Source organism: Trichomycterus rosablanca, chromosome 8 (genome assembly GCF_030014385.1).
Source record: "Trichomycterus rosablanca isolate fTriRos1 chromosome 8, fTriRos1.hap1, whole genome shotgun sequence".
NCBI lineage: Eukaryota > Metazoa > Chordata > Actinopteri > Siluriformes > Trichomycteridae > Trichomycterus > Trichomycterus rosablanca.
In genome coordinates this window covers 10814264-11102621 of record NC_085995.1, presented here as the reverse complement: position 1 = coordinate 11102621, position 288358 = coordinate 10814264, and the positions used below count along the sequence as shown (strand labels likewise).

At 39.7% G+C, this 288358-nt stretch overlaps 1 protein-coding gene across 1 annotated transcript; it reads left to right on the top strand.

Annotated features, from left to right (window-relative positions):
- Positions 1–142908: 142908 nt before the first annotated feature.
- On the top strand, positions 142909–269759 carry fgfrl1b (fibroblast growth factor receptor like 1b). Its single transcript, XM_063000969.1, has 11 exons — positions 142909–142996; positions 145070–145189; positions 153411–153599; positions 237019–237291; positions 247496–247535; positions 253383–253394; positions 254644–254658; positions 263627–263637; positions 265961–266239; positions 267363–267716; positions 269374–269759. The coding sequence occupies exons 1-11, from the start codon at positions 142909–142911 to the stop codon at positions 269757–269759; spliced, it is 1767 nt and encodes a 588-aa protein (XP_062857039.1).
- Positions 269760–288358: the final 18599 nt, after the last annotated feature.

Here is a 288358-nt window from a genome sequence, read left to right as displayed (position 1 = left end):
GAGCTGAACTAAGAGCTTTAAGCTGAACTAGCATGCAAGGACAATAAACTCACGATGTCACATTACATTTAGTACCAATCAAGATTGACAGTCTGCTTCGTGCTTGATGCCCCATTGATTCCAATTTCGCTGAATTGTTCCCCATGGCCCACGAGGAGGAACAAATGGAAGTGGGTGGGGCTAAATTCAACATGAATGAGAAACTAAAGCAAAAACTAAAGTGAAGAAGGGTGCAGCATGTAGTTTGGAAAGTCTCATGAGAATGTATTGTGTAGACTGTAAGGGATTTTTGTCACTTTTTGTTGTTACATCATTGATGAGAATAAAATGCTGCTTTTATTACAATTTCTGGTCATTATGAATAACTTGTGTTGACCTAGGGGCTTTTTAGACTTCCTTTTAAAAAATCATTTATAATTGAGGTCATCCAAGACATACTCAACAAATGGGTAACTAATGTGTTTCAAAATTATTTCATAAATAAAGGAATGAAGTATGTAAATTTACAGTTTTTGTTTTCTTCCCACAATTAACAATGGATTTTTTTTTTTTTTAAGCAGATCCACCCAGCCCATATTCTTATTATCTTATGGTATTATATGGTAATCTGTTGCAATACCAGTACCAATGCAATGAATTCTCTGTCGAGCCAGAGTAAATACCAGAGGGATACTTGTAAACCAGTTGTCAAAGAAGAGCTTATGCTTGGGAACACTTCTTAGCCAGACGAAGAACAACATTCCCACATCTGGTCATTCAGGGGGTTGTACAACTCTCACTGTATCGATCTCAAAGTTGTGTGAGATACCATCAGTACTTCGGTCTATTTATTCTATTGAATGGAAGATTGTTGCTGAAGTGCAACCTTTTGTAGGGTAACCTTATGTTACCCTATAATTGTTATCATTACACATCCATTGCTGTGTACTGACTGACTCCCTTCAAACATGATTCTGGGTTCCACTCACCCTTGCTGTAACTTTGGTCAAACTCCTTATCCTCACTGTCTGAGAGAATGACCATAGGCTCCTTTCAATAGTAGAATAAAGCAATAAGCCACGAGAGGCCGTGCAATTTTATCACGGAGAAGGATGTTTTTGGCATGACACGAAGCGGACCGTCCTTTTATAAAACGGCGGTTAACATAAAATATAATAAAATACAACAATGTTCAATTCATAAATGTATTTATTTACAAAAAACACTTACAATAAAGCATTCTTCCACCACACCATGTAGTCCGTTACAAGGGCGAACATAACATTCGCAATAAACCTTCCCCCACAAACACTATTACACTATTTCTTGAACGAAACACCCGCTTAATGATTAGGATTACTGTTATATAATAATATTTATTATAATTATTTATTATAATAAATAATATTATAATAATCTGGACGTTTACATTTATAGTACATGACTTAAAATAGTGTTCATCCAAGTTTGTAATTTTCTTTCAAACTAGGTGCAAACTGACAGAGGCGTATTAATATGGAATGATGTGAGGTGGTCGTAGGTGTGCATTTTACAACGGATTCGAACGCGGCTCAGCCAATCAGATTTTAGGACCGGAACTATCCGTTTTATAATGACCCTGTGTCCATTTTCTGTAAGTAGTAATAGACTATGGTCATAATTTTGCATCCCAGAACATGTCTATACTAGCCCAATTGCACAATGTCGCCTTGAGGCAACAAACAAGAAAACACAGTTTTAGAACATAAATCAAAACAAAATATGTATTTAAACAATTAAATATACTTCTTTACAGATTAATGTATATGTATATATTTTTGTATATGTTACATTTATTTAAGCAGGTTTTAAAAAATGATATTTTTCCTAACCTTTGCTAGCAGTCTAAACTAAAAGGATTTGCTTCCTAAAAGAATTGATCCACCCTAAATAAAAAATGACACCCACTTCAGCCCCTCATTGTATTGGTCCCAAACATGTCTTGCAGCATTGGAATAGAAAAAGAAATATAAAATTAAAAGGGACTTGTGTAAAACACAAAAAATGTGGTTTGTTGCCTGAAGGCCACACTATGCCATAGAGGGTTAAGTAAAATTCATAAAAAATCAAGTATTTTAGTTCCAATCATTTAATCAAGTGGTGTTTTTTTCCTTCTTTTGGCAAGCCCATTACAAATGACTCCCAGAAATCCACTAAACATGTTTTTATGTTAGTGTATGATTAGATATCTAGCATTTTCTCTTAATAAAAGCACATTTAAACACTTAAACCCCTTTAGTTGTGGTGAGACCTCTGCTTGCTCATCTTTTGAAATGCACATACTGCAGATCCTTGAGCGTAACATGGTGAGTGGCCTTTAGAAATTATAATTTCACTTTAATTTGAACCGTTGGGAGGTGATTTAATGAAAGCCTGCAGGCTGCCGTATAGGTTGATAGGTGTAGTCGTGTTATTAATATCCATTGGGCTTCTGGTGTGTGTGCTTCCCATCACATTCAGTTAGAGTTCTGTTTTAAAAGAGGCTCAGGGAAGACGGAGGTGCAAGTAATTGAACCGAGGTGCGAGTAGAAAAAACAGTTGTTGACTTTAGGGGAAAGTACTGGAACTGCTGGGTCGGCCTGATGCATAGACCAATTAATGAGGTAGAGTGTGTGAGGCCATGCTTAATTTAACAGCCTTCTCCCCAATGCATGTCGGCATTAACTAGGAGAACCGGACAAGGAGAGTAGGTGGCTTCACGGCGTATCAGGACAGCATAGGAGCAGATTGATTTAAAGATGCCACGCGTGGGTGTTTAGGAGAGAAACGAGGGTTCTCACCTTACAATACAACATGATTAAGTGGGTTAATTCATCTCACATACACACATATACACAGAAGGTCTGATTTATTGCTGTGTTTTATGCTTACAGCTGATTCAATCAATTCACAGCATGTTCTTCTACTGATGATGCTTATCTCCATGGACTAGCATGTGACAGGGAAAGATAAGATGCAAAAGTGGGAACCCCAACTGAAACGTTATATTACAGTCTCAATCTCACACAGCTTCAAAGGAAAACATGCGGTGGGGATTAAATTCCTTAGATTAATAAGATACATAGCTCACAAACTCATAAACCATACTTGGCTGTGCTATTTAAATATTAAAATACCGTGAATTTAACCTTCCTTTGTTTCCCCCTCATAAAAACAGTAATAAATAATTAGTGAACTAGATGTTCGTTCAGATTGTAAAGATATATTTTCATGTGCATTCTGTTGATTTATTTTTACTTTCACTGAGCACTTCACTCTGATTAGGCACAGTGACACTTCTGGAAACACTGGTAACAAGGATGGAACACACCCTGGACAGGGCACCAATTGTAAAAGACACACTTACAAATTACAACTAGAGGCAATTAAGTCAGCCAGACCAACCAATGATGGGACTGCCAAAAATAAACTCATAAGGACATATGAAACACATGCAAAAAGTAATGCATGCAAAAGAGAATGAACCACAGGTCTACAGGTCCCATGTAATTGTAATTATACACTTCATTTCCAGAAAAGTTGGGACTTTTTTTTCTGTGATTGATTAATTCTATTGAATCTTCATTGTACTGACAAAGGTTAAAAAATAATTTGATACTGGAGAACTAGATTCTGGTTTGATGAAATCATTTAATATAATGTAAAAGCCAAACATCAATTCTATACAGAAACTGCTGCATTTTTTGGATCTGAGCTTGTAAGGGGTCGGTCCATGCCGGCGGTCACCAGCAGGGGGCCTTAGGCGGTGCAGTAATGCCTAGTTCACACTACATGATTTTTGCCCTGATTTTCGTTCGCCGACTGGTCATCGCTAGATGTAGCAGCTCGGCAGCAACTCTGTGTTTGCTTGGCGATCTAAATCTGGCTCTCAATCGCTATGTGTGAACTACTCAACAACTCGATCCGAGTGGCTCGCCGAGCGCTCTGAGGAGAGATATCTAGCATGTTGAATATCTGGATCAGTCAGTTTCGACTGGCAATGAGTGTGATGAGGGGGATAATATAGTTTCTATTAGAATACATCGGCACACACACAAGTCTTACAATATTTGTGAACTTATTGTCCACGCCAAACCATAATACCAACACTGCATTACAGTGTTGCCAAATCCACTCGGATTCATTTATTTTTGATTTTACACTGCACATCAGCGCACAAACAACTTTGATTGCTCGCTACTTGTTGACATGCATTTTTGGATGTGGTATCATTAAACTCCTCTTCACTTCTCACGTTTGTTTTAATGACAGAATGTAGTTTGGGAGACCAGAGAAGCTCGCCTGAGATGGTTGGTGATAGATCGTGTAGTGTGAAAGCCACACCGACTTGAAAGACTACCGATTACAAGAGATCCAGTTGTGTAGTGTGTACTGTACAGCGACCTGACGACTTGGAAAGTCGTGTAGTGTAAACTTGGCATAAGAGAGCAGCTGGGAGCAGCTCTCAGAACTCCATTTCCCAGAAGTCCCAGCACTGATTACTGCTAATCAGGCACACCTGCAGGGCTCTGCATAAAAGCCCACTCAAACCATTGCTCAGTGCTGCACCTTTGTAGAGGGACAGACGGTATGGTATGCAGCAAAGAGACACAAAAGAAAAGAGAGGAAATAACAAAAGCTGAAACAAAGGGAAAAGAAAAGAAAGCAAAGAAAAAATATTTATCAAAGGTTATGAACCCCAGCAGAGAGCCTGACTGAGGTCTAAACTCAGGAAAAGACTCTGGGTGAAAACAGTGAGCTGGACTTAAAGGGTTCAGCTCATTGTCTAAGTTCATTAATTTCTGAGAGCAAACCTTTTTAGTTTAGAGTATTTTCAGCCCCAAGACTGAAGTTTGATTACTATTGTCTCCCTTTGTTTAAGGACGCCTTTTTCAGCGTCTCCTTTGTTTGCCGTTTCCGCCTTTTTTGGAGATTTTTTCCCACCTGTTTGTTCGTCCCCAGTAGAGCAGTGGAAAAGCACTTTGATTCAGTGAGTTGCTGATTCGAATCCAGCCTCAAGCACTCAACAGTAAAATCACACAAACACAGTCTCCATACAACATACCTTGTTTTCTTTATTATATCAGTTAACTTTCACTGTTTACCCTAAAATAAATAAACCAGGAGCTTTGCTCTTGAACCCCATCCTGTAACAGAGCTCATCTCAAATAGTCCAAAAGATAGTGGAAATGTGTGGACAGATGAGTCCATGCTTCAGCTTGTGTTTTTTTTAATGGGCAAAACAGACATGTTCTTTGTACCAACGTAATAAAGGACCATGCAGACTCCTGCCATCAAAATCATGCATCTAATCTATCTATCTATCTATCTATCTATCTATCTATCTATCTATCTATCTATCTATCTATCTATCTATCTATCTATCTATCTATCTATCTATCTATCTATCTATCTATCTATCTATCTATCTATCTATCTATCTATCTAATCTAATCTATCTACTCCAGCACACACTAACACACCACCATGTCAGTGTCACTGCAGTGCTGAGAATGATCCACCACCTAAATAATACCTGCTCTGTGGTGGTCCTGAACATTGAAGAACAGGGTGAAAGCAGGCTAAAAAGGTATGTAGAGAAACGGATGGACTATAGTCAATAATTGTAGAACTACAAAGTGCTTTTATATGGTAAGTGGAGCTAATAAAATGGACAGTGAGTGTAGAAACAAGAAGGTGGTTTTAATGTCATGGCTGATTGGTGTATATTAACAGAATGAGCCGTCATATTATTGACCAGCAGCTCACACACATCCACCAGATTTATAAAAGAGAAGAAATCGACAGACCTGGTTCAAGATAAATTATTCTTAGTTTAAAGCTTTTCTCCATGGAATTCAGTTAAGGGAAATAAATGTAAAAGAAATCACACAGCTCAGAGAGATCTGGTTCACGAAAAGTCATTTCCTACCAAAATAACACAGGATCATGCCACCCTAATGCTCATCTAACCTGCTGGCAACACCATGCTGATTCCACTTTAATTGAAGACTTATTTAACTTTTCCCCTTTATTTGTTTCTCATGGTTAGATATTTTAGCAGAAGCTTACAGCGTTTTTAGTTCCATTTTTTCCGTTCCCTGCAGCGCATCATCCCCTGCAGATTAGGACGTATGTCAGAAATAAATAAGAGCTGGAGGAAAATATGACTGAGATGAGAAGAGAAAATAGGAATTTAAGTATTGTCTAGTGAAATGTCAGATGAAATCAGATACTGATCAGCCCTTAAGGTTTTTTTTTTAGATTCGAAGGTAACATGAGATGTGTTCTGATTCAAAATGATCGCTGTGTATTTATTTTGTGCTAAAATGTTATCAGAGCAGAACTAACATGACATGATCGCTGGTGCTGTGGAGATGTTCAGCAATCAAAATCTTGCCCAGAGCTAAATTTAAACCCCATATGAATGTAGATTTAGTGTGAAAACATAGCATCTCTATCAATAAAGAAACTAGCAGCTTGAAGTTCCACTAAATTATAAATGGTATCTAAATGTTTAACATAATAAATGGCTGATTCTAAATATAGAAATTGGTTATGGGTGAAATTCTGAGAGTTGATACACAATTTACATGAATACTTACCCCAGGTTATTTTCTTTTAAGCCATGCATGTTCATATAGTTATGTTTTATAACATATGACTATAACATGACTGGACTACTGCAACTCCCTCCTATGTCCACTATTAAACCCCTGCAACTAATTCTATATGCAGCTGCTCGCCTGTTTTTTAACCAACCTAAACGCTGCCACATCACCCCACTGCTGCGTGTCTTTACTGGCTTCCTGTAGCTGCCCGCAGTTTAAAACACTGATGCTCGCCTACAAAGCCAAAAATGGACCAGACCCAAGCTACCTTCGAGGTCTACTGAAACCCCGCTCTGTACCACGCAGCCTCCGAGCTACTAGTCTCGCTTGACTTGATCCTCCACCCAGAACTTGAGGAAGACAAGCATCAAGGCTCTTCTCTGTACTTGTACCAAAGTGGTGGAACGAGCGTCACTCGTCTGTCCGAACATATGAGTCTCTCGCTGTCTTCAAGAGACGATTGAAAACATTCATCACCTTTCTACCAAGCACTTACAGTATATATAAATATATGGTTCTAACAGGGTTTCAGAAGATTTGTATTCTTGTACTAGAGTTGGGTAATGTTTACTATGTCACTATGGATAAGAACCGAAATGCCGAAAATGTAAATGTCTTTGTCATTTTGGAGTCATTTAAAACAAAACAAAAATAATGTTAATAATATTAGGGTATTTAAGTGACACATTGGTCTATTACACTAGGATACTGAAATAGACATCTGGGTTGAATCTCAGTGGTGCTATCGGCAGTATACACAGACATGATTGGCTATGTCTGAGTAGTGGGTAGAAGCCCTGAGATGGATTGGTGCCCTGTCGAGGACATTCCTGCCCTGCATGCAGTGTTTCCCAATAGAACCAGACCTGCTGCAACCGAAATAAAGCAGTTGATGCAAATGGACCCCTAATAATAATAATAATAATAATAATAATAAAAAAAAAAAGTCAGAATAATAACCCTAAAGACAACTTTAAAACTGAGGGTTTATACTCTTCAACATTGTGTCCGTGCCTTTGTTCTTACGCCATATGGATGCAGACAAATTCCACATGTAAACAAACAAGTTGCTTCTGCAGTTAAAAGCACCAGGATTTAAGTTTTTTTCTAATTATTTATTATTAATGTTGGGTGGTGGTGGCAGGGTGGGTCCTATTATACACAGTCGAGTCACATTATTAAAGTCATGTTACGTGAGCTGGCTTGGTGGGTATATAAGGTGTGCGATAGGCTGTCTGCAAATGTAACCCTCATTGCTGTCATGGGTAAAAGTATCATGGGTAAAGTTGTCTTTTCATGGCCGGATGGGATCTTCCAGCAAGACAATGCAGCATGTCACACGGCTAGAAATGTCCGACATTGGTTGGAAGAGCATGACCAAGACTTCCAAATACTACCCTGGCCCCCTAATTCTCCAGACTTGAACTCAATTGAGCTTCTGTGGGACCACTTTGATCGTCGGGTTCATTCTATGGATCCTCCCTCATTCACCCTCCAGCAGCTGTGGCATACACTGCAGCATGGCTCCAGATACCTGTGACAACCTACCAGGACCTTGAGTCACTCCCAGCCCGTCTAGCTGCTGTCCATGCTGCAAACAGCGGTCACACTGGATATTAGCTGGTGTTCATAATAATGTGACTCGACTGTCTAATTCCATAAATAAGATGTAGCTATATGGACATGGGTTTGATCCTTATGCGGAGTCACTGTCTGTGTGTCTGTCAGCATATCCTCTACATGTCCATGTCTATATCCTTCAGATGCTCAGGTTTTCTACCCGCAGTCCAAAATATTCAAGCAGTTGTACCAGTTACTGTTAATTGCCCCAGGGTGTGAGTGACTGTGAATAAGTGAGTATAGTACTGACCAGCAGTAAAGCACCTCCAAAGAATAAATACATGGATGCTGGATACCATATTGTATCGAGTATTTCATTTCCATGTATGTGTGTGTGTTCTCAGACTGTGTCTATATGAAAACCACAGGATTTACCATCTTTCATGGCTCATTACACACTTTAACACACTTTGATTTTGGAGCATAACCAATGTAGGTAAGTTGTGTGTTGTCATTTTGTCATTTTTATTTTCCCACACAGATATGCAATTCAGTGCATCACTTACCCACCAATGCCAAACTGAGGAAATAATTTGTGTTTCCATTCCATTTCCCTTTTTGCATGACTGGACTGTGTGAGAGAAAAATAGAGGAAAGTGCAACACCCCCCCCCCCCCATGTTCCACCATGGGATTTTTTTTGGCAATCCCATGGTGGAACAATAGATTGAGCATCACCATGTGCACTCTGCCAACTAACAATTTTTCTGACAGATATTTTATAAAACCATGTGAAACCATGTGATATCTCTTTATTAGCTATTTTGAATGTATTTGTTGGTTACATCAGAATCAGCTTCATTTGCCAAGTATGTTTACACACACACAAGGAATTTGTTTTCGGCTGTTGTTATCTCTCTACAATATACAAACAATACAATATACAGACAAAACTATACAGGTAATGTACAAATTTAACACGCTAGACCGAATTTTACAGAAAAATAGCATAGATAAATAGTAAAACATTAAAATGAAATTACAGCACAGTGTGGCATGTAAACAACAGTTCGGTTCTGGTTATTAATGAGTTTGATGAGTTTGATTTAGGAAAAAAAACTGTTACTGTGTCTGTTTGATTTTGTGTGCAGGGCTCTGTAGCGCCTGCCAGAGGGTAAAAGGTTAAAAGGTTCGTGTCCAGAGTGTGAGAAGTCTGTGATTATTTTTTCTGCTATGTTTGTTATGTACTGGGCAGGGGAGCACCGATGATTTTCTCTGCTCTATCCACCACTCTTTACAATCTGCATCTGTCCTGATTTGTGGCTGAACCAAACCACACTGTGATAGATGTTACATGACTTATTCTTGCAGATGTCATACTAATGAGTCTTCTGCTACTTCTCAGCAGAAAAATTATGAAACAGAATTTATATATATATTGGCAGATCTGAACTAACTGATTATTAAAAATAATAATAATAATGTTCACCTTTAGCAAATTGCTGTTAAAAATGCTTGTAGATATTCTATTGTAATTAGAACACAATCCAATTCTGTAAACCAGTGATATTTTAAATAGCTGTGAAAGTACTGTTGGTACATGGAATAGTCAAATGGTATTTTTTTTTTTAACAAGTATTACTTCAGACTAACTAGCTGTTCTTTGTGAAGGGCCTTTTCATAAAGTGGAATGAGTACTGAGTACATAATATAGAGAGGATTATTAAGAAGTGTATGACGCCACCACCACTTTGCCTAAAAAAAATGACATACTGTATATATACAGTATATATATATATATATATATATTTTTTTTTTTCTCCACATTTTCCTCTTGACTCAATTTTGTCTTCCACTGCTGAGGGATACCCGATTGCATCCGAGGAGAGCACGTCGCTGCCCACGCCTCTTCCAACATGTGCACAGCCCTCCTCTTCTCGCCCCTGCATTCTGCACAGGCATCTATTCCGCCAATCATGGTCCTTACACAGCATATAAAGACCCACCCACCCACACATAGTCCGGCCCCCACCCTGCAGATACGGTGCCCAATTAGTATCTGCTGCAGGCACTGCCAATTATGCCTGCCAGATTTCGCCCAGCTGACCGGTGGCAACGCCAAGTTTCAGAATCTCGGTACTGGTGTGCTAGCGGAATATCCCGCTGCACCACCTGGGTGCCAAAAATGACTATATTTTGAGGGTTCCTTAAAAAGTTTCCACACTTTTTTAAAACCTCTTTATTAAGAATTTAAAAAAACAAATTACATCACTTTTCTGCATAGTCACTTTTGATGCATTTTCCAAGCGACGTACCAACCTTTTAATGCCATCAGCAAAAAATGTTTTGGTTGAGCGTGTAGCCACTGATGCACTGCTGCTTTCACATCATCATCACATGGAAATCTTCTTCCTCTTAAAGCTTCCATGAGCGGTCAAAAAAATCCGGACTATAAGCTCTCTCTCAGTCTCTCAGACACGACCAATTACTACTCCTCCCACCCTCACCGTTTCCAACGAAAATATAAAAGTGCGGAAACTTTTTGAAAAGGAAAGCACCTTTCACTCCACCCATTTAAGTGTTTAGTGCGATGGGATCTGGTTCCTGTGAAATATATATACATGATTATTTTTTACTCCTTTTTAACCATTAAATGACATCTTGGAGTAAACTACTTCTATTAAGATATTAATAATAAATATTATACATTATGAGATCAGTTAGAATGGTGTTGTATTGATTTGCAGGGACCTCCACTAGGAGGACAAGCAGCACCAGCAGATGCGACCTGCAGAGTGTGCATTTGTAATGTTCCTCCACTCATTTATTTCTTCAACAATTTTTCCCCCTTCAGTATGTCATTGTTCTTGCCATTCTGTGCGGAAACACACATCAATTCAAAATCATGACAGTTGCTGATTTATGTTTACCCTTATCAAACAGCAGGGATTTGTGAGTCAGGTCTAAATAGTATATTGTGTTAGGTTTTGCACACACATGCACACACAGACACACACGCGCACACACACAGTGTTATTTAGTTAGTGTCAGCACAGTAAGCCCTTGCAACATTTCAGTAGGGCATTCATTTATCATCTGCGAGCAGAGTCATCCACCCCAGATTTTCTCTTTAAGCCCTATTTCTATCAGCCTTCATATACCCAGCGTTGGAACTCTGAAATCTGCATCTGAGCACTGACATTAATTCATCACTGTCTAACATAAAGTATGGATCTCCTCTACTATTTTACCATGCTAGCATATATCAGCACTGAGACACTTGTCATTGATCTTCAGATTTGCTGCATGCTAACAGATACGGTGTAAGATAGGGATTGGGACAGTGCCATCCGTTGAACATATCACATGTACAAAGTATTTAAAAAGTTGTCATTGCCAACTAGAAATTTAAACTTCATATTCATAAACTTCAAAATGCATACACACCGATTAGGCATAACATTATGACCACCTTCCTAAAATTGTGTTGGTCCCCCTTCTGCTGCCAAAACAGCCCGTTGAGGCACGGACTCCACTAGACCCCTGAAGGTGTGCTGTGGTATCTGGCACCAAGATGTTAGCAGCAGAATCTTTAACTCCTGTAAGTTGCCCTCCCCAAGGTTTCTCAGCAGAACATCGCCCAAAGCATCACACTGCCTCCACCGGCTTGCCTTTTTCCCATAGTGCATCCTGGTGCCATGTGTTCCTCAGGTAAATGACACACAATCACCTGGCCATCCACGTGATGTAAAAGAAAACGTGATTCATCAGACCAGGCCACCTTCTTCTATTGCTCCGTGGTCCAATTCCGATGCGCACGTGCCCATTGTTGGTGCTGCCGGCAGTGGACAGGGGTCAGCATGGGCACCCTGATTGGTCTGCGGCTATGCAGCCCCATACGCAACAAACTGTGATGCACTGTGTATTCTGACACCTTTCTATCAGCAGTTTGAGCTACAGTAGCTTGTCTGTTGGATCAGACCACACGTGCCAGCCTTCGCTCCCCACGTGCGTCAATGAGCCTTGGCCACCCATGACCCTGTCGCCTGTTTGCCACTGTTCCTTCCTTGGACCACTTTTGATAGATACTGACCACTGCAGACCGGAAAACACCCCACAAGAGCTGCAGTTTTGGAGATGCTCTGACCCAGTCGTCTAGCCATCACAATTTGGCCCTTGTCAAACTTGCTCAAATCCTTACGCTCGCCCATTTTTCCCGCTTCTAACATATCAAGTTTGAGATTAAAATGTTCACTTGCTGCCTAATATATCACACCCACTAACAGGTGCTGTGATGAAGAGATAATCAGTTTTATTCACTTCACCTGTCAGTGGTCATAATGTTATACCTGATTGGTGTATGCTACTTGATGCTTCACCACCATATTTTACAGTGATAATGATGTTACCCATGTTTCTTATTAGATTGATGCCACATATCATTTCATTCAAGCTTACTCATTTATTTGATATTTTGCTTAATATCAGCTATTTTATTCATTCCTGTTTCAAATAGGTTTAAAAAGATTAGGGAGATCTTCATTTGGAATTTTTTTATATTTATTTATTTATTAGGATTTTAACGTCATGTTTTACACTTTGGTTACATTCATGACAGAAACGGTAGTTACTCATTACACAAGATTCATCAGTTCAGGTCTTTAATTTTAAACTGTCATGGACAATTTTGTCTCTTCAATTCACCTCACTTGCATGTCTTTGGACTGTGGGAGGAAACCAGAGGTACCGGAGGAAACCCACGCAGACATGGGGAGAACATGCAGACTCCACACAGAAAGGACCCGGACTGCTCCACCTGGGAATCGAACCCAGGACCTTCTTTCAGTGAGGCAACAGTGATACCCACTGCTACCTATCCTTCTTTAGATATATCTCTCTGTATTACAAGATACTAGTCAGGTTGTGAATGTTTCTTTAGATTTGTTGTTGTTGTTGGACAGTCTTTATCAAGCAGTTAGACCACACCGATGGGTTCTTTATTACAGTAGTGTAACTAAAAACAGCTGATGTAAGACTTTGATTCTGAGGTGTTTGCTCATTAATAAGTAAGTCATAATTATTTGTAGTGTACGTTTTTATTATGTTTTGTATTTTTTTTAAGTATTAAAAATCCTTTGAAATGGATTGAAATATCAAGTATTTGAAATATACATTCTGACAGTGTGGCAAAAATAGTTTAGGAGCTGAATACTTTAGCAATGCACAGTATACGTGCTTTCTGAATGTAACGTATACCCTCTGACCTCATTGTTATGCTGCATGAAATTTGCATTATGATATGAGCTCAGTGTGGGGAAAAGCCTCAGGGGATGCAGGTTGCATGGGTGCTTTTATAAGGAAGGGATAAAAATGGTAATAAATATGTATATATTAAAAAAGAAGCTAGCAGAGCTAAACTAATGAGCAGGGTAGGGATTTGTAATTTAAAAAGCACACTAGGATATTGTAATGTTCCGTATTAAGAGATAACTATTGCTTTGTAATGCCATAGAAGTTATGAGTTGCCACACATTGGGGACACCAAACTATCTCTCTCACTTTCTTTCTTACACACACAATACACTCACACACAAACACATTCACACAATTATCTCTGAATGTCATCTGCTAGTGTTTACTTAACTGTTAGTAAAATGGGAATTCAATTTTTTGACTGGATTGTATATTAGTCAGTTGTGGTTCTCAAGGTTAAATGCTTTGATTTAGGCCATTATAAAAATATGAACCCGGCTTTCTCTCTCTGCAGTGATTGCTTTATACATCTTAATGCAATGCTGAAAAAGAATTTCAAGGTTATTAGCAAGGCACACAAGCTCTTAGGGCTTAATAATATTACCAGTCCCTACAGAGACACTGATGATGCCATTAGCAGTTTACTTACTGTTGCAGGTATCATCTACTTTGAAAGGTTAATTTGGATAGAGTCTTCCACTATAAACATTACAAAATGAATCCTTAACGATAACAGTAGCAATTTGCAATAAATGCTCAGATAATGTTTAATGTCTAAACATGGTATGCATGAATTTGTTGACTTTTGTACCAAATTATGATCACCTGTTTGAAATCATATCATTATGTATTTGTGTATTTATTTATTTATTTTTACCCCATTACTAGTCCTACATTGCCCTATCCCAACTTTTCTGGAAGGCACTGCAGGCCTGAAATGCAAGAATGGATGTGTATTAACAAATGAAATGAAGTTAACCAGACAAAACATGACATGTCTGTCATGACTGTGTGTTTTATGTGCACTTTCCATACTGTCCAACTTTTGCAAATAATTATAATAACACATTTGCTCAGGTGATGCAGCGGTAAAACACACTAGCCCACCAGAGCTGACATTTCGAACTCATTGGTTTGAAACTCAGCTCTGCCATCCTGCTGGGCTGAGCGGCTACATGAACAACGAATGGCTTGTTGTTCATACAGGGAGGGAAATGCCGGTTAGGGACCTCATAACTGATGCAATTACGACCTCTGCTGGCTGATTGATGGCATCTGCACAGAGTTGAGGGATAATGCGTTCAGGGTGTGACTCTCCGTACACAAAGCTGATCCGCATATGAACTCACCTCGTGCAGGTGAAAAGATGCAGTCGGCTACTGCACATGTGTCGGAGGGGGCGTGTGCCAGTTCGCTCTCCCTAATCCCTAATCTAATCTATCTAATCTATCTATCTATCTATCTATCTATCTATCTATCTATCTATCTATCTATCTATCTATCTATCTATCTATCTATCTATCTATCTATCTATCTATCTATCTATCTATCTATCTATCTATATCATCTAATAGGGGAAAACACCAGACTGCCTGAGGTCCATGAACCTGGGAAAAAAATGAAAAAATACTTTACAACTGCATTCATGATTTTATCATCTGGGTGTGATGGAGGCACCAAATGGGTTTAGGACTCAGACATCAGGGTAATCATGCATAAGAGAGTAAAGGTGTTGGTGGTAGGGAGGAGGGGGTAAAAGTGAGGGTGTCAGTGGAAGAAAGGAATCAGATTTAAGCACTGATTGCATTCAGACTGATTAGAATGCAGACTGTCAAAAAGACCCATAATTAATGCCACCTGCCCATAGTGGGACTCCGATTTCTGGAGAGTGACAACAGAGCCCTCTAACACACACACACACACACTTTCAATTCCTCTTATGCTTTTTTACCCGTTTCATTTTTGTCAGACAGAAGTAGGGCCATCAGATAACAATGCAAGACAGCAGCATCTCCATGATTGCACGGTTATCGCAGCACTATTTAGTCTGATGGTAAAAAAAAAAGCTAAGAAATGGACTGAGAGCAAGTGGTATAATTACTTTAAAAAGATTCGAAAAGCCTATTCCTGAAGTAATGTTGTGGCGAAACAGCTGGGTAGAGAGAACGAGATCAGGAATGAGATTTATTCGCTCTAGAGATGTGCAGATTTCTAGTTGTTAAAATGGCAGAGCTATCCCGATGATGCACTATGTCGATGCGACAAAATGTCAATTTTAAAACACTAACATTGGGGGATTCATTTTAGCTGTGTGTCTTTCCATCTGCCTGAAAAGCTGCAGGAGGAAAAAGAGAAAAAGCAGGAGAGAACCATCCTGTTAGCGTGAATAAAACATATTACCCAACTCTGGTCATGATCAAATGTCCAGATTCAATCTGCAAAAAGCCCACGTTATTAATTCATCTATTTATTACTTAATTCATGATGTAAAACATTTACTTAATTTCAGAGTATGTGGTTTAAAGCAAGCTTGATCCGTGAAGTGCACTTGTACTTGTAAATTATTTGCAGTGGTCAGCTTAATAATTTAACAACAAGAGCAAGTAATATGAGACAGAAACACCCGTCACTGCATTCAGCATCAATGTGCCATCACAAATACCCCTTTTCCACCGACGCGGAACGGTTCCAGTTCACGAACTTGATTTTGAACCAGCGTGTTTACACCGAAAAAAAGAGGTTCCAGACAGCGAACTAGAGTTCAAATCTGGCACCACAGAATACTCGGTTTTTCAGCATGAACCGTGACGTCATCTGTGAGGAATCAAAGTGAAGAGGTTTGGGTGCTTTCACATGAGAAGCTGCAAAATCACTGTGCTGTTGCCTCGTATGGAGCTTGACGTTGCACTTCCATCTTTTAAACTTCACCTGATTGAAAATATCAGCAGCAAACTGGCTCAAAATTCAAAGTGCCTTAAAAGAGATAAACTGTGTGATATGACGTGGCATGAAGTGACCCGAACAGTACAAAAAATTTGAAAAATAAAGCATAACGTGGCTTGTTGTACTAAAACAAGCGATGAATTTGGGCAGTACAGAGCACTTATAACCAGTAATAACGGGAAGAAGTTTAGTGTTCCTATGTCGTACTTTTAGTACATTCAGCCACATTACGCATTTTTACGTTAAGCTTTTTTTACTCTGATTCTGAGAACCCCGAGCTGCATAATCACTGTATTGTATTTCAGAGTGGGTTTAATAGTTATTTCACACAAATGGATGTTCTTGACGTGGAACACTTTAATGCTGTTTTTCCGCACCGCTCAAGCCGAGCGCTGAGCAAAGCGACTATCTGCACCAAGGGTTGCGGTGAGAGCGAAGCGCAAAACGCTTCACATGTGAATGCACTAAAGAAAGCGACAATGGCGACAGACACATCTACGTCTTCTTATCAGCAATAGTTGAGCGATGCTTGTTGCATAAAAACGAACATCTGTAACAACAGCACAAATGCTTGCAAGTAATCTACACGCTCCACCATCATGTTACTACTCTTTACTTTCGTTGCGCTATGCCCACCATTGATGTTGCCCGCTTAGTTCCCCAAAACAGGTGAAAATGCGAGTCGGTTCTCGAAACAACACTAAGGTTTGAAGAAACCGGAACAATTCTTTTGGTGGAAAAGCCTAAAAGTGGATGAAAGTTGTTAACTTACAATAAGAATTAGGGATTTACAGCAACAGAAAAAAGAATGAAGACAGTGACTTAACAAAGTTAAAAAAACGTGAACTGTATGCAAATGAGCAGCAAAGTAGCAAAATGCCAATTAGTTAGGCACGGACAGAGTGGGAAACAGGCTGCATTCCGTTTTTTTCCCTTTCTTCTTAGTCCTCCTTATCTGATTTCTAACTTTCTGATACCACTGACAAAAGCAAGAAAGGAAACAAAGACCGATGAATCAGTGCTGAACATACAAGTGTTCTTCAAAAAGTTTCCGCACTTTTAAAACTCTATTTATTAAGAATTTCAAAAACATATGACATCACTTTTCTACATAGTCACCATCCGATGCATTTTTGCTAGCATCGTACCAACCTTTGTATGCCATCAGCAAAAAAATGTTTTTGGTTAAGCGTGTAGCCACTGATATACCGCTGCTTTCACATCATCATCACATGAAAATCTTCTTCCCCTTAAAGCTTCTTTGAGAGTTCCAAAAAAGGTGGAAATCAGATGATGCCAAATCCGGACTTTAAGCTCTCTCTCAGTCTTTCAGACACGACTAATTACTACTCCTCCAGCCCTCACCGTTTCCAAGGAAAATGTAAAAGTGCGGAAACTTTTTGAAGATCCCTTATATTTATATAGATTTTACAGCACTTTAAAAGGAATTTCACTTAAATATGATGTGATACCAGTTGCATTAATGACACTAGCACTATTTTACATAAGCTAATTAAATTACATTAAAATGAAATGATGTGTTAAATGAAATAGCCACAGAGCTAATAGCCACAATTGGTCCCATCATCATTTGCAAATCGCTCCAGACACAGTATAAGTAAGAGGGCTGAGATTGTATTTAATCACTCATTTATCACATGTTGGGTTGAAAAAGGCTTTCATTTAGGTAAGTGGTGTACAGCTGTGCTATCAACCGACACTGGCCAAGCATCCATACCAGCATAATTGGCTGTGCCTGATTTAGTATAAAGGTGTAAAGGGTTCATCATAGCTGCTGCAATTATGGACACTATTGCCTGATTCATGGATAGCAGTGTCACTCTGTACGCTATACTGCTCTAAAAAGTGCCCATGTTTGTCAGAGGGGGCACGTGATAGTCTGTGGCTCTCCTCAGTGAGAGTGTTTTGTTTTTTTTTCTTGGAGAACTGGTTTTACAAGTACCATTAGTTACTGCCTATCAGAGGTTTTGCTTGTTTCCTTTATCTCTGTCTGTTTTTTGTACCTCCCCAAAAGGTGAATTGGCTACTTTAAGTAACTCCTAGTTGTGTGTGGGTTATAGGGTGAGTAAACAGGTGTGTGTTCCTCATTAATAGACTGACACTATGTGTCTGATTCTTGCTTTCATTGCCTCTGGAAAATGCCGGAGCCACTGCAACCATGAGTGCAATCAGAACTGTGAACGTGGACGCCTGGAAAAAATACAATATTTTGTGATATGCTGCAAGCACCTAGAAACAACCTCAGAAGGTCTTGTTCACCAATTACTGAGCACTTGACTGCAGGTGTCTTCTCCAGTACCAGCCAAACAGTTTCATTAAAATTTTTTGGCATAAATTACCTACAGAATATCACAATATCTGCATGAAATGACTGAGAAGTGGTTGGAGAGCACAGTTATTAAAGGAAGCTGATTAATGATTATTTCCAGGTGCTGAAAATCCTCTCACTGCTTTGTAGAGGATTACAAGATGACCAGGGGTGTTAGTGAAGGAAAAGAGGAAACGAGTGTAGGACTGAGAGGATTAAAATGAATGAGAGCTTTATGAAGAACAAGGCTTACTGCTGGAGGTCTACCTTAATGTCCCTTGTTTTTACTCAAAGTGTAATCTACACCGACTAGGCATAACATTATGACCACTGACAGGTGAAGTGAATAACACTGATCATCTCTTCATCATGGCACCTGTTAGTGGGTGGGATATATTAGGCAGCAAGTGAACATTTTATCCTTAAAGTTGATGTTTTAGAAGCAGGAAAAATGGGCGAGTGTGAGGATTTGAGCGAGTTTGACAAGGGCCAAATTGTGATGGCTAGACGACTGGGTCAGAGCATCTCCAAAACTGCAGCTCTTGTGGGGTGTTTTCCGGTGTGCAGTGGACAGTATCTATCAAAAGTGACAGACATGGGGTGGATTGGCGTCCTGTCTGAAATGTGTTTCTGGGGAATCCATACCCATTGCAACCCTGACCAAGATAAAGCAGCTATAAAACATAAAAATGAAATTAAATCACTTGTTTGTTTTTGAGCAGATTAATTGCTTAAATGTTCAAAATTATTTGAAAATATTTTGTGCTTTCTTATGTTATATATTTCATAGTGTAAAATGTAACTAGTCTTAATTACTGGTACTCTGTAAACTACTGTATGTGTACTATTCAGTATTTATATTGTCATGTTCATTTGCATAATTTGGAGGCTCATGGCAAATCAGTTTCGCCTTCTGTAATAATAATAATAATAGTAATAATAATAGTAATAATAATAATAACAATAAAAAAATAATAAAAATAGTAATAACAATAATAATAATAGTAATAATAACAACAACAATAATAATAATAATAATAATAAACATATTATTACTATTATTAATAATAATTAGGGCTGTCAAACGATTAAAAATTTTAATCGCGATTAATCTCAGAATTTCATATAGTTAATCGCGATTAATCGCATTAAATAAAATCTGTGTAAATGTTATAGAAAACAAGGTTTTTTAAGTGAAATGTTACCATTAAAATGGTGAACACATTTTATGCTAAATGTACTTATGTTAAAAACTGCTGGGACAAGAGAAAACTGTAAGGGAGTTTTATTTACTCACATACTAGGCAGTAATACTATCCAGCAGAGACCCTTGACTTTGTATAAATGTCAGATTGTAGGTTAGAATTTCTCCATCAGCAAACATTGTAGATCAGCGGTGCTTTAGGTGGGATAAGGCGTAGTTATTGTAACAGACTTTTCTGTGCTTGTATCGTGACAATGGTTTGATGGACGTTTCTACACGAAGTGAGTGTGTTTTGACCCTTTGGGGCTTCCATAGTTCATGGACTAGCGTGCTTGACTCCGGTATTCAGTGCCATAACAGATTAAGTTAATAAAGTGTTTTGCTCCCGACAACTTGTGAATATACTGTGTATTTATTTCTTTATTATGCAAGTGCATCCCTACGACGCTCAGTTATATTATTTTAACAAACCGCAAATGAACAACGGTGGCAAGTCCGACATTAAAACGTTGGTTCTACCAGTCAAGTCTCAACATGAACTAGAATTTGCGTTAACGGCACTATTTTTTTTTAATCGCGTTAAATTGAGATCGCGTTAATGCGTTATTATCGCGTTAACTTCGACAGCCCTAATAATAATATTATTATAATAATAACAATATTAGTAACGATAACAATGATAATTATAATAATAACAATAGTGATAATAATAATAATAACAGACATATTACTATTATTATTATTATTATTACTATTATTATTATTATTATTATTATTAATAGTAATAATTATAATAGTATTCATAATAATAACAATAATAATAATAGTAATAATAATAATAACAACAATAACAACAATAATAATAATAATAACAATAATAGTTATAATAATAATAATAGTAGTAGTAATAATAATAATAATAATAATAATAATAATAATAATGAAAACACTACATAGCAGTAAAACTCGCTTGTTGATCTTTCTGAGATTATTTTGTGCTTGGATATGGTAAAAAGCACCAACATAAAACACACTTTTATGTTTGTTTCCCATCTTTTCCACCTTTTGAAATAAAATGTTCAAAAAACTATTTATAGTCACTGGAATATGTTGTTTAAATCTCAGCCGGTGCACTGTTTGCTTTTTCATAATGTGATGGCAGCGCGATAGGCACTTATCCCATTTCCCTCCCACCCCATGAGGACTGGGGTTTTGGCTTCTGCAAGAATATTGCACGACAGTACTTGGACAGAGTTTTGCATGTTTGGGAGGGGGTACTGTAACGTGTCCACCTGCTGGACCTTTATGGGTTGCCTCTTTATAAACAGTCTTTAAACTCGGCTCAGTGCTGGGTTCTTGTCTTGTTGCCTGCTTGTCTGTTTGTGTGTTATGTTGTGGGTTTGTTAGGCTGCTATGCTGAGCTTTTTCTGTCGGCCCTTTTGATCTGGTTTTCAAAAACATAGTCTGCATCCAAAATAACATACTTCCATACTGAACAGTATGCAAAAGCAGTATGTGAGAGGGGGTAGTGGGTCCGAATATGTAGTATTCATAAAACAGTATGTGACGAGTGGATCAGACACAGCAGCGCTGCTGGAGTTTTTAAATACCGCGTCCACTCATTGTCCACTCTATTAGACACTTCTACCTAGTTGGTTCACCTTGTAGATGTAAAGTCAGAGACGATCGCTCATCTACTGCTGTTGTTTGAGTTGGTCATCTTCTAGAGCTTCATCAGTGGTCAAAGGATGCTGCCTACGGGGTGCTGTTGGCTGGATATTTTAGGTTGGTGAACTATTCTTAGTCAAGCAGTGACCGTGAGGTGTTTAAAAACTCCATCAGCGCTGCTGTGTCTGATCCACTCATACCAGCACAACATACACTAACACACCACCACCATGTCATTGTCACTGTAGTGCTGAGAATGATCCACCACCCAAATAATACCTGCTCTGTAGTGGTCCTGGGAGAGTCCTGACCATTGAAGAACAGCATGAAAGGGGGCTAACACAGCATGCAGAGAAACAGATGGACTACAGTCAGTAATTGCAGAACTACAAAGTGCTTCTATATGGTAAGTGAAGCTGATAAAATGGGCAATGTGTGTAGAAACATGGAGGTGGTTTTAATGTTACGTTCTGAAAAATTAAATTAAATTTTTACACTCTGCTTAAGTAAATTAAGCGGAAAAAGGAAGCTGTAGCCAACGGTTAAGACACAGGGCTAGTCATCTAATGGTCGCTGGTTTAAGCCCCACCACTGTCAGGTTGCCGCTGTTGGGCAATTGAGCAAGGCCCTTAACCCACAATTGATTGCTTAGACAATATATACTGTCACAGTACTGTAAGTCGCTTTGGAGGGTTTTGTGGGTTTCTCCAGGTACCACTCATCAATTGGTTGATTTAAGTGTGATTTGCATGTAGGATGTATAGCAGATTTGCACTGTTTGCAGGTGAAGCACTTAATAAAGAAGAGTAAATGATTTACCACTGAGTATACTTATAGTTGAAGGTAAAGCATCAGTAACGAATAATTAAAGTTGTGTAATATGAGTGATGTGCTGCACAGTGTGGGTGCTGCTTGATTCTTATCTCTGGTTACTCTCTGTAATAAGTTTGGTATGTTTTCCATATGCTTCAAATGTTCTTTGTTTTTACAATCTGAGGTTTCTGTGTATTTCTGTGTCTGCTCAGGCGTATTGATTTCGGCACAGGTTTAATCCGTAATCTACACTTTGTTTTTGACTATTGATGGGTTTGTGTATCCCATCACTACTCTGCAACAGGCTGATGGGAAAGCCTTTTATCTGCCTGTTAAAAATCAATATTTCAGCATTGATTTCGACATTGACAACTATATTTTCATTTGGCATAGAATAAACTAACAAGCTGTTGCAGTAGAATATTTATAAAACACAAACATCTTAGTAAAGTGTGGGTGGCAGCAGGTTAACATCCAAGCTTAGGCGGCATTCACATGATAGATGGCAAAGTCACTACCGCACCGCTGTGCCATTGTTTCTTATGCAGGGAGGCAGTGATGCTTACCTTGCCCCCTGCTCTACTGGTTGACTCTCATTTTTACTGCTTGTCACCATACTCAAAGTTCAATCTGATTGAACTTTGACCCACTTTACCGCAGACCTTTCTAAGGCGCCGCCAATGAGGAAAATTTTTTATATCAAGTCATATAAAAGCGAAGCACAGACATGGCAGAGAGAAACCGATTCCCACAGTTTCACAAAACTGTTCACAGTTTAACTTTAAGTCTAACATGACATTGTGAGGGAAGAATATGGCATGGTGACTAGCAGTGATGGCATAGTTACCTTTAAAAAGTAACTTAGTTACTTTATTGATTACTTGATTTTAAAAGTAACTAAGTTAGATTACAAGTTACTTTATTAGTTACATTCAGCAGCTGCCATAATGCAACTGGAGCTGTGTAGTGGATTGAAGCGGAATAAGAAACAAGAAAGACGCGGAAAACGGAGTCCTCTGTTCACAAGTGTAAGTAAGATAAATAAAATAAAGACAAATAAATAACAAAAAGACAATAAATATCCAAAATTTTGGCGAGTGGGGTTTGTAATGAGTCTGTAACTATGGTGATATTACGTCATCACGTCCCCACTGTACACTTCTGTACTGAAAGTATGTACTTCTTTACCGGCCGAGTAGTGCATACTTCCTCCAATCTAGTGCATACTCTGTAAGTATGCGATTTCGGACGCAGCTCCCCGAGTTGCACAAATAGTAACGCACAGTAACTTGGATAAGTAACTTTAATCTGATTACTGGATTGAAAATAGTAACTCGTTAGATTACTTGTTACTGAAAAATGTGGTCAGATTAGAGTAACGCGTTACTAAGTAACGCATTACTGACATCAGTGGTGACTAGTGAGCTGTGAAATGTGGAGACAGAGTTTGAATTTTAGATAGCAAATCTCCAAATCATGAAATCGCTTGTTGTGGATTCTTAGCTTTTCAGTATGATTTAATTTACCCTTAGATTATTAAAACAGTTTCATAAATGCACTTCATTCTTTTGCAGAGTTGTCTGTTCACCGCTTTAAAAGACTACCATTGTCAAAGCTTTACTTGTGTAAAGTTAGTCATACAAAACTGTTTATCTTTTCAAGCTCAGTGTTTAGTGGCACAGTCAGCAGTTTTGCCATGCATGGTGTAAAAAGCTTAAATGCAAAATGCTTATAATGTGAAAGTAACTGAAAGAATGCATTGTTCGTGCAACACATAAATATAGATACTCAGACACGGGGAGAACTTGCAAACTCCACACAGAAAGGACCCGGGCCGCTCCACCTGGAAATCGAACCCTGGATCGACTTACTGTGAGGCGATAATGCTACCCACCGAGCTGCCATAGATAGATAGATAGACAGACAGATAGATAGATAGATGATAGTTAAATAGAAAATTCGTAATCCTGTATGGAACAATAAGCACTCTGTGACCGAGAATAGCTTTGAGAGGACATTCTGATCCTGAGAATAGCTTTGAGAGGACATTCTGATCCTCAGTAAGAGGGACAAAGACACACAGGGAAGCATAAAATAAACTTTTTAATCTTTAACTGCTTCATCCTGGTCAGGGTCACAGAAACAGGTGACGCACATTCTTTTTCATTGAAGACAGGACGAACTTGAGGTTTTTCATGTTTTGTCTGCTCAACTTTATTTTATTTATTAATAAACATCCATTCCTGCATTTCAGGCCTGCAACACATTCCAAATAAAAGTTAGGACAGTTAAGCATTTACCACTTTGTAATGTTGCCATTCCTTTTTACCACACTTAAAAGACCAGGATACTAAGCGATTTAGTGACAGACCCTGGCTTTTGGACTTGTTGCTGATAACAGTGTGGATGGTCTTTTTTGTCTTTGGTCCAGAGCACACGGTGTCCTTTTTTTTTTTTCCAAAAATACCTGGAATGCTGAATCATCTGACCACAATACATGTTTCCACTGTGTGATGGTCCATCCTAGATGCCTCAGAGCCCAGAGAAGTCGAAGCCGCTTCTGGACATGGTTAACATTAGAGTTCTTTTTTGCACAGTAAAGTTTTAAGTTGCATTTGTGCATGTAACTCTGTATTGTAGTGCTTGACAAAGGTTTGCCAATGTAATCCCTCACATATGTGGTTATATCAGCTATTGTTGAGTGGCGGTTCTTGATGCAGGCGTTCAGCTTAAGCTTGTGTCCCTGGCCTTTATGCACTGAAATTCCTCCCGATTCCTTGAATCGTTTAATGATATTATGCACTGTAGAGAGAGACATATGCAAATCCCTTCCAATCTTTCTTTGAGGTACATTGTTTTTAAACATTTCAATCATTTCCTCACGCATTTGTTGACAAACTGGAGATCCTCTTATCATCTTTGCTCATCAAAGACTTCCCTGGATGCTGCTTTTGTACCAAACCATGATTACAATCACCTGTTGACATCACCTGTTTGGAATCACATCATTATTTAGTTTATTCACCTCATTACTAGCCCTAAATTGCCCCTGTCCCAACTTTTTTGGAATGTGTTGCAGGCCTGAAATGCAGGAATGGAGGTTAAAAAATTCACAGGGGTAACATGCCAGCTCCTTATTGACAGTGACCCAGGGCAAGACACAAACTCATGTACACAAGAACCTGTTTACTATGTGGCTACAAGCTTGTTTCATGTTGGTTTATGACTACAATGTAACTAACTAAGTTTTAATGATCTATCACTTAGTTGGCAGTGCTCTGGTGGCACAGTGCTAAATTATGCTGGCCCATTATTGCTGGGATCAATGGTTCCAATCCCCAATGATACTATTGGCTGGTCAAGCGTCTACAAACAGAAATGACCAGGGAAACTAGACCCTTTGTGACACCTGTGTTTACTCACGTTAACATTTACTGCATTAGGCGAACATTTTTATCCAAAGTTACTTAAAAGCTTTTCCATTTTTCTCCCAATCTAGTCGTATCCAATCGCCCTATTGCATTACGCTTCCTTTCTACTGATGTTGATCTCCACTCTGATTGAGGAGAGCGAGACAAACACACGCCCCCTCTGACACATGCACAGTAGCTGACTGCATTTTTTTACCTGCACGAGGCGAGTTCATATGTGGATAAGCTTTGTGTATGGAGACCCAAATCCTGATCAACACATTATCCCTTCTCTCTGTGCAGGCGCCATCAATCAGCCAGCAGAGGTCGTAATTGCATCAGTTATGAGGTCCCATCCGGCATCCCCCTTGAACAACAGCCAACTGTTGTTTGTGTAGTCGCCCAGCCTGCCAGATGGCAGAGCTAAGTTTCAAACCGACGAGTTGGAAATGTCAGCTCTGGTGTGCTAGCGTGTTTTACCGTGATAAGAATGTAACCAGTGACCTTCCAATTACTAGATTATTACCTTGACTATGTCTGGGGGGAAAGCCAAAGCCATGCAATGGATTGATACCCTCTCCAAGGTTTTTGTGTCTTGAACCCATCGTTTCCGGCTAGAATTGGACCCCAAGCAGAATAAATCAGTTAATTAAGATATTTAAAAAAAAAACTCCAAATTTGTCAGATTTTTAAATACCAGACTGAAGCTATTGTAAACAACTTGTGGCCAATTTTTGCTTTTATGTTTTTCACAGATCTGTGTGTCCATGGTGATCTCTAATCACAGTTAAGCCAGAGATCAGGCACAGTTTGTGCTTCAGCTGATTAAACACCAACTCTAAAAGCTATTTTTTTTTAAAGGATTTTACTCTCTTCATCCTGTGTTTACACTCATATCTGTGTACACACAGTGCCATCAAGAGGATCTTTAAACAAGGCAGGAGCTTCTGTGCTTCTAATCTTCTTCATAATTTCCATTAATATTGTTTATATTGATCTTTATCAGTATAAAGGGAAAACAGACTGGGAATCTAAAAGTAAATGTTACAGTTGTACTGAGATAAAATCTAAACAGATGGCCTGGGTCGTAGGACCAAATGTTTGCTAAGAAGTTAACATTTGAAGTTGAAAGAGCAGCAGAGCAACATATATCTGGCCTGATGCTTCAGCTTTTCAATAAGATGTGACAGAGATTTGACAGATGAGCACTCAACTCGGTGGTCAAGATCTTCACTTTAAGCCTTCTTGTTTCATTTTCCTCTGAGAATTAGATCAGTCCTGCTCTCTTGCTTTCCTTATGCTCTCGCTGTCTCTCGCTCTTGCTCTCTATCCGTTTGATTGACGTCTACTTTTCTGTTTCTGTCACAAGGTTTGCTGATGTCTAATGTATGTCTTCCCCTAGCATAGCTAGAGGGAGAGTAATACAGATTTTAGGCCTCAGGGACAGGTTTTGGCCCTGTCTTTAACCTCACTATCTCTACTGTTTCCTGAGCACCCAAGTGAGGTCTGGATAATAGGCCGATACCTCTGGAGAGAAGACATACACAAGTCTAGGTCATTGCACAGTAAAAAGGGCGGAAAAGTAGTTGATGCTTTTTGCTTCTGTCTCAATAAAAACGGAGTGTCCCAAACGTGTCAGTTGCATGACAGAGGCATGGCCTTTGTGCCTGTCAGTCCTAATGAAGACTTAAAGGTCTGGCACCTGTGCCCAACAGTTTTATCTACAGAGGCCTGGCATCTGTGTCTGCCAGTTCCAGTAAAGAATGAATAGCATTAGCATTTCAGCCACAGCAAAGTATGTGTAGAATTTGAAAGATGTGCCTCTATCATTGTGGTTTGTAGAAGGTCATTGTCGGTTTCAGCATGACTGTGTATGTTCTGTAGTTCCATAAGGTTTGTGAGCTGGTTTGGAGGAATTCCAGTGGTCTGCACAGAGCCCTGACCTCAACCTTATGTGAACACTAGTGGTGTGCGATACTGCAAAATTTGGCATCGATCTGTTTCCAAGTAAATACAGGGCCAGTATCGCCGATACCGATACCAATACTTTTTAATAATTAAGGTAGATGCATCATCAAATTGCTAAATCTGAATGAATTTTCATGACGTTTAAGTGTATTAATGTAATACATACAGTTTAATGTAAGTAGCTGCTCTCAGTAGGGTTGTAAATGAATTCAGTTCTTTAAAGTGGTCCGATTTCTTGTTTCTGGTATCATCATGGCGTATCACCACAAAGCGGCTAACGCATAGTTGTGTTTGCTGGGTTAATAGATTTGTACATTTTTATTAGTGACCGAATACGTGTCCTTGTTAATTTAAAATAAAAAATCGATGCTATTCTGTTTACATTTATAAGCACTAAGTCAAAAGAAAAGAGCTCTCATTCACCAAAACACGGAATAAGAGCCTCACTATGCATGCTCCAATTCATGTGCATAAGGTGCGTCCGTACTTTACGTACGTATAGTTTACACTATTATTTCCATAAAATTGCCCCTATTTCTGTATCTGCAAAGCAAAGTATTCAAAACCTTACAATCTTCCAAGGCTTACCAATGTACTGATGTCTGTTAGGATTTTAACAACATAACAACGTGACGGTACCACATCAAAACACAGCAGAGCCGGAGGGGAGGAGCAAGTTGTGCATGTAAGATGTAAGAGGAGCGGCGTATGTACAGACATGATCTTTACTTTCTGACAAAACAGGAGAAACGTGCTGAATGTAGTATCGATCCGATACCAATACCAACGTTGGAATCGATAATATCGATATTTGGATCGATCCGCCCACCACTAGTGAACACCACCGTGACCATAGTGTAAGACCTCAGAAATGCTCTTTAGACTAAATCACAGGGTCTTGTGGAAAGCCTTCCCTGAAAAATGCAGCTGTAGTACAACTTATAGTGCCCTTGCTTTTGGAATATAATGTCTAGCAAGCTCATGATCAAATGTCCACATACTTTTGGCCAAATAGTGTATCTTCTATACTTTATATTGTGCCCACAGAGTCAAATTCATATTAAATCTTTCAGATTTCAGACCCACAACCTTAAATCAGAGCACTGAGTTCCTCAGATTAGGAAAGTCTGTGAACCCTGTTTGATCTTAATATTGCCTTCTAATGTTAGGTCACAATGTTAGGGACAGTGGTAGCCTAGTGGGTAGAGCTTTGGGCTATTAACTGAAAGGTTTTGCCATGCAGCCTATGTTGGGCCCTTGAGCAAGGTCCTTAACCCTGTCTGCTCCAGGGGCGCCGTACAATGGCTGACCCTTTTGCTCTGACCCCAGCATCCAAAAAAAAAAACAAGCTGATATATGCAAAGAAAGAATTACGTTGTACTGTATGCCTGTATATATACACTGATCAGCCATAACATTAAAACCACCTCCTTGTTTCTACTCTCACTGTCCATTTTATCAGCTCCACCTACCATATAGAAGCACTTTGTAGTTCTGCAATTACTGGCTGTAGTCCATCTGTTTGTCTGCATGCTTTGTTAGCCCCCTTTCATGCTGTTATTGAGTGGTCAGGACTCTCCCAGGACCACTACAGAGCAGGTATTATTTGGGTGTTGGATCATTCTCAGCACTGCAGTGACACTGACATGGTGGTGGTGTGTTAGTGTGTGTTGTGCTTGTATGAGTCCCTGCTGGAGTTTTTAAACAACTCACTGTCACTGCTGGACTGAGAATAGTCTACCAACCAAAAATATCCAGCCAACAGCACCCCGTGGGCAGCGTCCTGTGACCACTGATGAAGGTCTAGAAGATGACCAACTCAAACAGCAGCAATAGATGAGCGATCATCTCTGACTTTACATCTACAAGGTGGACCAACTAAGTAGGAGTGTCTAATAGAGTGGACAGTGAGTGGACACTGTATTTAAAAACTCCAGCAGCGCTGCTGTGTCTGATCCATTCATACCAGCACAACACACACTAACACACCAACACCTCTGCAGTGCTGAGAATGATCCACCACCTAAAGAACAGGGTGAAAGCAGGCTAAAACAGTATGTAGAGAAACAGATGGACTACAGTCAATAATTGTATGGTAAGTGGAGCTGATAAAATGGACAGTGAGTGTAAAACAAAGGAGGTGGTTTTAATGTTATGGCTGATCGGTGTATATATGACAAATAAAGGCATTCTATTATCTATGTTACAAATAATTGCAGAATTACAATAGATCCACTCTACACAGGCTTTGATGTCTAAAGATGCCAACTGGATCGCACACACCGGCAAGATTTAATTAATACATGAGGAGTCCAAAGACACTAATGGTCCCTTCATTAGCTAAGATTTAATCTTTAAATGAGAGGGTGGTTTAGCTCAGTAAATTAGCCAACACTGACAGCCTGGGAATAATAAAACAGCTCCTTCAGCCACACACAAACAGTAAAAAAATCATTCTAACTCTAGATTGTCAGGTTTTGAATCCTCTTTGAATTTTTGAACTCTGTCCTGTTTAAAAACACTAGACAGTTGCCTGGGGCAAAATGGACAGCACAGACCACAAAAGCTAAAATATGAAGCATGTCCTCTACATTCTAACTTCATAATTCAGCTGCTGTTTGGATTAGAATCAGATGGAAAAAGATAGTGTGTGATTTAAACCAGGTTTTTACAAGACATGGAGTGCATGTGTTGCACCTGATGAACATCATATTAACATTTAAACATATATACTAGTACTTCATGAAATATTTAGTGCAATCTTTCTATGCTGTGTGTTCAGAATTATGTGGACACCTGAATAAGAGCCTGTTGGACATCCTTTTCCAAAACCATTGACCATAATATAAAGCCACTCATCTTGCCACTGTAACAGTTCTCACTCCTTTGGAAAGGTTTGAAAGTCTGTAAATATGTGTGCCTCTTTAGTCGAACGACCATTGTAAGGTAATGATGTTGGATGAGAAGTCCTGGCTTGCAATTGTTCTTCGAATTTGTCTTAAAGGTGTTCGGTGGGGTCAGGTCATGGCTCTGCAGGTCCATTGCACACCAAACTCATCATCCCATGTCTTTGTGAACCTCATATTGTGCACAAGGGGACAGACATGCTGGAAGAGAAAAGGACCTTCCCCAAACAATGTTGGAACCTTAGATTTATTTCTATGCTATTGATGTTATATACTTGGTAACCATGGATGTAGCTGAAACACCTGAACTCAATTTAGAGATGCTGTCAACATACTTTTGGCCTTTTAGTGTTAATGTCATGATGGTCTTGGAGGTTTTTGTCTGTGACTAAAACACATACTCACTTGCCCAATGAACTTTCACTAAGAAAAAATATGTGTATATTTGTTTGTTTATTAGGATTTTAACGTCATGTTTTACATTTGGTTACACTTTGGTTACATTCATGACGGAAATGGTAGTTACTGGTTACACAAGATTCATGGACAATTTTTAATCTCCAGTTCACCTCACTTGCATGTCTTTGGACTGTGGGAGGAAACCCAAGCAGTCATGGGGAGAACATGCAAACTCCACACAGAAAGGACCCTGACCGCCACACCTGGGGATCGAACCCAAGACCTTCTTGCTGTGAGGCAACAGTGCTATTCACTGAGCCACAGTGCTATTCACTGAACAGTGCTATTCACTGAGCCACCTCATTGGCTGACAAATAATATAGCTGCAAGCAGTGATTTCCAGGGTTCAAGTACAAATGTGACCTGAATATGGGACCACTAAGCCACATTTCTCGTCACTTTGATAACAATAACAATATTTTGCATGTTATAGCGCTACCTTTCTAAGTTAGAGCAGTATATGTGTGCTTTATGCATGGCTTCCTACACATATGCTTTTGATTGGCATCTGGTGACAGCACTGTATAGAAATTCAAACACTGTTTTGACAATTATTAAAGTTGAAGGTATTAGGGTTTTTTTTATGTTCTATTTGTGTATATGGGGTGAAAATCCAGAGCTTTAGCTTAATTAGCTTAAAATCTATGTAGGCGGAGCTGTGTGTTGTTTAAGCTTTTTAAAAGGGTGTGAGACAATTGTAAGTAATTGGGGAAAAAATAATTTTGTCTCTTCGCTATATGAGGTAAGAGATACGGACTTTAAAGTGTGACACTTTGCAAAATTTTATGTCAGACAGTCTCTGTTAGCATAACATTAACTTGCATGTTGTAGCACCACCTGGCGCTGCAGTTACACCATCTTTATGCCACAGCCGTACGAACCTCGTATGATTTGTGCCTTTACAGTTTGGTGACAATCGGTGCAGTACTTTCAGAGTTAGAGCAGTATATGTGTGCTTTATGCTTGGCTTGCTACACCCATGCTTTTGATTGGCATCTGGCTATGACACTGTATAAAAATTCCAACATTTTGGACCTCAAAGTTATAGCGCCACTATCAAGCCTATCCGGCTGAGCTTGCGTGTCTGAGAAGTTCATTTGACTTTAAATGTCTCCTGTCTGTTTGACTTATTGTCTAGTCTGTGTGTTTCATTTTATTTGTGTAAAAGAATAATAATAATACTATCAATACTACTACTACTACTAATAATAATAATAATAAAAAGAAGAATTGGTGTAGCGAGTTTCTTGTTAGTGGTCATAAACTAACAATATACCAGTATAAACAAATATATAACAATATAATATAAACAATCTAATATAAACAACTGTCTATAAACTGTTAACTAAATTGTCTATAAAAAATAGTGGTAGTTTTTTTTTTTCCAATTCCAATTCTCCTCCTCCTCTAGTTGCAACCAATTACCCGACTGCATTACGCTTCCTCTCTACTGATGTTGATCTCCACCCTATTTGAGGAGAGCCGAGACTAACACACGACCCCTCCGACACATGTGCAGTACCGACTGCATGTTTTCACCTGCACGAGGTGAGTTCACATGCGGATCAGCTTTGTGTACGGAGAGCCACACCCTGATCAATGCATTATCCCTCGTCTTAGTACAGGCACCATCAATCAGCCAGCAGAGGTTGTAATTGCATCAGTTATGAGGTCCCGTCCGGAACCCTGGGTTCGATCCCAAGGTGAGACGGTCCGGGCCCCTTTTGTGTGGAATTTGCATGTTCTCCTCCGGGAGCTCCGGTTTCCTCCAACAGTCCAAAGACATGCAAGTGAGGTGAATTGGAGATACAAAATTGTCCATAACTGTGTTTGACATTAAACTTGTGAAGTGATGAATCTTGTGTAATGAGTGGTTACATTCATGACAGAAACGGTAGTTAAAGTGTAAAACATGACGTTAAAATCCTAATAAATAAATAAATAATTTATTCACAGGAACAGAAAGATGGGAAAAAGCATTGCAGGTGATTGAAATTATACAACTGACTGCAAATTGTGCCTTGCAAGTCAAACACTTCAACCATGTAGCACCAGGGATAAAACAGAAGTTTTGGACACAAACATGTCTTGGCTTTGAGTGGAACAGTGTGTAGTGTTTTCTATTATTTCCGGTTGAACTATTCCTTTAATACTACGCTTTTAAAAGAAACCAGGGATGAGCAACACAAACTCCCTTTCAATAGCTATTGAGTCATATATGATGCATGTCACTGACTGTGATATGTGCTGCTGTATTGACAGGAGGAAGCCATTAGAAGCCAGATCACACACAGGATGCTGAGACAGAATGACAGAGGAGGATGGGGACAGATAGAGACGGGTGTCACTGTCACTGTCAGAAACCTACAGCGAACCCTCTCACACACTTCCAAGTTTCATGTCACCCAGCGCTAGACTTTCGGCTTCAATCGATATCCAACAAAAAACACCCTGCTCTTTTATTCAGGAGTGTTTACTGCATTTTTATTTTTTCTCGGATCTACAGCCCGTCTTGTCAGTTGATGGAGATAGCCGAAAGCATGCTGCTGTGTGTCTCTTCTCACTCTGAGCTTATTTATCTTCTGTGATGGCTTTATAACTGGATATGGAGTCTACACCCCTGCTCACCCATTCTCCATTGCTTTATCCTTTTTTTAACTCGTGCATCAGTCCCTTCATCTGTTCAACATACTGGTGAAGGAAGGGCAGTATGGTTTCTGATACCACAGTGCCACCCAGAGGCTATCACGAGTGAAAAACGAAAATGTGTATGGTTGTAGAAGGAAAATCAGAGGTGGCAAAATAGACTTTATGCTTTGCACCAGAGGCTAGCCTATTGTGGAGTTGTGATAAGTATCATTCCAGAAAAAAGATGCCTTGCACAATCCTATTTACTAACCCTAGACTACTAGCTAAGTAGTCCCTAGAGGGAATGTACAATAATAATAATAATAATAATAATAATAAAGGCAGAGATGTAAAGTAAGATAGGCATAAAATATATAATTTGCTAGTGGGTAAAAAAAAGATAATGAAATATATATATATATATATATATAAAAGTATGTGGACACCTTGCCCACACGGAAACGTACATATATGCCCATATATTGATGATGATTTTTCCATATATGTTACCTATAAGGTGATATATTTTATAACATACATGTATACATGTACACCTCTGGATATATGTAATATAAAAATGTATTGTATAGATATGTTTATTTATGGTATTATATGTAGTATCCATATACTGTATGTTAGCATATATTTAATGTATGTATTATTAATTTAATTAATCTGTATGCCAACATATGATTTTTCTTTTTTTCCAGACATTCATGTATATGATATATATATATATATATATATATATATATATGTGTGTGTGTGTGTGTGTGTGTGTGTGTGTGTGTGTGTGTGTGTGTGAACAGCTTAATTCAGTGGAAACCCTCAGATCTTGCAACAACACTTTTGGTAAAAACTGATTCTGACTCGAAGCAATATATACTTAAAATATGCACCCAATAAAACACATTTTTGCTCCTAAATGTTTTTATTTCACTGAACATATAATTTGTCTTGTAAACTAAACTTAACAAGCTCTTCAAAATCAGGTTGATTTTTCTAGACTTCAGAGCAATATTGATTGAGTTGGCATGACTTATATTTGTTTAGTGTAAATTTGGGCAAAGGCATGCTGCAACACACCAGAACCTTGTTTTGAGTTGAAAAGAAGTTGACTTTATGGTATTAAATCGTAATTTGTTTGCTCAGGTGGCACAGTGGGATAATCCGCTAGCACACCAGCGCTGAGATTCTGACCTCCTAGGTTTGAATCTCGGGTCTACATGTTAGAAATAAGCATTTAAAAATGTAATGCACATACATGAGCATACATATTTCTATGTGCCATGCATATATGTCATTCCTAATATGTTTCATATATAGTTTGCACAAATATAGGCATATACAGTGTATCACAAAAGTGAGTACACCCCTCACATTTCTGCAAATATTTTATTATATCTTTTCATGGGACAACACTATAGACATTAAACTTGGATATAACTAAGAGTAGTCAGTGTACAGCTTGTATAGCAGTGTAGATTTACTGTCTTCTGAAAATAACTCAACACACAGCCATTAATGTCTAAATAGCTGGCAACATAAGTGAGTACACCCCACAGTGAACATGTCCAAATTGTGCCCAAAGTGTCAATATTTTGTGTGACCACCATTATTATCCAGCACTGCCTTAACCCTCCTGGGCATGGAATTCACCAGAGCTGCACAGGTTGCTACTGGAATCCTCTTCCACTCCTCCATGATGACATCACGGAGCTGGTGGATGTTAGACACCTTGAACTCCTCCACCTTCCACTTGAGGATGCGCCACAGGTGCTCAATTGGGTTTAGTCCATCACCTTTACCTTCAGCTTCCTCAGCAAGGCAGTTGTCATCTTGGAGGTTGTGTTTGGGCAGTTTTCGAAGGGAGGGGATCATGCTCTGCTTCAGGATGTCACAGTACATGTTGGAATTCATGTTTCCCTCAATGAACTGCAGCTCCCCAGTGCCAGCAACACTCATGCAGCCCAAGACCATGATGCTACCACCACCATGCTTGACTGTAGGCAAGATACAGTTGTCTTGGTACTTCTCACCAGGTCGCCGCCACACATGCTGGACACCATCTGAGCCAAACAAGTTTATCTTGGTCTCGTCAGACCACAGGGCATTCCAGTAATCCATGTTCTTGGACTGCTTGTCTTCAGCAAACTGTTTGCGGGCTTTCTTGTGCGTCAGCTTCCTTCTGGGATGACGACCATGCAGACCGAGTTGATGCAGTGTGCAGCGTATGGTCTGAGCACTGACAGGCTGACCTCCCACGTCTTTAACCTCTGCAGCAATGCTGGCAGCACTCATGTGTCTATTTTTTAAAGCCAACCTCTGGATATGACGCCGAACACGTGGACTCAACTTCTTTGGTCGACCCTGGCGAAGCCTGTTCCGAGTGGAACCTGTCCTGGAAAACCGCTGTATGACCTTGGCCACCATGCTGTAGCTCAGTTTCAGGGTGTTAGCAATCTTCTTATAGCCCAGGCCATCTTTGTGGAGAGCAACAATTTTATTTCTCACATCCTCAGAGAGTTCTTTGCCATGAGGTGCCATGTTGAATATCCAGTGGCCAGTATGAGAGAATTGTACCCAAAACACCAAATTTAACAGCCCTGCTCCCCATTTACACCTGGGACCTTGACACATGACACCAGGGAGGGACAACGACACATTTGGGCACAATTTGGACATGTTCACTGTGGGGTGTACTCACTTATGTTGCCAGCTATTTAGACATTAATGGCTGTGTGTTGAGTTATTTTCAGAAGACAGTAAATCTACACTGCTATCCAAGTTTCATGTCTATAGTGTTGTCCCATGAAAAGATATAATGAAATATTTGCAGAAATGTGAGGGGTGTACTCACTTTTGTGATACACTGTATGTTGTACATTTGCGTATGGGTACCATGTTATTAAGTTCAAGTGTTTCTCAAAAGGCAACCATCTGATTCAACAGATTTAACAGACATGCTCTAAAATCTGATGGAAAAATTCCCCAAAAAGGGTGTAGCCTGTTATAGGCTTAAAGAAGAATAGGGCTAACAGCAAACGTATGCTTATATTTTTGCAATGGGATGTCCAAACAGCTTATGCTCAAACATATACTTTTGTCTATAACGTGTATAAGATTTTAAGAGATGGGATGGTAAGTGAAATGCTAATAAAATTATAGAGTCGTAATTTGCAAATCCATTTTTGCATTTGTATTTAAACAATAACTGTTCAAAGATACTTAATGACTAACTGATGTGAAACACATCAGAGACCATAAAACACTAATCAAAAAAGCTGGAATAAGGGCAATTTAAACTGTTGTTCTTAAACTGTTGGGTTATGCTGACACATTTATCGTGAGTGTTGAGCCTCCACTCTTCCCTGCTGATAAATGACTAGACCTTTCCTAAATGCTTCTTTTATACTCAAACATAATTGCATCATCTATTAAAGATGTCTTTTAAACATTTTGCAAGCTTTTAGTCTTAAATTGCCCTTATTTCAGCCTTTTTCCAGAAAATAATGCAGGCATCAGATTTACAGTAAACATGTAATCAAAAGATTGAAGAGATTCTGAAAAGGGACACAACTAAAACCACTACTAAGTGCCAGTGATGTTTGATCCTTCAGACAACAATGATTGAAAAAGTTGTGGTTTATTTTGGCTATTTGCAAACATAATGTTTGGCTGGCTAGATGGATGTATTGATGCATGGATAAATGATACTAGAACGTGATACGTGAGCTGGCTGTCTGTCCGGCTGGCTGGCTGTTTGGCTGGATGGTTGAATGGATGAAACAGTTTTTCTGGCTGGGTTTCTGGCTGCTTGTGTGGATACCTGTAATAACAGATTTGTAGCTGGATGGATTGTTGCCTGGACAAATATAAGAAAGGATGAATGGCCACTCACGAATACATCAAATCGAAACGCAGCTGGGCTGGGCGGCCACATGAACAACGATTGGCTGCAATTACAACCTCTGCTGGCTGATTGATGGCGCCTGCGCAGAGTTGGGGAATAATGCTGATCAGGGTGTGGCTCTCCGTGCACAAGGCTGATCCGCATATGGACTCACCTTGTGCAGGTGAAAAGAGGCAGTCGGTACTGAGCATGTGTCGGAGGGGGCGTGTGTCAGTTGCAAAGCTCCTCAGTCATCAGTGGAGGGTTGCATTGGTAGAGGTGAAGTGTAATGCAATCAGGGTGATTGGATACGACTAGATTAGGGGAGAAAATTGGGGGAAAATTTGGAGAAAAAGAGAAAAAATGAAAAGATGCGTGGGTGGCTGAATTATTGGCAAGAATGTGACAGAATTGCTCTATAGATTGTCTGTGGATCATAGATTTAAAAGGAGCAAGAAGAAAAAAGGATGGATAAAAAGATATGATTTGGATGGATGGATGGATGGCTGGATGTACTGATGGATAAATCTGGTGGAAAGAGCAAAGATATGGATGGATGAATAGTAACCATAATAAGTCCATTAAGATTCAGTACAGATGCATCTTTGTTTAGGCAGTTTAAACTTCTACAATTCCATCCACCATTATCTCTATTTCTCCTCCATCTGTCATAGTTAAACGTGGATGACGCTGGGGTGATGGACGAGCCTGTCAGATTCCTTCAAAGCCGCCCTGGCCCGTGGGAGCCCCACTCGTAGATGGTTGGAGCATGAATGGATGAGAGCAGAAAGCAGGATGAGTAAAGGACTTCCCTACTGATTAGATTTTGGAGTAATCTGTAAAGTGAAAATGCAAACAGATGTGATGATGTATGCATGCGTGTTGGTGTGTGTATATGTCTCTGTGTGTGGTGTGCATGCTTTTAGTGACAGAAATTAAGAGCTATAGGAGCCATAGTAAACAACCCTTGTTAAATACATGTGAAGAGCTAATGCGCCCATGTCTTTCATTTCGTCTGATTTTAGCAGTGGATACTTCAAAATGAGCAGCTATTACGCAGCTGAATGGGTACACTTTGTACTACAGGTAGAAAATAACTCTCTCTGAGAGTGCTTCTGATCATGCAAATGTATCTTCCGCTCAGTTAAAAATTATGTTATACCTCAAAAAAATACTCAAAATGTAATAAATTGATACAGAAGAATCAGAATCAGAATCAGAATACTTTATTGATCCCCGAGGGGAAATTTCAGATGTTACAGTTGCTCAGATTGTATATATGTATTAAGAATATTAAAAGGTAAGAATATATTAAAAAGTAAAGTAAAGTAAAAATGCTCTTAAAATAAAGTGGCAAAACGCTCTTAAAATACACTTAAAACGCTCTTAAAATAAAGTGGCAGATGCAGTGGTGACATATATTGCACTATTTATGATACAACTATCATATTGCACGTATTGTAAGGTCTATTACTTAAGTGAGGAGTTATAAAGTTTGATGGCCACAGGTAGGAATGACCTCCTGTGGCGCTCCGTGGTGCTTTTGGGTGGAATGAGTCTTTGACTGAACGTGCTTCTGCGTCTTTCCAGTGTGTTGTACAGCGGGTGAGAGGTATTGTCCATAATGGACTTCAGCTTAGACAGCATCCTCCTCTCTGACACTGTCGTCAGCGAGTCCAGCTCCACACCCACCACATCACTGGCCTTACGGATCAGTTTGTTCAGTCTGTTGGCATCTGCCACCTTCAGCCTGCTGCCCCAGCATGCAACTGCATAAAGGATAGCACTCGCCACCACAGACTCATAAAAGATCTTTAGCATAGTCCTGCAGATGCTGAAAGACCTTAGCCGTCTTAAAAAGTAGAGACGACTTTGGCCCTTCCTGTAGAGGGTTTCCGTGTTTTTACTCCAGTCCAGTTTATTGTCTATGTACACTCCCAGGTATTTGTAGTCCTCAACAGTGTCCACACTGACCCCATTGATGGACACAGGGGTCACCGGTGCCTTTTTTCTTCTCATGTCCACAACCAGCTCTTTTGTCTTTGTCACATTAAGCAGTAGATGGTTCAGCTCGCACCATGTGACAAAGTCCTTCACCGTAGCCCTGTACTCGTCCTCATCACCCTTGCTGATACATCCAACTATCGCTGAGTCATCAGAAAATTTCTGAAGGTGGCAGGTCTCAGTCCGATAGCTGAAGTCCGTGGTGTAGAGGGTGAAGAGGAAGGGAGAGAGAACAGTTCCCTGTGGTGTTCCGGTGTTGCTGATCACTCTGTCCGACACACCGTGCTGCAGGCGCACGTACTGAGGTCTGCCGGTCAGGTAGTCTGTAATCCAGGACACGAGGGGGGTGTCCACCTGCATCGCTGTCAGCTTCTCACCCAGAAGAGCCGGATGAATTGTGTTGAATGCACTGGAGAAGTCAAAAAACATGATCCTCACCGTGCTGGCTGGCTTGTCTAGGTGAGTATAGACTCGGTCAAGCAGGTAGATGATGGCGTCCTCAACTCCCAGACGTGGCAGGTAGGCGAACTGGAGTGGGTCTAGAAGTGGCTGGACTATGGGTCGGAGCTGGTCCAGGACTAGCCTCTCCATGGTCTTCATGATGTGGGACGTCAGTGCTACTGGTCTGTAGTCCTTGACGTCACTAGGGCGCGGCGTCTTCGGAATAGGAACGATGCAGGACGTTTTCCACAACACGGGGACACGCTGGAGACTCAGGCTCATGTTGAAGACATACTGCAGGACTCCACACAGCTGGGTGGCGCAGGCTTTAAGGACCCTGGGGGGGACCCCATCGGGGCCAGCAGCCTTGTTTGTGTGGAGTCTATTAAGCTGTCTCCTCACCTGGTCAGCAGTGATGTACACAGTAGGGGAGATTTGTGATAGGGGGTTGGAGGTGTGAGCTGGGCTATCACAGGAGGGGGGTAGACAATCAAGGATTGGAGGGAGGGTGAGTGGGGTGGGCTGCAGGGGACAGATAGCAGTGGAGTCGGGACGGGGGAGGGCAGGGCCTGCAGTGTCAAACCTGTTAAAGAACAGATTTAGTTCGTTGGCCCTTTCTTCACTGCCCTCTACTTCTCTGCTGTCGTTGGACCTGAAACCAGTGATGGTCCTCATTCCACTCCAAACCTCTCTCATGTTGTTCTGCTGTAGTTTACACTCCAGCTTTCTCTTGTAATTGTCTTTACCCTCTCTGATTGTGGTCTTTAGCTTCCCCTGGATCGTTCTCACCTCCTCTTTGTCTCCAGTTCTAAATGCCCTCTTCTTGTCGTTAAGGAGGGATTTAATGTCCTTCGTTACCCATGGTTTGTTGTTTGGGTAACACTTTACAGTCCTGGTTGGGACAATGGAGTCCACACAGAAATTTATGTAGTCTGTTATGCACTCATTGAGCCCGTCGATGTCCTCTCCGTGCGGCTCACAGAGTGCCTGCCAGTCTGTGGTCTCAAAACAGTCCTGCAGTACCTCATGAGTCCCCTCTGACCATCTCCTCACTGTCCGTGTGGTCACAGGTCGGCTCTTAACAATGGGCACATAACAGGGGCTGAGATGTACCAGGTTGTGGTCAGATCTACCCAGAGGGGGGAGGGGGGAGCAGCTGTATGCATCTTTAACATTGCAGTACAGCAGATCCAGTGTTCGCTCCTCTCTGGTGGAACAGTCCACATACTGAGTAAAGTGTGGTAGTGCCTTCGTCATAGTGACGTGGTTAAAGTCACCTGAAATGGCTATGAAGGCATTCGGGTGTTGGGTTTGGAGACGTGCTATAGATGAATGTATAGCGTCACAGGCTGATGTCGGGTTTGCCGAGGGGGGAATATAAACAGCCACCATTATGACGTGCGAGAACTCCCTCGGTAAATAATATGGTCTGAGTCCTACAGCAAGCAGTTCAAAATCGGGGCAACAGATTTGTTCCTTGATGGTTATATGACCAGGGTGACACCAGCGGTTATTAATAAGGACGGCGAGACCCCCACCTTTTCTTTTCTCGCTCGCCGCGCTGCACCGGTCAGCACGAACAGTCTGAAAACCATCGATGTAAACGATGTTATCCGGAATGTCCTGGTGTAGCCATGTCTCCGTAAAGCACATTAAACTACATTCCCGGTACTCCCGTTGACTCCTGGTTAGTGCTGTAAGTTCATCCATTTTATTCACGAGTGATCTCACGTTGCCCATAACAACGGAGGGGACGCGCGGTTTATATGCTTTTTTCTCCATAATTCGCCGTCGTCTCGCTCTCGCTTTAGCTGTGCGTTGGTTCATTCCTCCTCTGCCTCCCCTGTGTGTTCGTCTCCATAATTCTGCCGGGATGTTTGTTGTAATGTCCGCTATGCCGGCCGGCTTCATCGCGATCAGCTGTTCGCGGCTGTATGCGAAACGGACATGCTTCTGCGCCGCAGTTAGTGAAAAAAGTATTTTCACAACGAAAAAATAAACCAAAACTCTCTCTACTAGCATGATTCGAGAGGGCACAGCTTCACAAAGTTACTAACTAAAAGTATAAAAACTTAAATTAGGTATAAATAGAGATAATAAAGTAATAGCGACTGTAAACAATGAGCAACTGTAACGGGCTGCACGCTGCTCTCGCGCATGCGCCTCAAGGGAACTGTCATGGCCATCTATGCCTTTAGCAAGAGCCTATGATATTCTAAGAATATTATTTTAAAAGTGGGCAGTTTTAATTGTATTTAAAATACTCCTAATTTGACAATTAACATTTAAACAAATATAAATATTAGAAAATAAACCCTACATGCCTGTCAATTCAATTTGTGTTGAAATGTAAGGGGTTAAATAAACAATTATAAATATTAGAAAATAAACCCTCCATACCTGCCAATTAAATTTGTGTTGAAATGTAAGGGGTTAATTTAAGGAAGCCCCTTTTTTTTACCATCACAATTTTGTTGCTTCTGCTGTTGCTGTAAAAATTATGGTGAATGGTTGATTTGTGGTCTAGCTACACATGTAAGCAAAAGTAATCCAATGAGAGACTAATTTCAAATTACAGTAAACCTGAGTCATATTTTCCCTCTAAATGGATGGGCTTCGTTATTGTTAACTTTATGACATGCTTCGCCCACTGTTAGGACACAGGCACAGGGTACTGCACACACAGCCTGTGTGATAAATGGATCATTTGTAAGGAGGATTTACATTTAGCTCATGAAGTAAGTCATGTTTCATGAGCTGGCTTGGTGGGTATATAAGGTGTAAGATAGGCTGTCTGCACATACAGTATATCCCTCGTTGCTGTCATGGGTAAAAGTACCATGGGCAAAATTGTCTTCCCTGTGGCGGATGGGATCTTGTCTAGAAAGACGGCTAGAAATTTCCGACATTGGTTGAAAGAGCATGACCAAGAGTTCCAAGTACTACCCTGCCTCCCTAATTCCCCAGACTTGAACTCAATTGAGCATCTGTGGGACCACCTCGATTGTCATGTTCGCTCTGTGGATCCTCCCCCACGCATCCTCCAGCAGCTGTTGGATGCACTGCAGTCAGCATGGCTCCAGATACCTGTCACAACCTACCATGACCTTATTGAGTAGCTGCTGTACGTGCTGCACATGGTGGTTACTCTGTATATTAGCTGGTGGTCATATTAATGTGACTCAACTGTGTATTATCTAAAGAATGGCACTAAACCAAAGATTGTGGGTTCTTGTCCCATGGCCAAGGTAACTACTTATACTACTCATAACCTGCATTTATGTGAGGGAAAAAAGGAAGGAATGAAAGAATCTTGTGAGGGTTGGGCAGTTGTTCTATTAAGCAAAAGGTCAATAGAGCACCACTACTGCTAAGGTTGCCAGTACTGATCCCCTGAGCAAGTCGCTCAATCTGCACTTGCCTGGTTTGGTTAATGTTATTTTAAAGTGTCTGCCAACTGTTGATCAGCCAAAACTTTTGCCAGAAGTGGATCAGCCAAGACTTCACACACAGCTCAATAATTGTTGGCAATCATGGTAAAGATGAGTAAAAGCAGACATGAGCATCGTTAATTAGCATAATGTCTCACTTTAAATTTGAGAAAAAGCTCATATTTGGCTAAAACCCCAATCCCCAATTATGAGCTTCTTGGACATCATATTCTAACATCCCAGCCTACAATCGACATTCTAATTTATTTCAAAGGTGTTAAGCAGGTTAAGGTCCAGGCTCTATGCAATCCACTGTAGTTCCTTCACAACAAGCTTGTTAAACCATGTCTTGGACTATGGACCCATTTCAAGAGGCTTTTCCAAACTGTAACCACAACACTGTAAGGATACACCGATCACCATACCATTAAAACCACCTCTTTGTTTCTACACTCACTGTCCATTTTATTAGCTTCACTTACCATACAGAAGCACTTTGTAGTTCTACAATTACTGACTGTAGTCCATCTGTTTCTCTGCATGCTTTGTTAGCCCCCTTTCATGCTGTTCTTCAGTGGTCAGGACTCTCCCAGGACCACTACAGAGCAGGTATTATTTAGGTGGTGGATCATTCTCAGCACTGCAGTGACACTGACATGGTGGTGGTGTGTTAGTGTGTGTTGTGCTGGTATGAATGGATCAGACACAGCAGCACTGATGGAGTTTTTAAACACCTCACTGCCACTGCTGGACTGAGAATAGTCCACCAACCAAAGGTTCCAGCCAACAGCGCCCCGTGGGCAGAGTCCTGTGACCACTGATGAAGGTCTAGAAGATGACCAACTCAAACAGCAGCAATAGATGAGCGATCGTCTCTGACTTTACATCTACAAGGTGGACCATCTAGGTAGGAGTGTCTAATAGAGTGGACGGTGAGTGGACACTATATTTAAAAACTCCAGCAGCGCTGCTGTGTCTGATCCACTCATACCAACACAACACACACTAACACACCACCACCATGTCAGTATTACTGCAGTGATGAGAATGATCCACCACCTAAATAATACCTACTCTGTAGTGGTCCTGTGGGGGTCCTGACCATTGAAGAACAGGGTGAAAGCAGGTTAAAAAGGTATGTAGAGAAACAGATGGACTATGTACAGTATATATATAATTAGGGCAATAAATAATAAAACAACTAGACTAACTAGATTCAGATGTCACCTCAATGCAAAAAAATAAAAATTAAATAGTAAAAGGCACACATCAAAGTTTTTTTTTTTTTTGTAGTCTGACCACAAAAAGAAAAAAAAATGTTTAAGGACATTTCAATACGTTCCAAAGGGTAAAGATAAATTACTTTATTGAGTATTCTATTCAATCATTTTTGCAAATCATGTTTTATTATAGAGCAGCACAGTGGCTCTGTGGGTACCACTACTGCCTCACAGCATGGAGGTCCATGGTTCGATTCACAGGTGGAGTGGGAATACATACATAGTCTACAAACACAATGCATTAAAATTAGTAAAATACAGTACATTCTTTATAATAATACAAAACACATTAAAGAGGCAAGAGTGATGTATCCTCACAAACAGCTAGACAGCAGGACCTGAACATCCACACCTCACATCAGAAACCATGCAGTTTCATTAGATGTTTCAACATCCAAATTCCATATTGAGAGCAGACACTGCAGACAATGACAGATTGCTACCAAACAGAACTTACTATCTACTGCCAAACCTGCTGCAACCAAGACAGCACAAAACTCTAGCATATTAAGCTCCAGCATTTTCCCCCACGCCTGCAAACTAGAAACTTCTGCTTCAAACATCCGTGTTTCAGAATCTTCTACAGTCCTATAATACAAGTCTCTTTCTGACCTCCCAACATCTCAGCTCAGACTGCCACAAGCTTCAGAGATCCAAATACCAATGATTTGCCTCGCCCACTCCGGAAACCAGGCCTACCGGAGGAAACCCACACAGACACAGGGAGAACACATCATCCATTCAATAAGCTATTTATGTCCTGCAGAAACACTTCCCGTATGGTCGCCAGGAGCCTGAAACAACTTGGCAGCACTTAATATTAATAATTCCCCCACCATTTCATTCCCCGGTGCCCAATTCAACTTGCCACAACCATTATTCACACCCATATATTTATGTTCTTGCTCTAAATTCCTATCTGCAGGTCCTTTTTCCATCCCATTCTCCAGCACCCACTTCAACCACCTTTTCATCCATGCTCTTCTTTCTTCTCAGACTGATCACATACAGCCAAATATCCAAGCCGCCAAAACGCCAACCTTACTTCAACAATGCCGCCTTCCAACACTCCTTTTTTACCCTGCTTGAGCATCTTCTAATGCATGTCTATATCTCAGAGACTGCAAGAGCTCGACAATTTCCCCTGAACTCTTATAAACCAGGCTGTTTGCTCTAGCAGCACAAAATCTCTCAAATCAAACACCTATCATGCAGTGTCACCCACCTTCAACCCTGAAAGCTAGCCATCTACCATTAGGTAACTACACAGCATACAATATTTTCAATCATGCAAGATGATTTACATCATAAAGCAAACTTATTCACACTGTCTATACTGTGACCATGTCCACACAACTTTACGTCACCCAACACCTTACAAAAACAATATCAAGTCTTAACCACCCCCTTTCTAACTACCTGCCACACTGCCTCACCCTCAGCACTAAATATCTGGAGGTATCCAAAGGCCCACAACCAGCCCTCCCCAGTCATAAATACCCTGGCACCCCGAACCCCTTATTAAGAGCCTAGGACCCAACCTGAAACCCAGCAGTCTGAAACATTGAAACATTGCAATCAACCATGCCATCTTGCCCACTAAACTACCCCACAGCATTTGAGGCCAGCAATGTTAAGTCCATTAAAAACTCCACATACTAGAATGCTCCAGGATTTCAAACAAACAGCTGCATACCACTATTAAAACCCTCCAGCTTCATGCCTCTTATGTACCCTTCAGAGTTTGTCCTTCCCCTTTACTACGATGCTATCGTCTAATTTCCAAAGAGGAATAAAGATGCATTAAAGCTTTTGAGAAAAGGTGCATCAGAAAACTTCATAAATGAAGATGATGACCACTGAGCAGGTTTATAAGATGGCCAGAACAAAAGAAAAGGACCTACTAAACCATAATAAGTATTACTTTGGGGCACCCACATAGCAACAGTGTTATGACAGTACTTATGGAAGGTCTTAGACAACAAGAAAGACCAAGAATAAGACGGATTGACAACATCACAACATGGATTGCATTATCAGGGGCCAATCTGCGACAAGCGACATGAGACAGAGGTCAGTGGAAAAAACTGATCCATCTGTGCAGCCAACCATCACAAAGCAATGCCGGCATAGTGACATGACCTGACAACCGAGCAGAATTTAAATAATCACAGCATTTCATCTGTGCTACTGCATCCCACCGCCAGTGCTTTCAACAGGCTTGTCCGCTTAGTCTTTCAACCCATTACCCACCGGATACTCATCCTCCCTCATAATACTGTATGCATATGCAAACACGCTCCATATTATGTCTTCTAACTACAGTTACAAACCTAAGCTAGTGTGGCGAGACGGTAAGAGGGTAGGTCGACAACGCCACCCCAGGTATTTATACCCAGGGAACAAACACCATTACTTAACCCAAATAGGGCACACAGATTCGTTATACAAGAAAAGAAGGACAGAGACTTGTCTCCAATTAAAACAATGGGTTTTAATTTATTCCATTACTCATTATAAAACAAATTACTACTTAATAAATAAACAACCAATACAAACAAAAAAACGAAAAAGGCAAAGAAATAATTCACACAGAATCACTTAACCAGAATCAAGAATCGGAGAAAAATAAAATAGTAGTAGTACAAAAAATTACATCGGATGTGACACTCAAGGACTTACCAGTCAGGAGGCCGACTCACTCACCTATAAGGAGACGCTAATCAAAAAAAAAGCAAAGCATAGCACAAACCACACATACACGTGCTCCACATACACACACACACACACACACACACACGAGACAACGACACACAAGTAACTAACACACACACCGTGAGAAACCCCACACTACACACCTATGCATCTCCAGCTAGATGGTGGTCTAACCCGCCCCAGTAGGCCCTCTATCTAATTCACAATACCGATTACAAATAATAGAATAATCCAATAATCAATTATTATAGAATAACCAAACCACAAACAATACAATACCAATTATAACTTAAATCTACTACTACTACTAACACTCTCAGCAACGCAGACAAACAATTAAAGCAAAACAAAACAATTACGACAGCGAAGCAAAACGATAAAAACAAAACAATACGAAACAGAGACACAAAACAATAAGAAAAACAAAACAATATCAAACAATAAAGGAAACAAAACAGCAGGAGCCAGTCGATTATTGTTACTCCGTTTATCCAAACGGAAAACAGCAGAAAACACGAAGATAATTCAGCTAACGCTAAAAAAAGAAGAGAAAACCCGAATCACTTAATTTGTTAAAAAAATCACGAACTTTTAATACTATTTAAAAGTCAACCATACCTGACAAACATCCGACCTCGTGTCGTAGCGTGAATAATGGCAAAACCCACCTAAAAGCAGTCAGTCGCAGAAAGTGCAGACGCCAGTCCTAAACCATAATGGTTACAAAAGTTAAATTATCTTAGTCTAGGCTTTCTTTAACAAAGCGATTTATCTATACATGACCAAACAACCCGTAACATACCTGAAGACAGTTTATTAGCTCCCAATCCAGCCACCGGCACAAACAATCAGCCACAACTTCACGACCCGGAAAAACAGGAACCAAACCTCGAATGGAACCCCCTCGGCGGAAGTGATCACCCAGGTAACGGACGCCATAGCGTACTAGATCCCCTCTATTTATAGCCACTAAACATACCAATCAGATTCTGATTGGACGGGTGGCAAAACGGGTGGGAGAAGAAAAGTAATGTAATACCATAATACCACAATCTACCCCCCCATTTGCATCGTCGCCCCGACGATGAACAACCAAGTGTCTACCTCCTAACTCCAAGGCCTAAACATGGCAGATGTTGCATTAGATACAGACCTTACAGGATCCAATGCCTCACTGCCCACTGCCCGTGGGAGACGGTGGATATTAGAATGTTGACCAGCAGTAGTCCTTACAGTCCGTCGTCGGACCACCTCATTGGTACCAAACTGTTCATCCATCATGGGCGTTGATAATCCTAGATTCTCCCTACCGTTCACTACACAGGGCTCCACCAAAGAAGCAGGCACAACTGGAACGGGGAAAATTGGCACAGAGGTGGACTGGGGAGCAGACTGCAAAGGCACCTCCAAATGAGGTTGAAGAGACTCCGAAACCTGAAGGAACAAATCATCGTCCTCCATTTGAGGTTCCTCTGAAACAAGAACCTCCTCCCGCAATGGACCATCTTGAGGGGGGCAAATAGGGGGATCCTTCCCACATCGGCTCTTCAAAAGAGTACGATGTACATACTTAACCCGGCTTCGGTCACTTACTGGTGCAATTGCATACACTGCCCCACCTGCCTTTGGAGGCTTAACAACCTGATACACCACTGAGCTCCACAAGTCCTGAATCTTATGACGGCCTCTCAAGCTAAAATCACGAAGATAAACCAACTGGCCCTCTACCAGCGGTGACTCTTGAACATGTTGGTCATGACGCTCTTTTCGATGTTGTGCCGCTGCCTTCAACCGATCTCGGGCCCCATCAAAGGCCACCTGCAACCTAGTTTGATGCTCAACTACCCAGTCATGCATACTACCTGCCTCTGGCTCCTGAACTCGGCCCAACAAGAAATCAATGGGTAGACGGGGCTCCAGGCCAAACATCAAAAAGTAAGGCGACTCACCAGTAACTTGATGGGGAGTAGTGTTGTAACTAAACAGCAACTGTGGCAAACAGGCCACCCAATCTCGTTTCCGTGATGCAGGCAATGTACGGAGGAGGTTGTGCAACGTTCGGTTAAACCGTTCACACTGACCATTTCCGGCAGGATGATAGGGAGTAGTACGAGATTTTTCGACCCCGTAAAGGCTGCAAAGCTGTTGTATAAGTGATGCTTCAAAACACCGACCCTGGTCAGAGTGAATACGAGCAGGGACCCCAAACTTATAAAACCATTCACAAACCAATACCTGAGCTACCGTCGCTGCACGTTGATCCCGAGTGGGAATTGCCATGGTATACTTACTAAACACATCAGTCATAACCAAGATATTCTCAAAACCAGACCGGGACGGCTCCAAGATTGTGAAATCAATAGCCAACACCTCATGTGGCCGGGAAGCCAGTAAATGTCCCATAAAACTGTTAGCCCGAGGCTGGGTGTCCTTAGCCACCTGACACCGTTCACACTCATGACACCAACGGGTCACATCAGAGGACATACCAGGCCAATAGCACCGTCTCCTCACCAACTCCAATGTTCGCTCAATGCCTTGATGGCCATGTTCCTGATGCAATTGAGTCAGGACTTCCTTTTGAAGACAGGTGGGCAACACCAGTTGAAGACATTCTTCTGCACCGTCTGGGCGAAACACCCTACGATACAAAAGACCTTCTCTTACCATTAAACGATCCCACTGGCGCAAAAGAGCCAAAGCTGGTTTTGACATCCGTTGACGCTCCCCAAAGTTAGGTCGTACCTTTTGATTCCAGTACACCAAAACCTCTTTGATAACTGGATCAGATCCCTGTAAAGAACACAGCTCAGACAGTGTGTGCCCTGGAAATGCAGTAATAACTGCCTGAATAACTTCAACCACTGACTCCGCCTCTGCTGCCCGTCGCAGCAGCAGGGGAACAGCTGTACCCAGGGTCAAGTCTTCGGCGCTAAAATAATTAGGGGGATTTTGGCGAGAAAGGGCATCTGCATTTCGGTTATGTCTCCCAGAACGATATTTTATCTCAAAATCAAAAGATGCCAGTTGGGCAGCCCAACGTTGCTCCAAGGCTCCCAACTTTGCAGAGGACAAATGGCTAAGAGGATTGTTGTCAATGTAAACCACACAATGATGTCCCAAAAGATACTCCCTAAATTTTTCAGTCATGGCCCATTTAAGGGCTAAAAACTCCAGCTTCATAGAGCTGTAGTTAGACATGTTGCGTTCAGTAGGACGCAAACCACGACTGGCATATGCTACTGGGCGCACCTTTCCCCCTTGCTCCTGTGAGAGGACAGCCCCTAACCCACTATAGCTGGCATCTACCTCAAGAATAAATGGCAAGGTGAAATCAGCATAGGCTAGGACAGGAGCAGACGTAAGTCTCCTTTTTAGTTCATCAAAGCTGTTCTGACATTGCTCCGACCATGATGTAAAACTTTGATTTGTGACCTTCCTGGACTTTATACCTGCCTGCTCAGCCACCAGCTTATGCAATGGGGCTGCCAACTTGGCAAACCCCTCAACAAATCGCCGATAATAGCTGGCAAAACCCAGGAATGAACGCAACTCAGACACTGAACTAGGACAACGCCACTTGGCTACTGCCTCAATCTTATTTGGGTCCGTGGCAACACCCTGACTTGAAATTACATGACCCAAGTAACTAACCTCCTGCTTGAAAAAGGAACACTTTTCCAACTTAGCCTTGAGGCCCTCTCGCTGCAGCCGTCCCAGGACAAGCTCTAACCGCTCCAAATGCTGAGCAACTGTGGAGGAGAAAATAACAATATCATCAAGATACAGGAACAATGTTTGACACTGTTGATCCCCAAAAAGTCTTTCCATTAACCTCTGAAAGGTACCAGGGGCATTGCAAAGTCCAAATGGCATCCGATTCCATTCAAAGAGACCAAACGGGGTACAAAATGCAGTCTTAGCTCGATCCTCTTCCACAACAGGAACCTGATTATACCCACTGGCTAGATCCAAAGTGGAAAACCAGCGGGCACCTGACAGTGCATCAAGGGATTCTTCAATGCGAGGGAGGGGAAATGCATCTTTTCTGGTTTTGGCATTCAACTGGCGGTAATCCACACACATGCGTAGACTACCATCCTTTTTGCGTACCAAAACGATTGGTGAAGCATAAGGGCTACTACTTTCCCTAATTACCTGTGCCTCCAATAACTGGTTTATATGAGCTTTGGCTAGCTCATATTCTGTTGGAGGAATACGCCTGTGCCGTTGACGAACAGGAACGTCATCAAAAAGGGGAATATGATGAGAAATAAAATTGACACACCCCAAATCTCCATCATGGGAGGAAAAGACTCCACTGTACTTCTGGAGCACAGCCCTTACTTCTGCTCGCTCCCCATCAGGGAGAGCAGACAAATCAACTGTGTCAATTGGCCCCTGCATTGGGTCTGCCACGGCTTGAGAGGCAACCGTTGCAGTCACAGCCTTATCTTCTGTGACTCCTGTTGGCAAGCTAACAACCCATACACTACTTACCGTACCCAGGTTAGTCCGTGGGTAAAGTAAAACATCAGTCAATCCCACATTAACAACTGTTATATACCCCGTCCCACGAATCACCCTAACCAATGCAGGAGATACCAATAAGCCCGCTGGTAAGCCATTATCATTAGGTTCAAAAAGTACTGGACCGCAAGAGTACTGCTCCGAACATGTAGCTGCTACCAACTTCATACTACCACCTGGAATGCGGTGAGCCCGGCCTCCCCGGACTTTTACATTCCCCACTTTAGTAGAGTGACAGTCAACCTGCTGACATACTTGTAAGGCCTGGCTAAGGGAACTATGGGCCTGAGATACGGCAGGCAGATCAAAAAGAGCAAGGCCATGTTGTCCAAAAAGTTCCTCATAACATTTACTCAAAACATTCATCCCTATAACCCCAGGGGCACGTAAAACTGAACTACCAGGAAGGTCTTTGACAACCAGTATACCACACTTGGGTACCAACTTCCCACCAAGCTCTACATCTAGTTCAACGTAACCAAGGTAGGGAATGTCAAGCCCATTAGCCGCACGAAGCTTTAGCCATTGACAAGACTGAAGACGATCTGGACCCCGCAACTCCAAGTGCCTGGAAAAAAAAGACTCAGTGACTGTAGACACCATAGACCCAGTGTCTATTAAACAAGGTACAAGTACCCCCCCAATAAGCACATCCAAATGAGGGCAAGAGGATATTAACCCACCCTTTGCACTCTCCCTACCTGAGCCAGCTGACTCCCCATCCGAACTGTGGCTCTGCAGTTCGGTGGGTATTAGTTTTCCGCCTGGGTATGAGAAGACTGCCTACCCCCACTAGATGAAGAACCCACTTGAGTAGAGGGCTGAAGACGAGGGGGTATCCGTTCCCCATCACAGTCCTGGGCAAAATGGCCAGGCCGCTGACAACGTCTACATATGATTGTACTATTGCGAGACGAACGTGGGGGTTGTTGTGATCCATGCAACAGAGCAACAGTTCTAGAGAGCTGGTCAAGTTGGCCTTGTTGCCTCCTCAACATCTCCTTCAATTCAGAAAGCTCCGACCCCTGCAAGGAACTGCCCAGGGACACACCAGACCCCCCCTGCACCCTATACTGGATACCATACATAGATGGAACAGAGTGGCTACGACCTCTTACACTGCCTGGCATACCCTCCCGTTCCCATCGAATTGCTTCTGCCCGAGCTTCTAACATAGTTGAAGTTGGCTGACAACGTACATACTGCTTAAGCTCCCTACGCAATGAACTATCAACAACATGCTCAGTAAACTGGTCACGTAACAAAACATCAGCATTCACCATTCCACCAGGGGCAACCTGCTTGATTTTCTCCATAACACCCATCAAGGCCAAAGAGAATTCTAATAAGGTCTCCCCTTCCTGTTGTTTTCTAGAAAAGAATGCTTCCTGTAATGCCACATATGACCGTGAACACCCATACAGTTCTCTCAAAACTGCAATAATCGTGGCTGGATCATTCTTCGCTGAACTAGGCCGGTACTTGATCTCTTCCCTCGCCTCACCTTCTAAATGGTCAAACAGAAAGAAAGCTTGGTCAATAGTGGAGAGGTGGCGAGCCCGCATGCAGGCTTGTACCTCCTCCACCCACTCATTTATACCAATACCAGACCGTCCATTAAACATTGGGCATTTTCTGTCTCTAGGCACAAAAACTAATCTCTCTGATACAGGGGGACTGGGACCACTTGGGACAGATGTAGCTGACGACAGAACTGAAGGGCCCCCACTAGGCCCTGGCTGTGAACAAGCTGCTTGTTCTTGCCTTAACCTGGCATTATCTGCCATCAATTGAGTGACAAGTTCCCTAAGTTCTTGCAACTCTTCCTCCATGGTGACCTCAACAAGGGACGTCCAATGGAGACCCACAAAAAAAAAAAAAAAAAAAAAAACTGGAGAGTGAAGCTAAAGATGGGCAATTACACTGACAAGGCTCACTGCTGTTTTGCTTCTAACACAACACACATTAAGTGCAGAACACATAAAAAAAAAATTTAAAAAAAAAAAAACACTTTGCACCAATATTCACCAAAAAAAAGAAAAAGAAAAAAAAAGAAAACCCAAACAATCAAGGAGTACAAGTCTCTGCTCTTTAACAGTAAATCCTGCCGACAACGCCAAATTGTGGCGAGACGGTAAGAGGGTAGGTCGACAACGCCACCCCAGGTATTTATACCCAGGGAACAAACACCATTACTTAACCCAAATAGGGCACACAGATTCGTTATACAAGAAAAGAAGGACAGAGACTTGTCTCCAATTAAAACAATGGGTTTTAATTTATTCCATTACTCATTATAAAACAAATTACTACTTAATAAATAAACAACCAATACAAACAAAAAAACGAAAAAGGCAAAGAAATAATTCACACAGAATCACTTAACCAGAATCAAGAATCGGAGAAAAATAAAATAGTAGTAGTACAAAAAATTACATCGGATGTGACACTCAAGGACTTACCAGTCAGGAGGCCGACTCACTCACCTATAAGGAGACGCTAATCAAAAAAAAAGCAAAGCATAGCACAAACCACACATACACGTGCTCCACATACACACACACACACACACACACACACGAGACAACGACACACAAGTAACTAACACACACACCGTGAGAAACCCCACACTACACACCTATGCATCTCCAGCTAGATGGTGGTCTAACCCGCCCCAGTACGCCCTCTATCTAATTCACAATACCGATTACAAATAATAGAATAATCCAATAATCAATTATTATAGAATAACCAAACCACAAACAATACAATACCAATTATAACTTAAATCTACTACTACTACTAACACTCTCAGCAACGCAGACAAACAATTAAAGCAAAACAAAACAATTACGACAGCGAAGCAAAACGATAAAAACAAAACAATACGAAACAGAGACACAAAACAATAAGAAAAACAAAACAATATCAAACAATAAAGGAAACAAAACAGCAGGAGCCAGTCGATTATTGTTACTCTTATTATTGTTATAATTCAGCTAACGCTAAAAAAAGAAGAGAAAACCCGAATCACTTAATTTGTTAAAAAAATCACGAACTTTTAATACTATTTAAAAGTCAACCATACCTGACAAACATCCGACCTCGTGTCGTAGCGTGAATAATGGCAAAACCCACCTAAAAGCAGTCAGTCGCAGAAAGTGCAGACGCCAGTCCTAAACCATAATGGTTACAAAAGTTAAATTATCTTAGTCTAGGCTTTCTTTAACAAAGCGATTTATCTATACATGACCAAACAACCCGTAACATACCTGAAGACAGTTTATTAGCTCCCAATCCAGCCACCGGCACAAACAATCAGCCACAACTTCACGACCCGGAAAAACAGGAACCAAACCTCGAATGGAACCCCCTCGGCGGAAGTGATCACCCAGGTAACGGACGCCATAGCGTACTAGATCCCCTCTATTTATAGCCACTAAACATACCAATCAGATTCTGATTGGACGGGTGGCAAAACGGGTGGGAGAAGAAAAGTAATGTAATACCATAATACCACACTAGCATCTTACTTGTTTAAATTTGTGTGCATGTCCAAATTTTTCATATATGCCAAATTGTTTGGCAAACCACCCAATATATCAGTCTATAAGGCACCAAGACCAACCCTGCTTAAAATAAACCTATCAATTCCACTCATCCACAACTAAGATTTATCATCCTGGGCCACAAAGCATCATGGAGCAAGACCTCGACCACCCGATATGCCAAGCCAGAACAACTGCCACAACGGAACATTCTGCCCATTCTCATGGTTTCCTTCCTTGGGGGCCTCATCTTAGAAAGGTACATGTGAACAGACAATAATAAATTAAATAAAGCTTTTGGAGCACTAAGAGGTGGCCACCCTGAACTTCAGGCCAACGTTCCTCTCCCCTCCGGAGCGCCGGTTTCTTCCCACAGTGCAAAAACATGCAGTCAGATTAATGGAAGACACTGAATTGCCCTATAGGTGAATGGGTGTGTGTGTGTGTGTGTATGTGTCTGCCCTGCAATGGACTGGCACCCAGTCCAGGGTGTTACTGTGTGCCACTAAAAAGCTGGTATAGGCTCCAGCAACCGACCCACCCCCATTCCCCGACCCTGATTGGATAGGCGGTTAAGGATTTGTTTTACAATAATTAATGAAACACTTAGCTGTGACACTTATCATGTCGGTGTTTCATTAGTTAATAGTGAAAGCACAGTCCTAGTTGCCTAAGAACTAAAAATGCGTCCAATTCTAAAAAAAAAAAAATACATTTATGATTACATATTTCAAGCTGTTTTAATTCAGAGTTGGAGAATTGAGAGAACAATGAGCTTTGGGGATGTTTTTAGATTGTGAAAGTGCTTTCAATGGTGCCGGAGAAAAACAAAGCTCACAACAAGCTTTTTATATAATTATAGTTCATTTAACTGTTGTAAATGGTTCAAATTGTAAATTGTACTGCTACATGATGGTTTTAAAATAACCAGAAAATACATGTTGCTAAATTGAGCCCTGCACTGCTTTGCTCACCCCCTTAGTGCAGTGTCTACATTAGGTCTACTGTCTAAATCTTCAAAAGTCACAAACATTGTACAACCAACAGTGCACACATCAACACCATCACTGGTGTGAAGCTCAAACTAACAAGCTTTTTATCAGATATTGTTCACCCATCTGATGTTTTCTTTACCTTTTGGATCTGACTTAAACTATCCTGGGCATAATGTTTAACCAATCTCCGGCACCTAGCCTCCCAACACCCTCCCAGTAGAGTGACATTGTCCATGGTTAGTTTGTATTTGTATTCATGCCACCAGTAGCTTACCACCATATAGCATTAGGCTCAGCTAAAACTAATTCCACATATGAAGAAAAAGTCCAAACCACATAGTAGAAAATGTATGCACATGTAATTATATTTGCTATGTATGTACTGCATCCATAACCTATACACAAAAAATATGCAAATGTACACCGATCTGCAATAACATTAAAACAAGCTCCATGTTTCTACACTCACTGTCCATTTTATCAGCTCCACTTACCATACAGGAGCATTTTGTAGTTCCACAATTACTTTGTTAGCCCCCTTTCACCCTGTTCTTCAATGGTCAGGACCACTACAGAGCAGGTATTATTTGGGTGGTGGATCATTCTCAGCACTGCAGTGACACTGACATGGTGGTGGTGTGTTAGTGAGTGTTGTGCTGTATGAGTGGATCAGACACAGCAGAGGTGCTGGAGTTTTTAAATGCTGTGTCCACTCACTGTCCACTCTATTAGACACTCCTACCTAGTTGGTCCACTTTGTAGATGTAAAGTCAGAGACGATCGCTCATCTACTGCTGCCAAAATAATAAACGAAACCCATGCATCCCAAACGGCATTACTGTATATTGTAAAAAAGCATTCGGGGTCACATAAGCAGAAATTTCAGAAGCTCGGTCTGTTAACGGAACCTGCCAATACCCTTTTAAAAGATCCAACTTTGTCACGTATTTGACAGTGCTCACGCTATATACACCGACCAGGCATAACATTATGACCAGTGAATAACACTGATCATCTCTTCATAACAGCACTTGATAGTGGGTGGGATATATTAGGCAGCAAGTAAACATTTTATCCTCAAAGCTGGTGTGTTAGAAGCAGGAAAAATGGGCGAGCGTAAGGATTTGAGCGAGTCTGACAAGGGCCAAATTGTGATGGCTAGATGACTGGGTCAGAGCATCTCCAAAACTGCAGCTCTTGTTGGTTGTTCCCAGTCTGCAGTGTTCAGTATCTATCAAAAGTGGTCCAAGAAAGGAACAGTGGTAAACCGACGGCAGGGTCATGGGCGGCCAAGGCTCATTGATGCACGTGGGGAGCAAAGGCTGGCCCGTGTGGTCCGATCCAACAGACGAGCTACTGTAGCTCAAATTGATAAAGAGGTTAATGATGTTTCTAATAGAAAGGTGTCAGATTCCATGTCTCAATGGTTCAGGGCTGTTTTAGCAGTAACAATATTATGAAGGTAGGCATAATGTTATACCTTATCATTCCTCTATTCGGAGCAATGTAAAGAAATCAAGGACAGTGACAGCTTCCATCTGTTTTAGAAACCATTACACATGGGGAACTCAATGGAAGTCCATCACAGTGTTATAGATTTGTAGCTGCAGAAATCTGTTTAAGACACCAGTGCATTACTGTCTGTAGATCAAAATTTATCCAAAGAGAAACACACAAAATAAAACAGTATAAGCTATAAAGAAAGATGGACAGAATAAGACAAGGAAGTAGTATGAAATGATGAAGAACAAAATATGAGTCAGCAGAATGAATTAAAACTTGAAAGAGTGAGCATGGATCCCCCAGCAGCCATTTTTCTGCCAATAACACAAACACATTTGTAATTGTTTTCTCAGCATGATTGTGTCCTGAAGGCCTGATGAAGAAAATCAGCATAAAACATAATTAAAAAGCGGGTCTGAAAAACAGTCTTGCTCTTCCTCTCACTATCTCTTTTTGCCCTGCAGTCATGACTGATATGGAAACGGCATCTCCACAGCTGCTTCCAGCTTCAAACCTAAACCCAGCCACTGGTGCTTTGATGGATGGCTTTTTGAGAGTGTGTTGCGATTCACCGCTTATGCTTTTTAAATGCAATAAATTATAGCTGTTCAGAGCCTTTTTTACTAATAAAGAATCTGCACTGTGCGTTATTACCTGAGCTTTGAGGCCTGTAATCTCATAGAGTGAATTGTATTGTTTGTGCCTTCATATAGAGACCTCAATGCATCTTAATGAAAAACAAGATATAATGTAAAACACACACACACAAATCAGATCTTACCTAACAGCTTTATGAAACTGGTGTTCCTGCAAAATACATCGTCTTAAAAGTGTGGCACTTGGATATGGATATGCAGCATTTGAAACAGAAATTCGAAAGGCGGACCAAAGTGTGACAGCAAAGTTCTAGTTCATGCAAAATAAAAAGTATGTCATAGGGCTGGCTCGATATCACTTTTTTATGTCCGATACGATACTGCAAATTGAGTATCTGTCGATACTGATACCAATCCAATATGTCATTTCTCCTCTCAAACAACTAAGCAGTAATAACACGTCTCAATGCACCATGGTTAAACTAGCTATCTAAATAACAATGCTCAGACTGTGAAACAAATATTCTAAAGGAATAAATACAGAACCTACAACATCACACTTATACAAAACTGCTGTTTTTATTTTAACTTTTACACACAGAACATTTAGCAGCAATTTTGGCTTGTTTAACAGCACCGTACAAACATTTAAAATAACATTTAAAGTGCAACTTTATCTGTATTTAACAAATAAATTATAATTTCAATATAAAATTCTAGATCTGTCAACTTTCAAGTCTACACCTTGAAGAGGCAGCAAAAAAATTATAAAATAAATAATAAAAAATATTATTTATAAACAATAAAAATTAAATAATTAAATAATAAAAAAATAAACAAATGTACCTATCTTGTCCCGGCTTGGAGATATCTCACATCCTCAACTATTAATCTTCAGTGTTATGAAATAAAACAAACAACACCGTTTCCTGTTTAAGCCACAGATGTCCTCTTCAAAATCCAGCAGGGTTTTTAATAAGCGCACTTTGTTTTTTAATCTAAAAACATGACAGAACTTTTCGTCAATTCTAATTGGTCCATCGCTGCCAGTGGAGGCAGTGTGATGCGTTGGGCAATGTTCTGCTGGGAAAACTTGGGTCCTGCCATCCATGTGGATGTTACTTTGACATGTACCACCTACCTAAGCATTGTTGCAGACCATGTACACCCTTTCATGGAAACAGAGAACTGTTCAAGAATGGTTTGAGGAGCACAACAATGAGTTTGAGGTGGCCTTTAATACAAAATCTCCTTATCACCACCCCCATTTGTGGCTATAACAGCCTTGACTGTTATGTATGCTGTGAAGTTATGAGATCAGGTACTGGTGTTGGACAAGAAGGCTTACAACCTTGATCGGATGTCCACATAATTTAGCCGTAGTGAACCTGAGGGTGATTGCATATGTGAAACACACATACACAAGTATAACACACAAAGCTTAGGTGTTCCCAATAGTGTTTTTTCATCCACTCTTATTAGATGGCAGCTTCCAGCTTTTGGCATTTGCCCAAATAATCATCCACCATGTCTTCTTTCCATGCTGTTCTTTCTTGTCGCTCTCTTATTTTCTCTACTTCCATTTAATACATGCCCCTTCTCTCCCTTCAAATCAAATGACCTTACTGGACTGGTAATTTCCACTTTGACTGCCAGCCAACGGTTCAGCTGAATAAGGGCAGGGCTCCCGTTTACACCGATATCGACTCCCCTAAGCCACAGCTTTTCAAATTTAAAATTCATTCCTTTATTAAGGCAGCAAGAGAAATGCTGAATGACTCATGCATTCCTTCCTGTCCATCTTTCTACTTTGCTTTCTGTCCATCTGTAAATGTGGCATCATTTATTAACAATGGCATCATGTAATACAACATAAAGACTAACGTTGTTATGTAATGTTAAGCTTTACAAACTTTACACAGTTCTAAAATATCATTAAGGCTTTGAGATTGACCTGTCATGCCCTTTTCGGCCAACGTGGTTGATCTTTACACTCCACTTCACATTGTACCATGTTAGAAGTTATTGGATAAACCTGAGAAAGTGCTTCCTAAGACTCAGCTCTGAGTTGAGTCTGCTCCCTCTATCTACCCTGTTCCTTTTTTTTCTGGGATCAGCTGGTGCATTTGCCAACTTCCTAGGCTTTCTCTAGCTATCTGCTTTCTGCTTACCTTTTTCTTTGGGTTGTAACCTGTTGGTGAACTAAGCAACTTAGTTATATCTGATTGAACCTGTCTCTTCTATTGAGGTTCCTGGTGGTCCAGTGGTACCAATCCTGAGCTTAGATTGACTTTCTTTTCTCTCTTGATGTAATCTTTGGGACCTTTGGTTTTAAAACTTGGCAAGTTCTCACATAATGGTCCATGTTGGCTCTTCAGATGCTTTGGTTTCATTTCTTTTGTAAAACACTCGCTAGTTAGATGATTGGCTCCTTTGTTCAGTGTTTAAGGATATGCCATACATCCACTGTGACCCAAGTTAGAGGTGGTTACTGAAGATAAGTAATTTTGTCATCTGTGATCCAGACCTCTTTCACTCAACACTCTTAAACTTAACTGAATATGGTTGATCACATGGATATTCAAAAAGCAAATGCAGAAGCTTTTTACTTGCACAACAGCTTGGAAGCCTACAAGAATCTAAGACTTTCTTGAATATTGACAATGTCAGTGTCACGAACCAAGCCCTTTTTGTGCCACGTCCCTCTCTCCAGGAGCACATGTTGGAGGAGTGTTTGTTTTCAGTGTCAAGCCAACGCCCCCTTATTAGGATTGGTCTACTGCTACTTATCCACTGCTGCACCTCGTTTTAGGTGTAATGCTCAAGGTATTTAAGGGAGCAGCTGTGCATTCAGGGGTTTTCTTGCTCATGTATAGTTTGGTTTGTTTTGTTAGGATTGTCATGGTTTTGACTTTTAGAAGTCTTGTTTAGTGTTAGTCTTGTTAATTTTGGTTCTACCTTAGCTTAGGGTCTAGAGTAGTTTATTCACATATGCGTTTAGAAAATCATCAGCATTAGCATTTAGCTTAGGTCATGTGTTAGTGTGTCTTGTCTTGGGCAAAACATTCTTGTCTTTTATTATTATTATTAAACACATCTTTGTGTGTGTGTCCACCCCTCGTCTCTCGCATTAGCCTATTCGTTACAGTCAGCAAAATTGTAACAATAATCTTTATTCACATACAACAATTCAAACAATAAAAAGACAAGAATCAAATAAAGAAGTGCCTGATCAAAATGAACAAACTAATTAATACATTAATGAATAATGGAATACAATCTAAATCTTTATGCCACTAATGCCCCAGAATTTTAAGCTAGTCATGCTGTTGGAGAAAATGTGCTGTAACCTAGGGGAAACTGCAGGCAATAGATTTTACTCCTCAGGTTAAGTTAGAACAGAACTTTAATTAGAGCAGGACTTTAATCTGTTTAGCTTCCTGTTTTTGTGTTATTATGAGGAATATTACCCCATACACAGAAATACCTTTGTGAGACCCTGTATTCTCACAGATAACCTTTATTTGATTCATGATAGCAGGTTTAACCCCATCCCAAAATACCTCTGTGAGACCCAGAATTCCAATGGATAATCTGAATTTGAGAAATTGAGTTGTGATAAATTATTTAACCCCATCCCCAAACGATCTTTCTGAGACCCTGTACTCTCAAGGATGACTTGTATTTATGATGGGGGATTTAACACTATCCCTAAAATACCTTTGTGAGATCCTGTTTTCTCACGGATAATCTGTATAAGCTCCATCTCTGTGTTGGAGGAAAATCATCTTCTCCCTGTGGAATAAAAACCCTGACTCCATGTTGGAGAACTGCTAGGACTAAAACTCTAGACTTGTTTCAGAAAACACTGATGTAGTGTAGTTTAACAGATAAAAGGACAATAATTAGGCTAAAAAATAACAATGCAAGATTAAATTAAAAGCAAAAATACTGGTTAAAATCAAACAAAAATGCAATTAAAATCTACACTGATCAGCCATAACATTACAACCACCTCCTTGTTTCTACACTTACTGTACATTTTATCAGCTACACTTACCATATAGCAGCACTTTGTAGTTCTACAATTACTGACTGTAGTCCATCTGTTTCTCTACATACTTTTTTAGCCTGCTTTCACCCTGTTTTTCCAGGACCACTACAGAGCAGGTATTATTTAGGTGGTGGATGATTATCAGCACTGCAGTGACAATGACATGGTGGTGGTGTGTTAGTGTGTGTTGTGCTGGTATGAGTGGATCAGACACAGCAGCGCTGCTGGAGTTTTTTAAATACTGTGTCCACTCACTGTCACAGTCCTACCTAGTTGGTTCACCTTGTAGATGTAAAGTCAGAGACGATCGCTCATCTATTGCTGCTGTTTGAGTTGGTCATCTTCTAGACCTTTAGCAGTGGTCACAGGACGCTGCCCACGGGGTGCTGTTGGCTGGATATTTTTGGTTGGTGGACTATTCTCAGTCCAGCAGTGACAGTGAGGTCTTTAAAAACTCCAGCAGTGCTGCTGTGTCCGATCCACTCATACCAGCACAACACACACTAACACACCACCACCATGTCAGTGTCACTGCAGAGCTGGGAATGATCCACCACCCAAATAATACCTACTCTGTAGTGGTCCTGGGAGAGTCCTGACCATTGAAGAACAGGGTGATACCAGCTAAAAAAGCATGCAGAGAAACAGATGAACTACAGTACGTAATTGTAGAACTACAAAGTGCTTCTATATGGTAAGTGGAGTTTAAATACAAATAAAAACAATAAAATGCTCATTTAATAATGTGTTTTAAACGTGTGTAAAGATTAAGTTGTTCTCAGCTCCTTGGGGAGACAATTTCAGAGGTTTAGACTGTGGTAGTTAAATGCCAAATTTCCACTTTTTATTTGTGTTATGGGAACTACTAACATGCTGCTGGATGATCTAAGAGCCCTGGTTGGAACATGTCAAGTTATTAGTTCACTAAGGCAAGGAGAAACGAAACCATGAAGACATTTAAAAACAAACAAAAAAACCTTAAAAATCAGTTCTAAAAGACATAGAAACCAATCGAGAGAATAAAGTGCTGGTGTAATATGATCCCACTTCCTTGTACGTGTAGGACAGCATCATTCTGAACGTACTTTACAATATAACTTTATGATGAAGGCATGCACACATTTCTTTCTATCAGCAGGGGTTATAATGTCCCAATTGTGGCTAACCTGTAGTTTGGTAGTTGGATTGAATTTGAAAATGAGTTATTGCTGGGGCTTGATTGAAACTATAATGCCCCTCCTTGTCATGGCCTTTTTGGCCACAGGGTACAGGTTGACAAAAAGTGTAGTTCTCTTTGAGCTACACTTCAACGTGTTCCCTGTACCTCATTAAATATTGCTCTCTACAGTTGGGGCAGTGCATTAAAATGTCTTTTTTAATAACATTTTGTTAATTTACTAATTGTTTCCACCCTGACTGTAAGCTGTCAATACTACCTCGTGAAATGAGCACTCTGTATTGGAGTCCTCTATCTAATTGTGTCATTTTGCATTTGTCTTGTATCTACAAAATATTGTGCCTAGGGAACTACAACCCCAAATCAGAAAAAGTTAGGACAGCATGAAAAATGCAAATGTTTTTTACATTTACTTTGACTTTTATTTGATTGCACACAGTATGAACAATAAACATCCATTCCTACATTTCAGACCTGCAACACATTCAAATAAAAGTTGGGACAGTAAAGCATTTACGACTTTGTAATGTTGCCATTCGTTTTCACCAAACTTAAAAGACGTTTTGGCACCGAGGATACCGAGTGATTTAGTGTTTCAGCTTTTATTTTGTCCCATTCTTCCTGCAAACACGTCTTAAGATGTACAACAGTACGAGGTCATCTCTGTCACATTTTTTGTTTTAAAATTCTCCACACATTCTCTGTTGGGGACAAGTCAGGACTGCAGGCAGGCTAGTCCAGTACCCATATCCTCTTCTCCCACAGCCATGCCTTTGTAATGTGTGCAGCATGTGGTTTTGTATTGTCTTGTTGAAAAATACATGAACGTCCCTGGAAAAGATCACGTCTTGAAGGCAGCATATTTTGCTCTAAGATCTTAATGTACTTTTCTGCATTAATTCTGCCATCACAGAAAATGACCTTTGCCAAGGGCACTGACACAGCTCCATACTATTACAGACCCTGGCTTTTGGACTTGTTGCTGATAACAGTCTGGTTTATAAAGGTTTAATCCACTTATTCCTTTTTGATTCGCAATTTGTACAAATCACAATATGAACAGCTTCCTAAAATGAATTGAGTACGAATAGCAAGTTTGCAGCTTAACAGACAAAAAAGGGACGCCAAATGGGTAATAATGAACCGTAGATGACTACAACATGCACAGTAGCCGACTGCATCTTTTCACCTGCACGAGGCGAGTTCATATGTGGATCGGCTTTGTGCACGGAGAAACACACCCTGTCCACATTAACCCTTGACTTTGTGCTGGCGCAATTAACCAGCCAGCAGAGGTCATAATTGCATCAGTTATGAGGTCCCGTCCGGCTTCCCACCCTGTATGAGCAACAAGCCAATTGTTGTTCATATAGCCGCCCAGCCCAGTCGGATGGCAGAGCTGAGATTCTAGCCGACGAGTTTGATATGTCAGCTCTGGTGTGCGAGCGTGTTTTACCACTGCATCATCTGAGCGACGTATTTTTCTTATATCCGAATTTTTTACGCATACATTAGCAAAAGTGTATTTTGTAATCAACCATGAATACTTTTTCTGACAACGCAATAAGCCAATAAGCGCACACCTACATGCACATAAAAACACACACCTTCACATGCACATACACACAGTTGGCCACCTTTCACAATTTTTTTTCTTTTTTATTTAAGTAAGCTTAGGCAAATCAAATAAATACTAGAAGGTTTATTTTTTCATCTGTAAGTCTGATCCTTTTTTTCTGACCTTTTTTTTTTTGTGTGGGATTACTAAAACAGTGATGGCTTTGCTCAGTGGCACATAGATCATAGAGCTCAAGGCTTAGCGAACATGCAGCTCATCTAATATACTGTATACACAAACTGAAATTGTGTGTGTGTGTGTGTGGTGGGGGGTTATAGTGGCAAGAGGGACAGGATGGTCTACCGTCTGTTTGGCACAAAAACAACACATAAACATTTAGCTTTTCAACACGCATTTGTCTGGATTAGTTCTACACCAGACGCTCAGAATTTTGCATGCTCTCTCTGAACAAAAGACCAGAGAGGCATCTGGTTTGTGATGACGATTTTCATCATTCATTTGTCAGCACAAAGCTTTACCTTTAAAGTATCACTAAAGCTAATTTACATCAATTCGTACCTTAGTAAAAGTGTTGTGTTTTCATTCAGGTTCTGATAAACATTACATATATACAACAACAAAGGCCATTGGATGAGGCAGCTACTTATTTGTTTTGCTTTATATGCACCATTTACCTAAAAGTACGCAAATATACACTGATCAGCCATAACATTAAAACCACCTCCTTGTTTCTACACTCACTGTCAATTTTATCAGCTCCACTTACCATATAAACGTTGTAGTTCTACAATTACTGACTGTAGTCCATCTGTTTTTATGCATACCTTTTTAGCCTGCTTTCACCCTGTTCTTTAATGGTCAGGACCCCTACAGGACCACCACAGAGCAGGCTTTTTTTAGGTGGTGGATCATTCTCAGCACTGCACTGACATGGTGGTGGTGTGTTAGTGTGTGTTGTGCTGGTATGAGTGGATCAGACACAGCAGCGCTGCTGGAGTTTATAAATACAGTGTCCACTCACTGTCCACTCTGTTAGACACTCCTACCTAGTTGGTCCACCTTGTAGATGTAAAGTCATCGCTCATCTATTGATGCTGTTTGAGTTGGTCATCTTCTAGACCTTTATCAGTGGTCACAGAATGCTGCTCATGGGGCGCTGTTGGCTGGATATTTTTGGTTGGTGGACTATTCTCAGTCCAGCAGGGACAGTGATGTGTTTAAAAACTCCATCAGCATTGCTGTGTCTTATCCACTCATACCAGCACAACACACACTAACATACCACCACCATGTCATTGTCACTGCAGTGCTGAGAATGATCCACCACCCAAATAATGCCTGCTCTGTGGTGCATGCTTGTAATTTTTTGTATTTATTTGTATTTATTTTTTTATTTTTTAGGAAATTTCCTTTTCAGTTCCAGCATAACTGTATACATATTCATACTTACATCCATGGTTTAGTGTTAGGATATCCAATGTATATTTATCGTATAATAAATAAATAAATAAACATTTCATTTTATTTGTATTTATTTTTTTTATTTATATATTTATTTAACTTATTTAATTTTTCATTCTAATATGCCAACTTTTTAAAATCACTGCCACTGCAAGGTCAAGGAACCAGCAAGAATTATGTTAACCCACTACCACTGGGATCCAGGGTTCAATTTCCGAGTGGTGCCATCAGCTTGTCAGGAGTCAACATTCAGACATGATTGGCTATATCCGAGGAGGGATGGAGGAGTCCCCGCAATGGGTTGGCATCCTGTCCGGTGTATATCACTGCATTGTGCACAGTGAGTCCAGGGAAACCGGACCCACCCTGACCAGAATAAAGTGGTGGTACAACATCAAAATAAAATTATAGCATTAAAGGATCTGCTGCTAACATCTTGGTGCCAGATACCACAGCACACCTTCAGGGGTCTAGTGGAGTCCATGCCTTGACGGGTCAGGGCTGTTTTGGCTGCAAAATAATTTGTTAGCCAGACATAAATACCTGCCTGTGGCTGTGTCAAATGACAGATATGCCCCAAGAAGCAAGTGTTCTTCTTCAGGGATGTCCTCAACAAGAACATGTAGCGCTAAATAAGGGCTGACTGGGGGTATTATTGGACACCAAATTGCTTGTGTATGTGTATGTGTGTGCGTGCGTGAGTGGTAAAGGGGTGACAGCAGAACGAGAAAAAGGACTTAAGCATTGAGCAAAAGACATCAAAGCTCTGAATTTGAAAAAGTAAGCTGTTTATCCCGCATCATGCATCCGTCTGCCTTCACACATTAATCCTGAATAAATCATGCCACTTAATTACACTACAAACACTGTCACCTCTGCCACATCAGAGTCTGCATAAATGAGTGTTTACGTGTGCACAATAACTAGACTAAGTGACAATATTTTTAAACATCCTCCTTTTTTGATGCTTATTCTATAGACAGACTTTGAGGAAAGGATGGGAATCACATTCACTTCCAATAACCATCATCTGGGTCAACCATAAACCAAGATCCGGATCCATGGATTGCTGTTTTTGTTCTTGTCTCATAGAGAATGTAATTCCTATTGTAAACTGCCACTTTATATGCAAGGTTACAGCAGACCGCAGCATTTGCCATGTACAGACACTTTAAACACACAAAATGTCACATTTAAAAACAGATCTTGCTTACAGCCAGAGGCTCAGTGTCATGCCTTCTGTCAAATACACAGGTTAAAAGAGAAAAAAGAGAAAAAGAAAGGGGAAAAAAACGTTAAAATCTTCATTGCATGATTTACATTAAACTTTAAAGTATACTGTGTGCATTTTGTACCTCAGAATGTAATATGTGCAAATATTCACATTACATTTAGTATATTTTTTGGCTGTAGCAATGTTTAACAATGTGCAATTTTAATGGTTATAAGATTTTTATGTGTTGTTCTGTACAGTCTTGTACTGACAGGACTGTAGTCAGTACAAGACTACAATGACAGAAGTCTTGTCGCGTAAGGACATAGTAACTTAAAATGGTATATAAATTTATTTGTAATCAATCAATTGTTACAATAAATGGTTCACTTTAATGTCAAGGGCTTTCACATTAATAACTGGGTGCAAAATGAAACTGTCAAAAAGTGTCCTGATGTCCACAGCTTGGTAAAGCCCATAACATCTGTTTTTGCAAGGACAAAAGTCTTGTCGTGTCTTTAAATGATTCAACAAATCACAGATTAGAGCTTCTCCTGGGACAAATAATGTAATTAACACATTCCCAGGTGTGTATAAAAAGAACCCCAGCACACCAGACTTTCCTGTGAAGTGCAACCTGACCTCTGACAACATGCCAAAGATTCAACCACAAACCAAAGTGCTGATCATCAAGACCTTGAAGACCAAGTCTGCTGCTGAGGTGGCAGACATCTTTAATGTATCCAAACGTCAAGTGGAAAGAATAAGAAAAAGATTTCAAGAAACTGGGGACGTTCATGACAAGCCCAGGTCAGGCAGACCCCTTAAGACCACTGTCCGAGAGGACCGTTTGTTGCTTCGACAGTCTAGGGCCAGCCCTTTTTCAACTGCAGCGGAGCTACATGAGAACTGGTCACCAGAAAACGCTGTATCTACAAGAACAGTTTGTCGAATTTTTTCACGCAGTGGTCTTCATGGCCGAATTAGTGCTCAGAAACCAGCATTAAACAGAAGACAACAAAAAAAATCGTGTCGCATTTGCCAAGGCCCACAGCTTGCAGAAAGGATGGACAGTGGAAAAGTGGCAGAAGGTTGATTTTTCTGATGAATCATCCATTGAACTGCATCCCAATCGCCGCAAATACTGCAGAAGACCTGTTGGAACCCGCATGGACCCAAGATTCACCCAGAAAACAGTCAAGTTTGGTGGAGGAAAAATCATGGTTTGGTTACATCCAGTATGGGGGTGTCCGAGAGCTCTGCAGAGTGGATGGCAACATCAACAGCCTGAAGTATCAAGACATTCTTGCTGCCCATTACATTCCAAACCACAAGAGAGGGCAAATTCTGCAGCAGGATGGTGCTCCTTCTCATACTTTAGCATCCACATCAAAGTTCCTGAAAGCAAAGAAGATCAAGGTGCTCCAGGATTGGCCAGCCCAGTCACCAGACATGAACATTATTGAGCATGTCTGGGGTAAGATGAAGGAGGAGGCTTGGAAGATGAAACCAAAAAATCTTGATGAACTCTGGGAGTCCTGCAAGACTGCTTTCTTTGCCATTCCAGATGACTTCATCAATAAGTTATTTGAGTCATTGCCAAGACGTATGGATGCAGTACTCCAAGACCATGGAAGTCATACACGATAATAATTATTTTTTCCAAGGCACCATGACTTTATGTTCTAATGTTATTGTAGCATGTTTGTGTACTCAAAATAAAGTATATGTATAATTTCAACATTATTTTTGTATACGACAAGACTTATGTCCAAGCAAAATCTGACCTTTCTGTCCTAATTAAATGATAAAACTCAATGAATGATACAAAACTTTCTTTTGGTATAATAAGCATAATCTAGAGTGTCAGCTATGCCAGCCGGCTGGGCTGAGCGGCCACATGAACAATGATTTGGGTGGGACATTAAAGCCGGATAGGGTCTCTCTCCTAACTAATGCAATTACGACCTCTGCTGGCTGATTGATGGCGCTTGCACAGAGACAGGAAAAGAGTGCTGTCAGGGTGTGTCTCCCCGTACACAGTGCTGATCTGCATCGCACTCGTCAAAGTGTAATATAAATATAAATATATATGAAAAAATACAGTTTTAACTCAATGTTAAGACTGTGTAATGACAGAGGTGGCACAGTGGCTCAGTGGGTAGAACTGTCGCCGCACAGCATGAAGGTCCTGGGTTCAGTTCCCAGGTGGAGCGGTCCGGGTCCTTTCTGTGTGGAGTTTGCATGTTCTCCGCATGTCTGCATGGGTTTTCTCCCACAGTCCAAAGACATGCAAGTGAGGTGAATTAGGGATATAAAATTGTCCATTGTTTGACATTAAACTTGTGAGCTGATGAATTTTGTGTAATAAGTAATTATCTGTCCTGTCATGAATTTAACCAAAGTGTAAGACATGATATTAAAATCCTAATAAATAAATAAATAAATCTGTAATGACAGACATACAAATACATTGACATATCCTGCCATCAATCAGCACTTTTTTAGGATTTTTTGCAAAAAGCATAATGGTCAAAAAAGCATATTAAATTATTTGTCCTTGTGGACTTTTGCCGCTGTACCAAATCCAACCTAAGGTTTCATGTGTTATGTACTTTTTCTGCTTACTACAGTTGTAATGAGTGGTTATCTGAGTTATTATAGTCTTCCAGTATGACCTTTCAGTGGCCATTCTTTTCTGAGGTACCTCTTTAACAAGGTAGTATTTCCCGCAAAACTACTACTTTCTCGATATTTTTCTGAACCTTTCTGTGTAAACCTCACAGGCTGCCATGTAGGTTGGATGTATGGATGGATGGATGGATATGGATGGATGTTTATGGATAGATGGATATTAATGGATGGGTATTGATGGATGGATGGATATGAATAGATGGATGGATATTGATGGATGGGTATTGATGGATGGATATGGATAGATGGATGGACATTGATGGATGGATGGATGGATATGGATAGATGGATGGATATTGATGGATGGGTATTGATGGATGGATATGGATAGATGGATGGACTGATGGATGGATGGATATGGATAGATGGATGGATATTGATGGATGGATGGATGGATATGGATAGATGGATGGATATTGATGGATGGGTATTGATGGATGTATATTGATAGATGGATGGATATTGATGGATGGATGGATGGATAGATGGATGGATATTGATGCATGGATGGATGGATGGATATTTATGGATGAATATGGATAGATGGATGGATATTGATGGATGGATGGATGGATATTGATGGATGGATGGATATGGGTAGATGGATGGATACTGATGGATGGATGGATATTGATGGATGGATGGATGGATGGATATGGATATTGATGGATGGATATTGATGGATGGATGGATGGATATGAATGGATATGGTTGGATGGATATGGATGGATGGATGGATATGAATGGATGGATGGATATGGATGGATGGATATTGATGGATGGATGGATGGATATGGATGGATGGATATTGATGGATGGATGGATGGATATGGATGGATGGATGGATATGAATGGATGGATGGATATTGATGGATAGATGGATGGATATTGATGGATGGATGGATATGAATGGATATGGTTGGATGGATATTGATGGATGGATGGATGGATATGGATGGATGGATGGATATGAATGGATGGATGGATATGGATGGATGGATGGATATTAATAGATGGATGGCATATAGAAACCAGCCCAACTGACAAACCAGCATGTCAGGGGCAAGGTTACACAAGTCACATTTTCCTCTTTGATTCTGATTGTTAAATCCTGATTCTAATTAACTTTTGTCATGTGTATGAGGTTTCATTGCTATGCTGCCACATGACTGTAAGTTTAAATAATTACATGAATGATAAGGTGCACAGGTGTTTCTGGCTGGTGGGTACAAAGTACATTTAAAATTCGTATACAGTGGTACCTTGTAACTCGAAGTCCCCTAAACCCAAAATCTTTTAAACTTGACGCACTTCATTGAGAAATTTGTACTATTAAACTCGATGTTTACTTTAAACTTGACTTGTGTTCGACTGCTGCTTTGTTCAGTGCTTGGCTTGAGCGGTGCGGTAAAACGTCAGCAAAGTGTGAATATGAGACGAATCTACATTTGTGTGGAAAAACCATCAAATTCACTCTGAAAGCGTTCACATGTATCTGTGTTTAGCTGGATTTTCCTCCTGTTTCACTTTTTAACTTGTGTTATAGCTTGAGGTTTTGAGAAATGGTGAGGATCAGCTTTCCCAAGAGAGTCTAAAATTCTTATAGTTTAAAAAAAAGCTTAATGTGACTTAATGTATTAAAAGAATGACATAGGAACACTAAACCTCTCTTAATTATTACTGCTTATAAGTTCTGTCCACTAATGAAATTCCTCGCTCGTATTTTTTTTTATATTATATTTGTGTTATTTTCAGTGTATAAGTGTCAAAAACAACCCCGTTATTTTACATTATCCTAAAATATATGCAGCTCCACTGGACCATGGAACACATTAACAGGTTTCCCATACATCCTTATGGGAAAAAAATAAGGAAAAAATAAAAAATACCCCCCCCCCCCCCCCCCGAACCACCTGACGTCGAGTTTCAAGGTACCACTGTACTTCAGCTTTTGTTCCTTCATCCATTTCTTCTTGCCTATCTGGAAACTCTAGTCAGCTGAATCAGATCACTGTTTGCTTTGTAAAGTCCTCAGGTTTGGCTGGTTAATGAACTGTCATTGTCGGACAGACTACTGAAGCTGTTTGAAGGTTAGCCACGCTCAGCTTGTGTCATCTTAAGTCATCACCTATGTCAGTCATGCTGAAAGCCATTACCCAGAAGCGCATGGGAGCATGTCTTCCACCTCGGCAGGTAAATCTGCAGTAATTGTGTTGCCTGGCCGACCGGAAACATCTTTTTATAACTTCACACACGTTTATGAAAGCAGTGTTGAAACAACCACACTCACACATACTAGTGGTGTTAAATGAGGTTTAAGTTCAATTGATAATTGGTGTGGTTTCACTATTTCTTTTACTTTTACAGAATTAGGTCTTCAGTTACAGTACTGTGAAAAAAGTAATAGATTTTGCTCTTACATATTTGTCACATTAAATAATTTTAGATAATTAAACAAAGCATTACACAATATAAACTTGAGAAAACTGTAAAACACTTTGTGAACATCTAATAATGTTTAAAAAATACAATGACTGTTTTGTCCACCTGCAGCAATAACTGCATCCAAAGTCAAGTTAAATTTATTTGTATAGCGTTTTTTTTTTTTTTTTCAAAAGACATTGTCTCAAAGTAACTTTACAGAATCTCAGCAGGGACTCATCCTCCTTGTGTGGCCTGAAGTATAAACCATACATACACAAGGGAAGAAAATTAGCAAGCAATTAGAGTTATTAGAGTCATCAATATTCAGTCCACTCTGTCATAAAGTCAACAGTGAGTTCTGGACATTTTCGTTGCAAACAGACAGACCCCGTTATATCTAGCAGGAGCAGCATTGTTGCCACAGCAGTCTCAACTTGCAGGCTTCAGCCTCAGGTGGGTAAACAGGTTTCCATCAGAACCACCTCAGGGTAATTAACAGTAAGATCCAAGATGGGAGTAAAATTCAAAATGGTGGCGCGTTAACACGCAGAGGCCTCTCCGGGTCCTAAAAATGGTGCTATTTTTTAATATATTTATTTTTAAGTTTACATCTTTGTTCATAAATACTGCATTTATAATCATATGAAAATAACAACCACAAAGGCTTACAAGCAGCCAGATATTGCTACAGTTAAGAAAACAGCCTGAAACCAACCTGCAAGATGATCTGCTACAGTCGATACAGGAGCTCTGCCTTCACCTGTCATTTACTCAGTACCATGTACTGGCCAACACTACACTTGTCTCTAGTCTTGTGTTTATTAATTACTTTTTAGATTAGAAATGTATTTTGTATTTATTGTACTGTATTTATTTGTATTTTTTATCTGCACTGTGTATATTGTATTTTATTGCACTTTTTGTTTTGTTGCACCCTGGTCCTGGAGGAACGTTCTTTTGTTTCAAAATGTACTTGTATATAGCTGAAATGACAATAAAGCCTCTCTTAAACTCTTGAACTCTCTGTGATTTGACAGAGGTTTTCTACAATGTATCCCTTGAAATTCATGTCCACCCATCTTTGCAGCACTGCTATAAATCATACACACTGCTAGATTTTTGGTCATCATATGCCCATGGCTCCATAATTACACCTCAGCTTTAGCTTACAGTATCTCCTCAATATCACATTACCACAACCATGTTTGATCATTGGTATAGTGTGTACCTGTGAAATGCTGTATTTGTTATTTACCTGACATAAGACTCCTGTTGTCCAAAATTTCCCATTTTAACTTGTCTGTCAACAGAGCATTTTTGCAGTCTGGTAATCATCAATGTTCTTTTCCTGCAAATGTCAATCTTTGTTTCTTTTGCTTTTCGGGTAGTTTAGAAAATATTTTTTGAGACTTCTGCAGTTGTCTTGATGATTTTTTACTGCTGGCTTTTACAAAACATGCTTAATTAAGATATTTCATATACGAACACCTCATGTTTTGGGGTTCTGTGGTAGCCACTATCACCACATGAAACACTGCATGGATAAGTAACATTTGGGAGCAAATATGAAACAATCAGTCAAAAATCTAAAGCTGAAAAAGGTTTTTACAACAGGACAATGATACGAAACATACATCAGAAACCTCCGTGAACTTCCAAGAATATCTCACAACTGAAAGTACTCCTTACACATCACCAGGACTAGACTACGTTATCCAATATAATTAGTGTAAATAAATAAATAAGTACTTACCTGTTTTGGTGGAGATGATCCGGGGGTTGGTGCTGGTCCAGGACTTTGATGGGTAGAAGGTACCTGAAGAGAGAAAAGAACAGAATGAATAAAGCTAGCTGAAGTATTGATTTAAGTTATGCAATATGTATTATGAATGAATGTGTACATGGCCATATGAATGTGATTTATTGTCTGTTTAAATACTCCCTCTAATTTCTCCTGCTTCAGGATTGGCCGCAAGGTCCTAGAGGGGAGGGGCCTTTTAGTTAAAGCAGGAGGAAGTGAGGAGGGAAGGGGGAAGATGGCTGAAAGTCTTATGTAGCTCTACAGCTACCACCTCTGAGTGAGACTGCTATGGTCTAAGTCTTTTCGTAGTGGTAGCTGACTTAGTTGACTGAGGTCAATGGGGTTACTTATGTTAACCAGCTGTGGTTTTTATCCATCAACGCGTTTGTAAATATTTATTTTGTGTGCAAATAAAACAATAGCCCTGGGAACTTGGATTTTTGATCTTCTGTCCTTCTTGCAAGCCTCTAACACTTGGCCCAACCTACCTCACCCTTTTACCAGTCTGTTTTTCTAGTTTATATTATATTATCAATATATGTACCTTGGCAGTAGGTACACAAACAGCACACTACACCACAGAAAAGTCTTAATTAAACATGATTTTGATGCCATATGATTGCTAGAACTGCCTCATATTACATTTTATACGCTAGACAAAAGAAAAATTGTAAAACACAAACCTTAAATTTTTTAATTTTACAGCAAATTGCATATTACACAGGAAATGGCTAATTTCATGGAAAATGGCTCATTTCATGGTGACACGATTTTCATGGCTGTGAATTAGATTATTTATAACATATGTTTCCTTTGAGGACTTCTTACAATGTTTTTAAAACATACAGAAGGTAGATTGGCTGCCAGTGATTCATTTTGAGTGTAAGTAAGTAAATGGGTAGGTGTATGGTTCCCTTGTGATAAATTTGGTGTCTCGGCCAGGGTTTATTCCTTGTAGGGGGCACATGGCTTGGTGGGTAGCACTGTTGCCTCACAGCAAGAAGGTCTGGGTCCTTACTGTGTGGCATGTTCTCCATGTGTCTGCGTGGGTTTCCTCCGGGAGCTCCAGTTTTTTCCCACAGTCCAAAGACATGCTAGTCATGTGAATTGGAGACACAAAATTGTCCATGACTGTGTTTGATATTAAACTTGTGAACTGATGAATCGTGTGTAATGAGTAACTACCTGTTCTGTCATGAATGTAACCAAAGTGTGTAAAACATGACACTAAAATCCTAATAAAAAATTATTATTTGTATAAAGTTTATATGAAGCAAAACTGTCTGACTTTTGTACATTAAAGCATTAAAAAAGTACCAACAAAATAACCTTAATTCCAAACACACAGCTTTACATTTACTAGTTGAACTGAAAAACACAGACTGACACCAGAGTTCTGTGAACATGATGTTCTCTGTATGGTAGCAATACTCCTCACTCGGTAAGCTTATAAAATGCCACATTAGTGCTGACACCAAGCAAGGGAGAGAGTGGGTCTCTACCGGACACTGCGCAGCTGCCTGGTGGTCCAGGTGTGACAGAGCTGACAGTTTTATTACCACATCATCAGTTCAGTGTCACCTCACCCCATCTATCTAATGCCCTCCCTCTCGCACTCCTTTTTCACTCTTTGTCTTTCGCTGCTTCCTCTTTTCCCCATCCTGTCAGGGTCTTGTCCGTGTAAGCTTCATATCTTGAACAAACCATTAGCTGCTCTTTCCTTTCATCTCTGAATCTGCAGTCACACAATTCTTAAGAGATAGACAGGGCTGGAAGGTACAGCAATTTAGACGTAACTTATTCACACAATTAATAATGGTTACTAATCTTTGTTTTGGTCAGGGTTGCAGTAAATGCAAATGTCTTGTGAACACTGTAAGAATGTGCTTTAAAAAGACATTACATTTTTACTCATTTACATATAGAGCAAATTGAGAAGTCTTTGTCTATGGTTATGATGGTTTCCTTCTTGTCTATAATTCTTCCTTTCTGCCTCACTGACCACCTGCAAACTGCTTAGTTAACATTACTTACATTACTTACATTTATTCTGACTCATTTCATTGCAGACAGAATGAATCCAGGCTGTTTCATGTTTTGTCTGGTTAACTTTATTATATTATATTATATATTTATTATATTACACATCCATTTCTGCATCTAATGCCTTAACAATTGGAAAAGGAAATTCTCCCTCTACAGGGCATAAGATCAATAAACAATTCAAGGAATCTGGACAATTTTCAGGGTGCAAGTCTAAGTTGAACACCCAGGACCTCTGATCCCAGCCCTGCATCAAGAACCATCATTTATCAATAGCTAATATAATCACATGGGCAAAGGATTACTTTGGCAAACCTTTGTCAAGTACTACAATACAGAGTTACATTCACAAATGCCACTTAGAACTTCTCAAAAAAGAAGCCTTATGTTAACCATGTCCAGAAGCAGCATCAGTTCTCTGGGCTCGGAGGCATCTGGGATGGACCATCACACAGTGGAAATGGACATTGTAAGCTGTTATCAGCTACAAGTCCAAAATACAGGGTCTGTCATGGTATGGGGTTGTGTCAGTGCCCTTGGTAAAAGGTACTTTACACGTCTGTGATGGCAGCATTACCGCAAATTAATGCAAATGAAATGGCAAAGATACAAAGTGGTTTACCATCCCAACTTTTTTGAATGTGTTGCAGGCCTGAAATGCAGCACTGATGCACTGTTTGTGTGTTGACTCCATGAATAATGTATTATTTTAGTAGCAGGACATTTAACAATACAGTCATGTAAAAATCATTCAACCCCTTCATTATATTGCTGATTTTAAAACCTTCTGCTTGTCTATGTGACCTAAAGTAAAGGGTTGAAATCTAAACATCATGAAACCATTAGAAACTCTATAGCAACCATTGATTTGCTTTAGCTGTGATGTGTTATGTAATCACCACCCAGAGATATGTTCAAGGGGTTCTGCAACCATGGTGAAAACTAAGGCGCTATTGCACCAGCTGAGAGAGGAGATAATTTCATCGCTTTACAAAAGCAGTGGGTATACAAAGCTTTTCCATCCATTGAACATTTCTAGAAACACCACTGGGAGTATTGTCTGACAGCAAACCTACCTGGCCACGGGAGAAAGCCCAATATTTTGTTCAGAGACCTTAGCAATCTCATCAGGGCAATGAGAAAAGGATGACCTGATGAAAACTGCCCAGATTCCACATTGCATGCCTCTCATGACCATTAAGGAATCAGTTCCGGAATATCCTGCAGTGACCCTTTCAGTCCCCAGATCCCAAAGCAAATGTTTGGTGGGATTTAAAGGAAGCAGTTGCATTATGAAAGCCACCGAATCTCAATAAGCTGGAAGCTTTTACACAAGCAAAATGGGTGAAGATTCCACAACAGAATGTTAGATGCATGTGTTAGAAGCATGGAGGCACTTAGCAAAATCGCTTATTATGAGGGATCTTCAAAAAGTTTCCGCACTTTTATATTTTGGTTGGAAGCGGTGAGGGGGGAGAAGTAGTAATCAGAGATGTTCACAAGTCACAAAATACAAGTCCGAGTCAAGTCACGAGTATTTAGGCTAGAGTCCAAGTCAAGTCACGAGTCTTTAGGCTAGAGTCCAAGTCAAGTCACAAGTCTTTAGACTAGAGTTCGAGTCAAGTCACGAGTCAGTATAATACTGTATACACAAAACATATATTGGAAATGTAGCGTAGAATTAAACAAATAATTTGTATGTTCAGATAAAAAACAACTTCAGATTAGCAAATGTATTTTGCCGTTTTACTTAGTGCCTTTACTTTCCTAGTCATTGTGCAAATGAATGTATTTTCCATAACAAGAAGGTACCAGTTAAAAGCTTAAACTGATACATTTTGTTTTCATTTCAAAACAAAAGTGTGCAATAAATCACGGCACAGCGGCCAAAATCCAAAACCCAGCAAATAACCACTGCTTACCTTAGCTTATGTTCTTCCAGATGCTATTAAATCTATAACCGTGTGTCCCATTAGAAATGTAATTCGTTATTTTGTAAATGTGTGCTTATTATTAAAAACCTCCAAACTTTTCCTGGTTGTGAAGTAAAACATGAACTCGCTAGAAAGCCAATCAAGGGTTTCATTGACAATCATCTGTGTGACGCTGCAAACGAAATAAATGCAAATTACAGCATTTCTTACTAAAAACTAAAATCAGAAGGTCTGATTGGTTCAGAAAGCGGCCTTCAACCATTAGCGCCAATTCTGTAGGAGCGTTCCATTCACCCCAGTTGTTCCTGTGAAGTGCACTACGTAGGGTATTCCACCATTTTAAGTGAGATTCCAATCCAAAGGTAAATTTTAAATGAAGTGAACTTCAAATATAATTGTCACACGTAACTAATGTAAACACATGCTGACGCTAGGGACTCTTGTTGTTTACGAGTCATTTTTTGCGAGTCATGAGTCGAGTCTGAAGTTGCTGTGTGTGCGACTTAAGTGCGACTCCCCATCTCTGGTAGTAATTGGTCATGTCTGAGAGACTAAGAGAGAGTTTATAGTCCAGATTTAGCACCATCTGATTTCCACCTTTTTGGACCGCTCAAACAAGCTTTAAGGGGAAGAAGATTTTCATATGATGATGATGTGAAAGCAGTGGTGCGTCAGTGGCTATGCACTTAACCAAAAACATTTTTTGCTAAGAGTTGGCATTAAAAAGTTGGTATGACGTTGGAAACACTGCATTGGAAGGTTACTATGTAGAAAAGTGATGTAATTTGTTAAATTTCTTAATAAATAAGGTAAAAAAGTGCAGAAACTTTTTGAAGAACCCTCGTAGATGGTAGCAAAGCAAACGGACATTCCACTAAGTACTGAGGCTGAGGGTTGAATAATAGTGTGCATAAACATTTGTCAAGAGTAGATGTTTTTGATTTTAACTTAAAATGATGTTAAATATGATATAAAAATTGCTTGTTTGTATTAATAAATGTTCTTTCTGTTTACTAAGAGATATTGTTGTATATATTTTTTTATTTAATTCTATACACATCACAATATTACCTTTTAAAGTGAGGGGGTAGAATATTTCAGATTGTAACTGTATGTATCAATCATTTTTTACATACATTTAAATACATTGTTCAAAATGTGTTCTGATTTGTCTAAATGGTCATGTGATAATTTTAGATGTACATCTCTTTGTTTTTTTCTTCTTGTTCTTACACTGATCAGTCATAACATTAAAACCACCTCCTTGTTTCTACACTTACTGTCCATTTTATCAGCTCCACTTACCATACAGAAGCACTTTGTAGTTTTACAGTTACTGACTGTTGTCTATCTGTTTCTGGTTCTTCAATGGTCAGGACCACCACAGAGCAGGTATTGTTTAGGTGGTGGATAATTCTCAGCACTGCAGTGACAATGACATGGTGGTGGTGTGTTAGTGTGTGTTGTGCTGGTATGAGTGAATCAGACACAGCAGCACTGTTGGAGTTTCTAAATACCGTGTCCACTCACTGTCCACTCTATTAGACACTCCTACCTAGTTGGTCCAACTTGTAGATGTAAAGTCAGAGACGATCGTTCATCTATTGCTGCTGTTTGAGTTGGTCATCTTCTAGACCTTCGTTAGTCGTCACAGGACGCTGCCCACGGGGCGCTGTTGGCTGAATATACCATTGAAGAACAGCATGAAAGGGGGCTAACAAAGCATGCAGAGAAACAGATGGACTACAGTCAGTAATTGTAGAACTACAAAGTGCTTCTATATGGTAAGTGGAGCTGATAGAATGAACAGTGAGTGTAGAAACAAGGAGGTGGTTCTAATGTTATGACTGATCGGTGTATATCTGCATGAAGTGAGTTAAAAATGTTCGTGGTGTAGTTTATAGTTTAATCTTCACAGGTTATTTTGCTTCTGGCTTCTCTCTTACCTTATTTATCAAAGTTCTGAAAGAACAGTGTGAAGTCTTGTGTGGGATGATTTGTGGATTTATGAACTTTCCACTTGTGGATTATGAAAACAATTGTAATAGAGTTGCCAGCCCACTTGCAGCTACAACAGCATGCACTCCTCTAAAAAGACTTCCTACATGATTTTGCCAATGACTTTTTTGTACTTCAAAGGCCTCTCCAGTCAATAGATCTTAGTTTAATAAAACAAATGCTCTTATTATGCTTTCTTTTTATGATTTAATACAATGTTTTTCATTACATGTCTTACATCACATGGGTTGGGGGGCATTACATTGTGTTGGTGCTTGAGCCTATCCCAGCTTTTCAATGGGCGCAAGGCACACAGTAACACCCTGGACAGGGCGTCAGTCCATCGCAGGGAAGACACACATACACACACACATACACACACCCATTCACCTATAGGGCAATTCAGTGTCTCCAATTAACCTGACTGCATGTTTTTGGACTGTGGGAGGAAACCAGAGCTTCTGATAAACTTCTATCGCTTCACCATTGATAGAATTTTTACTAACAACATATCATAAGTTATGGAAACTGCACAGTGGCAGAATAAAACACTGCCTAGGGTAGTGAAAACTGCCTAATGTATCATTGCTCCTCCACCCCCACCCCCACCATTGAGGCTATAGGCTGCAAACACTGCTTACACATAGTGTGCAACATTAAGAAAAACTCCTACCATCCCAGCCAAGGAGTCCCCTCACCACCACTGTGAATTTGACTAATATGCAGCAATTATGTAACGGAGATATGCCATTATGGACCAAATGCTTGTGGAATTCAAGTCACAAAAACAATACTTGTCTGTGTGCAATGTTAGGTCCTACTCTGTTTTATGTCATTTCTTTGTTCTTTTTTTGATCAGGAGAGATTAATGTTATCTCCTGGAAAACTTGAGCCAATCTGGTGGACTTGGCATCCCTATGTAAGTACTGAATAATACACTATATTACCAAAAGTGTTGTAGACCTGTCCTGATCTAATTTCAAAAGTGAATGGTATTAAACTACATTGATCTTTATTGAGCTTATTTTTTGGCTGAGCACTGATATTAGTCAAGGAAGCCTCAACTGATGTTCAGGTTTATTCCAAAGCTGTTCAGTGGGTCTAAGGTCAGTGATCTCTGCAGGCCACTAGAATTTCTTTCATGTCTTAATAGACCTTGCCTTGTGCACAGGGGCACAATTACACTGAAACATGAAAGGGCCTTTCTAAAATTGTTGCTGGAAGGTTGAAAGCTTGAAGATTCCTTTATGTAATTGATACTTTACACACTTTTGCAATTGTTGTGGCTGAAACACTCACTCACGGTCTTAACCGCCTTATCCAATTAGTGTTGGGGGGGTGGAGCCTATTCCAGCATTTCAATGGGCGCAAGGCACACAGTAACACCCTGGAGAGGGCACCAGTCCATCGCAGGGCGGACACACACATACACACACCCATTCAACTATAGGATAATTCAGTGTCAAATAACCTGACTGCATGTTTTAGGATTGTGGGAGGAAACCCACGCGTAGACACTGGGAGAATATGCAAACTCCGCACAGAAAGGACCTGGACTTTCTTACTGTGAGGCGACAGTGCTACCCACCAAGCCACTGTGCCGCCTGTTGTTGAAACACACAAATTTAATTAAAAGGTGTGTCTCAATACTTTTGTTCATATACTTTAGCGTATCACGACAGTGTAGAAGGGGACAATTGCTTGGTTTGATAGTTTCTACAGATCAACATACCTATCTTTCATATAGAGTAATAGTGTGTCTTTTCTCAAGCACTTCATCATAATGCCATCATAGTAGTGGTTTGAGTTCTCATTACTCTAGCTTTAATGTTCTCCTTTACTTTAAATAAATGAAACTGAGAGTTAAACCAGACTCTCCCGTGGTTCTTTGCTTTTTCACTTCTGTGTGTGTGTGTGTGTGTGTGTGTGTGTGTGTGTGTAGGAGAGAGATAGGGAGGTCTAAATGCATATCATTTCCTCAGCAGTCAGTTGTAATAGACAGTCGATATGAAGTTGCACTACTTTTTTCTTTCTTTCGCCATCATTCTTTCATTCATGTCAGCTCACCCATTTCCACTCATCCAAACACCAACAGTGCCCCCTGCAGGCGTGTGCTTGTGTGTCTGTATATGTGATCGTGTGATTTAGCACTGGTTTTACAATCTGAAGTGGAAAACATAGGGTGAAGAGAGCTCATTCATGTGCGGCATCCACTTTACCAGCTACGCCACCATGCCACCCCGGTGTATTATGCCTTTCCTAATAATAAGGATTATGATTATTTTGCTGTCTGAAAATAACTGATGTAACAGGGAGACTGGGAGATCAGCCAAGAGACCAGAAGCAGTTCCCTTATGTGTATATAATAGGGTTACTCAAGTATATGTCATAAAAGTCCACTAACCAAATTTCTACAAAGCTTTAATTCCTCCCCTTTTGTGTATCACAGAGGTTAATCAGCCCTAAACATTTACATTTACATTTTCGGCATTTAGCAGACGCTCTTATCCAGAGCAACTTACAGAAGTGCTTCCATAGTAAACATTACCTTACTCTAGTTTAAGTAAACAACAGTCCAAGAACACAAATCTAGTAAAACCTGTTAGAACCTGAACAAGTTTTTTTTTTTTTTTTTTTTAAAGAAAGGAATAAGAGCATTAGTAAGTACAAGTCAGCTTAAGTGCTTAGTAAAGAGATGATGATGGTTTTTAATAGTTTTTTAAAGAGAGCAAGAGACTCAGATGTTCGGACAGACAGAGGAAGTTCCTTCCACCACTTGGGTGCAAGTACAGAGAAGAACCTTGATGCTGGTCTTCCTCGAGTCCTGGGTGGAGGATCAAGTCCAGCGAAACTAGTGGCTCGGAGGTTGCGTGGTACAGAGCGGGGTTTTATTAGACCACGAAGGTAACTTGGGGCTGGTCCATTTTTGGCTTTGTAGGCGAGCATCAGTGTTTTAAACTGAATGCGTGCAGCTACAGGAAGCCAGGGAAGAGAATGCAGCAGTGGGGTGATGTGGCAGTGTTTGGGTTGGTTAAAAACCAGGCGAGCAGCTGCATTTTTAATGAGCTGCAAGGGTTTAATAGTGGACATAGGAGCACCTGCCAGGAGGGAGTTGCAGTAGTCCAACCATGAGATTACAAGTGACCGGACAAGAAGCTGAGTAGCTTCCATGGAGAGAAATGGCTGAATCTTCTTGATGTTGTAGAGGAGGAACCGGCACGATCTTGTCATGTTGGCTACATGAGAAGAGACGTTCAGCTGGTTATCCAGGACACCACCAAGGCTTCTTACATTATCAGATGGTCTGATCTGGGAGTCGTCAAGAGAGATGACTAGGTCCTGGGTTGGAGATTGATCTCCAGGAATAAGTAACAGCTCTAAAGATCATTTACAAAACTCTTCTTTTTCTTCACTGTAAAATCGAACAAAACAACAAGCTGTGCATTGTCTCTGTGGTCTGTTAATTTATCCACAGCCAGAGAAACGTAGTGATTTTTTTTTAATGGAATGAAATTAGATGCATTAGAATCTGAACATCTCTGGCATTTTGACTTGTTGTTTTTCCGCAAATGTTTATTAGTTCAGCATTAGTTCAGATAAATCGTGTGGTGTTCTAAGATCCATGCCACTCTAAGTAAAGCCTCTGTTGCTCGCTCTTGTTGTCATTGTTTTAACCATTATTCTGCTTGTGGCTTGATATGATGCTTTTATCTGGTTTATTTTAGTGGTTCTAAGCACCATGATTTGTGGGTAGTCTTGTTCAATATTTGCTTTTGTTTGGTCTCTGGTGGTGCCTCATATTACCACTCCTCACAGCCACTGTTTCATTACAAATTAAGCACATCACTTTTTTTTCTCTCTATTTCTTTTTTAACAAGTGTTTTTACCATCTACTTGGTCATTTTGAACAAGTCATTTTAATTTTTAAAAACAATATTAGCCTACAATTTTTACCGTGTCCAATTTTTTACCCAATTGCGTTATGCTTCCTCTCTACTGGTGCTGACCCCCACCCCGATTGAGGAGAGCGAACTGACACACGCCCCCTCTGACACGTGTGCAGTAGCCGACTGCATCTTTTACCTGCATGTGACGAGTTCATATGTGGATCAGCTTTGTGTACGGAGAGCCACACCCTGATCACATTATTTCCCAACTCCGCTAGCAGAGATCGTAATTGCATCAGGTCCCAGCTCCAGCTTACCTACCCTGTATGAACAACAAGCCAATCATTGTTCATATACCTGTAGTCGCCCAGCCCAGCCAGTTGGCAGACCTGAGATTCGATACAATGTATTCAAAATCCCAGCTCTGGTGTGCCAGCGTATTTGACCTCTGCACCACCTGAGCGGCCTGTCAAGTTTTTATGACGAAGCTGTTAACAAAGATCGATTTTGGAGGAGGGTAAAAACCTCTCCTCTAGTTTTGTGTTGTCCAATCACAGAGTCTGTGTAAAACGATTTTTATGATAAGTGACATCACTGAGATGGGCGGCATGGAAGCTAAGTGGGTAGCACTGTCGCCTCACAGCAAGAAGGTCCTGGGTTCGATCCCCAGGCGGGGCGGTCCGGATCCTTTCTGTGCCAAGTTTGCATGTTCTCCCCGTGTCTGCGTGGGTTTCCTCCGGGTGCTCCGGTTTCCTCCCACAGTCCAAAGACATGCAGTCAGGTTATTTGGAGACACTGAATTGCCCTAGCCGCTAGGATGCATAAACCAGTGCATTGTAGTGCCGGTCCCAAGCCCGGAGAAATAGGGAGGGTTGTGTCAGGAAGGGAATCCGGCGTAAAAACTGTACCAAATCAATAATGCGGATCACGAGGAAATAGAGAGAGAGTGACATCACTGAGATGTATAATAGCCTGTTAAAATAACTGCATGTCTCAGTGATGCATCTGTTCTCAAATAAGTCATTTAACACAGTCTCAGTTTTCTTTGTGAATTTGTACTAGGTCTGTAATAAAAATTTTATTTAGGTCTAGACCTGGATCGTAGTCTGCTTGTTGAGTGTCCCTGGTATGTAACGTAACACGGTGACTCCTACTTTGATCATGGTCAACCATGGCCATCTCCTTAGTTTGATCACTTTGTTGTTTTGATAAAGATAATGCATTTATTATTTAGCTTAGACCTTTATCTATAGTCAATTACGAATACAATTTTGTGATGGTTTTTGATGTTACAACTTCAAACAGGACTACACTATTAAATGGCAATGGATTATAGTGCATTCTAACCTGGCTAAAATGGCTCTAATCATTATAAAAGCTAAGCACTAGGATTTAATTCCAACACACACAGCACTAACACACGCAGTTCAGTCATTTTTTTATGCTTAAGAACACAGTGAATATCCAAAACTGTTCAGATGCTGCATGCCATATGTTTCTATATACAGCAGTTGCAGGTGAGGAAAAAGCAGACTAGCATTAAATCAATCACCCATCTCTGTTTTACACTTGGACATCTGTCTCCCACTTTCAGACATAGCAGTGATAAACACTTTAAAACTAAATTTGTCAGGAACACCTATACTTTCAAGATTAACTGTCTAGCAATTACAGAAGCTCTAAGCTGCCAGTAAAACTCCATCATATGCACTGGAACAGGTAGGATTCTTTGCATTTTATACCACGATGAGAGGAAAGTGCTAAAATTCCAGTTCTCACATTAATGTGTATAGGTAAGTATAAGTTTAAATAATAACATAATTTTAGATAACTTATTTTTGGAAAAATAATAAGGATAATCTGGGACCATCTTAACTGTGTTGAGCTCATAGATATTGTGGTGAGCGGTTGCTCGCCATCATAGGAAAGCAAGAGACGCCCCCCTGCTTACATCATTGGTAGTGGGAGCGTGGTATCCCATGATGCAGTGCGCCCACGACCGGAATATTTATTAGGGTTAAAAGCTAGTTAATAGTCTAAATGTTGTAGGAGCATTTATGCTAACTGAGATGTGTTCCATGTAATGCTGTGCATAGTGCATTTTATGTCCAAGTTCTAATGAGTTTGTATAGTTAGCATTTTTGTTAAGTGTGTTGTTTAGTGACCATCCTGTTCTGTTTGCTTGTGCAAGCCTAGTGGGAGGGATCTAATGTACAGTGTATTAGATCTGGTAACTTTATTATGCTTTTGTAACTCATACAACAGCAATAGCAAATAAAGAGTGCTGCCTCCTACAGTTAAAGAGCAAAAATGTTTTATTTCGTCTCGCTGATGCCACAATAAAAAATATGCATGTTTATGTAAACTGATAATGTTTTAAATAATATGTCAAATCAATGCACTATCCAGGTGTTGTAAGTATATGATACAATAAGTAGTATGTGATATACTAAGGTTACAAAACCGTTGTTGAAATCTGTCTCAACCTGTTTATTGGTAGAACAGTTAAATTTATGTTGATCTATAGCACAACAGCTTGAAGCAATAAGCCCTCCTCACTAGCTGCTAAAACTTGCATTAATTACAGATCATGATTTGTTTGCACCTATAATTAAAAGCAATTATTGTACTTTCCACTAGCAGGCTATGCATATCATTATATACCCTACCAGCAAAAACTGAAGGTAGTCTTTAACTTCCTTCAAACATCCATCCATTCTATTACTATTCAAAAGTCCAGATTTTATGCTATGGGCTAGTGCATAACACTGATGTGCCACCCAAACACCCATGATTTTTTTTTTATGTGAATGACTGATTATTGATTATTGTATTACAGTTAGTATTTTTTTTTAAATGTTTTAGATGTTTTTATCTCATTGCAACTTTCATTGTTTCATTGGTTAGTTGTCTGTTTTACCACCACTTTATCTTGGTCAGGGTTGCGGCGAGTCTCTAGGTAAAAGGCAGGTAACACCCTGGACAGAATCGCCATTCGACCACAGGGTAGACACACACATACACACTCTCACACACACTTACATTCAGGGCTATTTTAAGTAGGTCCAATTTGCCTGTCTGCATGGCTTTAAACTTGTGAGTAAACCAGAGCGCCTGAAGGAAATCCATGTGGACACATGAAGAACATGCAAACTTCAGACAGAAAGGACCCCTGAACGGGTAATCTAACCAAGGACCTTCTAGCTGTGAAGTGACAACACTACCCACTGTGCCACCGTTTCGCCCTTGATTTTTTAAGGGAGCATAAATACAGGGAGTCTTTTATTGCCTCAGAAGTAAAACTCAGATCCCACAATACATTGTGTAAGATGAATTGTTGTATCAGAATGTAAAGTGTTCTCATAAGGGTTGCTGTAATACAATACAAAAATCTTACCGTGTGAAGGGGAGCTCATCTGTAGTCAAATCTCAAATCCAGTCTCACAACGATTTTAAAATTGTAATTGCAATCTTTTTCCATTCAAGGCCATGGGCTAGCTTTGAGATACATTGTGTTGCTGAAGTTGAAGATGCTGCATTCATCACTTTAGTTGCCTTTGAGGTCACTGCAAGCTTTAGACATCAATGCTGTAATTCAGCAACCTTTCAGCATGGGTAGATCCGGATAAACACTTACCGGAGAGAAAAGCACATTCACAGTGGCGGCAAAGGTGGCACATCATCACCCTGATCCACTACATCTTTTGTTCTAGACACAGAAAAATCTAACTACATGTTTACAAGCTACACTGCAATTTTATTGAGGCTTTTACTGTATTTCTTTCAACTCAAATACACGATTTCAGACTTTTCTATCCTTATATTTTCCTGATAGATCATGAATAAAAAAGTCCTGTCTGTTAACTGTCCTCCTAAAACAAAATGCAGGAACACACGACAAGCCGAAAGAAATACGGCTTATGAGTGGAGTAGGAAAATGTCGACTTGATTGTGACTTTAACAAGTTTCACGATGGCATTCTCATTTTCATCTCTGCAGTGGCCTTGAAAAGGTCAGATTTACATATTTGGCATCATGAGCAGCTCATATTTTCAGAGCTTATGAGTTTATGAGTTTTCAGCACATAGCACACTAATCTACAGTTTCACTACTAATCACACTAATCTAACCCTAACCCTTTTTTTTTTTTTTTTGCCCAGCCATAACATTAAAACCACTCACTGTCCATTTTTTCAGCTCCACTTACCATATAGAAGCACTTTGTAGTTCTACAATTACTGACTGTAGTCCATCTGTTTAACTTTTTAGCCTGCTTTCACCCTGTTCTTTAATGGTCAGGACCCGCACAGAGCAGGTATTATTTGGGTGGTGGATCATTCTCAGCCCTGCAGTGACACTAACACACCACCACCATGTCAGTGTGTGTTGTGCTGGTATGAGTGGATAGGACACAGCAGCACTGATGGAGTTTTTAAACAAGTCACTGTCACTGCTGGACTAAGAATAGTCCACCAAGCAAAAATATCCACCCAACAGCGCCCCGTGGGCAGTGTCCTGTGACCACTGATGAAGATCTAGAAGATGACCAACACAAACAGCAGCAATAGATGAGCGATCATCTCTGACTTTACATCTACAAGGTGGACCAACTAGGTAGGAGTGTCTAATAGAGTGGACAGTGAGTGGACATGGTATTTAAAAACTCCAGCAGCGCTGCTGTCTGATCCACTCATACTTAACCACTAAGCGTCACTTCCGGTGGTACGCACGCTGAGACGCTAGCCTAGTTGTTTGTTTGTAGCCTTTAGCTAAATAACTTTTTATATACGTATGTTTTAAACATATAATTTATACGTTAATCTTCCGTGTGTTGTTGATTTAGTTTTATTTTGTTTATCGTAAAAAAGCGCTTGTGTTTACTAACGTAAATTCGTGCTGTGTTGGAAACTAGGAAACTTCTGCTACCGGCATCCGAACGAAGCCGGTTTTGTTTGTTTTTGTACTTCAGCGCATAAACATCATAATTATCCAGAATTAAAACCGTTTTCGGTCCGCACGAAGCGCGTTTGTGTTTGGTTGTGTTCTGTATTTCAGCTCTTAAAACACCTCTGTTTTGTGGGGAGTTATAACTGTTTCTGTTCGTAGGAACCGCGTTTATTTGTTTTGTACACCAGCGCATAACACCGTTTTCCTTTAGAATTACAGCCGCTTTTGTCCGAACGAAGCGTGTTTGTGTTGCTTTGGTTGGTGGTTTTTGTATTCCAGCTCATCATCGCCTGTTTCATCCCGAATTAAAGCCGTTCTTCTGTGACTACCAGCAGAAGCGCCGGTGAATCCAACATAAACATCATCTCCAACTCATCTTGTAAAGCTAAGTATATTACTTTGTTACTATGGCCCCAGCAGGAGCTTTGTATCCATGTTCCGAGTGTAATATGTTCAGTTATTCCTTCTCCGTGTTTAGTGATAACTTTACATGTGATAAGTGTAGATTAGTGGTTAGTCTAACGGAGAAGATCTCAGTGTTAGAAGGGCGCATTCGGGCGTTAGAACAGACCACTACTAGTGAGGGCTTAGTTTCAGCTGTAGCAGTCCCGAATGCCAGCAGTTCAGGTACAGAACCCCAGACTCCGGCATTAGAGCCCTCACAGCGGGGCGACTGGGTGACGTCTCGGCGACATAGTCGTAGGGAAAAGCACCGACCATCTCAGTTGCACGTGTCCAACAGGTTTTCCCCACTCAGTGAGCCACCCGCTGAGCAGCCTGTTAATGTAAGTGCTCTGGTTATAGGAGATTCTCAGCTCCGACACGTGCGTATTGCAACCCCCATAGAGACACCAGCAACCATAGTCACTTGTATTCCGGGGGCCAGGGCGCCTGACATCAGAGCAAACCTGAAAGTGCTGGCTAATGCTAATCGTAGATTTTCGAAGATTGTTATCCACGTCGGCACTAATGATGTTCGTTTACGGCAGTCTGAGGTTACTAAGAGTAATGTTAAAGAGGTGTGTGAGTTAGCTAGGTCGATGTCTGAGGCAGTAGTGTGCTCTGGCCCCTTACCGATTCGACCCAGTGGCGAAACCTACAGCAGGTTGTTGTCGCTGAACCGCTGGATGTCTAAATGGTGCTCAGAAAACTGCATCGATTTTGTAGATAACTGGTCCACCTTTGAGGGAAGGCCTGGTCTTTTGAAGCGGGATGGTGTCCACCCCACGTGGGAGGGTGCTGCTCGCATTTCTTGCAGCATAGGTGACAGGCTTTACCACCGCGTTAGTGTAGCGGCAGATAGTGTTAAATGACTATCCAGAGCCAAGACCAGGCAGCAGACTAACAGGCCTAACCGACTGTCTGCGAGTCGCCATCGGACGTCACCCGGAATCCTTAGGTCACAAACCATTGAGACTGTGTCTGTTTACCGTGGCAGGTGTAAGCCAAAACAAAATCAAAAAGTATGTCATAATAACTTAATTAAAATTAATCTAAATGAGCATCATGAAAACCCTAGTAAAGTTAAACTAAAGTTAGGACTTCTAAACATCAGGTCACTTGCATGCAAAACAGTAATTGTAAATGAAATAATTACAGATAATTGTCTTAGTGCCCTGTGTTTAACCGAGACCTGGGCTAGACCTGATGAGTATCTAGGTTTAAATGAAGCATCTCCTCCGGGTTACAGTTATGAACATAAGCCACGTCTTAGCGGTCGTGGTGGAGGAATAGCCGCAATTTATGATAAAGACATAGGTCTTACTGTAAAATCAACTCCCATAACAAACTCGTTTGAAGTTCTTATCTCTGACATAACCAATAAATGTTCATCTGATAAAAATAGTATGTTTAAACTGGTTACTGTTTATCGACCCCCTGGTCCTTACTCAGAATTTCTTAACGAATTTGCCGATTTTCTTTCTAAATTAGTCTTATCAACTAAGAAAGCTCTAATTGTTGGTGACTTTAATATTCATTATGAGGATAAGTGTAATCCACTCAAAATTGCGTTTGATTCTATTTTAGAATCCTTAGGCATCACCCAAAATGTAACAGGACCCACTCACCGCTGTAAACATACCTTAGATTTAATACTTACTTATGGTATAAACATAGACAACCTGGAAATTATACCACAGAATGACTTAATCTCTGATCACTCCCTACTAATATATGAAGTGTCCCTGTCCAATAATATACAGCAACCAAATCGTTTTAAATGTAAGCGCACTATTACATCTGCAACTGCAGCAGCGTTCATAAACTGCCTACCAGAATTACCAAATATATCAGCATCAGAACCTAAAGAACTAGATCAGGCAACTCAAAACCTAGAGACCGTACTGCGCACAACCTTAGATAACGTAGCCCCACTCAAAACTAAACTGATTAGGGAGAAAAAACTTGCTCCATGGTACAATGACCACACATGCGCACTTAAACAAGCAGCACGGAAATTAGAACGTAAGTGGCGTCACACTACACTGGAGGTGTATAAGATTGCTTGGAAAGATGCTCTAACTGAGTATAAACATGCACTTATAAAAGCTAAATCTGTATATTATTCATCCCTAATAGAGAAAAATAAAAACAATCCTAGATTCCTTTTTGAGACAGTGTCCAAATTAACTAAAAACGTCAATGAAACTGAATCTAATATACCGCCTGACTGTACCAGTGATGATTTTTTAAAATTCTTTAATGACAAGATAGAAAAAATACGACTTCAGAGTCAGAGTGTGTCACTTGCCAATGTTAAGTATGGACTCACTCCGAGCAGCATTGGTGATAATAGTAACGAGTTAATCCAACTAAATTCCTTTAATCCAATCTCCCAAAATGAACTAACTGTGTTGATTAAATCATCGAAGTCATCATCGTGTATACTCGATCCTGTTCCAACTCATTTACTTAAAGATTTACTCCCAGCTATTGTAGAGCCCCTGCTTACATTAATCAATGCATCCCTTAGCCTTGGGTATGTACCTAAATTGTTTAAAAGTGCTGTTATTAAACCCCTGATTAAAAAACCTAATCTTGATCCACATGTTTTATCTAATTATAGGCCAATTTCAAACCTTCCTTTTGTCTCAAAGATATTAGAAAAAGTCGTTTCCAAACAGCTATGTTCTTATTTGAATGAAAATTGTATTCATGAAAAATTTCAATCAGGATTTAGACCCAACCATAGTACCGAAACCGCATTAATTAGAGTAGTTAACGAGTTGTTAATGTCTTCTGATAATGGATGTGTCTCTTTTCTTGTTCTATTAGATCTTAGTGCAGCGTTTGATACGGTCGATCATAACATTTTACTGGAGAGGCTAGAAAATACAGTAGGTGTTAAAGGACTCGCACTCTCTTGGTTTCAATCATATTTGACTGACCGCTCTCAATTCGTTTATGTAAATAATAAATGCTCAGAAACTACAAAAGTAAAGTGTGGTGTTCCACAGGGGTCGGTACTTGGACCGCTATTATTTACACTCTATATGCTTCCACTAGGTGAAATTATTCATAAACATGGCATAAACTTCCACTGCTATGCAGATGACACACAGCTGTATATATCAGCCAAACCAAATGATACTGACACAATCAGTAAGATAGAAGATTGTGTAAACGACATAAAAAACTGGATGTCGTGTAATTTTCTTTTACTTAATTCAGATAAAACTGAGGTTTTACTTGTTGGCTCTAAAGCTGCAAGAGACAAGTTGTCTAACCTGGTGCTAAACTTAAACACGTTCTCTGTTACTCCCAGCCCAGATGTAAAAAACTTAGGTGTCACAATAGATTCAGATCTCTCCTTTGATACACACATTAATAATATTACTAGAGTTGCTTTCTATCATTTGCGTAATATCTCTAAAATAAGAAATATACTATCTGTTAATGACGCCGAAAAACTGATCCATGCGTTTATAACTTCTCGGTTAGATTATTGTAATGCTCTTCTAACTGGATGCTCTGGTAGATCCTTAAACAAACTCCAGTTAGTTCAAAATGCAGCAGCTCGAGTGCTAACTAGAACTAAAAAATTTGATCATATCACTCCTGTTCTATCATCTCTACACTGGCTGCCAGTTAAATTTCGCATTGATTACAAAATACTTTTACTAACCTATAAAGCGCTACATGGTCTGGCTCCACAGTATCTGAGTGAGCTTATTAATCACTACAGCCCAGCACGTCCACTTCGTTCACAAGATGCAGGGTTACTTATAGTTCCTAAAATTAAAAAGACCAAAGCTGGTGGAAGAGCATTTTCTTACAAAGCTCCACAACTTTGGAATAATCTTCCTGCCTCTGTTCGGTATTCGGACACAGTCTCAATGTTTAAGTCTAAACTGAAAACATATTTATTTTCTCAGGCTTTTGATTAATATAGACAAAGGCGCAGAGCTTGGGGGTTCTTGGTCATAGAAACTTGTGGTGATCAGGGATGTTGGGTCGCTGTCGTTCTGCCTCTCTTGTCCAATCACTCTGGTTTGGGTAGGAGAGGTGGGCGCTGATGTCCTGTGAAAGCCTTCATGACCTTGTTACCTGCTCGCTCTCCCTTTTAGTTATGCTGTAATAATTAGGGCTGCCGGAGTCTAAAACTCTCTGTAAAACTGTTTGTCAACTAGCATTGTACATTATTAACTACATTCTCTGTTGTTTTACCCCGAGGGCATTCTGATGGAAACCTGTTTACCCGCCGAGGTTAAGGATTAAAGTCGAGACTGCCGGGACAACGATGCTGCTCCTGTCAGATGTGACGGGTCTGGAGTAATTGCAACGGCAAGAAATCACTACAGACTTTATTGAAGACTAGAGCGGATAACAACTCTATTATTATTTAATTGTTTATTTATCTATTTATTACCACTGTATGACTTTTAGATCATTCAATTCTGTGTTTGTATGATTTGTGTAAATCGTGTATTTATTTAAAGTATCCTCCAGACCACCCAAGAAGGATGGGCCCTGTTGAGTCTGGTTCCTCTCAAGGTTTCTTCCTGTAATTTTCAGGGAGTTTTTCCTTGCCACAGTCGCTCAACAGGGGTTTTTGTATCTGTTGGTCCTGGATTTTGTAAAGTTGCTTTGAGACAATGTATATTGTAAAAAGCGCTATATAAATAAACTTGACTTGACTTGACTTGACTAGCACAACACACACTAACACACCACCACCATGTCATTGTCACTGCAGTGCTGAGAATGATCCACCACCTATCCATGATACCTGCTCTGTGGTGGTCCTGACCATTGAAAAACAGGGTGAAAGCAGGCTAACAAAGTATGTAAAGAAACAGATGGACTACAGTCAGTAATTGTAGAACTACAAAGTGCTTTTATATGGTAAGTGGAGCTGATAAAATGGACAGTGAGTGTAGAAACAAGGAGGTGGTTTTAATGTTATGGCTGATCGGTGTATAATGTAGTACTTCATACAAGTCCAATACAATAAAAATTCAAGTACAACGAGATTCATTAGGTCATCAAAGCAGTTTGTTCACCTTCTGCATGTTAGGTTAGGGGTGGTGGGGGGTTGTGTCAAAGCCCTGTCCAGGGTGTTCTTACTTTGCACCAAGTGAAAATTAGGCCTTTACAAGGGAAATCGAAAACAAAATAATAATAATAGTAATAAATGTGCAAGTTGTGCATTAATTAGTTAATTAGTTTCATATTAATCAGGTATAAGCCACCAAACTAGACAATCTTTGAAAAATGCAAGAGAACAAGGAGGTCCATATAAGATGACTATCAATCTTGGACCGATTGGTCAGACAGAGGAAAAGAGATAGGGAAGATATACAGCAGCTTAGAATGATATATGATGCAGATGGGAATGTGCTGACAAATGAGGAGAGTATACTGAGAAGGTGGAGGCGTACTTTGAGGAGCTGATGAATGAAGAAAATGAAATACAGATAGTGAACCAAGGAGTGCCTTGGATTAGCAAAGAGGAATTGAGGGCGGCTGTAAAAAGAATGAAGATTGGAAAGGCAGTTGGCCCAGATGACTTACAACTCGAGGTATGGAAAGATGGCAGTGGAGTTTAACTAGACTGTTTAACAAACTCTTGGAATGTGAGAGAGTCCCTGAGGAGTGGAGAAGGAGCATAATGGTTCAGATTAAGAATAAGTGTGTTGTGCAGAAATGCAGCAACTACAGAGGCATGAAGTTGATCAGCCACAGAATGAAGATCTGTAAAAGAGTAGTGAAAGCTAGGTTAAAAATTTTTTGCAAAAGCAGCATCCAGGAAAGGCTGAGTCTTTGATGAGCAAAGATGATCAGAGGATCTCCAGTTTGTCAACAAATGCGTGAGAAAATTATTGAAATGTTTTTAAAAACAACCTTAAAGAAAGATTGGAAGGGATTTGCATATTTCTCCCTCTACAGTGCATAATATCATTAAACCATTCAAGGAATTGGGAGGAAATTCAGTGCGTAAAAGGAAAGGGATTACTTTGGCAAACCCTCGTCAAGTTCTACAATACAGAGTTGCATGCACAAATGCCACTTAAACCTTTACTGTGCAAAAACTACGCCTTATGTTAACCATGTCCAGAAGCGGCGTCGACTTCTCTGGGCTGGGAGGCATCTAGGATGGACCATCACACAGTGGAAATGTGTATTGTGATCAGATAAATCAGCATTCCAGGTCTTTTTTGGAAACAATGGACGCCAGACCAAAGACCAAAAAGGACCATCCAGACTGTTATCAGCAACAAGTCCAAAAGCCAGGGTCTGTCATGGTATGGGGTCGTGTCATCTGTCCCCAATAGAGAATGTGTGAGAGAATTTTGAAATGATAAAAATGCGACAACAACAACCCCGTACTGTTGCACATCTTAAGACGTGTTTGCAGGAAAAATGGGACAGAATTAAACCTGCAACACTAAATCACTTGGTATCCTCGGTGCCAAAACGTCTTTATGAAGTGGTAAATGCTTTACTGTCCCAACTTTTTTTTGGAATGTGTTGCAGGCCTGAAATGCAGGAATGGATGTTTATTAATAAATGAAATGAAGTTGAGCAGATAAAACATGAAATATCTCAGGTTCATCCTGTCTGCAATCAAATAAAAGTCGAAGTAAATATAAGAAACTCTGTGGGTTTTTTTTTTATTATTTGCATTTTCCATGCTGTCCCACCTTTTTCTGATTTGGGGTTGTAGTTCTAGACAAAGTTAATGATGGGATGCAGGGATAAAAGCTGTGGTACTGTATGAGGTAATTGGGAGTCAAGAACTATGCAAGGGTGATGCAAGATTTGTATAAGGTCAGTGTGACAGTAATGAGATGTGCTGTAGGAATGATGTACGGGTATAAAGTGGAAGTGGGACTGTATCAAGGGTCAGCTCTGAGTCCTTTGCTTGTTTGCATTGGTCATGGACAGGCTGATGGATGAGGTTACGCAGGAGTCTCCATGGAATTTGATGTTCACAGATGACATTGTGATTTGTAGTGAGAGTAGGGAGCAGGTTAAGGAGAGCCTGGGGAGATGGAGGTATTTACTGGAGAAAAGGAGATATAAGTTAGGAGGTTTAAAACAGAGTACATGTGCAAGAATGAGAGTAAGGGAGAAAGAAAGGTTAAGCATCAAGGAGTTGAGGTGATGAAAGTGAACAAGTTTAAATACCTAGGGTGGAGTGTACAAAGTAATGAGGAGTGTGTGGTAAAGAGGTGATGAATAAAGTACAGGGTAATGTATGAGGGATCTTCAAAAAGTTTCCACACTTTTATATTTTGGTTGGAAACGGTGAGGGCGGGAAGAGTAGTAACTGGTCATGGTCGTAACTGGAGACTGAGAGAGGACTTATAGTTCGTATTTAGCACTATCTAATTTCCACCTTTTTGGACCGCTCAAAGAAGCTTTAAGGAGAAGAAGATTTTCATGTGATGATTATGATGTGAAAGCAGCAGTGCATCAGTGGCTACATGCTGGACCAAAAAAAAAATTGCTGATGGCATTAAAAAGTTGGTATGACGCTGGGAAAATGCATTGTGAAGGAAGGTGACTATATTAAAAAGTGATGTCATTTGTTTTTGAAAAATTTATTAAATAGAGTTAAAAAAGTGCAGAAACTTTTTGAAGAACACTCGTATATTTGTGTCCATAAAACAGTGAAATTATTAGCTACAAAAGCCCATCTATTTTAAAACCTTATTTAGCATACACCGATCAAGCATAACATTGTGTTGGTCCTCCTTTTGCTGCCAAAACAGCCCTGCACCTGTGATGCACTGTGTATTCTGACACCTTTCTATCAGAACCAGCATTAACTTCTTCAGCAATTTGAGCTACAGTAGCTTGTCTGTTGGATCGGACCACACGGGCCAGCCTTCGCTCCCCACGTGCATCAATGAGCCATGGCCGCCCATGACCCTGTTGCCACTGTTCCTTCCTTGGACCACTTTTGATAGATACTGACCACTGCAGACCAGGAACACCCCACAAGAGCTGCAGTTTTGGAGATGCTCTGACCCAGTCGTCTAGCCATCACAATTTGGCCCTTGTCAAACTCGCTCAAATTCTTAAATTTTTCCTGCTTCTAACACATCAACTTTGATGATAAAATGTTCACTTGCTGTCTAATATATCACCCACTAACAGGTGCCGTGATGAAGTGATAATCAGTGTTATTCACTTCACCTGTCAGTGGTCATAATGTTATGCCTGGTCGGTGTATTTAATATAAACGTGAGTAGTAGTGCAAAAGACAGTGAAAATTGTTAGAACAAGCAGCTTCACCTGATGGGAGCAGTAATAACATGAAAAGTAGTAATGACATGAATGTCCATGTCAACCGGAAAGCTTTGCTCCCTTTACTCCCACTTACAGTTGTTTATTCACAATGTGGGTGGTTTTAAATGCACAGCAAAATCAGAGACAGCTTTAAATGATGACAGATTAAAAAAAAAACATGGACTGTCCTGAGAAATTGTGAACATATGGTCGTCCAAGGTTAAGTAAGCATAATCACTTTCACTAATAGCTAAATAATGGCAGAATTAATTGTCACAACACTACTGAAGACCAGCTGCTTTCAAAAAATACCAGTCTGGCAACCTGTTAGTGGTTTCTCGAGCTGAACTGAAATAGCTGTGATTGTGCTAAATCTGCAGCCAGTGTAGAAGCACTCAAAGCTGACCGACTCACCCCGAGAACAATTGGACGAGAGGAAGCACTCCACAGGGTGCTGTTAATAAAGAGGAAACGTACTGAAGCTGCTTTCTGGTCAAGGGGTTACACAATCTTTAATAAAGCCTAGAGAAGGATCAAGACACCTTTCAGAGAAAGCTGAGCTTTAAAATGTATTTTGAATTGGAGCTTTTTATCTGTTCAGTGAAATGGGCTGTGAAATAAAGATTTAAGTTGGGGGCTAAAGGTTAAACTTTAATGTCTTGTTTAATGTATGTATCAAAGCATATTGTAGATTTTTAATATAAATTTTTGAAAGTAAAGATGAAGGTAGCCTTGATTATTAGTCTAGCAGCATTTATTTTTGGTAGCAGATAAAGACTGTCATGCTAAAAGCTGCTAAGGTAACAGTACATAAGAACTGCATCAAATGTACTTGATGTCTAGTGGCACCTTTGAGTGGATAAGAATGAAGCGTAAAAGTACCCGAAGAAATACAAAAAAAAAAAAATTCACATGAAGTGCAGAAGATGAGCAGAAGAGATGAATAAGCAGAGTAGGATTCATTATGCGGTGAGCTGGAAGTAAATGCAAAGAAAGGCAACAGCAGATAGTGAAGAAGCTCAACAAACCATTCCATCAAGGCCAAAATACATCAATCAGGTATAACATTATGACCACTGACAGGTGAAGTGAATAACACTGATTATCTCTTCATCACGGCACCTGTTAGTGGGTGGGATATACAGTATTACGCAGCAAGAGAACGTTTTATTCTCAAAGTTGATGTGTTAGAAGCAGGAAAAATGGGCAAGCGTAAGGATTTGAGCGAGTTTGACAAGGGCCCAATTGTGATGGCCAGATGACTGGGTCAGAGCATCTCCAAAACTGCAGCTCATGGGGGGTGTTCCCGGTGTGCAGTGGTCAGTATCTATCAAAAGTGGTCCAATGAAGGAACAGTGGTAAACCGTCGACAGGGTCATGGGCGGCCAAGGCTCATTGATGCACGTGGGGAGCGAAGGCTGGCCCCTGTGATCTGATCCAACAGACGAGCTACTGTAGCTCAAATTGCTGAAGAAGTTAATGCTGGTTCTGATAGAAAGGTGTCAGAATACACAGTGCTTCGCAGTTTGTTGCGTATGGGGCAGCAAAAGGGGGACCAACACAATATTAGGAAAGGTGGTCATAATGTTATGCCTAATCGGTGTAGGTAAAAATAAATAAATAAATAATAATCAAATTTCCCTTTTTCATCTCTCTTTTTTTCCATTCTAAAGTGCTATTGTCTATTCTATTTTTTCTTGTTTGTCGGTTTATTTATGCTTACATGCTCTCCCATATGAATGTAATACAAATAAATCTTTACTGGTCCTTTGATGAGGGTGGTGGTGGGTCAAATAAAATGTGAACCAAAAAAGGTGTGTCAAAAATACTGAAGAATACTGCAAAGAATTGTACAGTGGTTAAGAGAAGAACATACAACTGTTCTATATATAAAGTGCAAAACAGAAACAACCACCACTACAGAAAGAGATCAAATGTGCCATGCTAGAACTGGCTAAGCAAAAGGCTCCTGGTTCAAATGACATAGCAGCTACATAAAGTTTTCAGGAGTGTAGGACACTGGGATCTGGCTGGAAGTATGGACAAAATCATTCATTCATTCATTCATTCATTCATTCTTTATTTTACTGCTTATATGGGGTGTGTTCGAAAACCTAGTGAGCTCTCTACATAAACAGCATTTTACATCATCCTATGCACGCTCCCAAGAAGTAGGCTGTTCGAAATCCTAAATGCCTTAATATCCTCACTCGTGAGGTATCTTAAAATTTCAACAGTATTTTGAGTGGAGAACGAGTGAGCATCCGATGCTGCCTTAGCGGTGAAAGCAATCCCATCATTCAGTGCGGCATGACTTTTCTCACAAAATAATAACAAATATGGCGGACGATGCAAAGCAAAGAACAGACTTATTTTCAAATGTAAATAAATTATCATTGATTTTTTATTTGTATAAATGTGTACAATTATTTATTTGCAAGTTTGGGCTTGTTAGGGACAGTTTAACCCTTTTCGGTACTCAGTGGAAGATGTTATTTGACATGCTAGCGTTTTGTGCCACCTCATCCCATTGGTTTGAATGGCATGATGCTAACTGTGTTAGCTTAGTAAGCGAAACCCAATGTCATCGCTGTGTAAGTAGTGCGTTTGAATAACCTGATTTATAAGTAGATGACTCATTAGAATCATCTCTACTTAGGCAGCTTCCTATGTAGGCAGTAAGACAGCAAGGCAGCTTCCTAGGTTTTCAAACACACCCATAGTGACTTGCTCCAATGCTACAACTAAAGGTCCATTTCACTCCTGTTGTAAGTAATCTTAACACAAAAACAAACCACACTTGCAGAAGGATTTAGGCCAAGAAGAGGCAAACCTCTAGATCATTATAAAGAATGCAAAAGAAAAGAGCCAGACACTATTTTTATGTTTTATTGATTACACAAAGGCGTTCAAAATGGTACAGTATGACCAATTATGGATAACCTGGATAACCACACTTGAGATGGGTCCCCCCTCACACCTGGTCCAGCTGCTGAGGAATCTGTATAAAAGATTATTTTAGTGTTACACTGTTTAAACATTGTCATGTCTTCTAAATGTTTCCATGTCTGTAATTTCTACTGGTAATATAAGAGCCTTGTCTAGGGGTCCAATAGTGGCAACTTGACTGAAGAAGGGCTTAAATAGAGGGTTAAATGGATAAGATAGAACTTTATTTATCACAAAAGGAATGATTGTGCCAGGTGTTGTACAGAAATTGACAACAATAAAATAAACTGGGAAAAATAGTCTAATAAAATCAAAATCAAATAAAATAAGATAAATTTTAATTTAGTAAGAGGAATAACTGAGGTAAAAATAGAAAGCAAAATTATTGTGTTATTATTGTGTTATTGTGCATGATATTTGAGTCACATTATGTCATGTTCACATGACTTTCGGAGCTGTCAGATCGCTGTACAGTTCACACTACACAACTGGGTTTCTTGCAATCAGGAGTTTTTTAAGTCGCTGTGGATTTCACACTACATGACTGATCGGCGATAGGGGGTCACACACTACATGATCTACCATCATGAGGAATCTCAGACGAGTCGGTCTGGTCTCCCAAACTACATTTTGACACGAAAACACACGCCAGAAGTGATGAGGGGTTTAATGATACCATGTCCAAAAATGCACGTCAACAATAAGCGAGCATTTAAAGTTGTTTGTGCACTGATGTGCAGCGTAAATGCAAGTAGGAAAAAAAAAATGAATCTGGGTGTATTGGGCTATGTGGCCAGCAGGGGATGTCTGTTTTGTAGTGAGTTGGAGGTAAATAAGTATTTTTTGCAATGCATTGTTGGTATTATGGTTTGGCATGGACAATAAGATCACAAAACGCTGTAAAGCTTGTGTGTGCCGATGTATTCCGATAGAAACTATATTATGCCCCTGCCCCACGTTTTTACACTCCTCTTCCGGGTTTTTCCTCACCCAGTATCTTGCGTTCTCATTGGCTGTAGTTCGACATAGCACTCGCCGACAGGTAGAGATATTTAACATGCTAGATATTTTTTCTTGAGTCTGCCAGTGATCGGCAAACCGCTCGGATCGAGTCGTTGAACAGTTCACACACAGCGATCAAGAGCCAAGTTTCAAGCCCCGAGCGAACACAGAGTTGACTCATAGCCGGCACATCTAGCGGCGACCTGTCGCGAGCGAAAAATTAGAGCAAACGTTGTGTAGTGTAAACTAGGCATTAGCAGTGATTTTGAAGTGTAATTAAACCTGTACATTGTTAAAAAAGTAATATTAAACATGCATATTCTCCCTGTATCCATGTGGGTTACCTCTGGAAGCTCTGATTTCCTCTCACAAGTCCAAAGACATGCAGTCAGGTCAATTTCAGCTAAGAGAAAGTGTGTGTGTGTGTGTGTGTGTGTGCCTTGTGATGAACCGGCGACCTGTCCAGTGTGTTTTCTGCCCTTCACCCAATGAATCCAACCCACCAGGACCCAGACCAGGATAAAGCGGTGATAAAATATATATTAGATGAATAGATAATATAGCTTATTATATTATATTATTTAATTGTGCTTTTTACAGAAGGGGGAGGAGTTACACAGATTGTTGGCCATTGGTACAAAAGATGTGATGTTCTGTAGTGAACCTCAGTGATCTAAAGGTGCTTATATATGACACCAGTGTGACATGCAGTGAATGAGAGGAATTGTCCATAATACTGAGTAGTTTCCCCAGCACCCTCCTCTCTGCCACCTCCACTAATGGTTCCAGTTCTACTCCCAGGACAGATAAGCTATTGAGTATAAGCATGAGTTGCCTTCACCCTGCTGCCCCAGACACTAGCCACCACCGAGTGTTAAAACAGCCGCTGCATGTTTCTGCAAACGTTAAAAGATTTAAGTCTCCTGAGAAAATACAGGCGGCTCTGACCATTCTTGTGCAGAGCTTCTGTGTGTTTAGTCGAGTCCAGCTCATTGTCTTTGTAAACAACCAGGTGTTCACCTTAATATCCCCTGATTTTGACTGGATTCAGACGTGTCCTCTGCTTTTTAAAATCCACATCCAACTCCTTAGTCTTTTTGATGTTGAGTTGTAGATTATTTAGTTCACACCACACCACAAAACTGCCCATCACACTCCTGTACTCAGCCTTCTGTCCCCACCTGCTGTGATCAATATTTAAATGTATGGGTATATAGAACATTTCAGTAAAAATGTAAAAGGTACAGTATGTTACACTGCACAGAATGGCCAAAAGTATAAATAAAGGAAAGTGTCACTCATACACTTTGTGATTGCTTCATAGTAAATGGATATACACCAACCAAGTGAATAACACTGATCATCACTTCATCACGGCACCTGTTAGTGGGTGGGATATATTAGGCAGCAAGTAAACATTTTATCATCAAAGTTGATGTGTTAGAAGCAGGAAAAATGGGCAAGCATAAGGATTTGAGCGAGTTTGACAAGGGCCAAATTGTGATGGCTAGACGACTGGGTCAGAGCATCTCCAAAACTGCAGCTCTTGTGGTGTGTTCCCGGTGTGCAGTGATCAGCATCTGTCAAAAGTGGTCTAAGCAAGGAACAGCGGTAAACCGGCGACAGGGTCATGGGCGGCCAAGGCTCATTGATGCACGTGGAGAGTTAAGGCTGGCCCGTGTGGTCCGATCCAACAGACGAGCTACTGTAGCTCAAATTGCTGAAGAAGTTAATGCTGGTTCTGATAGAAAGGTGTCAGAATACACAGTGCATCACAGTTGCAGAGCTGTTTTGGCAGCAAAAAGGGGACCAACACAATATTAGGTAGGTGGTCATAATGTTGCGCCTGATCGATGTATGTATCTCAATTGTATATAGTATACATATAAATTACAAAAGACTACAGAAAACCACAGTGAGAGCTTGAATAGTAGTGAACCTTGCCAGGAGAGGCCAGACCTACCAAAATCATCATACCAACAGTCAAACATGGTAGTGTCAATTTTCTCCCCTAATTTTCTCCCTAATCTAGTCATATCTAATTACTTTGATTGCATTGCACTTCCTCTAAACTAATACTACCCTCCATTGCTGACTGAGGAGCACCGTAACTGACACCGTAACTGACACACCTCCGGCAACACGTGTGCCGTACCAACTGCATCTTTTTACCTGCACGAGGAGAGTTCATATGCAGATCAGCTTTGTGATTGTGAGTCAGCCAACAGAGGTCATAGCTGCATCAGTTATGAGGAACCCTGTTCTGGTTTTCCCACCCTGTATGAACAACAGCCAATCGTTGTTCATGTACAGTAGCCTTCCAGCCCAGCCAGTTGGCAGAGCTGAGATTCGAAACGATGTGTTCGGAATCCCAGCTCTGGTGTGCTAGCGTGTTTTTACCGCTGTGTCATTTGAGCGGCTCTTAGATAATAATTGATAATGACTTTATAACTCTTCCTAGACTGATACATTTCAATGGATTTCTTTTGCATCCCTATTTGAAACTTTGAATCTTTTTAGAATGTGACATCATGTGCTGCTTTTTGAGACTAGCCGGCTTCACACTGCTAAAAAGGTTATATTTAGGGGGTGTTTAGATTCAATGTCTGGCAGTAATCATATTTAGCTGTGGTTAGTGAAACTGATCCCAATTTTCAGGTCAGATGAGGCTGAACAGCACTGAAAACGAGATCATTGCTTTAAAACATTTTAGTAAACGTGTCCTTGCTTGATATTAAAGGTTTTGTAGTTTGATGATCTGAAACTTAAGTGTGACAAATATGCAAAAACAGAAGAAATTAGGAAGAAGCAAGTATTTTACAGCACTATATACATTAAACTACATGTGCCAGACTGACTTTCCTCTGCCATGTGTGTACTTAAAATGTCCAGCTTTTGTGTTCACCTCCTTGCTCTACTGTGCCAAGCGCTCCAGGCTGAGCCATTCTGACTGTTTATCTCACTAATCTATTTATGACACATCACGCCTCTCCCTCTTTCCCCTTCATTACCTTTTGCTCAGTTCACTCACATGAAGGCACACAGCATTGTATTTTCATAACAACAACATCCTCCCTTCCTGGTACAGGGTCAGGAAGTGGCGACCAAAAGTGCTCTGCATGATCGTGCTGACACGTTTTTTGTATTTTTGCACATTTATTTGTGCTATTAATGGCATATCGAGTAAGGACCACATGGCTGCATACATATCACAGCAATCTGTTCAAACCCATGTCAGGTCTCAGTGTTTCAGAACTTAAGTGACCAACCCTGGACTTGGAGTTGTGCCTTCCTGCTGAGACTTTAGGTCTAAAAAGACATCGACTGCAGCTAATTAATGTGTCAGCAGACAACTTTCTTTCCTTGTATTTTCAATTTTTAAATTTCCCTGAATCTGGTAAAGAAAAAGAAGAAAAGTTTGACAAAGTAGTACTTAGTATTGATCATGCTGTGTTTGAAAGTGCATTTTACAAAAGTATACCTGGTAGTATGGTAAAGCACAGCTGGTAGTATGTTATTAGCTAACACTTAGTCAACAGGATGAATTGACAGAGCTGTTTTGCTCTGGGTTACTGTGTGTCCAGTGCCATTCACAGGGTTGGGTACAAAGTGGGAATATACAGGATGCTAGGATTGTAGTGTGTCACATATTAACATACAGTCATGTGAAAAAGTTAGGAAACCCCATAAGAACCTTTGTCTTTTTTAACATATTTAAACATATGGGCATTTGAGCCTCATTTGAACAGTATTGAGAGATGGAGCTTATATCATTAAACAAATAAAACTGAAAAAATACTTTTAAACACAAGCTGTAAAATGTAATTAACAAAAATGGAAATTTATTGTGAGGAAAAAGTTAGGACACCCTATGCCCTAATAGCTGGTATTTCCCCCTTTGGCTAAAATAACCTCAACTGGATGTTTCCTATAACCATCTACCAGTCTGACATCGACTGGGAGGAAGTTTTTCCCATTCCTCCATGCAGAATATCTTCAGCTGTGTAAGGTTTGAGGGGTTTCTGGCATGCACAGCCTGTTTCAAATCACCCCACAGCATCTCAATAGGATTAAGATCTGGGCTTTGACTTGGCCATTCCAGAACTCTCCATTTCTTTCTCTTGAGACATTCCTTGGTGGATTTACTGAAATGTTTTGGGTCGTTGTCATGCCGCATGGTCCAGATGGTCTTACATTTTCCTCAAGCACCCTCTGATACAGTGAAGAATACATTGTGGATTCTATAATGGAGTGCTTGCCAGGCCCTGCTGCTGCAAAAGCAGCCCCAAACCATGACATTTCCACCTCCATGCTTCACAGTTGGTATGAGGTTCTTGTGCTCAAATGCTGTGTTTGGTTTGTGCCAAACATGTCTTCTGTTACTGTGCCCAAATAATTCAGCTTTGGATTCATCTGTCCAAAGCACATTGTTCCAGAAGTCCTGGTCTTTGTCTAGGTGTTCTCTGGTAAATTTTAGTCTTGCCCTGATGTTTTTTATGTTGTTGTTGTTGTTGATAAAAATCAAACGTGTGCAGTCTCTTTCTGATGGTAGACGCATGTACCTTGCTATCAACTGTGGCAAGAGCTACCTGTAGGTCCCGTGATGACATTGTAGGATTATTGGAGATTTCTTTATGCATCTTGCGGTCTGCTCTTGGGCTAAACTTGCTAGGAGGGCCTGACCTGGCCATGTTGGCAGTTGTTTTAAATGTTCTCCACTTGTAAATGATTTTCCGGACAGTGGAATGGCTGATTTCTAATTGTTTTGAGATCTTTTTAAATCCCTTCCCAGACTCAAATGCATTTACAACCTTCTTTCTGAAGGCCTCAGAGAGCTCTTTAGATCTCACCATGGTGATAACACTCACGTCAACAATCAAGAGCAAACCAAACTAATGTCTGAGGTTTAAATAAAACTCCAATGTCCTCTAACGATGGTCTAATTATTGGTGCACCTGGTTCTAATTTTAGACATTTTAAGTAGTAAAAAATGTGGGGGTGTCCTAACTTTTTCCTCACAATAAATTTCTATTTTTGTTCATTACAACTCGAGTTTAAAAGTAATTAAAAAAATTTGTTTTTTGTTTAGTTATATAAGCTCCATCTCTCAGTACTGTTCAAATGAAGCTCAAATGTCCATATGTTTAAATATGTTCAAAAAGACAAAGGTTTTCATGGGGTGTCCTAACTTCACATGACTATATTTAAATCCAGGGGTGATGTATTACTCCTAGGGGTGATATATTTATTGCCATTTTTTACTGGTAACCAGAGGCAAGAATTGAGAGGCAAGAATTTAGTTCCTGGAACTGTGCATCATCAATGCTACCTGATGTGCCAGACTGTTCATCTGCCTTTTTTACATCTTTACATCTATTTATACCTTCTTAAAAATGAGCTCTAAAACTTCTAAACAGAGGCACACAGGTTCTTGCATGGCCTCTTTTGCCGTCAGCTCATTTCAGAGCTAATGATCCCGCCACTTCACTTTAACAGGAGAGACGGCAAGAAAACGAGTGCGGTGCTGGGGTTCACCAAGGGTGGCGGCTAGTGAAAAGACCTCATTCTGTTTGGACGCGAATACAAGCACCTCCAACCTCATTTCCCTTGCAGGCTATCCTGCAGCATCAATTTAGTTGGAGCACAGAGAAATGGGGGACGGTGTGTTGTCCTCTTCTTGTTTCCTACCTCCATCCCACTCACCCTCAGCAGATAATAGGCCACATCTGACTCATCTGCTGGAAAAAAGGAAAAGAGTTTTAAGAGCAGAGAGGTGAGAGGGTGGCAGATAATAGCACACCTCTGTCTCTGAATGCCTAAAAGAAAGAATTATAAGTGCTGTGCTCGAGGAGGGGACAATGAACAAAACTGCATCTGTTAAGTGCTATCTAGAAGAAAAAGGTCTGAAAATGGCGAGAGAAAAAAGAAAATGATAGAAAAATTGGGTAAAATGCCAGGCAAAAACACTAGGCACAGGGCAAGAATACACCCCGAAGATGGTACCAATTAATCACAAAGCAACACATTCACTAACCAACTCCCAGTCAGGGTCAATTTGGAGCAGCCAGTCTATTTTATAATGTGCTTTGGAGGTTTGGTATGGACCTTGCTTAGTGCACAAGAAGAATAAAAGCTTTTCAACTATAATAATCAGAGGCACATAAGACAAGGAAAAACAAATAAGCTGCTTCTGAAATTAAGAACTAATGATATTACACAGGCGGTATCAATTATCTATGGTATCTGGAGATAACTAACATTATTGTAACAATATGTAATTAAACTGTACTTTGCAAAGAATAAAGGTTTCGGGTAGGGCTACTGCAGGGCAGCAGAAAGCCAGGTGCCACCAGGAAACACTGTATACAAAGAAGGAATACAGGGCGCCAATCTATTGTACAGTGACACACTGTCCCATGTAAACCTTTTATTTACTTACACCAAACAGCAATACAGAGATTGTGAGAATTCGCTTTTTGCATGTTTTTAGAGATACCTTAAAACTCAACATTAGTTGGCTGTGAGAGTGCATTGAGTTTCAAGGTATTTTTCCCATTAGGGTGTATGGGAAACCTGTTAATGCGTTCCATGGTCCCGTGGAACTGCATATATTTTAGGCTTATGTAAAATAATGGGGTTGTTTTGGACTCTTATACACTGAAAATAACACAAATATATAAAAATACAAAACTGATATACATTGAAAACAGTTAAAAATCAATTGAAAACAATAAAACCTGAACTTTACCTTTACTTCTTTATTGTTTCCTTATGCTTTTTAATCTTGATCTTGGAATACCGTATTCATTAGCGAGTTCTGTAAGGGCGCATTCACATTAAAAGCGGCAAAACCACTTTTGCGCTGACTGTATTATTCCTATGGAGTGTGGCGGTGCTGCTTATGCCTAGTTCACACTACATGATTTTTGCCCTGATTTTTGCTCGCCGACTGGCCGCCGCTAGATGTGGCAGCTTGAAGGCAACTCAGCGTTCGCTTAAGGATAGAAACTCAGCTCTCAATCGCTATGTGTGAACTGTTCAACGACTCGATCTGAGCGGCTCGTCGATTGCTCAGCGACTCGAGAGAAATATTTAGCATGTTAAATATCTGGATCAGTCGGGCGACTGGCAATGAGTGCAGTGTCAAACTACAGCTAATGAGAACGCAAGGTACAGGGTGAGGGGAAACCTGGGGGAGGAGTTGTAAAAATGTGGGACGGGGCATAATGTAGTTTCTATCAGAATACATGGGCACACACACAAGCTTTACAGTATTTCCGACCTTATCATTCTTTACAAACCATAATACCCAGACTGCATTGCAAAAAATATTTATTTACCCCCATCACAGATCAGTCATGTAGTGTGAAAACCACAACGACTTAAAAGACTCCCAGGTATAAGAGATCCACTCGTGTAGTGTGAACTGTACAGAGATCTGAACAACTTGAAAGTCATGTGGTGTGAACTTTGCATTAGTTTGCTGCTGCGCTTCACTGAGCAGCTTGATATGACACGATACAAGCAACTCAGGCTGTACGAACAACGCAGAACGTGAACAAAACTTAATGTGACTTATATAAAACAACAAGCAAGGCATCTCATTCGTGGAGAGATCTTATGAGCAGTAATAATTAAGAGAAGTTTAGTGTTACTATGTTGTTTGTTTAATACATTTTAGACTTCAGGAAAAGCTGCTTCTCACTATTTCTCAAAAACCCTGAGCTATAACACAAGTTTAAAGTGAAACAGGAGAAAATTTCAGCTAAACACAGATACATGTGGATGCTTTCAGAGTGGATTAGACTGTTATTCCACACAAATGCAGATTCGTCTCATATTCACACTCATATTCACACATTGAGTTTAAGGAAAACACTGAGCTTTCGAGCTTAAGGGTACAAATCTCTCGACGAAGGGCGTCGAGTTTTAAAGATTTTAAGTTTAGGGGATGTTGAGTTACAAGGTACCACTGTAGAAGGTACCTGAAGACTCCTCACAAAAAATGACAAGAGGCCAATAAAACATTTTACTATGTTCAAAAGGTAAATAGCTGATCTGTGCATTTGAAGAATATTGCAGTTTTCTAGAACTTGAAGGATAGATTGTTTGGTGCACTGATAAGAATGAATGAATTGGTGAGCTTAGCAATAAAAAACACTTGGCAGTACACAGAAAACCATAATAATGGATGACTAAAGAATATTTCACGTAGGTTTAATTGATGATGTGACTGGCAACAGCAGAAGCATTACCAGTTCTGAATGATGTTGAAGCTTCTTAACAGTTTAAATTTAAACAAATACATCACAACTCAAAGAAAGACCCTAAAAAAAGTGGCACAAAGGTACATAAAGGTTGCAAAGCATGATTTAATTTAATAACGGTTGTCAGATACCAAAGCACACCTTCAGGGGTCTAGTGGAGTCTGTGCCTCGATGGCTCAGGGATGTTTTGGCAGAAAAAGGGGGACCAACACAATATTAGGAAGGTGTTCATAATGTTATGCTTGATTGGTGTAAAGTAAAAACCATTTTACAATGACCTTTTAACATAATCTCAGTACATTTGCTGTAATACAATGTAAGACGTAAGTTAACTGCTGACTTTTTTTTTCTTTCTTATCATTTCTCTGAGAGCACCTTGTCAAAATCTAGTGTGTGGAACCTGTCTGGAGAAGATTTGTAGTTGTATTGACTTTCCACTTACAGAATAATGAACCAGTTGTACTGAGGTTATGTTTCAGGCTCTCTAGCTTTTTTCTATTCAAGTGGCTTTTTTCCAAACATTGTTGGTCATTTTGTCCCTGAGAACCAGGACTTGTACTTGTTGCAGAAAAATCTAAATTTTAATGAAAGCTCACAGAGAAATACATATGGATAATATCTAGTCAGATTATATAGATGTATAAAGTGTATATATGGACATAAATAGGATGATTGGAAGACTAGTCATAAAAGCATACAACATCTGACTTTATGATATTACATCTGACTTGTTTAAGACATGCTTTCGTTGTTGTCACGATGAAGAGTTTAAGTAGGGTGTAATAAATGGTGTGTTTTTTTTGGCTAAGATAATGCTTTAAAAACAGATTAGCTACATTCTTACATCTTGACACAGCTTGAGCTGAACTATTTTAACTGTGCAGTAGTTTTTGACAACATATGGTTGAGTTACATAATCACCCGACCCCTACCAGCTGCACTGTGCCACCCAGGTTTATGTGTCATATGGCACTCAGCAGACTGCACTGGTACTTTTAAGTATCTGTAGACATCAGAGGTCTCTAATTACACAAATCAAATCAAAAGTTTTAATATTGTTTGAGGGACATGTAATGATCCAAACACACACCTTCACAAATGTAAGTTCTTTTGTAATATATAATGCTGGTTTTATAAAAGTATGACAGAAAATCCTGGGTCAAAAATATTTTCTAAAACTAAAATTGACTTCTTGCTAAAGGGAATCTGTCAAATGTAATAGTATTTATTTGTAGAAGATAGATAGATAGATAGATAGATAGATAGATAGATAGATAGATAGATAGATAGATAGATAGATAGATAGATAGATAGATAGATAGATAGATAGATAGATAGATAGATAGATAGATAGATAGATAGATCGCTTACCTGGGGAACACATGGCACCAGGATGCACTATGGGAAGAAGGCAAGTTGGCGGAGGCAGTGTGATTCTTTGGGCAACGTTCTGCTGGGAAACCTTGGGTCCTGCCATCCATGTGGATGTTACTTTGACACCCACCTAAGCATTGTTGCAGACCATGTACACCCATTCATGGAAACGGTATTCCCTGATGGCTGTGGCCTCTTTCAGCAGGATAATGCTCCTTGCCACAATGCAAGAATGGTTCAGGAATGGTTTGAAGAGCACAACAACGAGTTTGAGGTGTTGACTTGGCTTCCAAATTCTCCAGATCTCAATCCAATAAAGCATCTGTGGGATGTGCTGGACAAACAAGTCCGATCCATGGAGGCCCCACCTCGCAACTTACAGGAGTTAAAGGATCTGCTGCTAACATCTTGGTGCCAGATACCACAGCACACCTTCCTAACATTCAGAAAGATGGGGGGATTGAGTATGGGCAGTAAGGTGCACATTACACAGTCTGGTTGAGACAGAAAGGGTTTATAGAGTGATGTTATCATTTTAGAGCTGTACATCATCCCCCAAATCAAATCAGCCCCTCAACACGCACAGCATGCACACACACCCCAGAGGGCATTCACCACCACTTTCTCACCCTCTTTCTGTCCCACATTCAGAGATGGAGCTATTTTTCTTTAGTAATCACTCTTCCTACAAAATGATGGCTCATTAGCCAACTCCATTTCTGCTCAGCCTATGTGTATGTATGAGAGTGGCCATCGGAGCATCAGTCCTGAACATTTTAGCCATTTTTCACTCATAACATCACACCTAGTTTTTACTGTTCTGAACCTTATTAAATTTCTGGGCAATCAAAAATAGGTTGTGTAATAATAAGCATTATTCCTGGTTTAAAGGTTTTAAATAGGTGTCACTTGTTTTCCTATGTACATTTACATTTTTGGCATTTAGCAGACCCTCTTATCCAGAGCGACTTACAAAAGTGCTTCTATAGTGAACATTACCTTAATTTACTTTAAGTAGACAACAGTCCAGGAATACAAACTGCTGCAACCCTGTGGGTTTTTAATCATCTTTTGAAGACGTTGAGAGACTTGGATGTTTGGACAGACAAGGGAAGTTCGTTCCACCACTTGGGTGCAAGTACAGAGAAGAGCCTTGATGCTTGTCTTCCTCAAGTTCTGGGTGGAGGATCAAGGCAAACAAGATTAGAGGCTCAGAGGTTGCATGGTACAGAGCATGGTTTGATTAGACCTCAAAGGTAGCTTGGGGCTGGTCCATGTTTGGCCTCGTAGGCGAGCATCAGTGTTTTAAACTAAATGCGGGCAGCTACAGGAAGCCAATGAAGAGAAAGCAGCAGAGGCATGATGTGGCAGTGTTTAGGTTGGTTGAAAACCAGGTGAGCAGCTGCATTTTGAATGAGCTGCAAGGGTTTAATAGTGGACATAGGAGCACCTGCCAGGAGGGAGTTGCAGAAGTCCAGTCGTGAGATTACAAGTGATTGCACAAGAATCTGAGTGGCTTTTATAGAGAGAAATGGTCGAATCTTCCTGATGTTGTAGAGGAGGAACCGGCATGATCTTGTCATGCTGTCTACATGAGGAGAGAAGGCTCTAGTCATCTCTATGTACAAATGGTCTAGGTCTCTCTAGTCATCTCTATGTACAAATGGTCTAGGTCTCTCTAGTCATCTCTATGTATAAATGGTCTAGGTCTCTAGTCATATCTATGTACAAATGGTCTAGGTCTCTCTAGTCATCTCTATGTACAAATTGTCTAGGTCTCTCTAGTCATCTCTATGTACAAATGGTCTAGGTCTCTCTAGTCATCTCTATGTACAAATGGTCTAGGTCTCTCTAGTCATCTCTATGTACAAATGGTCTAGGTCTCTCTAGTCATCTCTATGTACAAATTGTCTAGGTATCTCTAGTCATATCTATGTACAAATGGTCTAGGTCTCTCTAGTCATATCTATGTACAAATGGTCTAGGTCTCTCTAGTCATATCTATGTACAAATGGTCTAGGTCTCTCTAGTCATCTCTATGTACAAATTGTCTAGGTCTCTAGTCATCTCTATGTGCAAATGGTCTAGGTCTCTCTAGTCATCTCTATGTGCAAATGGTCTAGGTCTCTCTAGTCATCTCTATGTGCAAATGGTCTAGGTCTCTCTATGTACAAATGAGGTAAAAAGTAACACATTTTTAAGGAACATACAGTAGCTGGTGTAATTGTAGCCTGTAATTACTTGTGGAAAAGGTGGAGCAGGCAGTTGTATGCTTGTAGACAAGTCCAGGGGAAGAAAGGAGTGTGTGTGGCTCCAATAGCTTCAGTGCATCTCCCCGTTTATCTACCAGAAATACAACAAGTAGGTATGTTAAGCACATTATACTGTACTTCTAGTAATTGGCTGACTCGGTGTGCTTGTATGCTGGCGTTTGGTAACTCTTAGCCTTGTAGCAGGGCCATTTTTGGAAATGTTTTGTTAGCTTTATTAGTATCACTGCTATGGTGGGCTATTGTTAGATCTGTGGCCACTGCCTGATGCTTTGATTGTTTTTGCCTTATGGCTATTGCTACCTCTTACCCTTGTTTTATCTGTTACTGTTAGCATTATGGCTATTGCCCATTGATTTAGCCATATTGCTATGGTTAATTTTTGCTGCTAGCTACCATGGGTAACTTTACTATGCAATGTAAAACAATGTTTTTGCTGTTATTTTTGTGTATGTTTCTTACATGTGTGTGTCTGTTTAGGCTTGGAAGTTGCCAAGTGTATGCTGGAATCATGTTATGCTGATTGCTTCTGTGAATTTGGCTGGTTCCACAGTGCTGGGTGCTGACTGCTGTTCTCTACTGCTGTTCTTTAGTAGCTTTAGTTTAATAGTGGTGTTACCTATCTTGTTGCTGCTTCCCAAATTCTATATATTTATATGTGATTATTAGAAGGGCTTTGCCACTTTATCTATTCTAAAGTTTTGTCAGTACTAAGAAGTTGGGGACTAAGTTATTGGGATGTTTGTGCCGTGTTCACTGGAGTGATAAATATTATGTATGATTGTATTATGTATGATAGTATGATTGTGCTTCTGCAAAAAGTATATAAAGACATGGCTTGATGAGTTTGGTGTGGAGTAAAAGTCTTTGGCATGCACAGAGCCTTGACCTTAACCTTATTAAAACATTCCACATTGAGATTATTATGAGTAAAGGCTCTATTCAAAAATAGGATCCATCAAAGGCTTAATCTTTGCAAGAAAGGTGGGTACTTGTATCAAGCAAGAATGGACAAAAATTCCACTTGCAAAACAGCAGAATTAGTCTCCTCATTTCCCATTTCTTTTCATTTTAATCAACCTCTTTATCCTGGTCATGGTCATGTTAGGAACCAGAATAACAGGCAGGAACACCTTGGACAGGATGGCAATTGATTGCAGAGCTTGGCACCCTGCATAACTAATCTCGAAATTCAGCTGACTGATAGCAATGCTGCGATTTAAACTCCGATCTTAATGGTGGTGGGCTAGCATAATCAACCACTGATCTATCCTCAGTTCCCAAACAATTAATATGTGTAAAAAGTAATTAATATGTGATATGCATTGTGACGGTGTGCCTCTGTCCCAACTTTTTAAATTATAGATCCTTGTTTTATTGTATTTTACAAAACGACTTAACTTTCCTGGAAATTGGGTTTTTTTCTTGTAAAGAATGATTGCAGAGACAGCTGTTAGGATGCAATGGGTAGGAACTGGATGTGAGGATCTGGGATTGTGTGTTTAGAGACTTAAGAGAAGCCTGGCGTAAAGTACTAACAGTTCTTCTATAAATAACTGTTTCAATACACTTTTTTTGAACTTTCTTGTGAGCTGAAGTTGCTTAGAAATGGCTACAATGGAGAAAAGACAGCATTCTGATTTTTGTGCAAAGCGTCTCCATTGTAATGCTTGTGGATCAGTTTAGTAATGGGTATTAAATGGCCTTAGAGAACTTTCTACACCTCCAAAAAAGCTTACTGCTCTTTGTCCATTTAATTAAAAACAAGCTTTCAATTGTGGAGCAGGGATGACTTTCTTGTAGGGCAGCCTCTTAAATGTGTGTAGTGTTGCACGTTTAGTAGCTCTTAATATGTGGTAGACTTGGTTTTTGGTGGGTTTGTTTAGGACGAGGATAAGTTCAAATACATGTATTTTTGCTGATACCGATTACAGATACCTACTGTTACGTACAAGCCTTTTTTTTATTATTTTTTTAAAAGTTTTGTTTCCCTCTCTTGCTGCTTTCTTTTTCGCCTCCTCCCTATATTTGCTTCAATAGGTGGTTTGGAGTGCCAGTCTTTAACAACCCCAAGTACTTCCTGGTACCTCTCAGCTAATCACAGCACCTTGCTGATCCAGAAGGGGCGGAGCCTTGCCTTTTAAGCTGTTCCAGGAAGCCAGTTCAGGAAGCCAGTTCAGGAGCCATGTTGGCTCACTGGCCTGGTTACATGCTGTCTCTCTGCTTGTTGAGTTTCATTGTGCTTGTATTGACATTAGCCTTGTTGTTTTGCTTGTTTGCCAGTTTTGCTAGTTTAAGTTTGTCTGTGTTTTTTGGCTAAGTTTTTGTTTTATTTTTTATGATAGTTGTTGTTGCTAGTCTCTCCACTATCCATATTACACCCAGCTTTTGTTTTAGTTGCTAGGTAGGTTGGAGCCTAAACATACAGCCTAGTGTAGTTTGTTTTATTATTATTATTTTTTTTTTTTTGGTACTGTCCATGTTCTTTCCCCCTGGTTTGTCCACCATCATTACCACTTGCTTGTGTTTTGTGTCTTTATATGCATTTATGGTGTTATCTGGTTTTGTAGTTTACTTACAGTATTTCATTAAAACCTTCTTTACCATTAAAACCTGTGTTGGTTTTGTTACTGGTTGTTCAACACCTTCATCTACACAACCCACCTTTGTTACTGTTCCCACCCTCAACTCCTAGACTGCCACCCTTCAGTGGGGACGTAACACCTACTTAAAATTAAGCAGCCAGGAACTGTATGGAATAATGTAGTTGTTAGTGTAAAATTGTGTAATGTAACTGGTAATTTCTTTCTTTAGGTACACTCAATAAAAGTAATAAAAAACAACATGAAGCCAACATGGAACAGTAAATGAATTGAAATGTATTTGAACATTTACTATTTAGTATAACTATACCTACTAATTATAAAAAATGTATCACCATTGTTACACAAAACACATTATTAATATTTTTACTACTTTCTGTAAGAAGGTTTGAAAAAGCTCAGTCGAATTTCACAGAAAACATTTATAGCATTTACTTTACAACGCAGTGTATAATTTAGATCTAATGTATATGGATGCAGACTGGTATGAGTAAATACCTCCGGCATCTGCTGAGAGAAAAGAGAATTGCACTCTTGAAAGGCAGGAAATAATACAGCTGAACACAAGGCTTAAGGCATTAACTGATAAATAGGGGTAATCTGGATTCAAACAACATTGTACTAGTGTGTTTTCAGATAATGTAATCATGCTAAGAGATAAAAGTGACATTTCTAAGAAAAAGTCATGAAAGGAAAGTCCAGGAATTATATGTACTGGTATATAGTCACAGTCAGATTCCCAACACTTTGCATTTCTAGGTACAAGTCAAACAGGCATTGTGCTTTTAGTACGATGTCAAATGACTGAAGTAGAAGATATACTGTATAATGATATTTCACACAATCACATTTTAAGTTAAATGGAGCTTATAAGTGCCAGTATATTGTATATAATTTCATGTTTTAGAGTGTGACACTGAAAAGACCATAAATATTAGGCTGTAAAGGCTAACCTTTGAATGCTAAGTGGCAGATTCTTCTTCAGGAGAAAGAAGCATCTCTGCATGTTTAGCTGTGAGCCTGTTTCTACTGTTAGTGAGAATGTGTGACATTGAGCTGAATAATCGCTCAATACCGTCATTACTGCACGGGGCCAACAGTTATGTTTTTTACTTTTGGGCCAAGGTTGAGAATCACACTTTGTTAACTACCCAGTACCAGTTTCTGTTATATGATAACGGATGGGAATTTCTTAACACATTAAGTAGGCATCTAAATCCCTTGTGGTGTTTCTGACCTGTGCTGCTAGCAATAACTTTAAACAGACAAATGGTCACACACATTCATAATTTTTTACAGATTTCACACAATTTTATTAGTATAAGCCCAGCTTTGATATTATATATATATATATATATATATATATATATATAGTTTTCTTTTTAAATCTTTTAATCCACACCCCACACTAGCACATGTGAACAGTATATGCTTCTTATTTTGTGGAAACATTTTGGGAAAGGCCTTTCTTGTCTCAGCACGACTGCCCCTCCCTACAAAGTGAGGTCTGCAAAGATGTGGTTTTACAAGTTTGATGTGGGGGAAACTTCAGTGGCCAGCACAGAGCCCTGACTTCAACCAGTAAACTCTTTTGGGATGAACTGGAATGTTGATTGAGCAGGGACTTCTACTCCAGCATCGTTTCCTGTCCATACAAATTATGTTTTATTAAATTGGCACAAGGTTCCACTGATGCACTCTAAAATGCAGTGGAAATTCTGTCCAGAAAAGTGCAGGCTGATGCAGTTGTGGGTTATCCAACAAGTTCATGATCAGGTGTACACATAGTGTTTGATGTTATATTATTTACTTGATTATTTATGCATTACTTGTAACAGTGGGAACAATACAGTACAATACTGAGCAGTGCTGCTTTAATCCTTAAGTACTCAGTTTAATTATTGGATTAGGATTCTGCTCCACTAGTAGGTGCCTTTGGATAAAAGCTTTTGGTGAATCAATAAATGTACAATTGAGGTGAAAAGTTTACATTGCATTGTAGGAAACATTAATGTCTTACTTCTTTTCTTTCTTTATTCTTCTTCTTATTTTTTCATATTTTTATTGTCTGAGACTAAATTATTGGAAGACATACTTCTTTTTTTTCAAATAAAAACTTTTAGAAAATGAATGTTATTGGGATATTCTAAAAATGTGACAAAGTGCAGAACCAAAATTCCGATCCAGTTATGTACTGGCTCAAATTATGTCAATCGTTATCTGTTCCTGGGAACTCGGCTGGTGTTGCAACAGTTTTCAGCCATCACAAAAGAACCACCATGGATAAGCGAGCTGCCCCAGAGAGGGCCCCAAATTTGAAGTGCTGCTTGTTCATTGTTGTCACAGACTTGTTCTGGGTTCTCTGTCTTTACCATTTGTCTGAGGTCTTTGTTGTTTCAGCAGCTTGCCATATTGTGGACTTTGATTGTTTCCGTTATTTTGTCCACATTAGTTATTTTCTCTTTTATCTTTTGGTTTTTGGCATTTTAGCCACAGTATTATTATTAATAATAATAATAGGTCTGTGTACCTTTGGTCTTTCGTTTTTCATTTCAAACAACAAAATTGAAAAACGAGAGTGAATGGGTGGCATGGTGGCTCAGTGGGTTGCACTGTTTCTCTACAGCAAGAAGGTTCTGGGTTCGAGCCCCAGGCGGGGTGGTCCGGGTCCTTTCTGTGCAGAGTTTGCATGTTCTCCCCGTGTCTGCGTGGGTTTCCTCCAGGAGCTCCGGTTACCTTTCACAGTCCAAAAACATGCAGTCAGGTTAATTGGAGACACTGAATTGCCCTATAGGTGAATGTGTGTGTGTGTGTGTGTGTGTGTGTGTGTGTGTGTGTGTGTATGTGTGTGTGTATGTGTGTCTGCCCTGCAATGAACTGGCGCCCCGTCCAGGGTGTTACTGTGTGCCTTGCGCTTATTGAAAAGCTGGGATAGGCTCCAGCACCCCCCTGCAACCCTTATTGGATAAGCGGTTAAGAGAGTGAGTGAGTGATTTTTGGATGTTTATTGGCCGAGAATGAGATGAAAGAATCTCGGACGTCAAGTGAACATCCAGTATAAAACTGACTTGACCACTATGGTGTACGGTGTCCATTATGGGAATCCCTTTTCCATATTGTTTATTTTTTTGCAGATAAAGCAAATATATGCACGCCAAATATACAAATACAAAAAATCTGACTAAACAGGGGATGCAGAGTCATTTTTTCTTTTTTTCTTCTTAAAACCTGCCCGACTTTGCCGGTCTTTACAGAACAAATATACACGTCAGCGTGTGCACACGCTTGCACGTTTATTTCTGGTTGAAGTGATAGAAAATGCTGAATTCGGAAAATTAAAACACGATCTGTGACCCTTAATCATCTTGCATTTTGGGTTTATTATCAGTTCTTGCAGGTATGGGGCTACACCTGGCATGTTAGTGGTAAGGTGCAACCTGCCTGAAGTTTGTGTTTATTGATTTCCTTCACTACCTAACTTCCTCCACTACCTTAATGCCTCTTTTAGGTGTATGTAAACTTTTTACCTCAGCTGTAGATGGCAATTCCTATGGTGCATTGGTTTTTTTTGGAGTCAGGACAGGAACCACAGTCTTTCAGTTAGACAATAATTGCTTAATGCCTCAAATCCTAGGCAAGCCTTTTGATTTTTACACACAAATAACAGTTCAAATTAAAGTGATAACAGCATCAGCTGGTAAAACTAACCATAGCCACTACTAATCTGTTTTAGGAAAACCCCATTAGCATTCAGTTAAGAGATCCTTCTGAAGTCTTCAAAAATCTTGAAAAGCAAAAAGCCTTGTTTACTTCTACCCTACTGACTAGACCTCCAAGCTCTTTTACCATCTATCTACAGAGGCGGCACCACAAGCCTCGGCCTAAAGAGAGAAACAAACACTTTTGATTTTCCCCAAAAATGTCCGAGGTTTTTTCTCCCCATGTTTTGGAAAGATATAACCTAGAAAAATAGCTGAATGATTCCAAATATGATCTATGTGTTCTATTTCCCAGAAGTCATTTTGATGTTTATCTTGCCAAAAATTGGCAGTGAACCGTGGAAAGAAGGTGGCAGTATGTTTATCTGACATTTTCTGCTACAGAATAGATATAAGCTTATAGTTTTGGAGAAAAAAAATGTCAGGCTGATCAGCTCAGCTCATTCGCTGCAGAACCAACCAAATGATCTCCAGCGGCCACTCTGTGTGTGTGTGTGTGGGTGTGTGTGTGAGATAATAAGGCTGTTAGGATGTTCTCTCAGGATGTTCTCAATCAAACTGTCAGTCTGTCAGGAGCTGACACATGAGTTTAAGTTTTAAAATAGGATGACAGCAACAAGCTATGTAGCTTTTGGGATATCCAAAAACTTTTAAGTGACATATTCAAGAACCGTGGGTTACCTGATTATTATTAATACTCATTCTTTCATTTATGACTCCTGCATCAGATAGTGGCTGAAGCCATGCGATAGACTGGAGTTTGCTTGTCTAATGTTTTCCAATGAAACAGGACCCATCACAGCCCTGAACAGGATAAAGCTGTTCATTAAAATGAAATGAAATCAACTGGTAAAGGGTTACTAAGATGTTTCCAAGGCTTTAAAACTCCACTAAACCCCAAATTAGAGATATTACCCTCAATAAAATATTATTAGAAGTGGCCAGCTTGCTTAAATTTCTTACTGCTTAGTAACAGCTTATCCAGGATCCCAAAAGAAAAAGTCGAATATCATGAACATGCTGTTGTCTCTCAACAATAAAAATAATAGTAACGATAATGGCACTTCCCCTCACCTGGTGGCAGGTGTGTATGTATAGTGCTGCTAGTGTATTTTTATCTTTTATTTCTTTGTCACGGAGAACTCAATGTCCTTTTTTTTATCAAAAAACATCTGAATCGTGGACTCATTTGACCAAAAACAAGTTTCCACTGTCTTTCAGTCAATCTTAAATGAGCATGGACCCAGAAAACTTGGTGGTGTTTTGTGTAGAATTGTCTGGCTTTCTCTTTATGCAGCAGAGTTTCAGGTTGCATATCTTGATGCAGTGGTAGACTGTGTTAAGTAACAACACTTTTCTGAAGTAGTCCTGAGCTCATGTTGCTATTTTTATCACAGTAGTATTACAATTTATCATACAGTGTTGGAGCGGCACGGTGGCTAAGTGGGTAGCACTGTCGCCTCACAGCAAGAAGGGGTCTGGGTTCGATCCCCAGGTGGAACGGTCTGGGTCCTTTCTGTGTGGAGTTTGCATGTTCTCCCCGTGTCTGCGTGGGTTTCCTCCAGGAGCTCCGGTTTCCTCCCACAGTCCAAAGACATGCAAGTGAGGTGAATTGGAGATACTAAATTGTCCATGACTGTGTTCGATATAACATTGTGTGAACTGATGAACCTTGTGTGATGAGTAACTACCGTTCCTGTCATGAATGTAACCAAAGTGTAAAACATGACGTTAAAATCCTAATAAACAAACAAACAAACAGTGTTGTCTGAAGCCTTGGCAGTCCATGGCAGGGCTTCGGCCACACACACTCAGACATATCCAAACATTTCTATGATTAGGTTCCAACAGAGTTTTTTTTTTTAAATGATCTATTTTTTCCCATTTTTTCCCCCAACTTTTATCCCCATTCTAATCGTGTCCAATTACCCTGATTGTGTCCTCTGTACTGATTCGACCCTTTTGCCACTTAACTGACTTGCGCCCCCTCTGGCACGCAATCAGTACAGCCTGCATTTTTCACCTGCACGAGCCGAGTTCATACACCGAGAGACACTGCGCACGGAGGGTCACACCCCACTCAATGTTATTCCTCAGCCCTGTGCAGGTGCCGTCAGTCAACCAGCAGGGGCCGCAGTTGCACCAGTTATGAGGACCTATGCTCCGACTCTACCTCTAAGCCTCTGAACAACAGTCAAACATTGTTCATACTGCCGCCCAACCCAGTCGGAAAGGTAGAGCTGAGTTTCGATACGATGCATCTAGAAACCCAACTCTGGTGCGCTAGCGTACTTTACCGGTGCGCCACCTGAGCGGCTCATTCTTAACTAATCTTTAGTTATGATCAGAAATTATTATACTGATTGGGGCGAGTATCTTTTGCAGAGCAGGATTATGAGTATGAATGCAGTTTGAGTCATGTGTTTATGTTACGTATAGGTCATGAGATCTCAATCCAGCTGAACACCTATCATAGATTTTAAACAGATATGCTAGCTGTTATAGTGGCCCTAGGTGTAACTGCTTGCTAGTGTGTATTAGCAGGTTGTTGATTGTTCACTGGCCAGTGAGGTACTCCCATGGCATCCCATCAAGGTTGTATTACCTATTTGTGCCTAGGATTCCCCAGATAGGCTTCTGATCAATCCAGCTGAAGTGTAATCAGGATAAACAAGTCGCTGCAGATAAATCAATAAAGTCCTATGTGCAGGTGCTGATGGATGTAAATGCATGATAGTGTGGCAATACACAGTATAATGCCAGCGATAAGATGTGATCCAATCGTTGGCTAGGGAGAAAAATCTCTTCTGAGCCAGTATTGGTTTGATACAGCACAAAATACATTAAACTGTGCAAGGCTGGGTTACTCCAGTATTAGAAAACCACTGACCTAGCGTAAAATCCAAATGGCACTTGACTATAAGGCCTTGAACTTGGCACACATGAGAAACTGGGCAATTTGGAGAGATTAAAGGAAAAAGAAAGTCAAGAAAATGAGATTTCAGTGCTTTGGCCTTCGACAACTTGCTGAGTCATTACAAAGATACATGACTGACCAGAAGAAATGTAACAAATACTGTGATATAAACAATAAATGGTCAGAACTATGTGGACTGGTACACACACATTGCCAGCGGGAAAGTGTGTGAAAGTAATTTAATTAAACTAAATCATGTGCTTTCTACTTTGTGGCAATGGTTCACGGAATGGCTGTTTCCCTTTGCACAAAGCACGGGCCATAAAGGCCTGGTTTGAGGAGAAACCTAAAGCAGCTTGCACAGATGCCTAAACTTAAACCTGAATATCTTTGGGCTGATTTGAAATGTGGATTGCAAGCCACACCATCTCGTCCAACAACAGTGCTTGATGATAGTCATTATACTGGTGGATTGAGCAGCTGGATTGGTGGTGACTTTTATTTACTTTTATCTATACTTCTTATCTATACATTTTACCAGGGGCTTTTTACAAATACCACATGTCTACCTGTCCCCCTTTCCTTTTATGGGTGAGTGTGTTGACTAGGATATAACCTACTTCAAATATATTGTTTGGGCTCTGGATTTGTCCATGGTGTAATATTATGTTTACATTTAAATCTGCAACATTTAGCATTTATGACTGAATACAATTTGAGCAATTGAAAGTTAAGGGGCCTTGCTTAAGGTGGTGCTTGAATCGGCAATCTTCAGATTACTAGTCCAGTACCTTAACCACTGAGCTACCTCTGCCAGCTCTGCCATCATGTGCACTAAAACATAAACTACACCAACTAAGCATAACATTAAAGTAAAGTTACAAGGTAAAGTGAATAACATTATGACCACTGACAGGTAAAGTGAATAACACTGATTACCTGTTTATCACGACACCTGTTAGTGGGTGGGATATATTAGGCAGCAAGTGAACATTTTATCCTTAAAGTTGATCTGTTAGAAGCAGAAAAAAATGGACAAGCGTAAGGATTTGAGCGAGTTTGACAAGGACCAAATTGTGATGGTTAGACGACTGGGTCAGAGCATCTCCAAAACTGCAGCTCTTGTGGTGTGTTCCCGGTCTGCAGTGGTCCAAGGAAGGAACAGTGGTAAACCGGCGACAGGGTCATGGGTGGCCAAGGCTCATTGATGCGCGTGGGGAGCAAAGGGGGTCCCATCCAACAGACGAGCTACTGTAGCTCAAATTGCTGAATAAGTTCATGTTGGTTCTGATAGAAAGGTGTCAGGATACACAGTACATCACAGTTTGTTGCATATGGGGTTGCATAGCCGCAGACCAGTCAGGGTGCCCATGCTGACCCCTGTCCACTGCCGAAAGCGCCAACAATGGGCATGTGAGCATCGTAACTGGAACTTACAATACTGTACAATAATGTGACAGCATATTGTTTAAGCAATTGTGGGTTAAGGGCCTTGCTCAAGGGCCCAACAGTGGCAATCTGACAGTGGTGGGGCTTGAACCAGTAATCTTTCAATTACTAGTCCAGTACCTTAACAACTAGGCTACAACTGCCCTCAGTTTTAAATTAAATTAATTTAAAATGTATGTAAGCCCATTTTTACAAGCTAATGTACAGGGGTTGGACAAAATAACTGAAACACCTGGTTTTAGACCACAACAATTTATTAGTATGGTGTAAAGCCTCCTTTTGCGGCCAATACAGCGTCAATTCGTCTTGGAAATGACATATACAAGTCCTGCACAGTGGTCAGAGGGATTTTAAGCCATTCTTCTTGCAGGATAGTGGCCAGGTCACTACGTGATGCTGGTGGAGGAAAATGTTTCCTGACTCGCTTCTCCAAAACACCCCAAAGTGGCTCAATAATATTTAGATCTGGTGACTGTGCAGGCCATGGGAGATGTTCAACTTCACTTTCATGTTCATCAAACCAATCTTTGATAGCACAGCTGATATCTTTGCTTGCATTTAGTTCATTAATTGGATATTTTTGTCTAGTTGAAGCCATATTCATGCCAATTATCAAGCTCATTACAATATACTGGCTTAAAAATAAAGTAACACACGACTGCAAGGAATTTAGTTATTAGCATTATAAAAAGTTCAGAAAATCAGGGCAAAAAAGGGCAAAGATCAATACGAAGCACTCTTGAATGTTGGTCTTGTGTAACACAGATTGTTGATGCATCTACAAAAGCAAGCAAAGACTTGAAAGCTGACAACAAAGTCAACAACATGCAAAAGCTCATCTGGCCTGATGCAAAGTGAAAACGTGCTGTGCTCTGACGTGCTCTGCTCTGAAGTCCATCTTTTGAAATTGTTTTTGAAAATAATAAACACCATGTTTTCCATGCTGAAGCGTCGTAAGAGAGATGCATGTCAAGGCAGTCTTGGGATGTAAATGCTGTTTATAACTGTTTATTTTCTGTAACTGAATAATTAAAATAATTTTGTAATAGAATGCTTTAGAAACTGATGGGTCAAAAATAGACATACAGCAATTTTGATTATTTATTGGTGGTGCAGTGAGTAGTGCTGTAGCCTTACAGCAAGAAAGGTGGTGAGTAGTATGTATCATGCACTACCTGTCAAAATATGATTTATGACCCCCTCTGTGTATGACAGACTAGTTTGATTGACAGATCATTTTGACTGACAGGCCATGGTTCCTCACAGCCCCCTCCCTCAGACCCTCCCACCCACCCTCCCAACCCCACACACACACACACACACACACACACACACACACACACACCCCACCCCACACACCCCATCCCCACACATCCACCCCCAAACACAGACCCCCCAGTCCCACACAACTCTCCCTACCCCACCTCACAATCCTTGAATGGCAGGTAATGTTGACTGACAGAACAAGGACCCACACAGCCCCCACACACACACACCTAGGTTTTTTAACATCAAAAGTTTTTTATGGAGCCCCAATGCTGTAACAATGTCTGTATGTAGTGTTTAAGCATTTCGTATACTGGTGAATTTCTAGGTCAAAAAACTTCTAAATGTGTATCGTATGTGTAAATCAGACACTTTTTAGATATTCAACAGTTACACCATCTGTAGTTCTAGCGTTGTGAAACCAATTTGGTTTTGTACCAAGGAGAAAAAGATAGACAAAGCATTTGGCGGTAGACTTAGCAAGTACTTTAAGGAAAGTTAAAATAAACCAACTGATTCTCTGGCTTACGATGTTTGTAGGGCAGTATAAAGAGTGTCATGGCATGCCTTGTTTTGTCTGTTAAAAGAAACATCAAACACATACACCTACACAACGCTCCACACTACTCATACACAATAGTGTTTAAGTTAGTGTTTTAAAGCCAACATCATGATTAATGTTGGCTAAATATAAATTTATATTTTAAATTAATTGTATTATGAAACAAATAAACGAGAAAACTTAGTTTTTTCTTTACAGGACAATACCCATACACACACACAGACACACACACACAAACACACACACACACACACACACACACCCCTCCCAACACACACACACACACACCTCTCCCCATCCCACACCCACCCAAACCACAGACCCCCACCCCACACACCTCTCACTACCCCACCTCATCAACCATGATTGACTAGTAATATTGACTGACAGAAATGGGGTCACACAGACACATAAGTGATATAAACTAGTGTTTTAAAGTATGCATCATTGATTAATGCTAACTAAATATAAATGTGTATTTTAAATTAAATGTTTAATAAACAAATACATTAGAAACTTTTAGTTTTCTTCACAGGCCAACACAACATCATAAACACACCCACACACCCCAACACCTCAAGGGCTCATCTGGTTAGGGCACCTCATAGTTTCTAACATCAAAAGGCAATTAGGTGCGATGTCTCTATATATGTTAATGTTTAAGGTTTAGTTTTAAGGCTAGGGGTTATCTTTACTACAAAGGATTTGCAGATGTACACCCTCACCCCACAAATGGTGGGCACAAACACATTTCCAAAGGTTTACGAAACCCCATATCACACAGACTGCTAAATCTTTTTAGATATTTTACAGTTACACCGATTGTTAGTTCTTGTGTTCGTGAAACCAAACTGGTTTTTGCACCAAGGAGAAAAAGATGTCAAAGCATATGGCAACCGGTATTGCAACCACTTTAAGGATGTTAAAATAACCTATTTGATTCTCGGGGGTGGTTATGACGATTGTGGATAAACAAAAGACTATCACTGCCTACCCCTGTTTTGTTTGTTAAAAGAAACAACAACACAGTCACTTACACATCCCGCATCACTCCACCACTACTCAGACACAAAAGTGCTTTAAGTTAGTGTCTTAAAGCAAACATCATTTGATTAATGATAACTAAATATACAATTATATTTTAAATTAAATGTATAATAAAACAAATATATGAGATACTTAGTTTTTCTTCACAGACCAACACAACAATCATAAACACACACACACACACACACACACACACACATACACACCCCACACACAAACGCACACACAGACCATCACGAATAAGGCAATGTTTAAGGTATAGTGCTGCTTTTTTTTTAACATTAAACTATAGTGTCTTAGGAAAGGGTTCCTAAGACACTAAAACTACATTTTCCTAAGACTGAAGACATTTTTTAACCAAGAGATTTTATTTTTTGTGAACGGCAAAATACATTAAGATAAGATAAGACTTTATGAACCCCTTAGGGAAATTAACTTGTTACAGCAGTATGAAGACAAGAAAAAAATGGAAAGAAATACAACTAAGAAAAAATATTGTACACATAGTGTGTAGTTGTTTACTCTAAAAAACATCTAACAATAATATATACATTAGAAAATATTGCATACATAGTGTGTAGTTATTTACTCAAAAAAATATCTAACAATAATATATTCATTAGAAATATGCAAATATATTAGGTTATTGCACTTTTTGTAAATAAATACATAAATTGTTATTACACCATGACAACTTGGCTATCATACTCCTTTCTCCCACCTCCTCTATAGGTTCTGGGATTTAGCAAGTGATTGTGCTGTCAAAAATAGTTTTATACAATGTGGATAAAGGTTTCACATACATTTTCTTATTAGCTTATTAACCTACAAAACTACACACTAGATAAATACTTAATCACAAAATTAAAAAGTTACCAAATACATTTTTATACATGTATAACACATATATAACTTTATAATACACCTATAGCTGTATTGCTAAACCACTAATTACACTTAAAACAATTACAACTTAAAATACAAATGAAATCTTGCTTGTTGCCCCAAAACTTTTCCAGTCTTTGTTCGAATGTGGATGGTGCATCCGTCCTTCATATCTATTGCATTCAAACTCTGGACCCCACTCTCTCCCACAATTTCTGTTCTGCTCTTCCATCTCTTTCTTCAAAGATCAACTAAAAACTTTCTTCTTCACAGCTCATTACTTTTCTTCATCCATCTTTTACTGTTTTTTATGTTTTCCTCTTATTCGTTATACCTATCATAAGTATCGTTGTGAAAAAGTTATATAAATAGAGTTATTTAATATTATTATTATTATTGTTGTAGTATTTAAGATGCTTTAACTTGCTGTTTTTGCATTAAAGTAGTTAGCTTGCTACACATTTTGTACAGCGTTTTGTGTAAAAAATAATATTATGTTAATCATTAACCAGTTTCACACAAGGTTTTTCCCAACTACACTTTCTTAAAGCGATGCAGCCATAAATTTCGCCTGTGGTTATCAACATATTTGTTTGGGTCTAATCATGTTGTAAGAAGGTGTGATGCTAATGAGGTGGCTGGGTAGGTAATACATTTACATAAGTCATTGTTTTTTTGTTGTTATTGTTCTTTTCTTGGTACAGGAAAGATTTAAGATTCTTGTCCATTGTAATCACTAATGCTATAGAATGGTGCATAATATAAGGTTATAATTTATTCCTCTAACATAAGAGCACACATTTTCCTGTATACATCAAAATGAGAAACATTAATGCTGGCACAGTTATACTTTTAACTTTTAACATATTCTTCACAACACAGCAGTAGTACAAGCCAAAGTATGAAAAGTCACACAGGATCACTATTTAAAGTGACAAAACTCTTAACTCAGTACATGCACCACATATGTTGTTTAATTATTCTAGTTAATTATTGTTCACTACATATACTAGGTTATCAATAATGCTGTGAAGTTTTTTGTTAAGTCCATTGTATTTGGGGTGCTTATTATTATTGTTTATAAATATTAATGTCTTAAAGAATTATTTAAATGTTTTTACATCAACCGATAAAGCTATAAGTTCTCGCTACAACTAAATACAAAACATTTTACAAACTGCCGTAGGCAATAAAACCAAAGAAAAATACAGTCAAGACAGACAGGCCACATTCGTCAGATAAGGTCACTTTTGTGATCATGCAAACTGATTGCGACTGAAGACTAGATCGGATGTCGGTGAACAAATAAACTTTAAAATGTATTGTTCATATAATTATGTATAGGCCTAGTTAGTAATTAACAAGACTGTCTGACCTTGTAATTCTGACTTTGTAAAGCATCATCTATTGATTTTAACTAAATATGTTTATCATATCTAGAATCTTGCTTGAAATAAAAAAAAGAAATACATGATTGTAACTGTAAGATTAACAAAAAAAAAAAAAAAAAGAAAAGAAAAAAAAGTGAAATAACATTTACACCTCAAACTTAAGAAGTCTAAACATTCACTTATACTGCGCTGCCTACAAAACAGCTGTCAAACTTTGTTAGCTCAATAATATGATGCACAGGAGTTTAGTATTCTGCAAAAGAATGTAAAGACTAATTTCTTCTTAATTTCATTTGTTGCTGATATCGTTTTTTTAGAAGTTGGAAGGTTTTCAATTGGGGCGCATCATTAAATATAACCGGTTTCTAAATAAAATTCTAGTTAATTAGGGCCAGTGATAGCTCAGTGGTTAAGGTACTGGACTAGTAAACAGAAGGTTGCCGGTTCAAGCCCCACCACCAAGTTGCCACTGTTGGGTCCCTGAGCAAGCCCCTTAACCCTCAATTGCTCATCGTGTTCCGCTCATTGTGTAAGTCGCTTTGGATAAAAGCGTCTGCTAAATGCTGAAAATGTGTTTGTATTGACACAATTAAAACTCATATTTAATCGCAATCCATAATGTATTAGGCCATAGATCTGTTTTAGACTGTTGTCAGAAATGTTCAGACTATGTTACTAGAAATAATAAAAATACTGCTCAAGCTCATTCTTGAAAGGCCGGATTCTGAAGTTATGTTAATTTAGACATAAATTTTTGCACACAGATAAAGTGAGCATTTCAACACATTCACCATGAATGATGTGTATATGAAACAAGAAAATTGCCCTGTTTGACAATGAGCTTAACAGGACACAGGAGATTTCCCCTGTGAACATTTACTGATCATTACTGTAAAACTTATTCATCAAGGGGGACATACAATGTGATTGTTAAATGTAATTCTCATGTGGTTTTGATACAAAACATTTTTGATTGAAATATATACAGCAAAAATTTTATTGTGCCATTCAGTTTACCATTATAAACATGGATTACATTAAATTACAGTAGTGTTTAAGAAATCTGCCATTAATAGTTACAGATCAATGATTTAGTTTACATGCTTTATTTTACTCTCAACATATATAAAAACAAAATAAATATTTTCATATCCACGGGTTAAACAGGTTTTACTTAACCGGTAAATTGTACGGCTTACATAATAGTTTATCGTACAGCCTGCTTTAGTCATATTTAAAGATCATACGACTAAAAGTATCCATGTAAGTATGTGCTCGCAGTAGGGTTGTAGATAAATTCAGTTGTTTAAAGCGGTCCGATTTCTTGTTTCTAGGGTCTTACTTTCTCACAAAGTTACCATCATAGCATATCACCAAACAAGCGGCTAACAAATAGTTGTGTTTGTTGGGTGAATACATTTGTACATTTTTAATAGTGACTGAATATATGTGTGCTTGTTCATTTAAAATAAAAAAATCAATGCTTTTCTGTTTACATTTATAAACACAACACAGTTAGACATTTCTGTAATTTCTACAGTTATTAACCACATACCACACAGTAAAATACTGTAAATAGTTTTTACAGTACATAACAGTATTTTCCACTGCATCATGACAATTTTGCCTGATGCCAAATACTGAATACAGAGATTTACTGTATTTTTTACATTGAGGTAAATTACTGTAATTACCTTTGGCGCCAAACGATTTTATTGACAAGATTCAACCTAATTTTCACCTGTGAGAGTTTTGAACTGACATTGTTTGCCTAACGGTTCAGCTTCGGAACCACCACATTATCTGAGGTTTTGCAGGAAGGAGTTTAGGAGAGGCGCGCACACAGAAACAGTTTGGCTCTGATGGATGGAGCCGCAGTAGAGCAGCAGGGGTGCTGACCCTTGAAGAGGATTTTTTTACACCAAAACTGGGGACCAGCAAAAAATAAAGGTAAAGAGTCTACGACAGTTAGGACAATAAATTAACACTAGTCACGGTTATCGGGTCTGTTGTGCACTATAGGAGCGTTAGCATTAGTTGTCGGCAACTTTTTTCCAAAGTAAAACAAGTAAATGTTCCATTGTACAAATGACTGTGAGTTTCATGTTTAAAAGCTAAGTTAGTCAGGTTAGGTGAAATTTACGACACGACAGCGCTAGCATAGTAGCTAATCTCCTGCGACGCTGTAAACTGTGACATCGTTTAACAGTCGCCACAGGATCCTTACAAAACATTGTATTTTTCAGAAAGATTAGATTTATTTTGAGGATACTGTATTGAATTGAATAGAACTGTTAAAGATGATCTTTCTGTGATTACAGGTGAACAATGCTGAATGGATTGTTAAGGGAAAAGAACAAAGCAGGTTGAGAAGTGGTTTACCTCGCTGCGTTTGCTACCCAGGGTCTACCTAGGAACACGGTTCATTTCATGTTAAGTCGGGTATGTGAGTCGACAGTGTTGAGTGGAGTTTTATACCAGTTTTATACTGTGTTTCTGTAACCCTGCATTGGCTCTTGTGTTATTTCTAATGTAACTTTATCTAGATTCATTGTTCATTGTTGTACTATGCATTAAATACTGAATAATTTAACAGTAAAAGTGTTTTTCTGTAATATGAATTAACATGAATTTTGTACATGTTAAGTTAATGCACATTGTATTATTTTAAATGTGTTGTTTTAAATGTATTTTGAAAGTTGCATGGATTAAAGTAAGAATGTTTTTAAGGAAATTCTGTACTTGTACACGTTTTTGTTGAAAGTGCTTTAAGCATTTGCAGTGATTTAAATAAAGAATTTGATATGTTGCAATAATTGTCTGTGTGGATTAAATAGCCGTATTGTGTATGTTATAAGTCAAATAAGTACAATTTACAGAGTTTTTTAAAATTTTAAATTAAATTTAACAAATAATTACAGTATTGTACAGTTAACCTAAGTTTTTACTGTGGTGTTACTGTAAAATGCAATTACAGTAACATTAAGTTACTGTAAAATAAAATACAGTTATGGTACTGTAAAAACTATTTGCAGTATTTTACTGTGTGGTATGTGGTTAATAACTGTAGAAATTACAGAAATGTCTAACTGTGTTGTGTTTATAAATGTAAACAGAAAAGCATTGATTTTTTTATTTTAAATGAACAAGCACACATATATTCAGTCACTATTAAAAATGTACAAATGTATTCACCCAACAAACACAACTATTTGTTAGCCGCTTGTTTGGTGATATGCTATGATGGTAACTTTGTGAGAAAGTAAGACCCTAGAAACAAGAAATCGGACCGCTTTAAACAACTGAATTTATCTACAACCCTACTGCGAGCACATACTTACATGGATACTTTTAGTCGTATGATCTTTAAATATGACTAAAGCAGGCTGTACGATAAACTATTATGTAAGCCGTACAATTTACCGGTTAAGTAAAACCTGTTTAACCCGTGGATATGAAAATATTTATTTTGTTTTTATATATGTTGAGAGTAAAATAAAGCATGTAAACTAAATCATTGATCTGTAACTATTAATGGCAGATTTCTTAAACACTACTGTAATTTAATGTAATCCATGTTTATAATGGTAAACTGAATGGCACAATAAAATTTTTGCTGTATATATTTCAATCAAAAATGTTTTGTATCAAAACCACATGAGAATTACATTTAACAATCACATTGTATGTCCCCCTTGATGAATAAGTTTTACAGTAATGATCAGTAAATGTTCACAGGGGAAATCTCCTGTGTCCTGTTAAGCTCATTGTCAAACAGGGCAATTTTCTTGTTTCATATACACATCATTCATGGTGAATGTGTTGAAATGCTCACTTTATCTGTGTGCAAAAATTTATGTCTAAATTAACATAACTTCAGAATCCGGCCTTTCAAGAATGAGCTTGAGCAGTATTTTTATTATTTCTAGTAACATAGTCTGAACATTTCTGACAACAGTCTAAAACAGATCTATGGCCTAATACATTATGGATTGCGATTAAATATGAGTTTTAATTGTGTCAATACAAACACATTTTCAGCATTTAGCAGACGCTTTTATCCAAAGCGACTTACACAATGAGCGGAACACGATGAGCAATTGAGGGTTAAGGGGCTTGCTCAGGGACCCAACAGTGGCAACTTGGTGGTGGGGCTTGAACCGGCAACCTTCTGTTTACTAGTCCAGTACCTTAACCACTGAGCTATCACTGGCCCTAATTAACTAGAATTTTATTTAGAAACCGGTTATATTTAATGATGCGCCCCAATTGAAAACCTTCCAACTTCTAAAAAAACGATATCAGCAACAAATGAAATTAAGAAGAAATTAGTCTTTACATTCTTTTGCAGAATACTAAACTCCTGTGCATCATATTATTGAGCTAACAAAGTTTGACAGCTGTTTTGTAGGCAGCGCAGTATAAGTGAATGTTTAGACTTCTTAAGTTTGAGGTGTAAATGTTATTTCACTTTTTTTTCTTTTCTTTTTTTTTTTTTTTTTGTTAATCTTACAGTTACAATCATGTATTTCTTTTTTTTATTTCAAGCAAGATTCTAGATATGATAAACATATTTAGTTAAAATCAATAGATGATGCTTTACAAAGTCAGAATTACAAGGTCAGACAGTCTTGTTAATTACTAACTAGGCCTATACATAATTATATGAACAATACATTTTAAAGTTTATTTGTTCACCGACATCCGATCTAGTCTTCAGTCGCAATCAGTTTGCATGATCACAAAAGTGACCTTATCTGACGAATGTGGCCTGTCTGTCTTGACTGTATTTTTCTTTGGTTTTATTGCCTACGGCAGTTTGTAAAATGTTTTGTATTTAGTTGTAGCGAGAACTTATAGCTTTATCGGTTGATGTAAAAACATTTAAATAATTCTTTAAGACATTAATATTTATAAACAATAATAATAAGCACCCCAAATACAATGGACTTAACAAAAAACTTCACAGCATTATTGATAACCTAGTATATGTAGTGAACAATAATTAACTAGAATAATTAAACAACATATGTGGTGCATGTACTGAGTTAAGAGTTTTGTCACTTTAAATAGTGATCCTGTGTGACTTTTCATACTTTGGCTTGTACTACTGCTGTGTTGTGAAGAATATGTTAAAAGTTAAAAGTATAACTGTGCCAGCATTAATGTTTCTCATTTTGATGTATACAGGAAAATGTGTGCTCTTATGTTAGAGGAATAAATTATAACCTTATATTATGCACCATTCTATAGCATTAGTGATTACAATGGACAAGAATCTTAAATCTTTCCTGTACCAAGAAAAGAACAATAACAACAAAAAAACAATGACTTATGTAAATGTATTACCTACCCAGCCACCTCATTAGCATCACACCTTCTTACAACATGATTAGACCCAAACAAATATGTTGATAACCACAGGCGAAATTTATGGCTGCATCGCTTTAAGAAAGTGTAGTTGGGAAAAACCTTGTGTGAAACTGGTTAATGATTAACATAATATTATTTTTTACACAAAACGCTGTACAAAATGTGTAGCAAGCTAACTACTTTAATGCAAAAACAGCAAGTTAAAGCATCTTAAATACTACAACAATAATAATAATAATATTAAATAACTCTATTTATATAACTTTTTCACAACGATACTTATGATAGGTATAACGAATAAGAGGAAAACATAAAAAACAGTAAAAGATGGATGAAGAAAAGTAATGAGCTGTGAAGAAGAAAGTTTTTAGTTGATCTTTGAAGAAAGAGATGGAAGAGCAGAACAGAAATTGTGGGAGAGAGTGGGGTCCAGAGTTTGAATGCAATAGATATGAAGGACGGATGCACCATCCACATTCGAACAAAGACTGGAAAAGTTTTGGGGCAACAAGCAAGATTTCATTTGTATTTTAAGTTGTAATTGTTTTAAGTGTAATTAGTGGTTTAGCAATACAGCTATAGGTGTATTATAAAGTTATATATGTGTTATACATGTATAAAAATGTATTTGGTAACTTTTTAATTTTGTGATTAAGTATTTATCTAGTGTGTAGTTTTGTAGGTTAATAAGCTAATAAGAAAATGTATGTGAAACCTTTATCCACATTGTATAAAACTATTTTTGACAGCACAATCACTTGCTAAATCCCAGAACCTATAGAGGAGGTGGGAGAAAGGAGTATGATAGCCAAGTTGTCATGGTGTAATAACAATTTATGTATTTATTTACAAAAAGTGCAATAACCTAATATATTTGCATATTTCTAATGAATATATTATTGTTAGATATTTTTTTGAGTAAATAACTACACACTATGTATGCAATATTTTCTAATGTATATATTATTGTTAGATGTTTTTTAGAGTAAACAACTACACACTATGTGTACAATATTTTTTCTTAGTTGTATTTCTTTCCATTTTTTTCTTGTCTTCATACTGCTGTAACAAGTTAATTTCCCTAAGGGGTTCATAAAGTCTTATCTTATCTTAATGTATTTTGCCGTTCACAAAAAATAAAATCTCTTGGTTAAAAAATGTCTTCAGTCTTAGGAAAATGTAGTTTTAGTGTCTTAGGAAAGGGGGCTATAGTTTAATGTTTAAAAAAAAGCAGCACTATACCTTAAACATTGCCTTATTCGTGATGGTCTGTGTGTGCGTTTGTGTGTGGGGTGTGTATGTGTGTGTGTGTGTGTGTGTGTGTGTGTGTGTTTATGATTGTTGTGTTGGTCTGTGAAGAAAAACTAAGTATCTCATATATTTGTTTTATTATACATTTAATTTAAAATATAATTGTATATTTAGTTATCATTAATCAAATGATGTTTGCTTTAAGACACTAACTTAAAGCACTTTTGTGTCTGAGTAGTGGTGGAGTGATGCGGGATGTGTAAGTGACTGTGTTGTTGTTTCTTTTAACAAACAAAACAGGGGTAGGCAGTGATAGTCTTTTGTTTATCCACAATCGTCATAACCACCCCCGAGAATCAAATAGGTTATTTTAACATCCTTAAAGTGGTTGCAATACCGGTTGCCATATGCTTTGACATCTTTTTCTCCTTGGTGCAAAAACCAGTTTGGTTTCACGAACACAAGAACTAACAATCGGTGTAACTGTAAAATATCTAAAAAGATTTAGCAGTCTGTGTGATATGGGGTTTCGTAAACCTTTGGAAATGTGTTTGTGCCCACCATTTGTGGGGTGAGGGTGTACATCTGCAAATCCTTTGTAGTAAAGATAACCCCTAGCCTTAAAACTAAACCTTAAACATTAACATATATAGAGACATCGCACCTAATTGCCTTTTGATGTTAGAAACTATGAGGTGCCCTAACCAGATGAGCCCTTGAGGTGTTGGGGTGTGTGGGTGTGTTTATGATGTTGTGTTGGCCTGTGAAGAAAACTAAAAGTTTCTAATGTATTTGTTTATTAAACATTTAATTTAAAATACACATTTATATTTAGTTAGCATTAATCAATGATGCATACTTTAAAACACTAGTTTATATCACTTATGTGTCTGTGTGACCCCATTTCTGTCAGTCAATATTACTAGTCAATCATGGTTGATGAGGTGGGGTAGTGAGAGGTGTGTGGGGTGGGGGTCTGTGGTTTGGGTGGGTGTGGGATGGGGAGAGGTGTGTGTGTGTGTGTGTTGGGAGGGGTGTGTGTGTGTGTGTGTGTGTGTGTTTGTGTGTGTGTGTCTGTGTGTGTGTATGGGTATTGTCCTGTAAAGAAAAAACTAAGTTTTCTCGTTTATTTGTTTCATAATACAATTAATTTAAAATATAAATTTATATTTAGCCAACATTAATCATGATGTTGGCTTTAAAACACTAACTTAAACACTATTGTGTATGAGTAGTGTGGAGCGTTGTGTAGGTGTATGTGTTTGATGTTTCTTTTAACAGACAAAACAAGGCATGCCATGACACTCTTTATACTGCCCTACAAACATCGTAAGCCAGAGAATCAGTTGGTTTATTTTAACTTTCCTTAAAGTACTTGCTAAGTCTACCGCCAAATGCTTTGTCTATCTTTTTCTCCTTGGTACAAAACCAAATTGGTTTCACAACGCTAGAACTACAGATGGTGTAACTGTTGAATATCTAAAAAGTGTCTGATTTACACATACGATACACATTTAGAAGTTTTTTGACCTAGAAATTCACCAGTATACGAAATGCTTAAACACTACATACAGACATTGTTACAGCATTGGGGCTCCATAAAAAACTTTTGATGTTAAAAAACCTAGGTGTGTGTGTGTGGGGGCTGTGTGGGTCCTTGTTCTGTCAGTCAACATTACCTGCCATTCAAGGATTGTGAGGTGGGGTAGGGAGAGTTGTGTGGGACTGGGGGGTCTGTGTTTGGGGGTGGATGTGTGGGGATGGGGTGTGTGGGGTGGGGTGTGTGTGTGTGTGTGTGTGTGTGTGTGGGGTTGGGAGGGTGGGTGGGAGGGTCTGAGGGAGGGGGCTGTGAGGAACCATGGCCTGTCAGTCAAAATGATCTGTCAATCAAACTAGTCTGTCATACACAGAGGGGGTCATAAATCAGGGGTCATAAATCATATTTTGACAGGTAGTGCATGATACATACTACTGTGGTGGTGTGGTGTTTGCATGTTTTTCCCTGTTTCTCTACATACTGTTTTAGCCTGCTTTCACCTTGTTCTTTAATGGTCAGGGCCCCCACTGGACCACCACAGTGCAGATATTATTTGGGTGGTGGATCATTCTCAGCACTGCAGTGACACTGACATGGTGGTGGTGTGTTAGTGTGTGTTGTGCTGGTATAAACAGATCAGACACAGCAGCGCTGCTGGAGTTTTAAATACCTTATCCACTCAGTGTCCACTCTATTAGACACTCCTACCTAGTTGGTCCACCTTGTAAATGTAAAGTCAGAGAAGATCACTCATCTATTGCTGCTGTTTGAGTTGGTCATCTTCTCAACCTTCATCAGTGGTCACAGGACGCTGCCCACGGAGCACTGTTGGCTGGATATATTTTTGGTTGGTGGACTATTATCAGTCCAGCAGTGACAGTGAGGTGTTTAAAAACTGCATCAGCATTGCTGTGTCTTATCCACTCATACAAGCACAACACACACTAACACACCACCACCATGTCAGTGTCACTGCAGTGCTGAGAATGATCCACCACCCAAATAATACCTGCTCTGTAGTGGTCCTTGGAGAGTCCTGACCATTAAACAGCATTAAAGGGGGCTAACAAAGCATGCAGAGAAACAGATGGACTACAGTTAGTAATTGTAGAACTACAAAGTGCTTCTATGTGGTAAGTGGAGCTGATAAAATGGACAGTGAGTGTAGAAACAAGGAGGTGGTTTTAATGTTATGGCTGATCGGTGTGTGTAGGTGAGATTGTAAGTTTTTTAACCATGGAGAAAAAGTATTTTACTATTGTTAATGGTTTTTTTTTTTGTTGATGTTGGAGAAGAAGTATTGCTAAATGTTGGATATAATTGTATTGTAATCATGCAGACTATTTTTGAATATTACTGTGTGAAACTGAAGAAGGTTTTACATTTAGGTTATTTGCATTTAGCCTTACTGTATGACATTCTCTCTTCTGGAGTTGAATTGCAGTGGCGTTTCTCCATGGTGCTTTCTGCCAGCATGACCCAGTTTTAACTTCAACTAATCTCATCCATAACGCTAACGATTTTTGAGTTGAAGCCTTCCAGCAGATCATCAAAGGAGTCAGATGGATCGTGTAGTGAAGTGCACATTTTGCACAGGAAAAGTATAGCTGTGCTGTCATTTATACACCTTCTGTTTAAACAAACACGTCTGCTCTCGATGTCTAGTGAGGACCACATATCAAAGAACACACAGAAATGATCTGACAATGTGACTGTGTGGCTGAAATGTTAATACCCTTAAAGATAACTACATCCAGAGTGAGATCATGACTGTGTGTACTCCAATTAACAAGCATGAAAGACCTAAAGAGTCCAACATGGCATGTAGTTCCTTGGCGAAACTGTCTTTAGGATTGTCAATTTGTATTTGTATTAAATCACCTGCAATGGCGGCACGGTGGCTTAGTGGGTAGCACTGTCGCCTCACAACAAGAATGTCCTGGGTTCAATCCCCAGGTGGGGCGGTCCGGGTCCTTTCTGTGCGGAGTTTGCATGTTCTCCCCGTGTCCGCGTGGGTTTCCTCCGGGTACTCCGGTTTCCTCCCACAGTCCAAAAACATGCCACCAGGTTAATTGGAAACACTGAATTGTCCTATAGATACCTAGCCGCTAGATGCACTAGTGCATTGTAGTGCGGGTCCCAAGCCCGGATAAATTAGGGAGGGTTGTGTCAGGAAGGGCATCCGGCGTAAAAATTGTGCCAAATCAATGAGCGATCATGAGGATGACTCGCTGTGGCGACCCCTGAAAAAGGGAAAAAAGCCGAAAGAAGAAGAAGAAGATGTTTAAATCACCTGCAATAACAAAATGTTCAAAATTAATTGGAATAAAAGACAGCATATCAGTAAATTCATCTATAAAATTAACACTGTACTTCAGAGGCCTGAACCACAGTTACTAGTAATATTTCTAATGTCCCTTTCATTTACATTTTCAGCATTTAGCAGACACTTTCCAAAATGACTTACGTTATACAGTCTAAGCAATTGAGTGGCAACCTGACAGTGGTGGGGTTTGAATTGGCAACCTTCTGCTTACTAGTCCAGTACTTGAAGTACAGTAATTGAAGTTAGGTGGAATTAAAGTTGTAATTAATACAGTTGCAGCACTACATTCATTTTACCATGTTTCACTTACTCACTTTCTTAACTGCTTATCCAATTAGGGCCACGGGGGGGCCTATCCCAGCTTTTCAATGGGCACAAGGCACATGGTAACACCCTGGATTGTTTTTACTTTTTAAAAAAAGACTGTTATCCTTCTAAGTATTTATTTGTCAGATGTAACGCTGTGTACAGTGGTACCTTGTAACTCACATCCCCTCAAAATCTTTGAAACTCAATGCCCTTTGTCCAGAAATTTGTACCCTTGAACTCAACATTTACCTTAAACTCAACGTGTTCAGTTTGTCTTTAAAAAAATGTAAAAAAAAACTTTTTATTTAATTTCAAATTAACAATGAACAGCCGCTTTGTTCAGCGCTCGGCTTAAGCGGTGCGGTAATGTCATTGAAGTGTACATATGAGCCGAAACTGCATTTGTGTGGAGTAACTGTCAGATTCACTCTGAAAGCATCCATGTGTATCTGTGTTTAGCTAGATTTTCCTCACTGTCTCACTTTTAAACTTGTGTTACAGCCCGGGGTTCTGAGAACTTGTAAGAATCAGATTTTTATTTCAGTGTTTTTACATTATATTTGTGTTATTTTCAGTGTATAAGTGTTAAAACAACCCCACGAGACCATGGAATGCATTAACATGTTTCCCATACATCATTATGGGAAAAAAATACCTTGAAACTCAACGCTTTTTAAACTCGACGCCAGTTCCAGAACCAATTGACATTGAGTTTCAAGGCACCACTGTATTTAGTTTGTGGCGACCAGATCACTGTCTTTAAGGATTACAATTTTAAACATGCAGAGAAATACAAAAACTTGTACGATGCAGAGCACTCACATCTGAACTGCAAAAGTAACAAGGGTTTTTTAGTAAAGTTTTACACATCCAGGACTGGAGCAGTCAAGACCAGCTTTGTGATATCTAGAAACAACATCCAACATGAACAACGGTCTGAAAAACAGCAAAAAGGTAATTAGACTTCAAACAAAACAGCAATAGGACTATTTTTGTTTGTAGGACAAGTTTAAAACCTGCACATTTTAAAATGTAAAACCTGGCCTGGTTGATTAAATAGTTAAATGATGTTGATGCTTTTACTCTGCCTACTTCTTATTTTCATTGCCTGATTGTAACATCTACTCTTCCAATAACAGCTTATCAAAACATACAATTTACTGCCTTCATACAGATATAAAATTAATACTGAGCAAAATTAAGCTCAGCTTATTGGTCCGGCCCTCCACAACAGTCCAAGTTTCTTATGTGGCCCCTTGGAAAATTGAATTGCCCTCCCCTGCTCTAGAGGCTCTGACATCATACATAATGCAGATTGGCTACGTTTACGGTATCTGACAGTAAATGGTATGTACTCCATGTTCTTTCTATTTCTGTACTGTAATGGGAGAGATTACAGGCACACAAGGTTCGAGCTTGTTTTGAAAACATGTACTGCTGACATCACTACTGTAGCAGCTAGAATCCGAAGGGCATCAATTTACCAAATTACTTGAAAATGGAGTGCCCTCTTCCATTTTTGTGGAAAGTTGGGTAAAGCTTATGTTGACAATGATGTTCTCCTTCTATGAGGTGCTACAGGTGGTGGTGGAGCTTGATTCTTCCTATGGGAAAGTCTGAGGGATGGAAGACAGGTTGAAGCAGTTGATGAGGGTAGATAAAAAGCTGTAATGATTCTTTCTGCACCTGAGGAATAGCTAACAGGGAAAGTGATAGCTTTGTCCAAACTCATACCAGCTTCTCCATGGTTGCCGGGAGGTTTAAGTGAGGTGCGAAAATGGAGGACAGTGTGGATTGTTTTTTGGGGGATTTGCTGTCTCCGGCAGCTGATATCCAGTGTCTGCAGCTCCCTCAGGGCATTCTCAGTGAGAGGAGGATGATGTGGCTCTGAAGTGATGACATCAGCTGGTACAGCAGAGTACCTGGGTGTTGGTGCTGACGTGTCTCTTCAAAGGGGAGTGAATAAATCGTGCACTGAGAAAAGGAGGTTCTCTGTCAGAGATTTGACACCTCTCTTGTTAGTGTGCAGTCCATCTCTCTTAAAAGTGAGGAGCAAAGATGGACAGAGGATCTCCAGTTTGGCAACACATGTAAACAAAATATATTGAGATGTTTAGAAGCAGACAGACAGCACTGCATCAAGAACTGTCATTCATCAATAGCTGATTATTAGCAAGGGATTACTTTGACAAACTTTGTCAAGCACTACAATACAGAGTTACTTTCACAAATGTCACTTTAAGGTGCAATTAAGAAGCCTTATGTTAACCATGTCCAGAAGTCCAGAAGCAGTGTTGACTTCTCTGGGCTCAGAGGCATTTGGAATAGACAAAGTGGAAAAATGCTCTTGTCCTCAGTGCCCTTGGCAAAGGTAATTAACACTTCTGTGATGGCAGAATTATTGCAGAAAGTACATTGAGATCTTAGAGCAACATGTGCTGCCTTTAAGACGTCATCTTTTCCAGGGATGTCCATGCATTTTTCAACAAGACCATCCAAAACCACATGCTACACGCATTCTAAAACAATTACACAATAAAACCACACAAAATGCAATTTCAGCAAGAGAAATCTTGGTACACCTCTCCTACTAAGGCACTTCACAAAACAATAAAACAGTACATGAACATTTTTTATGAATAAACAAGACCAAATGTAAGTAAAGCTCATTCTTTCATTTCCTCTTTCAGACACACAAGTCTCAGCTCACATCTCAGGATGTCTGCGAGATACAAGATCTCACAATGGATGTCAGCTCATCATCTAAAACTCAATCCCAGCAAGACAGAGCTGTTACTTATTCCTGGAGATCAATCTCCAAACCAGGACCTAGTCATCTCTCTTGATGACTCTCAGATCAAACCATCTGACAATGTAAGAAGCCTTGGTGTCATCCTGGATAACCAGCTGACCTTCTCTTCTCATGCAGCCAACATGACAAGATTGCGCCGGTTCGTCCTCTACAACATCAGGAAGTTTCGGCCATTTCTCTCCATGGAAGCTACTCAGACTCTTGTCCATTCACTTGTAATCTCACGGTTGAACTACTGCAACTCCCTCCTGGCAGGTGCTCCTATATCTACTACTAAACCCTTGCAGCTCATTCAAAATGCAGCTGCTCGCCTGGTTTTTAACCAACCCAAACACCGCCACATCACCCCACTGCTGCGTTCTCTTCACTGGCTTCCTGTAGCTGCGAGCATTCAGTTTAAAACACTGATGCTTGCCTACAAAGCCAAACATGGACCAGCACCAAGCTACCTTCGTGGTCTAATAAAACCCCACTCTGTACCACGCAACCTCCGAGCCACTAGTCTCGCTTGACTTGATCCTCTACCCAGGACTCGAGGAAGACCAGCATCAAAGCTCTTCTCTCTACTGGCACCCAAGTGGTTGAACGAGCTTTCCTTGTCGGCCCAAACATCTAAGTCTCTTGCTGTCTTTAAAAAATGATTAAAAACCTTCATCACCTCTTTACTAAGCACTTAAGCTGACATGTACTTACCTACTCACTTACTTACTAACGCTCTTATTCTTATTCTTATTCATCTAACAGAGTTTTAGCAGATTTGTGTTTTTGAACTGTAAGGTAATGCTTACTAAGGAAGCACTTCTGTAAGTCGCTGTGTATAAGAGCGTCTGCTAAATGTCGAAAATGTAAAGGCTTATACAATCCTCTCCACAATTATTGAAATCACTTGTAAGGATTAGTAAAGAGTTATAGGGAAAAAAAATCCTCATCAATAAATTGTGTGCCACAATTATTAGCATAAAAACAATGGCTATACTGAAAAGAACCTTATGCCTGCTGGTAACTGATAATGTTGTGGGCCTGTTTTTTCCTCCAAAGGTACTAGGAACCTCATCAGAGTATATAGCATTATGTATTTAAGGAATATCTGGACATTTTAATTAAAAATCTGTTTATGTCTGCCTAGAAATTACAATGGTTCATCACTGGATCTTTCAGCAGCTGCTATGGTTATCTCAGTCTCCTGATCCAGACTTCATAGAAAACCTGTGGGGTGAACTAAAGAGGAGATTTCACAAGAGAATACGTACTTCACATACTTATAGATGTTATTATTTACCTGTCCCTTACACTTATTGTAAACCTTCAATTTGAACTGTGGCTAATATTGCCCCTTATCATGCTGTGTCGAGATGATCAAATTTGAATTCCCAGCAGAAAGTGGAGGTTGACAGGTTAATGAACTGTAATCGGTCTCTGGAGCTTCCAGGGAAATCATTTAGTCCCATGTGAACGTTTATAGTCTAATTAGATTTTCTCACATCGATAATAAAAAAGTTTAAGGAGTCCAAGCTGTGAAAATGCAACATGCAAACTGTCAAGAGACCAGGAGGCCTGATGATACGCTTTATTTAATATTCTTTTAATGTCTAGAGTATAATTGTTTCACACTCTGATTGTGCACCAGAGTAATCATAGCTTCCATTAATATCAAGACTCCAGAGAGAGAAGAAAAACATCAGAAGAGTATATCAAAAAATCACTAAGCTTTTTAATCGGACCACGTAATCCAGCAGCCATAAGAGACTGAGCTAAAGATAATTCATTATACAGGGTGTCAGACCGAGACACAAAATCCTGCAGACACATCCTCAACAACAGGCATTTAGGAAAAAAATGCTGGCTGCTGATATTTTAGCTGCTGTTATTTTGAGGTTCTATTTTTGAGCAGATATTTGATGGTTAAGGAACAGATTACAAGACAGCAGGTGCATCTGGAGCAGCAGACACATTCATAGTCAAAACATTTTTCTCATACTTTTCGAGTTGGGAAAGAAATAGGTATTTGAATGTCTGGGATAGCAACACAATGAATAGGATAAGATTAAAGGTGTGGGTTTTAAATGTGTACTTTTATAAAATATTTTAGTGTTAATCTTGCAGTGGTTAGCGCAGGAGTTAATGTGCGACAACAATCTCTCATATTACTTCTCATTTGTGGTTAGGCAATGGAGTAGGGTGGCAAGAAAAAATTAAGCAGGGCCTGGGTTCGATTCTCTGCCAGGAAGCCAGAGTCTTTCTGTGTGAAGTTACATGTTCTTCCTGTGTCCGCATGGGTTTCCAAGCCAACTGGAACTACTTGCCCTAAGTGTGTGTGTGTGTGTGTGTGTGTGTGTGTGTGTGGTGAGGGGCAGTTGTAGCCGAGTAGTTAAGGTACTGGACTAGTAACCAAAAGGTCCTTGAGCAAGGCCCTTAACCCTCAATTGCTTAGACAATATACTGTCACAGTACTGTAAGTCTAAATGCCAAATATGTAAATGTGTGTGCGTGTGTCTGCTCTGTGATGGAACAGCCTGCCTGGGCGTTTTCTACCCTTTCGCCCAATGAACCAGACTCACCACGACCCTGACCAGGATAAAGCTGTGGTAAAATGGACAAATGAGTGAACAAATGAATGATTATAAAACGGATAGTTCCGGTCCTAAAATCTGATTGGCTGAGCCGCGTTCGAAGCCGTTGTAAAATCCCCGTTATAAAACGGATAGTTCCGGTCCTAAAATCTGATTGGCTGAGCCGCGTTCGAAGCCGTTGTAAAATCCCCGATAAACGCACACCTAGGACCACCTCACATCATTCCATATTAATACGCCACTGAATCGAAAAAGTTAATGTTATTTTCGCCCTCATGTTGCCTAGCAACACTGTTAATCGAACTATTTTGCGTCGCGGAAGAATGCTTTATTGTAAGTTTATACACGATAAATGCATTTATGAATTAAACATTGTTGTATTTATTATATTTTTTGCTGACCGCCGTTTTATAAAAGCAATAAGCCACTCGAGACCGTGCATTACTGTGATTTTAGCACGGGGATGACGTTTTTGGCACGACGCGAAGCGGAGTGCCTAAAACTTCTTTCCCCGTGCTAAAATCATAACAGTAATGCATGGTCTCGAGTGGCTTATTGCTTTAATAAACGCCTATGACCACCTCACATCATTCCATATTAATACGCCACTGAAAAGAAAAAGTTAATGTTATTTTCGCCCTCATGTTGCCTAGCAACACTGTTAATCGAACTACCTGGCGTCACGGAAGATTGCTTTATTGTAAGTTTATACACAATAAATACATTTATGAATTAAACATTGTTGTATTTATTGTATTTTATGTTGACCGCCGTTTTATAAAAGCAATAAGCCACTCGAGCACGGGGATGACGTTTTTGGCACGACGCAAAGCGGAGTCACAGTAACGCACGGCCTCTCGTGGCTTATTGCTTTAATAAATGACATTAGACTACAAGTTGGCCATATATTGTTTTATTGCATAGGGTTTATATAACAGTTTGTCTTAATTTGAAAATGCTCTTGTGCAAAATACACAATGAAGGAATTTTGTGTTTTAACCATTTAGTTTCAGAATCCCAAGACTGTATATTACCTTCTAACAAGTCTATGCAGGTGTTTACATGTTCACATACAGTGTGAAGGCCAACAGTCCAAGACCAAAAGTACTCCGGCCACTAGGGGTCAACAGTGAGCGGCAATCAGGCCTAAAGCACAACACCTGTGCACAGATCTATAAAGAGATAGAGAAGCAGTCAGAACTTTCTAGGTCTTTGTCCCATGTTGAACAAACACAAACAGCTGGTATTCTGGGTAAAGTCATTTTTCTCTTGATTTGAGTTTCTCTCTGTTCCCCAAAAAAGAAAGAAAGAAGTAGTTTCTTTATTCTCTCAGTTAATCTATTGTAGTTCTACTCTTCTGTTGGGAAAGTCTTTCCTCTTTTTCTCGTGAATCTTGAGGTGGCCAGTGTTTCCCCTGGCAGTCATTGTTCTCAGTTTTCCTGCTCAAACATTTCCCCAAAGTTGGTGGTTTTTGTATTTTCCTTTTGTACATCTTTTAAGCCTATTGGTTAACCCACCTGAGTTGGGACACTTTCTTTAGAGCCTTCTTGGCTAAGTGGTAGAGTGCTTGATCAGTAACGCAGCAGCCTGAATTCAAGTCCCCACTCAGAAAGTCTTTGTTTTTGAGTTTAATTATTCGCCCGTGATCAGACTACTAAGTATTTGGATTATTTTCCTAACTAGTCTGGTAGCTCACCTGGTTAAGACATCTGTGTGGTAATGTTACTGTCACTGATGGTCAGTAACGCGTTACTCTAATCTGACCACATTTTTCAGTAACGAGTAATCTAATGCGTTACTATTTCCAATCCAGTAATCAGATTAAAGTTACTTATCCAAGTTACTGTGCGTTACTATTTTTGTCATTTTCCTTAGTGAAAAGATATTTTAGCTTTCTTCTTGGCAGGAGCGGATCCAGGGGGTGGCCAGTGGTTGCCATGGCCACCATAAAGTAATCTTCGGCCACCCCTCTGGCCCCCCCCCACCACCGCTTTGCCGGCAATTTTTTTGCGGAAGCATTTCTGCACGCAGGAGCAGCGCACCTCAGATGAGTAGTTCTTCACCAAAACAGTGCAGTAATACACTCAACATAAATGTCAACCACCAACACCATTACAGAAGAAGTACTATTTAGTAGTATTCGTGGCGCGCTACGAGTAAAAGCGCCAGCTGGCTCTGCGCATTCCAGTGTTGCCAGATTGGGCGAGTATCTGCCAAATTGGGCGGATTTTGTTGGAAAACAATTTAATAGCAGGTAAATAACACTTCTATTTAAAAGAAAATCTTCCGTTTTAAGAAGCTCCAGCATTGTAGAAGGCTATTAAAAGTAAAGTCAATTTTCAATGCTGATTTAGCGTAATAGTGTTGGTCAGTCTGTATCATATTCTTGAAAGAAAATTAAAATTTGTTTTCCATGCATTCACACTAGCATGGATTCAATTGAGTCTCATCAGTACACACAAGTTGGCAGCCAAATGATAAAGTATTGCAAAGGAATATCTTTGAAATATTCCGCATTATATAACTAATAAAGTAACTTGTAATCTAACTTAGTTACTTTTAAAATCAAGTAATCCATAAAGTAACTAAGTAACTTTTTAAAGGAGTAATCAGAAATCAGTAATCAAATTACTTTTTCAAGGTAACTAAGCCATCACTGGTTACTGTCTTTCTTTATCTTTACCCATAAACGTTTGGTGGTCTTTAGGTCAGGTAACTATGGAGTCTTTATTGATTAAAGCTTGAAGATTTGACATTTGTAATAAAAATATGTAAAATATAAGCACTAATGGTCTTAAACTTTTGGCCACCACCTTTGGTTATGAAGTGTATTCTTGGACAGTATCACACAGAAAATCATTTGCCAAATAAATAGAATGTAAATAAATAGAGATGTTCATTTAGAGATCATATGACCCAACAGTTCATTTAGCTCTCAAGTCAAAATATCGTTAGTAATAAATAAATCAGTAATCAAGAGTGAGAGAAAATAAGCAATTTACACTAAGATCCAACAAACCTATCACACTTCACATGATTAAGCACTTTCACTCCCACACTCTACACAATACAGGCTGAGCTCAAAATGATTAAGGGCTAAGCAGCATGAAATAAGTGATTGATTAAATTTGGAGTTGAAAATCAACAGCGTTTTAATTACGCAGCAATAAATAATGGCTGATGAAGTGATTGGGGATCTCTCTGTAGCAGCTGTCATCGCTTCCACTTGTGTACCACAGCTAAAAATGTTTCCAATAAGTTTTTATTAAAAACCTATTTTATCGTACAACTCAAGAGATGTACCAATAACTGAAAATCTTATTTAAGCATGTATATACAGTAAATATAAACATAATGTACACACCCCTGTTACAAAGTCAGGTTTTTGTTCAGGCTTTTAGTGGGGTTAAAATAATAATAATAATAATACTATTTTGGGTCATGATGCTGCCACAGCCATGCTATACTGTGGGTATGGTGTTCTTTTGAACAGTTTTTTTTTTTTTTTTTGCACTGAATATACCTTTTGGAATTATGGCCAAAATAATGGTCTTGGTCATAACACATTTGCTTTTGGTGGGTTATTGAGAAATGTTTTTCTTGCCACCCTACCCCACAGCCCAATCATATGACGATATGATTTTGGCGTCCCCCTTAGACGAGTTTTTTTTTTTGGCTTTTCATTAATTTTGGCAAGACGTCCAGTTCTAATTAATGTCACTGTTGTGCCATATTATACTCTCTTTTCTTTAGTGTGTTCCATGGTATATGTAATGCCTTTACATACAGAGTTTTTCTCCGGACTGATATCTTTTAACAAAGAGATCCTATGATTCTTTGAAAGCTCTTTGAGGACCATTGTTTTTGCTGTATAATCCTAGAGTAGAATCCTACCTGTATGGAGTAAATATTTCAACTTTATATGAAGTTAGATTTACTTTATGCCTAGTTCACACTACATGATTTTTGCCCTGATTTTCGCTCGGCGACTTATCGGCGCTAGATTTCCAGGCTTGGGAGCAACTCAGCATTCGCTCAGCGATCGAAACTCAGCTCCCAATTGCTATGTGTGAACTACTCAACAACTCAATCCGAGTGGCTTGCCGAGCGCTCGCGACCGAAGCAAGATTTCTAGCTTGCCAGATATCTGGATCTGAGTTGCTCGTCTGGCAATGAGTGCTATGGCGAACAGCCAATGAGAACGCAAGATACGGGATGAGAGGAAACGCAGGGGAGAAGTTGTAAAAAGGTGGGACGGGCATAATATAGTTTATATCAGAATACATCGGCACTCACTCAAGTTTTATACAGTATTTCTGACCTTATTGTTCTCTACAAAATATAACACCAACGTTGCATTGCATAAAATATCTATTAACCTCCAACTCACTATAGAACAGTCTCTGCTGGTCACGTTGCCAAATCCACTCAGGTTCATAAATTTTTTTCTCCTTGCATTTACGCTGCACATCAGCGCACAAACTTTGATCGCTTGCTACTTGTTGACGTGCATTTTTGGACGTGGTATCATTAAACCCCTTGTCACTTCTCGCGTTTGTTTTCGTGACCAGAGAAGCTCGCCTGCGATTTCAGTTGGTGACAGATCGTGTAGTGTGAAACCCCCTATCGCCGATCAGTCATGTAGTGTGAAAGTCACACCGACTTGAAAGACTCCCGATTACAAGAGATCCAGTCGTGTAGTGTGAACTGAACAGCGACCTGACGACTTGGAAAGTCATGTAGTGTGAACTTTGCATTACTTGATGTCAGGTCTTGAGAAAGAAAAGAAAGCCAAGTGATTCACAGAATTACACAGATTTTGGTCAGTAATTAACAAAAGCAAAACGACTAGAGATATAATGAATATGCCTTTAAGAAGTGTTCAGAATGTGTATTTATTCCACATGAATAGTGAGGTGAGGTCCACATGTATAGGTTAAGTTGTCATGGTTTGATATACAAGATCCACCAAAGGCTCAGTCTGCAAGGAAAGATGGTTTGTAACTTTGTGAGAGAATTGTCAATAAGTTTAAAAAGGACATTGCTCTGGGTTTCTTGATTTTTTTCCACAATATGTGCTATAAATTAATTTAAAAAAAACAATACCGAATTTATTTGCAACTGAGAAATCTCAGTTTGTAAAAAGCAAGATTGAAAACCACTATTGATTATGCATGACCTCTGAGCCCTCAGATGGCATTGCATAAGAAACCATCATGCTGTTGTGATAAATTTAGCCATGTGGGCTTAAGAATATTTCAAAAAACCTTTTTCACTCACGTCTGTGCTGCATCAGGAAATGTAACCTAAAAGTCCATTATGCAAGGAAAAGCAAAACATCAATTCCATGCTGAAACGCTGCCGAATTCTCTGTGCATAAGCTTATCTGAGATGGCTTATCTGAGACGATGGAAATGTGCTGTGATCAAATGAGATGAGAAAAAAGGATTATATTCAGTTATCAGTGAAAGATGCAAATACCAACTAGGGACCACAATGGAAATAAGTCTATGGACTTTTTGTGTTATCCCTGACTGTTTCAGTTTTTTATAGGAGGTATTGTATCTATTTATAAAATATGAAATGGTTCAATAAAATCAAATCAAATCAAATCAAATCAAACATCTGTCATGGTATGGGGTGCAATAGTTCCCATTATATGGGTGATTTGCATATGTGTGAAATCTTAGGATTTTAGAGAAGCATATGCTGCTAACAAGACAACTTCTTTCCCTGGGATATTCAAAGTTATTTAAGCGAAGGGTGGCACAGTGGCTCAGTGGGTAGCACTGTCACCTCACAGCAAGAAGGTCCTGGGTTTGATCCCCAGGTGAGGCATTCCTGGTCCTTTCTGTGTGGAGTTTGCATGTTCTCCCCGTGTCTGCGTGGGTTTCCTCCGGGAGCTCCGGTTTCCTCCCACAGTCCAAAGACATGCAAGTGGGTGATTGGAGATACAAAAGTGTCCATGACCGTGTTTGACGTTGAACTTGTGAACTGATGAATGTTGTGTGATGAGTAACTACCTGTTCTGTCATGAATGTAACCAAAGAGTGTAAAACGTGATGTTAAAGTCCTAATAAATAAATAATATTTTAGTGAAACAATGCTGAGCCTTATTCTGCATGCATGACAACAGTTTCCCCTAAATTTGACATGTTCAGCCTTTAAAAAAATTATTTATTTAATTTAATTACCAATGAACAGCCACTTTGTTTAGCGCTCTGCTTGAGCGGTGCAGTAAGACGTCATCAAAGTGCACATATGAGACAAATCTGTATTATAGCTGGGGGTTCTGAGAAATTGTGAGAATAACTTTTTCCAAGTTTAAAACGCTTATCGTAAAATAAATAAATAAAGCTTAACATGGGTTAACGAACTAAAAGAATAACACAGGAACACTAAACTTCCCTTAACCCTTTGATGCACAATCTGGGTCAAAAGTGACCCGACTGAGTTTTTATTTTCTATATTTTTGCAATAAATTAATTTAGCCATTCAAGCTTCCATGAATTCCTTAATTAACTTGTTTTTGATCATCACAAATCCTTATTTCAGTTTTATATTGTTTACTTTTTTAATAAAAATCATTTTTGTATCACTACCCTTCTAATGCACAACATGGGTCAAAATTTACCCTTATGTATTTACTATGGAATTTGGTAGGAACTACTGACATTTTTAGTGTTTGTAGTCAGAAACATATTTACTGACCCTTTGAAAGATAACCAGGGATTAGGCTCTTGAACTTCACTAGTTAGAGAAATATGTCCAATACTATTAGCTTGCTAGCTGTTAGCATATTCTATTCTAGATAGCTTTTATTAGCTATAAAAAGGACAGTAAATATATGAATAACTGACTAATGTGCATATGAAAATATTCTTTGCTTTTTAATAGCCTTTTTCAAAGTGTTAGGACAGCTGGTCTCTGATGCTGGTGACCTAGACTATGTGCCACAGGACAAAGATGCAATTGAGGGTGTGTCTGTGAATCCATCTCGCCTAGATGAAGAAGACTTCTTTGATGACACAGAAGACTTATTTGAGTCCTCTGAAGAGGAAACTCAGACTCAGTCTAAAAAATTGAGTAAAATGTGTCTTACTGGAGCTAGCATCCCCCACTCAGGGCAAAACAAGAAGCTAAAACATCTTGAGGAAATGCCCAGGACCTGCATTTGGTTCAACAACGGTTTCACCAAAAGATATATTAATCAGTAACAACGTCATTTTGGATGTTATGAAGAGCAACAGCAGGAAAAGGAAAAGAGTAAAGAAGTATTGTCAAAGAAGAATGTGTGGCTTTTATTGGCTTGACCCTGCTTGAATGGGTAGACAAGAGCTGGGATGTGAGTTTACAGGAACTCTTTCTGGATCCACTGCAAAATCCAATGTGCAAGGCCACCATGACAATATGATCATGGAGAGCTATGTGCGAAAGAAGGGAAAAGCTGTTGTCCTCTTGAGCACCCATCATGATGACACATCAGTGGATGTCAATAGTGTAAAGAAGAAACCAGAGGTCATCCAGTACCATACCTTCTGTGTTTTCCACTTCCAACATGCGAACCATCTGATTCATCCAGTACTATAACAAAACAAAAGGTGTACAGAATGGATCAGATGGTTCGCACCTTGTAAGCGGAGAACACAGAGGTGGCCCATGGGGCTCTGGTACAATATGTTGGATCCTGCCACCCACAATGCCTTCATTATCTTCACTAACACTAACTAACACCCTGATTGCATGAGATCACTAGCTTGTGTTCCCAGTGCACCAATTTGTGCTGTATCTATATGATCTCATCAGTTTTACGTTCAGTCACATTCACCAATCTTCACTACAGTTCAATTTCAGTGTTAATTTGAATAAATATATTATTACAGTGTGTTCATTTTATTTAATCACACTTGCAGACATGGGTCATTTTCGACCCATGTGTGTAAAGCTGATGTAGTAATACAAAAACTATTTTTTGTTCATGAAGTAAATTAATAAAAATTAAAATAATGATTGAAGATAATCAAAAACAAGATGTGTGATAAACACTTGGAACAATAAATGGTGAAATAAATTGATTTCAAAATATATACCAAAAAGATACTCAGCAATACATGAAAACATAGGAAATGAATAAACAAACACCCTGCATTAGAAGGGGTTTGCTTAGAAGGGGTTTAGAAGGGGTTTGCTTAGCTTGTGCATCAAAGGGTTAATTATTACTGCGCATAAGTTCTCTCCACTAATGAAATTCATCAGTTGTTGTTTTAGAACAATAACGTTTTTGTCTATATAAAACACTGAAATTCTCAGGCGGTAAACAAAACTTAGCTGCAAAAAAGCAGCTAGTTTGCCGCTTCTCATGTGAATGCGCCTTTACTGAATGAAATACAGTATTTCAAGATCGAGCATCTCCACGATCAAGAAGCATAAGGAAACAATAAAGAATTAAGAGTAAAGAGCAGGTTTTATTGTATTTTTATATTGATTTTTAACTGTTTTAATTGTATTTCAGTGTTTTTATATTATATTTGTGTTATATTCAGTGTATGGGTGTGTTCGAAAAGCTAGTGTGCTGTCTACATAGGCAGCATTTTACGTCATCCTGTGCGCGCTCCCGAGAAGGAGGCTGTTCGAAATCCTAGATGCCTTAAAATCCACACTTCTGAGGCATCTTATTATTTCAATGTTATTTTGGCTCAAGAACGAGTGAGCATCGGACGCTGCCTTAGTGATCAAGACAATCCCAGCATTCATGGCTGACGGGGCGGAGAAACGAATGGAGTTATTTTCAAACGTAAATAAAATATTACTGATTTTTAACTTTAATTTTAAACTTGTACCGAGTGTTTTTATTTGCAAGTTCGGGCTTGTCAGGAAATTTAACCGTTATCGGTACATGAAGGGAGATGTTATATTGACGTTAGCGTGCTGTGCTACCTCAGTTCATTGGTTTTAATGGCGAGATGCTAAATGCTAAACGCGAAATGCTAAACCCGATGGAATCGCTGTCATTAAGTAGTGCGTTCGAATAACCTGACTTATAAGTCACTGACTTATTAGAATCCTCTCTACTAAGTCAGCTGCCTATGTAGACAGTAAGACAGCAAGGCAGCTCCCTAGGTTTTCGAACACACCCTATGTGTCAAAAACAACCCCATTATTTTACATGAGCCTAAAATATATGCTGCTCCACAGGACCATGAAACGCATTAACAGGTTTCCCATACATCCTTATGGGGAAAAAAACCTTAAAACTCAACGCCTTTTAAACTCAACACCAGTCCCAGAACCAATTGATGTCGAGTTTCAAGGTACCACTGTACTATCCCCATGGTCAAGCATGAAGGTGAATGAGTGATTATATGGGGGTGTTTTTTCTGCTGCAGAAACTGTCCATCTTGACCATGAGACTGGCATCATGGATTTACAGAAATACCAAGACATTTTAAAGAGGAATATCCTGCTTTCCTGGTGATAATTGAACTTTCGAGCAAGACAATGATCACTTCAAAGAACACTTCCAAATCAACTAAAGCTTAGTTAAGGAATCAGTCCTGAAATATCTTGGTGTGGCCTTCTTTTACTCCAGATTTAAATCCTTTATAAAAGATTAGGTGGGATTTAAAGAAAGCAGTTGCAACACGAAAACCCTAAAACATTACATACAGTGAGCTGGAAGCGTTTGCATTGGACGAATGGGCAGATATTCCACAAGCTTAATGGGATGTTAAAAGCTTGTTAGCACTTATAAAGGCAAAAGGATGTTCCACCAAGTTCTGAGGCTGGGGGTAGACAATAGTGCCCATGGACATTTGTCAAGAGAATTGAATGTTTTAATTGAAAATCATCAAAATTGTCAGCAATATTGCTTGTATGTATCAATAAATATTATTTCACTGTTTACTGAGTCACGGTGGCTCGGTGGGTATCACTGTCGCCTCACAGCAAGAAGGTCCTGGGTTCGATCCCCACATGTTTGCATGTTCTCCCTTTGTCTGTGTGAGTTTCCTCCGGGAGCTCCGGTTTCCTCCCACAGTCCAAAAACATGCAGTCAGGTTAATTGGAGACACTGAATTGCCCTATAGGTGAATGGGTGTGTATGTGTGTGTCAGCCCTTGCGCCCAATGAAAAGCTGGGATAGGCTCCAGGACCCCTCCGCGACCCTAATTGGATAAGTGGTTAAAAAAGTGAATGAGAGTGTTTACTAAGACTTATTGTTGTATATTTTCATTATTATGTTTACCTTACCTAAATCCATTTCATTCAATTCCTAATATCTATGAGGTTTCCAATAAGGGAGAATAGCAAAATAAGCAAATCAAATCTCTATTTTATGTTTTCTTAATGTTGTGTAGTTAAGATGTAACTTACAACACACTGCTAAATGTCACACACACATACAGTACATGCATACACACAAACACACATTGCCTCTCCCTCCATCAGCACTAGCTTAACCTTTATTCATGTGGAGTGAACTGTGTTTTCCTGCTCTTTCCCGGAACATCTAATCCAGAGCTAGCTAATCAAAGATGTCATCTTTGACCTTTACAATGCAACACAGGCAAAAACGCTCCACCCTACTTGCCCGTTTTTAAAAGCTGGTTCACAACATGAGGCTCACATGCTCTAGCCACACACTTGTATGAGGCAATTTCTTGTGGATTTTATCATATTTTACTTATTTCAATTTATAATACTAGCACGCTAAGCTAATGAAAATGGGGGCAGCCATCTTGGCAGTACAGAGTGTATCTGTGTGATTTGCTGTTCTGATGTTCTTTGTAATGCTATGCATGTGTTTACGTTAACATATTGATGTAATGTAGTTATTGCGGTAGGCTTAGCCCTGTGTTCAGCCCTCAGGGCCGTCCAGTCCGTATCATTATTCAAGAGCTGTAAGTGTGAGTGCATCCTTCTTGAATGAAATGAGCAAAAGGTATCGAAATGACACGTTGGATGGATGGATGGATAGATGGATAGATACAGTACACCGAGCATATATACAGTACAATATATGATTGGTCAGTAGCCAATGTTCCACAGCTGCACCTTGTTTCAGGTGTAATTCTCAGGGCATTTAAGGGAGCAGCTGTGGATCATTTTGGTTTGCCTGTTCATGGCTTTTTGGTTATTTTGGTTGGTCACGACTTTGGTTATTATGTTCATGTTCTTGAGTATTATGGTTATTCTGTTCATGGTATCTTGTCTTGTAGTCTGGTTAATGTTTCTAGTTAGAAGTCCTGTTTAGTGATTACTGTGGTAGTCTAGTTCATGTTCTTTGTTACCATGTGATAGCTTAGCGTAGGGTTTAGGTGAGTATTGGTCTTGTTTCATGTCTTTAGATTGGTGTTAGCATTTAGCTTAGCATTAGCATGTGTTGTTTTGTGTATCCTTGTCTTTTGTCATTTATAAACGTCTTTGAGTGTGTGTCCGCCCCTCTCGTGTCACGTCTCACATCCCATTTGTTACAGATATAGGTATGAATGAGTATAATAGTAGTAATATACAGAAATGTATATATATATAAAAATAAAAAAAAATATATATATATATTTATAAATATATATATATATATATATATATATATATACATATATACACACACACATATAAGTATGAATCTAAGAATGAAAAAATATCAAAGAGGAATATGTAGGTTTCGATATGGCGGTACAAATATATGTCTTAGTTTGATTTGGTGTAGCGTGTGGTGTTAACCCTGTTGTTGGCAAGTTTGACCAACTCCTTAAATGAGAGGTGGATGCTCTGGTGAAAAGACCATTAAGGGCACTGTGTGGGGGGTTGGGTACCCAGTGATATGCCTGCGTCTATCTGACAGAGATGGTGTGCCCTGCCCAGGGCTGCTGTGCAATCCTCCAGCATGTCAGACGGTGGTAACGACGGAGCTTGTCTTGTGGTGGCATGGAAGTGAGATGTCATGGAAGCCATGCCGGTGTGCCTGCGCTGACATAATGGCAGCGGAGTGTGGGAGTCTGACAGCTTCAGCTGGTGGCAGGGCACTGCAGGTGGACAGTGGAGATAACTCTAGACACTCCGTGTTCCGCTGGATGTGCCATTGCTATCGAAATTGGTGTGCAGATGCAGAATGACACTTGCTGTAAATAATTGCATAAATGTTTAAGTACTTGTGTTTGTTGCACTAAAGCAGAAGAAGAACGTGTTTCTTTGTCTAATATACATACACACGTGTACAGCACAATGAGATTCTTTTTCCGCATATCCCAGCTTGTTTGGAAGAGGTCAGAGCACAGGGTCAGCCATTGTACGGCGCCCCTGGAGCAGACAGAGTTAAGGGCTTTGCTCAAGAGCCCAACAGTGACTGCATAGCAGAGCCTGGATTTAAACCGGCAATCTTCCTATTGAAGGCCCAAAGCTCTACCCACTAAGCTACAACTGTCCCCACAGAGTATCATTGTAATGTAGTGTAAAGGCTGACATACTTTGCAATGCTATGTGTGTTTAAGTTACTGTTTTAATGTAATGTAGTGATTGTATTGGGCTTAGCCCTGTGTTCATTGTGCTGGTCTGCTCAGCCCTTATCATTTATTTAAGAGCTAATAGTGCAAGTGCATTGTTCTTAAATAAAATGAGCAAACAGTTTCCTGCTGCCTCATCCTTGTCTGTGTCAACACCACAATGTTTATTTATTGTCATTAACTTTACCATTAGGTTTGGTTAGGTTGAGAACCACCTAGAAACTTTGAGCATGTAGATGGATGAGCACCCAGTTTAGGGTGCTTTTCTGCCAATCACGTTGGTCAGAGACGATCGCTCATCTATTGTTGCCATTTAAGTTGGTAATCTTCTAGACCTTCATCAGTGGTCACAGGACGCTGCCCACGGGGCGCTGTTGGCTGGTTACTTTTGTTTGGTGGACTATTCTCAGTCCAGCAGTGACAGTGAGTTGTTTAAAAACTCCAGCAGGGCTGCTGTGTCTGTATCCACTCATACCAGCACAACACACACTAACACACCACCACCATGTCAGTGTCACTGCAGTGCTGAGAATGATCCACCTCCTGAATAATACCTGCTCTATAATGGTCCTGGGAGAGTCCTGAACATTGAAGAACAGCATGAAAGAGGGCTAACAAAGCATGCAGAGAAACAGATGGACTACAGTCAGTAATTGTAGAACTACAAAGTGCTTCTATATGGTAAGTGGAGCTGATCAAATGGAAAGTTTGTAGAAACAAGGAGGTGGTTTTAATGTTATGGCTGATCGGTAATCTGAAATAGGAATTACTCTTTCAAACTACTGTACATATACACGGTAATAACTCAGGTGTTATAAGAGTTTGTGAGTTGAATCAGTAAAACACACAAGTAGGCAGGGAATTTATAGACTGTGTTGAGAGAAAGAGGCAGAGAAAAAAAAAACTAATCTTCTGGTGCATGTCTGCCAGCAGTTAGTTACATAGCGATCCATCAAGCAATAAACGCCTTCAGTAATAATTTATCATTTCTCAATTTCCATTTTTATGCAAACTATTTCAATAAGCTGCAGGAAATTAGGAGATGATCTGATAGAGGTTTTGACATTGTAATTAATGATGCACCTGGCTGTGTTATTATTTGTATCTGGGTCATAGAGTCAAAGTCAGAGGCTTTATATCCTGCTGTCTCATCATGCATGTGAGATAATGCAAGTTCAAATATCCACAGTGGAATTACAATACCACACATGCATGAAGTTCATTTACTGCCAAAGGTTCAGTACTTTAAAAAGTATTATAATTCATCATTTAATTTCAATTTATCCACTACTCTATCCTGGTCAGGGTTGTGGCAGGTTCGGTTCCACTGGGAAACATTAGGAGCAAAGCAGGAATACTCTGGACAGGGTGCCAATCTATTGCAGGGTTTTGACCTTCACCCCCTCAGACATAGCTAATCGTGTTTGTGTAGACAGCCAGCAGGCCAATAGCATTACTGAAATTTAAACCCTGGATCTTAGCAGTGTTGGGTTATCATAATAGACACTTGCACTACCCAAATTTTACGAAAAGTATTACAGACACGTGTTTAATATGTGACGTGTCAGAGGGACATTTGATCCTCCTCTTGTTTAGATCTAGGATTGTGCAAGCAGCAGTGGACTCACAATCGAGAATTAGAAATGACTACATTGTGAGACTGTGAAAGAAAATGTTAATTTACACTAGAAATATAAATACATAATCAATTACTACTTAGAACATGTAGATATGCTTACGCAATTCTTGGCAGTAGTCATATTCCAATATTTCCAAGAATATTGCTACAATAGAATGTTACTGGATGTGTAAATGGTGTATTATTCTTAATGTGGGTCAGCTGCCGGACTACTTAAGCAGCCGCCATATAACACAAGACATATTTAATGATTAAAGTTATCTGACATGCCTAATACTTATGTAAAAATGGTTACTTTGCATCTAGCAGCAACAGCAACGTAAGTCTTTTACAACATTATGGAGGAAATTTGGCCCACTGTTGTACCACAGCATAAGTTCAGCTCAGGACTAAGCGATTTCAAAACTTAATTAGCATAACTGGTATTAATACATTTTCAGATGAAACCTTGTGATTTTATTGTACAGTACAGTACAGTCATACTGCTGTGTAATACCTTCTTAGCTGTAGCTCACCGTCAAATGATGTACATTTTTTTAGAAAAGAATTCTTTGTAAAAGAATGTTAGAAGGTCAGGGTCCTGATGCAAAAATGAAAAATACTATGCTAAATTATAAAAAATAAAAAGGGGGCATGATTGGATGGATAAATGGACTGGCTTTTATATTCATGAGTATATGGATGGACAGACAAAAAGGTTTCACTGAATTCACTGAATTTCTTGCAATATGAATGTACTTTAACCCATCCTTAATTTCCAATTTATTGGGTATATAATTACCCAATCATGAAAGCATCAACTATTTAAATATTATGTATTTTTTTATTTATGCAATTTCTCCCTTTTAGTCCAGTGACCTGATTGCGTCATGCTTTCTCTCCAACAATGCCGATCCCCGCTCCGACCGAGGAGAACGAAGCTAATACACGCCCACTCTGACACGTGGGCAGCAGCCGTATGCATCTTTATTACCTACACTTTAACGAGTGCAGTGCAGCTCAGAACTGTGTATGGAGAGACACCCTGAGAGCACTCTTTTCTCATCTCTGTGCAGGCGCCATCAATCAGCCAGCAGACGTCGCAATTGCATCAGCCATGAGAGAGAGAGACCCTATCCGGTTTGATCCCACCCATATCTGAACAACAGGCCAATCGTTGTTCAGGTGGCTGCTCAGCCTAGCCGGCAGGCAGAACTGAGATTTGATACGATGTATTCGAGATCCCAGCTCTGGTTCCAGCGTGTGTTTTTACCGCTGCGCCACCTGAGTGGCAATATTATGTGTTTCTAATAGTTCTCAGCATTCTGCATCTTAATTTTGGCACAAGGCAAGCATATCCTGAACAACGTGCCAATCCGTTGCAGGGCTTTGGTCATCCACACTTTAGATGTCATGTCTGTGTAGAAGATACCTGCTCAGCCCTCTCTCTCTTTCTCTCTCAAGTTAAATGTTACATTTAAATATTAAATTGATGATTTTGATTGTTTGCTTTTTGCTACTTTGGATACAATAAAGTGTTTTGTTTAAAAAAGCGGGGCACTTAAGGTGTTCATGTCCTCCTGGGAATGGTGAAGGCACATCACAGACTGGTGGTTAAGCTTACACAGCCGGTGCAGGCATGGAGCCTGGACCTGAACCTACTGCAGCAGGTAAGAGGGGCCTAGTGGAGCAGGCAGGTGCAAGTGCTAACAGAATGAAGATGACAGTACTTGCAGACACTAGATGATTTGGTGAAGCAGCAGTGCCTGATTTGGCAAACAAAATTGCAAGTATTAGTAATAATGAAGGATTCTTGGTCTCAATGAGATTGTTACTGAAGCTGAGGATGGCAAAGAAGCTATTACTGCTAAATTAATATTAGAAGAGGAAGACATGAATAAAGAATCTGTGATTGAGGAGATTTATGTTAGAGTACCTTCTAAAAAGGGGAAAAATAAAACGGGCTAAGCCTGGAAGAGAAGACACTGAGGGCATTTGAAGTGCAAAGTGAAAAGCACAAACAAAATCCTGGATCTGGCACACTAGACACTTACTTTTCAGCTCCAACAGATCTCGCAAAAGTGGCCTACACTTTTAAAAGATTCATTTCTTTTTTTAAATAGGGCCAAAACATAAAAATTGTGATGGTTGAGGAATACTTTCTTGAGTTCTTTAAGACCATTTGAATGGAACCGGGTACAGAAGAGTTGGCTATACTCAATAAGAATTCCCTGCCACTAAACTGCAGGAGGGTCTTAAGAAAGTGATTTGCAGGACATTAAAGACTGAAGACCATTAAGTCTCCTGTGCACAGACCTTAAGATGTTCTGTAAAACCCTGACTAACAGAGTGAGAGAAGTGATAGGGCAGATCATCCACTGTCAGACCTATTGTATGCCTGGCAGGTCTGGTAGAGATAATATTTGCTTAGTTGGAATGTTTTAAAGATTTTCAGGTCTCAGTGGCTTGACTATGGTCTCATTTCTATCGACCAGGAAAGAGCCTTTGATAGAGTTGATCTTTTTGAACTATGGCAAACACTTGACTAGGATGATACGAGTACTGTACCGGGATATTGAATGTGTGCTAAATATTAATGGTGGTTAAGTGCTCAGTTTAAGGTCTGTCTGGGCATATTGCAGAGCTGTGCCTTGTCTGATATGTTGCACTCCCTTGTCATTGAACTGCTTTAAAACTTAATGTGTGTTGTTTGGAAAGGATGATCAAATTTGTCATTAGAAATCAACCTATGCTAATGATGTAATGATTATGGTAAGGGGACTAATAGACATATACAGTATATAAGCCACATGGGGGAACTGGGCTCCTGAGCAAGGCTCCTGCAGCATGACAGTGAACAGGGGAACTACCTTTACTTCTAGCAAATATGGCTTTAAAAAGAGAAGGAGTACAATATCTGGGGGAGTTTCTTGGGAATAAAATTGCACAGCAGAAAAATTGGGATGGTACAGTTGAGAAAATGATAGGTAGACTGGCGAGATGGAAATGGCTCCATGGAGTGTAAGTAGCCAATAACTTGGCTAAATGAAAATAATGGCATTCACTAGAGGAAATATCTTTACTGCAGGACTTTAGGAATGGGAGCACAGTACCAAACACTTGGGATTCATTTCTATGAACTGGACTCCTATTTTGTACAATGTAGTGGGCCACTTGCTGAAGCTCTCTGGCCTGTAGGATTTGGTTCTCCACACGGTGTCAGGCCGGGCTTTATTAAAAATGCTGTGTAAAAAATTGTAATTACTCAGCGCTGAATGGAAGGCCTGACACGGTGTGGTGGGATAAGCTGGGACTAGGAGACAAACCAGCAATCTCTCTAAAGGGTGCTAAACAAATTGCAATTAATAAAAAGGTCTGGTGATCTCCAATGGAGATTTTACATGGAGTCTGGTGGGTAATGCTTTTGTTTCTGTTATCAATCCAGAGGTCAGAGATAATTGTAGTTTTTGTGGACTCAGAAAGACAGTTTTAACTGCTTTAACTACTAGAATGCTCAAGGCAGTGGACTTATTTAAAAAAGTTTTTTTCACTCTAGAGCTTTTATCTTTGAAGCTGGCTATAGTTAAAAGTAATGAAAATAAAAAAAAATCAAGAAATCAAAGTGGCAACTGCTTAATTTTATAGTTGGTAAAACAAAACCTACAACTCCAGAAGAACAGAATGGAGAAAAGATCTGGTCAGGAGGTTTTACAGTTGATAATGGCTCTTGTAACGTCCAGGATCATTCTTAAGTGTGTGTTTTTACAGAGCCATGGACAACATTGAATTTTATTTTTATTTGAATAGTGTCCTAAAGATGGCATGGTGGATCGGTGGGTCGCCCCACAGCAAGAAGGTCCTGGGTTCGATCCCCAGGCAGGGCGGTCTGGGTCTTTTCCGTGTGAAGTTTGCATGTTCTCCCCGTGTCTGTGTGGGACCTCTGGTTTCCTCCCACCATCCAAAAACATGCCAGGTTACAAGTCAGGTTAATTGGAGACAATGAAATGCCCTATAGGTGAATGGGTGTGTGTATGTGTAGGTGTGTCTGCCCTGCGATGGACTGGCCAGGGTCCTGGACTGGCCAGGGTCCAGGGAGTTACTGTGTGCCTTGCGCCCATTGAAAAGCTGGGATAGGCTCCGGCACTGCAACCCTTATTGGATAAGCGGTTAAGAAACTGAGTGAGTGAGTGAGATGTGTCCTAAAGAAATTATCTGTAATGTAGAGGAAGGTGATCTGGTCTTCTCTAGCCCATGGAACTGCTAATGAACGTTGTGTCTTATTTTTGTGTGTGGTATTGCACTGAATGAATTTGTCTCACTGGCTCATGTTTGTCTCACTGGCTAAATAAAAGATTCTGTTTATTTAACAAAAAATCTCTGTCCTTCCTCTCCTCTCCACTCTATTTCACTTAGTTCATGTCTTTACTTCGGTGATGGACAGACAGTGTGATGGCTTTTTAATGATGTTTCATACAACATTAAACTAATGGGCATCAGATTGGATAATGTTCCCTCCTCTACTTATCAACTGCTTCTCCCCTCCACACACACACATGCACAATGTCTACTGATCAGTACATCATTTCTTTGCTAGTTTACAAGTTTGATGGCATGTGTGTGTTTGTGTAAAATAGACAGACAACTAGCCTGAGTTATGAAAGTACACATAAGCACATTTATGTACAGTTGTATGCGAAATTTTTTTTTTAATATATTTATATCGAATTTATAACTTTAAGCTCTTCTGCAGAGCTAAATTTTGTTTTAAATTAAGTTAAATTTACATAAGGTAAATCATATAACAAATGTACAAAGAAATTAAATGATGTATTTTGGGTAGCTGAAAGTTGTGGCAGCTGTCCAGGAGTCATGTCACTCTGCGTTGGCTAGTTTGGCCAGCAGTTGGGACACTGAGGTGCAGCAGCATGTTGATCTGTCAACCTCTCTCAGTTGACAATCAACTATGCCTTGTATCCCTCTGCACTGCCTTATTTGGCTGGCAATTGGGGCATGAAGGCTTAGTTGCAACCGATGTCAGTCACTCTTGATTGACAGTAAACTGAGCCTCATAAGCATTAGGTTCAAGGTTGAAGGATTTCTATTTGTCATGTCTTTTTTTCCCAGCTTTTTGGTTGGCACACTTTGACACTGTCTAAAGATGTGATGCTGATCACTTTTCTTCTGATGAGGATGTCAGCACCCCAGTGTTCACAAAGGAGGTGCTCTGGGAGAGTGACCTGCCCCAGAGGCAGCATGACGTCCCTTTTGATTCACCTGTAAAACCATGGTTATGCACAGTAGAAGCACAAATTAGTGTGGTAGGGGTTCCACTTGCATGTTGGCAGAACTGGCAGGTTGCGACAGTTCTCTGTCTTTCCTGTTTTCCCAGTGCTGGCTTTGTCATATTTCAACATCCAGTTCTCATTTCTGCACTTTCTTTTTCTGTCCACTTTCTCAGTCATGGGTTGTGGATGTTTTCATGTCTTTTATTTGATACTTGTCACCTTTTTGTGTTTTTGGCTTTTTAATATCACTCCATCTTGATTAGATATCTGCAAACGGGTTCTATTTCCACTCCTGCAAGTGTGAGGTGCACACTCCTGCTAGTCCTGTATGGCCAAAACTTGGGTTACAACATGATTAATCCACTCTTCATTTGTATCAGCTGGGACATGTTATATAAACACTACCCAGTGATGTGTTCAAGGTGTGTTGAAAAAGAACTAAGGAAATGTTACAAAAGCTGAGAGAGGAGATCATTTTACTGCAACAAAAGCAATGGGTAAACAGGGATTTCCTTGAACATTTCTATAGACATCATGGGAAGGATTGTGGGGAAGATACAAATTTATGCTGTAGCAGCAAAACCTGCCTGGCTATGAGAGAAAGTACAAAATTTGGTCCGAAGACCAAATCTCACCAGGACAATGAAGAAAAACCCTGTCTTATGTTTTAAAATAATAACTCTAATATATGCAAATCATCCTTACTATTTCTTCAGGTTTAGGTTTGTGTACAAATAAACAATCAAATAAACAGTTTTTCAGCAGTAAGAAGCTGTCACTGTTGAACAGTGTATGACATTAAGGTACATATACTAATAGTAAAACTATATCTCTGAATAAACATGTCTAGTTATGCAGTGGTTGCATTGCAGGATTCAGAACTCTCTTGGCCACTGGTAACCGTGCCACATTATTCATACCGAGACCAACTTGACTCACGACTGAATGATTTCTTAACAGTCTGAGATTTTTGTCTGCAACAGCAAATTTGGGCTGCATATACAGATGTAGTGTAATAAACACAGGCAGTGAGAAATGACTTTTAAACCAAATGTTCTGAGTTTAATGATATTTCTGTGGAAAAACATTTCAATAGTAATGAAATAAATATGAAAGAATATCATTCCCACCCACAAAATGACATCAGCAACACAATTTATTTGAGATGCCGTTAGAATATTCAAGCCAAGCAAAATAGTATTAGACAACTAGCCAATACAGTGGAACATAAAGAGACTAGCTGATCGGATTCTTTGGAACTAGACATCTTTTAACAAAGGGCTATGTTTTGTATTGAACTTTTCCAAAATCACCAGAGCGTGTTGGAATGAGGAAAGTCACAGTTTACACTAGCAAATGCATATTAAAAACAAAAATATTGTCAATGAAAAATCAAACCCAGTATACATTTTAAATACAATCAATGTATCAATAAGTTCCACTACAGTCTCAAAAATGTCTAGAGCAAACTTTTGAATTTAGACCTTAATAGTACACCGATCAGACATAACATTATGACCACCTTCTTAACTGACTGGTCTGTGGCTATGCAGCACCATATGCAACAAACTGTGATGCACTGTGTATTCTGACACCTTTCTATCAGAACCAGCATTAACTTCTTCAGCAATTTGAGCTACAGTAGCTCATCTGTTGGATCGGACCACAAGGGCCAGCCTTCGCTCCCCACATGCATCAATGAGCCTTGGTTGCCCATGACCCTGTCGCCAGTTAACCACTGTTCCTTCCTTGGACCGCTTTTGATAGATACTGACTACTGCAGACCAGGAACACCATCACAGCCATCTAGCCATCACAATTTGGCCCTCCTTATGTTTGCCCAATTTTCCTGCTTCTAACACATCAACTTCAAGGAGAAAATGTTCACTTGCTGCCTAATATATCCCACCTACTAACAGGTGCCATGATGAAGAGATGATCAGTGTTATTCACTTCACCTGTCAGTGGTCCTAATGTTATGCCTGGCTGGTGTATATATATATATATGTATACTTTCCATCAACTATATGTGGTTACCATTTAAATTTGGTTAATTTGCTGGTTAGGTTACATAATTATAATTAATGTCCATGCAGTGGTGCTTAAAGACTTCATGTCACTTGTCCCAAACCTGAAATGCTTACTCTCCACTCCTCTAGTGGTACATATTCAATCCCAGGGGGGTTATAAGCACATATATGCATTCAGCCACATTCGAGAAATTACAACGTGCAGAATAGTTTAGAAATAAATTGAGTTGAGTTAACAGGAAAGAAATGGTGCGGAGAGGCGGCGGGGGACAGATGAGGAACGAGGGACAACTACTGCATTCACTAATGGTGAGTCTGGAAACTGACCAACTTAAAAAAATAAGAAATCCTGGCCTTCAGGCATGACTGAGTAATTCAGTCGAACTGTCCAATGGAGTCATTACACTGATGATAGAAAAGAGAAATGAGCATGTGATGTGTGGATACGAGTGAGAGAGAAAAAGAGAGAGTAGGAAAATCTCAGAATATGACATACAGCATAGAGATGACTGTCTCCACCATGCAGATCGACATAACACATTATTTGTTAAGCACAAACCTCATGCCGAGATCAGTGGGCAGTCTGCCTCCACAAGTCTTTAACCTTTTGACTCTTTATATTGTGCGGCATGATCATGGATAATTAATTTTCTGTAAGCAAAGTAATAATGCTATCAATTCTGAAGATTAGACTGGAGAATTTCTTGGGAAAAGTATTACTTACAAGAACTTGCTGAGATATTTTATCAATGCGATACGCCAGAATAGCTTCAATGCACTTTGGTATAGATTCTATGTAACGGGGAAGGGCGTGTTTCGTGAGGCGAATTCCCAAAAACCTAGCCAAAGGTAAATAGAAGTTATACACAGATATTCAATCAAAGGTAGTAAACTAACTAAAAGGGAGAATCTGAAGGAAAGTGGCCAGTTATTAAATACAAAGGAACAATAATAATACAAAAATATGATATCCACAACCTGCTACAGAGAGCCGAGGATGGTAAAGGAATAGCATATTAATAAGAACTGGATGCTGCAATATGTGACAGACTAACACCCCTGCCATCCTGTCTGGAAAAGGGTGAGCACCCCATTCACGCTACTCACACTTACACTGATCAGCATAACATTAAAACGACCTCCTTGTTTCTACACTCACTGTCCATTTTATCAGCACCACTTACCATATAGAAGCACTTTGTAGTTCTACAGTTACTGACTGTAGTCCATCTGTTTTTTCTGCATGCTTTGTTCATTGTTTCATGCTGTTCTTTAATGGTCAGGACTCTCCCAAGACCATTACAGAGCAGGTATTATTTAGGTGGTGGATCATTCTCAGCACTGCAGTGACACTGGCATGGTGGTGGTGTGTTAGTGTGTGTTGTGCTGGTATGAGTGGATAAGACACAGCAGCGCTGCTGGAGTTTTTAAACCAGAACTATCCAGCCAACAGCGCCCCGTCGGCAGCATCCTGTGAGCACTGATGAAGGTCTGGAAGATGACCAACTCAAACAGCAACAATAGATGACCGATCGTCTCTGACTTTCCTACCTACTTGGTCCACCTTGTAGATGTAGTGTCTAATAGAGTGGACAGTGAGTGGACATGGTATTTAAAGCTGCTGTGTCTGATCCACTCATACCAACACAACACACACTAACACACCACCACCATGTCAGTGTCACTGCAGTGCTGAGAATGATCCATCGCCTAAATAATATCTGCTCTGTGGGGGTCCTGACCATTGAAGAACAGGATGAAAGCAGGCTAAAAAGGTATGTAGAAAAACAGATGGACTACAGTCAGTAATTGTAGAACTACAAAGTGCTGCTATATGAAAAAAGGAGCCGATAAAATGGACAGTGAATGTAGAAACAAGGAGGTGGTTTTAATGTTATGGCTGATCAGTGTATTGCACGACTATAGCGGATTTAGCCCATGGAATATTGCAACACTATTTCACTTTTGTGTCACGCAATGCCCAAACCCATTGAGAACTGAAGAGTTCCCAGAAACAACAGAATGCTGACATTCCATGTCAGTAAAGACCGGAGCAGACAGAGTGATGCAGACAGAGTGATTCAGCCAGCTAATGCTGTGACAAAGAGGACAGCAAGAAGCCACAATGTAAAGGAAACTTGCACCTGGAGCGAATTAACGCTAATCAGATGTGAGTGATTGTCAATCAAATGTGATTGACACATCACAAGCGCTCCTGCTTACATCACCCCATCACCTGGCCAATCTAGGTCGCACAGGAGCACAAGAAGATTGACGGATCTAGAGCAGCTACGTCTGAGCTCTGATGTGGAGCAGCCTTTACCCGGCTGCTACCACGTTACAGTTTAAAAGCCTGAGGAACTGTACTGGAGTGATAGGACTCTATTCTTCTAAAATACAACATATTGCCATAAGTATGTGGACACCTTCTAATTACTAACTTCAACTGTTTCAGTCACATCCATTGGTATTTGATGTATGAATGAATTACATGAAATAATTGTTATAATTTCGGCATTAAGCAGACACTTATTTAAAGCGACTTACAGTACTGTGACAGTGTATTGTCTAAGCAATTGAGGGTTAAGGGCCTTGCTCAAGGGCCCAACAGTGGCAACCTGGCAGTGGTGGGGCTTGAACCAGTGATCTTTCAATTACTAGTCCAGTACCTTAACCACTAGGCTACAACTGCCCTGTTTTATTTGTATTATTTTGTAGCAAGAGTTAGGGGGTGGCCCTTTTTATTGGAACACTGCTTGTGAGCAAGGCCTTTTTGTTCACCATCAGGGCCTGACCTTGCAAATGTGAAAATGTGTGATTACGAGAAAAGACTTTCTATAAAATTAAAGGCTGTTATTGCTGCAAGGGGGTGGATTGGGGGGTCAGGTTTTGGAATGTGAATTTAAAGAGAATCAGACACTGGTGTCCACAAAATGTTGGCCATACAGTCTATGTACCTTTAATTCCCTTATTATTATGGAGATCACTATCAAAAACATCTAAAGTTACTAATCTATTGAGGTCTTACTATTATTCTTACTTGCTGTCATGTCGATTGTGACTATTAGTGTTCCTACAGAAATGCCTTTTTCTGTTTTCTGTCCTCTGGCTTTGTAGTGGCTCATGGTTGCGTTGGGTCTGATTCTTTGGGAGAAAGCGTGGAAACACCCCAGACAGGTGGCCAGTCCATCACAGGGCATACACACACACATACACACACACAAACACACTTAGAGGCAATTATTAGTAGCTCCAGTTGGCCTGACCACATGTCTTTGGGCTTGTGGGAGGAAATCAGAGCGCCCAGAGGAAACCCACACCGACACAGGGAGCACATGCAAACTCCACACAGAAAGGACCCGAATCAAACCCAGGCCCCTCTTGCTGTGAGGCGACAGTCCTACCCACCCGGCCTCTGTGCCACCCTTCATATTTAATTCAACATGACATGAACCCTAGGTGACAGTATTTGGTAATAATATTACATATTGCCTGTTGTTCTATGAAAAGCTGAGATTGATGTAGAGTTATTGCAGGTTTTGTTTACACTGTTTGTGTAATGCAAAAAAGCCATAGGCAGAAAGTTTTATTAAATCATATGAGGCAGAATGTGTTTGTCTACAAACCTCATTTTAAGAAAAGTTGGGATATTTTGTAAAATGCAATAAAACAAGAATCTGTGATTTTGTAATACTCCTGAATCTTTAACTGACAAAAGTTAAAAGAAAAGATTTTCAATGTTTCCACATATGAGCCTTGATGTGGAGCAGCCTGCTACCACGTTACAGTCTAAATGTTTTTGGAACTGTACTGAAGTAATAGAACTCAAAAGTTCTATCTTCTGACTGCGAACTAACCTAACTCCAAGCTACTGCTACATTGGATTTTTTAAAAAGCTTCTTGTGTAAAAAAGACAGCTGTGTGAATTGTTTTACCGAAAGTGGTCGTGGTTATATAAGAAATGAATCAAAAGACACATTACTCATTATAAAAATGTAGCCAAATATCCACTCATAACTAAGGCTGTAGAAATAGCGTCACGGACTGTGGAATGAGCCGTTTCCCGTGTAAAATGCAATTTGCTGTAAAAGGCAAAACTTAAGGTTTGTGTTCAGCAATTTAACATTTTTCATTCATGTAGTGTATGAAAAATGAGGCGCAATATGAGGCGGTCCTAGCAATCATACAAGAATTATGTTAGTGTAACAGACTTTTCTGTGGTATAGTGTGCTGACAATGTTTGATGTATGTGTTTACGTATTAAGTGCATTTTGTCCCTTTTCATAGTCAAAGGACAAGTGTGCTTCTCTACACATGTGATCATCTTTGTGCTGTGATAGTCTGTTTGTGTACAGTTTCTTTCTTTCTTTATAAACTCAGCAAAGGGAGCTATTAATGCAGGCTGTGCTGTGTTGTATTGATTCTATAATTCAATTTATGAGTGTTATTTATTGACTGTCGAGAAATATGGCCTTTTCTTTAAAAATCCATGAAATCTGTGATTTAAAAAAAAATGATGTCTGTGAAATTAAGCACATTTCCTCGTGAATTCAGTAGGGCCCTACATACAGTCCATAACCAATGATTGGAAGTATTGATGTCATTTTATAGCATATTGCAGTTTTTTGATGTACCTAAAGTCAAAGGAAGTGAACACGTGATGAAGGAAAATGTTCAGCAGTGCGATGAGAAAGACAGTGTCATTGCAGCTACTCACTAAGGTCTCATATACTCTCTCTCTCTCTCTCTCACACACACACACACACACACACAAAGTGACAGTGGGACATCTGTAGCTTTTCACACTTCTTCTTTCTAGGACTTCTCATTCTACACACACTTCATACATAATTACACACAGATACAGTAAACAAACCTCTATAATTCCTATTAGGAGCAGTGTTTTGCTGTAAATGACTCTCAGAATCTCTTGTCTCTCTTTGTGTGAGTGTGTGTGTGTGTGTGTGTGAGAGAGAGAGAGAGAGAGAGAGAGAGAGAGAGAGATTCACAACACTGCAGAGTCATCAATATGCAAAAGTTACAATTCAAACTGGCACTTACTAAGTACTTTCAATAAAAATAAAATTGTACGAGTAAAATATATCTTGATATCTTATTTGATATAGTTCCAAAGAACACAAGTCTTTTTACTTATACAGAGCAAAAGATTCCTTGAGGTTTCTGGAGACCTGTGATGATGTAAAAACATATTTTTTTTCATTTTTATATTTTTTAAATTAATTAAAAATCAAAAACTGAAAGTATTTAGACCCAAACTGTGCTTTAATTTTTCTTGAGCTATATCTAGAACTTGGAGTTTACATGTTGCAAATTGAAATGATTGAACATAGTTTCTTAGTACCACAATGGCCTAAATAATTTTGGAATGGAAGAACACAACCATAAATATTTCTATAGTTAGCTGTCCAACCAAAATATGCATTGGAGAGAAAGGTCCTGGTCAGAGAGGATAGAAAGAATCTATCACCTGGCTAATACCATCTCTACAATAATTCATGGTGGGGACAGGAAGACTGGTACAATTGTAGGACACAGAAATGTAGCCAAATACAGGAACATCCTTGAAGAAAACGTTCTATCAAGCATGTACAACTTAGAATTGGGTGACAGTTTTTACATTTTAATGATCTAAAGCATACAACCAAAACAACACTGGAGCAGCTTGCAGTTGCAGTTGCTTCCAAATAGGTGTCTACATAGTATTGGACAAGGATCTGAATACTTTTTTTTTTAACCACTAGGCTACAACTGCCCTGTTTTATTTGTATTATTTTGTAGCAAGCGTTAGGGGGTGGCCCTTTCATTGGAACACTGCTCGTGAGCCAGGCCTTTTGGTCCAACATCAGGGCCTGACCTTGCAAAGGCTGTTATTGCTGCAAAGAGTTGGATGGGGGAGGGGGGGGGCAGGTTTTGGAATGTGTTTTCACATTTTAATGATCTAAAGCATACAATCAAAACAACACTGGAGCAGCTTGCAGCTGCAGTTGCTTCCAGATAGGCGTCTACATAGTATTGGACAAGGATCTGAATACTTCTTTTTTTTAACTCAACTCACCAAATATTCCCGAAAGACCCCACCTGACCATTTCAGAATCTACTGAAATTTTGTCCACATGTAGAGGGAACTTTTTTTTATCTGAAAATCATATTTTGCAAATCTATTTACTAGTTCCAAATTTGCAGCTCTAGCCATGATCCCGCCAAAAATGTGACTTTGCTAAAAATGCACGATTCACTACATTTTGTATGTATGTGCGCTTTTATTTGTCATATATACATGTACAGTTGTACAGTACAATGAAATTGTTTCTTCGCATATCCCAGCTTGTTTGAAAGCTGGGGTCAGAGCGCAGGGTCAGCCAAAGTACAGTGCCTCTGGAGCAGAGAGGGTTAAGGGCCTTGCTCAAGGGCCAAACAGTGGCAGCATTGCAGAGACGGGATTTGAACTCTTAACCTTTCGATTAATAGCCCAAAGCTCTACCTACTAGGCTACCACTACCCCTATATTTTTTTTTCCATGTATCCCAGCTTGTTTGGAAGCTTGGGTCAGAGCGCAGGGTCAGTCACTGTACGATGCTCCCGGAGCAGACAGGGTTACGGGCCTTGCTTTGAAATGTTTAAGCAATGTTTAAGGCACCCAGCACACATCATCAAGTCTTGGCCATGACAAAATACACCGCTGATGCATGTCAAGCTTCATAAATTGCACTTGTGCATCTCTACAGTCATCAGATCAGTGGGTTAGACTTGGTCGTATACAGCAGCTATATACTGCTCTGGCTGATATAATGAAAATTCAACTGATTCTGATGGTGTTTCAGGTTGAGTGACTGTGAAGCTCGTTCCCTTTGTATCCATACACACTCACCGCACAGTAACCCTGCTTGGTACAGTAGGTGTAAATGCATGAAAACTTCTTCTTTTAGGCACTTCTCTTGCTGCTTCATGTCTTCCAGCTTAAATTCCTTTATGTCAGTTTCAACCTACTCTTGTGTTATTCACAAAAACTTTATACCTGCTATGTTTGACTCACCATACTTAAATAGGTCATGTGGTGTGAGGATTTGGTTAACTGTGGTTGCCTAAAGACTGGCATTTATGATGCATTGAATGCTTTAGGCTGCATCACAACTTAGATCATCTGGCAGTGCACTTAAAAAATGAAGCAAACAATACTGCTTCATTTTCATGACATGTAAAGTCACTGAAGAAGCATAATAATGTGTTTAAATAAAGAATAAATTGCTCGAACGAGCACCAAAACTAGCTTAATTCAACAGCTTATAGAAATTCCCTACAAATATTTATACCTATTTTGAGAAACAGCATGGCAACTTGAGTACCATTGTACAGTACATTGTGCTTAAATGATATCAGAATCAAAGGTGACCTTTTTTCCTAGACATCTTCCTACCTGAGGCTATCCAACTTAGTACAAACTTTAGACTTAATGCTTATAGCTTAGGAGTTGCTGCACCTACAACGCCAGGGATTGGAAGGGAATTGCATATTTTTCCCTCTACAGTGCATAATATCATTAAACAATTCAAAGCATCTGGAGGAATTTCAGTGCGTAAAGGCCAAGGGTGCAAGCTTAAGCTGAACGCTTATGATCTTCGATCCCTCAGACGGCACTGCATCAAGAACCGCCACTCATCAAAAGCTGATATAACCACATGGGCAAGGGATTACTTTCGCAAACCTTTGTCAAGCACTACAAGTTTACTGTGCAAAAAAAAGCCTTATGTTACCCATGTCCAGAAGCGGTGTCGACTTTTCTGGGCTCAGAGGATCTAGGACGGACCATCACACAGTGGAAACATGTATTGTGGTCAGATGAATCAGCGTTCCAGGTTGTTGTTTTTTTTTGGAAAAAATGGACGCTGTGCAACAGACGAGCTACTGTAGCGCAAATTGCTGAAGAAGTTAATGCTGGTTCTGATAGAAAGGTGTCAGAATACACAGTGCATCGCAGGTGCAGGACTGTTTTGGCAGCAAAAGGGGGACCAACACAATATTAGGAAGGTGGTCATAATGTTATGCATGATGGGTGTAAATTCCAGTGGTTAGTATTTGATCAAACCACTTTTAGCAGCAATAACAGGTACAAGTATTCTGAGAAATGTCTTTGTTCAATGTTCACATCTACATAATATAAAGCTTCTTTTCCATTCCATGGTACCCTATAGTATAAAACAGTTTGCTAAATTCAGAACTATCTATACCGTACAAAATGTGCTATTGTCTGTTTTTAATCACAAAGGTACTCGTGAAAGTATGAAGAGTTTACAGAAGGTGAGGTTGAGCCAGTGATTTTGCTCTTCTGTGTTTCTCGCTCCATGCATATGGCAAGATGGGTTATCAAATTTAGCATGGTTACTTAGGTGCTGTACAGGTCATTTGGCATTGAAAAGAAACCACTATTATAAAATGTATGCAATGGAAAATGGGCATTACGTTTCTAATTTCACCTGGCAAAATTGATTAAGTGACCAACCTGCGTCCGGATCCAGACGATGTGTCTACATCGTAGGGTTGGCGCTCCCATGGGAGGATGCATGTAATGAGGCATAGGAAAGGAAAAAGCTGTAATACGCCAACCTGGAAGCTGAAACAGAGAAGCAGGGCTGGAGTGTGAAAGTGCGCCCAGTGGAGGTGGGCTGCAAGGGCTTTGTAGCCAACTCAACTATAAGGTTTCTGAAGGAAGTGGGCATCAGAGGACAGACACAGAGGAGGGTTATTAAAGAACTTGCCACCGCTGCCAAAAAGAGCAGCCACTGGCAGTGGCTGAAACGAAAGGAGACAGTGTGGGCTGCCGGATGATCACTTAGTCGCTGTGTGACACACCCAGATCTGATCAGCCTGAGGTGGGCCGGCCTCTGCTGAGGGTGTCTTGTGTTAAAAGACCTGAAGAGGTGGGGTACACAACTGTAGATGTGTCATAGCGGTGGATACAGAGATCAACTAAATCCCTCCCAAGAGGACATCTCCAACCCCACTCATATAAAAGTTGTACTGAGTCTTTAGGGATTGTAACACCTAGTCCTATTAAGTACTAAAACCTCCCTAGACCTGGTATCGGCCATTCTAATATAGCTGACAATTTTCCTAGGGTCATTATTATATTGGATGTTAAAGTCCTGACCAGTTTTTCAGCCCATGCTAATGAAAAAACATCCCTACAATATAATTCTATTACCATCACACTTCACAATAATGAGCGGGTAAATTAGGACTTAGGTTTGGTCCGTGCCCCTCGGTAATGTCTGGGTGGAGGTGATGTCTATCTATCTGTCTGTCTGTCTGTCTGTCTGTCTGTCTGTCTGTCTGTCTGTCTGTCTGTCTGTCTATCTATCTATCTAATCTACACTGTATTGCCAAAATTATTCACACACATAAGAACTTGAGTGACATTCTATTCTTAATCCATAGAGTTTAATATGATGTCGGCCCACCCTTTGCAGCTGTAACAGCTTCAACTTCTCTGGGAAGACCTTCCACAAGGTTTAGGAGTGTGTTTCTGGGAATTTTTGACCATTCTTCCAGAAGCGCATTTGTGAGGTCAGACACTGATGTAGGACGAGAAGGCCTGGCTCGCAGTCTCCGCTCTAATTCATCCCAAAAGTGTTCTATCGGGTTGAGGTCAGGACTCTGTGCAGGCCAGTCAAGTTCTTCCACACCAACTCACTAATCCACGTCTTTATGGACCTTGCTTTTTGGACTGATGCGCAGTCATGTTGAAACAGGAAGGGGCCATCCCCAAACTGTTCCCACAAAGTTGGGAGCATGAAATTGTCCAAAATCTCTTGGTATGCTGAAGCATTAAGAGTTCCTTTCACTGGAACTAAGGGGCCGAGCCCAACTACTGAAAAACAGCCCCACACCATAATCCCCCCCTCCACCAAACTTTACACTTGGCACAATGCAGTCAGACAAGTACCGTTCTCCTGGCAACCGCCAAACCCAGACTCGTCCATCGGATTGCCAGACGGAGAAGTGTGATTCGTCACTTCAGAGAACACGTCTCCACTGCTCTAGAGTCCAGTGGTGGCGTGCTTTACACCACTGCATCCGACACTTTGCATTGCACTTGGTGATGTAAGGCTTGGATGCAGCTGCTCGGCCATGGAAACCCATCCCATGAAGCTCTCTGTGCACTGTTCTTGAGCTAATCTGAAGACCACATGAAGTTTGGAGGTCTGTAGCGATTGACTCTGCAGAAAGTTGGTGACCTCTGCGCACTATGCGCCTCAGCATCCGCTGACCTTGCTCAGTGATTTTACGTGGCTACCACTTCATGGCTGAGTTGTTGTCGTTCCCAATCGCTTCCACTTTGTTACCACTGACAGTTGACTGTGGAATATTTAGTAGCGAGGAAATTTCACGACTGGTCTTGTTGCGCATCTATCTATCTATCTATCTATCTATCTATCTATCTATCTATCTATCTATCTATCTATCTATCTATCTATCTATCTATTTACACTATATTGCCAAAAGAATTCGCTCGTCTGCCTTCACACGCATATGAACTTGAGTGACACCCCATTCTAAATCCATAGGGTTTAATATGATGTCGGCCCACCCTTTGCAGCTATTACAGCTTTAACTCTTCTGGAAAGGCTTTCCACAAGGTTTAGGAGTGTGTTTACGGGAATTTTTGACCATTGTGAGGTCAGACACTGGTGTTGAACGAGAAGGCCTGGCTCGCAGTCTCCACTCTAATTCATCCCAAAGGTGTTCTATCAGGTTGAGGTCAGGACTCTGTGCAGGCCAGTCAAGTTCTTCCACACCAACTCGCTAATCCATGTCTTTATGGACCTTGCTATCTATCTATCTATCTATCTATCTATCTATCTATCTATCTATCTATCTATCTATCTATCTATCTATCTATCTATCTATCTATCTATCAGCTATTGAAAGAGATTGTGCACAGGCTTGTTTACCAAACCTCCAGAATTATTTTTTATTGTGGATCTGTGCCTTTCAGCAAGAGTGATGCCAACCAAATAAGGCTTCTTTTTAGATTTTTCTTCTCTATCTCTCTCTCTTTCTTTTAATGTGTTGTTGTCAGGTGCCTTTTAACATGTTCGACTTACATTTATGACATGCTGTAAATATTCAGCCTAGTAGTTTGCTATTTTTGCAGCCTGCCTTTTGTCTGTATTTTTTTTTCTTCCTGCACTAACACCCTCCCACACACACACACTTTGTCAAGCATCTGTTGCTAAATTAAACAGTTAATTGCTAAATTAAACAGGTAGCACTCCTCTGATTCTCAGGGGAATGTTGTGTTTGATTCTGAACTGTACAGCTGATTTGTGTGCGGTGAATAAACGGGTGGTTTGGTGTAAGGATGACAAATGCTTACAGTTCTCCTCATCAACAGAGAACACAATTTCATGCTATTCCATGGCTATATTGAAACTGATTTGGCACTCCATATCCAAAGGCTGTGTGTGCATACTAGTGCACGCCTCAGAGAGTCCAAGCATAAATGCACATTTTTGAGCATGCTGTCATGTCTGAAAAGTGTCATAGTTTTGAAGAGCTCCGTCAACATGTAGAGCCACAGTGCCATCTACAGGACGCCAATAATATTTTTTCCTTCAGTTTCTATGGCACTGGATGATTATGTACAGTTGCATTATACTTTGATTCACAGGGTTACTCAGGTGAAATGTTTAGGCAATGAGTGGAATGGTGTATGAGTGTGTGTGTGTGTGTGTGTTTGGGTTAGGGTTTGGATTGGTTTCCTGAAGGTAATTCAGTTACCCTACACCTCCCACCAAAAACATACAGAAGGTGGAGTGGATGCTGTAAAACGGCAAAATGTCTAAACATGATTGAGTGAGTGAGTGACTGGGTGGGTGGGTGAGTGAGTGAGTGAGTGAGTGAGTAAGTAAATGTTTGAGTGAGTGACTATGTGAGTGAGTGAATTAATGAGTGAGCGACTAAGTAAGTGAGTGAGTAAATGTTTGAGTGACTGAATAAGTGAGTGAGTGACTGAGTGAGCGAGCAAGTGAGTGAGTAAATGAGTGAGTCAGTGAGTGACTGAGTGAGTGACTGAGCGAGTGAGTAAATGAGTGAGTCAGTGAGTGACAGAGAGCGAGTGAGTGAGTGAGTGAGTAAATGTTTGGGTGAGTGAGTGACTGAGTGAGTGACTAAGTGAGTAAGTGAGTGAGTAAATGTTTGAGTGAGTGAGTGAGTGACTGGGTAAATGAGTAAATGAGTGAGTGAATTAATAAGTGAGTGACTGAGTGAGTGAGTGAGTAAATGTTTGTGTGAGTGAGTGAATGAGTGAGTGACAGTGAGTGAGTGAGTGAGTAAATGTTTGTGTGAGTGAGTGAATGAGTGAGTGACTGAGTAAGTGAGTGAGTAAATGTAAATGAGTGAGTGACTGAGTGAGTGAATTAATAAGTGAGTGACTAAGTGAGTGAGTGAGTAAATATTTGTGTGAGTGAGTGAATGAGTGAGTGACTAAGTGAGTAAGTGAGTGAGTAAATGTTTGAGTGAGTGAATGAGCGAGTGACTGAGTGAGTGAGTAAATGTTTGGGTGAGTGACTGAGTGAGTGAGTAAATGTTTGAGTGAGTGAGTGAGTGACTGGGTAAGTGAGTAAATGAGTGAGTGACTGAATAAGTGTGTGACTAAATGTTTGAGTGAGTGACTGAGTGAGTGAATTAATAAGTGAGTGACTAAGTGAGTGAGTAAATGTTTGTGTGAGTGAATGAGTGAGAGACTAAGTAAGTGAGTGAGTAAATGTTTGAGTGAGTGAATTAATAAGTGAGTGAGTGAGTAAATGTTTGTGTGAGTGAGTGAATGAGTGAGTGACTAAGTGAGTGAGTAAGTGAGTGAGTAAATGTTTGAGTGGGTGAATGAGTGAGTAAGTGAGTGAGTAAATGTTTGTGTGAGTGAGTGAGTAAGTGAGTGAGTAAATGTTTGAGTGAGTGAATGAGTGAGTGACTGAGCGAGCGAGTGAGTGACTGAGTAAGTGAGTGAGTAAATGTTTGAGTGGGTGAATGAGTGAGTAAGTGAGTGAGTAAATGTTTGTGTGAGTGAGTGAATGAGTGAGTGAGTAAGTGAGTGAGTAAATGTTTGAGTGAGTGAATGAGTGAGTGACTAAGTGAGTGAGTAAATGTTTGAGTGAGTGAATGAGTGAGTGACTGAGCGAGCGAGTGAGTGAATGACTAAGTGACTGAGTGAGTGACTGACTGCCTTGCACATAGTTTGAATTTATGTTGCCTAATCTGATAAAAGGGTGGCATGGTAGCACAGCTAAAGTGGGTGCCACACTGCAACATGGGTGCTAGAACTGGGTTTGAGCCTGGCTTCCGGTCAGTGTGAGAAGCTTTGCATGTTCTCGCCAAGTCCATGTCGGCTTTCAAAAGTTCTTTTCCAAAAACCTGCAGAATTTGCAGTTCTAAATTGTCTCCAGGTGTAAGTAAGTATGTGTGTTTGTGTGAATATTTGCTTTTAATAGAATCCGTGTAAGTCTGAACAATACAGTAAAATATTTGCAATACTGCAAATATCATCATCATCATCACACACACAATTACACAATGCAAACAAACAGGGAAGATACACCACATGCATCACAAATAGGTACATGATGTCTAAAATGTAATGAACCAAACAAGACCAATTAATCCAGAATCCTTGTTTTGCATACTATAATAACATAATATCCTCCTCTAGCATAAAATTATCCTTTAATGAGATGCTTTCTCCAGCCAACACCACTCAATTTGAGTGGAAGTCAGCTGAGAATTGTGTCTTGACACACATAGTATAAAAAACAGTTTACACTCTGTCCAGAAGGTAAAAAAAACTTTAACTTTTATGGTAGTCCCTGTATGAGCCCTGTACTTGCCCTTCTGATTGCATGTACTGATTACATGGACAAACTGAACAGATTTTATTGAGGCTTTTTGAGGGACATTGGTTGTTACAGGCGGCCGGATTCCCTTTCTGTTTTTGCTAGTGGCTGCAGAAACAATTGCCCTTATTTGTATTTATTTATTCATTTATTTTCTATTTTGTTTATGCATTTTTCCACTTTTCTCCCAATTTAGTGCAGTCAATTCGTCTTCCGCTGCTGGAGACTCGCTGTCATGTCCGAGGATGGTATTTTTGCCTGCCTCACGCTCCTTCCGACACGTGCACAGTCCACCGACCCCTTTTTATTCGCCCATACATTCTGTGTATTTGCACGTATAGAGTCATGCACCAGTTTCGGTGCTCCTCTACTTCTCCACAGGGTCCTTACACAGGGTTGAAGACCCCACCACTTTTCAGTCTGGTCTTTTTCCCACCCGGCAGACTTTAGTAGCCAATTTTGTCAGCTGCAGGCACTGCCAATTATGCCCACTAGGGGGCACCCAGCCATTCATACCAGAGCTGAGGTTCGAACTCAGGAGTTTAGAATCCCAGCACTGGTGTGCTAACGGATTATCCTGCTGCACCACCTGGGCGCCCTTGCAGTTGCCCTTATTAAAGGAATACATTCCATTATATAAAGAAATAAATTGCCCCGTATAAGTTTTTGATGTCTTTGATGCCCAGGCAACTTAATAACAATCTATAGGAACTTAGCAGACACTTTAGCCAAGGCAGCTTAGAATTGTGACTGAATGTGACCAAAGCATTTAATGGGTTAAGAGCCTTGCTCAAGGGCCCAACAGTGGTAACCTAATGGAGCCTAAACTAGCTACTGTCCAATGACTAGACAGCATCTTAACTGCTGAGATACACTGTATGGCCTAAAAACATCTGTACAATTTTAAATCAAATACCAAGATATATAAAAAATAAAATAAATTGCATATGGTCATATTCTTAGCAATATTGTTACAACAAGCCAGTCATCTTACAAATACTGCACTTTTATATTTTCATTGGAAATGGTGAGGGCGGGAAGAGTAGTAATTGGTCGTGTCTGAGAGACTGAGAGAGAGCTTATAGTTCAGATTAAGTGCCATCTGATTTCCACTTTTGTTAAGCATTTTCACTCTTTTTCCTCCCAACTTTTAGCGCGTGAGGAGAGTGAACTGACACACGCCCCCTCTGACACGTGAGCAATAGCCGACTGCATCTTTTCACCTGCATGAGGAGCGTTCATATGCGGATCAGCCTTGTGCACCAGAGCCACACCCTGATCACATAATCCCTCTACTCTGTTCAGACACCATCCATCAGCCAGCAGAGGTCGTAATTGCATCAGTTATGAGGTCCCTATCCGGCTCCCTCCCTGGATGAACAACAACAAACGTTGTTCATATAGTCGCCCAGCCAAGTCGGATGGCAGAACTGAGATTCGATAAGATGTATCTGGTGTGCTAGCATTTTGTCCTGATTTCCACCTTTTTGGAATGCTCAAAGAAGCTTTAAGGGGAGGAAGATTTTTTTGTGATAATGATATGAAAGCAGCGGTGCATCAGTGGCTACGCACTCAACCAAAACCATTTTTTACTGATGGCATTATAAAAATCCGTACAATGCTGGGGAAAAATGCATTGGAAGGTGACTATGTAGAAAAGTGATGTAATTAGTTTTTGAAATTCTTAATAAATAGAATGCAGAAACTTTTTAAAGAACCCTTGTATAAACACAACAACTGTTTCCTAAACCACACACAGTACAAGGTGTCTAGGTTTTGAGAATTAGTATTACTATTCAAATAAGTTCACTGTCAACTGTGTCATTAATATCTTAGTATTTTGGTTTTACATGCAGTCTTTTGGTCATCAGTAATCAGCTGGTAGTTTTCAATAAACCCATGGTTTGTTGACTTTGGTGTGGAGGAACTCTGGTGGCCTGCACAGATCACTCACCTCAATCCTACTGAACATGTTTGGGATGAATTGGAATGTCAGTTGCTACCCAGGCCATCTCTTCTTTAACAACAGTGCCCTACCCTACAAATGCTATTTTTACTAAACAGGTTTATATTTCCACAGAGACACTTTTGTATTCATCTTGTGAAAGGCCTTCCCAGAGGAGTGGAGGCTAAATATATCAGCAAAGGAGTAAAAGAAAGAGGGGAGAGTCGGAGGGTTGGTTGGATAAGCAATTCTATGTTAATACCCATGGTTTTAGAATGGGATGTCCAGCAAGCTCATGGTAGGATGTTAACATGTTAACATACTCTAGGCCATATACAACGATCAGCCATAACATTAAAACCACCTCCTTGTTTCTACACACATTGTCCATTTTATCAGCTCCACTTACCATATAGAAGCACTTTGTAGTTCTACAATTACTGACTGTAGTCCATCTGTTTCTCTGCATGCTTTGTTAGCCCCCTAATGCTGTTCTTCAATGGTCAGGACTCTTCCAGGACCACTACAGAGCAGGTATTATTTGGGTGGTGGATCATTCTCAGCACTGCAGTGACACTGACATGGTAGTGGTGTGTTAGTGTGTGTTGTGCTGGTATGAGTTGATAAGACACAGCAGGGCACCTCACTGTCACTGCTAACAGCCAACAGCACCCCGTGGGCAGCATCCTGTGACCACTGATGAAGGTCTAGAAGATGACCAACTCAAACAGCAGCAATAGATGAGCGATCGTCTCTGATTTTACATCTACAAGGTGGACCTACTAGGTAGGAGTGTCTAATAGAGTGGACAGTGCGTGGACACGGTATTTAAAAACTCCAGCAGCGCTGCTGTGTCTGATCCACTCATACCAGCACAACACACACTAACACACCACCACCATGTCATTGTCACTGCAGTGCTGAGAATGATCCACCACCCAAATAATACCTGCTCTGTGGTGGTCCTGATTATTGAAAAAGCAGGTTAAAAAGATATGTAGAGAAACAGATAAATTACAGTCAGTAATTGTAGAACTACTAAGTGCTTCTATATGGTAAGTGGAGCTGATAAAATGGACAGTGAGTGTAGAAACAAGGAGGTGGTTTTAATGTTATGGCTGATCAGTGTAATGAATAGATTAGATATTGTTATTTAGCAGTGACTGGCTAAAATAAATGTTCCTGGAACATCAAATGGATGACATGATGTTCCAGCAACATGTCATCCCTGAAGAAATCATGTTCACTGGTGTGGCGAATAAAAGGCAATATTTTTATTTATACATTCTTCCTGGCCATAGTGGCATGTGTCTTCTTGGTCGAGAATAAATGCCCACCACTCTGTGTCAGTAAGCGTAGCTGCATTTTGCTTATGATTTGGTTATCATGTACAAAATGAGTTATATAATCAAAGCTATTTTGACCTGACTGTTCACCCAATTTGTAACACAGATTAAATCCAAAGTCTCACATTGAGGGGAGTCTCTAAATAGTGCTCACAAATCTCCCATTTCAGTCAGAGCAGAAATGAGTGTGGAAGTTGAAAGGAAGAGCAAAGGGATGGATCATGGGGTGAGTAATGGAGAGGGGGTATTCACTGAAAAAACACACACCAGGGGATGCAGAATAAAACCACAGGTTGCTAAATAGATACCAACCTGTTTTATACACCAACCTTCTCTTTTCTGTGAACCCCCAAAGCTTAAAACATTTAAACTTAAAAGGCGACTGAAGTCATTATAGCCATACACACACACACACACACACACACACACACACACACAATGCTGGACTGCCAGTGTCCTCACCTACACATTATCACCTGGCTTTGTTGTCAGTGAATAGGTGTAGATTAGAAGCGTGTAATTCCTTTTCTTCTCTTTTTTTTGTCGCGTAGTTTTGATGTCGGAGAAAAATGTCAACAGCAGCCGGTTTGCTAGAAAAAAGCAGCCTGAACACTAACATCACATCCTAGAGGAGAAGAATACTGCCAGGCCGATCACACCCTGAGTGTGGGTATTTATGGTTATACGTCAAGACAGACATATCCAGAGAATGACATTTACAAAGAAAACAACAATTAGGTCTAGCAAATGCAAATATACATAATTCTGTCTACAGTGCTGTGAAAATGTGTTAAACGATAAACTAAAGCCATATGGTATCGCTATAGCTGGATGGAACGTGTGGATGGAAGCGTACAATTCAAACAATGACCCGAAAATAATCACGAGTTACTGAATAACCACAGTAACGAGCATTGGAGGCTGCGCTTAATGCTTGCGTGCCAATCCAGGTACTGAGACCCGAGCTTCTCTGAACTGACAAGCCTACGACGGCTGCACATTCTTTGGCCATAATATTTCGACTTTATTCTCAAAATAATTTTGACTTTATTCTCATAATCATTTCGACTTTATTCTCATAATCATTTCGACTTTATTCTCATAATCATTTCGACTTTAATATCAAAATAATTTCGTCTTTATTCTCATAATCATTTCGACTTTAATATCAAAATAATTTCGACTTTATTCTCATGATCATTTCGACTTTATTCTCATGATCATTTCGACTTTATTCTCAAAATAATTTCGACTTTATTCTCATGATCATTTCGACTTTATTCTCATGATAATTTTGACTTTAATCTCAAAATAATTTTGACTTTATTCTCATAATCATTTCGACTTTAATATCAAAATAATTTCGACTTTATTCTCATGATCATTTCGACTTTATTCTCAAAATAATTTCGACTTTATTCTCATGATCATTTCGACTTTATTCTCATGATAATTTTGACTTTAATCTCAAAATAATTTTGACTTTATTCTCATAATCATTTCGACTTTAATATCAAAATAATTTCGACTTTATTCTCATGATCATTTCGACTTTATTCTCAAAATAATTTCGACTTTATTCTCAAAATAATTTCGACTTTATTCTCATGATCATTTCGACTTTATTCTCATGATCATTTTGACTTTAATCTCAAAATAATTTTGACTTTATTCTCATAATCATTTTGACTTTATTTTCATAATCATTTCGACTTTATTCTCATAATCATTTTGACTTTAATCTCATAATCATTTCGACTTTATTCTCATAATCATTTTGACTTTAATCTCAAAATAATTTTGACTTTATTCTCATAATCATTTTGACGTTATTCTCATAATCATTTCGACTTTATTCTCAAAATAATTTTGACTTTATTCTCATAATCATTTCGACTTTATTCTCATAATTATTTTAACTTTATTCTCAAAATTGAAACTTATAAGACTTTATTCTCAAAATCAAAAATATATTTTTTTTACAGTGGCCCTAATCCGCTGTCGTAGGCTGAACTTGATTTGTATTTTGTAATTCTAAATAAGTTTTTAATTTGTTGCCTATAACATATTTAGTTTTTTGTTTACGTTTGGGCAAAATAAAAATGAAACATTTACAGTAAATTAAAGTTCACGGTGTTTAACACATTCCGCAATAAGAAGGTGAACTGGTAACAAGTGAAGGTATCATGATTGCGTAAAAAGGAGGATTCACCAAAGTCTTAGTCTTTGCAAACAGTAATGGGTCATAACTCACCACTTTGTGCCAAAATTTGTAAGGTAATTAAGTTAAAATCAATATTTCTGATCCCAAAATTGCAAATTAATTAGGTCTTTCACCATCTACCATACATAATATTGTGAAATACTGTTGCGAAATACGGATGTATGGTCGGAAAACACTGTTAGATATGCACTAAAGACAGTCCACCATTACACCAAGAAAAGCAACCTGAAAATCTATAAACAAACTCCAGTGGGTTCAAATTGCAGTAGCTCAAGTGCTAATAAAACTACAAAGTTTTATTAGCATATTAGCCCTGTTCTATCATCTCTGTTTTTCTTTCCAGTTAAAATTCCACTGTAAATACAAAATCCCAATCTATAAAGTGCTACATGGTCTGGCTCTCTGGTATTTAATTAGTGCTTATTGAGCACTACAATCCAGCATGTTTACTTTATTCACAAGGTGCAGAGCTACTTACAGTTCATATAATTAATATATATATGTGTATATATATATATATATATATATATATATATATATATATATATATATATATATATATATATATATTCACTGCAGGGGGGTAGAGCCTTCTCATATTATGGGATGATCTCTGTCTGCCATTCAAACTCGGGCCTCAACCTTCAAGACCAAATTATAAAAACCTAATTATTTATTCAGGCTTTTGATTAGTATGTACAAACCAGAAAAGCTCTTTCTTTCAGTTAAGCTGTAATAATGAGGGTCCTGTGCTATTATCTGCACCATTGACATCTTATTAATTATTTTGTTCATATTAAACATTAACCACTTTTTTCTCTTTTTTTTTTGCACTTAAATGACTTTGATGTGAACCCTTTTACCTGCCTAAGGCTAGTTTGAGGCTGCCATACCAACTATGCCTTTCCTGCTTGATCCCAGATGTGTTTGACTGCCGGATGTGTTGGGAAACTGCATTGACTGAACTGAAAGATGATGAACTTGAATTAAATTCTTTATGTATTACACTTGCTAGAACTTTTGTTAGAAATTATTTCTACATGTCTAGTCTATTTAATCAAATTCTAATGAATTCACTTACCCCCTAGGCCATACCAGTAGTATGGGTCCTGTAAAGTTGCTTAAGGCAACGTCCACTGTAAAACATTGCTTTACAACTAAATTTACCTTGACTTGACTAGACTGAACTTGACTCATCAAGGTGGGACTCCTCTGACAAGTATGGAGCTGCTGAAGTCTTCTTTTCCCAAACAGCAGCATATTTCTCACTCAGTGATAAACATCTAATCCGTATCCACTCATACCAGATAATCCGTATCCACTCATACCAGCACAACACACACTAACACACCACCACCATGTCAGTGTCACTGCAGTGCTGAGAATGACCCACCACCCAAATAATACCTGCTCTGTAGTGGTCCTGACCTTTGAAGAACAACATGAAAGGGGGCTAACAAAGCATGTAGAAAAAACAGATGGACTACAGTCAGTAATTGTAGAACTACAAAGTGCTTCTATACGGTAAGTGGAGCTGATAACATGGACAGTGTGAGTAGAAGCAAGGAGGTGGTTTTAATGTTATGGCTGATCAGTGTATATGTATCTGGCAGGAAAATGACTTCTAATTCAGCCTTCCCTCCCACAGCCAGGCCAATTACGCCTGTAGAGGATCCAACCAGGTGGCTGGCACTACTGAGACTTAAACTCAAGTCTTTTTAATGGTGGACTAGCTCATTAGACTGCTGCATCACCCCAGTGGCCTTCATTGACATAGCTAACAGCAAGTATAATCCCACGCTTACTGTTATCCTGTCTCCACTTTCACTCTGCTCTTGCTAATTGTTTCTCGACCCCAGTGGGAACAAAGGATAGGTCATGCCTTCTTTCTTCGAAAACGCACACTAACACTCCACAAAGATGTGAAACATGTAAATTGCTCATTGCTGCACAGTATGAGTGTGTGTTATGCGATCGCAGAGAGCTCATCTTTAGCACCTGACATCGGTTGCACACGACACTTGGCCAGTTTTATCACCTCCTCTCAATTAGCGCCTGCTCACACCCATCATCAGCCAGTCTGCTGCTTCCACACACCACAGCTAAATACTGCTTTCTCTGTTATGCCCTCGTTTTCTCGGCTCTATTTCTGCTTTGTCTCCCTTTTTTGTTTTGTTCTTTGTGTCAGCATGAACTGAGCCCCTGTATTTATCCCCTCAGAGCACTGCTCTGCATTAGAAAAGAGACTGCTTGTTGCTCTCATGGTGAACTCCATGAGGATTGTGACAGTTCGGATGGTCCATTATGTCCTGCTGAGGATTTTGAATTCCTTCTGACTAGGTGAGGTGATGTTGTGAAAGCCAGAATAAGGAATTTTCTTACATCTGTATTGTCTCTTTGCTGGAGGTTGGATTGAAATGAAGCTAGAAACAGTGATTCTAAAACTATACTGCATGAACAAAATAATGCAGACATCCACCAGCTGAACATTACATTTAAAACAACAGGCATTGATATGGATTTCATGTTGGATGTTGGCCATGCTGGCCGCTGGAATTCCAGTTTAACCCAAAAGGGTTTAGCTGGATTTAGATGAGGGCTTAATGGAGGCCAGATAAAGTTCTTTGATACCAAACTTAGCCAAGTATTCTTTATGAATATCACCTTGAATTTGTAGTCTAGGGCAGTTGTAGCCTAGTAATTAAGGTACTGGACTAGTAATCAAAAGGTCACTGGTTGAGGCCCCACCACTGCCAGGTTGCCACTATTGGGCCCTTGAGCAAGGCCCTTAACCCTTACAGTCAAGCCAGAAAGTCTGCACACCTCTTTCCCCTTCTCCCTGTTTTATTACATTACAGACTCATTCTATAATAGATCGAGTTCATTTTTTGTCACAAAATTCTACACAAAATTGCCCACAGTGACAAAGTGAAAGCAGGTTTTTAGACATTTGTGCTAATTTATTAAAAATCAAAATGTAAAATAAAATTGATATGACACCCAAAAGTGAGCTGAGGTGCATTTTGTTTTCACTGATACTGCTTGAGATGTTTCTGCAATTTAATTGGAGTCCATCTGTGGTAAATTCAATTGATTGGACATGATTGAGGATTGCCAACACCTGCCTATATAAGGTCCCACAGCTGACAGTGCATATCAGAGCAAACTCCAAGCCATGGGGTGAAATGAATTATCTGCAGACCTCAGAAACAGGATTGTGTCAAGGCATAGATCTAGAGAAGGGTACAGAAAAATTGCTGCAGCTTTACAGGTCCCAAAGAGCACAGTGGCCACCATCATTCAGAAATAGAAGAAGTTTGGAACCACCAAAAATCTTCCTAGACTCTCAGACAAACTGAGAGATCGGGAAAGACGGGCCTTGGCCAGCGAGGTGAGCAGGAACCCGAGGGTCACTCTGACAGAGCTCCAGCATATCCTTGTGGAGATGGGAGAACCTATCAGAAGATCAACCATCCAAGCAACATTCCACAAAACACACCTTTATGGTAGTCTGGCCAGACGGAAGCCATTCCTTAGTAAAAGGCACATGACAGCCTGCTTGGAGTTTGCCAAAATGTGAATGTGCTTGAGTGGCCCAGCCAGAGCCCAGACCTTATTTTCCAAACCCTGTTTTCACTTCATAATTATTGGTGATTGTGTGTAGATGTTTAAGCCAAAAATCTATTACAGAATGAGTCTGTAATGTAATAAAACATGGAGAAGGTGAAAGGGGTGTGCAGACTTTCCGGCTTGACTGTAATTGCTTAGACAGCACAGTGTCACAGTACTGTAAGTCGCTTGGATAAAAAGTGTCTGCTGAAAATATAAATGTAATGAAGTTCTTCTTCACCAAACTATCCTCTCAGTACGTCACCTTTGTTCACTACATGAATAAAAAAATGAAGACATCTGTCACCTGAATATTACATTTAGAACCAGGAGCATTAATATAGATGGTGCTTTATGTGGTTGGTTAAATGTTGGCTATTATGGCTGCTGGGATTCCATTTTTATCTCAGGTTTAGGATTGAGCTTGGTGCAGGCCAGGTCAAGTTCTTCTACACCAAACTATTTTTATGGATTTCACCTTGTGCACAGGGCATTGGCATCGTAAAATTGGAAAGAATGGTTTTAAATGTTTGTCACAGTGTTGAAGCACAATTTTCTAGAATACCAATCTATTTTGTACTATTATAATTCCTTCTTCACCAAACCTAACATCTGGCACCGTGGTAGCAGAATTATTCAAACCCAGATTAGTCCATCAGGCTGCCAGATGTTAAAACGTAATTCATTGTTCCAACGTACATGTGTCCAATGCTTCACATTAACATGTCTGTGGGCTTTAAACATTAAAAGTAGAAAGTCAGTGAACTCTTCATAACAGCCCATTATACTGTCAGTGTGTGTCTATGAAAATTACATAGCAGTATGCATGATGTGGTGCACCTGTTATCAATGGATGAATGAATCTACTGTTCACAGTGGATAAAACAAATATTTCCGTTACATATTCATCAACTGATTTATCCTGGTCAGGGTTGTGGTGGGTTTAATTTCACCAGAAACACTTAATTAATGTTATCAGTTTCTTAGTCCAGTTATCCAAACCAGTTATTATGGCACTTGTTTTCCATTGATCTTTTTTTTTTCCAAAATGAACAATAGCTCAATAGCAATGAGCTTAGGACTTTGGAAAGGCCATTCCAGAAGTTTAATACTACCCTGTTTTAGCCACTTTAACGCCAGTTTTAACATGTGTTTTGGTGTTCAGAATCCTGCTGGAACACCAAGTTGCTTCCAACATTTAAAATGATGTAGTAATTCCAATCCTATTAAACAGAGCTCAGCTGGCAGCAGCACCTGTGTTCCAGCAGCCTCTAGGTGGTTCTGACCATTTGGGCATATTTTTTTTTTCCCAGCATGAGTTGACAGATTTGCTTAATGGGCATTTGTGTGTCCACAGAGATACACCGATCAGCCAAAACATTAGGATCAGCCCACATATGTGCATAGCAATGCCTATATTGTAGCAGTTATGCATGTCAGGGTTGGATATACAGAGAAACCTCGATTTAACAAATTATAAGGGGGGAGCACTGGTCCGTTAATGCGATTGTCTGAAACAGTGAGGTTTTTTTTTCCAGGGGGTGCAAAAATATACAAAAACACAGCACTAAGGTTCACATAAGTGCTAAACATGCACATACAATAAACACTTACTCACTTTCTTAACCGCTTATCCAATCAGGGTCGCTGGGGGCTGCTGGAGCCTATCCCAGCCCTTCAATGGGCGCATGGCACACAGTAACACCCTAGATGGGGCGCCAGTCCATCGCAGGGCAGACACATACACACACACATACACACACACATACACACAACCATTCACCTATAGGGCAATTAAGTGTCTCCAATTAACCTGACTGCATGTTTTTGGACTGTGCAAGGAAACCCACGCAGACACAGGGAGATCATGCAAACTCCACACACAAAGGACCCGTACCGCCCAACCTGGGGATCGAACCAAGGACCTTTTTGCTGTGAGGCGACAGTGCTACCCACCGAGCCACCGTGCCACACGTAATGAACAGTAAAATGAACAATGTAAATATGTAATTTAAAACCTGTAGATAAATATTACAGTTGGTGTACTGTACTACTGGGGATACATTTCATTTACCTTGCATGTTTTTTTTTTTTGCCATGATCATATAGTGGGGATTATTCTATTACTCCGAGTCTGAAGCACTGCTGGTGGCTACTGGAGCAGTGCTGGTGCATAACTAAGCACTAGAACTTGCAGAAATTAAGCATAAAACACAGAGAAAAAGTCAAGAACAAAGCGAGTCTCCCGACAAAACGAAGCCTCTAACTCATGTAAAAAGAGAGATGTTGCCGGCTAGCGGACAATTACTGAACTACCGGAAACAGATCTCCGAAACAGAAAGAGGTGTTTACAAGCAGCCACGGTAGGTTCTCACCTACAATGATCTGAGGAAGGAAAAGCTCTAACAGGATGACCAAGACTTACTGATGTCAGAGGGCATGAAGGCTATGGAGGAAAAGAAGTGAAAGAAAAGCTTCTGCTGATCAAACAGCAGACAGTTTTTGTTGATGGGATGAATGTGTCAAAACACAGTGCATCACGCTTAATCCTGTACACCATCAAAAGCACCTACAATGGGCATGCAGGCATTAGAACCGGACATTGAAGCAATGGAACTGCAGGGCACGTGTGCATTGTTTACAAGATAACACCCAGATGACAATCCACTTCATAACATACAGACATTGATGGACCAGCTGGTATTGCCACAGGATGATGTCTTGTGGAGTCCAAGTCTCAGTGGGTCACAACTGTTTTGACAGCATATTAAGCGGGTAGTCCCACTGTTTTGGCTCTTCAGTGTATATGTGTATGCAAATCATCGCCTCTCCAGTCTCAATTATTCTCAATTTTTAAACATGACACTAAAGAACAGTTTGTGAAATGACCATGACTGAGGCTGAGACAGGGATGCGCACCAATAAAGGAGATCAGAGGAAGCAAAAGGGCTGCTCACATGCCTGTGAAACACTTCTAAATTGCATTCCACCCACAAGTGGCAGTGTAGGTGTTCTCGGAGGCCTTCTTTGTCCCTTGATATTTGAACAGAACCAAAACGGAGGGCCCAGCAGGCATGAGTGGGCTGAGGTAGGGGTTCTCGACCTGCACGGATCCGCTTTTATTACCAGCAGGGAAGCAATGACGTGGGAGGGTACAACAGGAGCCAAACATTCTCAGGAGCCTCGGCTTGAAAAGAGATTTCACCGCAACGTAGCTACTCGCAGCATTATGAAAAGAAATGAGTTTGTAAGGGGCTTGAGAGTGCTGCTGAACCTAGCAATGACCCATAACACTGCAGGTTTCTAATCCTTTAGTGAATCCGAATAACATTCATGTTGCAAATGTGCCAATTTAGAACAGAAAGTTCTAGGCAGAAATTACCTCAAAGCCAGTCATAATGAAGGAGGCATTGTCTATGAGCCTGTCAGCTCATTTAAAATGAGAGTTGCTCACTTTTTTTGTCACCTGTTTGAAATCACATAATTATTATTACTTTTTTACCTCATTACTAGTCCTAAATTTTCCCTGTCCCGTTTTTTTTAATGTGTTGCAGGCGAAGAATGCAGGAATGGATGTATAATCTTGGGTTCATACTGTCTACAATGGACACAAGGCAAAGTAAATGTGAGAAACAATGCTTTTTAGTTCCACACTGTCCCAACCTTTTTTGATTTAGGGTTGTAAGTAGTGGAGGTCTGTACCATCAATCCCAGAGGTGTAGCCTCTGTGCTAGTAATAAATGTGTGACCATGCCTTCTTCGATTGCATTGACACTCCAAGTAAAGAAGAGATGAGGTCTCTGTGTTTATAAGTCCCAGAATAGCATGGACAGGCTTTTGAATTAGCTGGTCAGCCGCGGTTTTAGCAAAGAAGGCTAATACCTGTCAGTCCCAGAAAATAAAAGGCTTTGCACACAGTTATATAGTTGTAGCCTCTGTGTTTGTGTGTTACTGTGAAAAAGTCGAATTAGCCGTCATGGCCGTCAGTCACACTGAAGGTGTGGCATCTGTGTCCATCAGACAAATCATTGTTACAGATCATTGTGGCATCAAACAAACTAAAAAAGGCGTGGCCACTGTGGCCATCAGTTGCACTGAAGGAGGTGTGGCCTTAAGTGTCTTTGCATGTCAGTCCCAGCAAAAGCAACATTCTATCATTTTATTTGTCCTGTGCCTGGATTGTATCCAAATAAAATTTTATTCCCATACACCAGTGAGGCATAACATTATGACCACCTTCCTAATATTGTGTTGGTCCCGCTTTGCCGCCCCATACACAACAAACTGTGATGCACTGTGTATTCTGACACCTTTCTATCAGAACCAGCATTAACTTCTTCAGCAATTGAAGCTACAGTAGCTCGTCTGTTGGATCGGATAACACGCGCCAGCCTTCCCTCCCCACGTGCATCAATGAGCCTTGGCCGCCCATGACCTTGTCGCTGGTTTACCACTGTTCCTTCCTTAGACCACTTTTGATAGATACTGACCAGTGCAGACCGGGAACACCCCACAAGAGCTGCAGTTTTGGAGATGCTCTGACCCAGTCATCTAGCCATCACAATTTGGCCCTTGTCAAACTCGCTCAAATCCTTACGCTTGCCCATTTTTCCTGCTACACATCAGGTTTGAGGATAAAATGTTCACTTGCTGCCTAATATATCCCACCCACTAACAGGTGCCATGATGAAGAGATAATCAGTGTTATTCACGTCACCTGTCAATGGTTATAATGTCATGCCTGGTCGGTGTACATTTGCACTTAACAGTTAATGTGTTTCCACTTAGCCATATTTAAATGTAAATCTAGCATAATATGCAAATCAGCTCATAACACTAGACCACCAATCTTCTGTGGTTTCTTGTTTTCATTCACAAAAGATGGGTGCCATACAAAAAGACTTTTAATTCCATAAGCTAAAAAGAAGATGATATTTTTAGGAGTTAAGGTTTAATCGAGATGATTAAGATGGCTACAACTTGTCCTCGTTTGACTGGCCATGCAGGGGTAAATTTCAGAAATCATGAGTAATGTCACAATTCAGGGGTGCCCAATACGTTTATCGTGATCGACCAGTCGATCACACAGTGCACACTGGTAGATTGCGCCTCATTCAAACACGTCAACGTAATGGACATGAAATGTGGCCATGAGATGTTACCATAGCTACGCCTCAGCCCTCCTAAAGCACTGCGAAGCTAGAAAGTTTTCATTCATTAGTAGCCAGTTTGCGCCATTTTTGCATTTTTCCTTTTGTATCCTACACTGTTTGTGAAGATGAATGTGTAATAAAAAATAAAAAAAAGATGAATGTGTAACCAAAAACAAAGAAACCAAAAACGGTTTGATTCAGGCAAGACCACGGCAAAGGCGTCTGTTTTGTTCATACGGAGAAGAAGCTGACAGAGAATATTCAGATATCATGTGATTTTGGAGCTTGCTGGCTAAGAAAAAATATCCAAACATATGTAAGAAAATGTGCCACATATTTGACAGCATTTTGCATACAAGAATACAAGAGCAATACTATTTATTTAAGTAAATACTTTTTTTTTTTTTTTTTTTACTTTTTCCCCAACAGTTCATCAGTGAGCAGTGATGAGCAAATTGTAACACAGGTCTCATCCTTCGTTCAGATTGGCAGCGATTTTTCACCTCTTGTCGCCCAAATCGCTGATCACTCATCACCCTGTGTTCACATCAACACTGTTATCATTGTTTGTGGGCGTATGGTTGCCATGGTTTAACAGATGTCAAGCTAAAAATCCTGGAGGGAAATCGCTCCTCTGTAAATTTCTTCCCTGTGTAGTGCATCACTGTCAGTGCTGTCAACAAGAAAGGAAAACTGTTTGGTCTGTATGATTGCTGCTGTCTATTTGCGGAAGTTTGACATCTTTAGTAAAAACTATTATGTAGAAACCAAAAATGGAGCGCATCCATTCACAATACATACTGCAGTGCTTGATGCTTAATTCACATTGGTTTAGTTCATATTTGTTTACATTAATTTGCTTCGATATTTAAAAAGTTAGACTTTGCTGAACTTATTTGCATTGCTGACTCTGCCCACTTCGCGCCGCCATTGTTCACAATGCTTCCTGTCGCCAGAAATGCCAGCTTTAATTGTAAATGATCGACAGCCAGTCGTTTTGTCACATTGCTTTGTGCAAGCTAGTTAACCCAACCACACCAACTGGCGCACCCTGTGCATATTGTGGATTTACAGGTGGTTCCGCTCCAGAAATGAGACGTCACGCTGCCTTTGGGGCAGTCTTTGTAAGAACCAAAATGCGACTATACCGGGTAAGTTCAGAGAAAGAGATTAGGGTGGACTAAAGGACCGGAGCCGCCCAGTATCACGGTTTCAGAGAAACAGCAGGTTTGCCAAGAGAGGAGCTGGTGAGTCTGAGAGGGAAAAAACCTTAATATATGAAAAAAACAACTTCTATTTTGAATAAATTACTGGGTGCCTACGTGCCCCTTTGGCGGCAAAAATGACTCTTAACATGGCTCACTGCTGATAGTCCCAATCATGAAAGTCTTTATGCATGTCAATCCTAGTAAAGAAGGTGTTGTCTTTATGCCTGTCAGGCTCAGTAAAAACATGTTTGTTTTTTTCATGCCTAACAGTCCCACTAAAGAAGATATTGGCTTTTATGTCTTTTAGTCCCAGGAAAGAAGGTGCTGCCTTTATGCCTGTCAGGCTCAGTAAAAATGTGTTTTTTCATGCCTATCAGACCCACTAAGGAAGATATTCAATTTTATGCCTTTCAGTCACAGGAAGGAAGGTATTGTCTTTATGCCTGTCACTCTCAGTAAAAACATGTTTTTTTCATGCCTAACAGTCCCACTAAAGAAGATATTCAATTTTATGCCTTTCAGTCACAGGAAAGGTATTGTTTTTATGTCTGTCAGTCTCAGTAAAAATGTGTTTTTTTTTCATGCCTAACAGTCCCACTAAAGAAGATATTGGCTTTTATGCCTTTCAGTCACAGGAAAGAAGGTATTTTTTATGCCTGTCAGTCTCAGTAAAAAGGTGTTTTTTTTTTCATGCCTAACAGTCCCACTAAAGAAGATATTGGCTTTTATGCCTTTCAGTCACAGGAAAGAAAGTATTGCCTTTATGCCTGTCAGTCTCAGTAAAAAGGTGGGTTGTTTTCATGCCTAATAGTCCCACTAATAAAAGATATTGGCTTATATGTCTTTCAGTCTCAGGAAAGAAGGTATTGTCTTTATGCCTATCAGTCTCAGTAAAAAGGTGTTTTTTTTCCATGCCTAACAGTCCCACTAAAGAATATATTGACTTTTATGCTTTTCAGTCCCAGCAAAGAAGGTATTGTCTTTATGCCTGTCAGACATAAAAAAAAAAAAAATTTTACTGAGACTAACAGTCCCACTAAAGAAGATATTCAATTTTATGCCTTTCAGTCACAGGAAAGAAGGTATAGTCTTTACGCCTTTCAGTCCCAGCAAAGAAGATTTTGTCTTAATGTCTTTCATTCCAAACAATGAGGGTATTGGCTTTTATGCCTGTGAGTCCCAAGAAAGAAAGTATTGTCTTTATGCCTGTTAGTTCAGGTAAGGGTTTTGTATTTATGCCTGACAGTCCTAGTGAATGTTTTTTTTTATACCTGTTAGTCTTAGAAAAGAAGGTATTGTCGTTATGCCTGTCAGTCCCAGTACAGAAGGTATTTTTCTTATGCCTGCTAGTCAGAATAAAGGAAACAGTGCCGTCATGCCTGCAAGTCCATACTTTTGAACAAAGTGGAAACACCTGAATTATCTTGGCATTTACAACCGGAACAAAGACAAATTCCACTGGCTTCAGGCTTCAGTCCAACCTGAGATTTATGCCTTATGCAATAACAGTCTAAATAGATGCTACAGAAGCATCTATTATGCATAAAAATGCAAACAGAACCAGATGAGAACAGTTTATGCTCGCTTTAATTAGCGAGAGTGGGTGGTAGTCTTCTATAATTGTGCTCTGTTTGTACAATTTGGATGAACATCAGATAATGTGCAGTTTTAAAGTCGGGAAATGTGGTAATATTATATTTATTTGCAAATCCCATGTGAAACCCCTTTTTGAGCAGTGCAGCATCACAAGCAGCACTTAGTGATGTGTTTTGTATTTTCAGAGCTGTGTGCATCACTAGGGACTGCATACGCATTTAGGCCTTCAGCCACCATACATGGACTTACAGCTCCACCTAAAGGCCAAACAGGGCTCTTCCCTTTGGGTATTACAATGCTTCCAACGTTGCCTGAATAGATAGATAGCTTTCACAGTTTGTACATGTATACAGCTAAAATGACAATGAAGCATCTTAAATCTGGATTACCCATCAACCAAAACAGCAAAACATCTTTAAAAAAACAACAACAAAAAAAACATTCCAAATAGTAAAAGCTTGTTTTTATGGCATTTAGGTGGCATGAGGACTTCATATTAATGCCCATGATTTTAAAATGGAAGATTGAGTAGCACTGTCGCCTCACAGCAAGAAGATCATGGGTTCGAACCCCAGGTGGGGCAGTCCGGGTCCTTTCTGTGTGGAGTTTGCATGTTCTCCCAGTGTCTGCGTGGGTTTCCTCCTGTAGCTCCGGTTTCCTCCCACAGTCCAAAGACATGCAAGTGAGGTGAATTGGAGATACAAGATTGTCCATGACTGTGTTTGACAAATAAAGACTTGAACTGATTAATCTTGTGTAACGAGTAACTATCTGTCCTGTCATTAATGTATGTGGACACATGTATGTGTTTAAATCCATGGTGTCATGGTCTACTGCAATCTTTAATTAATTGGAATATTTATTATTTGGAGCATTTTATGTCACTATACACATTTTCTCAGATTTTCTTAATCCAACCTTACTGATCCTTCTGTGGTATTGTAAAAAAATGTAGGAAAAATATCTTTCAAAAAGGGTAAATGAATTATATTATTAAGCGTGCAAATTTATTTTTTTATTTTATTTAATTGTATTTATTTTCATTATTATTATTATTATTATTATTATTATTATTATTATTATTATTATCATTATTATTATCATTATTATCATGGCAAAATATATGTGGACACCTAACTGTGAGCTTGTTGAACACTCACTCACTCACTTAATGGCTTATCCAATCAGGGGTCACGGGGTGGTGCTGGAGCCTATCCCAGCTTTTCAATGGGAGCATGGCACACATTAACACCCTGGACAGGGCGCCAGTCCATTGCAGGGCACACATACATACACACACCCATTCACCTATAGGGCAAGCATGTTTTTGGACTGTCGGAGGAAAATGGAGCTCCCGGAGGAAACCCACGCAGACACTGGGAGAACATGCAAACTCCACACAGAAAGGACCCAGACCACCCCACCTGGGGATCGAACCCAGGACCTTCTTGCTGTGAGGCGACAGTGCTACCCACTTAGCCACCGTGCCACCCGCTTGTTGAACATCATACTGTAAAATCATGGGCATTAATAAGTGCCCCTATTTTAAATTATAACAGCTTATACAGCTATAACAGCTCCCTTTGTACTGAGAAGGCTTTCCACAAGAATTTGTCTGGTGGAGTTGGTTCCCCCTTCAGTGAAAAGAGAATTAAAGGAAGGTTAAGCACTAATGTTGAATAAGAAAGGTCTGTCTTAGCATTTTAATCCATTCCAAAACTGTCTCTAAGTTCAAAACTTTAATTTACTTGATTTTAATCACCTCTGACCAACAGACACACTGCTAAGAAGTGGTGTTCATATACTTTTGCCCATATAATGTATTTTTTTTTATTTAGTTTTTCATCATGTAATTGTAAGAAAGGTATTGTTTTTGCCATTAAAAATAACATAAAATAGTCAAAATGAAAAATAATTATTAATACAGTTGAAGCAGAGTTCTGTAACATCATTGTGCTCTTGGACTCATTGGAGACTGTAATGGTCTCACACCTCAATATTTTAGTACAAACATGATAGTTTAAAGGTTGGAAACAAAGAATAACACCATATTATAAAGCCATATTTTGCTCAGTGAACCACGTTTATGAATATTTTACTAATGACACTTTAATCCATCAACAATTAATACAGATAAAAAAAATCATCATGTTTCAATTATTTGTCTGTGTATTCAGTACCTCCTGTCCCCGGTCTTTTCTGTGGGTCTTTCTACATACCTAGAAAAAACACAGCTTCACAAAGGGTCATATCTTCAAATACAAACATGGTAGACAGTCAGTGGTCTACCTGGTAGTCACACTAGCTTAACATTACCTTGGGTTTAGAAGCTGCCATGCAAGAAAAACATATGGCAATATACAGATTGCTTGATTGTGTAAAGTGTTGTAGGGCAAGCTTGTTTTTGTAGCTTTTTCACTGTTCAGACAAGTGCATCAGAAAACTAATAGATCTGATCTGATAGATGATGACCACTGAGCAAGTTTACAAGAAAAGTAGAAAAGGAGTTACTGAACCACATTAAGTCTCACAAGTTACGTTACTTTAGGCAGGTAATGAGGCACCCTCATTACAACACATGACAGTGTTATGACTGGTCATGTGGAGAGATTTAGAAAATGAGAAGGACCAAGAATAAGCTGAATTGACAATGTCTTGACATGGATTGCATTATTGGGGGCTAGTCTGCTACAGGTGACATGAGAAAGCCAAACCATCTGTGCAGCCAACAGTCGCAAAGCAATGCTGGTGTAATGATATGACATGACAATAAACAATAAATAAATGATTTATTTTGGCGGCTCTTGTTCGGTATCCCCACAGCAGATCATTTGTCCGCATATTTGATTGGGCATGGTTTTTTTCTTCTATGACGAATGCCCTTTCTGATGCAATCCTCTCATTTATTCGGTCTTGGGCCTGGCACTAAGGGTGCTCTGATCTGTGTCCCCACAATGGCTATAGTTTCACCTTCTGTATTTGTAAGCCCAGTCCAGGATTCCAACCCCCAGAACACAGGCACTGTTGTTACCAGCATTACACCACACCAGCTCACTAGTAGCAGTAAACACTGGTATGTTAAAAAATAATGAGAAGAAACCAATTAATTTTTATATGTGGTTCCAAGAGTCTCTAACAGACTGATATATAGAAAATTCTCTCAGATAACACAGTAGCTTAGAAATGAGCAAGATGTTCAACACTGTTACAAATGGAGCTCCAATTGCCAGTTCTAATGGTGGGCGATGCTACTTTTAAAGCATATTTTATGTAGAATTTCAATATTTTAGTACAAACATGATAGTTTAAAGATTGTAAACAAAAATACCACCATATTATGAAGCCATATTTTGCTCAGTAAGCCAAGTCTCTGGTTTATGAATATTTTACTAATGAGACTTCAATCCATCAACAATTAATACAAATTAAAAAACAACATTTTAACTCCGCCAACACATAATTAAATATGAACTGTGAAAGTCACGTACACACACAACACACATTTTAACACTGCTGCTGCTTACCACAGGACTATTTCCTTTCCAAACCACCCATATTCACATATTTATATGTTTCTCTTTTCATTACTAATTCTCAGTTCTGTCTGATATTCTCAGGTCATTAGCAGGACGTTAAAATAAATCACATCAAATAATAACAGCAGAGGTGTTTGGGTGGCACAGCAGTAAATTACATTAGCCCACTATTACAGGGATTCAGGGATCAAATCCCCAGCGGTGCTGTTGGATGGTCTGACGTCTACAATCAGACATGATTGGCTATGTTTAAGGGTGTGCTAATGCAAGGAAGCCGGACCCACCATAACCCTGACCAGGATAAAGTGATGGTAAAACATGAACATGAATAAATTAATGATCAAAGCCAAATAAGTGATCTGACATTCTACACTTTTCAACACCATGGGTCTGTTTGAAAACCTAGTGAGCTGCCTTGCTGTCTTACTGCCTACATAGGCAGCTGCCTCAGTAGAAAGAATTCTAATAAGTCATCAACCTTTAAGGCAGGTTAATCGAACCACTACTTAGGCAGGGATTCCATCAGTTTTCGCTTACTAAGCTAACACAGTTAGCCTCATGCCATTCAAGCCAATGGGATGAGGTGGCACGACGCGCCACGACATCTCCCTCCGTGTACCGAAAACGGTTGAATTCGCTGACAAGCCTAAATTTGCAATAACTGAAAACATTTCGAAAAACTGAACAAACCAAAAATAAACGAGGTTCCAATATTAATCATTCATTCACTAATGACATTAGTTAACAAATATCAAACAATCATGTTTTAATAAGACCTAAAAATAGAATAATGCTATTGATGTCATGTTTCCTGTTCCAGAACTACAATTACAGTGTTTCAAAATCATTTATTCACCTCACCTAGGCATGCACCATAGATCAACTAAACCAAAGAGCACATGCAGTCCAAATTTATACCTCAGCCTAGTCAATAGCAGCAAATCAAACCAGTCCGCAGTGGTGCATGCTGAGAAAAAATACAACCAGCCCAAAGCAATCAGTTATGTGAGCACCCATCCTAATTCTTCTTAGTCAGGGTGAGCATCTCACAAATTTCTGATTCAACACCCACACCCATACACACACACACACACACAGACACACACACACAAACACATAATGATCACATACACATTATTGTATTATTTATTTCTTTATTTGCTGGTTGTCATTTTGTCTTAGTTCCTTTTCTGTCCTATGCTTAGACTATGCTTAAAACAACAAGAATAAACTACAAGTTCATGATGAACACTATTGAATAGAACTAAATTTGGTGTCATTTTGTTTACTGTAATATAAAATAAACTAGGGATGTAACGATACACTCTACCCACGATGCGAAGCGATTTACGATACTGGGTTTACGATACAATTTTTGCAGATTTTTTAAAACAAAATTAAATTGAAGACAAATTATGACAAAGTTTCCTTTTATTATTTCCCTTAAAAAAATAAAATACTGTATTTGTGCTTATATTTTATTTATCTAAATAATGAATGTCCTTTTATTTTTGAGGTAGGTACAAACTATGCAAAACAATGCTGCACATTTCCGTTTTTGGGTAAAAAAACAACAACCTGAAATTAAATAAATCCCACATCAAATAATTAAGTGAATAATATAAATAAAGAAAGTATCCTCACATAAATAAATGTGACTGCAAAATTCCAAACCTGGCAACCCTGTAGTGACGTTAACCAGGCGAGGTAAATAGCGCCATTGCCCTCTGCTGTTTAGTGAATATCGATTTATTATACATGTAAACCGATTTGAATCCTTACACATGTGAATCGATTTTAACTGTCTTGTGGTGAATCATTACATCCCTAAAATAAACTTTTATATGTTTTTATATATTTTTCCAATGGAGTGAGGCAGCGTTGCATACCTTGTTGCTGCACTACCTAGAGTGCTTTGTCACTCCATTTTTACAGCTTGCCACTATGCTCAAAGTTCAATCTGATTTTCAAAACACCACAGAGACAAATTGCTTATATGACCGAGACAGAAGCAACGCTGAGACATGGTGAAGAGAGACTGATTGTCACTGTTTTGGAATAGTGGGTTTGCAATCTCATGTTTACTAATCCTAAAGTCAAATGTTGTGGCTTTGTAACACTTTAATAAGCTTTAATTAATTGGCAAAACACTGAAGTTTCATGTTCTTCAATTTCTTCCAACCTACCAGCAACAAGCTTACTGAACTATGGACTAGTTATACAGTCTCTCTGTATGATTTGTAATGAAGATATGAGATGTGTGTCTGTGTAGGATTACAGTGTCATTCAGAAATGTAAGTCCCATTTTTGCATCCCAATTTGGATATAATTAATTCCACCATGCACTTTGGTGACCTCTGCTAGCTGCATGACACTCATGCTGAACAAGAAGGACCACAGGGTGCCATAGGACTCTTACACCATGTAGGAAGTGGATGTATACACTGGCCGGCTATACAGCATTTTACAGCCAGCCTTTAACCTTGTCAAGTCAAGTCAAGTCAACTTTATTTATATAGCGCTTTTTACAATAGACATTGTCTCAAAGCAACTTTACAAAATCCAGGACCAACAGATACAAAAAACCTCTGTTGAGCAAGCCGAGGGCGACTGTGGCAAGGAAAAACTCCCTGAAAATTACAGGAAGAAACCTTGAGAGGAACCAGACTCAGCAGGGCCCATCCTTCTTGGGTGGCCTGGAGGATACTTTAAATAAATACACGATTTACACAGAGCATACAAACACAGAATTAAATGATCTAAAAGTTATAACTGGTAATAAATAGATAAATAGATAAATAATAATAGAGTTGTTCTTCGCTCTAGTCTTCAATAAAGTCTGTAGTGATTTCTTGTCATTGTTAATGCAATTACTCCAGACCCGTCACATCCGGCAGGAGCAGCATAGTTGTCACGGCAGTCTCGACTTTAATCCTTAACCTCGGCGGGTAAACAGGTTTCCATCAGAATGCCTTTGGAGTAAAACAACAAAGAATGTACACCTTGTGTGTTTCCTGTATAATGCAAACAATCATCTGTGCTAGTTAACATTGGTTGCAATTTGGTTACAAAATATTGGATCCTGCTGAGATTCAACATAAACAAACCTTTTAAACACTTGGGAAACATGAGACTCCCCACCAAATTATTCTAAATGCTTTGGATTTGTGCTTACATTAGTAATGAAACTGTGTTTAAGATGACATAATTATTTACCATAGAACCACCCAACTATGTTCAGGGAAGCCCATGAACACAAATGTAACAAATTAAATACAAGCAAGCAGGCGGTCAATAAACAGGATACCTGCTCTTAACTGTATTGATTTAATGACGTTGTTAATTTGTTTGATATTCTACTGCAAGGTTTTTTTTTGCAATCAGCTGTTCATTAAAATTACAATGAATAAACATTTTTTAACCAGAGATTTATGTATTTAATAGTGGGATTTTTTTGTTGAAAGTTGAATCTGTATAGGAAATAAGATGAAACAAAAATGACTTACTACATAATATAGAAGGATGTATTTGATAAGTAAAATGAGAAGGTCAAAAATGATTTAGGATAGTGTTTCGTAATCATCTTCATGCCCAGAATTACGACCTAAAAAATCAATAGAAAAAAAATCAATAGAAAAAAAAAGAATAAATCAGGCACCGGTTTTAAAATGAAAATGGTACCAAATAAATTGACACTTCTGTTGTTAGATATTTCAATTTCAATGCTTTGCACTACATTAAAATATTTTGTTGATGGGGATCTTAGTGGGACATGGTTAAAGATTTGCCAGTACTATTGTGAAGAATGATTTATGTTTGTTAGAGCAATATTTATCAAAAGAACATAAAAAATATTGTTTGGAGGATGTGCTTTTTATTTTGTAACCGTTTAAAGTTAAGATTAAACCATATGAAGCAATACAAGTGTATAGGTATGAATGAATATACTGTATATAATAGAAGCAGTAGTATAGATTATACCCAATATATACATATAATTATACATATAAAAGATAAAAATATGTTATGACTTTTTAATGGCTTGAAATGAAAGTGCCATGATGAAAATCCCAGCCACAAAAAGCATTTTTTCTCCATCAGAAATCTTTTTTCTCCATTTTATTTATGCATTTTCTTCCAATTTAGCGTAGACAATTTGTCTTCTGTTGCTGGGGGATCCTTGGTTGCAGCCTCCCCCGACCCGCGTGCAACCCTTAGCGGAACCCTTTTTCACTCATGCATTTTGCACAGCGCCTCTCTATCTGCTAATCAGGATCCTTACACAGCGTTTGAAGACCCCACCCACATAGTCCGGTCATCCCTCCCTACAGGCACTGCCAATTATGCCCGCTAGATGGCACCCATAAAAATCATTTTAAATGAATAGTATATTTATTATTATTAACAAGATGTACAAATATATGTATATCCATATAATTATGAATATAAAAAATAATTATATGTAGGTTTGACATGACTGTATAAATGTCAGTGTGTGCATGAGGTAAAGTCAGATTTAACACACCTGCCATCGTGTGGTGTTAAACAGTCTGGCTGCCTGGGGTACAAAAAAACTTTCCTAGCTTGTTTGTTGAGCAGGCCAGAAACAGCAGTCTATCACTGAACACACTCCTCTGTCTGGTGATTGTGCTGTTCAGAGGGTGCTGTGTGTTATCCATTATGGATAAAAGTGTCCTTTCCTCAGCCACCTGCATAAAAGTGTCGAGCTCTGTGTACGAACTCTTAGTACCCAAAAACTGTAATAGCCTCTGGGCAAATATACTGCATGTTCCTTTTGGCACTGCCTGCAATTTCTAACAGATCTAGGAATTGTAAATCCACGTACTGCGGGCAGATGGCGCTCCCAGCCCCAAAGACACGCTCACACAGAGTTTATGAAACAGAATTGCGGACAGCTGTCTGATTGGTTCCTGAAGTTCCGCTGGCCTCTGATTGGCTCTAATAGTTTAACTTCTGCTGCGCTTCAGTCTGCTTTTATTTTCTGGCGCTTCTGCAAACATCTAGAAGCAGAACATGCTGAGAGGAGTTACTGATCCTGATACTGGACGTTCTGCTCCTAAGTCATTTCTACAGTTCAAGTAATTATCCGGGTTAATCAGTAGTTCTGGATGCACAATAAGTTTTAGTTTAGCTCTGAGGTGGATGCCTTACAGTACTCCTTATCCATCTTTCTATGTTGATGACAGATCCATTTAAAATGATTTCTGATGGAGAGAAAATGCTTTTTGTGGCTGGGATTTTCATCATGGCAGTTTCCTGTCAAGCCATTGGTGAGTCATAACATGATTTAATTAATTAAATAAATACATTTATTTATAAAGTATGACACTGTAAGTTTAAACATGTGCAGTGGATGTGTGAAACAGGTTCAATTTGGATGGATGCACAGTAGTGAATTAAGAAAGGGGGCACTAATAACTTTTTATATTGTTTATATTAGTTTTAATATTGTTTAAACACAAAAAGTTTTTAAATGCACAACAGTACATTAAACTGTAAAACAAATCAATGATAAATAAAATTTTTATCACTGCTTTATCCTGGTTAGGGTCACGGTAGGTCCAGTTTCCCCAGAATCACAGGGTACATCCAGTAACCTTTGACAGGATGCCAGTGTATCCCTTAGACACCTGAGTGCCCCTAGTAAATAATTAGTTTAATAAATAATTTGGGTATCGTTGTAAGTTTTATTATTTCCAGTTTTTGAATACAATTTTTGGGCTGGTCAAAACACTTTAACAAGTTTTTATTCTTATGTTTAAATAATCTTATGTTTTAAGTAATTTTAGAGCACTTACTTAACAGTAAATAAAATAAAAAGTTTTTTTTTTTTTTCAAATCGATTGAAATTTAAATTAAATATATTAAAAAATATCTGCATAATAGCACTTTATTATGTTAACCTACTAGGGCTGACGGATTGGTGTTCTGACTAGGATAAAATAGTTAATGGAAAAAAATCTATATACTGCAATAGATTGGCATCCTGTACGTGTGTGTATACAAATATATTAGTAAAAGGTGGCTTTACTAAAAATTTAGGTTTAGAGAAGCATTAGCATAAAGTATTGTAGTAGTATTGTAGTGTTAATCTGGCATCTAAAATGTTGAGCTTCAAATAAATAGAATACTTAATTTCTTGCTGCAAATAAACTGCTCACTCTGACTTTTTTACTTGTCCCTCTATTTTTAAATGTGCAGTGAGTTGTGTGAATTTGCAGAGATTTTGGTTTCCAGCCAAACTGAAAGGTTTTACACACTGTATATGAGTTTATTCATGATGACACCTGCTGGCAGGAAGTCTACATAGATAAGGGCAGATATGTGGATTTGAACAGCTTATTTCCAGTCTGCACTTTAGTGTCTGGTGTTTCTTCACTAAAGAACCAAAAGGCAAGTTTTTAAAAGAGGAAATAAAACATTTTACACATAAAAAGCACATGGTGTGTAAATGTATCATCCATAATATTCTCATAATATTTGTACTACCTATAATATCTTACAGTTTAATAATAAGTGCATACATATATTGAAAATATGCATAAACATATAAATCAAATTGGCATAATGTTAATGTGACAGGGAGTCTAACGGTCTGCTGTATTTTAGTTATTGAGATCACTGACATTAATGGATTACTTTAACGTATTTTTGTAGCCTAATCTGTGTTGCATCTGTAGCATATGTGCTGTTACCATACACAATCCATTCAACATGCCCTTCTATACTGAGAAAATATCAGAAAAGCTGTTGACTTAGAACTTACTTATGCCTAGTTTTTACCATAACCTTGCCTTTGCATCAGTAATATGAATCATTTAGTTAGTGAATTCAAATTTTTCTAGCTTTGAAAGTGCAATTCAATGTTCTAAAATGAATTAGACAGACTAGTTGAAGTTCTGTTCATACACAAAGTATACATCCGATTTAGATTTACATTTTCGACATTTAGCAGATGCTTTTATACAAAGTGACTTACAGTCTAAGCAATTGAGGGCTAAGGGCCTTGCTCAGGGGGCCAACAGTGGCAACCTGGCAGTCGTAAGGCCTAAACCAGCAACCTTTTGTTTACCAGTACCAGAACCACTAAGATACAAACTGACTTGTTTCAACAGTCACCCTTTTTATCTGTCATTTTTGTAAGCTTATCTAAATCAGCACCAATAAATGGTAAAAGGTTCAAATGTAAAAGATCTTTAACTGTTCACCAACAGTTATAACATAATTGCTTATATGCAGTACCTCAAGCTGTTCATGATTTTTTAAAGGTGACCTCAATTATAAATGAATGATTCCTTTTGTCTTTTACTATTAGAGGGTCACCACTGCAAAGAATTCATCTGCAATTTTTACGCTGAATAAGCTTTATAATGCAACCCTCCAATTTATTCAGGCTTTGGACCAGCACTGGTAAATGCCTTGCCAGTGGTTAGGGTGATGTACCACCATGCAACGTTTGTATTTGTGAGCCCAGCCTGGGATTCAAACCCCTGGAATTAAGGCACTGCTGCTCTTACCATTATCACACACCACCTCACAAGTTCATAAAATGTATGGTATTTATATTTATTTATGTCTTTTTTTTTACAAATGTATTGCAATAGTATATCCTCAATCCTCATCATTATACGCATATATAATAAAAAGCACAAACATTAAAGTTATTTACACAATCAAATTCAGCCTTTTGACCAACTTTTACCATACTAATATATTTAAATAGAATCATTTAAAGTCAGTTTATGCAGTTTTGTTAAGAGTTAGTTCCTCTTTTAGATTTACACAGCTCTAACCAGTAAGGCCCTGCAGTGGATTGGCACTGTGTCTGCCTTGAGCTCAGAGTTTCCTGGTTGTGCCAAACTTATCAAACACAGTTTTTTATCATTAATACATTAATCATGACTGTTTAGTAAATATTATTTTCCCTTTTTCTAATTATTTAACACAACTAAATTAATGTACATAACACTTAGTAGTTTGGAACTACAAAATAATCCAATTCAAGAGTTTAGCAATCCAGGATTTAAGCAGGTAAAGCAGGGATTGAACTTCTAACCCCTGGGTTAAATCACTAGCTATTCATCCTGAATAGTTTACTTATATGGTATTTACAAACTGAGGTGTGATGATGGTCAGTGATGTGATAAGAATGTGGTGTAATCTACACCCCGGCTGAAGTAAACAATATATATTGTCCTGTGTGTCACCCTCCCCATCTACAAACCTTCTCTCTCTCACCTGGGTCTAAAAGTGTGTGTGGGAGGAAGGAAATGTACACAATCATTGTTGTGCTTGGATTGCTTTTTAGCCTTTTCCTGCCCGTTATCTTCACTGGAATGTTCTTGAGCTGAGAATTTTAGTGCTTTTGGTGTGGACAGAGGTGAAAAGTGTAATGAGGGGCAATTCAGTCTGGATAAGCATGACTGGTGTTAAATAGTGAGCAGGGCGGATGTTGTAGTAAAGGTCAGCCTGCCTGAATGTTCTCAGGTAGTGTTAAATGTGGTGTGGTGTAGTTTTTTATATTTATTTATTTGCTATTTAGCCATTGTTTTGAGCATTACATGTCACATACACACATCTAATGTAAAGTTTTAAAGCTAGAATATATTATTTGAATCACTATGATATATAAATACATAATCCATGTAACTATCTGTGTCCTAGTGGCTGTGGCAACTTTTTAAGTATGTTTTTATTTTATACACATAAAGAATTAATAAAGAAAATTAATCTGCAATGTTAAGATACAATCAGAAAGTATCCAGACCCCCTAGACTTTGCAAACTTACACTTACACACAAACATGTACTATAATGACAAAGTAAATATTTTAGTGTTCTTTAAAAATTAATGAAAAAATACAAATCTGGGATCTTTTATTTATAAAATTAGTGGGAATCTGAACTGTTCAGTACTTTGTAGAAGCCCATATGTCTTTAATTACATCTTGGATATGTCTCTATTAGCTTTGAAGACTAGCTATTTGGTTGCATTAATCTGTCCCTCAATTCTTACCAGTTCCCCTGTCCCTGTTTTTGAAAATCCTCTTCAGAGCATAATGCTACCACCACCAAGTTTTACGTTAGGGATGATATTAGCTAAGTGATGAGCAGTGTCGTTTTTCACTAGATGTAGAGCATGATGCTCTGCCAAAATAATAAGAAAATTGTCCATCAGACTTATTTTTGCTCAAGTTACCAGTCTCTTTTACATGATTATTAGCAAACCTTTAGTGGGCTGTCATACATTTTACTCAGCAGCGGCTTTTGTCTTGCCACTTTGCCACATGGTGAAGAGATGATTGTCCATCCAACAGGTTCTACCATCTCTGCACAGGACTTGGAGTTTTTTTTACTTGCCCACTACATTTTGGCTGAGCCGTTGCTGCAAATAGAAATTCAACTTCATAATAACAGCATTTACAGTTAAACAATAAAAGAAATATGCTCTTTATAGGAAAACAGTAAAAGACATATGTTGTCCTCTCTTTTTAAAGCCCGATCTGTGTACACAATCTGTAGTATATGAAGGACTACAAATGAGAACTATTTACACAACTTTCCATACTAAAAAAAGAAAACCTTTATGACTAAAACACATGTATAGTAACAGTTTAAATTCTAATTGTTACAGTAATCATTAATCATTTCTGTTATTATTATTATTATTATTATTATTATTATTATGGACAGTGATAGCTTAGTGGATAGAGCTTTGGGCTATCAACTGAAAGGTTCAGAGTTCAAATCCCAGCTCTGCCATGCTGCCACTGTTGGGCCCTTGAGCAAGGCCCTCAACCCTTTTTGCTCCAGGAGACGTTGTACGATGGCTGACCCTGCGCTCTGACCCCAGCTTCCAAACAAGCTGGGATATGCGAAGAAAGAATTTTGTTGTACTGTACATCTGTACATGTATACAGTGTTACCTTAAAACTCACTGGGTTTTTTTCCGTAAGGATGTATGGGGAGCCTGTTAATTCGTTCCATGGTCCGGTGGAGCTGCATATATTTTAGGCTAATGTAAAATAATGGGGTTGTTTTTGACACTTATACACTGAAAATAACACAAATATATAAAACATGGAAATACAATTAAAACAGTTGCAAATCAATAAAAAAATACCATAAAACCTGCACTTTCCATTTACTTCTTTATTGTTTTCTTATGCTTCTTAATTAGTAGAGAGAACTTAAAAGCAGTAATAATTATGAGAGGTTCAGTGTTTCTATGTTGTTCTTTTAATACATTGTCACAGAGTTTTAGACTCGCTTGGAAAAGATGTTTCTTACAATTTCTCAGAACCCCGAGCTATTACACAAGTTTAAAAGTGAAACAAAAGGAAAATCCAGCTAAACACAGATACTGTACATGTGGATGCTTTCAGAATGGATTTGTTGGTTATTCCACACATTCAGATTCGTCTCATATTCGCACTTTGACTTTGAATATGACTAAGTTACAATGGAAAGTTTCTTTTCTAATATTAGTAAGCATTTCCTCTATGTTATGCAGATGTAATGGATAAGGCTAAAAATGAAAACAAAACCAAACTAGAGCATGCCTTTAAGGTCATAGTAAAAACATATCAGGGTACAAATTCTGTGTAACAAACTTGTATGTACGTTTTGAATATGTTTAATATGTTTTTTTTTTCCTCGAAAGAGCTAAAGATACACACACAGAGATGACAGATGTGCTGTTAATTTGTTTTTGATTGGATCATTATTAGGTTATGTGGCTCCCCTTGTTTTATGGAAACACAGAATATGACTGGAGGCAAGAGAGTGAAAGCTACAAGTGCTTCTACTGATCATTTAGAGTGTTATGAGCACATTAGTGTGACACTGCTTGTTCTTCACTTCACTGGAAACCTACAACAGTGCTCTGTTAGCTGTGGAAAATGCTAACACTACTCTCATGTATCCATGCATTCATTCTAACTCAGTGCTCATGTCACTGAGCTGGGCGAGTTTAGTCTCATACACTCATGCTTCCACATGCCAGCCGGCACAGATCAAGTCCATGTACATTTCTCAGGAATGTTTTTACTTCTGGCTAACCTGCACACGCTTAGCTATTTCCTGTTTCACCCTGGTTCCTGATTTTCCTTCAAGGACCGGCTTGTATAATAGGAAAGCTTTTAAATAAAGCATTGAAAGGAAAGTATAGACCAGTTATGGCTTGTTGTACAGTGAATAGTTTTCTAAATAGCTTTACAATCTGCATTAGCCTATATGTGGCAGTTATTTTATAAATTTTTTCTTGTTATTTCAAAAACAAAGCAATGCAAAAGGATTTTTCCCCCAAAAGCCTTATTGTACTAATACTGACATGCACTTGACATTCTCATTTATTCCAAAGATGTTGAGTGTGGTTGAGGTTAGGATTCTGTGCAGGAAATTCTGCAGGAGTTTCTCTTTGCTGAACATGTCAAACCACACCTTTAAGGACCTCACTTTGTACAAAGGTGCATAGTAAGGCTGGAACAGGAAGGGGCCTCTCCCAAACATTTGCCCAAAGTTTTAAACATTTCTTTTCTATGGTTGATTGTGTGCACCACATGGCTATTTTGTTTGTTTATTAGGATTTTAACTTTTTGGTTACATTCATGGCAGGAACGGTAGTTACTCAATACACAAGATTCATCACTTCTCAAGATTATATCAAACACAGTCATGGACAATTTAGTGTCTCCAATTCACCTCACTTGCATGTCTTTGGACTGTGGGAGGAAACCGGAGCACCCGAAGGAAACCCACGTAGGGAGAATGGGGAGAACTCCACACAGAAAGGACCCGGACCTCCCCACCTGGGGATCGAACCCAGGACCTTCTTGCTGTGAAGCAACAGTGTTACCCACTTAGCCACCTTGCCACATGGCTGTGAAAGAAAAAGGAACGTAATAAGTCATATATCACAGACCCAAAAGGAAAATCTTGTAGGTAGGGCTATTCATTCTTTCATTCATTAATTGTTGTTTTACCTCCGCTTTATCCTGGTCAGGGTTACAGTGGGGCAATTCACCATGACAGTGCAAACACACACACACACACACACACACACACACATTCACAGCTAGGACAATTTTGCATCTCCAATTAACCTGACTGCATGTCCTTGGACTGTTGAAGTAAACCGAAATGCTCAGGAAAAACCCACGCAGACACAGGGAGAACATGCAAACTACACACAAAAAGGACCCAGATCACTCCACCTGGGAGAGAACCCAGGACCTTCTTTCTGTGAAGCGACAGTGCCACCCATGGAGCCACCTTGCCACCCTCAATTATCATTATTTTTATTTTAAATTCATTTAAATGTTAAACAAATGTTAAACAAATGTTAAACAACTTTATCCTGGTCAGTGTCGTGGTGGGTCTGGATTTCCTGGAATCACTGTGCACAATTCTGTTACACACCCCAGTCTATTGCATGGCTATTTAAATACCAACCACAAAGCAGCACAGTTTTTTTCTGCATTATCAGTAGTAGGACAGTTGTAGCCTAGTGGTTAAGGTACTGGGCTAATCAGCAGAAGGTCACTGGTTCAAACCCCACCACTGCCAGGTTGCCACTGTTGGGCACTTGAGCAAGACACTTGACCCTCAATGTATAAAAGTGTCTGCTAAATGCTGTAAATGTAGTGTCAGCTAGCAATTTTAATCACCATATGCTACTTAATTACGATGCTTTGTTTAATTTAATAGGGAGCTTGCTATTACTCTAGCTCACCACTGCTGCCACTGAGATCCTGGTTAGAATCTATGCAGGTGCTATCGACCAGCTGGTAAAATGGTAAAACTGACATTAAATGTTCAGTTTAGTTTAAGGCTTATTAAGTGCGCAATCAGAACCTTTTAGTGACACTGGATTATAATTTGCTGAGGCATTTCAAAACAACCCACCTTAACTTTGACCCAAGTCAAAATCTTAAGAAAAGTCTGAAAGGTGGTGTTTTGAAAGATGGTGCACACCAGAGGTTTTCAACCGTGCGAGTACCTGTTTGGGGGTGGGGTGGCATTATGAGATTTTTTTTTACTTCTAAAACTAAAGCAATTCATTTTTTTACATACAGGAGACATATTTGATTAGTCTTGCTGACCATGCACACGCATGTTAATGTTATCTAGTTCAGTCTGAAAAAAAACCCTTAAAAACAGGGCTAACAGTTAAGATAAATCAGTGACAAAAACAATGACTGGTGTTATAGGACATGTGTGTGTGTGTGTCTTTAAGAGAGGTGTATAGTGGGTGATGCTCTGTTCACAATATCGTTATAAGTGAGTCAGGAGTCGATTCATATGAAGCAAAGCGTAAGTTTCTTTTCTCTGACATCTCTCTGTTTTTGCTGTTATTATTGAATGTTGCGGTTTTAGATAAACACCAGCTACTGGAACATTTTGCAAGTTTGCGGTCGGCACACGGAAGGGTGCGCATGTCCAAAAAGGCTGAAAACCTGTAATCATGTATAACATTTGTTGGTTGTTAGTCAACCTCGCAAGCATTTCTTGTACAAGATGGTCATCATCATAGATACCACAACCCAAATCCAAATGTAGTAAATGTGGTGAAAGTCAACTCAATAGAACATTTTCCCCCATTGCTTAGTGGTCCAAGTTTTTTGTCCTTTAAACCAAGTTGACTGAGTCATAGAGATGCTCATTCTTCTGTGTTTTTGTTGGGTGACCTTATGCTGATGGCTTCTCACTTTGAATCCTTTTGGCTGCTCCCATTAGGGGTGACCACAGTAAATCATTCGATTGCATATTTGATTTGGCAAAGCACTAAGGGTGCACTAACGTTTTTTCGTAATGTCTAGGTCCATGTAACGTCATGCGCCTTTGGTATTTTTGAGCACAGCCTGGGATTCAAACCCCATTCATAATCCAAACGAAATTATTCTGCTTTAGGGGGTAATTAAAGTTTTGTAAGCGCTATTAGAGTGGGTGCATCACAGCAGTAGGGATACTTTCCAAAAAATGTTCATGGTGAAATGGCTGCTCTTAATTGCCTCGTGTGTGACGGTGTGCTGCCCAGTATTGGACTGGGGCCTTGCACTGTGTTTCCGAGAAGCACTAAATTTATCACAATCAAAGATCAAAATCAAAGATAAGTTTCTATTTTTGTGAACTACCCATCAGTCATCATTTCTCAACATATTATCTGATTAATCTGAATTCTTTAAATTAATGCAATACCAGTGCTGATAATTCACACTATTCGTTTTACATACTCTTCAACGTACAACATTCAATTTGGAGCTGTAACAGAAACAATGTGTTTCCCACACAGTCACGCTTGCTTCCACATGTGTAGAGAGGGACTGGCATCAAAGATAAATGTCACATGTCACAAGCTTTAAAGGCTTTCGTTATAAATCAGAGATGACAAACATTACTGACGGATTTATCAGGAAAAGCAAGGGCCAGCATTTTTCAGAATCAAAATCAGATCCAGACTATGCAGTGGTAAACAAGACAGTTTGTAGATGAAGAAATCTGAAAATTTTGTGTGTCTGCTCCACTGTGTTGGCCTTCTCAGCATGTGCCAGCTTCTTCGCTTCATTAACTAGATAACAGCTCTCTGCAGGCGCTGCTGCTTATCAAAGGCATGATAATGGAACAGCTCGGCTGGAGCCACAAAGCCTCCGTGATTTGGAAAAATAACACAGACCAGCCACGTGCCATTCCAAGGAATTTAAACGTCTGTGTGTATACACACACACATGCATTGATGAGCCAAAACATTAGGACCACTCCCTGAAAATGTTCATGGCAATGACTGATTCGTAACTACTGTGCACAACACGGTCAGGTATATATTGAATGTTGGGCTTCTAGAAGAAGAAAGAAGAAAAACAAAACTACAAATACTGAGAAGTTGTTGGGTGTCCAAGACTCATTGATTCCAGAGAACATGAAAGCTGTGGCGTCTGGTATAGATCAACAGAAGACCTTAAATCACAGATCATTTTAATACCAGTGAATGTGTCCACACAGTGTATTAAACCCTTTTGTTGCATGGTCTATAGCACCTTCAGTGGGCTTGCAGGCATTGGAACTGAACATCAGAGCATTTGAGAAGATTGACTTGACAAACAAATCTTGTTTTCTTCAAGATCTTGTGGACAGCCAGACATGTGTGCATTGTTTACCCATAGAAGAGATTTCACCAGGATTTACTTCATAATTTGCAGCAGTTAAAGGACCTGCTGGTAGTGTCCTGGTAGCAGATACCAAAGAACTCCTTTAGGCAGGTTACAGCTGTGTTGATGATTTATTAGCCATGTGGTCTTGATGTTTTGGAATTAAAGGAATATACACTCTTTTGAATAAGCACATTTACTGTACATGAGGTAACATTATAGCCTGGCTTCTTAATTACTAATAGTTATCATGATTGCCTATACATGGTGATGTTTCTGTGCCCAGTTAAATAAGGATTGTTTTAAACTCTCTAATGCTCTTGTGGCTAAATTGAATCTTAACAGTTGAAAGAGAAAAGACTGTTATAGCAAAATGCAAGCAAGTATGAAAGCAATGAATATGGTGTTCATAATTTGGAGGTGTGGCACGATGGTGTACTCCACTGACTCCAAGGGACTTCAACCCTGCCTCCACCCACTGGCTGTTTTCCCACTGTCTATTTTTCTTTGCTACCCTGGCTTTGTTGCACCTCACAAAACATATATAAGGTGTGTTGAGGAAATGCATACAAATAAGCTAGTACATACTGTACAAGTGGCTTGTGTTTTGTTCACTTCAGGGCTGGGCACATATTTCCAAGGCATTTAAACCTTTCAACTATTACAAGACAAAAATGCTTCCTGCAGGCTTTGTCAATGAACAGCAAGATTAAAATCAATACACAGTATTGAGAACAATGTGTGACAACAAGCTTTGGCAGTGTTTGTCATTTGGAATTTTATTGCTTCAATCTAAGGATGAATTAAATGATATGAAATCTACAAAGCAATGAAAAGTACGCCATGTCTCTGTTTCGCTTCTGTATAAATAATATAAACAGTTTTTCTTATAGGTGACAGTGAAAAGGTTAGCAGTGAACAGGCTCAGAATTTGATCAGATTGACCTTTTAATCACAGTGGAAGCTGTAAAAACCAAGTAGCAACACAGCAAATGTGTGTGGTGTTTGTGGCTTGAGGTAGTTCAGAGGCAGGGTAAGTGCCATTGCCTAACTCCATAGAAAACGATGGCACAGCCAGCAAAAGTGGTTTTGCCACTTCCTGTGAATGCAGCCTAAGCAAAGCACTGTTCAAAGTGTATTCCTGCCAGGCTCTGGAACCATCACAACGCTTATTAGGATAAACCAGTTACTAAAGATGAATGACTGACCAATATGTAGCATGTGTAGACTCGTTTTAAGCTGCACAAAAGTGGGAACTGGTAATAATAAAAGTGTGCTTAAAATAATAATAATAAATTGCATCAAAACATGAACTCGAAGGCATGTAAGCTTCTTCCTTTTAGACAAGTTTTCAGAGTGAATTTGTTGGTTATTCTACACAAATCCAGATTCGCCTCATATTCGCAATTTGTAGACATTTTAACTCACCGCTCAAGCCAAGTGCTAAACAAAGCAACGTTGAGTTTAAGGGTACAAATTTATCAACGAAGGTGGTTGAGTTTCAAAGATTTTGAGTTTAGGGGATGTTGAGTTACAAGGTACCACTGTATGTAAGATCTTTTGCATTAAATTATTTTTCCCTTTATTTTTTCATTGCTGACACTATATCCCTACTGAATAAATACGATCGATTGAGATATGTAAATAAAAATATAGAAATAATTTAAATGAGAACAGTCTTTTAAAAAGCCCTCTACCACTGGTATCCAGAGTTTGAGTCTCCGGGGGTGCTATTGGCCAGTCGTACATTTGCATACAGACATGATTGGCTGTGTCTGAAGGGGGTGACCGAGGCCCCAAAATAGACTGGCATCCTATTTGGGGTACAAGAATAAAATGGTGGTAAAACATGGTAATGAAATGAAATGAAAACAGTGTAAGTGCATAAGGTGGTTCAGATTTTACACATTTGCATTCCACCTTTTTACCTTTGATAAGTTAAAAGTGCGGCATGATGTTCTGATCCTCGCCGTAATACACTGTAGGCTAAATTTCCAATGTCAGTTTCAGATCTTCTAGTCGGCATGTGTGTTCTGCATGCACTTTGGCCCTGTGCGTTAGACGTAATTAAACCATTGCTAAGGGCAAGATCACTGTTAGCAGATTTTAAAAACTCCTGGCATGTGTCCTGAAAAGAGATCTAAAAAAAAGTGTACCTGTGCTAATTCAGCCTCTTTAAATACTTTGAAAAATCTTTCAGGCAAATGATGGTTGGCATATTCTTCTGACTGTGTGTGTCCCTTGGCCTTGTAAATGCTGAGCTATTTAACATTTTTCAATAGGAATTAATAATTATTAAATGAAATCATGATGTTCATGATGGTAAACTGTGTTTAGAAGTTGTGCACGCATGTGCATTCTCATATACACACTCACGCTTGCAGGCTTGTGTGCGTATAGTTTAGAGAGTCTGCATGAGTTCAATCTGGCAGGCGTAACTCACTTTTCCTCCCCGGATTTTTAGTAGCAGATGAAAAGCAGAACTCTTTTACACGCTGTTCATGTTTTGATGGGATCGGCTTTGCCTTTGTAGTTCGGATCTGGCTGAGACTTGCTCACTTTCCCAAGTCCGCAGCCGCAGTACCTCAGCCGACAATATCTGGAGGAAAACAAGCCGTTTAATGAGCTACGTTCGCTCTTGCACGGCATCACTTCTGTTTAAGAAGCGTCAGTATTTATGGAGGAGGCATAAAAACACAAAGAGGAGCGGCAGGCTTTTGAACCTTTCTTCCCCCCTCTCCCTTTTTATCAGTGAAATGTTTGAGAGAATATATTGCTCGAGGAGCTGTATGCTGTCCTCTGTGTGTGCGTGTTACCTGTGGTCGGGGTGGGGTGTTTGCACAGGTGGAAGCAGGGTAGCATATTGTGAAAGCGGGAGCTTCAATACGGCTGTTCCTCTATTTTTCTGTTCATTCCTGTTTAAGCGATGTTCTCCTGGATTCTACCGCTGGGTGTGGGCGGCACTCAGGCTGTTTCTGCAGCATTCCCTTTGTCTTTCCATTTACAGGTGGGATTACTCAGCAATTCACAGGGAGGATTACAGCTGTCCAAGCTAACCACTTTCTGCCACTTGTATTTGCTGCCACAATGCCTCTGAATATCCTGATCTGTGTATTTGTCTAAGCAACATGTTTTCTCAGAGCCCTCAAATTCCAGAGCTTTGCAAAAGGGCCTCTTAATAGCTTTTAGTGTTGTGTTCTCATTTTGCTGAGTGCTAACTTGGGTCTAATTTTCTCTGGGTCATTGCTGAAGGTCTAATGGTCATCCCTTTGAAAAAGATTTTAAGCTTGAATGAGTATGACTAAACATGCTTTATGTGGCCAAATGTATTTGTTAGATGTCCCATACCAAAACCATGGACAATTATATAAAGTTGCTAGTCTAGTTTGTGGCTATAATAGCATCCACTCTTTTGTGAAAGTGTTTGTACAAGATGTTGGGGTGTGTCTGGTATCATTGCACGAAAACGCATTTGAAGAGAAGGTTTGTCTGGCAGTCAAGGTTCTAATTCATCCCAAGGGTATTCAATGAGTTCCTCAGAACCACACTAGTCAAACCATGTCTCCTGGACTGTCCTTTCTCAAACTTTTGCCACACATTAGAAGTATATTTTGTGTAACTGCTTTTATACACCTGCAATGGATAGCAATTGATGTGGCTGACTCACCTGAACTCAATAATTAGGAGGCGGTGCCCACATTCTTTTGGTCAAATAGTGTATTCACAGCACTTATACAAAGTGCATTTAGTGTATTTAATTCATTTATAGACAGAGCATGAACAGTTTGATGGATTTGGATTGTGACAAGTTGATTTGTGGCACACTATATCAGGTGTCATTTTTCAATAACTGTATCAGCACAAACTGTATGAGTACAAATGTATAGTTAATTAGCATAGATATAATAATAATAAAATTTTCTCAGAGTTCATTTTCAGAAATAAAAGTAATAAAATGTACCTATGATAAATTTTCTTTTTTTTTAGAATATACAAATACATGATATGGCCAAAAAAAAATTATAATCATAAACAATAAATAATAATAATGGCTTGGTGGGTAGCACTGTCGCCTCACAGCAAGAAGGTCCTGGGTTCGGGCCGGGTCCTTTCTGTGCGGAGTTTGCATGTTCTCCAAGTGTCTACGTGGGTTTCCTCCGGGAGCTCCGGTTTCCTCCCACAGTCCAAAAACATGCAGTCAGGTTAATTAGAGACACTGAATTCCCCCCCAAAGACATGATGTGTGGAGGAGCTACAGTAGTACATAGCCCTGACCTCAACCCCATTAAACACCTTTGGATGAACTGAAACAGTGATTGTGAGCCAGGTTTTATCCAACATAACATTTTTTGGCATATGGATGGATGGATGGATGGATGGATGGATGGATCAATAGATAGATCGATAGATAGATCAAGTTACACAAACCAAAAGTCAAAAATAATACTACACACTACAGATATTCACATTATACAAACTGTATCTGTATAATCACAACAACACTCAGACAACACACTACAACAACAGGACCTGAGGGTACACAATTAGCAGGCACTTTTATCCTAAGCGATTTACTATTATGACTGAATGAAGATTTGAGCAATTCAGGGTTAAGGGCCTTGCTCAGGTGCAACTTGAACCAGCAACCTCCTGATTACTAGTCCAGAAGTTTAACAACTGAGCTACCACTGCCCTGGAATAGCTGACTTTACATTAATACCTGACTTCATAGATTCTTACACACATGCACAATATCCACAATAAATGTATTATTATTTATATTACTTTTTATATTACTTGATATTACTTTCATTAACTGCTGTATTATGGTCATGGTGGCGTCAGATACAGTTCAACCTGAATCACAGGGTGCAAGGCAGAAATACTCTGGACAGAGCACCAATCCATCGCAGGGCTTTGGCCGTCCCCCGACACATGCATTCATGTCCATGTAGATATCCAGTTGGCTGACATCAGGACCGGAATATTGAATCAATCTGTGGTGGTCAGCGCAATAGACCAGAGCACCGAATTACCCGAGCAGTATGTATGGAACTGTTTAGACTAGGAAAAATCTCCTTCAACATTCTATTAAAAGTACAATGTTTTTGTTTTCAAGGACAAATTTTTCATTTTTGTCTTTAACCGAACGAACAGCGTCCCTGTGCAGCATTCCGTTCCACCACGTGCAGTTTCGTCTTTGCTAGCTGGCAAAGATGGCAGTGCCTCAGATATGATCAGCAGAGAGACAGAAAGATCAAATCAAGGAGACACAAAGATATAGGAGGATAGAAAACACAAATAAAGCCAAATGAGGAATAAAAAGATTGCGTGTGATCACTTGTAGCTGAGTGTTGGACAATAGCGCTGTTAAAAAGCAGGTGCTCATTACCCTGCTGGAGCCATGAACCCCTGCCAGGATGTGGGTGCATTTATGAGACCAGGTTGGCGCACTAGGTTGTTCCCCTGTGGTCTAAATACTGGTGGTCTACAGGAGGAGGCTAGATAGGGGTTCTTTTTTATGCTAGAATGACTCATAGTATTGTTTTTCTCAGGAGTGGGGTTAAAATGCTGGGCTGAAACAAACTTGAGCTGCATTGTGATGTGGTCCATCACCTGTTTCATGGAACCATGATCAGCTCTAAATTATATGATCTAACTTTATGAATTGGGCTTTAAATGACAGACAGCCAAACACAAGCTGAAGATCACCATGAGCAATGCCGATGGTGCAATCATAAATCCCATCACCTGAAACCTCTCATTGTAGGGATCAAGCATTAGGGCCTATACTGTCTAGGTGTATACCAAACATGCACTTGCCCACCTATCAAAATTTCTGAGAACTTGCTACCATCTGTGACCTTAAACTGACCCTTTTTTTCAAGGCCGCTAATGTTTTTCTTTTGCCACCTTTTTTTCTATTTTGTGCCCTTTTGGCCCATGTAGTTGTTTCCAGTTCCCTGATTATAACTCTTCTGGTGCTTATACCACCCCCACCCTGACCGAGTAGAACCACAGACAGGTCATTCGACAAAGTGGGCACACTTTTTACGTGCCAGACTTTGAGTCTCATACAGCCATTATAATGCTATGCCCTTCCATGAGTCATGTGAGCAGCAGCATACAGGAACCCAAAAATATCAAACTCCCACTAAAGTCACAGCCAATTGTGCCCGCTGGACGCCCGGCTAGGTCAATAGCACAGCTGAGATCTGAACTTAAGAGCTCAAGATCTCAGAGGTGGTGGGCAAACACATTAGGCTGCTTTGCCATCTCAGTGCCTTTGCTGTCTTGAACTGTAGTTCGACTAGCTGCTCGGCATTTGTATTCATCATGGTGAGATCAGAACTAGACGAGAATTGTTTGTTTGTTAAAAGGTTTGATGTATTATAAATTGTTAAATTTTTTCAGTTTTTTCACCAGTTGAGTTCTCCATCTATCTTTCATGTAGTCTTAATTCTACTAAAATAATTAATGTTCTTTAAATATACAAATATACCTCATACTGCTTTTCAGCAGAGTGTACCCTTTTTATTACAGATTAAATGGCAAAATAATCTCAGTCATAAACCTGTTAATCTCATACCAGAAACTTGATGTTAATGTTGCTTTGCAAAGTGGGTGTAGTCAGGCTAAAACTGGGATATTTAGTTGAAAATTATCCACCAAGGTGGTTGGCACTTGAATTTTGGAAATTGATTCTAGTTTTGCAAACGTAATAATGCAATTCAGTGTCCCAGAATCAACTTGAAAAACCAAAGGTTTTACACATTTACCTGCCTGAGTAGCTGGTAACTAAAAAGGTAAATAGATGGATGGATGTATAGATACTAGATGTATATATATATATATATACTGTATATGTATATACAGTATATATATACAGTGAAGCCCGAAATTATTCATACCCCTGGCAAATTTTGACTTAAAGTTACTTTTATTCAACCAGCAATTTTTTTTTTGGACCGGAAATGACACAGGCGTCTCCCAGAAGATAATAAGACGATGTACAAGAGGCATCATTATGGAAAAAAATATTTCTCAGCTTTTATTTACATTTGAACAAAAAGTGGCATGTCCAAAATTATTCATACCCTTCTCAATAATTAATAGAAAAGCCTTTATTGGCTATTACAGCAATCAAACGCTTCCTATAATTGCTGACCAGCTTTTTGCATGTCTCCACTGGTATTTTTGCCCATTCATCTTTAGCGATGAGCTCCAACTCTTTCAGGTTGGAGGGTCTCCTTGCCATCACCCTGATCTTTAGCTCCCTCCACAGATTCTCAATTGGATTCAAGTCAGGACTCTGGCTGGGCCACTGCAAAATGTTAATGTTTTTGTCCGCTAACCATTTCTTCACCACTTTTGCTGTGTGTTTTGGGTCGTTGTCGTGCTGAAATGTCCACTGGTGCCCAAGGCCAAGTTTCTCTGCAGACTGCCTGATGTTGTTGTTGAGAATCTTGATGTATTGATCTTTTTTTATGATGCCGTTTACTGTGATTAGGTTCCCTGGTCCATTGGCTGAAAAACACCCCCAAATCATTAGGTTCCCACCACCATGTTTGACAGTAGGGATGGTGTTCTTAGGGTTGAAGGCTTCTCCTTTTTTACGCCAAATGAAGGATACATCATTGTGGCCAAACAATTCAATTTTTGTTTCATCTGACCATAAAACAGAAGACCAGAAGTCTTCTTCTTTGTCCAGATGAGCATTTGCAAAGGCCAAGCGAGCTTTTGTGTGCCTTTTCTGGAGAAGTGGCGTCCTCCCTGGTCTGCGTCCGTGGAACCCAGCAGTGTGCAGTGTCCGTTGGACTGTCTGCCTTGAGACGTTGCCACCAGCAGAGCCCAGATTCACCAGGATGGCCTTGGTGGTGATCCTTGGATTCTTTTTCACCTCTCTCACTATCCTCCTGGCCAGCACAGGTGTCACTTTTGGCTTCCGACCACGTCCTCTGAGATTTTCCACAGTGCGGAATGTCTTGTATTTTTTAATAATACTTTGCACTGTAGCCACTGGAACTTGAAAACATTTAGATATGGCCTTATAGCCCTTTCCTGACTTGTGAGCTGCCACAATGCACAGCCGCAGGTCCTTAGTGAGCTCCTTTGTCTTAGCCATGACTGTCCACAAACCAACTGCAGAGAGTTGCTGTTTTTCACCTGTTGAGTTGATTAAAACAGCTGTTCCCAATGAATCAGGGTAATTAGGATGCTTTAGAACAGCTTGGACTATTTGGAATGGTATAGAACTTTGGATTTTCCCATAGACTGTGACAGTTTGCAAAGGGTATGAATAATTTTGGACATGCCACTTTTTGTTCAAATGTAAATAAAAGCTGGGAAATATTTTTTTCCATAATGATGCCTCTTGTACATTGTCTTATTATCTTCTGGAAGACACCTGTGTCATTTCTGGTCAAAAAAAAAATTGCTGGTTGAATAAAAGTAACTTTAAGTCAAAATTTGCCAGGGGTATGAATAATTTCGGGCTTCACTGTATATATATATATATATACAGTATATATATATATATATATATACAGTATATATATATATATATATATATATATAGAGAGAGAGAGAGAGAGAGAGAGAGTGAGAGAGAGAGAGAGAGAGAGAGAGATAATGTAGCAAAGAATGCAAAACACAGCCACAAAATACACAGACATTAGGCAGAAAGTGAACATTTTATCCTCAAAGTTGATGTGTTAGAAGCAGGAAAAATGTACAAGCATTAAGGATTAAAGCGAGTTTGACAAGGGCCAAATTGTGATGGCTAGACGACTGGGTCAGAGCATCTCCAAAACTGCAGCTCTTGTGGGGTGCAAATTCCCCAGATCTCAATCCAATCGAGCATCTGTGGGATGTACTGGACAAACAAGTCCGATCCATGGAGGCCCCACCTCGCAACGTACAGGAGTTAAAGGATCTGCTGCTAACATCTTGGTGCCAGATACCACAACACACCTTCAGGGGTCTAGTGGAGACCATGCCTCAACGGGTCAGGGCTGTTTTGGCAGCAAAAGGGGGACCAACACAATATTAGAAAGGTGGTCATAACATTATGCCTGATCGGTGTATAATAACTGTAATGTGGTTCACTTTGCGCTTCCTATTATATTAAGTTCTTTTAACTATTGTAAATATAATAACAACATCTACAGAACAGAAGACAACACAATCATTAAGACAATGTGAATAAAGTGCATCATTCGTTCATTCATTTTAGCTCGCCTTGTCCCGACTGCATAATGCTGCTATCACCTGCAGTTATACAACATCAGTAAAGCTACCATGCAGCGTGATGACAGATGTAGCCAGTGCGTTAGGTGTTTATGGCCTAATCTGCTGTGTTAAATAAATACATTATTGAATAAGCACTGCTAGTAGGACAGTATTGAATAAGAATACCTGGTTTACAATGCCTTAATCTTCAAATTCACCCCAAGGTATATAGTTGGGTTAAGGTCATGCAATTGTATGTAAACATTTGACCTTTAGCTGTACATATTGCATAGAGCACTCAAGGTAGGGTTTCTGATATTATTATTTACTTATTATTATTAGTGTTGTTATCATTATTAGCCTATTTGGGCAACCGTCTCCTAGTCATATGTAGAGATCAGACAGATCAGAAAAAGTCTTTACAGAGTTTTCCTGCAGGGTTGAAAAAATACATGGGCCACAAACACAATCACTGACAGGTGGCGAACTAATGATTACTTTCTCTTTTATACAATCTTTGATCTGATTTCTTTGATGCTATTCGGAAGCTCTGGTGGTTTGCCAACATACCTAATTGAGGATCAAGCAGACAAGTTAAATCAGGTGTAACGGCAAGCTAAAACTCCCGGCTGTGGTGTTTCCTTTGGGTGAGAGACAGAGAATCAGTTCCATAGGTAATCTGCTGGCAATGTAGGCCGTGTTAGTTAGGCAAATTAAACAAGCTTTAACTTTAGATCTGATTAGAATCAGCAGTATGAAAGGAACGGATCAATGGAGGAAAAACCTGGGTGGCATGTGTGCCCGGAGAGGCAAGAGGCTGAATGTTTACCAAGCGTCGACCCCCTGCTGTGATTCATAGCTCGATCATCAGTGCAAACAATCACAGGCGTCACTCAGCTGCATTATCAGCCGGAGATAAAAGAGTCACATACCAAAGCAGTGAGCCGTGTTTGGTCTAACTGGTGTATCATTGAAAAATAAACATGATCCTACTGTGTAGTACTACAGTACGGAGAGGAGAGGGAGTAGAGAAGGAGGAAAGCTACTAAATTATGTGATGTGATCAACCTCGAGATGACCTGCTGAGCTGTGTCCTCTCTTATTGGCTGGTCATTTTATTTTAGTTGTACAGCATGGTGCGTAACAGTGGATCATCAATCAGTGTACAGAAATAATTAATACGTTTATGTGTTTATTGCTTAATCTATTGTTTTTAGGTGTATAAAATCATGTATATTAAATAAACTTTGTGTAACGATTTGAGCAATGGCCTTTCCTGTTCCAGCATGACTGTGCCACTGGAAACAAAGGGTACTGACAAAGGTTACTGGTTAAAACTGCCACTGCTAAGCCATTCAACAAGGCCATTAACCCTCAACTGTTGAATTGTGTTTGGTCCCAATTGTAAGTTGCCTTAGATAAGATTGTTTGCTAAATGCTAGATTGGCAGCTTTGCATTTAAGGTACTTAACTACTGAGTAGAAGGTCCTATTTAACATTTTCATTATGAATTAAAATGTTTATTGCAAGCCAACATCAATAACTGAATCTTAAATGCTCCTTTGCTCATTGAAGGAAATGGGCCCAAATTTCTACAGACACACTTCTATATCTTGTGGAAAGCGTCCACAGTAACCTAGAGTTAACTTAAGTGTATTTTTATGAGTGTCTAGTGTAGTGACCTTTACTTCAGTTCTATCCAGTCCTTCAGAAACAAGCAGAAGGTGGACTGGCTACTTTTTACTGCACATTAATTTGAACAAAAAAAAAAGTAAACAGGTCATTGCAAGTTGTTCCACAATGGTGCACTGTGCTCTTGCCCAGTGTTGCGCAAGGTGGTTTCCAGCCATATCTAAGTAGTCAATTTCAATACAAAAGTCTTCAGCTTGAATTTTGAAAAATACAACAATGTACATGTATTGTGCAGTTCCACACGTACAGTTTTTTTTGCTGTCACATAACACAAGAATGCAGCATGGTATCCACTTACGATAGGTGGTCACTCTAGCAGGACAAATAAACTGCACCAACTGGAATAGTGAAATATTGACCACGATGAAGCAGTTAGAAAAATTAATGAAATGAATGAGCTTATGTAACCTTTATCTTTAATTTATTGCTGCCAACATAAATGATTTATTTAGTTAATGTTTTATTTGTTCAATAATTTCCCTCAGGATTAATAATGTATCTATCAATACATCCATCCATCCATCCATCCATCTGGTGTTGCTGAATGCCATTTAACGTTGTGGCATGGCCTTCTTGTACCTCATTGGTTAATATGATTAATAACCAAGTCGTAGGCGAGTCATAGCCTAGTGGTTAAGGTACTGGACTAGTAAACAGAAGGTTGCCGGTTCAGGTTGTCACTGTTGGGCCCTTGAGCAAAGACCCTTAATTGCCTCAATTGCACAGACTGTATGCTGTACACAGTACTGTAAGTCGCTTTGGATAAAAGGTGTGTGCTAAATGCAAAAACTGTAAATGTACAAATGTAAAATCATTAACTACAGCTAATAACTTGTGTGTACTTACACCATCTAGGCATAACATTATGACCACTGACAGATGAAGTGAATAACACTGATTGTCTCTTTATCACGGCACCTGTTAGTGGGTGAGATATATTAGGCAGCAAGTAAACATTTTATTCTCAAAGTTGTTGTGTTAGAAGCAGGAAAAATGGGCGAGCGTAAGGATTTGAGCGAGTTTGACAAGGGCCAAATTGTGATGGCTAGACGACTGGGTCAGAGCATCTCCAAAACTGCAGCTCTTGTGGGGTGTTCCCGGTCTGCAGTGGTCAGTATCTATCAAAAGTGGTCCAAGGAAGAAACAGTGGTAAACCGGCGACAGGGTCATGGGTGGCTAAGGCTCATTGATGCATGTGGGGAGCGAAGGCTATCCCATGTGGTCTGATCCAACAGACGAGCTACTGTAGCTCAAATTGCTGAAAAAGTTAATGCTGGTTCTGATAGAAAGGTGTCAGAATACACAGTGCATTGCAGTTTGTTGTGTATGGGGCAGCAAACACAATATTAGGAAGGTGGTCATAATGTTATTCCTGATCGGTGTAGATAAATAGGGCAAGTTTGACTGCATTCATTAAAAAGTAAATGGAACAGTGGCTTCTGGCTAAGGTCAGTGATTTAAAAAATAAATAAATAAATGAATAAATAAACCTAAACTTTCAACTTACGCTTAAAGAAAATTTGTCCAGAAAGTTATTAATCCAAGATTCCCCAAAAACAGGTCTGCAATGATTTAGAAGCTTTTAAATAAACATGTGACAGTTTTCCCTTAAGCGATCCTTGTGTAAACTTTTGACCTTTACTATAAATTCAGGATGAAAGTTACTTATCTTAACCCCTGTCTTTTCAATATAAGAGCAAACCATATGTCAGGGTCACCAGTTCCTTTCCTATATAACTGCAGAACCTTTCAATAAAATCTACATTTAGTTCCAGTTTGAGCTCAGCAGGTTTTCAATGTCTCCTTCACTGACGGACTGAAGACTTCTCCGGTCAATAGGCTGCCGTGGAGCCTCATTCTGTTACACACCCTCCTCCTCTGGCATGACACATGTTTGATGGTCATGCAACCTCCTCCGTCATTATCATTTATCCAAACGGCACGCTGTCATGTCTTTTGAAGCTTGCCCTGGAACACCAGCAGGAGGCTTCAGAGGCTGCTCTGTCTTCAAAGCTCTGTAGTCTGGGGGCCTACAGTCCATAAATCCTCCCCAGAAATCAAAAACCTATATCAACATGTCTTAAATGGATAAGGCTGGGCAGGGACATACTTGCTGGGTAGCTTTTAAGTGATCCTTGGTTGTCCATATGTCTGTGCCCATATGGTAGTCTTACTTCCAAAACAGATGTTTTTGATTATTCTAAAAACTTCCAGTCTTACATTGCATGTGTCCCAACTTTTATGGAATGTGTGTCAGGCACCAATTAAGAATTGTTTTATATCAAAAATAATCCAAAATATGAAGATATTTATAGTAGCTATAACAACCCCCACTCTTCTGAAAAGGCTTTCCACACAATGTTTTTGTGGGAATTTGTGCCCAGATAGTAAAAGAGTATTTGTAAGATGAGGCACTAATGTAGGAGAAAAGGGCTGGCTCACAATCAACATTAAACAGGGTTGGAATTAGGGTATTGTGTAGGTCACTAGGGTTCCATTCACACCAGATTTGCAAGACCATGTATTTATGGACCTTGCAGTGTGATTCTGATTACAATTTAGACTTGGTGTCTTGGATGCTTGGCTTACTCTGCTATATCGGACTTACATATACTTTACCCTAGCTATACCCTAGCTTGCTTTGTCCTGTTTTCTCCACTTATAATGCCATTTACATTCTGTTACAAAAACAAATGAAATACAGTGACATTTATGTGACCTTTTTAGCTTCAGTCTGTGGGAATTTGTGCTCATTCAGTCAAAAGTATTTGTATAGTTGGGCAATGATGTTGGTAAAGAACGCTTCAGTTGATGTTTCAGTTTATTCCAAAGCTGTTCAGTAGGGCTGAGTTCAGGGCACTGTGCAGGCCACTGGAGTTTTATTAAACCAAGCTTTTCTTCATGTCTATATAGATATTGCTTTGTGAGCAGGGACATAGTTATTCTGGAACAGGAAAGGGCCTTCCCTAAACTAATACTGCATAGTTGGAAGCATATAAATTCTTATTTTAGAATAATTTAGCAATTGTTGTGGCTGAAAAACATTAATTAAATAATTAGAATGTGTGTCCCAATTTAATTTTTAAGGTTTTAAATATTGGCTAAAATATGTGTTACAAATTGTACACATGTGTATAATCAATTACAAAATATTAGTCCACTTAAATATCTAAAATACAATACATTCTCATGTCTAATAATGGCAGCATTCTGTGTGACACACAGCATTAGGGTCATGGGGCCTCGGGTGTAGACCCTCCTTTGATGATAGTGTGGAGTTTGGCATGATCCCTCTTGTGGGCTTTCATTTATACCTTGTACTTTACCCGAGCTCTCAAATACATGCAATGAGTCAGTTAGCTTTTCTAAACTGCTCCTTGTGAATAAATGAGTGAATGTGTGTTACCCTGGGTGAAGGTGTTCCTGCCTCACACAAAGACATGAGTAAATAGCCTAGAAAAGATCTTTTCATTATAACACTGTCCGAGAAAGTGCTGCTTTCACTGTTAATAGAATATTATTGCAACAATGCTTTCAGTCCTTTCTGTGTAACTACCTGAAAGCCACAAAATTAAGCATTTCAAAACACGGTCGTAAAAAACACCCAGAGTAAATTACAACTATTTTTGTAGCTGTATTTTACCTTGCCTATAAATCAACCAACAACAATTCTGTTACGTTGCCAAGCGTACAATTATTATTTTGCCTGATTATTAAAGAATTCAATTTGCCTAGAGGGAAAACGTGTGTTTTAAAAAGCCAGTGTTTTGAAACATCTGTTACGGATGTATAGAACAAAAAAGGCCCATACTTTAATACTTACAGACATTGCTTAACAATAAAAACCCATACAAAGGACCTGTGGTGGTTGAGAAATTGCTATAGCCTTTGAACTCCTGACAGGAAGATCACAAGTTCCAGCACTTATGAGGCTTGATGGGAGGCTAGAAAGAATAGCTCCTACTGCTCTGTGGCTCAGCCCTTAAGCAAGGCCGTTAACCTTCAGCTACATTGTTCTGTATGAATCTGCATTGGTACTTCCCCACTTCAATTCTATTTATACTCTTTGGTAATTCACTTGTTGATAGTGAACCTCTAAAGGTGTCCTGCCGTATCTAGTATTAGGATGTTACCAGCTTCATGTACTCCCAGTGAGTCTTGAGTTAGTTAATGTGGTAGTGACATAACAAATGGAACTGTATACACCGACTAGGCATAACATTATGACCACTGACAGGTAAAGTGAATAACACTGATTATCTCTTTATCACAGCACCTGTTAGTGGGTGGGATATATTAGGCAGCAAGTGAACGTTTTATCCTCAAACCTGATGTGTTAGAAGCAGGAAAAATGGGCAAGCGTAAGGATTTGAGCGAGTTTGACAAGGGCCAAATTGTGATGGCTAGACGACTGGGTCAGAGCATCTCCAAAACTGCAGCTCTTGTGGGGTGTTCCCGGTCTGCAGTGGTCAGTGGTCAATTCAATCGAGCATCTGTGGGATGTGCTGGACAAACAAGTCCAATCCATGGAGGCCCCACCTCACAACTTACAGGAGCTAAAGGATCTGCTTCTAACATCTTGGTGCCAGATACCACATCACACCTTCAGGGGTCTAGTGGAGTCCATGCCTCAACAGGTCAGGGCTGTTTTGGGCAATATTAGGAAGGTGGTCATAATGTTATGTCAGTGTAAATTATTTTGAAGACAGAATCTGAAATTTAGAACATTTACTAGAAAATAGCGATCACTTATTTATTTTCACAATTTCTTTATCCTGTAATTTATTATAAGGCCTTAAAACTTAACAACACATTTTTTTATTATTATTTATTTTATAAATTAGTATAAATTATTATATATTTGCATTATGTTCTATTTATAAATTATTATTATTATTATTATCATTATTATTATTTATGTATATGATGTTATTAATATTTTTGATTAGACAGTTTCTGTAATCTGCTAAATTTAATGTATTGCATAAAAAGAAACTACTTAACAGTTAATGTGCAATATCAAGTATACTTTTAACATTTTAAACAATACTTCACACATTCCGCATTTCAACAAAAATATAATAATAAATAATATAAACATAAAAACACTGTTTATATACTGTATTTATATTTATATTAAATTATTTTATATTTTACTTGGAAAAAAAGAAATGTCAGGGAACTTTTGAATATGTAATATTGTCAAAGTGTCAATCTGTTACTAGTAGACAACATATTTATTTATTGTTACAGCAAGTAAATACTGATGCTTATTTATTATTATTAATATTATGTACAATTTAATTAACAACTGTTTTTTTTTTCAATGCATGGAGGATTTTTTTTTGTCCTTTTTCAGTGCATGAAGGATTTTTTTGTCCTTTTTCAGTGCATGTAGGATGATTTTCTATGAGGATTCAGGAAAGCACTGTAATTTAATTCCAGCACTAAAACTTTTTTCCTTTCCACTCATCTCTCGGCATTTTCCTGGACGATGATCAGTTGCGTCAGGTGAACGTGCTTCACTGAAAGTAGAAAGAGTTCAAAATAAGTTTAACATTTAATAATTTGCTGAATTAGTCCGTGTTTTTGCTTAATCATAATCAGCTCTGCTTTTTAGTGCGGTTTCCTAAATGAGGCAAGGGGATGTGACAGTTCCAGGCATGAATTAAAGCTTTAACACACACTCGCATGCATTCTAGTGCAGTTAGCCAGAGCGTGCCAAAGGAAATGGAAAGCTGGTACTCATGGGAGTCTCCACTAGCTGAGTGAGGTTAATGAAAAGCTCCTTGTGCATGCGAAGGCCATGAAAATGAAAAAGAACTATTTCCTAAAATGAGCTGATGAACTCCCTCACTTCTCACTTCTAGTCACAGAAGGTGTGTTTGGTATGCTTGTGATGCTAAAATTATCTTTTTTAGCACCATTTACACATTCATTTTCGGGGCTGTATGTGTTTCAGAACAAAGTCCACAGTGTAGTCCACGCTGTTCCTCCCTCACTGTGAATTTCATTTTCCACATATTTCTCTCACCAAGGTCTTTTACCTCTCAGGCTTCCGTGCTTCTGCTGCACGCCTAATTCACCTTGAGAAAATAAAGTGGAATCTTGTGTAATGTGAATTAAAGCCAGCTTGTGGGTAGTAGGTGCACAATAACATTATTCAGTCAGCTTTGAATGTGAATGTGTTTCTAACCTTACACTTACATTCCAATTACACACAAATCAAGCAACACATACACTCTTTTTCTAAACTAGTGAGGCACATTTATCCTGACATTCTTCTATGGTTAAAAAAGGGTTTATTCAGGATAAATACAACTAGCACAAAACTAGCAATTCTAGCAGCTGCCTTTGGTGATTTTTGTCCATCGTGAGCTGAATGCAATAAGAACACTTTGTACTACTTATACAATGGAAAGCACTTAAAGATGTTATCTCATCACTGTCTTTATTTTAATTAATCTTACAACTGTTGGGGGCTAAGTGGGTAGCACTGTCGCCTCACAGCAAGAAGGTCCTGGGTTTGATGATCCCCAGGTGGGGCGGTCCGGGTCCTTTCTGTGTGAAGTCTGCATGTTCTCCCCGTGTCTGCATGGGTTTACTCCGGGTGTTCCGGTTTCCTCAAAAATATACAGCAACTTAAACTATTATTAGCAACTTTATCTGTGCAGCAAAAAATCTTATTTACTGTTAGTGTTTACAGCCAGTGATTTTTTTATGATACCTGTATCAGTCTGCTGACCATTAGTAACAATAACACCTTTCCAGTTTTATCAGTCAGTTTAAATAATAACAACCACATTCATAGGTTTAATTCGATACAGCCAGTATTTTGGCCTTTTGCCCAGTAAATTGTACCCACGACAATCCTGAACAAGAAAAAGCAATGGTGACAGAGAATGAATGAATGATTTTGACTTGCAAAACTACAACAATTAGTGTTCTCAGTTCCCAAACTATTCAAATGATTAATTAACCATCCAGCTGGGCTGGCTGGCTATATAAACCTCATAACCTCAGACCTCATAACCTCAGACCTCATAACTGATGCAATTACGACCACTGGCTGATTTATGGCGTCTGCACAGAGTAGAGGAATAATGCGATCAGGGTGTGGCTCTCCGTGCACAAAGCTGATCCACATATGAACTCACCTCATGCAGGTTAAAAGATGCAGTCGGCTACTGCACACGTGTCGGAGGAGCCGTGTGTCAGTTCGCTCTCCTCAATCGGGGCGGAGGTCTGCACCAGTAGAGAGGAAGCATAATGCAATTGGGTAAAAATTGGACACGCTAAAAAATCGGGAGAGAAAAGGAGAAAATGTCGAATTAATAGGAAAGATGATAAAACACAGTGCTAAACATGCCTCTGTCCCAACTTTTCTAAGTGTGTTGCAGAAATCACATTCTAAATGTGTTTATTTTTACAAAATACAATAAAATTCACCAGTTAAAACACTGGAAATCTTTTCTTTCTAGCTTTCTAAGATTTAAGAATTAACAAATCACAGATTCTTCTTTTTATTGCATTTTACTAAATGTCCTGACTTTTCTGGAAATGGGGTTTGTAAATATGTCCCTGAAAAAATAACAATTAGCTGCTAAATTATAAACTGTCAGGCATACAGGTATGAAAAACAGCCTCAAAAGGCCCTCTCACTGTGGCTCAAACTTGGGGTTTTAAGTTAAGCTTAGTTATATTAACTTAAATCAGCAGTAGGATTTTTTATTGTGTACAGGCAACACACTTACTCACACCTAGGGTTAAATAAGTACAGCCAATCCACCTTTTGTTTATTTTGGAATTTCGGAGAAAACCACAGGATTATGCTAAATTCTTTACATACAGTGTTCAAAGGGGAGATTAGAACCTAGGTTGCCAGGTTCTTAGTATTGTGCAGCGCTCAGACTAAACATTAGTGTTAATTGAGGCTCAGGTGGTGCAGCGGTAAAAACACAGGCTGGAACCAGAGCTGGGATCTCGAATGCATGGTATCCAATCCCAGTTCTGCCTGCTGAGCGACCACATGAACAACGATTGGCCTGTTGTTCAGATATGGGTGGGATTAAGCCAGATAAGGTCTCTCTCATAATTAATGCAATTACGACCTCTGCTGGCTGATTGATGGTGCCTGCACAGAGATGAGAAAAGAGTGCTCTCAGGGTGTGTCTCTTCGTACACAACGCTGAGCTGCACTGCCCTCGTCAAAGTGTAGGTGATAAGATGCATACGGCATGCTGTCCACGTGTCGGAGGGGGCGTGGGTTAGCTTTGTTCTCCTCAATCAGAGCAGGGATCGGCATTAGTGGAGAGGAAGCATGATGCAATCGGGCAATTGGATGCACTAAAATGGAGAAAAAGGAGAGAAAATGCATAAATAAAATATATTTTTAAAAAAACCTTAGTGTTAATTGATTTTACAATGTCCCTGACAGAATTGTTGTTTTTTTTCCACCCTAGGTCCTCCGTGGGTAAACAAAATGGTGGAGGAGAAGCAGATTGTGCAGTTGGGACAAACGGTCCTCCTGCCGTGTCCCGTACAAAGTGACCCTCCGCCCCTGTTAATCTGGATAAAGGACGGCTGGACCGTCAACTCAGCATGGAGCCGTTTCCGCATCTTGAAACATGGCCTCAAGATCAAAAATGTAGAGGAGAAAGATGCCGGAGTCTATGTGTGCCAGGCTGCTAACGGCTTTGGCAGCGTCTCTCTTAACTTCACCCTCATGGTCATTGGTAAGTGACACCAGAGTTTATGTGAGAGAATGAGATTTGGGATTGTTTCTTCGCTTACAAATGTATTGTGTTGTACCACCTTAATTTGCTTAATCGAAACCTGCTTGCTCCATTTAGAATCTGATTAAAAGCCTGATAGAAGACATTGCTGTATCTGATGTTATAGCTGTAGCCTTTCCTCCCAGTAGGGTTTACAAAAGGCTGATTGTGGCAAAGAAAGTTATCAAGTTTAATGCATGTTGAATTGACTGACAGGAGACATGGCATTAAAAGTGCATGGGTTCATTTATAAAACATTAAATCATGAAGAAAATCAGACTGCTGGAGCTGTGGGCTTTTAATGATATGTAGTCAAGTCTTGTTATCAAGGCAGAGAACAAAGGATGACTTTCTGTCTTATGATGCCTGAGGTTGTTTATGAAGTTTGTAATATAATATATTGTTTCTCATTTTACTCCAGGAGTGAAGGATTGTTTTACACCAGCTTTGACGGGCAGAGGGATTAGTGCATTTTTGCCTTAGAACAATAGAACTTATAGTGTTTAGTGTAAGGTTAATAGGATCATGAGTTTGGCGTGAGATTGTCTTTGGTGTGAGGTTATTCAGACTGTGTTGGTTGTAAGGTTAATCACAGTGTGAGTTTGTCATTTGGGTGAGGTTATTTAACAAGTTTTTGGTGTAAGGTTGACCAGAACATGAGTTTGCTGTAAGGTTGACCAGAACATGAGTTTGGTGTAAGGTTGATCAGAACATGAGTTTGGTGTAAGGTTGACCAGAACATGAGTTTGGTGTAAGGTTGACCAGAACATGGGTTTGGTGTAAGGTTGACCAGAACATGGGTTTGGTGTAAGGTTGATCAGAACATGAGTTTGGTGTAAGGTTGACCAGAACATGAGTTTGGTGTAAGGTTGATCAGAACATGAGTTTGGTGTGAGGTTTACCAGAACATGAGTTTGGTGTAAGGTTGACCAGAACATGAGTTTGCTGTAAGGTTGACCAGAACATGAGTTTGGTGTAAGGTTGACCAGAACATGAGTTTGGTGTAAGGTTGACCAGAACATGAGTTTGGTGTAAGGTTCATCAGAACATGAGTTTGGTGTAAGGTTGATCAGAACATGAGTTTGGTGTGAGGTTTACCAGAACATGAGTTTGGTGTGAGGTTGACCAGAACATGGGTTTGGTGTGAGGTTGACCAGAACATGAGTTTGGTGTAAGGTTGACCAGAACATGAGTTTGGTGTAAGGTTGACCAGAACATGGGTTTGGTGTAAGGTTGACCAGAACATGAGTTTGGTGTGAGGTTGACCAGAACATGAGTTTGGTGTAAGGTTGATCAGAACATGAGTTTGGTGTAAGGTTGACCAGAACATGGGTTTGGTGTGAGGTTGACCAGAACATGAGTTTGGTGTAAGGTTGACCAGAACATGAGTTTGGTGTAAGGTTGACCAGAACATGGGTTTGGTGTAAGGTTGACCAGAACATGAGTTTGGTGTGAGGTTGACCAGAACATGAGTTTGGTGTAAGGTTGACCAGAACATGAGTTTGGTGTAAGGTTGACCAGAACATGAGTTTGGTGTAAGGTTGATCAGAACATGAGTTTGGTGTGAGGTTGACCAGAACATGAGTTTGGTGTAAGGTTGACCAGAACATGAGTTTGGTGTAAGGTTGACCAGAACATGGGTTTGGGGTGAGTTTGACCACCCAGTGTTGGGTGAGGTTCTCTTTGGTGTGAGGTTATTCACAGTGTGTTTGGTGTGAGGTTTGTTGTTTGTTTATTAGAATTTTAACATCATGTTTTACACTTTGGTTACATTCATGATAGGAACGGTAGTTACTAATTACACAAGTTTATCAAACACAGTCATGGACAATTTGGTGTCTCCAGTTCACCTCACTTGCATGTCTTTGGACTGTGGGAGGAAACCGGAGCGCCCGGAGTAAACACACGCAGGACCCGGACCGCCCCACCTGGGGATCGAACCCAGGATCTTCTTGCTGTGAGGTGACAGTGTTACCCACTTAGCCACCGTGCCGCCCTTGGTGTGAGGTTAATCAGAGCAGAGTTCATTTTGAGGAATGTTGTTCTTTTGGCTCAGAGGCATCTGAAATGGACCCTCACATTGGAAACATACAGTATATTGTTCTCAGACAAATCAGTATTCCAGGTCTTTTTTTGGAAGAAATAGATGCCATGTGCTCTAGACCAAGGACAAAAAAAGGACCAGCCAGACTGTTATCAGCAACTAGTCCAAATTTCAGGGTCTGTCATGGTATGGGGCTGTGTCAGTGCCCCTGGCAAAGGTAATTTACCCTTCTGTGATGGCAGCATTTATGCAGAAAAGTTTAATTTTTCAACAAGACAATGTAAAACCACATGCTGCATGACTGCTTAAGAAAAGTGTACGGGTACTGGACTGGCCTGCCTGCAGTCCTGACCTGTCCCCAATAGAGAATGTGTATGCAATGCAACAACTACGACCCTGTACTGTTGCACACCTTAAGACGTGTTTGCATGAAAAATGAATCACTTGGTATCCTTGGTGCCAAAGTGTTTTTTTTTAAGTGTTATGAAAAGGAATGGCAACAATACAGAGTGGTAAATGCTAAAGTGGTAAATGTTACAGGCTTGAAATTCAGGAATGGATGAATAGTTGACCATACAAAGTATCAATGTAAACGTAAACGTAAACACTGTCCCATCTTTTCAGGTTGTATGTACCAGATAGGTGTATCTAATATTGCTTAATAAATATTTGGTAAAATATTATTAGGGGGCCTTATTGAAACGTACAGTATGTGTTAGTTTGAAGACTATCCGGAGCAGTGTAGGGTTGAAGAACTGTAGGTGTACTACTGCTTGTTGTTGCTGTATCCGGAGACTGTGTAGGAGGCCTTTCATCCCCAGCTCTCCATGCAGAAGACACCCACACAAACATGACCTGCCACCTCGTCTGCAGTAAATCTGCTCCAACACAGTGTGTGTGTGGACTCAGAGGAGCCTAAGCACCCCGGCTTTTCCTATGTGACCGACCATGCTTTAGCGAAATAGTTGCTCAAATTATTACTTGAGCTGTTTAATTGGCTGGGCAGGGAAAGTCTTAACGCCCCCTGAATCCCCCCTGTTTGTTCTACACCTCCTGTACAGGGAGTCATGTCTGCCTGCTGCTTTCCTGTTCTCTTCCCAGGAGGACTGTGGAACTCAGAGTTATGGCTCATGGCTCCCCTTTGGATTACACTTCCTGTGTTTACTGAAGTTATTAACTGCAATAAATGCACCCTTGGAAACAAAAGGCCCATTAGAAGCTGTCGGGAACATGAGAGCAGGAAAACTACGTCTCAGTAAAGATACTCATGGGCTGGGGGTTCAGATGCTGCACTGTGTACCATAATACAGGAACCGGGTTTAGTACTGCACAGTGTAACCACAAGTAGCAATACCATGTAAACGCTTCTGTTATGGTAAAGATGGCTTATTTTTATGTTTTTAATCGCTAAATTTTTTTAACAAATAAAATAAATAATAAAAAATATACCCACTTGTCCCTGATTGCCTGGTATCACTGTCATCCAGAGAGCAGGACAGTTAAGCTTTTTGGCATATAACTTCTGGTCACAGCTGGCCATGACACATTTGGAAATTTGGAACTTTTAAACTCCCAGTAATAATGTAAACACATCTGCCTCATAGAAGCCTCTACTAATTTCATGTTAAATGGTAAATGAAAATCTAGTTGAACCTGGTTGAAAATCTAGGTGTCATTCTGTGTGACTATATATATATATATTTGGAGGCCAAGTCAACACCTCAAACTCGTTGTTGTGCTCCTCAAACCATTCCTGAACCATTTTTGCTTTGTGGCAGGGAGCATTATCCTGCTGAAAGAGGCCACAGCCATCAGAGAATACCGTTTCCATTAAGGGTGTACATGGTCTGCAACAATGCTTAGGTAGGTGGTACGTGTCAAAGTAACATCCACAAGGATGGCAGAACCCAAGGTTTCCCAGCAGAACGCTGCCCATAGCATCACACTGCTTTAGCTGGCAAGGTAAATGGCTGTGCCTCAAACCACCCACAACACTCATCAGTATGATTAGCATAGTAATATCACCATTAGTGAATTTGAGAAGTCTATTTTGCAGACATTGTTAATATTCGGGTACCGCAGCTCTTGTATAGCCTGATACAGAAAGTTACCACTGGAAAATGTACATACACTTTTAATATTTATTTGTTTAAATGCCAGTGCTTAGTTTTTTATTCCCATTGGTAGTTAATTGCTTCCAACTTCCTCATTGGGATGCATACACTATGTATGTGATTGGCAAGAATTTCAAACATGACAAAAAACTAGGCTAGCTGAACAGTGGAACATTAATTACATCTTGTAACAAAAATGCATTGCACCCAGTTCACATAGGCTAAATCGCTTAGGGTATACAAGGTATACAAGCTGATTCCTCAGTTTTTGAGGATTCTGGCCAGGTGATCTGTCTTTATTGGAAAGCAAAGCTATGCAAATGGACATCAAACTCTGAAATGCACCCAGGAAACTCCAGACATCTCTGAATTAATCCGGATGGAGGAATTTGGCGATAACAAACACCACTTGTCATCAGTAGAGCTCATCTCGAGTGCAAGCACAGGCAGAGATCCTATTTTCTCATTTACACTTTAATAACAGTGGTCACAGCAAATATGTGCATCTGTCACAAAGGTGTAAATTCAGCTTTTACGAGTGTAATTCTAGCTTTTATTCAATATTCTGCCCTTATCTCAGTTGCCTCTGTGCAGCCGTCTGTAATTGAACCAGGGTGAGGTAATAGTCGTAATATAATTCTTTACCTCTGGCTCAGTCTGTCAGTTATAAAAGCCCCTGTGTCTTGGAGTTTTGCTTACTAAACACAATTTAAACAGAAATATGTTTTTCCATAACCCATTTCACACAGTTACACAAAACAAAATAGGGTTTTCAGCACTATTTGTATTTTTGATGTGAGTTTATGTAGTATTTTTTTGTGGATAGCTTTGTTTTAATGCCATATCCAACCACGGTAAGCCAATGCTGCTTAGTAAAGAATTGTTATGGTAGATGTTGAGCAAACGACTGACCTCTAAAAGCATCTTGACCCTCTCATTATTAATTAATAGCTTTCTAAGGAGCACAGGGACGAATCAGTCTTCATAGTATAAACACTTTACTGTTCAGAAGCATTTAGACCTTCCTCCCATCTTACTGACTCCCCATGTCCCAACTCCCTGTTATTTTAACTGCCTCACACATGCTGATCACTATATTTTGCTTAGCAACTACATAAAGAGCTAATGAGATCTTTCCCATGAATTAAATAAGTGCTTAAATGAGGCATAATGATTACCAGCAACCTGTATTTAACCTAAATTATTTATGTATACACTGGTCAGCCGTAGCATTAAAACAACCTCCTTGTTTATACACTTACTGTCTATTTTATCAGCTCCGCTTACCATATAGGAGCACTTTGTAGTTTTACAATTACTGACTGTAGTCCATCTATTTCTCTACATACTTTTTTAGACTGCTTTCACCCTGTTCTTCTATGGTCAGGACCCCCATAGGACCACCGCAGAGCAGGTATTATTTAGGTGGTGGATTATTCTCAGCCCTGCAGTGACAATGACTTGGTGGTGGTGTGTTAGTGAGTGTTGTGCTGGTATGAGTTTTTGAATACTGTGTCCACTCACTATCCACTCTATTAGACACTCCTACCTAGTTGGTCCACCTTGTAGATGTAAAGTCGGAAACGATCGCTCATCTATTGCTGCTGTTTGAGTTGGTCATCTTCTAGACCCTCATCAGTGGTCACAGGACGCTGCCCACGGGGCACTGTTGGCTGGATATTTTTGGTTGGTGGACTATTCTCAGTCCATCAGCATTGCTGTCTGATCCACTCATACCAGCACAACACACACTAACACACCACCACCATGTCAGTGTCACTGCAGGGCTGAGAATGATCCACCATCCAAATAATACCTGCTCTGTAGTGGTCCTGGGAGAGTCCTGACCATTGAAGAACAGCATGAAAAGGGGCTAACAAAGCATGCAGAGAAACATGGACTACAGTCAGTAATTGTAGAACTACAAAGTGCTCCTATATGGTCAGTGGAGGTGATAAAATGGACAGTGAGTGTAGAAACAAGAAGGTGGTTTTAATGTTATGGCTGATCAGTGTATGTAAATGGAGATAGTTTGTTCAATAAGTAGGACAGGCTCCAACAATAATGCAAGGAAGATAATAGTAATGGCAAAGACAATGGGTAACTAATTCTGTGCTCTACCAAAAAATCTAAATGGAAGAGAAAAACAAGAATGACTGTCAGTATAGTGCCAGAAGATGGGACCCTCAGGCCGGAAGAACTTATTGCTAAAAAAAAAAGGGCTGAGCATTCCACTTAGTAAAGCTTTAGTGCCTGACAAGGCTCTGAGGATGACAGGTGAAAAAAAAGATTCCCTGAAGCTCCCTCTCTAATACAAGGCTTGTAAGTTCACTTGATCCTAGTTCAGGTTATAGTGGGTCTGGTGCCATCTGGAAACATTGGCCTCAAGGCAGTGATACATTTTGAAATGCCTAAGATGCTAATTTACTTAATTAATCACATACTTACAAACACCATAAGGGGCAATTTAGTGTAGCCAGTAAAACAGAGAGAAACAAACCCTGGTTCCCAGGATCCGAGATGTTGTTTGGCACACGCTCTGTCAGCTGTGCCATGTTGCCTTTCCTTTATGTCAGTGTGATAAGTAAACTTGGAAATAGAAATGCCCACACACAGTGCCTGTCATACACTGTTATTGTGTTCATCCAGGTTCTGACATGTCCTGGCAGTTCGCTTACAAATGACATTGCTGCACCTCCTCTGGTGAGGACAATGCTGCTGCAGCTATCATACCGGGCTTTTTTGCTGCGTGTGCAGTCGCCGCAGTGAGGATATTGTGGCTTGTGCCGCTCTGACTCGAGCTTTTATGGAGGTAAAAGTGGAAGGGTTCCAGCTGCTGCTGTTTGTTCTTTGTTTGCCTGCCTTGGGCTGCATATGTTGCAATTTAGCCCACATTCTCTTCACCTAAATGGATAATTGTCTAAGATTTATACTGATGGAAGCTGCTGTGGAAAGGGATGGTCCTGAGGTCGGGGCCACAGAAGGTTTTCAAGATTCAAGATGAACTTTAAGGTCATTCCACTTTATACCAAGGTGCATAGAAGAATGAAATTATGTGCATTTCGTTCATCCTAAAAACACTGCAGAAATTGATACATCAGTAGTTACATACACTGATCAGCCATAACATTAAAACCACCTCCTTGTTTCTACACTCACTGTCCATTTTATCAGCTCAACTTACCATATAGAAGCACTTTGTAGTTCTACAATTACTGACTATAGTCCATCTGTTTCTCTACATACCTTTTTAGCCTGCTTTCACCCTGTTCTTCAATGGTCAGGACCACCACAGAGCAGGTATTATTTGGGTGGTGGATCATTCTCAGCACTGCAGTGACACTGACATGGTGGTGGTGTGTTAGTGTGTGTTGTGCTGGTATGGGTGGATCAGACACAGCAGCGCTGCTGGAGTTTTTAAATACCGTGTCCACTCACTGTCCTCCTACCTAGTTGGTCCACCTTGTAGATGTGAAGTCAGAGACGATCGCTCGTCTATTGCTGCTGTTTGAGTTGGTCATCTTCTAGACCTTCATCAGTGTTCACAGAATGCTGCCCACAGGGCGCTGTTGGCTGGATATTTTTTAGGTTGGTGGACTATTTTCAGTCCAGCAGTGAGAGTGCTGTGTTGCGCTGTGTCTTATCCACTCATACCAGCACAACACACACTAACACACCACCACCATGTCAGTGTCACTGCAGTGCGGAGAATGATCCACCACCAAAATAATACCTGTTCTGTTATGGTCCTGGGAGAGTCCTGACCATTGAAAAACAGCATGAAAGGGGGCTAACAAAGCATGCAGAGAAACAGATGGACTACAGTCAGTAATTGTAGAACTACAAAGTGCTTTTATATGGTAAGTGGAGCTGATAAAATGGACAATGAGTATAGAAACAAAGAGGTGATTTTAATGTTATGGCTGAACGGTGTATAATAATATTCACATTCTACAAAAGTTGCACATAGTGGTTAATACACAATGATTATTGCACATTAATTTACTGCATATTAAGATATTGCACAAATGATTTACCCTTAAATATGCATCAGAATTTGGTTATTTTGTTCAGGAGTCTGATAGCAGTCGGGTAGAAGCTATTTCTAAATCGGTCCCTATTGTAGCGTAGTACCTTTTACCCGAGGGCAAAAGGGTTAACAGGCTGTGACAGGGGTGAGTGGAGTCACTAATGATGCTCTTGACTTCAAGGCTGTGTTAATAGTAGAAGCTCATATGTTTACAACCTTTGCCACCACCTCTGATGAGCTTTTCTAATCCGAACAACATGCATTAAGTCAACAAATCATACTCTAACAAGAGGCAGTAGGCTGACAGGCCTTTGTTTATGTTTAGTCTGCACACATTTTCCATGACCGCATGGTATTTGGGTAATATTTCTGTTTTCAGATTGCACATGCGCTGGGACTGATGAGGCAAACGTATGCAAAGGTGGAGAAAGCTGTTGATAACATCCTACTTATTTATTTGAACTGCTCAGTAGAACACAAAACACAGATTTAAATAGAGATCGCCTTTGATCATGCTTCTAGCAATGTGACGCTATGGTCATTCGTAATACTGATGGCTGCCAGTGTGACACGCTGCTTCGCTGCCGAGACCTTCGAGTGTTACGTGGAGAAAGGAGGACTCAAATGCAGAATTCAAAATCAAAATGATATTTTATTTTTAATTAGAAATAAACAAAAACAGAGGAAAAATGAGAAACAAAAAACCCAATCGGAAAGTCCGATGGTGCCGCAGAACTGCTGGGAAAAGAAAAACCCAAAAAGGGAAAATAACGACGTGGGACGCGAACCCCGGTCGTCTCGGTACGAGCCGGGTGCGTTGTCTCCGCGCTATTGTGGCGCGGGTAAATAAGAGACGGGGAGCGCTTTAGGCGCTACAGTGTCAAAACACGGGAGTAGATTACTCCCGGCAATCACTAGCCCCAGCACAGTGGAAGGCTAGGATAGAACGCGACCGGCGTCTGCTTTGCTGAGGTTCGCAGCTGAAGTACGCCGATCTAAAAAAGAGAAATAACAGAGTTAGATACACCAACTGCGAGTGCGGATTCGAACCGGTGAATGCTGCGCGAGAACCGAAAGCTTAGCGGTGTCGCCACCCAGCGGTTCAGGAATCCAATTTTCGGGTTGGATCTAAAAGGATGTGCGGTTGCTGTACCAAGCGGACACGCTTGATGTACAGCAGCACCGCTAATGCTAAACGCATAAACAAAAGCAGCGCGAGGGCTGCACGGCGTCGCACCACGCTAATCCTAATAGGGACAATAACGAACGGTTACCTCGACCTTGCAGTCTACACACCCGAATGGCGCATGCCACCAGGGGATACCGTTTTACCTAGGAAAGGAGCGTGGACGAGCAGCCACATAAGATCAGGGAAACAAACAAAAGGTGCGACACCCGCCACTGTGCAGAGCTGGCTTAAATAGCCAGCTTGACAGCTGCGGGTGATCAGCCCTAATTGGTCCTCCTGCCACTTAAGGCCTTTGTTTGCCTTGCTCTGTAAGACCTACTTCGCTGGGAACTCGGGGTGCATTCACCAGCTACCGTAGGTCTCCTAATAGAACCCCCTCCTCTAGGGACAGCTCCTGAGGTCCCAAGACCCGCAGCACGGTTCCGGCGGAACTCGCGGATCAGTTCAGGGTCCAGGATCTGCCGAGCCGGTACCCATGAACGTTCCTCAGGGCCGTAGCCCTCCCAATCCACCAAGTATTGGGTGCTACCCTGAACCTTCCTGCAATCCAGCAGGCGGCGGACAGTGAAGGCAGGGGCACCCTGGATGATACGAGGGGCGGGAGGCTGGGGAGGGGGTAAAACTCCCCCGCACATAAATGGTCGGAGTTGGGAGACGTGAAAGGTTGGATGCACTTTCATCTTGGGAGGAAGCTCCAACCTATAGGTCACCGGGTTGATCCGCCTGACCACCTTAAACGGGCCAATGTACCTGGGTGCCAGCTTGTGAGGGGCACCTTTGACGGGGAGATCCCTCGTCGACACAAGGACACGTTGGCCCGGCCGGAAGGTGAGAGCCGGCTGCCGCCTGCGGTCAGCAGTGCGCTTCATGGAGCGCTGATTGGCCACAAGTGCCTGCCTTGCTTTACGCCAGGCGGCGCGGCAGCGGCGGACATGAAGCTGTACAGACGGGACCGCTACTTGCTGCTCCTGCTCAGGAAAGAGCGGAGGAGGGTACCCGAACTGAGCTTCAAACGGTGACATTCCTATCGCCGAGTGATGCAGGGTATTGTGAGCAAATTCAGCCCACAATAATTTATCCGACCACGTGGCCGGATTCCCTGCCGTCAGGCACCTGAGCATCTTGCTCAGATCCTGGATGAGCCTTTCCGATTGCCCATTCGACTCGGGGTGATACCCCGAGGATAAGCTGGCCTTAGCACCAATGAGTTGGCAGAAGGCCCGCCAGCACTGGCTTACAAACTGCGGGCCCCGATCAGACACAATGTCTGATGGGACCCCATGCGCTCTCACCACATGTTGCAGGATGATCTGCGCAGTGCCCATGGCGGATGGTAGCTTGGGCAGAGGGACAAACAGGCAAGACTTGGTGAACCGGTCGACAATTACCAACACCGCTGTGAACCCTCTAGACTTTGGCAAGCCTGTCACAAAGTCTAGAGCAATATGGGACCACGGTCTTGAAGGTATCGGCAACGGATGGAGAAGGCCTCGTGGGCGCTCTCTGGGGCTCTTATTCAGAGCGCACACAGTACAGGCACGGACGAAGTCACGTACCTGATTCTCCATCCCCGGCCACCAAAATCTTCGGCGCAGCAAAACCAGGGACTTAGTCACGCCTGGGTGCGCCGCAAAAGGAGAGGCATGAGCCCACTCGAAAACCTGACGCCGTACAGTAGTAGGTACATACAGCCTGTCAGGAGGTCCCCTACCGGGGTCGGGTTCGGCCCTTTGGGCGTCCCGTATGACCTTTGAAATGCCCCAGGTGACTGGGGCAGCTATCTGGGTCGAGGGAATCACGGGATCAGGCTCGGTCTCCGGCCTGGTTGGTTCCCACTGTCTAGACAGGGCATCCGGTTTAGCATTCTTGGACCCCGGTCTATACGACAGCGTAAAATGGAACCTACCGAAAAATAAGGACCACCGTGCCTGACGCGAGTTCATCCTTTTGACTTGCTGGATGAATGACAAGTTCTTGTGATCAGTCCAGACAAGAAAAGGATGTTTGGCTCCCTCGAGCCAGTGTCGCCACTCATCTAAAGCCAACTTAATGGCTAGAAGTTCCCTGTCTCCGACCGGGTAATTCCGCTCAGCCGGAATCAGGCGGTGCGAAAAGAAGGCACACGGATGCAGCTTCTTTCCTGGCCCCACTCTCTGGGACAATACTGCCCCAACCCCAACCTCAGAGGCATCCACTTCGACCACGAATGGCTCCTCAGGGTCAGGCAACTGCAAAACAGGAGCAGTTGTCAAGAGGGCTTTCAGTCTGTCAAAGGCTTGTTGGGCCTGCACTGACCATTTAAAGGGCCCCTTACCAGTAAGGGCTGTTAGTGGCGCGGCGATAGTGCTAAAGTTCTTGATAAATCGCCTAAAAAAGTTTGCAAAGCCCAAAAACCTTTGCATTTGGCGAACAGAACTTGGAGTTGGCCAGCTCTCCACAGCTTTAATTTTAGCCGGATCCATGCGAAGGGTGCCCTGTGACACTATGAACCCTAGGAACGAAACCGAAGGGGCGTGAAAGGCGGACTTCTCCAGCTTGACGAAAAGATGGTGTTCGAGCAAGAGCTGGAGAACCCGTCGGACATGCCCTATATGTTCGTCGATGGATCGGCTAAAAATGAGAATATCGTCTAGATAAACGTAGACGAACTTATCAAGGGTCTCCCGTAGGACCTCATTGATGAATCTGTGGAAGACTGCGGGGGCATTCATTAACCCAAAGGGCATCACTAGATACTCATAGTGGCCAGTGGGCGTAATGAACGCAGTCTTCCACTCGTCCCCCTGCCTGATCCGGATCAGGTTGTACGCGCTGCGTAAGTCGAGCTTTGTAAAAATTGAGGCTCGCTGAAGGGCTTCAAAAGCCGTGGCCATCAGCGGCAGCGGGTACCGATCCTTGATCGTAATGGCATTTAGACCGCGATAATCGACACAGGGGCGCAATGTATCATCCTTCTTACCAACAAAAAAGAACCCCGCCCCGGCCGGGGAGGAAGAAGGACGAATGAACCCCTGTTTGAGCGCCTCGCGCACATACTCCTCCATGGCAACCTTCTCCGGACCGGAGAGTGAGAAAAGGCGCCCCCTAGGAGGGGTAGTGCCGGGCAACAAGTTTATGGCGCAGTCGAACGGTCTGTGGGGGGGCAAGTCCCGCGCCCTGGACTTGCTAAAAACCTCCTGAAGATCATGGTACACAGGAGGAACTGTGGCCAAATCCGGGGTCTCCATTTGTGGTACTGGCGGGTTGAGATTCGTGCCGGCCTGAAGCAAGCACGAATCTCTACACCGTGTTCCCCAAATGAAGATTGACCCGGTGGCCCAGTCGATCTGGGGGTTGTGTCTTTGCAACCACGAAAATCCCAGGACCACCTGGAGGTGAGGAACGTGAGTCACTAAGAAGGTGATCCGTTCCTCGTGGTCCTTCAGACGCAACGTCAAGGGCTGCGTCCGATGGGTAATCGGGCTGCCCGCTACGGCTCGACCATCAACAGCATGGACCGAGACCGGCTTGGTTAGCGGCTGGACCTCTATCCCCAGCCTGCGTACCAGATCGATGTCAATGAAGCTCTCTACCGCTCCCGAATCGACACAAACCTTGAGGTTTGTATTTCCCGAGCCCCAAGACAATCGGGCCGATAAAAACAGGCCCTGACCAGGGATGCTAGTTTGGCCCTCTCTCGATTCCCTGGTTCGAGAGCGGCCTACTAGTTTAATGGTCGGCGGGGTCTGGAGTGGGAACCTGACGCCTGAGGGGCGTCAGGTCGTGTCGACCCCAATTGCATGGGTTCGGGATCGGGATTGTGCGGAGGGGAGCTAGGAGGGACCAACGAGCGAGCAAACGGAGGACAGGAACCCCGTTCCCGCGCTCGCTGGCGAAGCCGGGTGTCTATGGACGTGGCCAGTGTGTAAAAGGCCTTAAGGGTGGTAGGAGGATCTCTAGTGGCCAGCTCGTCCTTTACCTTACTGGAAAGACCGCGATGGAAAATAGCGGTAAGGGCCCATTCATCCCAACCACACTGCTAGCGTTCGAAACTCAATCACGTAGTCTGCTACTGAGCGACCACCTTGGGTGAGTTCGAGAAGGCGTGGACCCACCTCTTGGCCCCCCGCAGGGTGAAAAAATGTCTCCTTAAGAGCCTCCTTAAAGGAGCTTTCAGACGAACATTCAGGAGCGTCTTGCTCCCAAAGAGCGGTAGCCCATTCCAATGCCCTCCCAGTGAGAAGGGAAATGATATAGGCCACCTTAGAACGTTCTGTGGGGTAGCGAGACGGCTGTAGCTCAAACGCTAACGAGCATTGGAGGAGAAATCCGCGGCACTTCTTCGCTTCTCCCGAGTATCTCTCAGGAGGAGGAATGGGCGTGTCACGGATTACAGACTCCCTAGAGTGAGCAGCGGGACTAGGAGTGGGCCCCGAGATGGGCACTTGTTGGGCGAGCGCGGCTACGCGCTGCACCAACTCGGTGAGGGCTACCTCATGCCTGCCCAATGCCACCCCTTGGTGGCGTAACACGTCGGAAACGGTTGTGGGTTCTGCTGAGTCCATGAGTGGTCGCACCTTTCTGTTACGTGGAGAAAGGAGGACTCAAATGCAGAATTCAAAATCAAAATGATATTTTATTTTTAATTAGAAATAAACAAAAACAGAGGAAAAATGAGAAACAAAAAACCCAATCGGAAAGTCCGATGGTGCCGCAGAACTGCTGGGAAAAGAAAAACCCAAAAAGGGAAAATAACGACGTGGGACGCGAACCCCGGTCGTCTCGGTACGAGCCGGGTGCGTTGTCTCCGCGCTATTGTGGCGCGGGTAAATAAGAGACGGGGAGCGCTTTAGGCGCTACAGTGTCAAAACACGGGAGTAGATTACTCCCGGCAATCACTAGCCCCAGCACAGTGGAAGGCTAGGATAGAACGCGACCGGCGTCTGCTTTGCTGAGGTTCGCAGCTGAAGTACGCCGATCTAAAAAAGAGAAATAACAGAGTTAGATACACCAACTGCGAGTGCGGATTCGAACCGGTGAATGCTGCGCGAGAACCGAAAGCTTAGCGGTGTCGCCACCCAGCGGTTCAGGAATCCAATTTTCGGGTTGGATCTAAAAGGATGTGCGGTTGCTGTACCAAGCGGACACGCTTGATGTACAGCAGCACCGCTAATGCTAAACGCATAAACAAAAGCAGCGCGAGGGCTGCACGGCGTCGCACCACGCTAATCCTAATAGGGACAATAACGAACGGTTACCTCGACCTTGCAGTCTACACACCCGAATGGCGCATGCCACCAGGGGATACCGTTTTACCTAGGAAAGGAGCGTGGACGAGCAGCCACATAAGATCAGGGAAACAAACAAAAGGTGCGACACCCGCCGCTGTGCAGAGCTGGCTTAAATAGCCAGCTTGACAGCTGCGGGTGATCAGCCCTAATTGGTCCTCCTGCCACTTAAGGCCTTTGTTTGCCTTGCTCTGTAAGACCTACTTCGCTGGGAACTCGGGGTGCATTCACCAGCTACCGTAGGTCTCCTAATATCGAGAACATGTTTTTTTTTTTTTATCCCTTCGTCGTCATGAATGAATCTGAGCCAAGTTCAAAGCATGCGCACATATGGACGCAAATGAATTCATGCTTGTGAGGAGCAGAAAAAACACTGCTAGGAAAAAAAAAATGGCAGAGATGAAAGGTCGCTTCGTAGAATTGAAACCATTCAGGCCTCACATGAAATTAAGCTGAACTGAGAGCTACAAAGCTACAAGTTTTTGCAAGTGAAGAGAAGCGTGTGGTCACACCAGGAAGTGAGAACCAGAGCGCTTCCAGTCTGACACTGTAGCTGCATGAGTTTTCTAAATATATATAAAGATTTGTGTGATTAAAGCAAAGGGTGTGTGTTATATAATGGTATTGGTAATTACATTTCATTCTTGTGATTACAGCTGTAAGAGTTTTTGAAAGCTTTGGAATAACCTGGATGTCAAAATTAATTACTTATTAAATGTGGTCTGATCTTTATCCAAGTCATAATTATAGACCATTAGTAGCAATATTATTTTATATTGCTGCTCATCTGGATGGCATATTATTAAAAAGGCATTTTAAATGATTTAGGGATTGTTCTCCATTTCAAATTTTCAGTATTTCAGTTAATTTTCGGATATTGTCCAGGAAAATTTGCACTGATCAGCCATAACATTATGACCATCTCTCGCTTCTATCGTTTCTACACTCACTGTCCATTTTATCAGCTCCACTTACCACATAGAAGCACTTTGTAGTTCTACAATTACTGACTGTAGTCCATCTATTTCTCTACAAAACTTTTTAAGCCTGCTTTCACCCTGTTCTTCAATGGTCAGGACCACCACAGAGCAGGTATTATTTAGGTGGTGGATCATTCGCAGCACTGCAGTGACAATGACATGGTGGTGGTGTGTTAGTGTGTGTTGTGCTGGTATGAGTGGATCAGACACAGCAGCGCTGCTGGAGTTTTTAAATACAGTGTCCACTCACCGTCCACTCTATTCGACACTCCTACCTGGTTGGTCCACCTTGTAGATGTAAGGTCAGAGACGATCGCTCATCTATTGCTGCTGTCTGAGTTGGTCATCTTCTAGACTTTCATCAGTGGTCACACTGGGGCGCTGTTGTCTGGATATTTTTGGTTGGTGGACTATTCTCAGTCCAGCAGTGACGGTGAACAGTGACAGTGTTTAAAAACTCCAGCAGCGCTGCTGTGTCTTATCTACTCATACCAGCACAACACACACTAACACACCACCACCATGTCAGTGTCACTGCAGTGCTGAGAATGATCCACCACTGATAAAAGTTTTAATGTTATGGCTGATCGGTTTGTGTGTTTAAAAACATTTTTGGCTCAATATTTTATAAATATTTGCCACACCCATTGCTTACAGATGTATAAAAACAGTTATATACAATAAATTATATTTGACGACCATGGAATGGATACTGTTGTAACCACAAGTAAGTATGTGTGTGTGTGGGTGGGTGTGTGTTGGGCTATGGGGGAGGGGGGGGTGCACAGTTTTATATTAGGCAGAAAGTGGGTTGTGTATGATGTTTTGGAATAAGATCATTTAAAAGAAAGTAATTAAAAACCAGGGAATTCTAGAAAAACCTTGTAATGCAGCCATACCTCAACCCAGAATTTAGGCCAGATTGAGTCCACACTAGTTTTGGGATCTGCTTTGTTATAGTAAAGTTTTTAATTATACAAGTGAGAGCTGGGGGGGGGGATGGAAATTACCCACCTTCATCAGAGCTCCACATTGAAGACACTTTGATCCTGGTCATTAGAGCAGCACTGGGTTGGTCACGGCTTTCTTTTGGACTCACCAGGTCTGTTCTTTTAACACCAGAATAAACAAAACCTCAATTTCCTCCCATGCATCCCACACCTGCTGCTGCTAACCGCTAACAGCTCTGTAAAAGATACAGGCAACCTTCTAATTACCCTTCTTTCCATGCTTCCTTCTTTTTTCCCCATCTGCATATGTGTATGTAAAATGCTCTTTAATTTACCATCTTTAGTTTAATGTGGCACTAATAAACATTCTGGTGTTAAAAAAAACAGCACTTTTTTTTCTTAGAGAAATATGAATTCTGGGTTGATGCTGGATTGCTATACCTGACAGTATAACACTCAATTTAAAAACTATCCATGTGGTTGATTCCAACTGGCAGAAACCTCTTGTTTTATTACAGTTACTTTTTTATTTTATTTTCCTTTCATCCCTTTCCAAACAGCATGGCTTTTTTTAAAGTGCGTGACTTTTGAAAACTTGATTTTAGACTAGAAAAGAATAATAACACCTGATTGTTTTTCTTTGTTATTTAAGCCAGGCATGTACCCACTATTCTTTATTCATCACTTAAAAATCATAACGCAGGGGCCGGTCAGGTGGCGCAGCAGTAAAATACACTAGCGCACCAGAGTTGGGGTTTCGAATACATCGTTACAATCATAGCGCAGAACATTGCAGAGGTTTGCTAAAATATGCTGTATATGGTTTGAATCACAAAAAAAACATGTTACACACACACACACACACAATAAAGTAGTTATCCCAGCACATGTGCCAGTGATCAGTTTTACAATAACGATCAGCTGAAGTTTTCATACACAAGAATGCAGCAGATATGGGCAGCATAAAGACCTGAGTGACTTTGATGAGGGCAAAATTGTTATGACCGGCCGACTTGTTTGAAGTACACAATTTACTTAGGTTTACAATATTATCATTATACATGGCATGATGAGTCATTTTTTTATTAAAACTCCATTAATTTTAAACAGTGATGAGTAAAATCTATTTTTTTTTTTTTCTGCTTTTCCCTCCGAAGGTTAAAGCTGGAATTTTGGTGAGATTTGCTGAGATTTTCCTTTTGATTGGCCTGTGTTCGTACACCAGTATGAATGGAGAAAGGACCTTTTCAGCATAGAGCTTTCAAGTTTCAACCAGCAGGAAAAAATAATATGGGGGCCTTCTACACTTGATCTCGATCATTAGAGGCCTTTGGGGCTCCTTCATCTTTCCCTCAGTGGCAGACCTTCAGCCTCCAGAAGACCTTCCCCCCACACACACATTATTAGTGTTTATTTTTTCAGGATTGAGAAGGTCTTCTAAAATATTCTTTAACACACGACCTTTACACAGTAGGTCTGCTGATGGACTTAATCCTCAAGGTCTTTTTGAAATATCATGATACAACATTTGGTCATATTCTAGACCCTCATCAGTGGTCACAGGACGCTGCCCACGGAGTGCTGTCGGTTGGTTATTTCTGGTTGGTGGACTATTCTCAGTCCAGCAGTGACAGTGAGGTGTTTAAAAACTCCATCAGCGCTGCTGTGGTTTATCCACTCATACCAGCACAACACACACTAACACACCACCACCATGTCAGTGTCACTGCAGTGCTGAGAATGATCCACCACCTAAATAATACCTACTCTGTAGTGGTCCTGGGAGAGTCCTGACAATTGAACAGCATGAAAGGGGGCTAACAAAGCATGCAGAGAAACAGATGGACTACAGTCAGTAATTGTAGAACTACAAAGTGCTTCTATATGGTAGGTGGAGCTGATAAAATGGACAGTGAGTGTAGAAACAAGGAGGTGGTTTTAATGTTATTGTTGATCGGTGTATGTCTTGAACTCTTAGTCTCCTAATCTACTGGACATGCAATAAACTGGAGAATTAAGCTGGAAAAAGAATTCATTATTTAGCATCATGTTATCAATAAAGTCGTTACTAATCTAGATTAATAATTCACAATATAGTGAAACTCAAACAATTGTTGTAACAGGGCTGTCTTATTACTGAAGCATTGGGGGTAGTCACACACCTGCAAGAATTGAAAATAAACCCAAGTGCATGATGCTTAACCAGGCTAGAACAATACTGTGGCTAAAAGGCACTAGCAAAAAGGGACAGTGGAGAAATACACCGACCAGGCATAACATTATGAGCACTGACAGGTGAAGTGAATAAAACTGATTATCTCTTCATCACTGCACCTCTTAGTGGGTGGGCTATATTAGGCAGCAAGTGAACATTTTATCCTCAAAGCTGATGTGTTAGAAGCAGGAAAAATGGGCACAAGGGCCAATCTCCAAAACTGCAACTGTTCCTGGTCTGCAGTGGTCAGTATTTATCAAATGTGGTCCAAGGAAGAACAGTGGTAAACCTGCAACAGGGTCATGGGCGGCCAAGGCTCATTGAGCCAACAGACGAGCTACTGTAGCTCAAATTGCTACTGAAGTTAATGCTGGTTCTGACAGAAAGGTGTCAGAATACACAGCGCATCACAGTTGCAGAGCTGTTTGGCAGCAAAAGCGAGACCAACTCAATATTAGAAAGGTGGCCATAATGTTATGCCTGATCGGTGTAAATGTGGTGGCCACAAAACAGAATCATAGTAACATATCAATGACACAAAACATTCACAGCCTGCAAAGTAGATAAACAAAGACAATAGAAATGAGAGTAGAAATAAAAACTGGTTGTCACAATAAAGCAAGCTGCTCCAGGTCCCTGCAACAACCCGAGGAAGAGAGGAAACCCAGAGCCAACTTGGGGTTGGCACCCCATCCCATCAACTGACACAGCCTGTTCACTCCACCCCTGAGAAAATTTGCTCTCCAAGGGCAGTTCCATGGTGAGGCCTGAAAGCACTGCAACTTCTGCCAGGTTACCATGAAATTAACTGAAAATAAAAGGAGCTAGCTCGGGTATCCCTGCATCAGAGAACAGCAGGTTTGCCAAAAAAGGAGCCTGCAAACACTAAGAAGAAACCATGACTTAATGGAAAACTCACCTGGAGCGAGTTAACGCTCAACGAGGCGCTGGTGATCACCAGATTGAGAGAAACTGACAGATCAATCAACTATGCCTTCTTAATCCTCCGCCAGCCATAACTGGCCCAGCTGGACCTCTTACAATTGTAGGATGTGTATACCATTCAAAACCTCCAGCCGTCAATCAGAACAGCTTATTTATAGTTAATACAGACAATATGTCTAGATCAGTGGTGTCTAGTCTTATCTACAAAGGACCATTATGGCTGCATGTTTCATTCCAACCATTTAAAAGCATTTCATGATTCCACCTGTTTAATCTTTTAGACTTGGGCTTCAAACGACTTTTATCAGATGAAGCTCCTGCCTGGTCAGCATGAATATCCGCAGCCATGTCAGTGCTTTGGGGATAGAATTGTACACCAGTGGTTTAGATGCTTTGATTTGTCAGCAAAGAAAGCTGAGAAATCTATCAAACTACCAAAAAAAGGATTTTAATAAAAGTCTAATAATGTCCTTTTACAGTGAAGGTTTCAGTCAGAAAGCTTAGTATTGGTGGCTCAAAAATCAATAAACTCATAAAGTGCCGTAGACTTTACAGATTGCAGGTGGGACACTGGTGCAGTTGGGTAGACAGGTCTCCTAATGAATGGATATATGAAAATTATCTTTAGATGGCACATCACACACACAAACAAACCCAAAAAGCATCCTACAAGGTTTAGAAAGTAATAACACCTTTCCATTTTTTTTTCTTAATGTATGTAGCACAAAAGTTAAAGAATACAGTGGTACTTTGAAACTTAACATCAGTTGGTTCTGGGACTGGCATTAAGTTTACAAGGCATTGAGTTTTAAGGTATTTTTTACCATGAGGATACATGGGAAACCTGTTAATGCATTCCATGGTCCCATGGAACTATATATATTTTAGGCTTATATAAAATAATGGGGTTGTTTTTGACACTTATACACAGAAAATAACACAAATACATATAATATAAAAACACTAAAATACAACACAATAAAACCTGCACTGTACCTTTACTTCTTTATTGTTTCCTTATGCTTCTTAATCATGGAGATGCTTAATCTTAAAATACCGTATTCCCTAGAGAGCTCAGTAATTCACATGAGAAGTGACAAAACCACTTTCGCGCTGGATGTGCCGTTGTTTACAGAGTGTGGCGGTGCACAAAGCTTAACGTGACTTATTGTACTAAATCAACGAGTGAGGAACTTTATTAGTGGAAATAACTTTTTTTTCCAATAAGCGTTTTACTGTTTTTTTAACAATAAGCGTTAGACTCAAAGAAAAGCTGATTTCTCAAAACCCTGAGCTATAACACAAGTTTAAAAGTGAAACAGGATTTTAAAAAAACAGCTAAACACAGATACATGTGGAGCTTTCAGAGTGAATTTGATGGTTATTCCACATTAAAACCACCTCCTTGTCTCTACTTGATAGTTCTACAATTACTGACTGCAGTCCATCAGTTTCTCTACATACTTTTTTAGCCTGCTTTCACCCTGTTCTTCAATGGTCAGGACCCCCACAGAGCAGGTATTATTTAGGTGATGGATCATTCTTAGCCCTGCATTTACAATGACATGGTGGTGGTGTGTTAGTGTGTGTTGTGCTGGTATTAGTGGAACAGCACAGCAATGCTGCTGGAGTTTTTAAATACCATGTCCACTCACTGTCCACTCTATTAGACACTCCTACCTAGTTGGTCCACCTTGTAGATGTAAAGTCAGAGATGCTGCCCACAGGGCGCTGTTGGCTGGATATTTTTGGTTGGTAGACAATTCTCAGTCCAGTAGTAACAGTGAGATGTTTAAAAACTCCATCAACATTGCTGTGTCTTATCCACTCATACCAGCACAACACACACTAACACACCACCACCATGTCATTGTAACTGCAGTGCCGAGAATGATCCTACTCTGCAGTGGTCCTGGGAGAGTCCTGAATATGAAACATGAAAGGGGGCTAAGAAAGCATGCAGAGAAACAGATGGACTACAGTCAGTTTAATATATATATATTTAATCTAAAAAAAGGGAAACGTTTAAGGGAAACGGTGAGTTTAAGGGTATAAATTTCTCCTCGAAGGGCATCGCCTTTTAAAGAATTTGAGTTTAGGGGACGACGTCGAGTTACAAGGTACAACTGTATAAAGCATTGAATGAATAAACAAATCACAATCTGTAAAACACTTAATCCCAAGCATGTGTACTTGGGTTGAGGTCAAGTGTCTGTACAAGCCACTGTAGTTTCCTCACACAGAACTCATCAAACCATTTCTTTATGGACCTCATTTTGTGCACATGGGCACAGTCATGCTTAAACGGGGAGGACCTTTGGAAATTGGAAGTAAATGTCATTAATTTGATATAACTGACTTTATACCCTGGTTTGGATTAGAATGGGTGTCCACATACTGTACTTCCACACAGAGTTACTGTACTGAATAGGGTTTACTTTCAGAAGTGCTGGTTTGACACAAATCCTCCTGTCTCGCCGAAACACCTGTTTAAAAAGCAAACACATGAAGTAGAAGTAAGCCCAGAGCTCATAAAGCTTTTCTTAACCCACCTTACTTCCCGAGCTCAGCTTTGTCCCTGTGCATGTGGGCTGGTCATATCCCAAGATCTGGATCCAGGGAAAGTGCTGCTGCTTACTCAGCCTGTGTGTGAATATATGTGTTAGGAGGCAGGGTTTGTCGACTAGCAGCTGGGTTTGGGGATTAACAGAGACAAAAGTGAAACGCTCACTTTTAAAAAGCAAAACACACAGCCTGAGGACAGCACTCTGTATTCTGCACATACGCTGACTCTTGTCTTCAACCCTACAGATTATGGGTTAGATTTGATGTTATTCCAGCATTTTGGTTCTGGAACTCCTATATTTACCTTTGATTTTCCTTTTCTGTTTATGGAACTAATAACCTGTTTCATCCTACTGAGTCGACAAGGGCTGTATGTAAACAAGCAAAGCACTGAAATATGCAGAGCAGAGGTATTCCAGTACCTGGATTAAGAATCATTGGTGCACATAATGTTTCTACATTTATAATAATAGCAAGTTATAGCCATGTGCTGTCCTGGCGGGTGGATGATGAGTGTGGTCTTTGGTTGACTTTTTTATTCCCTAAAAGAATCCTAGCTAGACCAAACACACACTGAAATGAATAAATAGAGATGTGGAAAGAATTTGAGAAAGACGTAAAATGGCAGCTTCTCTACCTGGGCATGTGAGAATCATTTGTGCGTCGTTGCCACAATGTTGACGCAAGTCTTGATGACTCGGGGTGGCATGGAGTGCAGCACATTTATAAACTGTCCTCAACACGTGACAGGTGTTTTTTTGTTTGTTTTTTTACTTAGTTCTAGTCCACTAGAAAACACACACACACACATATACTGTATATATATATATATATATATATATATATATATATATATATATATAATATATATATATATATATATATATATATATATATACTCATTGTACTAAAACAACGAGCGAGGAATGTCATTAGTGGAGAGAACTTATGAGCAGTAATAATTAAGAGAGGTTTAGTGTTTCTATGTAGTTCTTTTAATACAAGTCATGTTAAACTTTTTTTTTTAATGATAAGCACTTTAGACTCTCTTTGAAAAGCTGATACTTACCATTTCTTAAAACCCTAAGCTATAACACAAGTTTAAAAGTGAAACAGGAGGATGGTCGTTGACGGTTATTCCACACAAATGCAAACGTTTTACCGCATTGCTCAAGCCAAGCACTGAACAAAGCGAATGTTAATTGTTAATTTGAAATTAAATAAGTACTTTAACTATCTTAAAAAAGCTAAACATGTTGAGTTAAAGATAAACGCTGAGTTTAAGGGTACAAATTTCTCAACAAAGGGCGTCGAGGGCGTCAAAGATTTTGAGTTTAGGGGACGTCGGGTTACAAGGTACATATATATAATTCTATATATATGTATATGTACCTATATATATATATATATACATATATATATATATACACATTCTATTTAAAAACCATGGGTATTAATATTGAGCCAAACATCCCCCTGCTAACCTTTTTTTGTAACTCATTTGCCTGTTTATCAGAAAAGCATTTGTAAGGTCAGACACTGATGTTTGATAAGAAAGTCTATCAATGTTTCAATTAATAGTGGGGTTCAGGGCACAAATATCACTTGTACTTAATAGCATGCTTGTTTGTTTGTTTGTTTATTAGGATTTTAACATCATGTTTTACACTTTGGTTACATTCATGACAGAAACGGTAGTTACTCATTACATAGGTTCATCAGTTCACAAGGTTATATTGAACACAGTCATGGACAATTTAGTATCTTGCATGTCTTTGGACTGTGGGAGGAAACCAGAGCACCTGGAGTAAACACACGCAGACACGGGGCAAACATGCAAACTCCACACAGAAAGGACCCGGACCGCCCCACCTGGGGATCGAACCCAGGACATTCTTGCTGTGAGGCGAAAGTGCTACCCACTTAGCCACTGTTCACCCCTAATAGCATGCTTGAAAACACTTAACAAGCACTTTATTGGGTACATCTATCTGGTACTGGGTACAGTTACTGACTGTAGTCTTTCGGTTGCTCTGTACTCTTTGTCTCTGCACTAAACCCCATTTATCAATTACTAAGTACCACCACAGGAACCCTTTTTATATGCTGTTTAAATGTATTCTTCATTTATTCAATTTGAATAGATTTTTTTTGTATTGGTCGGCATAAACAAACTTCATACACTAGCTGTGGGGTAGGAATACATACTGGACAAGATACAAATCGACGGCAGGGCAACACAAAATTAAGTACTCAAGGCGGGGGGGAGTGTGTGTGCATGTGTGTAGCCTAAACAAAGAAGTCCTCTCAGCTTGTGCACTTTGGGCTGAAATTAGTGAACTGGCTTCCTGCTCTAAGTTAAACCAACATGTAAAGTGAAGAAAAGAAACAATACAGCAGTGTTTGCTTGCTCCGTGTTCACCGGTCCTGGTAGTATAATACACCAGCTTAGTCTGATTAGTGGTGCCATACAGCTACACACAGCTACAGAGCTTCACATATCCACATCACCCAGCACTTTCATGCATATAGGGCACACACACAGGGCTTTTGCCCTCCCCCACAGTTCTCTAAATAAATTTTGATCAGCAAACTGACCCCCTTCCTGTGGGAAGACTTCATGCAGCTAGAACAATATTGGATTGACTGATTTATGGAGTAGTTTTTTAACAATACATTGTGCAATGTTAAAGCAACTGTAACTGTAACCCTGCATTTACACCAGCAGCCACTTGATGCAACAGAACCGGTACAAATTACTCACTTTATATATGATTTTTATATGTATTGACTATATGGTAGGGTGACCATACGTCCTCTTTTTTCCGGACATGGATTCGGCTTTTCTAGTCTGCACTCCCCATTCTGTGTGAATGTTTTTGCATTGGTTTGTTTATAGGTCTTTTTAGGAGTGCATCTGTTTTGTTAAAATAAGTCTGATTTTCACGTGCACGTACTAACACAGAGGCTCTTGTCAACACCGTGATGGCACTGCATTCTGTGGAAATTGCTCAGCAAGCACTAGAAGACACATATTACTGCTGGGTTTCTACTGATAGGAGCAAGTAATTAAAGTGAATCAAATTAAAGTTAAAATCACTCCTAATAAGTCGGCTAATACGATTGTACAATACATCAAAGAAACTAAGAAATAAAGGGATATTTATTTATAGGTGACAACTGTTTTTTAATTTGTTGTTATTATTGTTTAGGGTGTAACGCTGAATGTGAGGGAATAAGGTTATCTGACCATAAAGGCCCTTGTTAAAGAGCATCTGTACATTTATTCAAGTTCAGTAACACAGCTGGATAGTTATTGACTTAATTTGTTAACTATTTAAACCTCTATCCCCATACACATTGCCATGGTGTCGCCAACAAAATGAAATACCCCCCCCAAATCCTTACGCTCGCCCATTTTTCCTGCTTCTAATGCATTAACTTAGAGAATCAAATGTTCACTTGCTGCCTAATATATCCCACCCACTAACAGGTGCCGTGATTAAGAGATAATCAGTGTTATACACTGAAGACATTTTAGTGGGTTAAGGGCAAGGTAGCAAGCCTAAGCCAAACACATGTGATGTCCGATCCCTCAGACAGCAATGCATCAAGAACTATTTTATAACTAGCTGATATAAACACATGGTAATTTACACTTGTATGTGATTGATGCAAAAAAGTACCTTGAGATTTTATTGCAACATATTCTGGCTTTAAGATGACATCATTTTCCAAAGATGTCCAATTTATTTTTAAACAAGACAATGTATATGGGTACTGGACTGGTCTGTGTGCAATCTTGACCTGTATCCAATAAAGAATGTGTGGAGAATTTGGAAACTATACTGTAATGACAACCCTGTACTGTCGCCATCTTAAGATGTGTTTGCAGGAAGAATGGGCCAAAATGACACCTGAAACACTTAATTGTTTGGTATCCTTGAGGCCAAAACGTCTTTTACGTGTTGTGAGAATGTATGGTAACATTACAAAGTGGTAAATGCTGTACCATCCTAACTTTTTTTGGAATGTGTTGCAGGAATAAATGTGCTTTAAACAATGAAATAAAGTGCACAAAACATGAAAAATCTTGGGTTCATGTAAGAAACACTGGTTTTATTTTATTTGCATTTTCCATACTGTCCTTACTTTCTCTAACTTGTGATTTAGAGAAACTAACGAGCTTACAATCTGTTTGTATGTTTTTTCCACCACTTTATATGGCCAGGGTCACCATGGTTCAAATTCACCTGAAATCACTTAGTAAAAAGCAGTGAAACACCGCAGACAGGATGCCTTGGCTCCCTTCATTAAATATAGTTAATAATTTCTGTATGTAGATGTATGTTTTGTATGTAGCATCTCTAGATATTAGAACCCTTGAATCCAGCGATAGTGGGCTAGTACAATTTACTACTGCTACAAAGCTTAGATCCACAGCTTACTTTTTTCTGGTTTCATCCTTGGAAAATGTCTGGAATCTATTTTAATGATAATTTTGTTCATTTGTTAACTCACTAAGGCAGAATCACCCTGTAGTTTTTTTAATTAATTCCATACCATAAGTATTGGACTGTGGCTATATTTTTTCTTGTCTCTGGTGGCAACAGTTTAACATTGACTATGATTTATTTATTTTGACTGCTCACCTTAGAGGATGCAACAGCTGAACATTGTGCCTTCAGTATTTTTGAGCCCATGGTACAGTCTTTGGTTTGTGTCTTTCAGATAACACATCAACTAAACCTCCTCCAGCTGTAGAAGAGCCCTGCCTTAAAACAACATCAGACGAATCAACCAGGCAGTCATGGGGTAAATCCCACAACACACACATACACACACACACACACACATTCTGCCGGAATATCCTATCATTGTAGCGGGAAAGTGAAGTCCATAAAGGGCTGCTGATGTTCACCAAGCAGTGAAACGTAGGGTGAACTAGTCAATGATGTATTTAGGCAGACCAGTGGACCCAACACATGCCATGAGAACACACCCCAAACCAGTATGAAACCACCAACCACCTGCTCAGTGCCTTGTTGACAGCTGGGATCCATAGCTTTATGGCTTTATCAGCCTGAAACAACCAAGACCAAGACTTATCGGACCATGCCACATGTTGACAGTCCTCTAGGGTCCAGTTAGCAACATCACTAGTCCAGCTGAGTAGCCGTGTCCAGTGTCATGTACTTAACAAAGACACTCTGGTGGGTTTTCTGCTCCCATATCTCATGGATGCTAAAGAACTCTGCACAAACCTGCAGGATATGCGTGTTGGGTGTGGATGTGATTTCTGCTAGAATCACTTGTCTGTTCACATGGACAATTCTAATTAGTCTTGATCATTACGCACCCGTTTGCGGCCACTGCGCTGTTCACTGTGGGTGGTAATTTCTTCTCACATATTAACAGTACCTACACAATTCGGAAATGGAATGTTCTATGTGGCTGGCACCCACTATCATGCCTCATTTCAATTCTGATCATTAATGTCGCCTTGCCATCAGCATGCTGGTGCTCAGAATTCATCTCACAACATAACACAACACAGCTGTGGGTGTATAAGACAGCATACTATGACAATGTAATTAGGGCAGTGAATAATATGAATTAACTATGTAGATTTTTAATGTGTGGGCAGCACGGTGGGTAGCACTGTTCCCTCACAGCATGCAGGTCCTGGGTTCGATTCCCTGGTAAGGCAGTCCAGGTCCATTCAGTATGGAGTTTGCAGGTTCTCCCCTTGTCTGTGTGGGTTTCCACTGGGTGCTCCAGTTTTCTCCCACAGTCCAAAGATATGCAGTTGGATAATGTGTGTGTGTGTGTGTGTGTGTGTGTGAGTGTGTTAGCCCTGTGATGGACTGGTGACCCGAGTGTTTCCTACTTTCACCCAGTGATTTGTACCCACCATGACCCTAATTAAAATAAAGTGGTAGTAAACTAGACAATTAACAAAAGAAAGAATGGGGGTTTTTAATATTTGATCTACTTGATTGCATTTTGTGAATAAAAAGTAATTTAAAGGAAATTAATACTGAAAAGTTAATACATTATTAAAGATACACAGTTTTTAAACATAAGCAGGTAAATTGACAAGAGGTAACAGGTGAAGGTATTAGAATTTGTATATCGTAATGGTGAGTCACACTTTATAAGTAAAGCACTTTATTATAACTAAACTGAAAGGAACTGACTTTAACCAAGCTGACTTAGACTAATGAGATTAGACTAAATTGCACTTAATTATACTAAACTGAAATAAACTAAATGAAACTGGATTGAACTGAGATGGACTTAACTGACTTGAATTAAATTGTGTTTACAGTAAAGCCCCGGTTTAGCCAATCCACAAAGATGCAGCGTCGTTTTCGGGAGCAGCCAGTTGGCAGCTCAATGCGCCTGAACTGCATGGCTACCGGGAACCCGGCTCCATGTATTAGCTGGTGGAAGGACCAGGAGCAGCTACCTTCTCCGACCCGAAACAAACGGCCACAGTGGACGCTCACTATAAAAAACCTACAGCCGCAGGACAGCGCCCGCTACACCTGCCGCGTGTTCAATGCCGTCGGCCACATCAATTACACCTATAAGGTGGATGTTATTGGTAAGTTTATGTTTGTTACAGATAAAATAGGGTAAAGTATCATTTGCTTTAAATTAGAATGTCTATAAAACACCCCTTGTGTATGTATTTATACAATATAACTAACTCTCCACACTAAATTTTGCCCAGAAAAAAGCAAACCTGCTGTAAATAACTAACTAAATAAATAACTCTCCTAAGTTATCCTCCTCTCAGCTTTACATACCAAACACCAAGGTCCACAAATACGCCACACATCCTCAGCCAGTTCTCCAAAAAAGACATGCTGGCAGTACAATATTTAAAAACACTACAAATTGATATTTCAATTGACAGGGGAAAGTTTCTACTAGCAGAAGTTCAAGCTTTGCTCATGCAGGCACACATACTCGCACACCACACAATATAAACCAAAGGCAAGCTGCAGTCCTCAATCCATTCTTGGGTGGTCTTAGCCAACTCCCCAGAGCCTGCACTATCACTTCAGTGGTGTGTGGCTTTAATCAGCTCTGTTGCTCCTTTGCCATATGCTGTCAGCTTATGCTCACAAACGCTCGTCGATATAACCACCATTCTTCACAACATGTCATTACACTATTCAGTTTCACAGAATAGCCGGCTACAGCATAGTTTAGCGTTGCTGTACCTGCCCCTGACCAATTGGGTTTGCTCCCCTTCCCATAGCTGGTCTCTCTCTTCTATCTCCTCTGCCAACTCGCCCTAGTCCCACACAACCCCAGCACCCCCACTTTCCCAAACTGGCTCTAACTATCGGCTTTGCTTCCTTAGATGTAAAAGTTTGCTCCACAGTTGTTAGCTTATTCACCTAATTAAAAGTGTTGGGCTATAACACACACAGGAGATCAAGTGTAGTTATATTATGTTATATTATAATTTATTATATTAAATTATATAATAATATAATAATATTTCATTATTATATTTATTATACTGTATATTTAATATTATTTTATTATATTTTTAAATAAATAATAAAAAATTTTGTGCTTCACAGCAATATCTAGTAAAGAGAAAAATAGAGAAAAAAAATCATTTAATATAATACAAAAATTACAAAAAAATATGCATTTATGAAAAAAGTATATAACAAAGAGCACTGATTAGCTTTCTTGTTTTTTCTTAGAGCGTACAAACACCAAGCCTGTGCTAACCGGCACACACCCGCTCAACACAACAGTGGAGCTGGGAGGCACAGCCTTGTTTCAGTGTAAGGTCCACAGTGATGTGAAGCCAGTCATCCAGTGGCTGAAACGTCTCGAGCCAGGCACAGAGCTGCGCTACAACACCACACTGGAGGTCGGAGGTCAACACTTTATGGTGTTGCCCCCTGGAGAGGTGTGGTCCCGTCCCGATGGCTCATATCTTAACAAGTTAGCTATTGTCAAAGCACGAGATGAGGACGCCGGCATGTACATCTGTCTTGGAGCAAACACCATGGGCTTCAGTTTTCGGAGTGCTTACCTCACTGTGCTCCCAGGTATGTGTGTATGCTCAAATATTTCACTAATTAAAAAGTACAAAATGTATTCATCATCATCTTCTTTCTTTTCTTCCATTTCTTCTTCTTCTTCTTCTTATTATTATTATTATTATGTTATACTGATGCTAGTACACTAGCTACATCTAGAGAAAATCTGCATAATGTCTGTTTATTTACTGGAAAATTTACTGAATCAGAAACATTAAGCACGAGACAGGAAACACATTTTGACAGAGACCCAGTGACCGAATGCTTAAATCAAGCTTTTCAGGATTTATGCTGCTGTATAACACACTCCACCAGCTCTACCTGCAGTACAAATCTATGTTAAAAATAGTTTAGGGTTCAAAAACTACATGTGCACGCCTGACCATTAACTTGTTGAACATCCCATTCCAAATCCATAAATATAGTCTGCCTTTTTAACCATAAACGGTGTCTGTGTCTGTAGAAATCTGTGCCCATTAAGTAAAAAAAAAACACACGTGAAGTTCATTGTGAGACAAGATGACCTGGCTTGCAATCTCCGTTTAAATTCATCCCAAAGATGGTCATTAGTAAGGCCCTACCTAATCCACGGCTGTGAAAAATGTGTCACGGACCTTGAAATGAGCCACTTCACATGTAATATGCAATTTGCTATGAAATTCAAAATATAAGAATTGTGTTTAGCGATTTAACACTTTTTATTTGCGTAGCCTATGAAATATGAGGCACAATATGTTAGTGTAACAGACTTTTCTGTTTTGTCCCTTTGGGGATTCCATAATCAATGGAAAAGTGTGCTTCTCTACACACATGATAATATCTCTGTAGTCTGTGTCTCTCTGTAGTCTGTGTCTCTCTGTAGTCTGTGTCTCTCTGTAGTTTTGTTAAATTTTTTATGAACAAATGTTTTTTACAGTTTACATGGAAAATGCATGGTTTTACTCCATAAAAATCGTTTTAATTATTGTAGTTGTTAAATTAAGAGGTTCTATGTTGACCATAGTTGTGGAGCATTACCTCTGGTCACTGAGGAGTTTTGTATTTACTTCCCAAAAACGGTGAACTGACTGCTCTAAATCACCCCAACTTGTTCACTTGTTCAACTTGTTGATGGATTGTAGCCATGTCCAAAGTTTAAGGTCACAAGTTAATTTTTTTCAGCGTTTCTGGTTGGTGTCAGACAAGGCATCAAGGAGTTATTGAAAATAAAAAAATAAAAAATATTGTATATAATGTGCTGACAATGTTTGATGTATGTGTTTACATATTGAGTGCATTTTGTCCCTTTAGGGATTCCATAATCAATGGAAAAGTGTGCTTCTCTACACACATGATCATCTCTCTGGTCTGTGCTCGAAAAAACAAGCCAGTAAAGTATTATGCTCTAGATAGCTCTAGATGTCTATGTACAGTTTATTTCTTACTTTATAACCTAGGCAAACTTTAAAGATGCTTGGTTACATTAGCAAAGGTTTAGACAAAACTAAGTTGGGAAAACTCCCAGCTGATTATCGGGACACATTTACTTAATAAATAGGTCCACATACTTTCGGCCATATCATCTTATTAAATGCTATTTCTTTAAATGTAATGTGCCAATGCTGAACTACTCTTGTATTTACTGATTTGTGTGTGTGTGTGTGTGTGTGTGTGTGTGTGTGTGTAGATACACAGGTAGAGAAGCCAGTTTCTCCAGCACACCTGAGCTCTGGTTTGCCATGGCCTCTGATCATTGGTATTCCAGCAGCGGCTTTGCTCATGGTTGGCACCATCGTGTTGTGGTTGTGTCACAGTCGCCTTAGGAACAGCGCTCTACCCCCAAGGCCCATGTCCTACAGAGAACATCACGGCCCGAACAAAGATCCCGGCATTCCCAGCCAGGCCAGCCCTGATCTCCCCACGCGCAGACTCATGGGAATGGGAGCCTCAAGCCTCGGCAGGCCCCCAAAGACTTACTCTAAGGTCTTCACAGACATTCAAACGCACACACATACACACACGCATGCACACGTGGAGGGGAAAGTGCACCAGCATTTCCACTACCAGTGCTAACAGGCTAAGCTGTACATCCACTGCTAAGCTAATTATGCTAATGCTGCTAGCCTGCCTTACATGGACAATGGGCCTTTAGTTTGGGTCAGGAAGCTGGTCTGTGATGGATATTGTGCTTGTTAATGGTCAAGAATGAATCAAGTCACAGGCAAGCACAGCTGTTCAGGTGGAATACTTTCACCTAGCAAACTCTCAGGGTGGGAAGAAACTTATTTGTTTTGTTTGTGATGGATTTCTTTTTGTCTTTTTATTAAAATAGTTACTGTTGTAATTCATAGAACACCCAAAACTCATTTAGGTACTGGAGACCAAATGCAGATTAAATGTAAATATGGGTTAGTAGCATGTTTTTAATGTCTGTTATTCTTGTTTATAATAATTTAAGAAATATGTGATACATGATGTTACATTATTAAACATTACATCCTTTATGTGAGCACATTTACAATGCATTAAAATAAAACCATATTTTAAAAGGTAATTTATTTTTAACTTTTTTATGTCCATAGATTCACTCACTTACTCACTTTCTTAACCGCTTATCCAATTAGGGTAGCAGGGGTGCAGGTGCTGGAGCCTATCCCAGCTTTTCAATGGGTGCAAGGCACACAGTAACACCCTGGACGGGGCGCCAGTCTATCACAGGGCAGACACACATACACACCCATTCACCTATAGGGCAATTCAGTGTCTCCAATTAACCTGACTGCATGTTTTTGGACTGTGGGAGGAAAACGGAGCACCCGGGGGAAACCCACGCAGACACTGGGAAACTCCGCACAGAAAGGACCCGGACCTCCCCACCTGAAGACTGACCCCAGGCCACCCTCCATAAATTCAGATACTTACAAACATACTCTAATATCATTATTTAACTTTTATAATTATTATTTTATTTAGCTTGGTCAGGGTAGCGATGATTCTGGATACAATGAAATAACACAGCCCAGACAGAATGCCAATCCATTGCATGGCCTTGGTAACCCCCAACATGTCTGTATTGGTAACAATCATGTCTGTCTGTAAACGCTCAATCGGCCAATAGCACAACTGGGGATTTTAACCCTGGATCCCAGTTGCAGTGTATCCAGTGTAATACCTATTAATTTCCCCCAAAGGCCACTTAAGGGGGTTTTATTTTGTAAACTTCTTAAATTTTCTTAACAAATAATCCCCAGGGGGTGGCACGGTGGCTTGGTAGGTAGCACTGTCGCCTCACAGCAAGATGGGTTCGATCCCCAGGTGGGGCGGTCCAGGTCCTTTCTGTGTGGAGTTTGCAGGTTCTCCCCATGTCTGAGTGGGTTTCTTCCGGGAGCTCTGGTTTCCTCCCACAGTCCAAAAACATGCAGTTAGGTTAATTGGAGACACTGAATTGTCCTATAGGTGAATGGGTGTGTGTGTCTGCCCTGCGATGGACTGGTGCCCCCCCCCGACCCTAAATGGATAAGAGGTTAAGAAAGCGAGTGAGTGAATAATCCCCAGGTTATATTTTAATGTAAGATTTTTGTTTAATTTTTTATGAACAAATATGTTTGTTTTTACAGTTTACATGGAAAATACATGATTTTACTAAATACAAATCTTTTTTTAATAATTGTAGTTGTTAAATTAAAAGGTTCTAATACATAGTGACCATAGTTCCTGAGACCTTTGGTCATACTTTACCTCTGGTCACTGAGTAGTTTTGTATTTACTTGCCAAAAACAGTGGACTGGCTGCTCTAAATCATCCTAACTTGTTCAATAGGTGATGGATTGTGGCCGTGTCTCAAGTTTATTTGGTTGGTGTCAGACAAGGGATCAATGAGTTATTGAAAATAATAATAATAATAAAAAAATAATTACGTCATTATTGTAATAATGTGACAATGTAAGTTCAACTAAAAAGAGAGAGAGGGGGAAAAATGTTTTATTTGTCCACAGGGCACACAGTGTGTGCCATCCATTAGATTTATCATTTACCAAACTTTTTGAGTTTTCTGTGATTTTGGATTCCCATAGTCATAATAATGTTATTCATATGTATTTGATACACACACACACACCATGTGTAATAACACAATACCATGTTGTTGTCATCTTAGTGTCATTGCAGTGCTGAGTATGGTCCACCAAGCAAATATCTGGTCAGTAGTGGTCCTATGTGGGCTCCTTTTGATTGATAAATGGCGTACAAGAGGGTAATAAAGTGTACAGAGCAGCAGATGGGCTACAGTCAGTAATTTTATACCCACAAGTTCATCTGTATTGTAGCTTATAATATAATCAATGATTTTGAGAACCAGATTGGTGAATTTAATAAAGTTCTCACACATAAACAGTGGGCACAATGCTGGAATACTCTGGACAGGTTGCCAATCCATCACAGGGCTTTGGCCAATAGAACAGCACTGCCAAGCCAAATATTCAAGTTCTAACAGAGTATCTGTGTTATTTTTAGAGAAGGAGATACAACTTTAAGGTTATTTTGATGTTATTTTTTACATTAAAATAAAGTAATCCTAAACATTAGTAAACCGTAGTGCTTCTTGTGAGAATGACAATACATCTGTTAAACGTTAGTCTTGTTTTTTATATTTTTCTGTTTTCTAAGTCAATGCAAACTTTTGCACTCAAATGTAATATTTGTATTTTGTGGGGTGGCACCACCTAACACTTTAAGGGTGTTTTCTAAATATGAGTGTGTATATACACCGATCAGCCATAACATTTAAACCACCGCCTTGTTTCTACACTCACTGTCCATTTTATCAGCTCCACTTACCATATAGAAGCACTTTGTAGTTCTGACTGTAGTCCATCTGTTTCTCTGCATGCTTTGTTAGCCCCTTTTCATGCTGTTCTTCAATGGTCAGGACCCCCACAGGACCACCGCAGAGCAGGTATTATTTAGGTGGTGGATCATTCGCAGCACTGCAGTGACAATGACATGGTGGTGGTGTGTTAGTGTGTGTTGTGCTGGTATGAGTGGATCAGACACAGCAGCGCTGCTGGAGTTTTTAAATACCATGTCCACTCACTGTCCACTCTATTAGACACTCCTACCTAGTTGGTCCACCTTGTAGATGTGAAGTCAGAGACGATCGCTCATTTATTGCTGCTGTTTGGCACAGAACACTGCCCACAGGGCGCTGTTGGCTGGATATTTTTTGGTTGGTGGACTATTCTCAGTCCAGCAGTGACAGTGTGGTGTTTAAAAACTCCAGCAGTGCTGCTGTGTTTGATCCACTCATACCAGCACAACACACACTAACACACCACCACCATGTCAGTGTCACTGCAGGGCTAAGAATGATCCACCACCCAAATAATACCTGCTCTGTAGTGGTCCTGGGAGAGTCCTGACCATTGAAGAACAGGGTGAAAGCAGGCTAAAAATGTATGTAGAGAAATTGAAGTTCTACAATTACTGACCGTAGTCCATCTAAGTTCTATATGGTAAGTGGAGCTGATAAAATGGACAGCGAGTGTAAAAAACAAGGAGGTAGTTTTAATGTTATGGCTGATCAGTGTATAAAGGTAATGTGAATACAAATGCAAAAAAAATAATACAATAAATAATTTGCAGTGTATATTAGCAATAGTGTGTTTTTTTTTTTTGTATCAAATATGACCTTTTGTGTGAAAAAGTGAATAAAAACTAAAAATCATTTATGTATCTATTTTGTTTTATTTTTCACAGTGTGTATCCAACTCTTCTAATTATAAGCAGTATTACTATTGTGTATCAGAATTTGCAGCACAATGCATTTACCTGTAACATTTCCAAAATGTAGATTGCATTTTTCCATAACACTACTTATATTGGTGAGATAATCATGTTCATATATTACAGTATTGCTTTACACCTGTTGATGGGTTACTCTTTTCTCTTTCTTGTTCTTGTCATGCTTCGTAAAGTTCTCATGCATTGTTGCTGCAGTCTCACTTCGGTGCTAATGGAAGTGTATTATAATAATATTTTTGTAATAAATGATGTTTATTTCTCTCCTGGCTTCTCTATTTAACTGGTTGAAGTTTGTGTATTTGACAATGAGAATGCAGCCAGTGGTGTAGTGTGTGCTTAGCATTGTATTAGTTTAGCACACAGAGGAATGCAGTGAGAATAATAACGGTCCAGCAACCATTTCAATGGCAAATAGTGGAGAAGAAAAAATTACATGCTCTGTTTTCAGTCATCTAAACAGCATACAGTGCTGTGAAAACGTATTTGCCCCTTTTCAATTTTCTTTTATGTTTTCATATTTGTCACACATATGTTTCAGATCATTAAACTACTTTTAATGTCAGACAAAGATAGATTTTTCTCAAAATGATGCTTTCATATATTGAAAAAGCTGTTTAGCCATACCTGGTCTTATGAGAAAAAGTAGACGCCCTTCAACTACTAAATCAAATCCATATGTGTTTGCTGTGTTTGACACACACACACACACACACACACACACACACACACACACACCATGTGTAATAACACAATACCATGTTGTCATCTTAGTGTCTTTGCAGTGCTGAGTATGGTCCACCAAACAAACAGCTGGTCAGTAGGGGTCCTATGTGGGTTCCTTTTGATTGATAAATGGCATACAAGAGGGTGGCAAAGTGTACAGAGTAGCAGATGGGCTACAGTCAGTAACTGTATACCCACAAGTTGAACTCTATTGTAGCTTATAATCAATGATTTTGAGAACCAGATTGGTGTACCTAATAAAGTGCTCACATGGAAACAGTGGGCACAAGGCAGCCCAGTTAACCAAATTTAGTTGACAATTGGGTTTCAATTCACCAGCCACACCCAGGCGTGATTACTGCCAGATCTGTTCAATCTTAAGATCACTTCAGTAAAACCTCTCTGGCAATGTGAAGCTGACTAGAAGGTCTAAAAAAGCAGCACATGATGTCACATTCTAAAGAGTTTTAAATATAGTGTGAAACAAAGTCGTTAAAATCAAGTCATTGCTAATGCTCTGGGACTCGAGCGAACCACAGTGAGAGCCATTATCCACAAATGGTAAAAAATTCGAGTGGTGGTGAAGCTTCCCAGGAGTAGTCGGCTTTACTGAAATGCATCAGCTGACTGAGAAGGTTACTAAAGGACCCAGACAAACATCATTCATATATACAGTGTATCACAAAAGTGAGTACACCCCTCACATTTCTGCAAATATTTCATTATATCTTTTCATGGGACAACACTATAGACATGAAACTTGGATATAACTTAGAGTAGTCAGTGTACAACTTGTATAGCAGTGTAGATTTACTGTCTTCTGAAAATAACTCAACACACAGCCATTAATGTCTAAATAGCTGGCAACATAAGTGAGTACACCCCACAGTGAACATGTCCAAATTGTGCCCAAATGTGTCGTTGTCCCTCCGTGGTGTCATGTGTCAAGGTCCCAGGTGTAAATGGGGAGCAGGGCTGTTAAATTTGGTGTTTTGGGTACAATTCTCTCATACTGGCCACTAGATATTCAACATGGCACCTCATGGCAAAGAACTCTCTGAGGATGTGAGAAATAGAATTGTTGCTCTCCACAAAGATGGCCTGGGCTATAAGAAGATTGCTAACACCCTGAAACTGAGCTACAGCATGGTGGCCAAGGTCATACAGCGGTTTTCCAGGACAGGTTCCACTCGGAACAGGCTTCGCCAGGGTCGACCAAAGAAGTTGAGTCCACGTGTTCGGCGTCATATCCAGAGGTTGGCTTTAAAAAATAGACACATGAGTGCTGCCAGCATTGCTGCAGAGGTTGAAGACGTGGGAGGTCAGCCTGTCAGTGCTCAGACCATACGCCGCACACTGCATCAACTCGGTCTGCATGGTCGTCATCCCAGAAGGAAGCTGACACACAAGAAAGCCCGCAAACAGTTTGCTGAAGACAAGCAGTCCAAGAACATGGATTACTGGAATGCCCTGTGGTCTGACGAGACCAAGATAAACTTGTTTGGCTCAGATGGTGTCCAGCATGTGTGGCGGTGCCCTGGTGAGAAGTACCAAGACAACTGTATCTTGCCTACAGTCAAGCATGGTGGTGGTAGCATCATGGTCTTGGGCTGCATGAGTGTTGCTGGCACTGGGGAGCTGCAGTTCATTGAGGGAAACATGAATTCCAACATGTACTGTGACATTCTGAAACAGAGCATGATCCCCTCCCTTCGAAAACTGGGCCTCATGGCAGTTTTCCAACAGGATAACGACCCCAAACACAACCTCCAAGATGACAACTGCCTTGCTGAGGAAGCTGAAGGTAAAGGTGATGGACTAAACCCAATTGAGCACCTGTGGCGCATCCTCAAGTGGAAGGTGGAGGAGTTCAAGGTGTCTAACATCCACCAGCTCCGTGATGTCATCATGGAGGAGTAGAAGAGGATTCCAGTAGCAACCTGTGCAGCTCTGGTGAATTCCATGCCCAGGAGGGTTAAGGCAGTGCTGGATAATAATGGTGGTCACACAAAATATTGACACTTTGGGCACAATTTGGACATGTTCACTGTGGGGTGTACTCACTTATGTTGCCAGCCATTTAGACATTAATGGCTGTGTGTTGAGTTATTTTCAGAAGACAGTAAATCTACACTGCTATACAAGCTGTACACTGACTACTCTAAGTTATATCCAAGTTTCATGTCTATAGTGTTGTCCCATGAAAAGATATAATGAAATATTTGCAGAAATGTGAGGGGTGTACTCACTTTTGTGATACACTGTATATGAAATTTGTTGAGGGGGGCCCAACATTTTTTTTTTGCACTGGGACCCATGAGCTCCTAGTTACGCCACTGCTTATGACAGCCAATTTATGTTTTATTCTAGCACCTGCAAAAACAGGGATCTGTTGCTATTGGTGAAAATGAACTCATGCCTAAAGAGAAAACATTGCCTCTGCTTCAGAGTCTAATTGCGGTTTGCGTTACATCACTCAGCTGACGCTTGCCATTATGCGTGGATGTGTGTGGTTGCTTGGTTTTAAAAGACCAGTCGGTACAGCTCTGTGCATTCATTACCTTCAGGTTTGCAACTCCACTAGTGGCCAACTCACCACATTTTAAAGAGCATAAACAAGATTAGATTGAATCTAGGGAGCCATCTAGTGGCTGATGAAAGTTCACCTTTCTTACAAGGACAGAGTTAGAAATTACAGAACAGAAACAAAGAAATTTCTGTTAAAGAACTGGGATGGTTTCTACAATGGTGTATTAAAGCCACTGTGAAAAATACGTTTTGATTTCGAGAATAAAGTCAAAATAATATGAGAATAAAGTCAAAGTATTATGAGAATAAAGTTGCAATTATTTCGAGATTAAAGTCAAAATATTATGAGAATAAAGTCGAAATTATTTCGAGATTAAAGTCGAAATGATTATGAGATTAAAGTTGAAATGATTATGAGATTAAAGTCGAAATGATTATGAGAATAAAGTCGAAATTATTTCAAGATTAAAGTCGAAATATTATGAGAATAAAGTCGAAATTATTTCAAGATTAAAGTCGAAACGATTATGAGATTAAAGTCGAAATGATTATGAGAATAAAGTCGAAATGATTATGAGAATAAAGTCGAAATTATTTCAAGATTAAAGTCGAAATATTATGAGAATAAAGTCGAAATTATTTCAAGATTAAAGTCGAAACGATTGAGATTAAAGTTGAAATGATTATGAGATTAAAGTCGAAATGATTATGAGAATAAAGTCGAAATTATTTCAAGATTAAAGTCGAAATATTATGAGAATAAAGTCGAAATGATTTCGAGATTAAAGTCAAAATGATTATGAGATTAAAGTCGAAATGATTATGAGAATAAAGTCGAAATTATTTCAAGATTAAAGTCGAAATATTATGAGAATAAAGTCGAAATTATTTCAAGATTAAAGTCGAAATGATTATGAGATTAAAGTCGAAATGATTATGAGAATAAAGAGTGTGCAGTTGTCGTAGGCCTGTCAGTTTAGCTTATAATGAGTGTTACTGTGGTTATCCAATAACCCGTGATTATTTATAGGTGGTTATTTTACGCGTCCATTCACATGACATAATGACTAAACCCACATAACATACTACAACTCTTATACTGACACTTGTCACCCTTTATTACATAATAAAAAAAACAGATTTTTATTAATAACTTCAATTATGCTTAAAAGCATTTAAAGTATTCATCATATTAATAACTTCAATAGCTTTTTTAATATTCATCATATTGCTCCAAAACAAGTTGTATTTTATCAAGTGTAACTCACATTACACGCTACAACTCTTATACTGACAGTCACCCTTTATTACATAATAAAAAAACAGATTTTTATTAATAACTTCAATAGCATTTAAAGTATTCATCATATTAATAACTTCAATAGCTTTTTAAATATTCATCATATTGCTCCAAAACAAGTTTTTATTCAAGTGTAACCCACATTACATACTACAACTCTTATACTGACAGTCACCCTTTATTACATAATAAAAAAACAGATTTTTATTAATAACTTCAATAGCATTTAAAGTATTCATCATATTAATAACTTCAATAGCTTTTTAAATATTCATCATATTGCTCCAAAACAAGTTTTTATTCAAGTGTAACCCACATTACATACTACAACTCTTATACTGACACTTTTTTTTTCAAGATGGCCGCAGAGAGCAGGGGTGGTTTGTTAGGCTCCACTTCAGCTCTTGTGTATAAACATTTTTTAACCTTTCTTTTGACCCGGTTAAAGTTTTTTAACTCTTATATTTGGCTACAAAAAGAAATGGCAATCAAATACAAGACCCAAACCACAGGAACAAAGATAATCAATCAAGCACATGGACTGAAAGTTGTTTGTACTGCAATGCAGAAAGTGTGGATCCAGCAAGGCCTAGGCCTAGTATGGTTGGAGGAGCAGACTTTTTGCCTAGCCTTGGTGTTGGAGCCATGCAGGAAGGATTGCCTTTTTTTCGGGAAGGGCTGCAGCATTTGCTTTGATTCATGTTCGGAGGTAAGTGGATTTAAATCGTCTGCTCTGCCTGTTGAGAAGTTTTTCTTATCTACATCTATGCATGGTGAACAGTTGTCTGAATTGCAAGATCTCTGTGGTCAATCGGTTTCTGTTTTAAAGAGATGCAGTGAGTGTAAAGCATCCTATGGACATAGGAAAAACTGCAGGTCTAAGAATGTTAAACAAGCACTTAACAGATCAGATAGCAGAAATGAAACTTCAGTCTACGCTGCAAATAAACTAAAATAACTTTTACTTTTTCAAACAGTAAACCATGCAAAGGTTATATGGGACTTAAAGACTAAACCAAAGGGAATTTTTGGAGGACATTTAAATATCCGAAGCATTGTATCTAAAATAGACCAAGTCCAACACCTCCTGATGAATTCTTATTTGGATTTCTTTGCATTAAGTGAGACTTGGCTAAACAGCAATATTCCAACAAATATGATTGATGTCCCTGGGTATATGTGCTATAGAAAAGACAGGCTGGGGAGAAAAGGAGGTAGTGTGTTCAGAAATGTTCAGAAATTAAACTACAGGATGTTTATTTAGAATGCTTAGTTTTAAATGTAGTATTATCATGTAAAATTAATTTTCATATTGTAGTTTTGTATAACCCTCCTTCACATGATGTTGCTTTTTATGATGAATTGGATGAATTGCTTAGTTTGATAAATAGTCGTACCGAAACTATTGTATTAGGAGACTTTAACATAAATTAATAACAAAAAACTTCCACAGGAATTCCTCCGAAAATAATAAATCAACTCCAAGAAGAATTGCAGAATATTAATTGGGATAGTGTGTTACAAATGACTGATTTGGATACGTGCTCTAATATGATTATGGATATTCTTATAAAACTCATTCAAAAATTTACACATCCATTGAAAAAGTTTCGATGAAAGCCATCCTTACCATGGTTAAATAATGAAATTCGTTTGTTAATGAAAAAGAGAGATGCTGCATTAAAAAAAATCATTAGCTTCAAAAACATCTATAGATGTCTTCAGTTATAAAGGTCTGAGAAATAAAGTGGTTAGAGAGTTGTGAAAAGCAAAAACAGGTTACTTTATGCAACTGATTGAAAAATTGGAAGGGAAAAGTTCACTTCTTTGGAAGCATGTAAATAGACTTACTAATCCTGACCTATATAAACAGAAAACAATAACAGCATTACATATAAATGGAAAGATGATTACCGATACTAGGGAAATTGCAAATGAATTTAACACCTTTTTCACTCAGTCAGTAAAAGACCTTGCAGCTACTTTTCAACCTGTAGTAGAATTACAAGATCCAACGGAGGATACATCAAAATCTTTTTATATTAGGCATGCGGATCAAAGTAAAATTCTTAAAATTATTAATCAATTAAATAATTAAAAGGGCTAAAGATGTATTTGGGCTAGATATGAATTTTATGAAAAAAAATATAGTGCTATCTTGATAAGGTCTATAGTGCACATAATAAATCTGTCAATCAGTGCAGGAAAGTTTCCCCAGAATTGGAAAACAGCTATCATAACTCCAATCCTTAAAGCAGGCGCACCTGATCAAGTTTGTAACTATAGACCGATATCAATTCTCCCAGCAGTCTCCAAAGTGCTTGAAAAATTAGTCGCTGAACAACTGATGCAGTATCTTGAACAAAATCAATTCCTGCATCAATGACAATTTGGTTTTAGTCCTAAGCACTCAACCGTCACTCAAATATGAATAAACTTAAGAAGCTTACTTATCTAAACAGACTATAAGTTGATTTTATGTCATTTCTGGAATGCCGGAAGCAATGTGGTAAAATAAATTGTGTGAAGTCACCCTACCGGGGCTGTAGCATAGGCATTCCACAAGGTTCAATATTGGGTCCACTGCTCTTTTGCTTGAAAATGAATGATTTGTCTGAAATATGCAAAGACACACAGTGTAAAATGTATGCTGACGAGACAATCGTTTATATATCAGCAAAGACTCCACACAAAGCAGCAGAAATATTAAATGGGCAAATGACTAGTGTTTCTCAGTGGCTTAATAATAATTGTTTGTCTTTAAATTATACTAAAACCGTATCGATGTGTTTCACCTTAAGGCAAAAACAACAAAAATATTTTTTTGATTTATGTTGATGAAAAGAAAATTGAGAAAGTTAGTGAGTTCAGATATTTAGGAGTGACTTTAGATTCCCAGTTAAAATTTGAAACTCATGTAAAGAAATTGGCCAAAACTATTTAAACTAAAACTTCAATAGCATTTAAAGTATTCAGCATATTAATATTCATGTTCCAAAACAAGTTGTAATTTATCAAGTGTAAACCACATTACATACTACAACTCTTATACTGACACTTTTACCCTTTATTACATAATAAAAAACAGATTTTATTAATAACTTCAATAGCTTTTAAAATATTCATCATATTGCTCCAAAACAAGTTGTATTTTATCAAATGTAACTCACATTACACACTACAACTCTTATACTAACACTTTTACCCTTTATTACATAATAAAAAAACAGATTTTTTTCGATAGCATTTAAAGTGTTCATCATATTGCTTCAAAACAAGTTAAATTTTATCAAGTGTAACCCACATTACACACTACAGCTCTTATACTGACACTTTTACCCTGTATTAAATAATAAAAAACAGATTTTTATTCATAACTTCAATAGCATTTAAAGTATTGTGTATTGTGTAAAGTCATGTGTATGTAAAGTCATGTGTTTTTTTATTATCTATTAAACGGTAAAAGTGTCAGTATAACAGTTGTAGTGTGTAATGTGTAAAATCTATTGAAGTTTAAAATATGCTGAATTGTTTCAATGTGCATCATGTGTATGCTATTTAATATATGGAACAAAAATCAGTTTTTTATTATTTTTTTAAAAGGTAAAAGTGTCAGTATAACAGTTGTAGTGTGTAATGTGGGTTACACTTGATAAAATACAATTCGTTTACAAGCAATTTGATGAATATTTTAAAAGTTATTGTTTTTATATAGCTAAATACTTGCAATGCTATTGAGGTTTTTGCTATGCTGAATATTAAATGGTTTTAAAGTCATGGGTAAAATCAGTTTTTTATTAGGTATTAAAAGGTAAAAGTGTAAAAATAAAAATTGTAGTGTGTAATGTTACATTTGATAAAATAAAACTTGTTTTAGAGAAATTTGATAAATATTTTAAAAGCTATTGGAGTTTTTAAATAGCTAAATACTTGCAATGCTATTGAGGTTTTTGACACTGTGCTATTGTTTCAAAATAGCACTTGACATCCCTTGACAGTGTCAATCCCTTGACAGTGTCAATCCCTTGATAGTGTCAATCCCTTGACAGTGTCAATGTCAAGTCAAGTCAAGTCAACTTTATTTATATAGCGCTTTTTACAATATACATTGTCTCAAAGCAACTTTACAAAATCCAGGACCAACAGATACAAAAACCCCTGTTGAGCAAGCCGAGGGCGACTGTGGCAAGGAAAAACTCCCTGAAAATTACAGGAAGAAACCTTGAGAGGAACCAGACTCAGCAGGGCCCATCCTTCTTGGGTGGTCTGGAGGATACTTTAAATAAATACACGATTTACACAAATCATACAAACACAGAATTGAATGATCTAAAAGTCATACAGTGGTAATAAATAGATAAATAAACAATTAAATAATAATAGAGTTGTTATCCGCTCTAGTCTTCAATAAAGTCTGTAGTGATTTCTTGTCGTTGCAATTACTCCAGACCCGTCACATCTGACAGGAGCAGCATCGTTGTCCCGGCAGTCTCGACTTTAATCCTTAACCTCGGCGGGTAAACAGGTTTCCATCAGAATGCCCTCGGGGTAAAACAACAGAGAATGTAGTTAATAATGTACAATGCTAGTTGACAAACAGTTTTACAGAGAGTTTTAGACTCCGGCAGCCCTAATTATTACAGCATAACTAAAAGGGAGAGCGAGCAGGTAACAAGGTCATGAAGGCTTTCACAGGACATCAGCGCCCACCTCTCCTACCCAAACCAGAGTGATTGGACAAGAGAGGCAGAACGACAGCGACCCAACATCCCTGATCACCACAAGTTTCTATGACCAAGAACCCCCAAGCTCTGCGCCTTTGTCTATATTAATCAAAAGCCTGAGAAAATAAATATGTTTTCAGTTTAGACTTAAACATTGAGACTGTGTCCGAATACCGAACAGAGGCAGGAAGATTATTCCAAAGTTGTGGAGCTTTGTAAGAAAACGCTCTTCCACCAGCTGTGGTCTTTTTAATTTTAGGAACTATAAGTAACCCTGCATCTTGTGAACGAAGTGGACGTGCTGGGTTGTAGTAATTAATAAGCTCACTCAGATACTGTGGAGCCAGACCATGTAGCGCTTTATAGGTTAGTAAAAGTATTTTGTAATCAATGCGAAATTTAACTGGCAGCCAGTGTAGAGATGATAGAACAGGAGTGATATGATCAAATTTTTTAGTTCTAGTTAGCACTCGAGCTGCTGCATTTTGAACTAACTGGAGTTTGTTTAAGGATCTACCAGAGCATCCAGTTAGAAGAGCATTACAATAATCTAACCGAGAAGTTATAAACGCATGGATCAGTTTTTCAGCGTCATTAACAGATAGTATATTTCTTATTTTAGAGATATTACGCAAATGATAGAAAGCAACTCTAGTAATATTATTAATGTGTGTATCAAAGGAGAGATCTGAATCTATTGTGACACCTAAGTTTTTTACATCTGGGCTGGGAGTAACAGAGAACGTGTTTAAGTTTAGCACCAGGTTAGACAACTTGTCTCTTGCAGCTTTAGAGCCAACAAGTAAAACCTCAGTTTTATCTGAATTAAGTAAAAGAAAATTACACGACATCCAGTTTTTTATGTCGTTTACACAATCTTCTATCTTACTGATTGTGTCAGTATCATTTGGTTTGGCTGATATATACAGCTGTGTGTCATCTGCATAGCAGTGAAAGTTTATGCCATGTTTATGAATAATTTCACCTAGTGGAAGCATATAGAGTGTAAATAATAGCGGTCCAAGTACCGACCCCTGTGGAACACCACACTTTACTTTTGTAGTTTCTGAGCATTTATTATTTACATAAACGAATTGAGAGCGGTCAGTCAAATATGATTGAAACCAAGAGAGTGCGAGTCCTTTAACACCTACTGTATTTTCTAGCCTCTCCAGTAAAATGTTATGATCGACCGTATCAAACGCTGCACTAAGATCTAATAGAACAAGAAAAGAGACACATCCATTATCAGAAGACATTAACAACTCGTTAACTACTCTAATTAATGCGGTTTCGGTACTATGGTTGGGTCTAAATCCTGATTGAAATTTTTCATGAATACAATTTTCATTCAAATAAGAACATAGCTGTTTGGAAACGACTTTTTCTAATATCTTTGAGACAAAAGGAAGGTTTGAAATTGGCCTATAATTAGATAAAACATGTGGATCAAGATTAGGTTTTTTAATCAGGGGTTTAATAACAGCACTTTTAAACAATTTAGGTACATACCCAAGGCTAAGGGATGCATTGATTAATGTAAGCAGGGGCTCTACAATAGCTGGGAGTAAATCTTTAAGTAAACGAGTTGGAACAGGATCGAGTATACACGATGATGACTTCGATGATTTAATCAACACAGTTAGTTCATTTTGGGAGATTGGATTAAAGGAATTTAGTTGGATTAACTCGTTACTATTATCACCAATGCTGCTCGGAGTGAGTCCATACTTAACATTGGCAGGTGACACACTCTGACTCTGAAGTCGTATTTTTTCTATCTTGTCATTAAAGAATTTTAAAAAATCATCACTGGTACAGTCAGGCGGTATATTAGATTCAGTTTCATTGACGTTTTTAGTTAATTTGGACACTGTCTCAAAAAGGAATCTAGGATTGTTTTTATTTTTCTCTATTAGGGATGAATAATATACAGATTTAGCTTTTATAAGTGCATGTTTATACTCAGTTAGAGCATCTTTCCAAGCAATCTTATACACCTCCAGTGTAGTGTGACGCCACTTGCGTTCTAATTTCCGTGCTGCTTGTTTAAGTGCGCATGTGTGGTCATTGTACCAAGGAGCAAGTTTTTTCTCCCTAATCAGTTTAGTTTTGAGTGGGGCTACGTTATCTAAGGTTGTGCGCAGTACGGTCTCTAGGTTTTGAGTTGCCTGATCTAGTTCTTTAGGTTCTGATGCTGATATATTTGGTAATTCTGGTAGGCAGTTTATGAACGCTGCTGCAGTTGCAGATGTAATAGTGCGCTTACATTTAAAACGATGTGGTTGCTGTATATTATTGGACAGGGACACTTCATATATTAGTAGGGAGTGATCAGAGATTAAGTCATTCTGTGGTATAATTTCCAGGTTGTCTATGTTTATACCATAAGTAAGTATTAAATCTAAGGTATGTTTACAGCGGTGAGTGGGTCCTGTTACATTTTGGGTGATGCCTAAGGATTCTAAAATAGAATCAAACGCAATTTTGATTACACTTATCCTCATAATGAATATTAAAGTCACCAACAATTAGAGCTTTCTTAGTTGATAAGACTAATTTAGAAAGAAAATCGGCAAATTCGTTAAGAAATTCTGAGTAAGGACCAGGGGGTCGATAAACAGTAACCAGCTTAAACATACTATTTTTATCAGATGAACATTTATTGGTTATGTCAGAGATAAGAACTTCAAACGAGTTTGTTATGGGAGTTGATTTTACAGTAAGACCTATGTCTTTATCATAAATTGCGGCTATTCCTCCACCACGACCGCTAAGACGTGGCTTATGTTCATAACTGTAACCCGGAGGAGATGCTTCATTTAGACCTAGATACTCATCAGGTCTAGCCCAGGTCTCGGTTAAACACAGGGCACTAAGACAATTATCTGTAATTATTTCATTTACAATTACTGTTTTGCATGCAAGTGACCTGATGTTTAGAAGTCCTAACTTTAGTTTAACTTTACTAGGGTTTTCATGATGCTCATTTAGATTAATTTTAATTAAGTTATTATGACATACTTTTTGATTTTGTTTTGGCTTACACCTGCCACGGTAAACAGACACAGTCTCAATGGTTTGTGACCTAAGGATTCCGGGTGACGTCCGATGGCGACTCGCAGACAGTCGGTTAGGCCTGTTAGTCTGCTGCCTGGTCTTGGCTCTGGATAGTCATTTAACACTATCTGCCGCTACACTAACGCGGTGGTAAAGCCTGTCACCTATGCTGCAAGAAATGCGAGCAGCACCCTCCCACGTGGGGTGGACACCATCCCGCTTCAAAAGACCAGGCCTTCCCTCAAAGGTGGACCAGTTATCTACAAAATCAATGCAGTTTTCTGAGCACCATTTAGACATCCAGCGGTTCAGCGACAACAACCTGCTGTAGGTTTCGCCACTGGGTCGAATCGGTAAGGGGCCAGAGCACACTACTGCCTCAGACATCGACCTAGCTAACTCACACACCTCTTTAACATTACTCTTAGTAACCTCAGACTGCCGTAAACGAACATCATTAGTGCCGACGTGGATAACAATCTTCGAAAATCTACGATTAGCATTAGCCAGCACTTTCAGGTTTGCTCTGATGTCAGGCGCCCTGGCCCCCGGAATACAAGTGACTATGGTTGCTGGTGTCTCTATGGGGTTCGCAATACGCACGTGTCGGAGCTGAGAATCTCCTATAACCAGAGCACTTACATTAACAGGCCTCTCAGCGGGTGGCTCACTGAGTGGGGAAAACCTGTTGGACACGTGCAACTGAGATGGTCGGTGCTTTTCCCTACGACTATGTCGCCGAGACGTCACCCAGTCGCCCCGCTGTGAGGGCTCTAATGCCGGAGTCTGGGGTTCTGTACCTGAACTGCTGGCATTCGGGACTGCTACAGCTGAATCTAAGCCCTCACTAGTAGTAGTCTGTTCTAACGCCCGAATGCGCCCTTCTAACACTGAGATCTTCTCCGTCAGACTAACAACTAATCTACACTTATCACATGTAAAGTTATCACTAAACACGGAGAAGGAATAACTGAACATATTACACTCAGAACATGGATACAAAGCTCCTGCTGGGGCCATAATAACAAAGTAATATACTTAGCTTTACAAGATGAGTTGGAGATGATGTTTATGTTGGATTCACCGGCGCTTCTGCTGGTAGTCACAGAAGAACGGCTTTAATTCCGGATGAAACAGGCGATGATAAGCTGGAATACAAAAACCACCAACCAAACAACACAAACGCGCTTCGTTCGGACAAAAGCGGCTGTAATTCTAAAGGAAAACGGTGTTATGCGCTGGTGTACTAAACAAATAAACGCGCTTCCTACGAACAGAAACGGTTATAACTCCCCACAAAACAGAGGTGTTTTAAGAGCTGAAATACAGAACACAACCAAACACAAACGCGCTTCGTTCGGACAAAAGCGGCTGTAATTCTAAAGGAAAACGGTGTTATGCGCTGGTGTACTAAACAAATAAACGCGCTTCCTACGAACAGAAACGGTTATAACTCCCCACAAAACAGAGGTGTTTTAAGAGCTGAAATACAGAACACAACCAAACACAAACGCGCTTCGTGCGGACCGAAAACGGTTTTAATTCTGGATAATTATGATGTTTATGCGCTGAAGTACAAAAACAAACAAAACCGGCTTCGTTCGGATGCCGGTAGCAGAAGTTTCCTAGTTTCCAACACAGCACGAATTTACGTTAGTAAACACAAGCGCTTTTTTACGATAAACAAAATAAAACTAAATCAACAACACACGGAAGATTAACGTATAAATTATATGTTTAAAACATACGTATATAAAAAGTTATTTAGCTAAAGGCTACAAACAAACAACTAGGCTCAATGCTATTGACACTGTCAAGGGACAGTGGTAGCCTAGTGGGTAGAGCTTTGGGCTATCAACCGGAAGATTGGCGGTTCAAATCCATGCTCTGCTATGCAGCCACTGTTGGGTCCTTGAGCAAGGCCCTTAACCCTGTCTGCTCAAGGGGCGCCGTAAGTTGGCTGACCCTGCGCTCTCACCCCAGCTTCCAAACAAGCTGGGATATGCGAAGAAAGAATTTCATTGTACTGTACACCTGTATATGTATATATGACAAATAAAGTATATCTTCTATCTTCTTCTGTGCTGAATATTAAATGGTATTAAAGTCATGGAAAAAAATCATTTTTTTATTAGGTATTGAATGGTAAAAGTTTCAAAATAAAAATTGTAGTGTGTAATGTGGGTTACACTAGATAAGAAAACTTGTTTTAGAGAAATTTGATGAATATTTTAAAAGCTATTGAAGTTTTTAATATGCTAAATACTTGCAATGCTATTGAGGTTTTTGCTATGCTGTATATTTTAGTGGTATTAATGTCATGGATAAAATCAGTTTTTTATTAGGTATTGAATGGTAAAAATTTAAAAATGAAAATTGTAGTGTGTAATGTGGGTTACACTTGATAAGATAACTTGTTTTAGAGAAATTTGATAAATATTTTAAAAGCTATTGAAGTTTTTAAATAGCTAAATACTTGCAATGTTATTGAGGTTTTTGCTATGCTGTATATTTCAATGGTATAAATGTCATGGATA

Bases quoted from the DNA above. Each gene is read 5' to 3' on its own strand.
- fgfrl1b (XM_063000969.1), top strand. From the start codon at position 142,909: ATGGAGGACAGTGTGGATTGTTTTTTGGGGGATTTGCTGTCTCCGGCA. The intron at 145,190-153,410 runs GTACTTCACATA...GCTTTTTAATAG, and splicing joins GAGATTTCACAAGAGAATAC to CCTTTTTCAAAGTGTTAGGA. The intron at 153,600-237,018 runs GTAAAATGTGTC...TTTCCACCCTAG, and splicing joins GACTCAGTCTAAAAAATTGA to GTCCTCCGTGGGTAAACAAA.